At 45.6% G+C, this 260,315-nt stretch overlaps 3 protein-coding genes and 1 long non-coding RNA gene across 6 annotated transcripts; 2 read left to right on the top strand and 2 right to left on the bottom strand.

Moving 5' to 3' along the window:
* The first annotated feature begins 13,218 nt into the window (after window positions 1-13,218).
* On the top strand, window positions 13,219-15,774 carry HEXIM1 (HEXIM P-TEFb complex subunit 1). Of its 2 annotated transcripts, none has more exons than XM_028703269.2 (2): window positions 13,219-13,543; window positions 14,225-15,774. In XM_028703269.2, exon 2 carries the CDS (start codon window positions 14,298-14,300, stop codon window positions 15,222-15,224), a length of 927 nt encoding a protein of 308 aa, XP_028559102.1. In that variant the 5' UTR covers window positions 13,219-13,543; window positions 14,225-14,297; the 3' UTR covers window positions 15,225-15,774. The 2 variants fall into 2 exon arrangements, with proteins under 2 accessions (XP_028559102.1, XP_028559101.2); XM_028703268.2 differs by having other exon boundaries at window positions 13,754-15,774.
* Window positions 15,775-60,380: 44,606 nt separating this feature from the next.
* Window positions 60,381-66,402, top strand: CDK5R1 (cyclin dependent kinase 5 regulatory subunit 1). Its single transcript, XM_028702745.2, has 2 exons — window positions 60,381-60,649; window positions 61,690-66,402. The coding sequence occupies exon 2, from the start codon at window positions 61,836-61,838 to the stop codon at window positions 62,751-62,753; it is 918 nt and encodes a 305-aa protein (XP_028558578.2). The 5' UTR covers window positions 60,381-60,649; window positions 61,690-61,835; the 3' UTR covers window positions 62,754-66,402.
* Window positions 66,403-70,744: 4,342 nt separating this feature from the next.
* Window positions 70,745-252,490, bottom strand: MYO1D (myosin ID). 2 transcript variants are annotated; one of them, XM_077917458.1, is made up of 23 exons: window positions 252,251-252,490; window positions 219,963-220,171; window positions 218,802-218,895; window positions 216,600-216,765; window positions 213,844-213,897; window positions 210,556-210,651; window positions 208,911-209,027; window positions 201,019-201,222; window positions 199,816-199,961; window positions 199,613-199,727; window positions 198,328-198,498; window positions 191,682-191,752; window positions 189,861-189,935; window positions 189,031-189,163; window positions 183,251-183,417; window positions 179,172-179,379; window positions 160,498-160,721; window positions 159,846-159,990; window positions 158,587-158,691; window positions 144,523-144,636; window positions 131,700-131,854; window positions 113,546-113,683; window positions 70,745-73,417 (listed from the first exon to the last, which is right to left on the bottom strand). In XM_077917458.1, the coding sequence occupies exons 1-23, from the start codon at window positions 252,343-252,345 to the stop codon at window positions 73,261-73,263; spliced, it is 3,159 nt and encodes a 1,052-aa protein (XP_077773584.1). In that variant the 5' UTR covers window positions 252,346-252,490; the 3' UTR covers window positions 70,745-73,260. The 2 variants fall into 2 exon arrangements, with proteins under 2 accessions (XP_077773584.1, XP_028559878.2); XM_028704045.2 differs by lacking the exon at window positions 113,546-113,683 and having other exon boundaries at window positions 252,251-252,488.
* Window positions 252,491-255,002: 2,512 nt separating this feature from the next.
* On the bottom strand, window positions 255,003-259,300 carry LOC114582611 (uncharacterized). Its single transcript, XR_013390310.1, has 3 exons — window positions 259,175-259,300; window positions 255,473-255,640; window positions 255,003-255,297 (listed from the first exon to the last, which is right to left on the bottom strand). It is a non-coding gene; the product is annotated as an uncharacterized LOC114582611 (long non-coding RNA).
* Between the last annotated feature and the right edge of the window lie 1,015 nt (window positions 259,301-260,315).

Genomic DNA, 260,315 nt, shown 5'->3' with positions numbered 1-260,315 from the left:
CTTTGAATTGTGCTCGGAAACGTACTGGTACCTCGGGTTAAGTACTTAATTCGTTCCGGAGGTCCGTTCTTAACCTGAAACTGTTCTTAACCTGAAGCACCACGTTAGCTAATGGGGCCTCCTGCTGCCACCGCGCCGCTGGAGCACGATTTCTGTTCTCATCCGGAAGCAAAGTTCTTAACCTGAAGCACTATTTCTGGGTTAGCGGAGTCTGTAACCTGAAGCATCTGTAACCTGAAGCATATGTAACCCAAGTTACCACTGTATACACACACACACACACACACACCTGCCACTTTGAGGACGGTTGTTCATAAACTGGGATATAAATGGGAAAGTAACTTTAAAAGTAAATAAGTGAGATATCGAAAGAAATTGGAGAAAACCAGTGCTATTTTTCTAGGGGGGGAAAGGTGCTGGAACTTATCATGACAAGGAAGACCTTAATCCTCAGCAGTCATGATTATAATTGGCCCCAACAAACCTACTAAATAGGTGGCATGATCTGAGTTCAATAGCATATTCAAGGCAGGCAAAAAGAGTCAGGGTGCATAGCTGGGCCTGTGAGAGCTACAGCCTGGGAACAATTCTGAGGGGCAGACCTCCATCATTTCCCCAATGAAAATAGGGGTGTCCCTATTTATTTCATAATAGTAGTAATAATAATAACAATAATAATAATAATAATAAATGTAATATATTTGTACCCCATCTATCTGGCTAGGTTCCCCCAGCCACTCTGGGCGGCTTCCAACATATATAAAAATAAAACATTAAAACATTTTTTTAAAAAAAACTGCCTTCAGATGTCTTCTAAAGGTTGTAGATTTACTTATCTTACTGGGCTCAGGAACTGCATAACTCCATACCCTCCAACATTTCTCCAATGAAAATAGGGACGTCCTAAGGAAAAGCGGGATATTCCGGGATCAAATCAGAAACCGGGATGGCATCTATAAGTCTGGGACTGTCCCTGGACAATAGGGACACTTGGAGGGGCTAAGAGAGGAGACCCACATTTCAGAGATTTCAGGAAAAGATGAAACACACAACAAACATTAGGGAGAATAATATCTATTATTCCCGTTTTACCATACCATGTGAGACCTCGCTTCAAGGAACCATGAGCACAGCAGAAGGCTCCAGGTATCCAAATCCTGCGTGCCATAAAGGGATCTGGAATTTTTCACCCTCTCCCCTGATTCAACAGGTCCATAGGCTGAATCCCATTTCTGCACATGGGTTGCTGTCACTGGACATGGATGCATAAACCTAACAGATCAAGGTTGCCAGCTTTCAAAACAACCTCCGTAGTTGCGCTTTTAACAGCAGCTCGCTTAGCACCCAGTACAGTTCATTATCTCCAAGCTATGAAAAAGTTTCCCAGGTGATTTCTGCACATCTGTCGCATATTCAAGGCACACCTAGACGGTCTGTTGGTTCTCACTGGGCAGTTTGTAACCCTAGGTGAAGTTGTGTTTGCAGAGGTCCCAGATGCGAAACACTAAATTCGCCACCGTCGGCTCTGCCTGAATCTGTACCTAGACCATAGCTGTCAACCGTCCCTTATTTGGTGGGAAAGTTCCCTTATTCCAGTGCCGTGTCCCTTTGCTGTCCCTTATTGATGATGTCCCTTAAATTTCCCAGGTTTCAAAGGAAGCAGCTCCTCTCCCTCCCTGCCTGCCAGCCAGGGAGGAGGGAGGCTCCAACTGTGTTGCTTGGCTGCGTTGCTCACCCAATAGGGAGTCTAAGAACGACTGGGGGATGGAGCTTGCATGCCTTGTGCCCGGCCACATTGCCTGGGGACTTGCCTTTGCTCAGCGCTTCCCAGCGGAGAGGTGACAGTGGTTTCCCTTGCTGCATCCCCTTTGCCGGGTTGCTGCGCTGTGGGAACCACCGCTTGAGGCTTCGTAGGGCTGCTGGGTGACTAAAATCCCTTATTTTGGCTGCTGATCCCTTATTTTCAAGGCTGCTGGTCCCTTATTTTCAAATCTGTAAGTTGACAGCTATGACCTAGACTGAGCTCCTACACACCAAGTTGGCTTTACTCTTGCTACGAACCAAGAAATCCTTGGCAAAGGATGGGCACATGGGATGCCAAACTAGTAGTGCCCTGGAAAAACCCAAAGACAGGCTCTTTGGAAGGCCCAGCAAGGCGGAGACCCCATGTTCCCTTTCAGGAACAAAAGACCTGGAAGCAAGCGACAGGAGGGAGGGGAATGGTTCTCTAGAAGAGTTCAGCCGTCTGCTTGGCGTTCCTTCGCCCTGCAAAGAGGGAACAGCCTGTCCAAGCAGGAGCCAGGCCAAATTTCAGGGAGCCAAAAAGTAGCAGCCTATCAGGAAAAGACTTTCTGTTCTGCTGTCAAGATATACCGATAGAACAGCCCCACTAGAAAGCCAGAGACCAGGAGCAAGTTTTGAAAAGTAGGAACTGTCTCTGAACAAAAAAACCTGGGCTGATTTTGCTTTGTAATTTATTTGGAACAATCGGAGGGGGGCAGTGCGGTGGATTTTAATAGCCTTCAACTGAAAATGTTTACAGGGCATTCACGTTTTTATTTCATCTCATGGCCCATAGGAGGCTGGTCTCTGTTATTCCCATTTTACAGAAAGATAACCAAGGCTGCACAGTACAGTGGTACCTCGGGTTACATACGCTTCAGGTTACATACGCTTCAGGTTACAGACTCCGCTAACCCAGAAATAGTACCTCAGGTTAAGAACTTTGCTTCAGGATGAGAACAGAAATCGCACGACGGCGGCGTGACAGCAGCGGGAGGCCCCATTAGCTAAAGTGGTACCTCAGGTTAAGAACAGTTTCAGGTTAAGAACGGACCTCCAGAACGAATTAAGTACTTAACCCGAGGTACCACTGTATTGAGCCCCAGAAGGACCACTCTGTCTCTGTGCAGGATATGTCCTGGGCCAGCAAGGGTTGCCACAGCCACACACAATAACTGTCAAAGGCCATTGGCAGGTTTGACAATGTTTTAGGCTGCATTTCTGAAGATGCTGACAAGCCACTAAGTCCCACTGAACTAGCAGAGACTTATTTCTGAGTAAGCACGGTTAGGACTGCACTATCAGTACATCTTACTTCCTTTAAAGTTACTCAAAGGCTGGTGGCTGACAGGACCTGGTGTGGGAAAACGCATGTGGTTCAGTAACAAGAGCTGAAATCTGACCTGGACTGAAGCATTGCTTCTGCCGAGGCGCCATTGCCTTGGGCAAGCTGCAATTATCCAACCTCAGTTTCTCCGTCTGTAACATGGGCGTTTAGGAAGCGTGACTTTCACAGGCTGATCAGCTGGTTTGGATTTTTATTTCCTGCCTACACCTTTGTCCTGGCGGATCTTAGGTAAGGTTGCACAAGGGATGTTTTGGGCAATCAGCAGCAGCTTGTGCAAGAGCAGAATTAGCTGCTTTCAGACCAGAGTACTTTGCATGCTCTCGGCTTTCCTGCACATTAATTAAAACATGCCTTCTAAAAAAGCCTGGGTTTTTAAGCTGAAGAGGAGAAGCAAGCCTTCGGTTTTTAAAAGATCAAATATGCCGAATCTGGGGACTTCCGGCGAGGCAGCATGGCGGCAGCAGCAGAAGAAAAGAGCTCCTGAAGCCAGCCAGAGTAAAAGGCTCTGGTGACCGATTCCCGGACCCCCCAGAACTGCTGCTGCCAGCACTGCCAACGGAGAGGAATTGGGGGTGCCCGGGCATCTATCAAAGGAGCCAAAACACCCCCCCACGACCTTGATTGAGCCGGAAAGGCACCCGACCCCCCCCCCCAACAGCCGAGAGGAGCTCCAAAACCCGGAGGACAGTGGAACTAACGCAAAGAGGGAGAAAGAAAGGGAGAGAGAGGAAGAAGAAGAAAGAAAGAAAAAGGAGCCCCAAATTTACCGTTGCTGCCCCCATCTCTGCCGACGGGAAAGCAGAGGAGAGGTAGGTGAGCACGGTGAAGGCAAAATAGGCTTCGGGGAGGAAGGAAAAAAAAAAACAACAAAAACGCACGTGGCTGAGCCCTACCGGGAGCTCCAGCGGCAAGGAGAACACAGAGAAGCTGCATAACAAAGGAGACCACAGAAAAGAAAAAACAACCTCCCCCCCCCTTTTTTTTAACACCCCCTTTTTTTAACCCTTTCCTCCCCCTCCCTCCCTCCCTTTAAAGAAAATATATATATACATCTTTCTTATCCCTCCCCCCCCATATACCTACTTTTACCACTTTTCTTTTTAAAAGAGGGGCCACTGCTGCTGCAGCCACCCTTTATTTGAATCTTTACTTTTATTTCTATCTTTTCTACTCACTATTTAAAGACACACTTTTCCACACACACATCCTCAATTTAAACCTCATTTTATTTCCACCTCAAACCCCCCTCTTAAGATTTAAAATGGCAGTACCCAGAAAACAGCCCTGAACCATCACAGGCCATTTCCTGGGACTGCCACTCCGCCCCAGACTTTCCACTCTCTTTTACCTACCCTCTTTTACCTATACTTTACTCATTTAAAAAAAAAAAAAAATAAAAAGCTTTATTTAAAGACACCCCCCCCCTTTTTTTTTTTTTTTACCTTTAATTCTCATTTTTATCTTTTACCCGTACATTTTTGGTTGCTTTTCTGCAGACGGAGAGTGGTGGCGGTGGTTGGGGGGACATATTACTATTATTTTTTAAAAGACAGAGCAGAGCCATACAATTATTCTTCTTTTCTTTCTCTTTTTAAAGCTCTTGTTCGCCTGCTCCTGAGGGGGGAATCTTTCGCCCCCAGCTACGACCACCACTCTCTTTTAAAACAAAAATTTCCTCCATATACCCATTTGGAGAACAAAAAATAACTGCATGGTTTTGTTTGATTTGTTTTTCTTAAGAATAATATTTCCCCCTGGTTATTGTTGTTATTTTTTGCTTGTGGGAAAGTAATTAAAAATGGAGGAAAATTAAACATATACCCTCTAATCTCTTGCATCTCTACCTGCTAACCCCCTTCCCTTTATATGAACTGTCTGTCCGTTAGTATACCCATCTCTACTTACCTGCCCCCCCCCCCGCCTCGGCGGCACCGCTGAGGCATCTACAGAAGCCCTAGAGAAGTTCTTAAAACACAGGCTAGAAGCGACACAAATGACCACCTAATCGAAACGCTCTGTAAAAGCCACCAGCCAACAAAGCCTGATCAGCCCAGCAACCCAACAATACCCAGGAATCACCACTGCCACAACTCCTAACCACCACACGCCCAACCCCAAGAGGACGCCAAGCCAACCTCAAACCAAAACCATCAGGGAGACCGAGATGACACCAACCAGGGAGATGGCAAACAATGCTAAGATGGTAGCTCCCCTTCAAGATGATGACCACCCAATAACGAAACGAGATCTGAGGGAAATGGAAGCACGATTAGAAGAAGCACTGAAGGCCACAATGGCTCCCATGCAGGTACTAATCAACAATCTAACCTCCAAAGTGGAAGCTCTAGAGAACAAGAACCAAATGCAAGAAAGAATAATAGAACAATACCGGGAGGAGAACGCACGTGTGAACAAGAAACTGGACGAACTGGTAAACCAAATGGAAGCAGAACACAACGAGATGAAAATTAAGCAAGCCGACCTTGAAGACCGCAATAGACGTTGTAACATCCGCTTCCGCAACTTTCCTGAAAAAACAGAGGAGAAAAGCCCAGCAGACCTAATTATACGCTGGCTGAAAAACACAATCCCAAGCCTGAAACTTGAGGCAGAGGACTTGGAGAGGGCTCACAGAGCCCTAAAACCTATGCCAAAACCCAGCGCCCCCCCGAGAGACATCATTGTATGTTTCACACGCTACCGAAAGAAGGAAGAAATATGGCACCAACTCAGAAACTCAAGCAACCTTCGATATGGAGAAACCCCCATTCTGGCCTTACAGGACCTATCTCAGGATACCCTAAACCGGAGGAAAAGCCTGCGCCCATGCACCCAGCGTCTCCAACAAGCAGGGATCAAATACCGATGGGGCTTCCCCTTCCGCCTCATTGTAACAACGAACACAACACAACACATGGCTACCAACATACCTGAGGCCCTGCAACTACTAAAGAACCTTGAACTCGACCTCCCGCCGGAATGGAAACCGACAAACCCACCAAGCGACAGCCCCAACCACGAGGAAACAACAGCAAACAACTGGACAATGGTACAGAAGAAAAAGATACAACAGAAGCGGCGCAACAACGCAAACCAATACAGGCAAGCATCATGCTCAGAACCGTCCCGCCGGCCATACGACACAAGAAACCAGACCAAGATCAACCAAACCAACTCATCGCAGATGGACAACCCTACAACAACAACAACCCCGGCTGAAAGAAGCAACCAGGAAAAAACCACAAACTGAAGGACTGGTGATTCCCCCCCCCCTTTTTTTCCCCTCCCCCCCCAAAACATAGATTTAGTTAACACCATCAACACCCCCCCCAGCCCCGCACCCCCACAGAAATCCCCACCCCAACACCAGTCCAGACGACCTCAACCACATTCCCCATCACCCACACCTTCAACATCCTCATACTCCATACTAAGGAAAAACAACTCCAACCTTAATAACACAACCCACAATCAGGCTAAAATCTGATACCCAACCAGCACTATGGTGGCACCAGAGCGTACCAGCACCCACATCCCCACCCCAACACACCAACAATGTTGCTCATAATACTGGCAACACTGCTTACAAACCTTATACCTGACAGCGACGTTACAAAGTCACTTCACACTGTCTCGCTGATCACCCCCTATCGCAGACAACAGGGGGGACGGCCTGTCCTTGAACACGGCCTTCCACACCAGCTGAGACCTAGGACCAACTGGCTAAATGCCAGATGGCCCAAAATACCCCAAACAAACACCTATATGACTACATATAGGAAACTCCCTACAACTTACCCCCTACTCTTTAACCCAAATCTCACTCTAATCCTACTAGCCCCCCACCCACCACACCCTAGGTCAGCGCAACCCCACTGGTTCTTTAAACAACACGAAGAGAGAGACACAAGACAACCCGAACGGGTTGGCAGGGAATCGCCCCACATAATAGATAAACAAAATGGCTAACCTAAAAGCAATTACATTAAACGTGAGGGGGCTGGGAAACCCCATCAAAAGAAAACGCATCACCTCATACATAAACACCATGAAACCACACATCACCTTCCTACAAGAAATACACAATCCACCCAAAGGCAGCAAACTCCTGAGCGACCCCCGCTTTAGTCAACAGTGGGTCGCACGAGGCTCAGGGAAAGCCCGTGGTGTAGCCATAATACTCAGTAGGGACCTGAACTTCACTGCCACAACAGTCCTCAAGGACAAAAAAGGCAGATTCATTTTCGCTAAAGGGACACTAGATGGCAAAATCAAACTGACAATCGGCTCCATATATGCCCCAAACACGAAACAACTAGAATTCTTCCAGAAAACACTAAACAAATTCCTCTCCTTCTCTGAAGGGGAAGCAATCCTAGGAGGGGACCTCAATCTAAATATGAAAGGTATATCCCTGAAAGATATCCACCCCACAACCCCATGGGCAACCTTCCTCCGAAGGAAACCCCCAACAACCAGGAACTCTTACAAGTTACTAAAAATGCTAAAAAACAGGGGTCTCTATGACATTTGGGGTGAGCAAAACCCGGGAGACATCAGCCATACATTCCAATCGGGACGCCATGATACAGTGTCCAGACTGGACAGCATTCTACTCACACAGGGTCTGATTCCCTCAGTAGAATCAACAAACATAGGTAACATTAAAATCACAGATCACGCCCCAGTAGAAGTCACTGTTAAAATAGGAGAAGGAACACAAACCACCCCATCCTGGTCCTTCAGTCCCATCCTAACTACAAACAAACAAATTAGAGAGAGTCTCACAAAAACCCTCCAAAACTACTTCAAAGAAAACGATGTAAACAATACAACAACCCCCCTCCTATGGGACGCAATGAAAGCGGTCACCAGAGGAGCTTGCATAAAAGAGAAAACATTCCTTAAAAAACAAACCTCCTCAAAAATTAGCAAAATAGAACAAGACATCACAGCCCTCTCATCACGCTACAAACAAACAGGATCTAAAAAACTCCTCAAACTTATAGAACAGAAAAGGAGAGAACTAGACTCCTTAGAAATCAACAAAACAATGATCAACATTCTATACTCTAAACAACGTTTCTATGAATATGGAGGGAAAAACTCCAGATTACTAGCAAATAGATGTAGGAAAAAAGCACTCAAAACAAGAATACACTGCATCACCAAAAAAGACGGCAACATAACATTCTCCCCCAAAGAAATAATTTCAGAATTTGCAGAATTTTACTCCAACCTATACACCTCCCATAACCCACCAGAGAGGGAAATCAAAAAATTTCTAGCAGGACTGACCATGCCTACCCTAACTGATGAGGAACAGGAATTCATGGATAGCCCTATCACCCCAGAGGAAATAGATGCGGTCCTCAAAAACTTGAAACCACACAAAGCCCCAGGCCCAGACGGCTTCACAGCAGAATTCTATAAGAAATTCAAAGAACCCTTGATGCCCTACATGACCCGCCTATTCAACGACATCATAAAAGGAGGCCCCATCCCCAAAACCTGGACCCACTCCAAAATAGTCTCCATCCCAAAACCACTAAAAGACAGCCTCAAAGTAGAATCATACCGCCCAATCTCATTAATAAACCAAGACTACAAGATATTCACATCAATCTTGGCCAACCGCCTAAAAATCTTCCTACACAAGTTAATAGCCCCAGACCAGACTGGCTTTGTCCCTGGCCGCAATATAACAGACCCCATCAGGAAACTACTGAACCTGATCGAACACAGCAAGGCAACCAAACTCCCATTGACAATTATGTCCCTAGACATACTCAAAGCCTTTGATTGCTTGGAGTGGAAATACATATTAGCAGTACTAACTAACATGAAATTTGGCCCCAACTTCCTACAAATCCTCAAACAAATATACTCCCAAGCCTCAGCAAAATGCAGAACTAACAATATGGATTCTAACACTATAGCTATCCAAAGAGGCACGAAACAAGGATGCCCACTGTCTCCCTTCTTATTTATCCTGGCTCTGGAACCCCTAGCAATCCGCATCCGAGCAGCCGCAGACATCAAGGGAGTGGAAATAAAAGGCAGGACCTATAAATTAGGGCTCTTTGCAGATGACCTAATGGTCACAACACCAGACCCCATAAGCACAGCAACCTCCCTAATCAGAGAACTCAACGCATTCGCAATGGTGTCGGGCCTACAGGTAAATTTCACAAAGTCAGAAGCTATGTGCTTCAACACCCCTCCTCACACCCAAAAAGAACTCACGAAGGTCACCAAAATAAAACTTTGCCACACCAAGTTCAGATACCTAGGGGTACAAATAACCAGAAACCTCAATAAATTATACCTCCACAACTACAAGCCCCTGTGGCGACAAATTAACAAAGACCTAAAGAGATGGAATAACATGAATTTCACTCTCTCAGACAAAATAGCCATGATCAAAATGATCACACTCCCAAAACTAACCTACCTATTCCAAACCCTCCCAATCTGGATCCCCTCAACCCAACTTCACAGTTGGCAGAGAAAACTACACTCTTTCATCTTCTCACATAAAAAACCAAGAATAAGCCCCAAATACCTGCACCTCCCCACCTCAGAAGGAGGATGGGGAATCCCCAACATAGAAGCATATTACAACGCCAACCAAATACGCCATATAATCCCATATATACTAGAAGATGAGACAAAACAATGGGTACACCTAGAGAGGGACACAATTGAAAACACCTGCACCACAACATACCCACTCCTCCCAAACAAACTAAAGAAAATTCCCACAACACTTAACAGGTACACACAGACCATGCTCAAAGCATGGAAAACACAAATAGGCAAACTATCCCCAACCCCATCCCCACTAATCCCCCTGGCATACCACCCATTATTCCACCATGCAGCACAAAACCTCAAGATAAAAACCTGGCGAACCAAAGGCTTGTATCGCCTAATAGACTTTTATAAAAATAACAAACCCTTGTCAACACAAGAAATACAAGACAAACTAGAAGACACCCAAATGCCCTGGTTAACACAACACCAACTACATGCCCTCTTAAACAACCCAACAGTAAAATCAGCAGCAACTAGGCCCCTGACAACCTTCGAAAACCTCCTCCTAACAACAAAGGGAAACGGTAAAGGGATGGTATCCGCAATATACAAAATACTACTCCAAAATCTCGCAAATCCCCTAGACGCAATCAAAAATCAATGGGAGAATGACATAGGCTATGAGATAAACCCCACTCAATGGACCAGAATGTGGTCTAAACCCCCCTTTAAATCCATATCAACGAAAAGAAAAGAACTCACACTGAAACTCACCTACAGGTGGTACCTAACACCAAGGAAACTAGCGCTAATACACCCAGGAACCTCACCAAAATGCTGGAGAGGGTGCACCTCCACAGGCACATACTTCCACATGTGGTGGGAGTGTCCCAAAATCCAACTATTCTGGACAACAGCCATACAAGAAATTTGTAAAATAACTAAGCAAGTAATAGACACCACCCCAGAATTGGCCCTACTAAACATCTTCCAAGACAACAATGCCCATTTACACCACAAAGAACTCATAACCCACCTGCTCTCAGCAGCCAGAAACACCATAACCAGACACTGGAGAGACCTGTCAGGAGTAAGCATGGACCAATGGTATCAAATAGTATGGGAAACAGCCCTACTAGAAAAATTAACTAATAAACTGAAACTGACACGGGGACAAACAGAAGAAGATGCCTTCACCCCGGTATGGCTCCCCTTTATCACACACACAGCCCAACAGGACAATGACAATAATCCACCAACAGCATACAAATCAATATGGCTAACCTGATCCAAAACACCCACCCACCTCACTCACACACGAAAACAAAGATCACCACAGCCAATCACAAGCAAACAATCACACCCTAGGCCAACCCCAACCTCTCTCACCACCAAAGGAACACAAGTGAACAACACAAGCACGCTGACACCAAACTCTACATACATTAAACATAATAGAAACACCGCCACCTGACCCCACCCCCATCCATCTTCCCTCTCTCCACCCCCTTTCTCTTTTCTCTCCTTTTTTTATTTTTATTTTTATTTTCTTCTCCCCCTAATGCCTCAACAAATGAAACGGATTTGTAAAAATGTTACATGGGGAAAAATATATATGAGGCACTACACTTCTGTAAAACAAGAAAATCCTTAATAAAATATTAAAAAAAAAAAAAAAAAAAAAAAATGCCGAATCTAACCTCCTACTCAGTTTATCCCTATTGTCTGATGCAAGTTCCTGTGGTGGAAAACCCAGCAGCAGATATTCTGTTGCACGGCCTCTCAAATTGGGTTTGATTATAACATCCCAGGCTCGCAGGACTGTTCTGCGATGATGGGGGTAAGTAAAGAACACTCAGCGTGTTAAAACTGCATTTAAAATAACATTAAATCAAAAGGGGACTTTGGTTTTATCAAGGTTTTGTTTCCTGTGCATTCGCATACCATTTTTGCCTGAGCAGCCGAGGTGCATAAAGGAAGGCCTCTACCCATAACACCCTTTCTTGAAGAACCCACAGTCCAGATCTCACAGGAAGCTGTTTTATTCTGAGTCAGGCCATATGGGTCCATCTACCTTAGTGCTGCCTACTCGAGCTGGCAGCAGCACTCCAGGGTTCCAGCCTTTCCTAGCCCTACCTGAAAAATGCCAGCGATTGAAAAAAACAAAACAACCCCAGGCCTTTTTGCATGCAAAGCAGGTACTCTGCTACCACAATCGTGCCTTGTGTGGAAGCAAGGGCTGGGCGGAGCCAGGGCTGCTGGCTTTCCAAGGTTTAGCTCAGTTGCAAATGCTGCCCCTGTTGCTTAAATCCGAAGGCCCGCAGGATTTGGAAATGCACAAAGCAACGCGGAAGGTGAAGGGGCCTCTGACCATGTGCAGAGTGCAGCTGCCTCTTCCACCACCATCCCGACTTTTGCATGCTCCTAAACAAATGGGACATTAGGGGGTGCTTCCAGGTCATGCAATAAGGCTTGAAGGTCTGAACCTTCCTGGATTAACCCCTCCCCACCTCCCCTTGCATCTCAGCTGTCAGAAACAGGAGGATCTGGCTAATAAATACCTTCTACTTTAATCTGCTGCAACTCACATAGATCTTCCACAGAGGAAGCAGCAGCAGCAACAACAACATCATGAAGAAGAGCCCAGGCTGCCAAGTCTTTAACCACTAGTCCACACAGCCTTCCCAGGCCTCCTATTACATCATTTGATCTAACGGGAGAGCCGACGCTGTCCCTTTAAGACGGAACTCGTTTCCGACTTCGGTTTGTTTACAACTCCCTCCACACGGCTCAGTCACCGTCATAGGTTAACGCAACGTGTGTTTCTTTAAACAATGAAGTGTCCTTCCGCCAGCAGGAGCTTCCTACCAACCTCTCTCATCCAGATCCTTTTCGCCACCCAATGACATCTCTTCTCTTTCCAAATACTCGACCTGTTACTGAAATTCCGCGGTCTTAAATCGCTGAGCTGTTACGGAATCTTCTTAATCTTCAAAAATAGCCTCGAACTACTTTTTGGGCAGTACCATTTTTTTTCCTACGGGGAGAATCATTAATCTTTTTTCCACCACCCCCATTACGAAAGATAAATATTATAAGGTGACATTCCTCTTAATATGTGCTCCGTGAGGACCATATGAAGCTGTTAGGCCCCCGGGGGAGATTTCAACCCCCGCGTAAACTGATGGTATATTCCATTTCCCACCGCCTCCACCGCCTTCTACTATCCACCTCTAATTGGCTAAGCCACGAATGAAAGGCGTCCAGTATAGCCATTCATGCCTTACTTGTTTAGCAGTCCTATCAGAGAGCGTCTCGTTCTTCGTCCAACCCTACCCAATGGTTGATTGGCTGACGAACGCCGTCACGCCGCGGTTCTGGGAATCGTAGTCGTTGTGGCTAGAGCGAACTGTGCAATCGATCGGAAAGGGAAACCACAAATCCCGAGATGCCTTGGGACAAGGGATCTGAGAGGCGGCTGCGCACTCCGACGTGGGGGCTGGCTCGTTTATATAAGGCGAGGCGGCGAGCGGGGAGTAGCAGTTGAGAGCAGAAGGCGCTCGAGTAAGGGAGGAAAGAGGCCTGGGGAGGGGCGGGGCCAGCTGCGAGGGGGTGGGTGTTCGAACGTTGGGTGTGCGTGGAGAAGTTAACCCCTTCCCGGCTGACTTCGCAATTTGCTGTCTAAGGTGGAGCTCTCTTTTAACCCTTTCGATGCCGTGCTGGGATAGTTTTTTTAATTGTTGAAGGCTTGGGCCGGATTTTCTTCTCCTCCTCGAGCTGATTATTTGGATCTGAACTGGTGAGAGGAAGGAATAACACTTGGCATCGGGACAGCTCTTAACTCCTGCGGTGCTGGAACTGGATCCCCTTTAACCCGTAAGTGCCTGGATTGAGACAGTTTAACTCTTCGTTGCCTGCAGCTTAACCCCTCAAATTGCCTTTTTAATCTCTAGGATTTTGTTTACCCCCCCCCCCAACTTATTATTATCGTTTGCAAGTTGCTCTCAAGGGGGCATAGTTATTCTTGTTGCCTTGGGTCCTGTCCTAGCTCATATATCTCTCCATCCCCAACTTTTTTGTTTCCAGATGTGCAGAGTTGCCATGCAGCTGTTGATGTGAAGAGACAGGGTGGTAGCTGGTGGGGAGAACTGGTTCTTCAGCCCCTGCCCGACACTGCGAGGGTAATGCAGGCCTAAAGGCCTTCGGACGACAAGACTGCTGCTGATCATCTCCTGCAAGGGTTAACAGTGGCAACTTGCGAGAACCCGATCTGAAGTGGCCCAGAGGACTGCAAAGGGTTATAAATGAAGGCCAGCTCGTGAAGGGTTAAGGGCTTTGTTTCCTGCGAACTTTAAAAGCTGGCATCCACAACAGCAGGACCTAAAGAGTTAAAGACAGTTGCAGGTTTGAAGGAGGAAGAGGAGGGAGCCAGCCCCTTTGGACTGAGAACAACAGCACCCAAAATCCAAATCTTGGCTTGCCAACAATGGCTGACGCTGCCCTCTCTGCCAGCCAGCAGCAACCCAATGGCAAAACTTCTTCCTTCTCCCCCTGCAGGGATGCCAGTAGTGGAGAGGGGCCCTTTTTGGTGTCTCCACCCGCCAGCAGAGAAGTGCTCCAAGGAGAAGCGATGGACGGTAGGTGGCAGCCGAGAGAGACCAAGCAGCAGGATGGCAGCCCGATGAGCAGAGACGAAGAAGCCTGCCGTGATGCAGAACATGCGGTTCCTCCGGTTGGGAGAAGTTTGGGTGCCCCAGAGGGAGCCGTCGGCGGTGAGGTTGAGGACCAGAACTGTGGCGCACCTGCAGACGTCCAAAAGCCATGTGATGGAGAGCAGCTCGGCTTGCAGTGCCAAGCCTACTCCGGGCCTGTTGGCCAGAGGTTCAGGCCCCAAGCTGAAGGCGACGAGGAGGAGAAGCTGGTCAAGAAGAAGCACAGGAGACGTCCTTCCAAGAAGAAGAGGCATTGGAAACCTTACTACAAGCTCAGCTGGGAGGAGAAGAAGAAGTTTGATGAGAAGCAGAGCCAACGGGCCTCCAGGCTGCGGGCAGAGATGTTCGCAAAGGGGCAGCCCGTCGCCCCGTACAACACCACGCAGTTCTTGATGGAGGACCACGACCAGGAAGAACCAGACTTGAAGACCGGCCTTTTCCCCAAGAAGACTGCCGCCAAGTCAGACGACACCAGCGAGGAAGACTTCTTCGTGGAGGAGGAAGGCGGCGGCAGCGACGGGATGGGAGGCGACGGCAGCGAGTTTCTCCAGAAGGACTTCTCGGAGACCTACGAGAAGTACCACGTCGAGAGCCTCCAGAACATGAGCAAGCAGGAGTTGATCACAGAGTACCTGGAGCTGGAGAAGTGTCTCTCCAGGATGGAGGAAGAGAACAACCGCCTGCGGATGGAGAACAAGAAATTCTTGGGGGACTCGACGGAAGACCCCCGGGTAAGTCAGCTAGAGGAGGAACTGGGCAGGTTGAGAGCTGAGAACCAAAAACTCTTGAAAGAGAACGAACTCAGCAGACAACAAGAGAAAGCTTTTCCCAAATTGGGAGAGTGATGGAACGGGGGAGATTTTTATTTTCTAAGGACTTGTGGAATGGGACAGAAACCCCCCAACCCCCCCGAAATCAGAATGCAAGAAGTTATTTCCATTTTGTGGGTGCGTGTGTGTGTGTATGTATATACATATATATATAGATTATGAATATATATATATATATATATATATATATGACAATGGACCTTTTCTTTTTTTGGTGATTTAATCAGAATAAATTCAAAACCTCATACTGTTTTTGAAGATAGCTCTAATGTAGTGTGTGCTCTTTCTTTAAATTATGTGTAATCAAAGGGGTCTCTGAGTGGGGTTCTTTTAAAACAAAACAGAACAGAACAATATCCAGCATTCATGGGAGAACTTTTTTTTTTTTTTTGCAAAACTGCATCTGACTTGTTAAAACTATTATTTTGAGTGTCTTCTAAAGGGAAGACTAGTTGTGGGTGGAGGGAGAAGTGACGAGGAGTTGTAAAAGGAAAACACAGTCACATTGTGACAAAAAGATATACAGATTCATGCTAAGAGTTCTAATAAACTGAAGGACATGTCAGCGTAATGATTCTGGTGTGGTTTCTAGAAAAATAATTCAAGATATTCTCCCTAGGTGGAGACTATTGTGAATCATTTTTCCAGGTGACATTTGGATGCCATTATTTAAAGTTTTAATGGGAAATTAATTGGGACAGGCCGCTTTAAGCCATTGTTTTGACTTACTAATATAGAAAACACATTAGTTGTTAGATCACCCTTAACTTGTCCATAGTATCTTACAATTGTTTCCTTTACCAGATGTGCTGTCAAAGCAAACTGTTTCTCGCCTGTTTGGTTGGGTTACTGTTGTTCCAATTTTTACAGTTGGAGAACAGAGGTTTGGGGTAAGGGAAGGTGTGATTTGCCCAAGGCAATACAGTACAGTGGTACCTCGGGTTATATACGCTTCAGGTTACAGACTCTGCTAACCCAGAAATAGTGCTTCAGGTTAAGAACTTTGCTTCAGGATGAGAACAGAAATCGTGCTCCGGCGACAGCAGGAGGCCCCATTAGCTAAAGTGGTGCTTCAGGTTAAGAACAGTTTCAGGTTAAGAACGGACCTCCGAAACGAATCAAGTACTTAACCCGAAGTACCACTGTAGAAGTCCAAGATAGGAGGTGGAGCTCAGATATGGCTGCCTGAACCAAATATTGAATCAAATGTTGAAGTGTTTATTATGAATATTGTTTATGGAGATACAGCCAACATCCTGCCATTTTAATAGTAGTCATGGCATTATGAGCTGGAAAGAATGACATGTCGCCTTTTTAAAAAGGTTAAGTAGCCCATTCTGGGCTAAATCAAAAGCAGAAGATCACGCCTGTTTCTGGGGCCCGAGAGATCATAAGAGAATTTGGGTGTGGTCAGAGACGTTTCATTACAGAAGTGTTTTGGTTTGCTTTTCATGCTCAGCCGCAAAAGGATTTTCCCCTCGGGCCAGGATTTTTGTGCATGCTCAGTTGTTTGCTCGCACTTGCTCATGTAAGTTGGCTCACTTGCTTGAGCCAGCTGCACAGTGCAGTTAAGCCTATGGACAGTAACTTGATTGCTGGGTGTCCTGTTTGTTCCTCTCTCGCCCATAGCTAGAGGGCTGCATGCGGCCGATGTGATTGTACGCACGGCTGTGATTGTACGCACACTTGCTTGGGGAGTGCGAGTTGGGTGGAATTCGATAAACACAGAGAGGATGCAAAACCCCTTCTGTGGTTGTGACTATGTCAAGAAGTGGTGCTCGGGATTACAGTGGTACCTCGGGTTACATACGCTTCAGGTTACAGACTCCGCTAACCCAGAAATAGTACCTCGGGTTAAGAACTTTGCTGCAGGATAAGAACAGAAATCGTGCTCTGGCGGCGCAGCGGCAGCAGGAGGCCCCATTAGCTAAAGTGGTGCTTCAGGTTATGAACAGTTTCAGGTTAAGAACAGACCTCCAGAATGAATTAAGTACTTAACCCGAGGTACCACTGTATTTATTTCTCCCATTTTATGCCAACACTGCTTTTCCAAAATGGGAATATTTTGTAGTAATTATTTCAATATAAAACGCATCTTGTTTTTGCAAGACTGTTCCGTTCTACTCCAATGCCAGTGGACTCCAGCTCCCATTTGCTTCATCCAGACAGCTTGGCAAATGGTTGAGGATGATGAGGATTTAACCATCAAAAACCGGGAGGGTTACAGGTTTTCCATCTACTTCGTTCTGGTCCTTGGCATGGCAGACATAAACCTGGCACGGACAAAGCCCTGTTGAGTTTCCAAACCACAGTTGGGCTGCTCTTCAGAATTGTGGCCCTTCCTTCCTGTATGCGAATTCTCACTCCTCTTGATTCTGGAAAGATAACCATACTTCTGGATTGCATCTGCGCCTGTTTGTTGACTCCAGATATCTCAGTTTGCAAACCCATAAACACTGGGAAAGGCACTGGTGAGATCAGACTCGGGGCTTTTAGGAACCTGGGAAAGCCTGGGCAGTGTGTATGGGAATCCTGGGCTGCCCAGATGACAAAACCCCCTTCTTGCCCTCGCTGATGGGGGTCCAAAGGAAATCAGAGCAATAGGTTTGACACCAGCTTGGCTGCAGAAGATGCCAGAAGGAGACATACAAGACACCATCCAACTGCTTTAGGGACTCCACTCTAGATCTGTGTAGGGTTTGCTCCTGAGCCTTTTTCTTCTCCCAAGGATGTCCCTCAAGGCAGCTGTTTAGAATCAGTTCTCCTAGATGGGCTACCTTCCTAGGCGTCAAGCCCCATCTGCCCCTCGCTGCCCTCTGTGGTGCGTAAAGGTACCCCTGACCATTGGGTCCAGTTGCAGACGACTCTGGGGTTGCTTCGCTAATCTTGCTCTATAGGCCGAGGGAGCCGGCATTTGTCCACAGACAGCTTCCGGGTCATGTGGCCAGCATGACTAAGCCACTTCTGGCGAACGAGAGCAGCGCACAGAAATGCCATTTACCTTCCCGCCAGAGTGGTACCTATTTATCTACTTGTACTTGACATGCTTTTGAGCTGCTAGGTGGGCATGAGCTGGGACCAAACAACAGGAGCTTACCCCGTCACAAGGATTCGAACCGCCGACCTTCTGATCGGCAAGCCCTAGGCTCTGTGGTTTAGACCACAGCGCCACCCTTTTCTGTGGTGTGTAGCTATTGCCTAATTAAAGAGTTGAGCAGAAGACTTGAGAGGTTAACACTTTAGCCTCTTTTGACAAGGGGCTGGGTAGATCTAGGGCAGGAGTGAGAAGCAATTGGCCCTCTAGATAGAGTTCAACTCTGTTTCCATTGGCCCAAGCTAGCATGGTCAACGGACAAGGGAGGATCAAGTCCAACGTTGGAGTTGCCAAACTTTGGTCCACGGACCATCAGTGCTCTGCAAGTGTCTTTCAGGTGTTCTGTGGCAGGTCCACATGGAATATTCATATTGATTTTAAAAGTGCATTTTCAGCCTGCCTTTTATTTATTCCTTTGCACGCGATCACGAGTTCCGTAGAACTTAATTTTCAGTCCGAGAAAATGCAGTGTAAGAAATACAAGAAGCAATAAGAATACGATTAAAATCATACGGAGCCTTGCACAGTGCATTGCAGTTGCCACGACAGACAGAAAAATCATTTAAGTGGTCCAGCAAGACCTTCGGCAATTTTCAGCTAGTCAATAGTGCGGGATAGTTTGGGGTCATTGATAGAAAAGTACACACACAAACACACACACACACACACACACATGCTAATATCAAAATGGCACTTTAAACCTGGGTTACAAATTACCACAACAGTATGTCTAGGTGACACCCCCCCCCCCCCCGGTGGAGTCTCATCTTCTTGTTTAATTAATTATATTTCTATGTTGCTTCATTTTAAAGGGGGGGAAATCACAAAGCAGTTTACAACATATTAAAAGAGCAGATAAAACAATCCAGACTAAAAAAAATTCAAGGAAAATATTTAAACAATCCAGACTAAAAAAAATTCAAGGAAAATATTTAAGATCTTTCTCTAAGTGAACTTTTGCCTTCCCCATATTTATTTACCAACTTAATTTATATAGCTGTCTCATAGCAGAAGGGCTCTAAGAAGACATTATGGTGTAGTGGTTAGAGCAGGGGTCAGCAACCTTTTTCAGCCGTGGGCCAGACCACCATCCCTCAGACCATGTGGTGGGTAGGATTATATTTTGAAGGAAAAAAACAACGAATTCCTATGCCCCACAAATATCCCAGAGATGCATTTTAAATAAAAGCACACATTCTACTCATGTAAAAACACACTGATTCCCGGACTGTCCGTGGGCCAGATTGAGAAGGCGATTGGGCCGCATCCGGCCCACGGGCCTTAGTTTGCCTACTCCTGGGTTAGAGTGTCGGACCAGGACCTGGGAGATCAGGGTTCAAATCGCCATGAAGCGGACTAGGGGACCTTGCAGTCAATCACAGCCTCTTCGCCTTCCTCGCAGGATCGTCGTAGAGAGGGACTAAGGAGGGGGACTGAACCCAAACACTCCTTGGAGAAAAAGGTGGGGATATAAAGGCACCACTGTATAAATTATTCAGGCAATTGAGCCCATTGCAACTGAATGCTTTCTGCATTCTCTTTTCCATCCTTTTCTTGAATTGTGATAGTTTAAAACCAATTTGCAGTGCCAGGGTGTACAGCTAGGACTGCCAGAGCACAACTGAGGCACCTTGTGGGAAGTGTGATCCTGTTGTTGACATGATTGGTGATGCGTACACCATTAAAAAAAAAAAATTACAGAAGGGAGAGGGAGCATAGCCCCAGAGACCCCTGGACCTGCATTTTGGAGGAACTGAAAGAAGACTCAATTTGACCACCTACCATCATAAGGAGAAACAAAACCAGTCTCTCCTCAGCTGCTACTAGCTGAGATTCTAATATATATATATATATATATATATATATATATATATATATATATATATCTGTGTCTATATTGATATAGATATATATGGTTTTACATACAGTGGTACCTTGGGTTACAGATGCTTCAGGTTACATACGCTTCAGGTTACAGACTCCGCTAACCCAGAAATAGTACCTCAGGTTAAGAACTTTGCTTCAGGATGAGAACAGAAATCGGGCTCCAGCGGCGCGGCGGCAGCAGGAGGCCCCATTAGCTAAAGTGGTGCTTCAGGTTAAGAACAGTTTCAGTTTAAGAATGACACTCCGGAACGAATTAAGTACTTAACCCGAGGTACCACTGTACTTCAGTGTGTATAGTAGCGGCTGCAGTAATTATTGTTATTATTATTAGGCCACCCATCTGACTGGGTTGCCCCAACAAGTTTTTAAAAAACCCCATCAGGCCCGTCCATCTTAATTTCTTGCTGGTTGAAGCAAATGGGAAACTGGCGCTCATCTCGCTTTATTGGCCGAGGGAGCCAGCGTACAGCTTCTGGGTCATGTGGCCAGCATGACCAAGCTGCTTCTGGCAAACCAGAGCAGCGTATGGAAATGCTGTTTACCTTCCCACGGGAGTGGTACCTAGTTATCTACTTGCACTTTGACATGCTTTCGAAATGCTAGGTTGGCAGGATTAGGGACCGAGCAACGGGAGCTTACCCCGTCGCAGGGATTCGAACCGCCGACCTTCTGATCGGCAAGCCCTAGGCTCTGTGTTTTAACCCACAGCGCCACCTGTGTCCCTCACCCCTGCTCTACTGCCTGCCAAAGGATGGGAAGATTCCAGGTTGCACAAAAGGCTGTCGTGACAGGAAGAGGAAGGTGTTTCTCTAAGCAGAAGCTGGTCACAATTCCTGGGCTGCAAAACTCCCCGCTTAACTAGGAGGGAGCCTCATGAAGCTCCGTGGAACTGTGGGAATGCTGTGGATAGTGGGAGAGAATGAAATGACTCAATATTATCCTTCCTCACTCACGCTAGTGAGTCAGTAGCAGAGTACATTCCCTAGTATATAAGGTAAAGGTAAAGGTACCCCTGCCCGTACGGGCCAGTCTTGCCAGACTCTAGGGTTGTGCGCTCAACTCACTCTAGAGGCCGGGAGCCAGCGCTGTCCGCAGACACTTCCGGGTCACGTGGCCAGCGTGACAAGCTGCATCTGGCGAGCCAGCGCAGCACACGGAACGCCGTTTACCTTCCCGCTAGTAAGCGGTCCCTATTTATCTACTTGCACCCGGGGGTGCTTTCGAACTGCTAGGTTGGCAGGCGCTGGGACCGAGCAACGGGAGCGCACCCCGCCGCGGGGATTCGAACCGCCGGCCTTTCGATCGGCAAGTCCTAGGCACTGAGGCTTTTACCCACAGCGCCACCCGCGTCCCTAGTATATAACAGGAAGCTAATTGGTAGATTCGTTTGAATCCCTTTACTTAAGCAATCCAATCTGGTTGGGTTTTGTTCCTGGTAAACTCCCCTTTTATCCCTCCTAAAAAGAATAAAGACACAACAGTCTTCCTTAAAAGCAGTTAGACGTTTACTCACATTCAGTTCACTGTAGGTTCCCTGAAGGCAGGTTATAGCTTGGAGTTACAGAATAGAGTTTGAGTTCATCCCGTATGGGGATTGAGCTCATGTGTTGCTGGCTGAGAGCCAGCAGACAGCAAAATACATCAAGATGGAATAAAAGAAAGAAGAAAGGGAGATGGCTGCGTGACCAGCCCTTTTAGGGGGTCTCACAGGTCATGCGTGCCCATCTACCTAGTCACACGCAGGGGGAGAAGTGTTGTACTTTACTGCTTATGTTACATTCCACAGGAACAACCTCTGAATAGATAGGTATTAGGAGTGCAGTGTCGGTATGTTAAGAAGCAGACAAAATTATTATTTGGAGGGGAAGGGGAATAGAAGTTGGCAGAGGCCTTCGTGTGTGTGTGTGTGTGTGTGTGTGTGTGTGTGTGAGAGAGAGAGAGAGAGAGAGAGAGAGAGAGAGAGAGAGAGAGAGAAATCACCAAAGGCTAAAGTGGGTGGTGCTGCAGCTGCGACTGCCATAGAAAGAGGTTCATTAAACTACCACTTGTGTGCATCGTAAAAATACATCTGGAAAGAGTACCTCTGTGCTTCTAGAGAAATGGAATATGGGGCTCATCAGTAAGGAAAGCCTTGTGTGGTCGGTGTTTTATCTCACCGGGTAAGTGCCTAGCAAAGCTGTCAACTTTTCCCTTTTTTTTTAAGGGAAATCCCCTTATTCCGAATAGGATTCCTTGCAAGAAAGGGGAAAAGTTGGCAGCTATGGTGCCTAGGCAAAACTGATAAACAGAGCCAGGCAGAGGCCTGGGCCAGGTAGATAATGTGCCCCCCCCCCTTTTTTTTACCCTGAAGTCTTATAAACAAGTATATAAATAATTTTCACATAAGTTATGCTGACAAATAATTTTATTTCAAGGCTTGAACCGTATCTGCATATAAAGACAAAATGGAAAATATAGAGGCCCCCTTTGGAATTGGAGGCCCGGGCCAAGTGGCCCATATGCTACCCCCCCCCCCCCGGCTGATAAAATAACCCCCCAGCAGAAACTATTGGGTTGTCCAAATCCCAAATTAATTCCTTCTTGTATACACCTGTGGGTATCAGGAGTCGCATAAACTAAAGCAATGATATTCCATTCTCACGCTCCCCATCTTTTTCTGATGGAGGCTGTGTGAGCCTGTTTTTGAGCTGCAGCTATGGAAGAGTTCTGTGTCACCCAAAATACTGTTTCCAAGCCAGCAGAAAATTAGGTTCACTTTCTAAGACTTCGACTGCAGCTCTCTCTGTGTCTGGTTCTTGAGTCTGCCTTGATCTGTTTTCTCTGCCTTTTAGCCGGGGAAGGTTTTTTAAAATAAACAAAAACAGACAAAGCATTGTCCTCTTCTGCAGTGGGGCGGGAGCGAATGTTTCAGAGCCGGCAGCGAGGGAAAACAACAAGCGGTGAAGGGAGTCGCAAGGTTTTGAGCTACACAGAATGCTTTTAAAGTTTCTAACTTGTCGGTTAATTCGTGCTGCTTTTCTCTCAGGCGGGGAGGAGACAGGAATAAGAGGAGAGTTGGGCATGTTAAACACTGGTGAGATAACCTCCTCATCCCTTTCTGGGTTGGGGAAATGGAACAAGTTGAACCTATTTTCCCCTACAACCACATGTTCTTGCTATTTATTCTTCACCCCCAAGGAAATAGGTTCCAGGCTTCCTTTGTGAATGCAGGTGTTCTCCCTTCAAAGTGCTGCTGTTTATGGGATAGAACCCATTCTGGTTAAAGGTAAAGGGACCCCTGACCATTAGGTCCAGTCGTGGCCGACTCTGGGGTTGCGGCGCTCATCTCGCTTTATTGGCCGAGGGAGCCGGCGTACAGCTTCCGGGTCATGTGGCCAGCATGACTAAGCCGCTTCTGACGAACCAGAGCAGGACACGGAAACGCCGTTTACCTTCCTGCCAGAGTTTACCTATTTATCTACTTGCACTTTGATGTGCTTTCGAACTGCTAGGTTGGCAGGAGCTGGGACAGAGCAACGGGAGCTCACCCCGTCGCAGGGATTCGAACAGCTGACCTTCTGATCGGCAAGTCCTAGTCTCTGTGGTTTAACCCACAGCGCCACCCATGTCCCTAGAACCCATTCTACCTATGCCCCAAAATTTCCTCCAGCCTCCCTCACGTGATAGCATCTGCCATCCCCTTCACCATATATATATACCTTTGAAGCACAGATTGAAACATACACCCACTTCTAAAAGTGTAGCGAATGGTACAGTTGTTATATTTACCCCAGTATTTGCTTCCTCATCTGCCCCTGAATTAGCTGAAGAAGGGAGATGGAATAGATCTTGAGCTGCTCTAGCTAAAGACTCGGCCTTGTTGCACTCTCACCTTCCTCATGCTACTGTTGTGGCATAATTGGTATAACTGACCTATAAAGCCTTAAAACAACTTGGGACTGCAATACCTCAAGGAACGCCTCTCCCCATATGAACCAACCCAGACCCTGCGATCATCATCTGAGGCCCTTCCTTATGTGCCTCCTCCATGAGAGGTCCGGAGGGTGGCAACACGAGAGCGGGGCCTTTTCGGTGGTGGCGCCACATTCCTGGAGTGCTCTCTGCAGCGAGGCTCACCTGGTGTCTTTGTTACGTACCTTTGGGCGCCAAGCAAAAGCATTCCTCCTCTCCCAGGTCTTTGACTGTGTCAACAAACAATGGCCCTTTAAACTTGGGGCAAATTTATTGTTTTTGGTGGTTACTATGTTACGCATTTTTGCACTTTTATATTGCAAGCAGCCCTGTGATCCTCGGATGAAGGGTGGTATAGAAAGTAAGTAAATAAAGCGTGAGACTCTTAAGGGTCGTGCGTTTGAGTCCCATGTTGGGCAAAAGGTTCACTGCCTGCAACAAAGCCTTTAGATGAAAACAAAGTTAATTATAAGCAGGATGGATTTGATTTAAATCAAATCGATTTAAATCACGATTTAAATCACTAGTCAGTAAGACTTTAAATCAGCAACTTGATTTAAATCTCTTTTTTTTTACAGAAAGACTCATTCTTGCTAGTATAATCTTAATCTTTACAACCAGATGAAGGTTGCATTTTTGGAATGATAACTTTTCATAGTATTTTTTTACAGTTATATCAAAAATTACTGATTTGGTTATACTATTAGAAATACATAGACCGATAATTATGAAATTACTATTTCCTGATGAATAGACTTTGGACTATAATGTAACTTAAATAGAAAGCTATCTTTAGAAATTTAAATCCAATTTAAATTTTAAAAAATCCAATTTAGACAAAAAAAATCCGATTAAATAATTGATTTTTTTAAAAAAAATCATTGATTTTTATCCACCCTGATTATAAATTATAAAAACTTAACTGTGGGAAATGGCCGCAGCAGCCCGCAGCCAGCTCTAACGTCCAAAGAGCAGTAAAAAGAAACTTAATATTTGCCTGTGTCACCTGAAAGCGTGGAGCTTGATGGGGTCTCCCTGGGGGAGAGAGGAATTTTGTAAGGAAGTGCCATGGAAGAAGCAGAGCTCATTGGAGCCGGGCCCATCTCAGGAAGGATCCCAGATTACAGAGAACCTTCTCGGGAATCAGTTTACCACCTCTCTCTTAAAATTGCAATAAACTTTGAGAAGGGGAAAGTGGCAGCTCTGCAAAAGTCTTTGAAAATGTGAACTCAAGACAGTTTGTGGGTTTTATGCATTTTTTAAAAAAATCTTATTCCTGGAAAAATTTAATGTAACCAGCTAATCCTTTGCTGAAACGGGAAGAGGAAAGACATCCTTGGAACAAGGTTTTTCAACGTGCACAATGTTTTATCTCTTAATAAGCGGATGCATTTAGCGTGGGGGTACTTTATCTCCTAATCCCTTTTTCGGCGAAGCTTGGGAAGGAACAGGGTCAATGCCTCTAGAGATGTACGGTGGAGCTGTGCTGCGCACAATGCAAAAGGAGGGGGGTAGAATTCTGTATCGTGGTTGGAGGAGTCTTCTGCTGTGGCCTTGACTATGAATGGCAACGTGCAATCTGTCACAAACAGGTGTCCTTTTACAAACTCTGGGGTGCCAGCTGTGTCCTTCGGGGGAAAAGAAAACACTTGCCGCATTTGTCCACACACTGGCAATGGCTAGGTTATTAAAAGTAGATATATCTTGGCCTTCTTCATAGGATCCAAGCTTTTGATCATGGGTAGGCAAACTAAGGGCCGCGGGTGGCGCTGTGGGTTAAACCACAGAGCCTAGGACTTGCTGATCAGAAAGTCGGCGGTTCGAATCCCTGCAACGGGGTGAGCTCCCGTTGCTCGGTCCCTGCTCCTGCCAACCTAGCAGTTCGAAAGCACGTCAAAGTGCAAGTAGATAAATAGGTACCGCTCCGGTGGGAAGGTAAAGGGCGTTTCCATGCGCTGCTCTGGTTTGCCAGAAGCGCCTTAGTCATGCTGGCCACATGACCCGGAAGCTGTACGCTGGCTCCCTCGGCCAATAAAGAGAGATGAGCGCCGCAACCCCAGAGTCGGCCACGACAGGACCTAATGGTCAGGGGTCCCTTTACCTTTACCTTTAGGCAAACTAAGGCCCGGGGTCCGGATCTGGCCCAATCGCCTTCTAAATCTGGCCTGCAGACGGTCCAGGAATCAGCGTGTTTTTACATGAGTAGAATGTATCCTTTTATTTAAAATGCATCTCTGGGTTATTTGTGGGGCATAGGAATTTGTTTTTGGTTTTTTTTCCAAAATACAGTCTGGCCCCCCACAAGGTCTGAGGGACAGCGGACTGGCCCCCTGCTGAAAAAGTTTGCTGACCCCTGCTTTTGATGAATGACTTTTTTCATCTTAAGTTATCAGAGGTGCTGAGAGTTTGGTTTTTTGTTTTGTTTTTAATTATCAGTTGGTGAGAAGCTCTTCCTTATAAGTTGTCTAGAATGTATTCTGCAGAAAGGCGAATTAAAAAGTATTTCCGAAAGCTCCAGTATCTTTTAGAAAAATCCACATGCACAACTCCCAGCATGTAGTAAACTAGCTCTTAAGGGAGGAAACATCTTCTTGATCTGGTTTAGTAAATACAGGCAATATATATATATTTTCCATGCAGGGGGTGCAATTCTGGTTCTAAACGCAGCATAAGGGGTCTCTATAGTATAGTGTATTTTAAAATGGGGTTTCAGAGTTTTTAGGGGTTTTTGAATGTTTTATGTAGTTTTTATGTAGTTTTATGTAGTTTTTAAATTTCATTGTTCTGCATGGGACAATGACAATAAAGATATCGTATATATCGTATAAGGAACGCGGGTGGCGCTGTGGGTAAAACCTCAGTGCCTAGGACTTGCTGATTGTATGGTCGGCGGTTCGAATCCCCGCGGCGGGGTGAGCTCCCGTCTTTCGGTCCCAGCTCCTGCCCACCTAGCAGTTCGAAAGCACCCCTAAGTGCAAGTAGATAAATAGGTACCGCTTTATAGCGGGAAGGTAAACGGCGTTTCCGTGTGTTGCGCTGGTGCTGGCTCACCAGAGCAGCTTCGTCACACTGGCCACGTGACCCGGAAGTGTCTTCGGACAGCGCTGGCTCCCAGCCTCTTAAGTGAGATGAGCGCACAACCCTAGAGTCGGACACGACTGGCCCGTACGGGCAGGGGTACCCTTACCTTTACCTTTATATATCGTATATAAAAAATAAGGCTACCGCTCCCTACCAGCAGTTTGAAGTGGTGCAGTACAAGAGTAGCTCTTACAACAATTCTGAAGTTGGCAACAGGTCAATAATGGCAGAAGCTAACACAAACAAATATTGCGCAAACTGATCCGTGGTTTTGCAGTACCTGGGCGGGCTAGATTCTTCAGGCAACAGCGCTTCTATAAACCTGGCAGAAATCCTTTCAAGTAACATACATTTTTGAATGTTGGGCAAGCTAAGACAGTAAAAGATGACATCATGACACAAGCAACAGAAAGCATACATTCTGGTTTTGTTGTATTACAAGCGCCAATAAATGGACAACTCACCATTAAGAGCTAGAATTCACAGGGTAGGGGTTTTTTTTGGGGGGGGGGATCCAGGCACTCCAGGGATTTAAAACTCTTCTCTCCCTTCTATGAGAATCACATCAAAACGTTTCATGATGGTGTAAATCTGGCAGCTGCTTGGATGAAGCAGTCAAAGGTCCATGTTGTTGTTTAGTCATTTAGTCATGTCTGACTCTTCATGACCCCATGGACCAGAGCACGCCAGGCACTCCTGTCTTCCACTGCCTCCTGCAGCTTGGTCCAACTCATGCTGGTAGCTTCGAGAACACTGTCCCACCATCTCGTCCTCTGTCGTCCCCTTCTCCTTGTGCCCTCAATCTTTTCCAACGTCAGGGTCTTTTCCAGGGAGTCTTCTCTTCTCATGAGGTGGCCAAAGTATTGGAGCCTCAGCTTCAGGATCTGTCCTTCCCGTGAACACTCAGGGCTGATTTCCTTCAGAATGGATAGGTTTGATCTTCTTGCAGTCCATGGGACTCTCAAGGGTCCATACAGTCCAGTATTTCCCTCCTGATAATCTTACAAGGAAGACATGAAAATGATAGTCATTCCTGCTTATCATAGAATTGTTGAGTTGGAAGGGACCCCAAGAGGCATCTAGTCTAACCCCTTGCAATGCAGGAATCTTAACAAAACTATCAATGACAGAGGGCCATCCAACCAATGCAGAAAAGAATCACCTAAGAAGGAGAATCCACCGCCTTCAGAGGGAGTGTTTTCCATTGTCAAAGAGCTCTGATTGTCAAAAAAGGTCTTCCTGATATTTTGTCAGAACCTCCTGTCTTGTAACTTGTGCTGTTGGGTTGGGTCCTACACTCCGGAGCAGGAGAAAACGAGCTTGCTTCATGTGACAGCCCTTTAGATACAGTCATACCTTGGAAGTCAAACGGGATTCGTTCCGGAAGTCCATTCGACTTCCAAAACGTTCGGAAACCATATTGCGGCTTCTGATTGGGTGCAGGAAGCTCCTGCAAGCCAATCAGAGGCCACAGAAGCCCCGTTGGACGTTCGGGTTCCTAAAGAACGTTCACAAACTGGGTTTGCGGCGTTCGGGAGACCAAACGTCCGAGTTGCAGGGCGTTTGGGATCTAAGGTACGACTGTATTTGATTATGGCTATCATACAGTGGTACCTCGGGTTAAGAACTTAATTCGTTCTGGAGGTCCATTCTTAACCTGAAACTGTTCTTAACCTGAAGCACCACTTTAGCTAATGGAGCCTCCTGCCGCCGCCGCCATGTGATTTCTGTTCTCATCCTGAAGCAAAGTTCTTAACCTGAGGTACTATTTCTGGGTTAGCGGACTCTGTAACCTGAAGCGTATGTAACCTGAAGCGTCTGTAACCCGAGGTACCACTGTATCTCCTCCCAGCCTCCTCTTTTCCAGGCCAAACATACCCAACTCCCTTAACTGTTCCTCATCAGGCTTGGTTTCTGGACCCTTGACCCTCTTGGTCACCCATATTCCAACTAGTCCATTTCCTTCTTAAATTGTGGTGCCCAGAACTGGACATGGTACTCCAGGTGTAGTCTGACCAAGGCAGGATAGAGCAGAAGTCCTGTGATTTCCCTTCTTCTTCTGTTGATGCTGCCCTGAGCAGCATTAGCATTGGTTTACACCTGCCAACAAGTGTGGGCAGCACTGGGCGGCAGCCAACTCCACATCCCTTGCAAGGAAGCCACTGCCGCTTGCTGGAAACGCCTGCTTCTAGACCTGTTGGCTGTTCCTCCCCTGCTCTCCTGTCATCTCTGAATATGCAGCTCTGAGCATGCAGACATTGGCAAAGAGGTAGAGATAACAGCAGCATCTTCTAACTGTTTTGTGCTCTCCTGGGTGTTTGCATGGTTTGGGCCCAGCAGGAGGGAATGGACAAGCAGGTGGGTAGCAGTGCCTTGGGGAGAAAGAGGGGAGAGACTGAGAGAGGGCACTTTGTCTCAAGGCTCCGTAAAGCATGGGCAGGCAAACTAAGGCCCGGGGGCCAGATCTGGCCCAATTGCCTTCTAAATCCAACTCGCAGACAGTCCAGGAATCAGTGTGTTTTTACATGAGTAGAATGTGTCATTTTATTTAAAATGCATCTCTGGGTTATTTGTGGGGCCTGCCTGGTATTTTTACATGAGTAGAATGTGTCCTTTTACAGTGGTACCACTGGATACAAATGGGATCTGTTCCGGAGCCCCTTTCGCATCCTGAAGTAAACGTAAGACGTGATTGCGTGTCTGCGCATGCGCAGGTCATGTTTCGCCACTTTCGCGCATGCGTGTGACGTCATTTTGAGCACCTGCGCATGCGCCAGTGGCGAAACCCGGAAGTAACGCGCTCCGTTACTTCCGCATCACCGTGCAGTGCAACCCGAAAATATTCATCCCGAAGCTACTTCAACCTGAGGTATGGCTGTACAGTGGTACCTTGGGTTAAGTACTTAATTCGTTCTGGAGGTCCGTACTTAACCTGAAACTGTTCTTAACCTGAAGCACCACTTTAGCTAATGGGGCCTCCTGCTGCCGCCGCACTGCCGGAGCCCAATTTCTGTTCTTATCCTGGAGCAAAGTTCTTAACCTGAAGCACTATTTCTGGCTTCGTGGAGCATGTAACCTGAAGCATCTGTAACCTGAAGCGTATGTAACCCGGGGTACCACTGTATTTAAAATGCATCTCTGGGTTATTTGTGGGGCATAGGAATTCATTCATTTTCCCCCTTCAAAATATAGTCCGGCCCCACACATGGTCTGAGGGACAGTGGACCAGCCCCCTGCTGAAAAAGTTTGCTGACCCCTGCCCCAAAGGTTCCCCTGCCCTAAAGCTAATGTCAGAACTGTCTTCCCATCAGGGTGGGTCTCCTAGCATACTTTGGAGCGGATCATCCATAGTACAGTTTTATTGCTGTGCAAGAACTACCAAAACATCCCTATGGCCGTCCCCCAGGAGCAATTAACTTTCTGAGATAATCAGCAAAGATAATCTCCGCTCCTCGGCCGCCTTTCTTCCTGGGCTGGTTCACACAAGCACCTTTGTCACTCGGGGGGATACAGTGTCAATGACTTGGAGGAACCTGTAAATTAGCAACCACAGACAGAACAGTTACACGTCACCTCAAAGGCGATATTTATCAATGAAGTCCCTCGGCTCATGCCTTTGGTTGTGAGTCATCAAGCGGTAAGAGATCAAGACACACACATGAATTGCTGGAAATGTAAAGATAAAGAAGGTTTTTTTTATCACACGTGGTGGTCCTGTAGTAAGGTTAAAGCTTACTGGGAAATGATATATAATGAATTGAAAAAGATGTTCAAAATAACTTTTATTAAAACAAAACAAAACCCAGAAGCTTTTCTTTTGGGAATTATAGGGACAGAACTACCTAAATGGTATAGAACTTTATTTATGTATGCGACTACAGCGGCAAGAATGTCACTTGCCCCAAAATGGAAAGAAGCAGAAGTCTTAGAAAAAGAAGGATGTGTACAAAAACGTATGGATTATGCAAGAATGGCGAAACTTGCCGGAAGAATAAGAAATCAAGATATCAAACTTTTTATAAAAGAGTGGAAGTGGTTTATTGGATATTTACAGATAAATTGTAAACAGATAAAACCACTGGCAGGATTATTGTAATAACCTGCAGTTACATAAGAGTATATATTTAAAGAAGATAAACAAATGAGTAAGTTAAATGAATTTGGATATGCAGAAGATATTAAAAATAAATTTAAGGAACCGCAAAAAGAGGGGGAAGTCAAGTTTTAAAATGTCAAAATGATTGTAAAATCAGTAAAATGTATATATCTGAAAAGCATAGATAATTTTTTTTAAAGAGAGATATGAAGATGCACTTATGCATGTGTGAACCAGCCTTTCCCCTTTTCTGTACAAGTTTGTTTTTATAGGGGGAGTTGTGGAAAATTATCCCCAAGCTAGGCCCCCACTGAAATAAAGTTGTGTGTCCCTTTTTTACATACACAGTTAATTTAGCCATAGTCTAAGGGTTGGTAATTCTTTTACTCAATTAGGCTGTTAAAACCTCACTGATCTGTAACAATGGTTTGTTGTATTTTCACGCCACCCCAGCCTATAGCTCATAGGGTGTGGTAGGACTCCAGCCCCTTTTGTAACTGGCACGCGTGGCGCTGTGGGTTAAACCATAGAGCCTAGGACTTGCCGATCAGAAGGTTGGCGGTTCGAATCCCTGCGACGGCGTGAGCGCCCGTTGCTCGGTGCCTGCTCCTGCCAGCCTAGCAGTTTGAAAGCATGTCAAAGTGCAAGTAGATAAATAGGTATGGGTCTGGCGGGAAGGTCAACGGTGTTTCTGTGCGCTGCTCTGGTTCAGCAGAAGCTGCTTAGTCATGCTGGCCACATGACCCGGAAGCTGTACGCCGGCTCCCTCGGCCAATAAAGCAAGATGAGCGCTGCAACTCCAGAGTCAGCCACGACTGGATCTTATGGTCAGGGGTCCCTTTACCTTTACCTACCCCAAAAGCCACTTTTTTCATCTGGTACCAACTAGTGGAGTTCTAGAAAGAAAGAAAAAGTAGATCCCACAATCATGAGATCTACTTGAGCCCAATTCCAAACAGGTGGGTTCCCTACCCCACCCCGGTTTCTCCCTACTTAATTCTTTCCTCTAAACATTTATTTCCAAACTGCCTCGTCCTCTGCTTTGGGAAGATTCACCCACTCCCAATTCCTGCCAAATTTTACACAATACTTTAGCTTTCACGGTAAAAAGGAAGAAAGGGAAAAGCTTTTGCGGCCAGCTTTCTCAAGTGACTCTGTTTTCGTGCTTTTAAATAGCACACTGACATGTAATAGAGGAAGATTTTCCTGGCATGGAGACGAGGAAAACATCGCCCACTTAATTTCTCCAAGCCAGGCGGCTGTTAACTGTGCAGGAATAGGGTCTGGGTTTTTTGTTGGCAACCCTGAAACCAGCAAGAATACAACATTCTGCAAGTTTGTGTAATCATTACTGCGTGCTGTTAAATAATCTGACAAGCTGTGTACACACCATATATTTAAGACCCATTTAAAGCACATGACTTCCCCCCAAAGAATCATGGGGATTGTAGTTTTTTTAAGGATCCTGGAAAAACTATAGTTCCCATGATTCTTTGCGGTAAGTCATGTGCTTTAAATGCCTTGTATATATGCAGCCTGGGTTTCTTCAGCTGTGTACACACTATACACATACACTATACACACTATACACATTTAAAGCACATTCCTTCTTTCAAAGAAATTATGGGTATTGTAGTTTATCCCTCACAGAGCTACAATTTCCAGCAACCCCTTAACAAACTACAGTTACCGGAATGACAGCCCTGGTTACAATGCAATAAAGTTTATTACTGTAGAGTTCGCTTATTCCTTCAAGTGACTATTTTGGGTTCCTCTCTCTCCACTTCCAATTTATCACAGTGATTGAACCTATCTGTTTGGTTTGTTTACTTATTGGATTTCTTGCCTGTCCTTTTCCATAAGGTCCCTGGGCATTGAACAATAAAAAATACGGTATAAAAACCAATTTATAACTAGGGGAATGGGGTGGATCCTTGGATTCTTTCCTCCCTTTTCAGCACAGCAGGCCTGCGGATTTGCGTACTGGCTGGCTGGATTTTCCTGAGGGCTAATGGAGCCAAAGTTATTGAGTCAGAAGCATTTTGGCTTATGGGATTCCCCCAGCCTTTTGGCTTTGCTTCTGCATTCCAATGCATTTTTGGAATTTCTTGAAATAGGAACTACTTTCTCGTGTTTTCCGTTTGCTCAGGAGAACTCAGTAAGCAGGTAGGACCAACAGGAGATCTTGGATGGGATCTTCCAACATACAGTGGTACCTCAGGTTACATACGCTTCAGGTTACATACGCTTCAGGTTACAGACTCCGCTAACCCAGGAATAGTACCTCAGGTTAAGAACTTTGCTTCAGGATGAGAACAGAAATCGTGCTCCATCGGCGTGGCGGTAGCGGGAGGCCCCATTAGCTAAAGTGGTACTTCAGGTTAAGAACAGTTTCAGGTTAAGAACAGACCTCCAGAACGAATTAAGTACTTAACCTGAGGTACCACTGTATTATCTAGCCCAACCCCCGGACGTCATGGTTCTCCATACAGTGCTATTCAATACAGTGGTACCTCAGGTTACATACGCTCCAGGTTACATACTCTGCTAACCCAAAAATAGTACCTCAGATTAAGAACTTTGCTTCAGGATGAGAACAGAAATCGTGCTCCGGCAGCATGGCGGCAGCAGGAGACCCCATTAGCTAAAGTGGCGCTTCAGGCTAAGAACAGTTTCAGGTTAAGAACGGACCTCCGGAACGAATTCAGTACTTAACCTGAGGTACCACTGTATTTTCCTTCCGTCCCCCCCCCCCCCTTCTTTCTTACGAAGCAGCTGGAGTGGGGACACAAAAATACTAATTAAACCGGGGAAATCTGCCACTCAAGAATCTGCCCAGGGGTGTCTTGCCCATAGAGGCAAGTGGCGAGGGCGCCAGGGCGCCGAGTTCTGAAGGGCGCCAGGGAAGAGGCAGAGGCTGGGTGCAGCACCTTCCGGTATCAGCTCACCGCCCTCACCCGCCTCACTGAAGCAGCACCGCACCCAGAGCCTCTGCTTCTTCCCCACCGGAGGAGCTGCCCTCCAGCCGCTGCCCGCCTCCTCCAGCCCCGCCAAGCTGCCAGCAGCGCCGTAAAAAGGTCGGCAACTCTGAGAAATGGGGTGGGCACCGGCTCCGGAGGGATCTTTGCGCCACGGCGCCGGATATCTGAATCTGCCACAAGCTCTACTGGGGTGTGGGGAATGAGAATCATCCCTAATAGAACCCCATACCCTCCAACATTTCTCCAATGAAAATAGGGACGTCCTAAGGAAAAGCAGGACATTCCAGAATCAAATCAGAAACCAGGACGGCTTCTGTAAAATCCAGGACTGTCCCTGGAAAATAGGGACACTTGGAGGGTCTGCAATTTCCATGTGGTGAGAGACTCCAGGGGTTCCTGTGTTAAGCTGGGCTTGGTTGCCTTGGAATGAAGGTCAGTGGAGAACAGGGCCGGCCCACCCATAAGGCATGGTGAGGCAACTGCCACAGTGGCAGGGTAGCAGATCCAGCTTCCAAGAAATGCATTTATTGCGGTGGCAGCGACAGCTATGGCACTCTTCTTGGAGGCCAGACCTCCACAGCGGCCTCTTGGCAAACAGGAAGCGATGCTGGTCCCCTCCCACTCTGGTTCCCAATATAGATCTTTATCCTCCCCTAGTTCCTGATGTTGATCTTCACTCACTTCTTCTTCTCTGGCAGGCCTCAGGTGCCAAAATGTCTTGGGCCAGCCCTGGCAGAGACTGCAGGGTCTTTAGGATAAATGGCTTTGTTGTTGTTGTTTAGTCATTTAGTCGTGTCCGACTCTTCGTGACCCCATGGGCCAGAGCACGCCAGGCACTCCTGTCTTCCACTGCCTCCCGCAGTTTGGTCAAACTCATGCTGGTAGCTTCAAGAACACTGTCCAACCATCTCGTCTTCTGTCGTCCCCTTCTCCTTGTGCCCTCCATCTTTCCCAACATCAGGGTCTTTTCCAGGGAGTCTTCTCTTCTCATGAGGTGGCCAAAGTATTGGAGCCTCAGCTTCAGGATCTGTCCTTCCCGTGAGCACTCAGGGCTGATTTCCTTAAGAATGGATAGGTTTGATCTTCTTGCAGTCCATGGGACTCTCAAGAGTCTCCTCCAGCACCAGAATTCAAAAGCATCTTACACATATATACGACCTGAGCATAGGCTGGCGGGACTCACAACATTGACCCTCCCAACAGATCTCACTTCCCCTTTAGGCTTCCAGGGAAGCTACAAAGTCCACCGCAGAGCAAGACATGTCTTCCTCTCTCTAACCCCGAGTGGATATAGGATCACAGGCCTAGAAGGGATCCAAGTATATCATCTAGACTAGCCCTGCCACACCCGAACCCCATAACAATACTATATGCAGAACAGCGGACAGCAGACAGTCACCTCTTCCGAGTCCCGCCAACCAATCTTCCCCCATTTTCTTCTGCGGTAAAATCCGGGGGAAGCAGAGAGCAAAGGGTTTTGACACCCTGCATGGTTCTGCAAGAGATGGGGTCCAGGAATAACCACCCAGTGACAACGGCAGACAACCTTACTTAGGACTGAATGTTCAAGAGAGGGCCGGCCCACAATATTTTGGCACCTGAGGTGAACCACAAAATGGCGCTTCCCCTCCCTACCAGGGGAGAAGGGGTGAGGGAAGAGCTACGTCGGAAACAAGGTGGAAGCAGGAATCAAAGGCCATTTGCGGGGCAAAACAGGCCCACTCTGAATCACAGCAGGCAGCTGCAGAGCACAGGAGGGCAGCCCCATTTCCTCCCTAGGAAGGAGACCTCACACAGCCTTCTCTTTGCAGCAAGGCTGCTGAAGAGACGGCGTTGCAGGAAGTCTGCCAAGGAGGCAGGAGATCTGGCCTCTGAGGAGTGAGCCGTTGCAGCAGCAGGCGAGGCATTCCTTGGAGAAAGGACCTGCCGCCCCTCTAGCTCGACCACCTGAGGCAGTTGCCCAACCTTGTCTCATGGGTGGGCCGACCCTAGTTCAAGAGCACCTCGGCTGGTTCTGTCTTCAACGGCTGGTGCCGCTCTGGGGAATAAAATGTAGGCAAAGGACACCTGGACAGTTAATTCCAGTCAAAGGTGACTATGAGGTTGCGGCACTCATCTCGCTTCAGGCAAAGGGAGCCGGCGTTTGTCAACAGACAGCTTTCCGGGTCATGTGGCCAGTGTGACTAAACTGCTTCTGGCACAACGGGACACAGTGACAGAAACCAGAGCGCACAGAAACGCCATTTACCTTCCCTCCACAGCGGTACCTATTTATCTACTTGCACTGGTGTGCTTTCGAACTGCTAGGTTGGCGGGAGCTGGGACAGAGCAACAGGAGCTCACTCCGTCGCAGGGATTCGAACCGCCGACCTTCTGATCAGCAAGCGCAAGAGGCTCAGTGGTTTAGACCACAGCACCAGGTTAACCTCCCTCTGGGGATGAAACAAAATAAAAAAATTCTTTCCAGTAGCACCTTAGAGACCAACTAAGTTTGTTATTGGTATGAGCTTTTGTGTGCATGCACATTTCTTCAGATACCAATTCTTCAGATTTCTCCCTTTGGGGAAATATTGACTGCAAGTGAACAGGGCCAGCGGGCTCTTTGCCCCGGTGTTCTGGAAGAGGGACCAGACGAAACAGCTCTCCTTTCTGTTGTTTCTTAAAGCAGCTGGTGGCTGAGACTCCTGCCTCTGCTGTGGTGCTTGACCTTGAGGAAACAGGGCTCTCTGCGGCAGCAGCCCTGCCTGGGTATATGCGCCTGTCTGAGGAGCTCTAATGTGTGCATAAGGTTTGCACCCTTGGTGTGCACAAGGGTACGTTCGAATGAAGAAAATGAAAGGGGCCTTTAACAGAGCAGATCTGGAGCACGTAGAATGAAAGTTTCAGAAAATGATAAGTCACTTTGCAGCCGCTTAATCAATTAACATGCACACATCCCTCAAGGCAGCATATATGGTGCTCACTATGGTTTGGTTTTCCATCAGGCATCGATCAAATTCACATCCAACCATGCTACAGAATCGGATGCTCCCAGAAATCGCTGGGCCGTATTTCCTAACCTCATTGCAGTTTCACAGTTGTTATTACCAGGGGTTTTTCCCCCCAGTTGGAAAGGCTCAGGACCGCAATAGCTCAAGGACCGCCTCTTTCCATATGAACCTACCCTGAGATCATCTTCTGAGGCCCTTCTTCATGTGCTCTAGGGGTCCGGAGGGTGGCAACACAAGAACGGGGCCTTCTCTGCAGTGGCTCCCTGTCTGTGGAATGCTCTCCCCAGGGAAGTTTGCCTGGCGCCTTCATTATACACCTTTAGGCACCAGGTAAAAACGTTCCTTTTTAACCAGGCCTTTGGTTGATCTGATTGACATCCTATACCTTTTTAAAATGTGGCTCTTTTGGGGGGGTATTATTGGGTTTTTTGATTTTGATTATATATATTGTGGTTTTTATGTTGATCTTTTCTGTGAACTGCCCTGAGTCCTCCAGGTATAGGGTGTTATATAAATTCAATTAATAATAATAATAATAAATAACTCAGTTCCGGCTCCTCTTAGGTGGGAACCATGCAGTGGCGTAGCGTGGGGGGTGCAGGGGGGGCCAGCCGCACCGGGTGCAACATCTGGGGGTTAGGGTTAGGGGGCCCAAATCCACGGGTTAGGGGGCACAAATCCATGGGTTAGGGGGTGCAAATTACTTGCCTTGCCCCGGGTGCTGACAACCCACGCTACACCACTGGAACCATGGCCACTGTAAGAGAACGAGGGAGGTGTTCATGGTGAGTTCCGGCTCCTCTTTTTCTAGAAAAATAGCACTGGTTATTACTACTGCTACTGTACATAATAATAACGAATAGCAATGACAACAGATGAATACACAAGCACTAGATTTGCAGTGAGCCATCGAGCCCCTCCGAGAACAGCGAAGTTCATTATACACCATCTTGCAGGTGGTAGTGGTCCGTGGCTGTATCATCACTAACCCTATTGCTGGGAAAGTCCAACAAGTAGCGATAATCCACAAGCACACTCCGCCTAGAAATGGTCACAACAAGGCTAACTTGTGCCAAAGGCATTTTTCTTAGGAGATAAATCTGTGATTTATCTGCAGTCACTGGGGTTGGGTGGCTCACATAAGAGAGCTCCTCCATGCCAGAAAAATCCCCGCACCCACTCAACCAGCATGTCAGGGGTAGTAAGCCTAGATTTGAATTTCTCTCCCTCACAGCTAGTTTGTGTGTGTGTGAGTGATATATATACAGTGGTACCTCGGGTTACATAGGCTTCAGGTTACACACTCCACTAAGCCAGAAATAGTGCTTCAGGTTAAGAACTTTGCTTCAGGATATGAACAGAAATCGTGCTCCGGCTGTGCAGCGGCAGCAGGAGGCCCCGTTAGCTAAAGTGGTGCTTCAGGTTAAGAACAGTTTCAGCTTAAGAACGGACCTCCAGAATGAATTAAGTACTTAACCGGAGGTATCACTGTATATAGAGAGAGGATTTAATTATTTGTTGTTGATACAGAGAAGCAGTCCGTCGGGGTGAGCCCTACTCTTCAGTGGTGCAGCCCAGACACGGGTTTGCTCCCTCAATCACAGCCTTGCCCCAGTATTGCATTTCCCCAGCATAAAAAGCATTATTGCTATGGGTGCTTCAGTCAATGTAATGGCCCATCTGCAAAACAGCGACCGATTGTGCAGATGGATGGATGCATCAAATCTTCAAGAGGCCAAATGGGTACAAATGATGACAACACGCTATCCTTTATTCCACCTCAAACCAACCTCCAATCCTGGTTCTCTGCAAAGCCCCCAAGTTAGCATGCATAATTGTTATATGCATATATATATATATATATATATATATAGACAGCAACAATCATCAACCAACCAATTACTGCTCTGGCAATGTGTTGGCGTTTCTTCCCCCTTTTAAAAAAAATTACTGTTGCAACACATCTGCAAAACGTTTTGGGGCTTTTTTAATAATGCTTTTTATTCGTTTTAAATTACAACAATCGAATAACAGCCTCATTATAACAAGGCCAAATTAGAATACAATTAATAATACCAATCACTGAGATGCCATTGAGGTGCTAGAGTTGATGATTTGATGACGCATCTGCAAAACATTTTGTCGCCTTTCAGCAAAACACCTTTCCTTGTTTCATGAGGTTGGTGATTTTTGATTTCCCAGGGAAGCCGTTCAAAACCTGCGCCGTGCATCTTGCCAGGTAAGCGGTGTTCAGAGCATTCGCCTCTCTCCTCCTTGCAGCCCGCATCCCATTCAGAGACTACAAGTCCCAGCATGCAGTGCGGCGCTCCTGAGCTCATCGAGAGCTGCATGTTGGGAACGGGGTGCGGGTAGGAGACGAGATCAATAATTGTCTGCCATATTGGACGCCCGAGTGCGCTGGGCTGGGGGGAAGGGAAGGGATCGGAAGTCTGGAGGTTGTGCAGATTTTGCATTATTATTTTTTTTGCATTTTAATATTATTATTTTTTTTGCAAATAAGCCTTATGCTATAGCTTGCTGAGATACCTGCGCCGTCTCTCCACGCACCCGATCAGATGGCAGCTTTTGCAAATCCCCCCTTGTCCCTTTCAGCAGCTGTTACGACGGAGAACTTGCAACAGTTGAGAATTTTAAAAAAGAATATATTTTTTAACCCATTGCAGCATTGCAAAAAAAAAAAAAAAAGTGGGTGGGGAAGGAAAGAACTGCACCTGTTGGAGTTCTGCCTGTCGTGCAGCTGTGTTGAAAGGTACAAGGGGAGCCCTGCCAAAGCTGGGCGGGAGGTGGCGGCTCGACCTGAACAGGAGATGGGGTGAGGAGGAGGGAAATCCCAGCCATATACAAAATATCTTCTTTCTTTTTAATAATAATAATAAAGGTTTGTGAAATAATGCAGTAGATGTTGCTAAGCTTCTGCCACCCGTCGGAGTGAAACCTCAGGGAGGAGGGATCGGGCCTGCAAACGACACAAAATAAACCATGCATATAATAAAAACAGAATTAAATAATAATAATAGAGGACGTGGGAGAGCATGTTTGTGATCCTAAGTGGTGTAACCAGGACTGATGGTGATGGAAGGAGGGGGGATTTAACTCAGGGGGTGTCCTGCCCCCCATGTAGAAAGAAGACTCTGGGATCAATCCTGTCTCCCCCTCCAAAAAATAAAACATTGCAGGCAGGAGGAAGCCCTGCTGCTGAAAAGCTACCTTCAGCCAGAAGGGAAGGGACCTGTGGCAGATGAGACTCAGCCTTGATGCTCCGATTTGTCTGTCATAAGGCCTTTTCGTACTTGTGTCCTCCATTTTAAGGGAAGGAAAACCAGGCCTGCCTCTCGTTTTTGCACCGTGGAAGCACAGATGGGACTTCTGACATGAAGAATTCCCCCTGCCGTGGAAATGGAAGTTGATAGGCAAAGCTTTGCCTCCGCCTCCTAAATTTCTCAGCATCAGAAGGCGCAGAGGAGCAGGGCTGGTGGGAGGAGGGTGGCAACCCAGGTCAATAACAATGTCAAAAGATGGCTTTTACCCAACAACATGTTTTCTTCCCCCCCCCAAAAAAAATTATTCATTTTTTAACACAAATAAACAACGCAAACAGAAAAACAAACAATACAAACAAATTCTTGTCTCATCCTTATTTTTTCTCAACATTGTTAGGTGGGCTTCCCCCTATCTGATTTTCATTTTACCTCATCTTTAGCAGTTTACATATATCATAATTTCTAACCATTTATTTTATCACGCTTACTTTAACCATAAAAATCTTCACATTTCATTACTTACAAATAAAACTATTTTAAAATACACTATCTCCTACTTCTAACCCTACAGCCTATATCCACTTCCAAAGCTGTTCTAAGATTTAAATATTAACATATTTTTTTCAAATATTTCTTAAACTTCCTCCAATCTTCTTCCACCGTCTCTTCTCTCTGGTCTCGGAGTCTCCCGGTCAGTTCGGCAAGTTCCATATAGTCCATCATCTTCATCTGCCATTTTTCGATCGCTGGTAAATCTTGTTCCTTCCAATTCTTCGCTAGTAACATTCGCAACAAAAGCAGCCGCCTTGTGAAAGGTGCCTTGCCCTCTGCAATAAATGGGTTTATCGGCCAAATGTTCTCTACGCTGAAAACCCTGAGCTGGGAAGCTCTGCTTTTGGGGTCTCTTTCTAAAGCCGCAGTGCCAAAGCCCAGCCTGCAACTGGTAGGTCCAACTGTTGCGGGGAGATATGGGGCAGCCCACATGATGGAAACACGGAAAATGGGGAACGGCTGGGTTGGGCTGCCAGCCTGCCTTCGTTTGAGGATTGAGCCGCATCCCTTAGAGCAGTGTTCCCCAACCTTGGGCCTCCAGCTGTTTTTGGACTACAACTCCCATCATCCCTCGCTAGCAAGACCAGTGGTCAAGGATGATGGGAATTGTAGTCCAAAAACAGCTGGAGGCCCAGGGTTGGGGAACACTGGATTGTTAGGAGGCCACAAATCCCCCCACAGAACTACAATTCCCAGGGTTCCTTGGGGGAGAGGGATTGAGAATTAAACCAGTGCAGCTCTGTGAAGGCAATAGTGATCCCTGACCAACTCTCAGCGCTTGAAGAAACTACAGCTCCCAGAATTCTATGGGGGAAGCCGCGACTGTTTAAAGTGGTATTCAATGTATGCAGTGATTTATTTATTTTTTGTAAAATACTTTTTTATTGAGTTTTACATTGCAAATTTAAATTCAAACATTAAACATAAACATCGTTTAGGATTCCCTGAATCCTCCTTTGACTCCCCTCGCCCTTCTATGGTTACCATTTTCAATCTCTTTCAACTGCTTCACTTATTTTCTCTATTTTTCTTAAATAATCCATTTTTACCTTAATTTTTAGTACATTACAAGCGTTACTCAAATCCTGCCAAAGTTTTTAGTTGTTTACATTGTGAATTTTCCCCATTCCTTCTTAAAGTTCTTCTCTTCCTGGTTTCTGATTTTCCCTGTCATTTTCACCGTTTCAGCATTGTCGATCATCTTCATCAACCATTAACTTGTTTACAGTACTTTTGTAAGTACAGTGGTACCTCGGTTTAAGAACAGTCTGGTTTAAGAACAATTTGGTTTACAAACTCCGCAAAACCGGAAGTAGTGTCTTGGTTTGAGAAATTTACCTCGGTCTGGGTGGCGCTGTGGGTTAAACCACAGAGCCTAGGGCTTGCTGATCAGAAGATCGACGGTTCGAATCCCCGTGACAGGGTGAGCTCCCGTTGCTCGGTCCCTGCTCCTGCCAACCTAGCAGTTCGAAAGCATGTAGTGCAAGTAGATAAATAGGTACCGCTCCGGCAGGAAGGTAAACAGCGTTTCCGTGCGCTGCTCTGGTTCTCCAGAAGCGACTTAGTCATGCTGGCCACATGACCCGGAAGCTGTACGCCGGCTCCCTCGGCCAATAAAGCGAGATGAGTGCCGCAACCCCAGAGTCGGCCACGACTGGACCTAATGCTCAGGGGTTCCTTTACCTTTTTAAGAACTGAATCCGAACGGTGGAAGAGCACCGGCGGCGGGAGGCCTCATTAGGGAAAGTGCGCTTCGGTTTAAGAACGGTTTTGGTTTAAGAACGGACTTCCAGAATGGATTAAGTTCGTAAACCGAGGTACCACTGTACAGTTACATACGCTTAAGGTTACATACACTTCAGACTCTGCTAACCCAGAAATAGTGCTTCAGGTTAAGAACTTTGCTTCAGGATGAGAACAGAAATCTGCTCCGGCGGAGCACGATGTTTCTGTACATCAGAAACATTTCCAATTCTTTTTAAAATTTCTTGTCATCTTCATTTCTGAGCTTTCCCGTTAACTTTGCCATTTCAGCGAAGTCCATTAACTTGGTTTGCCAATCTTCTCTGGTCGGGCCTGCTTCCTCTTTCATTACGTTTTTCAAACTAGCCTTCCAGGAAAAAAGGGGCCGTTTTGTGAAAAGGGGATGTTCTCCCCAGCCTTGAAAGGTTTCTTGATATGCTTGTGCGAAACTCCTGTGAGAAGGTTGACAACCGCAACCCAGAGCAGTTTCCAACTTACGTTCAAATGTTTCCCATTTAAAAAAGCACGAGCCAAAGGACATTTAATGTCCTCCCCCTTTGCTGAAAAACGATTAATGCTTGAAGCACGGGAAGAGAAGCCTAATGGAAGAGCTGAGCAGGCGTTTGACTAACTAGCATTGCAAAACCAACATGTCAAAAGCCAAGCAAAAGGTGATAATGATAATGATAATTTTATTATTTATACTCTACCCCCCACTACTGTGACTCCTCGCTGAAAGATACTGCAATGTCATCTGGGCAAATGTCTTACAACCATACCCAGAAGGTTTTTCCAAAAACACTATTTTCTGAGCTCCGTAATTGAAACAAAAAACCCCCTACCTTTCTGCCTGAGTCTAGTAAAATTTCACCTCCAGAATTTCCTGTGCTATTTCACTTTGCAAAAACAAAGCAAAGCACCCTGGTTGTTGTGGCTGGGGGGGGGGGGGCGGGGAGGGGGAACCACCCTGTCGTATTTTGGAAAAACTTAGTAACAGTTTCTCTTGGCATCTTGCAGCTGGCCGTATCCTTTGAGGAAGAAAGATGTTTACGTTGATTCCTAAAAGAGGCTGGCATCTCTCCCCAACCACCACCAGATCAAACAAAGAAGTGGCTTAAAATACACAGACAGTCCCCCCCCCCCACACACACACCTGAATGCTTTTTTTAAAAGCAGGGATTTTTTTAAGCAAGAAAAATCAAAGGGCTTTCACCCCCAAAAAAACCCCATTCCTCCTGCCCATTCCCTCAGTTGTGTTTTGCTGGTCCCATGATGCTCAGATCAGCACTGTAGCTGCGATCTAAGTTTTCTAACTTAGGTTGGGGTGAGGTGGGGTGCCAAGATAGGAAGAAAGACTGGAATGCAATGGTTTGGCAGGAATCTTGTCTGGATTTCTCTATTAAAAAAAACACTAATGCCAATTCTGGATGAAGCAGCCAGCATGGACTGGAAAGCGAGCAAGAGGACATAAAGTTGCTAAGGCGTTGCAGGATTTGATTTTCTTTCCCCTGAGCAGAGAGACCAACTCCTGGAATGTGGGGGAGTTATGGGAAAAGGAAAAAGGGCTCTGTGGGATTTGGAAAAGCGAGCATCAAATCCAAACAAGCAGAGCGCACTGGCGTGAAAGGGGCAGCAGTTCAAAAACAACACGTTATCCAGAGAAGGCTAAGGATTTTCGTTGCTCGACTGCTTCCCCCACCCACCCTTTCGCAGTTAAAAATAAGGTCCGTGAAGGCAGGAAAGTTCTGCTTCGATTGCAGCTCAGTCACTCCACATCTGAAGTTCAAAACTGCTGGTAATTTTGGCCTCCGATTGCAACAGGGGTTTTCGCGACAAGGTCCCTTCCCACTGCCACCTGTAATAATTTGGGAAGTTATACCAGCCTTTTAGGGACATGGGTGGTGCTGTGGGTTAAACCAGTGTTTCCCAACCGGTGTTCCGCGGCACACCAGTGTGCCGCGATACCTTGCCTGGTGTGCCGCGGGGAAAATTCAAAAGATTATTATTTTTTTGTAAAAGTCAAATTAGGTCCTAATCCAGGTGTCGGCAACCCGCGGCTCCGGAGCCGCATGCGGCTCTTTTACACCTTTGCCGCGGCTCCGGAGATCCTCGGGGACCCTGAGCAGAAAAGCAGAAGCGCCAGAAAGAGGAGGGGGATGGAGCTGGGCAAAGCAAGGCGGCGGCGGCAGCGGAGCTCGAGAGGCGGCGGCTGCTGGGATGGAGGAGGAGGCAGCGGCGGCCGGAGAAGGGCTGCTGCTGCTGCTGCCTCTGGAGGGAAGTTCTGCCAGGCGGCTTCATGGCTCATCCCAGGGTGGGATGGGCGGCGGCGGCGACGAGGGGGATGCCTCGTCTGGAGGACAGTGAGGAAGCGGCCGAGCAGCTCACGGCGGCGCCTCTTCCCTCATGGTGCAGGGAGCGAGGAGGAAGAGGAGGAGGGCGGTGGCAGGAAGGTGCGCTAGGGCGCAGCGACGGTTCTCCCCCCAGGTGGACACGGCTGCCACTCCCACCGCTGGCGGCTGCCACACATAGGCGCGTCCACACGCAGGCGCGCTCCCTCTCGTCGTCGCGGCAGCCCGCCCGCCCTCAGGCCCCGCGCGCCGCGCGACTTCGAGAGCTGCCCACCCAGGCCACGCTCTCCTCAGCTCCGCGTGCGAGGCACCTGAGGCGAGGGAGAGAGAGCGCGCGAGCTCGAGGGGAATGGCAGGGCGGGGTTTTTGTGTGTGTTTGTGGGGGGGGGGGTGGCGGTGGTGCTTCGGGACCCTTTTCCGTGCCTTGCTTCTGAGTGGCCGCCCAGTTGAGGGGAGAGCACCTGAGGAGAACCACAAAATGGGCCCGCCCTCCCTGTCAGGGAGGAAGGGGTGAATTACGTTAGGGACGAGGAGGGGGTCCAGAGGTAGCCAGCAGGAGAGGCGGGGGAGCACGAGAGCAATTGCAGAGGGAGGGGGGCTGTTAGGCACCAAAATCCTGCATGCGGGATTTCCCCCGTTCTCTCGTGCCTATGCAATTCCTGCCCTTCTCCCTTCCCCCTCGAGATTTGCTGCAGAGACAAGCAAATGAAGAAGAAAGGGAAGAGTATTAGCTGACATGTCCCCGGATCCCATGGAAAGCGCCACAGATTCCTTTGCTTACCAGCTCTTTTTATTTTAAGTTGGCTTCAAACCTGTAATTGTGTAGGTGTATGTATGTATACATATACGTACACACATAAATATTCATATCTCTTCCCTCTCACCTTCCTTTCACCCAGTTTCTCTGGCACTGGTTTATAAATGCTGCTATGTAGAAATGGTGAGAAAGTTGCACCAGCAGAAGGAATGGATATGTGCTGTTAGTAAAAAGAGAGGGAGTTGAACTGCAGGGAGGGACAGACACTTTTCTATGTATTAATTTGTATAATGCCCTCTATGCACATGGTGCTTTGCAAAAAATGGATATGAGAGGTACCATACCCCTCTTTGCTATCTGAAATAGACTCAGGGAAAAGAGAGAGAGTGGGGGAAGGGGAAGAATGTGTGGTTATTTACATTTGGCTTGTTTTGCGGCTCCCAGTTTTGCTGCCTCCTCCCCCCCACCCCCAAAGCTTGGAGGTTCCCCGGCGCCGACCCGCAGGTTTGACCCCCTTCTCACACCTGTTCGCGCTCCTTGCACGGAATGGGGCGGATGGGGAGGAACGGGGCTCGCCGCTGCCTCCGCTCGCCCTCCCCCCCTCCGCCGGCGGTCCCGCGATTCTTGGCTTTTTGGCGGTTGGCACAGAAGGAAGGCAAGGGGGAGGGGGAAAAATTGAATCTTACACTTTTGTGCGTCCCTCCCGGCATGACGCTGCGCGCTGACGTCACGGGGCTGTAATGGTGGTGTGCCTCAAGATTTTTTTCATGAAACAAGTGTGCCTTTGCCCAAAAAAGGTTGGGAAACACTGGGTTAAACCACAGAGCCTAGGACTTGCCGATCAGAAGGTCGGTGGTTCGAATCCCCATGACGGGGTGAGCTCCCGTTGCTCAGTCCCTGCTCCTGCCACCCTAGCAGTTTGAAAGCACGTCAAAGTGCAAGTAGATCAATAGGTACCACTCTGGCGGGAAGGTAAACGGCGTTTCCATGTGCTGCTCTGGTTCGCCAGAAGCGGCTTAGTCATGCTGGCCACATGACCCGGAAGCTGTACGCCGGCTCCCTCGGCCAATAAAGAGAGATGAGTGCCGCAACCCCAGAGTCAGTCACGACTGGACCTAATGGTCAGGGGTCCCTCTACCTTTACCTTACCAGCCTTTTAGGGGTCAGGACTTTTATGTATTTGAAAGATGAGTCATGCAAAATCTGCTTGGCGAGGCCCTGCAACCCAGAACAGCCAGGCAGGATCTTGCTGAATTCAGGGAGGCAGCGGCTGCAAGGCGGAGACTGAAACCGGAGGACCAGGACCACAAAGCCAAGACCAAACTCAAAGAGGAGCAAGGAGCCAACACAGGAAATCTGGCTGAATTTGAAGGCATGTTGAGAAATGTATTTTGGTTAAGAAATAGGAGGATTTTGGAATTAGAAGGTCATAATTTAATATTTGGATAGCATGGCTATCTGTGGTTAAAAAAAGAGAAAAAGTTAAAGGACCCCTGGACAGTTAAGTCCAGTCAAAGGCGACTACGGTTGCGGCGCTCATCTCACTTTCAGGCAAAGGGAGCCGGCGTTTCTCCACAGATAGCTTTCCGGGTCGTGTGGCCAGCAGGACTAAGCCGCTTCTGGTGCAACAGAACACCGTGATGGAAATCAGAGCGCACGGAAACACCATTTACCTTCCCGCCAGAGGGGTATTTATTTATCTACTTGCACTGGTGTGCTTTTGGACTGCTAGGTTGGCAGGAGCTGGGACCGAGCAACGGGAGCTCACCCCGTCGCAGGAAATCGAACTGCCAACCTTCCGATTGGCAAGCGAGCCCAAGAAGCTCAGTGGTTTAGACCAGTGTTTCCCAACCGGTGTTCCGCGGCACACGAGTGTGCCGTGAGACGTTGCCTCGTGTGCCGCGAGATGCCTGGAGGGAGGCGGGCGAGTCGGGCGGCGAGAGGCGGGGCGGCGGCGGCGAGGAGAGGCCGCGCCTCCTGCTGCTGCCTGGCGCTCCTCCTCGCAGCCGGAAGCGCTGCCTGGGCGCCTCCGCGCGACTCTGCCTCGCTGGGTTTGGTCTCCCAGCAGAGACGGGTCACACGCGCCCCTCCCTCCCTCCCTCAGCCTGCGCGGAGGGAAAGCCAGAGAGAGGCATCGCTCCTGCGCGGCGGGAGAGGGAGCAGCCGGAGCGATGCCCCAAACGAACGCATGGGACCGGAGGGGAAATCCTCTCCGAGGCGGATTGAGCGCAGCTGAGAGAAGCCTTTCGAGGAGCTGCCGTGTCCCCTGGAAACCCCCTTCCCAGCTCTGCCTCAGCCGCCGCCGCCTCAGTTGCCGCCGTCCCTCAGTCCCTCGCTCTGCTGCCTCCTCCCACCCCCAAAGCTTGGAGGTTCCCCAGCAAGGGGGAGGGAAAAAACTTTCACTTTTGTGCGTCCCTCCCGGCGTGACGCTGCGCGCTGACGTCACGGGGCGGGGCTTTAATGGTGGTGTGCCGCGAGATTTTTTTTTAGTAAACAGGTGTGCCGTTGCCCAAAAACATTTGGGAAACACTGGTTTAGACGACAGCACCACCCGCGCCCCTTTTGATATACCGTATTTTTCGCCCTATTGGACGCACCCGGCCCATAGGACGCACCTAGTTTTCGGGGGGGGGGGAATCAAGGAAAAAATATGATTCCCCCCCCCCCCGCAGCTCTGGGAGCAGCAGACAGGCTGCACGCAGCCTATGCGCTACTCCAAGACCTTCTCCCTGCTTTTGCGGGAGGGCGTGGAATTCCCCCACCTCCCGCAAAAACCCACAGGAGCCGCACGCGACTCCTACGGGCTTTTCGACCAGGAGGGAAAAGGGACTGAAACGGCCAGTCCGTCCCTTCTCCCTCCTCGGGGAAAAGCCCCCAAGAGCGGCGCGCTCTTCAAAGGATGCGCGGCTCCTGCGGGCTTTTCTACGAGGTGGGGGAATTCCCCCACCTCCTAGAAAAGCCTGCAGAAGCCACGGAGCCCCTTTAAAGAGCGTGCAGCTTTTGCCTGCATTTGTGGGAGGTGGGGGAATTCCCCCATCTCCCGCAAAAGCCCACAGGAGGGTTGGAGAGTAGCGGGAAGGCGTCGCCCAGAGGCGTCTCTGGGGCTGGCGATGGGGGAAGCGCTGCTTTCCCCCCCGCCAGCCTCCAACCCGGGTCGGAGAGTGCTGCTTTTCCCACCGCCAGCCTCAAAGAGCAGACTCTCCTGGCTTCAGCGGAAGCAACGCAAAGCCTCCGGAGCGCAGGGTGAAGCCAAGGAGCCTGCATTCGCCCCATAAGACGCACACACATTTCCCCTTCATTTTTGGAGGGGGGAAAGTGCGTCTTATAGGGCGAAAAATACGGTATGTGGTACGACAAGGTCAAAGTAAATGTGGACTTTAAAAATCATTTTGTCAGACGTACTATATTGAGAGCCTGGAATAGATCCAAACCTACAGTAGTTTATATATGAAAGTACCTTTATGCAGTGCAAGAAGTGCTTCGCAGAAAGGAGATGATAAGTAATGAGAAATGGTTAAGCTATCAAGAATGATTAGAGTGGAGCCAATGGGACTGTAAAATTAAAACAAGGGAACAACTTATCAAAGAAAGTTTCAGCGTCAGTGGTTTGGTCATTGACAAGTAGCTGGGAGTCTTAAGGACAAAAAGACTTTTTGGTATAGAAAAGAAAAAGGCAAATTTTGAAATGCAGTTGTGTGCAGATGATGAACACCTTATTGTGAAAATGTGTAAATTGTGTTTGAAAAGCGAAATGCAAGAAGAAGTTAAAAAGAATGCATCTCAGTCGTGGGTTCAAGCCCCACATTGGGCAAAAGATTCCTGCATTGCAGGGGGTTGGACTAGATGACCCTTGTGGTCCCTTCCAAATCTACAATTCTATGTTTCTATGATCATCCGAAGAGCAACGGATTGGCTACCTTGGTCTTAGGAGCCTGTTTTGCCAAAGAAGAGGGGGAAGAGTAGGTTGTTGTTGGACCTTTTGGCCACTAGGTGGCAGCAGAGACTATGGCGTTGCAGAAGATTCCCCAAACAGCATATACCCTAACAGATAACATACAGTTATTAAATCTGCATATACAGCTGGCCCTATACTGTATCTGTGGATATATTTTTGGCACTTTCGATGCTGGCCTTAAGGTATGCCCTGAAAGCCCCTTTATTCTGAGCTGCTTTTAAATCATTCCTGTTAGATGTTTCAATTGATTTTAAGAAAGCGTGGTGCTGACTTTTGAAGTGTTTTAAACGCTTAAAAATAAAATAAACTAGAATGTAATTTATATTTTTTTATGTAAACTAACCTTGAGAGGGCTTTCAGCCTAGAAGGTGGCCTTTAAATGTGTGCGTGTGCTGTAACACGTACCGTAAAAAGCGATTTCCCCAACTGTACGTTGTTAAATTGTGCATTCCACGACAAAATAAACTGAGGCTGTTTTTGGCAGATGGGATTGGGGTGTATGTGTGTAATTCCTTCAACAAGCTTCATTTATCAATTTTTGCATCTCAGGGGTATTTGGAATGTTACCATCCCAAAATCGCAAGGTGCTTTCCTGTTATTGAGCTACGATTTGGACAGCAACAATAATGTAAAGGTAAAGGTACCCCTGCCCGTACGGGCCAGTCTTAACAGACTCTAGGGTTGTGCGCTCATCTCACTCTATAGGCCGGGAGCCAGCGCTGTCCGCAGACACTTCCGGGTCACGTGGCCAGCGTGACAAAGCTGCATCTGGCGAGCCAGAGCCGCACACGGAACGCCGTTTACCTTCCCGCCAGTAAGCGGTCCCTATTTACCTACTTGCACCCGGGGGTGCTTTCGAACTGCTAGGTTGGCAGGCGCTGGGACCAAACAACAGGAGCGCACCCCGCCACGGGGATTCGAACCGCCGACCTTTCAATCGGCAAGCCCTAGGCACTGAGGCTTTTACCCACAGCGCCACCCACGTCCCTTGCCAATAATGTAGTGGCCCTTTAAAGCTGACTCCGAAATCCATTATGATTTTAGCAACAGCGCATATTTGGAAAGCAACCACTTAAGGATTCGTGTTCCCGGGATTAGCTGTGGAAGACACAGACAGGCCATAGTGTTTGCCCACATATGCCGTGTCTTAAAAGATAGAGAATCTGTTAAATTTAGCAAAACATTCATATTTTTTTAAAAAAGAAACAAAGAATGCTGCTGATCATCCAAGTTGACTTGTTGAGGCTGGAGGAAGCAATCTTCAGTAAACATAATAGTTTGTTAATTTTGGGCAGAGCGATGCGATACTGGGGAAGTACGTTCCTGTATGATCCTGTATTATCTTCGTGAAAGTATATTCCATGAAGATCATGGCCACTGGGCCCATCACCTCCTGGCAAATAGAAGGGGAAGAAATGGAGGCAGTGAGAGATTTTACTTTCTTGGGCTCCATGATCACTGCAGATGGTGACAGCAGCCACGAAATTAAAAGACGCCTGCTTCTTGGGAGAAAAGCAATGACAAACCTAGACAGCATCTTAAAAAGCAGAGACATCACCTTACCAACAAAGGTCCGTATAGTTAAAGCTATGGTTTTCCCAGTAGTGATGTATGGAAGTGAGATCTGGACCATAAAGAAGGCTGATCGCCGAAGAATGGATGCTTTTGAATTATGGTGCTGGAGGAGACTCTTGAGAGTCCCATGGACTGCAAGAATATCAAACCTCTCCACTCTGAAGGAAATCAGCCCTGAGTGCTCACTGGAAGGACAGATCCTGAAGCTGAGGCTCCAATACTTTGGCCACCTCATGAGAAGAGAAGACTCCCTGGAAAAGACCCTGATGTTGGGAAAGATGGAGGGCCCAAGGAGAAGGGGACGGCAGAGGACAAGATGGTTGGACAGTGCTTCCAGGTGGAAAAATCAAAATTGGAAACAGAACTGTTAGATCCCAAATCTAAGACTTTGTCAAGAATGTATAACTTGCTGCTGAAATGGAACACTCAGGATGAAACGGTGAAATCTGCTATGATTAAATGGGCACAAGATGTTGGACATAACATTATGATGGCCGACTGGGAACAGTTATGGACCACAGGTATGAAGTTTACGGCATGTAATGCCTTAAGAGAGAATTTAATGAAAATGATTTACAGGTGGTACATAACACCAGTCAAGCTTGCAAAAATCTACCATTTGCCTGATAACAAATGTTGGAAATGTAAGGAGACTGAAGGTACATTCTTTCACCTTTGGTGGACATGCCCAAGGATTAAGAACTTCTGGGAGATGATTTATAATGAAATGAAAAAGGTATTCAAATATACCTTCCTGAAGAAACCAGAGGCCTTCCTCCTGGGCATGGTCGGCCAATTGGTGCCAAAGAAGGATAGAACTTTTTTTATGTACGCTACAACAGCAGCAAGAATACTCATCGCAAAGCATTGGAAGACACAAGATCTACCCACCCTGGAAGAATGGCAGATGAAGGTGATGGACTATATGGAACTGGCGGAAATGACTGGCAGGATCCGAGACCAGGGAGAAGAGTCGGTGGAAGAAGATTGGGAAAAAATTAAAGTATATTTACAGAAACATTGCAAAATTAATGAATGTTAGAAGGATGCTGGAATGAAGTTACATGGTTTTAGTAGAAAGGTTATAAAGAACTAAGTAAAAATGGATTGTTAATGGGTCAAAGTGTAGAATTTAAGGCCAAATTGTGTTAAGATAAATTATAGAACAAAAATTGAGAAAGATGGAAAGGATTTGCTGAAATAGCTATTTGAATTAGAATACAAAAAAGGGAGGTGTGAGGAGGTCAATGAAACAAGTAAATGAAAGATAAAGATATGGAAATACTGGATATGTTTTTAAATGTTTTTGTTTTTAAATGTTTTTGTTTTTCTTATTGTTTTGTTGTACTGTTTTGTTTTTTATTGTGCTTTTTATTTTTGAAGTATTGTAATTTTTTATTGTCTTTTTTCTTTTTTCTGTAACTGTTAAATCTTTAATAAATATCATTTAAAAAAAAACAAAACAAGATGGTTGGACAGTGTTCTCGAAGCTACCAGCATGAGTTGGACCAAATTGCGGGAGGCAGTGGAAGACAGGAGTGCCTGGCGTGCTCTGGTCCATGGGGTCACGAAGAGTCGGACACGACTAAACGACTAAACAACAACAACATGTTCCTGTTGAATTTCTGTCTGTTACATGTTAAAGGCACAGTAAAATGTGTGTTCGATTTTCCCTTGCCTATGTCCCTCATGGATCTTTGATCATCTTCCCGGTATATATTTTGGACATTCCCCTCCTTCCTGCACATTTTTCTTTCTTAAGCTATTTCCATGTGGCTGATTCTGTTCTTGCCTTTCGGGGGTTTCAACCTGGCTAGAACGTCCCTGTCCTGAGCAGAATCTCATCCTTTCGTAACTCTTCCATATAACCTGTTCATTGAACATTCATCCTGATTTCCTTGCCCAAAGCTCAGGTGGTGGTTAGACTGCGTCCGGTTTTTATCGAGCATTTGTTCTGATTTGCTGGTTCACACACCTTCCTGTTCTTCATTCATCCTACACTTTTGGGTACATTTTCCCTGTCAATTTCCTAACTGCAAAAAGTCTGCTTTCAAAACAAATGGATATGTAGTGCTGGAGCAACAGGGAGATTTAATCCGCTTCCATTGTGCTAACCTAAAATGCTGCCATGCAGCTGAATCTCTCCGTCAAAACAGCGACAGACTGGAGATCTCCAGTTAGCTGCCAGAACAAAATAGGATCAAACCAGTAAAAAACAACAACAAAAACTTGTGCTTTCAATTATTTAATTTCCCTGCATCCATTTTCTTTAAAAGGAAAAGAGAAAAGAGAGGAACACTCTGAACATGCTCGAAGACACTATGTTTATGCTGTTTTTTAAAAGCACGTCAGAAAAGAAAGGCATTCTACACATACCGTATTTTTTGCTCTATAAGACTCACTTTTTCCCTCCTAAAAAGTAAGGGGAAATGTGTGTGCGTCTTATGGAGCGAATGCAGGCTGCGCAGCTATCCCAGAAGCCAGAACAGCAAGAGGGATTGCTGCTTTCACTGCGCAGCGATCCCTCTTGCTGTTCTGGCTTCTGGGATTCAGAATATTTTTTTTCTTGTTTTCCTCCTTCAAAAACTAGGTGCGTCTTATGGTCTGGTGTGTCTTATAGAGCGAAAAATACGGTATTTTGAATTGCTTTGCTTTGAAGGTCGCAAAAAAAAAAACCTGCGCAAGATAATGAGCGCAGCCTGAGATGCCAGACTCTTTGGGTGATAGTCTAATTTTGGTCAAGAGGCGACCTGTTGAAATTAATGGACTGAAGTCCATTTTTTCAGTGGGCCAGCGCTGAGTATAAGTCAGTTAGACAGTGCCCTTTGAAAACAAAAGCTCCCTGCCCTCTGTGTTTCACATTCAGCACATATTGGGAAAATTTATTCTGTCATCAGAAAATATTTAGAAGGAGCTCTCTGCTCTGTTTTAATCTTTGGAGGCGCAATGCTGCCTTTTGCCAGTAGGTGACGCCATCTGCAGCTTTAACATCCAAACAGATTTACTGTGGCGGGAGCTGCCCTCTTTGGCAATATGTGTGTATTTTCCCCCCAAAAGGCTAATAATAAGCTCTCCAAAACAAACACACTCATATGCACAAGTGCTTTTTCTTCCGATCTAGAGAGGAAGCACATTTCATAGAACTGCAGAGTGGGAAGGGACCACGTGGATCATTTTAGAGCAATCCACCGCAACGCAGGGATCCTTTGCCCAACGTGGGGTTCGAACCCACAACCTTGAGATTAAAAACCTGGTGCTCTCCTGACTGCCGGAATCTCCTCACAAGCCCAGGGGTGAAGAACCTGTCAGCTCTCTCCAGAGGCAGCTGGACTCCAACTCGCATCATCCATTACTGTTGGGCCAGGCTGGCTAAGGATGATGGGATTTGGAGTTCAAAAGCACCTGGAGCGGCACTGCATTTAACTTGCAGAGAACAGCATGCATGTGTGCGGTGCACCAGTAAAAAACCTAATAATAATAATAATAATAATAATAATAATAATAATAATAATGAATTTTTATTTATACCCTGCCCTCCCCAGCCAGAGCTGGGCTCAGGGCGGCTAACACCAATAAAATTACAATAAAAACATAATGGGGGAGGGGACAAACAAACAGTTTATTAAAATATGGGTTAAAATACAATTTAAAATGCAGCCACATTTTAATAGTAGCCCATAAATCAAAACCATGAGGGAAACGTAAGGGTCAGACTGAGTCCAAACCAAAGGCCAGGCGGAACAGCTCTGTCTTGCAGGCCCTGCGGAAAGATGTCAAGTCCTGCAGAGCCCTGGTATCTTGAGACAGAGCATTCCACCAAGTCGGGGCCAGTACTGAAAAGGCCCTGGCCCTAGTTGAGACCAATCTAACCACCTTGCGACTTGGGACCTCCAAAGTGTTGTTATTTGTGGACCTTAAGGTCCTCCGTGGGGTACACCAGGAGAGGCGGTCCCGTAGGTACGTGGGTCCTAGGCTGCTTTAAAGGTCAAAACCAGCACCTTAAACCTGACCCTGTACTCCACCGGGAGCCAGTGCAGCTGGTAAAGCACTGGATGAATGTGATCCCGGGGCAAGGACCCCATCTGCACAGCGACAAAGGGCAGCTGGACATATAAAGGGCCCAATTACCTTCAGTAGTTTAGGGCCTCCTAAAACCCAAATCTGGCCCTGCTCTTCTTTCTCCCAGTGGCAGGTCGTTCTCCACATCCTGCTCATTGAAACGGATAGGGCAGAAAGAAGGGAGGCTGACAGCAGGTGGCGCCATAGCCCAGGACAGGCCAAGCCAATTATGCAGTTGTTTTGTCCCCATCCTCCTTGCTGAATTCTACAAGGGCAACCCTGAGGCGAAGGAGGGGAAGCTCCTCTGGACTGGTTGGTGGTCAGATAGGCCAGCCTTCACTGCTCTCTCCTGTTTCTAATAAACTCCACCCAATAACTTTGGTTTCTGTCTCTCTGCCCCCCCCCCCCCGCTTTCTTTCTTTTTTTAAAAAAAAATATTTATACTTTTCAGGTTTATACATTTCATTAATTTTGCAATCATTTTAACATTTCAAAACTTGACTTCCTTCCGCCTCTTTCTGCAGTTCCTTAAATTTATTTTTTAAATATTTTCTGCGTATCCAAATTAATTTAATTTGCTCATCTGCTTTAAATATATGCTCTTATGGTTATTACAATAATCCTGCCAATGTTTTTATCTGTAAATATTCAATAAACCATTTCCACTCTTTTATAAAAAGTTTGTTGTCTTGGTTTCTTATTATTCCAGTAAATTTCGCCATTTCTGCATGTTTTCCTATCCATTCTTCCTTTGCTGGGACTTCGGCTTCTTTCCATTTTGGGGCAAGTAGCATTCTTGCTACATAAATAAATTTCTATACAATTTAGGTTGTTCAGTCTGTATAATTCCTAAAAGAAAAGCTTCTGTGCTTTTTTAAAAGAAGGTTATTTTAAACATCCTTTTCACCATTATATATCATTTCCCAGTAAGCTTAAACCCTACTACAAAACCACCACATATGATAAAAGGAACCTTCTTTCTCTTTACATTTCCAACACTTATTTGATTTAGATTTATATATTTTTGCCAGTTTACTTGGTGTTAGATACCAACGACATATCATTTTCATATCTCCTGGCCTCTGTTTCTTGCTCTCCTCCACCCATCTCTCTCTCTCTCTCTCTCTCTCTCTCTCTCTCTCTCTCTCTCTCTCTCTAAAATAAAATAAAATAAAATTTAAAAGCTCTCATAGAATCATAGAGTTGGAAGAGACCACAAGGGCCATCGAGTCCAACCCCCTGCCAAGCAGGAAACACCATCAGAGCACTCCTGACATATGGTTGTCAAGCCTCTGCTTAAAGACCTCCAAAGACGGAGACTCCACCACACTCCTTGGCAGCAAATTCCACTGTCGAACAGCTCTTACTGTCAGGAAGTTCCTCCTAATGTTTAGGTGGAATCTTCTTTCTTGTAGTTTGGATCCATTGCTCCGTGTCCGCTTCTCTGGAGCAGCAGAAAACAATTTTCTCCCTCCTCTATATGACATCCTTTTATATATTTGAACATGGCTATCATATCACCCCTTAACCTCCTCTTCTCCAGGCTAAACATGCCCAGCTCCCTTAGCCGTTCCTCATAAGGCATCGTTTCCAGGCCTTTGACCATTTTGGTTGCCCTCCTCTGGACACGTTCCAGTTTGTCAGTGTCCTTCTTGAACTGTAGTGCCCAGAACTGGACACAGTACTCCAGGTGAGGTCTGACCAGAGCAGAATACAGTGGCACTATTACTTCCCTTGATCTAGATGCTATACTCCTATTGATGCAGCCCAGAATTGCATTGGCTTTTTTAGCTGCCGCGTCACACTGTTGGCTCATGTCAAGTTTGTGGTCAACCAAGACTCCTAGATCCTTTTCACATGTACTGCTCTCAAGCCAGGTGTCACCCATCTTGTATTTGTGCCTCTCATTTTTTTTGCCCAAGTGCAATACTTTACATTTCTCCCTGTTAAAGTTCATCTTGTTTGTTTTGGCCCAGTTCTCTAATCTGTCAAGGTCGTTTTGAAGTGTGATCCTGTCCTCTGGGGTGTTAGCCACCCCTCCCAGTTTGGTGTCATCTGCAAATTGGATCAGGATGCCCTTGAGTCCATCATCCAAGTCGTTGATAAAGATGTTGAATAAGACCGGGCCCAAGACAGAACCCTGTGGCACCCCACTAGTCACTCTTCTCCAGGATGAAGAGGAACCATTGATGAGCACCCTTTGGGTTCGGTCAGTCAGCCAGTTACAAATCCACTGAGTGGTAACTGTCAGCTGCTGGTGTGACCTCTGGGCTTGGACTGGGTCGTGACTCACAACTGGGATTCATCAGTTTACTCTTCTGTAATGCCTCACACTTTGCAAAGTAAAGCATTTTATGGCCATTTCTGCATCCAACACAGGACAAGATTATTATTATTATGTGTTTGGTTTGATTAATTTAAACCCCGTCTTTTCTCCCTGATCCAGTTTACAAAAATAGCAAAATTATTTATTACTGAAAGAGCCGACAACAGAAGCCAGCGGCGGAAGCACTTTTGAAGCAACTCCATCAAAAATATGATGAAAGCCGGTGCTGTTTTCTGTATTGTTTTCGGAGTTCAAAACCAGAGAGGGATTGTGTAGAATTATGGGAACAGTCTCTAAAGGCCGGAGGCCTTCTTAGGCAGGAATGTCTTAATCCTGCAGATTAAGGGAGGGAGTCTCTGCTCAAGTCCAGATTTGCAGCTATGGCTTCCACCAAAGAATCATGGGAACTGTAGTTTGCCCAGGGCACGGATGTCACTGAGCTACAATTCCAAGCGCCCTGGGCAATCAACATTTCCCAGGGTTCCCCACGAGGCACGAGAGTGCTTTGTGTTTATGTATGCAACAACGGCCGCTCGAATATTGCTAGCCCAACACTGGAAAGAAGAAAGTGTCCCCACTATGGAAGATTGGCAAATTAAGTTAATGGAATATGCGGAAATGGCTAAACTAACAGGGAAACTTAGAAATCAAGACGATAACAAATATAAAAAAGAATGAGATATGTTCACTGCACATTTACAAAAGCATTGTAAGGAAGTGAATTTTAAAAAAGCAGGATTTAAAAAAAAACACTTGCAATGTTATGGATAATGTTTAAATTTGGAGGTAATTAGAGATAAAGACTTTATTGACATGCATAAATGAAGATAATACAAAGGAACCAGGGGAGGGGAGGGAAGTAATCCCATAAAGCGGATTTAATATTAAATATGTATACAGTTGTTCTAAATCAGCCATCCCCAGACTCAGCCCTCCAGCTGTTTTGGGACTACAACTCCCACCATCCCTAGCTAACAGGACCAGTGGTCAGGGATGATGGGAATTGTAGTCCCAAAACATCTGGAGGGCAGAGTTTGGGGGTGCCTGTTTTAAATGTTTCATTTTATGTTCTTTTATTTTTCTTTAAAGTAACGATTTTGCTTATTGTGAAAATTAATAAAAAAGAAAAGAAAAAAAGAGAGTGCTTTGAATGGATGGTGTGTATGTGACTGACCTGTGTGTGGCGACAGGTCAGGCATTTTTCTGTCTGAGGCCAAGGACAAAATAGGACCATCAACACCAGCTCCACATTCAGAATTGGAGAGTGGTCTGGCGGCCGGCTCGTACACCAGCCCTGCTGAGGGGGCTGCATCTTCCAGGAGCTCCAAGCCTCACCTTCTTTCCACCTCTTGGCCTTGCTCTGAAACTCCTGCCAAGCACTGCTGTGACTTAAAAGTTAAAGGGACCCCTGACCATTAGGCCCAGTCGTGACCGACTCTGGGGTTGCGGCGCTCATCTTGCTTTATTGGCCAAGGGAGCCGGCGTTTGTCCACAGACAGCTTCCAGGTCATGTGGCCATCATGACTAAGCTGCTTCTGGCGAACCAGAGCAGCGCACAGAAATGCCATTTACCTTCCCGTCGGAGTGGTACCTATTTATCTACAGTGAGGGCGGAAAGTATTTGATCCCCTGCTAAATTTGCCCATTTACCCTCTGACGAAGAAATGACCACTCCATAATTTCAAAGGTAGGTTTAGTGCAGCTGTGAGAGACAGAATAACAAGAGGAAAAACCCCAGAAACACAGAAGACAAAAGTCATTATAATGCACATCAATCTCTGACTTTTGTCTTCTGCAATAAAATCATAATAGGGGGGAAAAGAGAAAAAAAACCAATTTAAAATACAGGTTAAAATGCAATTTAAAATGCAGAATAATAATAACAGACAACGATAGAAACTAAACACCTGTAGTTTAATGGTAAATTTTGGATATAACGGAGACGTAAAAGATTTGCGTTATTATAAAAGATGCAGGAGGAAATGACTAACAATAGGACCCACAAAGGGGAGGAGATTCTTTGGGATCTCGTTTCTGTTATGTGTGTTGGATATGTGATTGTGAAACTTTAATTCCAAAAACCATATGTATTGTTTCCTTTCAGATATATATGAAAGGAAACAATGGCCACCTCTGAAACCCCTCGTCCGCGGCGCCAGCCCCTGCGCCTTCTTCCCTCTGCACGCGCTCAGAGGCGCTCTCGCCCGGGGTTCCGCCGCCTTCCCGCTAGCGCCCGGCGGAGGGCGCCCCGCTTGGCAGGCGGCGCTGCGGCTGCGGCGGGAGAGGCGGGGAGGCGCGGCCGGGGCGGGGGCGGAGGCGGAGCCGGGCGGCGAGCGGCGTCTCGGCCGGAGTCGAGCAGGACGCGCCGAGCCAGCCGGGCGCGCAACAGCCGAGAGCCGGGGCCGGGAGTGGCGGAGCAGCGCCAGGCGGTCCGGACGCCCCGCGCCGCCGCCCTTGCGGGCAGGGAGGGAGGGAGGGAAGGGTGGTGGGTGGGTGGTGGGAAGGGGGTGCCCCCCCACCCAGGGGTGCTGCCTGCCGTCGCGCCATCCGCGCGCCCCCCCTCTCTCCGCGCCAGCCGAAGCTCTCCATGCCCGCGCACGACTGATCCGAAGCGCCTCGGAGCCGGGGGAGGGGGAGGCTGGACGGAGACCCCCCCGCAGCGCCACCTTTCTCCGCCGCTGCCGCCGCCGCCCCCCCGAGCCAAGCCGGCCCTGCAGGACCTTGGACAGAAGACGCGCCGTCGACCGAGGGAGCGCGCACTGCGGTGGGTACCACCGGGAAGGGGGAGGTTGGGATGCAGGGCGCCATGGCGAGCATCCCTTCTCCCCCCTCCCTTTGAAGGGGATGCAGCAAAAAACATGGGGGGGGGGGCGGAGGCAGCGAGTCCCGTGTGTGTGTGTGTGTGTGTGTGTGTGTGTGTGTGTGTGTGTGTACACGCCAGGGTGGGTCGGAGGAAAACATTGGCAGGAGGAAATGTGTTTTCGGGAAAGATGGGGAGGCAGGGTGTATGGTTTGTTGTCGTTTTAAATTGCATTTGTATAGCACCGTTTCTCTGAAGATGCCAGGGTGGGTCAGGATAAAATGAGAATAAACCACACACACACACACACGCATCAGCTCAACGGCACATGCAAGGCACATCCGTTTCCCACTCGGCAGCTGCTTTGCAGAGGGTCAGCATTCGCGACGCAGCAACTTGCGCGTCTGTAATTATATGAAATGCATGACTGATGCCCGTATAATGTGCTCAGGCAGAGCTTCCCCAGGAGTGGGCAAGGTCTGTTGCTTTGGAGTGGCATGTGCACCTCTGACATCATGCTGCTGACCAAACGGGCTCTGCTCTGGCCCACCGGAGGTGCTGCCGTGATCTCCATCCAACACACCGGCCAGAGGCTTTTGTTTTGCTTTTTTGCTGCAATGGGATAATACGGCTACCTCTAGGGAACGCACAGGGTTTAGCACATTGCTGTGTGTGCAGAGCTTGCGCAGGGGGTCGTACACAGGCTTCGGGTCTGCTGGAGTAGGGCAGGGTGTCAGGCCATGTCGGTAAAAATAAAAAAAGGGGGAGGGAGAGACCCAGCAGCCAATGTGTATCTGAGGTGGCCTTAAAGATTTGGGAGGGGAGGGAAGAAAAAGAGAGGGAAGCAGTGGAAGCCAGAAAATAATGCCAGAAAAGGATGGATGGGGACAGGAAAGGGAGGGGGTGAGAAGGGGCTTCTGCACCCTCAGGGAAAGGGTGTGGGGGGGTGAGATTCTGTGTGCTTGCTCCGCTGTTGCTTATCTGAACCATTTTTCCTTTGGCAGGTCTGAACTGAATCTGTAAGGCTGCGGCATAGGGGTGCTTGAAGCAGAGACCGCTGCCCGTGCCCAGCCAGCAACACCAAAGGTGGCAGGCTGACGCCCAGGCCCCCTGTTCCGTTCGCCTCCCTCCCTCCTCTGCTACTTGCGCCATGGGTACCGTCTTGTCCCTTTCCCCCAGTTACCGGAAGGCGACCCTCTTTGAGGATGGCTCGTCCACGGTGGGCCATTACACGGCCGTGCAGAACAGCAAGAACGCCAAAGACAAGAGTCTCAAGCGTCACTCCATCATCTCGGTGCTGCCTTGGAAGCGGATCGTGGCCGTGTCGGCCAAGAAGAAGAACTCCAAGAAGGTCCAGCCCAACAGCAGCTACCAGAACAATGTCACGCACCTCAACAACGAGAACCTGAAGAAGTCCCTCTCCTGTGCCAACCTCTCCACTTTCGCCCAGAACCAGGGCGCCCAGCCGCCGGCGCCCAACAACCAGATTTCCACCTCCAAGAGCAACCTGTCCTCCGTCAAGAAGACCCCCCATCCCAACACCAACTCGACCGGCACCCCCAAGAGGGTCATTGTCCAAGCTTCGACCAGCGAGCTGCTTCGGTGCCTGGGCGAGTTCCTCTGCCGGCGATGCTACCGCCTGAAGCACCTATCGCCCACCGACCCGGTCCTGTGGCTTCGGAGCGTTGACCGGTCCCTGCTCCTCCAAGGCTGGCAAGACCAAGGCTTCATCACCCCGGCCAACGTGGTGTTCCTGTACATGCTTTGCCGGGACGTCATCTCTTCCGAAGTGGCCACGGACCATGAACTCCAAGCCGTCTTGCTCACCTGCCTCTATCTCTCCTATTCCTACATGGGCAACGAGATCTCCTACCCTCTCAAGCCCTTCCTGGTGGAGAGCTGCAAGGAGGCCTTTTGGGATCGCTGCCTGTCCATTATTAACCTCATGAGTCCCAAAATGTTGCAGATCAACGCCGACCCGCACTATTTCACTCAGGTCTTTGCCGACCTGAAGAACGAGAGCAGCCAGGAAGAGAAGAACAGGCTGCTCATCGGCCTGGACCGGTGAGCTTTCGGGCTCCCTTGCCACTGGGATGAGGGGGGAACATTTTTTCCTTCTTTTTATGTTGTTTTTGTTTTCGAAACAAACCGGGACACAAAAGGTGGGCATGGGCAAGGCTGAGAGAGGACACTTGAGCCTCCGTTCTTCGGCTTGGCTTTTTGGGATCCAAAAAACAGACACATTAAGGGAAGGAGAAATGGTGACGTCGGGCCTTGCCTGCCTGGTTTTCTGTGGCTTCCTCTCGCCCTCAATGTCAACAAGGAGGGGGCGAGCAGGTGGGGCTTGGAGCCAAGCGCAATGCTGGCAAGACCACGGCATCCCTTCGCCTCTTGGCTTTTGCCTCAGAGATCCTCAGCCGGGGAGGGGAGATCCGTCTTGTACTTCTTAATTCCTCGCCGCGGATTGTGGAGGTGGCGAAACAGCATTTACTGTCCTCCAGACGAAAGCAGGAGCCAACCCAGCGCATGTTGCAGAGCCTGGCGTTCTGGAAAAGGGATCAAAGGACGGGGTCCGCCTCCTCTTTTTCTTTCCACCATCTTGCGCACTCGCCTGAGCGAAATGACACCAAAACAGTATTGGCCTCCGGAAAGGGACCCTTATTGCATGGAAACACGTGGCTACACCCTAGCAGAAGTGGGGAAGGAAAAGGCAGGCATATTGCAGGCCCTTTGGCATGTCTCCCCTCTCGCCGCCTTTCCCTGGGGGAGGCAGCCCCTTTGGTTTACATCCGTGCCAAAGGGCAAAGGTGAGATTTGGGGGGTCATTTCCTGTGACAGTACCCAAGGGGGGAAAAAAGTCAAGGTAGCCAATATGGAATGGGTGGTTGAGATGGAATGGGCACTCACCTAGTATTAATTTTGCTGGCAAGTTATTTAGGTGGACGTTTGATACATTTTGAGTTTTATTTTTTATTGCACAGTATATAAACTGGCTGCTTCAGATCAGAGTGATTATGATTCTGTTGAGGCCTTCTGAGCAGCTGGGATAATGGTCCCTTTTCAAGATAAACCTTTCAGGAAAATGTAAGGCTGGTGCCAGTCGCTTTGTTGTCCAGATGATTCGGTGCTGAAACCCCGATATACAGCTGATATTCTTTGTTACAGATTCCTCCCTCCCCATCCTGAAATGGAAAATTCCTTGGCATTTATTTAGCCAGCCAACCATCTTAATATTTTATGAGGGGTGGGGGGGGAGGGAACGTACCAAGCGGGGGAAGAATGATGACTATGTAATAATAAAGAGATCCATAGCAAACACTACAATTTCAGGAACAGATTGTGACTAAAGAAGCTTGGGAATATAAAACTGAAGCATATACAGAATAGACACACATTTAGTATATTCTGAGATTTATATTGCTTTTTTAGTCTCTAAAAAAAAGCATGCTAGCTCCTAATATTTTTTCAGTATCCCTTCCCCCCACATTTCTGGCACTGAAACATTTGATGTAGACCTCTAAAAAAAAAATTATTCCGGTGCTTAGGAATTTAATTTATTTTGCTTAGCCCTCTGGTTCTCAAAAAGGAAGAGGTTAAAAAATCTTTCTGATCAGCAAGCTTCAGGGATGGTAGATGTATATAGAGAAGAGCAGGGGGTGGGGGTGGGGGTGGTTGGGGAGGGAGGGAGGGAGTGAAGCAACACCGAAATATACACTGAATTTTGCTCAGTTAATGACATGCCGAATTAAATGCCAATAGTCCCGGGTCTAGGATTCTGCTGAAGATGTGAACTTCCTTTACAATGGAGGTCATCTTCTCTGTATTTAAGTTCCCGTGGGACAACAGAGAGGACAAAGACGCTCAAACACTGTCGGGTGTTGAGGTAGCTATTGGACAAAAGGCCAAGTTCAAAGCGTTCTGGGCTCCATCTCTGATCCTGGTGTTATGGATGCTGGCATTCTGGCAGAAGGAAGGCTTGTCTTGTACTTAACGGTTGTTGAATAGGGTAGCTTGCAATTAACTTCAAAGCAGCAGAGCACTATTTAAATTAAAAAATAATAATAATGTAAGAGGAACAGGAAAAAAAAAGCTGTGAAATTTCAAAAGGAAAAAAAAAAGGTCTGAGCTGAGAGGCTTTGAGGTAGACAGGAGCTGAGATTTTGTGAATATGAAACGGCTGCTGGGTTTGCTAAGCAGGTCCTGCCATCGCCTCCAAAAGCTAGGCCGAAATCTGAGCCATTCAGAAGCGAGACACTGACTGTTAAGCGTATGTTTTGGGTTCATAGCGGGAAGGAGAGCCTTAGAGTCGCGAGGGAGGGCTTTGGGTCCTTCGCAGTGAATGGGGAATCGGGGGGTGTACAGATCTCCATTGCATGACCATTTTTGCTGCTCTAAAATGGATGGCACATATTTCATTTCAGTCCCCCCTCATCATCAACTTGGGCGTTCCTTGCTCAGCTTCTTCGCTGGCACCTGGAACACCTTGAAGACTAAATTCAAGCCTGTCTCTGGATAAGTAATTCTCCTAAACACACACCCCCCCCCTTCTCCCTATGCTTTCCTTCTTTTCTTTTCAATATAAAAGGGAAATTATAGTTCTTTAATCAACGTGGTTCTGGAAGGTTGCGGCTGCAGTCCTATGCATGCTTACCTGGGAGAAAGCCCCAGTGAACAAAGCGAGGCTTACTCCAAAGTAAGCAAACCATGGGTTGCATTGCAGAGGGAGCTAACAGCCGTATGTGCATCCCTTGGTGCGAAAACCTGTCTTGTTCTTTTTGGGAGTCCTGGATCCACTGTATTTATTGGGATTTTTGTAACAGCAAACAAAAGATCAACTGATATACTTGAGTACATAAGAGCAATGAATGGGGTTTTAACGTGCTGCTATACAAAGCGAATACTTTTTAGAACAAAATCTATGCTAATAAATACAAAGGGGTATGGGTGGGAGGGAAAAAGGTCTTTCTTTTGTTCTTTCACCATTGCTTTCCGGTGACGTTTTTGCATGCCAAAAGCATCTTTTGACAAAAGGCAAAACCTTAGAACAGCTGATTGTAAAAACAAAGAAGCAAAATAAATCGCTGTGCACAAATTTCAAGCACACCACCCCCCCTTCCTCCCCACCGCTGTCTAAACAGGCCCTCCTACCCTTAGGTCATTCAAATCGATATATTTTCATCTCGAGACTTCTAGACCTTTTCTAATCTTAACTGTACACAGTTCTTAAGAGTTCAGCTGTGTTCTAAACCGTTGTTACTTCTTCTTTCTTTTTCAAAAGGAAAAAAAAAACCTGAAAGAAAAAAATGTGCCATTTTTTTCACTTGAAATTCTGCATACCTGTACATTTTATGTGTGGGGTGGGTTGGGGAGGGGAGAAGAGGAGAAAAAAAAAAACAGAAAACCTGCTAAATTCTACATGTATGTGTATGTTAAGGTTTTTGGGGTTTTGTTTTTTTTAGTGTGCAATCTCTTCTGTAGATATTTGTTGACCAAAATTGGTATTATTATTATGATTATTGCTTATTATTACTTAAATTAATTTATAAATTGTCCTTTTTGTATGTATGTGTATTATAGTGAGTTTGTAAGTATGTGAGGTTTATAAATATGACAAGACTGTCACAGAGCTGTGTGTGCCTGTAACTTAACGCCCCCCCTTATTTTTATTTATTTTTGTACTGTGCTGATTAAAAATAAAATGCACTGACCATCCATTACATGATGGTTTTCAGAGCTTTATTTTATATATATATATATATTAAAAAACATATGCTGTTGTATGATGGCAGGAGGTGATGATAGACAATGAAGACAATTGTAAATAACAGAGCCATCGGAATTTAATTGGATTTGCCTTGTTGAGAGGCGGTTTAACGCAAGAGGCTCTTAAATCAAGGTTAAGTCAGTATGGTTCACGGGTTCTCGCCTGGTTGCCACGGAAGCAATAGCCTGCAGAAAATGAGTAGGCAGAACGAAGTTCGCTGGACAACAACATCATGACAGATGGTGGCTAGGATTTTTACAAAAGATGCTGGCCTAGGTAGACCTTGATCTGATTCACCAATAGTAAACACTTAGAATCACTTAAGACTACAAACCTGTGTCCCCTTACCTGAAAGGTAAAGGGACCCCTGACCATTAGGTCCAGTCATGGACGACTCTGGGGTTGCGGTGCTCATCTTGCTTTATTGGCCGAGGGAGCCGGCGTACAGCTTCCGGGTCATGTGGCCAGCATGACTAAGCCGCTTCTGGTGAACCAGAGCAGTGCACGGAAACGCCATTTACCTTCCCGCTGGAGCGGTCCCTATTTATCTACTTGCACTTTGACGTGCTTTCGAACTGCTAGGTTGGCAGGAGCAGGGACCGAGCAATGGGAGCTCACCCCGTTGCGGGGATTCGAACCGCCAACCTTCTGATCGGCAAGTCCTAGGCTCTGTGGTTTAACAGACAGCGCCACCTGTGTCAGCCCCATTAAATCTAGCAGGACTTGTTTCTGTAAGCAGACTTGCATAGGATCTGCAAACACAGACTTGTTCTCCCAACTCCCATTATCCCCAGCCAAGCTTTTTCAGGGTTGATGGGAGTTGTAGTCCACCTGGAAGGCTTCACTATGAAGAAACCTCAAATATGCCCTTGTGTGCTTTTCACATTCAGAACACCCATCAGCGGACCCTCGGGATTCCAGTTTTAAAAAAGCAAAAAAATACAAGTAGATCATGTACGGCTGAAGTCACCCCTCCATATTGTAGTTTTGAGGGGCAACGTTGTCTTGGAGGGATGGAGAGACAGAAGAGGAAAACAGGTTGGTCCAGGGAGGGAAATTCCTTCTTTGGGGCTAGTCTCTCACTGGGAAGAGAAAGAAAACCAAGCTTTGTGAATGGCATTCCTGGTATCACGTGGTGCATGAGTCACAAGGAGATTCAGAAGAGGAAGTCAGTCTTGTTCATTTGCTAGAGTCCAGCTAATGAGATTTTTTTATTTTATTTTTAAGGTTCAGAACTAAACAATAATGCAAAGTCCTTAAGCACATTTGGCCTCTGAGGGTGCTTTCCTTCTTCATGAGCTCACAATCACTAGCTAATCCATTTTCGACATCCTTCACGGGCTCCCTTTCTGGACTGGAGTTATTCTTCCTTAAGGTGACAAAGAAAGCTAGTTTTTAAAAAAAAGTGATCAAGAAACGGGAAGTAAGTTAACATTGAGGCTGCTGCTGGCATTCCCTCTGTGTTTGAGGGAAGCCTTTTATCCGAAATAGAGACGTTTGCATCATGTTCGCCCTTTTACAATAAAGGTATCGGGAAACACGGTGTGTATTCCAAACGAAACAACTTGCCGTGATTTCAGCAGGAGTTGTAAACTTTAAAAGCCCCATTGAGTCTGCAGCCTAAATATCTTCCATTGAGATCAACTGGATTTAAAATTGCTCACATTTCGCTGGATCCTAGCCATTATTTCTTAACCCTTGGGTTTTTTAAAACAACAACAACCATTTATTGGTTTATAAAAAAAAATTACAAGAACCATTAAACACTTAGCAGCAACAAATGGTGTTTGTTCTATTCATTGTCAGGCTTTGGGAAAGCGGCTTCCTTTGGCTGTGGATAAGCAGAACAAAGCAAAAATGGTCTCTTACCATTTAAAGAGATTTTAATGATCACAACGAAAGAACAAAGAGTCCATTACCGGAGTAAAGGTGCTCCCAGTTAACGTTTACACCCACTTCCCTTCCAGGTCACCCTCGTCACTTCCTTGTCTTGCAACCTGATCTCGCAACCGCTTTGCTTTCTGTCCCGCCACATCTCGTCATGACCTTGGACTTGGCAGATGTTGGCTTTCCAGTGGGAGAGTGTCCATAGACTCTCTCTCGTCCAGTTCTTCATCTCCTAGATGTTCACCACCCAGTTCTTCCCAACTTTTGTCTTCTTGAACTATGCCCCTTTGCAAACCACTGTTCCAAATCTATACTGTCCTCCTGCTCCTGGGAAGATTCAGGATCCTGAATTGGGAGCAGGGGGAGGGGGAGGCTCCCGCCATTCCTCATACGTACAGTCCACTTCAGCATGGTCGCTGACATCCATTGACTTACACATCCATTGACTTACACATCCATTGACTTACACATCCATTGACTTACACTTACACATTACACTACACATAAGCCTTACACATTGAATGCCTTCCTTACCATAACCTCTCCACCAAGAAGATTGAGCAGTTGGTCTAACAAGGTCTTGCTTTGGTGGTCATTAACATAGTTAAAAGGGTCCACGTTTCTTGGAAGATGTCTCTTTATGTTATGCCTTTAATGACTCTCCTGTGTCTGTCAAGATGCTCAGACATTGCTGTATCCCAGATATTATTTTCCAACACCTTCAGGGGCATTTCAGTCTGGGTTTCCCTTGTTTACTGTACTGAGTGTTAATTATTGCGCCCATCTACAATCCCTGTGGGATGTGGGTGGCGCTGTGGTCTAAACCACTGAGCTTCTTGGGCTTGCTGATCGGAAAGTCGGCAGTTCAAATCCCCACGACGGGGTGAGCTCCCGTTGCTCAGTCCCAGCTCCTGCCAACCTAGCAGTTCAAAAGCACATCAAAGTGCAAGTAGATAAATAGGTACTGCTCTGGCAGGAAGGTAAAAGACGTTTCCGTGTGCTGCTCTGGTTTCGCCAGAAGCGATTTAGTCCTGCTGGCCACATGACCCGGAAAAACTGTCTGCGGACAAACGTCGGCTCCCTCGGCCAGTAAAGTGAGATGAGCGCTGCAAACCCAGAGTCGTTTGCGACTGGACTTAACTGTCAGGGGTCCTTTACCTTTACAATCCCTGTCTCAAACCAACTGGTGAAGAAGAAAATGCCAATTCATCTATATCAGGGACGTCCAACTCCCAAGAGACTGCGATCTACTCAAAGAATAAAAAACTGGCAGTGATTTGGGGGGCTCAGGTCAAAGTTGTTTCTTCAAAAATTTTATTGGTTTTCACAAGATTATAAACAAATAAACACACAAGACAAACAAACATAAATCATAGCCTTCTTGAAAATTACACTTATTAACTTTGTTAAGTGACTTCCTCGCTTCCCCTTGGTTGAATTTTATTGCATGTCCTTTTAACGGTTTTCCAAATCCCAATTCTTATGAAATTTAACTTAAACATTAACATCCTTAAATCTTCACCTTATGGAATTAAACATATTAATTCATCACTTAACATAAATAAAACCCTAAGCCAATTAAGTATCTGCAAGCTATTTTCAATTAATTTAACTTAACAAATTTAACTAGATAATCATTAAATTTATTCCACTCTTCCTGATACTCCTCCTCCTTCTGGTCGTGGACTCTTCAGGTTAGGTCGGCCGGCTAGCTCCGAAAAATCCATCATCTTCATCTGCCATTCTTCTATTGTTGGTAATTCTTGGGAAGGGAGGGAAATTTTGGAGAGGGAAGTCAAGAAGTGCGTGAATGGAGGGTGGGGCGAAGGGGGCGGGGCCGGATGCTCTTATGCCACTGCTAATGAAAAGGAGCCTGTGATTGACAGCAATCAAACAGAACCTCCCAGGGATCACTACTCAATCCTGATCGACCAGTTGGACAACCCTGATCTATATGGGATAACACCTAGCATAGTTAGCAAGAAAGAGAAGCAGATCTCCAAAGGTCCATGGGACCTTGCTATGTACCATATGTTTTCGTGTATAACATGCCCCCGTGTATAAGACGCCCCCAATTTTTGGGGACTCAAAAGTAAGAAAATGGGGGGGGGGTGCCTAGAGTAGTTCAGCTTTTGGAGGGGGAGCTTGCCTACAGTTGTGGAGCTTTTTTTTGAGGGGGAATTGCCCAAAATCGCTCACCAATTGCACAATCGTCACCCTGCTCGTCGCCTTCTTTGTTTCGAAACTCCTTGTTCTTGATCCCTTGAGTCACATGCACACTTTAACAATTTTCCAAATACTGCCCTATATCCCTCTCCCCCCATACCCGTTACTTCCCTTCACCCATGTGCAATCTTCTCTACATAATATTATTTCTTTGTGCTTCCCAAATACAAAAAGAGAGAGCATTATTGGGTATAAATGATACTTCTTTTATTTATTGCAATGAATGATGTAAACAAAAATACATTTCAATTATAACAAGGGTGCTTGCCCACATTTCTATATAAACTACATTTAAAAATGTTCATTCCATTATTCCCTCAGGCTTAAAAATCAAACATACAATTAAGGAATAGTTAATTTATAGATAAAACCGAGAAAATCTCTCTTTTCTCTCACTCACGCACATACACACAACAGAAAAGGCACAAATACTGTATATTCATTTAAATCAAGACAAATACTTCATAGCACGCGACACAGCCAGTCTTACAGATTTGGAGAGACTTCCTTATCACACGATTTGTTTATTTATTTTGCATTTCTTCAATTTCTAAACCACCCTTCATCTGAGGATCGGAGGGCCGGTTTCTGTCATTATTCAAATGCAGCAATTATGCCGGGACACCGTATGAAAGTGCTAATTAAAAAGTTTCCATGGCTAATTTGGCTGCTATGAAAGTGAGAGCTGGAAGGCTTTTGAGTAATTAACAGAGAAGCAGAAGAAGACACCGGGGTGGGGATAGGTCCGTTTCGCTACTGGCAACAGGGAAGAGTGCAAACTTTTGGTTGGGTTTACAAGATGGGCCAGGACCAACCTGAACGCCGTTCAGCATAGATGTGCCTGACATTCATTGGAACGAACGCAGGGATGGCTAATGGACTTCATACATGCCATAAGCGCATAAAGACTTCATACGGTATTTACCACCCCAGCCTGTGGGCATCTCTACCAAAAAGTACTTTAAAATGTGGATCTTGCCACGTCCAGGCTAGCCATAAAACAAGCAAGGAAAGGGACCCAGATGGTGGTCCCCTTCTCTGGAAAGCTGGACCACACAGATGGGGAAACAGCACAGCCAGAATGGCTGGGAACTGTGTAATAAGGACTTTGTCCATCGATCTGATGGTGGTGGGGACTTGCTCCCCAGGAACAAGCCAGTTTGCTCCACCACCCGTTAATCTGGGAAGGGCTACATTCCCAATGCTTTAAGAAAACCTGATTCAACCGAACTCATTCAATGTTCCTACCTGGGTTGTGAGCAATCGCAAAGTCAATGAATCCTGACCTGACCCGCAGTGTCAGGCTTGGTCCCTCCACACCCCATTTACTTCATTTTACTTATTTGGTATTTTGCTTATTTGGTGTGGGCCTTTGTCAGGTGCTCCAGAACGGTGCATCTCGGCCCATGTCTCGAGATGCTGGAAGCGCTCAGGGTCAAGCAAAACACAGCTACTTTGGCACGAGAAGAAAATAAAGCTCGCCGACGAGGCTGTGCCCGCTACCCAGTGGAAAGCCGGAGAGACGGACAAAAGGCAACTAACTATGAGGCTACACTGGCCAGAATGATGCCAGCCGCTTGGATAAAGCACGCTGCGAGCTGGCCTGAGCGATCGGCTCCAGCGCTTGCACTAACAGCAGCGTTGCGAAGGCAAATCTGTGCCAAGTTGTGCACAAAGGGGAGCCCCCCTCTCTGAAGATAACAGACATACTATAAAGATGGTGCTCATTCCACCTGTCTGTTGGTGTCTGGGTGCAACCACCTAGAGCACATCTGGGACTCCAGTGCAACGCCAGCAATGCAGCAAGAACTGCAGCGAAGAAGCTAATGCCAAAAGAGGACACCCTTTCCAGGGTGCAATGGCTAATGCCACCTAGATCAGGCTTCCTCAACCTCGGCCCTCCAGATGTTTCTGGCCTACAACTCCCATGATCCCTAGCGAGCAGGACCAGGGGTCAGGGATGATGGGAATTGTAGTCTCAAAGCATCTGGAGGGCCGAGGTTGAGGAAGCCAGGGCAAGGGCAGCCCACGTGCTGCCGTCCAATGTTGTCGAGACTCCAACCAGTAGGGCCAATGGTCCTATGGAGCTAGGAGTCCACAACATCTGGAGGGCTTTAAGTGGGTGACCCCTGGCCTGGGGAGGGGGCGGTTTCTCTCAGGCACAACCTCTTTGGAACAAAAGGGGCTGGGGAAACTCCGTGGAAGCTGCTGCCAGCCCCTTGCCCCTGTGCTACGGAAAGCCCACCTCTTTTTAAGTACAGATCACTTTTAAAATTAAGGCCTGCATGAAATCCAAAGGGGTTTTCCCCCCTCTCCTATTCCCTCCCATACAAGGCTTTGGAGTCCCAAGGATTAATTACACAACCATCTTAGGTATGGGGGGGGGAATAGGAGGAGGAGAGCAGAGGGAGATATATATATATATATCCATTCATAAAAGGCACTTTGCTAAAACATGGCATGGGAGCCAGTTCTAAATTTATAGCCAGCACAATGGAGGGGCTATTTTAAGCTCCTGCTCAGTGTAGCAGCTTTAGAGATGTCTAGATGTGTGTCACAGACAAACATCTTTACAACCCTTCTCCTCCTCCCCCACCGTGCAAGATTCAAGGCACAAGAGGAAAGGAAGGCTGCTTAGAGGGGGAGTCTCTCTCTCTCTCTCTCTCCCCCCCACAGCCCTCCCCTAGCAGAAGCAATGCTAATTTCCAGGCACACACAGAACGAAGCCTGACCGATCCTTGGTGAAGTTTGGCTCTGATTGGTTTATTCTGGTTTCCACGGAGACGGTGCATTTCCGACCATGCATGCTGCACTGGACCGGATTGGCGACGCTGACTTGCAGGCGGCGTTTCTCACTGCAGGGTAAGAGAGAGAGGGGGGGGGGGGGACACATAAAGAAAGAGACTTTAAAGCGTGTGAAGGGGAGAAGAAAGGCCACCTTGAACTTGTAAGATCAGCTCCACCACCTCCTAACAGCTCGGGAGGCCGTGATTAACGGCCAAGATTAGAACGGATCATGCAAATGAAGAAAAAGAACCACCGACTCCTTCAGCCACGGTTCTGGAAAGGCCATAAGGGAGGGCAACTTGTGCATTCTTTGGGATGGGGCCAGGGAAGGTGCGTAGATAGAGCTACTCATCCAGGCTTAGGTATAGAGAGTCCCCTCTGTGCAACTGATGGAGTTCCCTCCAAGACAAACCCATTTCTGATATTAGCACTATTACCATATTTTGAAGCTTTTGGGAAAAAAGGGGTTTTAATTTCAAGGAATGAAAGCTTTATACCCAAGAGGCATAGGTAGGCAAACTAAGGCCCGTGGGCCGGATCCGGCCCAATCGCCTTCTCAATCTGGCCCACGGACAGTCCGGGAATCAGTGTGTTTTTACATGAGTAGAATGTGTCTTTTTATTTAAAATGAATCTTTGGGTTATTTGTGGGGCCTGCCTGGTGTTTTTACATGAGTAGAATATGTGCTTTTATTTAAAATGCATCTCTGGGTTATTTGTGGGGCATAGGAATTCGTTCACCCCCCCCATAATATATATATATATATATATTCCAGCCCCAGCCCCCCCCAGGTCTGAGGGACAGTGGACCGGTCCCCTGCTGAAAAAGTTTGCTGACTCCTGCAGAGTGACACGAAGACTGCAATTGTTTTAGCAAACAGCTTTCTAATACAGCTGTTCCAACGGAATCAGTTCCAGAGACTACTTTGCTGTATTTAAAAAAAATCATTCCTGATGGAGGTAAGAAGAGGGCCAACTCCTTTGCTCCTGTCATGTGGGTGAGACTTGGGTCCTTCCTTCACTGGCTTGCTCTCTCCTAACACTCCAACTTAGAAGCCCCACATAAGAAATTCAACCCCAGAGTGAAAAATCAGATCCCATAAAACAGCCCTGTTAAAAAACAAAACAAAACAAAACAAAAACACGACCCTTGGCTTGAGTGTCAGGCTTAAATAAAGAGAGTTCACAGTGTTTTTGACAATGCTGTCTAGAGGAAAGAATTTCCAGAAACTTAATGCAAAGAGAAACAGAATATTCAATTTTAAGCTGTTATTCAGCTTTTTAAAAAAATGTAATTTCCATTGCGGGGGTGCAGGACATTCAGCAACTTGGGTAATTTGCATGTTGGGTTTTAAGAATCTTCCCCGCTTCATGAGTGTAATAATGCAGTTTTATTTCCCTTACAGGAAAGACAGCTAACGATAATTTTAAATGCAAGAGCTGAAAGTGCAGCTAGCAAGATGAACATACCCAAATGCTGAAATCTGTTTGTTTGTTCTTAAAAAGGTCCTGCATCACTTACTGAAAAATGGGAACAGAATCCCCAAAACACTGCCAAATTTCTTTTTCTTTGGGAAACCTAAACTATCGCACCAATTCATTGTTTTCTGCCAACGCTTTCCATCAGAAAAATAATTTGCTCCCCCCCCCACACTTTTTAGGGAAAGAACCAAGGAGTGCTTAGATTGCACTTCTATGCACACCCTCCATGGGAGTAAGCCCCGTATGTGACTGTCTGCTGAATAAACATGCTCAGGGTTGTGCCGCTAATATAAAATATTAGTCTGCCTTTTTTTAAAGAAAAGAAATGAAAAGGGACAAGACTAACAAACAAGAAAGACAGTGCCCAACACTGATCGCTGTCACGTCAGGGTGCCATCGGGACAGGAGGCCAAGTCTTCCAGGTATTTAATACTTCTTGACTTAACGCCACAGTGAGTTGCATTGAAAATCCCTGATTAATTTGCTATTTTTGCAATGCCTTAGCAGACCCAGATGAACACATGGTAAAGCCACAGCAGATCACAGGTGGATGCATTTACAACATGAATCACCGGTGTGTGGGTGTGTAAGAGAGAACAATACTCCATACCAGGCTTCCTCAAACTCAGCCCTCCAGATGTTTTTGGCCTACAACTCCCATGATTCCTAGCTAGCAGGACCAGTGGTAAGGGATGATGGGAATTGTAGTCTCAAAAACATCTGGAGGGCAGAGTTTGAGAAAGCCTGCTCTATACTCTCAAGTTCATTTGGTTGAGCAAGAATGTAGCTGTTGGATATTGCTTTTACAAAGGGCACTGGCAACAAATTCTGCTTCTTGTTGTATCACCAGAGGTTCCATAATCAACATCATTCCCTCTCACTCATAGTTAACTCTCCTCTCCCATCGGCTGATCACATTCGACTAATTGACTCTTGAGATTTGTGGTATGGTGGAGTATAGGTAAAGCTAAAGGAGCCCTGGACGGTTAGGTCCAGTCAAAGGCGACTATGGGGCTACGGCGCTCATCTCGCTTTCAGGCCAAAGGAGCCAGCGCTTGTCCACAGACAGCTTTCTGGGTCATGTGGCCAGCAGGACTAAACCGCTTCCGGCGCAACAGGACACCGTGACGGAAACCAGAGCACACAGAAACGCTGTTTACCTTCCCGCCGCAGATAGATACCTATTTATCTACTTGCACTGGTGTGCTTTCAAACTGCTAGGTTGGCAGGAGCTGCGACAGAGCAACGGGAGCTCACCTCGTCACGCAGATTCGAACTGCCGACCTTCTGATCGGCAAGCCCAAGAGGCTAGGTGGGGATGAGTCTATCAAAAGGTGGTTTCCATCACTTTTGGATACTGTTATAGCAAGCTAGGGCACTGGTCTTCCAACACAGCTAAGTTGCGCAAAGGTGTGTGTTGGTGTAGCATCTGTTTCATGCAGTTTGACTATCATAGGAAAGCACTTTCCATTTCATCTTAAAACTCAACACTTTCCCAAGGGCAGTTCACAATGTTCTTTGTTTTTACTCTGACACGTAGAGGACATGTCTGAATTCCACAATTCTGTCAAGGCTGGGGGGAGAGGGGAGATGACATGAAGTTGGGTTGGCTGCAGAATTCAGCATCCTGAGCCCCTCTGTTCTCGTTAACATCCCACCACTCAATTTCTATTCCTCATGCCTGCAAAGTTAGATGTGAAAGCAGGTCGGCAATACTTTTTCAAAGCTTCAGAGCCAGAGGTGGTAAGAAGCTGTCTAAATAAGGGGACTACGGTGGCGCTGTGGTCTAAACCACTGAGCCTAGGACTTGCCGATCAGAAGGTTGGCGGTTCGAATCCCTGCAATGGGGTGAGCTTCCATTGCTCGGTCCCAGCTCCTGCCCACCTAGCAGTTCAAAAGCACGTCAAAGTGCAAGTAGATAAATAGGTACCGCTCTGGCGGGAAGGTAAACAGCGTTCTGGTTTGCCAGAAGCGGCTTAGTCATGCTGGCCACATGACCCAGAAGCTGTCTGTGGACAAACGCCGGCTCCCTCGGCCTATAGAGCAAGATGAGCGCCGCAACACCGTCACTGGACCTAATGGTCAGGGGTTTTAGCAGTTTTCACTGCTGTGCGTGAACCTCCCCATCTCAAGGATAGGCACTTAAAATAAAACAGCAAAAGCAGAAATATGCAAAATAAGCAAACATAAACACATTCAGGATCTTGGCTGCCAGTACAAAACTGTGCATGCACATGCAGAATACACTTGCCTATCGGAACAAGAAGCAGAAATAGCACAGAGCCAGTTTCATCAAAAGTTCACAGGAAGTCATTTGCAGACAGCCTCCTGCCCACAGACCAGTTCAGTAACCTCTGCTCTTGAAAGGCTGCCGAAATGATTCATCCAATGTGTGCTACAGAAGCTGTTTTTCTTTCCCCCTTTTAATAAAAACAAACAGCGAGGGTCTAACCATGAAAAACAAGCAGTATTTACTTTTCTGGTTTGTGCCATAGGCCTCTCTCACTACAACATTTTAATGCCAACTGGGGCCATGTATGTGTCTGGGGTCACAGTCCACACGTAGAAAGCATGCATGGGAAGGCGGTGACTGTAGCAGCAATGTCCCTAACAACAGAGGGCTTTTGAAAGCTGGCTTGTAAGACGCTGCTTCAGTCTCCAAACCGTAACTAAGAGCTCAGTGCTTCAGGGACAGTCCCAAACAGAAAAGGCAGGTCCAGATTCAAAAGGCCAGCTCACAAATAATGGGAGACAAATCCAGGAAATCCGAAATCCCAAGGGGGCAGAAAAGGCTATTTATGTACGTGGCCCTGGCTGCGCGGATGCTACTAGCCCAGAGATGGAAAGAAGATAAAGTCCTTACCAGAAAAGAATGGCAGATCAAGTTGATGGACTATGCCAAAATGGCAAAAATGACCGGAAGAATCAGAAATCAGGAAGACCAGAATTTTAATAAGGAATAAGGAAAATTTATAAATTATCTTAAAAACCACTGTAAACAATTAAAACTGTTAGCAGGACTAGAGTAGCACTTGTAGTTTAATGGTGAATTTTGGACATAATGGAGATGTGAAAGATTTGGATTATCCTAAAAGATGCAGGAGGAAATGATTAACAATAGGATCCACAAAGGGGAGGAGGGGGAAGTCCAGAAGATTCCTTGGAATCTTGTTTTTTTGTTATATGTTGGATATGTGATCGTAAAACTCAGATTTGAAAACCAAATAAACAAATAATAATAAAAAGGATTCTCTATGGGCTGTTTAAGATAAGAATCATACTATTATGCTACCGACACTTTTCTTAGATGATTATGTGCTCTGCATTTTTCGGCATACATCTTTAGGTGTACATGTTGCACAATGCACCTGACCTTTGTTGCTGCTCACCATTAGCAAGGAGCAGGGCGGACAACTCAAAGTGTCTTGAAACAGTTGTGCATGCCTGCGTGCAGCAGAGAACAAAGGGAATGTACCTGTCTGTTCTGGTGTTGCTTCCCAAGCCAGCACTTGCCTGCCACCGGTCAACCTAATTCTCTCATGTCCAAGCCGAAGACTTAGACAACCTTACCAGACTGCTGCGCATATTTCAGGTGTCATAGCACCTACCCAAACAAGCGCAACTTGTTGAAACCATCTCCTGTGAGCACCTGCCCTGGCGTTCATGAGAGCTGAACACAGAGGAACTTATTTCCAGGGGAGTATGCCCCATATTTGTTTAATCTACACCCCCCCACCCTTCAATGTAAAAACATTTCACAAAAACTATTGCGCAACTCTGCTCAACATTTCTTTCAAAGGGCGAAACTCCCTCCCTAGCAAATTGCCTTCTGATTTATACAATGGCAGGTAATTGAAAGCTATGTTATTTTGTGAATTGGTGTCACCCTTGCTGTTATTTTTAAATTAAAAAACACAACACTATCCTCTAGTTCCCAGAAAGACAGAAAATCTAATAATAATAATAATGATAGGGTGGCCAGAAGACAAAATGAGTCAGAAAGCTGCAATACATGGCATTCTTGCCTAAATTGTTTTTGGAGAGACGAATGTGGCAGACAGCTGGACTGAAAATGGTACCCAAACACATGAGAGGCAGGTTCTAGCAGAGATGATCTGACCTTAGATTATCTCAGAGTCTTCTTTACCTCAAACGTAAACAGACCCCAGGAGCTATACTGCTAGGCTTACTCATTAAATCCACCAGCGGGTCTAGCTCAGGGGTAGGCAAACTGAGGCCCGGGGACCGGATGCAAACCCATCACAAACCCATTTCTGATATTTGCACTATTTCCATATTTTGAAGCTTTTGAAAAAAAGGGTTTTAAATTTCAAGGAACGAAGCACACCAAAGCTTTATACCCAAGCGGCATAGGTAGGCAAACTAAGGCCTGGGGGCTGGATCCGGCCCAGTCGCCTTCTCAATCCGGCCTGTGGACGGTCCAGGAATCAGCGTGTTTTTACATGAGTAGAATGTGTCCTTTTATTTAAAATGAATCTCTGGGTTATTTGTGGGGCCTGCCTGGTGTTTTTACATGAGTAGAATGTGTGTTCATTTAAAATGCATCTCTGGGTTATTTGCATGGCATAGGAATTCGTTCATATTTTTTTTCCAAAATATAGTCCGGTCCACCACATGGTCTGAGGGACGGTGGACCGGCCCACGGCTGAAAAAGGTTGCTGACCCCTGCTCTAGCTTCAGGATTTCAGAGTTACTTGCATGTGGGCAAATGGTGCTGCTCGCATTCCATTTTGCACCCAGCGTGCTTCAACGTCATGGAGAGAAGGTTTAAAATGGAAGAAACGTGACAAGCCAGAGTTCACTTCAGCTAGAATATTACTCACACTGTTCCATGGAAGAAACAAGAGAAGAGAAACAGTCTGTGCGGGAGAAAAGCAGAGGGGTGGAGGGTTTCTGAAGGGAGAAACCACTGCTTTCCAACACTACAGCTCTCTTGGTCCTGGTCACCATAGTAACCTGGATATTAGCCGTTCAATCTGATAGTGCATCACTGCCAGCCAACCAGAAGATGTGACTGTCATGCATGCTCTTATTTGGCTGGGGGGCGGGCGGGGGTGGGGCTAGAGGCTGCTGCCTCCTCTAGGGATGCCTGCTTACGACCCAATTTTAAAACCGATCGCTAATTAGTATTAGGGAAGGCCAACGTGAGCAGCGTTTTGCAATCCTCGTTCATCTGCACAGCTCTGCAGCACAACAACATTTATTCGGGAAATGCTCACGCACTTGCAGGTGACTTCTTCCTGCAACATCTAACGGTCGCTAAACAGGACGTGGGACAGGAAATCCACCCCCCCCCACCCAGAACAGGGTGAGCTTGGGGGTACAAGTTGCTGGTTTTGTGCTCTGTTTTGCTCTGCTGCTCACAAAAACCTTGCAGTTGTTGGGAGATGGAGCTATTGGCACAAGGTGACTTTTGGGTGGATTGAGGGCATAGGGCAGACTGAACGCCGTGACCCAGCACGCTCGCAGAAAGCTTCCCTCTGGAAGCACTGCAAGATCTGGAACCTGAACACAGAACCGCCAAACCGAGCAGTTTTGTTCACTTAAGCGCATAGATGGTACTGGTTTGTTCCATCAGCCCAAAGCCTACGACAAGCATGCCCATTTTGTGTACAACGCATCCGAATAGTAAGTCCATTCAAGGAGGACAGGTCACAAAGTGTCTTCAGGGTTCATGTCTCCAACATCCACTTCATATCTTTGGGACTTCTCTCCATGAGCAACTTGCCAACATCCAGGCATTTCTTAAGAGCCATTCAAAAGACACACACTCATCAGGGCTTTCAGTGGCAATGGGAAGATCTGGAACCTTTAACTTTAATTTTACTGAATGGTTAGAGCAAAGTTCAGTTGCCCACTCCAAATAATCTTGGATAAAGAGAGCAAAAACAAACAAACAAACAAACAAACCAAAAAGGAATACAGTGGTACCTCTGGTTATGAATTTAATTCGTTCCAGAGGTCCGTTCTTAACCTGAAACCGTTCTTAACCCGAGGTACCACTTTAGCTAATGGGGCCTCCCACTGCCGCCTTGCCACCAGCGCACAATTTCTGTTCTCTCCTGAGGTAAAGTTCTTAACCCAAGGTACTACTTCTGGGTTAGCAGAGTCTAACACCCGAGGTGTTTGTAACCCGAGGTACCACTGTACATCAAATAATGACTATTGGTCACCATCCTGAATTAGTTTCCGTGTCCGTTTTTGTTTGTTTGTTTGTTCTTGGCTACAACCTGAATTTAGCTGACCAATAAAAGATGATGATGATGATTACTAGCTGTTAGTTAAGAGCGGCATCAGCAAAGTGGCTCTAGGCCCATCCCTAAAAAGAGGGCACTATGGCAGTCCCAAAGCTGAAGTTTTAGCAGGTAAGCATTGGAAGGTGCAGAATGCTTGTGCATCTCTCTTTGTTGATCAGGACGGCAGACACATTCCACCTCTCCAAAAGTTCAACTGCGACGCCTGAGCTAGCAACCCTTAAGCTAGCTGTTCCCCTGCACACCTCCAGGTACGTCCAGGACGTAGTAGAAACATGTGGTGCAATGCCTAACTCATTATGGGTGGCAGTGCTTTGCTATTAGCCTATAAAGATCTGAATTATTTGGGATCCAAATATCTTTCCAAACGCCAACAGGCCCAGGAATTATGATCATCGGGAGAGGCCCTGATTGTTGTCCCCATCTACCGCAGAAGCTGGGAGGGTGGTGACATGAGAAAGGCCTTTTCTTGGTGGAGACACCCTGGTTACAGAACCACCTCCTGGGGAAAATCAAATCTGCCCCCACTTCTGATATTTTTACATGTAAGCTGAAGACTTTTCTGTTTGCCCAGGCATTTGGAACATGAAAGCTGTCCTGGATTGTGGCTATTTGGGCTATCACTCATGTTACACTGATTTCATCATTGATCGTGTGGTTTTTATTTGATACTTGTCTGTTATGTTATCGTGGTTTATTTATTTATTTTATTTATTGAATATATATACCGCTCTATACCCGAAGGTCTCAGGGCGGTTCACAGAAAAGATCACAATATATAAAACCAAAATAAGAACAATAACCCCCCCCCAAAAAAAAGAGCCACATTTTAAAAGGATATAGGATGTCCATCAGGTCAACCAAAGGCCTGGTTAAAAAGGAACATTTTTGCCTGGCGCTATATAAAGGCGCCAGACAAACTTCCCTGGGGAGAGCATTCTGCAGACAGGGAACCACTGCAGAGAAGGCCCCGTTCTCGTGTTGCCACCCTCTGGACCTCTCAAGGAGGAGGCACACGAAGGAGGGCCTCAGAAGATGATCTCGGGGTTTGGGTAGGTTTGAATCTTCGCTTTCGCTATTCCCGCAAAATCAGCATCACACCAACAAACAGCTTCTTGCTCTAATCTCAGTGAACAAGATGAACAATAGCCAATAGTCAGCTCCAATCTGGTACCCCTCCAAGTGTTTTGAACTACATCTTCCATCTGCCCCAGCGAGCAAGGCCCACTATCAGGGTTTAGGAAAGCTGAAATCCCAAACATTTGGATGGCACCAGGTTGGCTAAGGCTGCCTTAAGTAAATAATATAAACAAGGGCTCCTCTTTTTTTTCTTTTTGCAAGACCCTTTTAAATATTCAAAATGATCTCTTTTTCCTCTTTCCTAGACCAGACTATTTGCGAGCTGCCTCCCCACCCCCAATCTACATTGCTGGGCTCCAAGTACAGGGAAATCAGTGCAAGAATGGAAAGGACTTGTCTTTCCCCTCTCAACAGAACTGCCTCCTCATTGCTCTGAGCATGGCTGTTCTTATGCAGTCTTGTAGCGAGGATACAATGGTGAAAGAGGAAGAAAAGGGATTTCTGCCCTCAGATCCTCTCCCAAACCTTTAGTCTGCCAGTAACTCATTGTGGAGCTCAGCTTCTTCCTGTGACCTACCAGTTAATGATGGCTGATCTAGGTCACGGCTAGAAAAGGTATTCAAATTCCCAGGCAAATGTTGCTCAACCCAGTCTGTGGGTGACAGTCGCTATGAGACTGAACAATCAAGTTGCAAAGTTCCCAGCTGAAATCTTGCCTATGCTATGAACTCAGGACATGATCTTGAAATGGTTTTTCTTTTTTTTGCGGGGGCGGGGGCGGGAATAATTGCATAGACTAGCATGCAGGATTGCTATAAGAGTTCAGCAATTTCAGTGTGCTCTTATAAGCCGTATGGTACCTTGGTTCCCAAACTCAATCCATTCTGGAAGTCTATTTGAAGTCCAAAACGTTTGCAAACCAAGGCACGGCTTCTGATTGGCCCCAGAAACAGTGCCGACAGCCGAAACGGACGTTCAGCTTCCAAAAAACGTTCGCAAACTGGAACACTTACTTCTAGGTTTGTGACGTTCAGGAGCCGATTTGTCCAAGAACCAAGGTACCACTGTAAATGTGAAGCGATTTGTTTTGGCCTTTCCAACTATTTTATTAGAAATATTTACCATGCTGTTCCAGGATGGGGCTCATACAAAATCAGCGTAATGAATTAAAACAACATATGACATTAAACTTCAATTAAAATCATTATCTTTGTAGCTTGCTAACACCCTGGATTTTACGTATCTTAGAGGCGCGACAGGAGTCAGCCTTGGGGGGCAGAGTTACTAGGACATAAAGGAAGCCACCTGCTTTCACAAATATGTGCGAGGAAGGGACTGCAGTCACCAAAGGCGACTCATTGAGGATAGGAAATCTGAAGTCAAGGAGGCAGCACTTATGAAGAGATATTCTTCCAGAATGACACAGGGTGCTGAAGGGGTAAATAACATGGGGAGGGAAATCTATATTTGACCTCTTCATGGTGCCTGGAGGGAGAACACAAGGCAAGGTAGGCAACGTTAAAAGAAAGCGACAGCTCACACTCTAGGTGACTGGCATCAACCAAGAGATCTCAAGAGCCCGTAAAGGAAAACCACAAATTTATCTTCCAAGAAGGAAGTTTCACAACTAACTGAGATGGCCTGCTCTTAACCTCTTAAAACTGCGAGGAGAACTGAAAACATTGTTTACCATGAGTTTGTTGCAGGCTGCTCAGGGCTGGCTTACGCTGTAATTTGACAGAAAGTGGAAGCAGGCACAGAAGTAATCTTCCCAAGAATCTCAGCTTGCACTTTAAAAAAAGGAAGTTTCTAGTCCTCATGGAACATGCACAAAATAAGGCGAATCATGCAAATTTGACCAACTTGTGTAGTTTCTACGGGTCAGAATTTAAGTTTTCTTGGTGTGGGATTTTTTAAAAAAAGTGTGGAGTAGGCAGAGTCCTAACCTTGCTCCTGTCTGACGCTCTCTAGTGCCTGTTAAGAACATAGGAAGATAGGAAGCTACCTTATACGAATTCAGACTACTGGTCCATCCAGCATAGTACTGTCTGCATTGACCCTCCAAGGTACCAGGCAGGGTCTACCTGGAGATGTTTGTTATTGACCTTGTGCTCCTCCAATGAGCTACAGCCCTTCTGTTATTTGAGATGGTCCTCCAGAGACTGTTCTACAACTTGTCTTCCACTCCTCTCCACTTCTGCCAGATTAGTCACGGTGCTTGCCAGGCCAGTACCAAACTGAGCAGAGGAGACATTTCCAGGCACACTGTCCTCAAATCCTCTCCCACTGTCATGCAAAATTAGCAAAAAAGGCAGAAACATGTCATTGCAGGAAGGGGTGTGTGGAGAGAGCACCCACTACATTGTGAGGAGTGCCCCCATTATTATTTTTTAAGTGACCTACATACTGCAGGGGAAAACAAAACAAAAAAAGTTTATAAATCCTGACGTATGTTGGCTATTGTGACCTGGAAGGAAGTGGTGTGTTATCCGTGACACTGTGTCGATGGGCTCACTTGCTTGTGCTACCTAGAAATGTGTGAATGGACTGGTTATCTCCTGGTAGCAAACTGTGTCTTGGACTCTACTGATATATCTAGAGGGAGTGGATGAATGTTGGTGTGCAGGGTAGCACAGTTACATAGATTTTTTTACCTGTTGCTGGTATGTATTACAGTGGTGCCCCGCAAGACGAATGCCTCGCAAGACGAAAAACTCGCAAGACGAAAGAGTTTTCCGTTTTTTGAGTCGTTCCGCAAGACGAATTTCCCTATGGGCTTGCTTCGCAAGACGAAACGTCTTGCGAGTTATTGCGAGTTTGTTTCCTTTTTCTTAAAGCCGCTAAGCCACTAAGCCGTTAATAGCCGCTAAGCCGCTAATAGCCGTGCTTCGCAAGATGAAAAAACCGCAAGACGAAGAGACTCGCGGAACGGATTAATTTCGTCTTGCGAGGCACCACTGTACATGGGCCAGATTCCTCAAACTGGCCGTGACCTTATAAGTCAAGAAAAATAGGCAGACATGCTTTGGAGTCTAATCAGAACTCTCAGCTTGTTGCACATTCGTCTTGATTCATCTTTTACCTGTATCAAATGACCCGCATAATTGGGTTCTCCTACAGGTGCACTCCTCATCTCCACAGAGATAGGCGTCATCAGTATTTAAAATATGCATTTTGGGGGCATACAAGGGAGTAGGGAGCTATTTGCCCCCACCAGAGCTCTCTGATTGCTCTCGATATGGCTTATAGTCAGGCAGCGTGCGGCGAGGCACAGGAATGCTGTTCTCCAATCATACTAGATTCTGCCAAAAAACTCTTTACCCGCCCTTATCAAAGACCTTGGATCAGAAGAATTCATCAGGCTACACATTTTGGAATCCAGAGCAAAGCGCGGCGACAACTGCAATTTAATGAATGTCAGCTTTTTAATCGGTGCTCATAGAGAATTCAAAGCTACAATCTGTGAAGAACCACCACCTGCCCTTTCTGCTTTAGCTGCTATCGTGGGACTCCCCGGCCAATCTGCGTAGGCCTGGAAAGGGCAACTCTGCCAGCAGACACTATCTCCTTTAAAGCAGTGACCTAGTTCTGTTCCTGCTCTTCCCAATTTACCAAGAGAAGGATGCATTCACAGAAATGAATAGGCGCGTGTGTGAAAATCTTGTAGCCTTGAACTGCAATCTCACCTAAAGCAGAACTTTAAGGGTGGGGGATCACTTTTATGCCTAAAACAAGAAGAGATGGTAAGATGAGGGAAAACCTTATACAGTGGTACCTCGGGTTACATACGCTTCAGGTTACAGATGCTTCAGGTTACAGACTCCGCTAAGCCAGAAATATTACCTTGGGTTAAGAACTTTGCTTCAGGATGAGAACAGAAATTGCACGTTTCAGTTTCAGGTTAAGAACGGACCACCGGAACGAATTAAGTACTTAACCTGAGGTACCACTGTACAGTCAAATCTCGGCTCCTGAACTGCTCCATTTTCGAACGTTTCAGCTCCTGAATGCCAAAAACCCGGAAGTCAATGCTCTGGTTTTCAAATGTTTTTTGGAAGCCAAACATCCAACACAGGTTCCGATTGAGTCCAGGAAGCTCTTGCAACCAATCGGAAGCGGCGCCTTGGTTGTGGAATGTTTCAGAAGCAGAACAGGCTTCCGGAACGGATTACGTTCGACAAGTGAGGTTTGACTGTTTGTGTGTGTACATGTGTATATTTCAGCCTGAATTGTCAAGGGGTTTCTCACGGATACACAAATTATTACTGAACACTCACAAGAGGTAACAGAGAAGAAGGCTTGATTTCTTAAATAGAAGTGCTGGAAGAATAAGCTGGTTTTAAGAACTGCGCAACATTCTTAGCAAGGCTTGCATGCCAAACATGCCGGTGCGTGCCAGGGTTTTCCTCAAAGGCCAAGTAAAAGCACTCTGCACATGGCTCAGAGGCACTCTTGTGTTTATATCACATGTTTGAGAGGCAACTCATAACAGGCACGAATAAGCCAGGGGGACACCTGGCTTGAGAGCAGTACATGTGAAAAGGATCTAGGAGTCTTGGTTGACCACAAACTTGACATGAGCCAACAGTGTGACGCGGCAGCTAAAAAAGCCAATGCAATTCTGGGCTGCCTCAATAGGAGTATAGCATCTAGATCAAGGGAAGTAATAGTGCCACTGTATTCTGCTCTGGTCAGACCTCACCTGGAGTACTGTGTCCAGTTCTGGGCACCACAGTTCAAGAAGGACACTGACAAACTGGAACGTGTCCAGAGGAGGGCAACCAAAATGGTCAAAGGCCTGGAAACGATGCCTTATGAGGAACGGCTAAGGGAGCTGGGCATGTTTAGCCTGGAGAAGAGGAGGTTAAGGGGTGATATGATAGCCATGTTCAAATATATAAAAGGATGTCATATACAGGAGGGAGAAAGGTTGTTTTCTGCTGCTCCAGAGAAGCGGACACGGAGCAATGGATCCAAACTACAAGAAAGAAGATTCCGCCTAAACATTAGGAAGAACTTCCTGACAGTAAGAGCTGTTCGACAGTGGAATTTGCTGCCAAGGAGTGTGGTGGAGTCTCCATCTTTGGAGGTCTTTAAGCAGAGGCTTGACAACCATATGTCAGGAGTGCTCTGATGGTGTTTCCTGCTTGGCAGGGGGTTGGACTCGATGGCCCTTGTGGTCTCTTCCAACTCTATGATTCTATGTTATGAGGTCAAGTCTTGGCACCCCTTATACTGAGGCAAGTTCTTAACCATGAGACTGACTTCCAGAACAATAAACGCTAAGCGAGGAAGGAACAAGCTCCTTTATGACCTTTTCAGTCTAGTGGCAGGTTTTCATTAGGCACCGGTAGGTAGGGAGCTGATGGCTATCACAGCAATCTGATGGCTTTGAGTTTACTGAAAATTCTTCCTTGCGATCAGCACTGAGGAATAACTCAGCACAAATATAATAGATACCAGCAGAGGGGACAGCAAGGGAGCAGAACGACGCCATGAAGCAATAATCAAGGGAAAAAGACAACTGGGACATGGATCAAAACATTCTGCCACTCAATGTCTTTACGGTGCTGTACATTAGGAGCTGGCAGTCTGCCCACTGTCTGGAGGTCAGCCCTCATCCTCTAATGTACCACCTTGTGCCACCACTGTTCCTCTGTAGTAGTAGTAGTAGTAGTAGTAGTAGTAATAGTAGTAGTAGTAGGAATAATAATAATAATAATAATAATAATAATAATAATTATTATTATTATTATTATTATTTATTTATACCCCGCCGATCTGGCTGGGTTTCCCCAGCCACTCTGGGTGACTTCCAGCAAAATATTAAAATACAATAATTCATCTAATATTGAAAGCTTCCCTAAACAGGGCTGCCTTCAGATGTCTTCTAAAAGCCAGACAGTTGTTTATTTCTTTGACATCTGGTGGGAGGGCGTTCCACAGGGCGGGTGGTATAAGACAGCTCCCTGTCTATGTTCCAGCAGGGCCGGCCCTAGACATTTTGGTGCCCAGACAAACCACAAAATTGCACCCATTCCCCCAGTCAGGGAAGAAGGGCTGAGGAAAGATCTACAGGAATGAGGGGGAGAGAATAAAGATCTACATCAGGATCTGCCACTCCTGTAGACCCTGCCTCCTGAGGCGGCCTCCTCACCTTGCCTCACGGGTGGTCCAGCCCTGCTGTTCTGGGACTCGGATCAGGGTCCAGAGGTAACTTTGCCCTGAGAGTCTCCTCAGTTCGAATTCCGCCCTCCACCTGCCAGCGTGGCTCCGCCCACACAGGCTGCCAGTCCCCGCCCCCTCCCTCCCTCCTGTCTGGCTTCGTAGCTGCAACCATGCCACTCCCAGTGCTGTTCCTTTATCAAATGGTGCGTGTTGGAAATGGGAGGTGGAAATGAAAACGAAGGCCTGATCTGGTCTGCTGGATCTCTTGCAAAGGAAAAAGGTAGCAAGCCCAGAAGAAACTCATCCTTCAGTCTACAGATTTCAAAAAGTAGGAGAAACTCCAGCATTGTGTTAATTAAAGAAGCAAAGGGCATTTAACATATGGCATGCCATATTTCGTTGCTCCCGTTTCAGCACCAGAAGAGCGAGCCCCACCTCTCTTTCCTATCTTATCCCTGCAGGAGTGAGGAGGAGTTCATGCTAAATGCTATTTCTGATGAACTAAGAGCTTACTGCCTGCCTCGCCCCTTCTCTTAACAAGGTGATTCGGTAGTTGTTAAAAAGCTGCCAATTATCAGCAGAAACACAGTGACCCATATCCTACGATGCTGTTCCCAAATCTTCTATGTGTCACAAAGCAATTTTGGTATGTTAACACCCTCGTACCCTTGCACCTTGATCGCTCTTCTAATACAGTGGTGCCTCGCAAGACGAAATTAATTCGTTCCGCAAGTTTTTTCTTCTTGCGAGTTTTTCATCTTGCGAAGCACGGTTTCCCATAGGAATGCATTGAAAATCAATCAATGCGTTCCTATGGAGACCGTCCGGGGACAGAGGGGAAGCGCCGCGCGCCTTCCCCTCTGTCCCCGGACCTGTTTAAAGCAAGGGGCGGCGGGGAGAAGATTGCTTCTCCCTGTTGCCTGCCCCGCAATCTCCGGGGACAGAGGGGAAGGCGCGCGCGCCTTCCCCTCTGTCCCCGGACCTGTTTTAAAGCAAGGGAAGGGGCAGCGGGGAGAATCGCTTCTCCCTGTTGCCGCCCCTTGGTTCAAAAGGGGTCCGGGGACAGCGGGGAAGACGCGCTGCGCTTCCCCGCTATCCCCGGAGCTTGCGGGGCAAGCTTCGTTTTGCGAAGCAAGCCCATAGGGAAATGCGTCTTGCGAAGCGGCTAAGAAAACGAAAAACTCCTTCGTCTAGTGAGTTTTTCGTCTTCCGAGGCGTTCGTCTTGCGGGGTACCACTGTATAACATTCTAGGCTGCTTTCGTATGAACAAAATGCTTGCCAATTTCCCCCCCACCCCACAAACTGACTCACTGCATTAAAAATCCAGGCAAACCTCGAAGCACCTGGCCAAGAGAAAGCCAAGCAGGAGAGGTGGAATTTCCCATCCGCTCACCCTCTCTGTCTCCCGTGCAAACAAAGGCTTTTGCAGAGGGCAACTGGATCCATGAAGTGGAGCATCAATTGCATTTTGTCAACCGCATACTGGAAAACTTCTGAATTATCTGCTAAAAGGGCAGCACTGAATTTCCAAGAATTTGCAGTGCATTAAGCTTTTAGCGTTAATTGATTTTACTTTAGCCATTGAACTGAAGAACGTTCTCCCCCTGCTCGCCTCCGTCGTTTCAATGGATTTCTAATGAATGTACCAGAATCCAATCTCTCATATTTCTGTCTATGAAAAATTGAAAGGGAACCAAACCGCCCAAAAAAAAGGGTAATCAAGCCAAAAGGTTGAGGAAGCCAATTGCAGAGTAAATGCTGTCAGGAGGGTAACAGATGAATTCTTTGTTCTGAGGCTATCGCAGCATTTCAAGAGACTCCCTGTAAATTGCTATTTATTTTGTGAAGGGCTGCTGCAGTGACAAGATAACATGCTGTGGGCTTGGGAGTAATCCCCAAGGATGGAAAAGACCCACACTCCACCTTTTGAGGTAGATGCTTGCATGCAGACAAAGGACGAATTAACCTCTAATCTCATTACATGGATGACATGTGATGTGTCCGGAAGACTGTGGACATATGGAAAGGCTACACTGGCCTTTCTCATCAAAACAAAAAATTCCTCCCCACAAAAAAAGAATTTTAAAAAGGCATATGATTGCCATTATCAATTCCGTGTCCAGAGTTTGGGTGCCAAATTTCTTTCAGCTGTCAAAAAGCACTGCACATGTGTCTAAGCTTCAGTACAATTATGTCCCAACTACATAAATATTTAAGATTCCCACTCATACCTCAAAGGTTCTTCCCTTGCAAATTGATTTAATACAGCAGCATAGAACTGCCAATAGTTAATGGCAAGCCTGGTCCCTGGCATAACTTATCCAAACCTAACATATGAAGTATTAAAGCCAATCTCTGTCTGAGTTCGCTAATCTGTAAAATGTTATATTATATTCCTATATAAAATGTGTCCGTCAGCTAAAGAAAACTTAAGTTACATTTGTGTTAAACACAATAGTTCTAAAGCAAGAAACATACTTCGTTAGTAGATAATGTGTAAGTATGATCTCAGAAGAGACATCATCTCCTCAGAGAATGAGGCTGTGTCTCTTCCTACCGGAGCTTTTTTGCAGCCAAAACTCAGTTCCGGCACCTGTCAGGTGGGTGCCACTAGCATTCCAAGAGAACAAGGGAGGTGTTCATGTTGAGTTCTGTCACCTTTTTCCCCTGGAAAAATAGTACTGGTGGCTACCACATGCAGTTCTAAGAAGTACTTGCATTCATATTAATCGATATTTAATGATAAACAGGGGCATTTTTTAGATATTGGAAGTTTTTTTTAAAAAAAATATTAATTTGGTGGATCAATTAAACATTGCATCCTGCAGTATTAATGCCATATTGACTGATACCTTTGCGATTATTTACTTATTTTCTATTTAAAATAGTTTTCCAAGCCAGTGCTGATTTCTGACACTTATTTATACTCGTTATACATATTTCCCCGGAGAATATGGGGGGAAATTTTGGAACATAAAATAGTATTTAAGAAGAAAAATTACCATGCAAATACCAGGTAAAGGCATATTTCCTTTCGTTATTACATTGCGGTGCGACATATGCCTACTCTGAAGTCCTCCCAAGTGAGTGCATGTAAGATTGCAGCCTGAGACCCAGAAATGAGTAAACAGGTCTATGGGAGTGAGAAGGCTGGGGTGTGTGTGTTTGGGTGTGTGTGTGGCTAGCAATATTTGTAGACTTATTTGCAAGGCTGTTTTAGCCGAATCAACGAACAGAAGCTATTGCAGAGTGACAGAGAAGCGGACAGAGATGGATCCCTGCTGTAACCCAGTCAGAAAATCTTGGCATCCCTATATAAGGAAGAAAACCAGAGAGCTATGGATGAATGGAGGAGCAGACAACTCCTGCCTACACAACTCATCTCCTCAAGAGATGTAACCAAGCCCATTTGGAGAGTTCCCTTCCACAGATTCCAGTGAGATAAGAGCTACTTCCCAATTTAGCTAGACCACTCTGTCCACTCCAATGGACAGTTTCCCAGCTGGGAGAGATTTTCAGGTCGGGGGGGGGGGGGGAAGACAGTTGCTGTATTGTGTTAATGTGTTTTAAATGTCTTGGCCTTTCATGGGATAAGACACCTGCTGTTGTTCCATTCTCACACAACAGCTGAGTACTCCAAAAGGCAATATTGCCTTCTTCCCCTTTCCAAGGCTTGCTTTGAGGTGAACGTTATTCATTTGTATCTTCTGGGGCTGGCAAGATGGCATGCCTCCTCCTTAGTCAAAGAGAGGTAAAGGTAAAATGTAAAGGACCCCTGGATGGTTAAATCCAGTCAAAGGCGACTCTGGGGTTGCAGCGCTCATTTCACTTTCAGGCAAAGGGAGCCAGCGTTTGTCTGCAGATAGCTTTCCGGGTCGTGTGGCCAGCATGACGAAACTGCTTCTGGCGCAACGGGACACCGTGAAGGAAACCAGAGTGCATGGAAACACCGTTTACCTTCCCGCCGAAGCAGTACCTATTTATCTACTTGCACTGGCATGCTTTCAAACTGCTAGGTTGGCAGGAGCTGCGACCGAGCAACGGGAGCTCACTCCGTTGCGGGGATTTGAACCGCCGACCTTCTGATCGGCAAGCCCAAGAGGCTCAGTGGTTTAGACCACAGCGCCACCCGCGTAAAAGAGAACACAATGAAGAAATAAAGACTTCATATACCTTCATAAAAACAAACTGCTAGGATATGAGGAGCCACTTTCTCAACCACCTAGCTCTCAGTTCAGTCTTCTCTGACCGACAGTGGCTTGGTAAGGTCTCCCATGTTTTTCTCAGCATTGCCAGGGACCCCACCAAGGACCTTCGATAAGCAATGCATACACTCAACCACTGAGATAAAGGGCAGTTTATTGGGCTTTCTACACACACTTGATTGGGAAAGCAATCAATCCCAGTGAGTTGACCATGAAGCACTTGGTTTTATGAATGGGCGGGGAGGGGAGATCTACTGACTCTTTCCAATGGTATGTCATTTTAGCTACAATACAGACGTACCTTGGAAGTTGAATGGAATCCGTTCCGGGAGTCTGTTTGACTTCCAAAATGTTCAGGAACCAGGGCGCGGCTTCCAATTGGCTGCAGGAAGCTCCTGCAGCCAATCGGAAGCTGCGGCAGCCCTGCCGGATGTTCAGTTTCCAAAAGAACATTCGAAAACCGGAACAATCACTTCCAGTTTTTGATCACTCAGAAGCCAAAACGTTTGGCTCCCAAGGCATTTGAAAACCAAGGTACGGCTGTATTGCAAACTGTGACTGCTTCAGAAAGTCACCACTCCTTTTGATATCACGTGAACATGGGACATTTCCTAGGATATAGGGACGTCTTCTGCGCAAAGCCCTCTGCTCACAAGTGGAAGCAGTGTTGTAGGGCCACCCTGACAACATGGTCATAGGGTGGCATACAGATATTATAAACAAGGAAGCAGACCAAACACACCCTGAGCGGAAGCCAAAGGGCAGGTCCCTTGAGGTGGTGGTGGGAAGCTACTTGTAGTAATATACAGTGTAATTCTGGGAGAAACGATAGCTTTCTTGGACTGGGTATTTATCCCACAGAAAACGAATGTGGGCCCAAAGGTTCACTGAAGGGGACTGGGGCAAAGGCAACGTGCAAGAATAGGAATCACAAACACAGTGTGCAAAGCAGCTGACGTTTATGATCATGTGATTTCCAACACTTCAAAAGGAGGCTATTTAATTAGCTGTTCTGTGGAGCAAGGACATTAGCACAGGCAAGTAAGGAAGATTGCATCACCACTTATCTAGGTTCTGTTTGGTGTAGTGCAACCTACAATGTGAGTCTTATCTGAACAGCAAGGCCACAAGCTGTAACTTGCAAAGTGAAAGCAAGCATGAGAAGAGGAAATGCATAACTTCCTGTGACAGGTTTGTTGCCATCTCTTCATTGCAACATCAAATGAACTTTTGTTTCAGAGTTTCCTCATTTTTATAACCTGCCCAACTGCCAGGGGCTCAGATTGATCATCAGTTGCTCTCAGACACGTATCTAAATTGACAAATGAAAGCGGGAGCTCTCACGGCAAAGATGTTCAACCCCCCATCCCTCAGAGAACTTATCTGAACAGCAGACCATCACCTGTGAACTTTAATCTCTTAGCAAAGTGCAACCCCCAAGTCAAACAGCTAAAATTCCATGCTCCTCTTGCCCTAGCCCTGCCATACACAAGAAATTCTGACCGGCATTAGCTAAGAACTTGTATGTCCCTTAGCAACAGTTCAAGCTTCTTTAACGAAGACCTATACAGTGGTACCTCGGGTTAAGTACTTAATTCGTTCCGGAGGTCTGTACTTAACCTGAAACTGTTCTTAACCTGAAGCATCACTTTAGCTAATGGGGCCTCCTGCTGCCGTGGCGCTACCAGAGCACGATTTCTGTTCTCATCCTGAAGCAAAGTTCTTAACCTGAAGCACTATTTTTGGGTTAGTGGAGTCTGTAACCTGAAGCATATGTAACCTGAAGCGTATGGAACCTGAGGTACCACTGTACAGTGGTACCTCGGGTTAAGTACTTAATTCGTTCCGGAGGTCTGTACTTAACCTGAAACTGTTCTTAACCTGAAGCACCACTTTAGCTAATGGGGCCTCCCACTGCCGCCACACCGCCGGAGCATGATTTCTGTTCTCATCCTGAAGCAAAGTTCTTAACCTGAAGCACTATTTCTGGGTTAGAGGAGTCTGTAACCTGAAGCGTATGTAACCTGAAGCGTATGTAATCCGAGGTACCACTGTAACCCTCTTTGTGAGCCTTGGTATCAAATAGGTGGTAGGGAACACTCTAATATTTTTGGAGCAATGAGCATTTGCATGAAGGAAAACGGAAAGGCTGCATGAAAAGCTGGAAGTGCTTACAACAGAGGAGGCAAAATTGTGTGTGCATGCATGCACGCACCCACCCACACACACAGGGAATGAATGTATCTTTGCTATGGGTACTAACCATAGTTCCCTTGCTGCAAGATGACCATCTTCTGTCTACAAGATTGAACAAGACGTAGGATGAAAGAACTATTTCCGCCCACAGAGCCTTTGCAATAGTGCAAGCAAATGAAAACATCTTTACTGCAGGGGCTATCTCTGCAACATATTATATGCTGTATCTGGCACTGTTATCTCTCCCTTAGAACAGTTAACTCTCTGATCTCAACAAACCTAAACATAGTTAGGCTAGACTAGTGAATATTCCTACTGGTATGTTCCAGCTTGCATTTTTATATGCAGTACAGTGGTGACTCGCAAGACGAAATCAATTCGTTCCGCGAGTTTTGTCGTCTTGCGATTTTTTTCGTCTTGCGAAGCACGGTGTCGGGAAAGTTTTGGAAAAGCTTCAAAAATCACCAAAGTCTTTAAAAACCTCAAAAAAGGCTACCACACCGCATTCTATGAGTTGCTTCTCGAAGTCAAGTCGCAACTGTATTAACGGTGTTAAGAAAAAGGAAACAAACTTGCAAGACGTTTCCGTCTTGCGAAGCAAGCCCACAGGGAAAATCGTCTTGCGAAGCAGCTCAAAAAACAAAAAACCCTTTCGCCTAGCGAGTTTTTTGTCTTGCGATGCATTCGTCTTGCGAGGTACCACTGTATATGCCGAAGAGCTGTTTTAGTCAATAACATGGAGGTAATATCAGTTTTCCTGCAGAATAGAACTCGACTCAAAATATCATAATTCAGAAACTGAATCTTCGGGATATTGGAAGCCTGCGTAGCCTGTGCTTTAAGTAAAGATAAAGGTAAAGGGACCCCTGACCATTAGGTCCAGTCGTGACCGACTCAGGGGCTGCGGCGCTCATCTGGCTTTATTGGCCAAGGGAGCCAGCGTACAACTTCCGGGTCATGTGGCTAGCATGACTAAGGCGCTTCTGGTGAACCAGAGCAGCGCACGGAAACGCCGTTTACCTACCCACTGGAGCGGTACCTATTTATCTACTTGCACTTTGATGTGCTTTTGAACTGCTAGGTTGGCAGGAGCAGGGACCGAGCAACGGGAGCTCACCCCGTCGCAGGGATCTGAATCGCAGACCTTCTGATCGGCAAGTCCTAGGCTCTGTGGTTTAACCCACAGCGCCACCCACATCCCGTGCTTTAAGTAGAGGACCTCAAAAATGGTTTATTATTATTTCTAATTATTTGATTTCACAGTCACCCAATACCTCATACCCCCAACCCAAGTTGTGGGCTGACCTTAACTTTGGAGAATTTTTTTAGTTGTAGGAATTGGTTTGCATCCATGGTCACTCCAGAGTTGGAACATTGCCTGCAATTCACCCCCCCCCCCAGTAACTTAGAGTTTTGTGGTTTGCATAAAGTAGCATTGTAAATAGCTAGTCAAGTGTGAAGAGCTAAGTAATCGCTCCAGGTGAGCATTACAGAAATCAATTCTCTTTCTTATAGGCTACAAAAAAACCGACATAAAGATGTTTAGACGTAGAGACTAGTAAACACTTATGTGGGAAACTTGACTTGTATTTCCTTGCAAGGACGTAATAAAGTTATTCCAGTTGTACCTTTCTGAAAAAAACACAAACTCCCGGACACTTTTAATATCCAGATCTTTCCCACACTAGAGCCCTTCAGTTGCAATCAGCAGAACGTGGAATTGTAACTGTGGTTCCACACAGCACTTCATATAGTGCTATGTACCCCCATAGCAATCCCATAGGCCTACTCCACGGAGAAGGCAAAACCTTAGAGATCCTAAGTGTATTTCCTCAAAAGTATGACCTAGTCTATTAAGTTGGACTTACTCCCTAGAAAGTGTGCTTAGCAGCCTTTGAGCAGGCAAGGTCTCCTCTTGGTCCGGATTTAAAGCAGCCCCTGAGTCTCTTAACAGGATTACGGACTAGTCATTTAATTATTTTTTCCTGAAATGATTTTCTCCTTCCCCTCGCCTTTAATGTTTTGTTTCCTTAATCCACCACTTCCTTTTTAAAGCGAAACAATTAATGCTCAGAACGACTGAATTGTGTAATAATTTGTGAAACAAGCATGGGCTCCTCCTCTTCCCCTCCCCTACAGACTGGAGGTCTGGGAAAGGAGAGAGAGAGAACTGCAATTTCATCCTGAATTTTACACAAACACACACACAAATTTCCAGCGTTTCAGCCACAACTTTCCATACCGCCATCTTAGAATCCCAGCTAGTGCAGGGATGTTGCTAGCCCAGAGATGGAAGGAAGATAAAGTCCCTACCAGAGAAGGATGGCAAATCAAGTTGAGGGACTACGCCGAAATGGCAAAACTGACTGGAAAGCTCAGGAAACACCAGGAAGACCAAAACTTTAATATGGAATGGGAAAATTTTTATAATTTACATTAAGGACCATTGTAAGCAGCTGAAAACATTAGCAGGACTATAACAACACTTGTAACGAGAAATATGGTATAAGGGAGTTAATTTTTTTTTTTAATTATTGGAAAAAAATGCAGTAGAAAAGGTTTAACAACATGTTGAACTCGTGGAGGGGAAGGTGGGAAGTCCAGAGATTTGAAGGAATCTTTAAACTGCGGATATGCTGTGGTGTGATTATACTTTTAAATATGTAAAACGATATATATATCTATATCGATATAGACACAGATATATAGATATAGATATATAGGTAAAGGTAAAGGGACCCGACTCTGGGGTTGCAGTGCTCATCTTGCTTTATTGGCCGAGGGAGCCAGCGTACAGCTTCCAGGTCATGTGGCCAGAGCAGTGCACGGAAACGCCGTTTACCTTCCCGCCGGAGCGGTACCTATTTATCTACTTGCACTTTGACGTGCTTTCAAACTGCTAGGTTGGCAGGAGCAGGGACCAAGCAATGGTAGCTCACCCCGTTGTGGGGATTCGAACCGCCAACCTTCTGATCGGTAAACCCTAGGCTCTGTGGTTTAACCCACAGTGCCACCCTTATATAGATATAGAGATATATATAAAATAGGATCTTAGCTGAGGAGAGACTGGTTTTGTTTCTCCTGCTGATGGTAGGTGGTTAAATTGAGTCTTCTTCAGGACTTCCCTCCCTCCCTCCCTCCCCCTCCCTCCCTTTTTCAGTTCCTCCAAAATGCAGGCTCAGGGGTCTCTGGGGCTATGCTCCCTCTCCCTTCTGTAATTTTTTTTTTAAATGGTGTACGCATCACCAATCATGTCAACAACAGGATCACTCTTCCCACAAGGTGCCTCAGGTGTGCTTTGGCAGTCCGAGCTGTACACCCTGGCACTGCAAAATGGTTTTAAACTTACAAAAGCTATCACAATTCAAGAAGAGGATGGAAAAGAGAATGCAGAAAGCATTCATTTGCAATGGGCTCCATTGTCTGAATAATTTATACAGTGGTACCTCGGTTGTTGAACGGCTTGGCTCCCGAACGCCACAAACCCAGAAGTGTGTTTGCAAACCTGGTTTGTGAACGTTTTTCGGAAGCCAAATGTGCAACATGGCTTCTGATTGAGGGCAAGAAGCTCCTGCAGCCAATCGGAAGCCGCACCTTGGTTTTTGAATGGTTCTGGAGTCAAATGGACTCCCAGAACGGATTAAGTTCAAGAACCAAGATTCCACTGTAGAAACAAAATGAAGGATGGTAGTTTCAGCTAAGTATCTAGGGGAGAAGCACCCAAAGACACAGGTGAACAAGAGTAGGCAGGGCTGAGAATATCATAGGCAAAACATACTACTTGTGATCATGCAGATTTGCCGAAGAATACAGATTATAGGGAGGTGTGAGGAGGTCGTGGAAATATGTGAAAGAAAGATAAGATATTGAAATTTCTTTTTCTCCCCCCCCCCTCTTTTCTCTCTCTTTTTCTTTTTGATGTGTTTTTAAATTGTTTTTGTTTTGTCTTGTTAGCTTTTAGTGTTATGTAGTGTCTTTGTATTGTAATGTATTGTTTTTTCTTTGTTTTTTTTTGTAAGTGTATAAATTGTTGCAAAAGTAATAAATATTATTAAAAAAAAAAAGAATACAGATTATACACTGCTTACCAGGCCACCTTTTTAATGTTATTTTTAAACAAATCATTGTATGTATTAAAAATATTGAAAAACTCATTATTACGGTGTTAAAGGAATTCTAAGGTCTCATATATATAATATAAATCATATGTTCATAAATTTACACGGCAAACACATACGTAAGTACAGTACAGTGGTACCTCGCAAGACGAATGCCTCGCAAGACAAAAAACTCGCTAGACGAAAGGGTTTTTTGTTTTTTGAGCTGCTTCGCAAGACGATTTTCCCTATGGGCTTGCTTCGCAAGACGGAAACGTCTTGCAAGTTTGTTTCCTTTTTCTTAACACCGTTAATACAGTTGCGACTTGACTTCGAGGAGCAACTCATAGAACGCGGTGTGGTAGCCTTTTTTGAGGTTTTTAAGGACTTTGGTATTTTTGAAGCTTTTCCAAAACTTTCCCGACACTGTGTTTCGCAAGACAAAAAAAATCGCAAGACGACAAAACTCGCGGAACGAATTAATTTCATCTTGCGAGGCACCACTGTATATAAACCACGTATCTGAGAGCAATCCTGAAAATATTTTGACTCTCCCAAATTGACCTCAAATATTTTTGTACAAGGAGGAAGGAAATGGGAAAGCCTCTCCATTGTCTTTTGCTTACCTGCCTTAGGGGCATATGAATAGGGCGAGCCTGTGACCTGGATTCAGGAATTAAAGCATTTGCTATCACAAAAGAATGGCCAGGCTGCCCAGGTAGAGCAATCAGTGACCATTATCAGGTATCCTGGCAGACAGGATTTCTGCTGTAGGCTGCCTCCTTCTGTGATGTATGTATGATGTTTTGGGGGGTGGTCTTGAGCTACAGGGTAGGCAATTTCAAAAGTATATAAGGCCATTGTTCTGGCTTTCTCTCCTCCCTCCCTGTGTGAGGGGAGTGGGGGGGGCCCTGTTGCAACAATTTAATAAAGATCAGGCTTACGAGCTGCTTTGCTTCTCAATATTCTCTGGTTGGCCTCTGTTATTTTCTCCTTCCGATAGGGGACCTACTTAAGGACTCTATACGGGTTCTTGGATACCCCATAAGAGAAAAGGAGCAGTTTTTTTTCTTATAACAACGGTAATCATAAACCAGTAAAATAACAAAAGAAAAAAGAGGCACTCCCTTCTCACTCATCGGCTGCCTACATGTCTCAACTTGCCTAGAATGGTTAATGGATTCATCACTGAGAGTCGACTATGAATAGGACTGCTCTGACAAAGAGGGGAGATTTTGTGAGGAAAACCACCCATTATTACTATTGTTGCAAAGCCTTCCCACGTATATTTTTTGGTACTGACACTCACTGCTGGGCCTTGCCACAAATATCCCCTATGTCTCATGGGAGGGGGAGTAGCTCCAACCTTCACTGGTATTATTTCCTCTTTTCTTTCTTTTTTTAACCCGAAGAGACCCATCACCACACATTATGACTCAATGCAGCTGCACAAAACAAGGGGTTTCTCCCTTCCCTTGCTGAGCACTGGAAAATTCAGTTTCAAAATTGGGTACCCAAAACAAAAGCAAGACCCCATATTGTTTGGAGAAACTTGCCTTCCTCTCAGCTTATTTCATTGAATAAGCTAGAGCACATTTATAGTATTAACATTCCAAGCAGGAAGGACTAGGGGAGATGGCTGGCCCATCCTTCTGCTTCCACCATAATCCTTCTTTCAGACATAATGTGATTCATATGCAATTCCTCTGTGCACATGCACACGCACACGCACGCACACACACACACACACACACTGCAGTGTCTCTGGGGCTGAAGCAGCAATGGTTCACATAGACTTTCATGTTTTCCTCTGGAATTCAGTAATGAACTCATTAAATCACCAACTTGGTGTGACAGAAAGTCATTCAGCTGCTGATGTTGTTGCCATGGAAACCTGGGCTCTTGCTTAGAGATCTTCCTTCTGCACTGGATCTGTAATTACCGTCAAGCTGAAAACATCCTCCCCTACCCCCACCTGCAAAGAGTAGTAGCATCCTGCACCATCACAGGGGCTGGCTTGCCAAAGAAACACCCATTTGGGTTTTCCCCTCACTAAATTAATACTATCTTTTTATTGTCAGTATTTTTTTTAGCTGATTCTGCATCCCGCCCCCCCCCCCCCCGGCCCTTTCCTAGATGGATTTTGCAAATGTTGGCAGCACAGCAAATATTTTTCTAAATGTCTTTGCCCTCTAGTTTTAATGATACCCTTAAAAATACTAAGAGTTCCTCTTGAAGGATTTGTTTAATGTACTTCCTTTGAGCGCTCTGAATTTCCTTATATACAGCAGGTTTGCTGAACTGCAATGTCACAAATCTAAAATGAAAACTTACTGGGCCAAAGTCTAAGAGAAAAATTAGCATCCTTTCTCTCTCTCTCTCTCTCCCCCCCCCCCCCAATAAATGAATCTTTTGAAATTGCATACTGATAAGCATTGAGGCCAAGTTCAAGAAGAAACAGGTATGTGTCCACAACCACCTCACGGACAACCCAAATAAGTCAGTTTAAACTGGACTGTATAAAGAAGTTTTAAATGGAAATATAAAAAACAAACACATGTACAGATTAAACTAAAGGAACTTTAGGGTCCTTTCCACCTCTCTCTATAATGGTAGCCTTTTCTACTGGTACTTATGAGGTAAACACCTCATGAAAGCTTCACTTTTAGCCAGCAGCAAAGGGTATATTTTGCTGTTTGCTCCTATGCTTGTTTCAGAAGATTGAACACATTTTTACAACTGCTTTAAAAGAAGCGTGAGCCCTTAAAGTCTGTATCTTCTCCCATCATTTTCCCACATGAATTCTTTCCCTCCAAATAACAGTGCTGCTAGCAGACTAATTAAATGAGGGTGGTGTTATTGGCTGTACTTGATGAGAGCCTGATATTCTGACACATAGACTCTCAAAGGACACCCACCTGATTAGCATTTTGCAGGATTTTTTCGGCGCGCATGCACACACGTGAACTTAATTTCCATCTGCCACACAGAATTTATCCGAAGACTCCAAACCAAAGCTGACAGCCTGGAAGCTTTGTTCACTGCTATGCTATCACATCCCGAATCAAGGTTATGCCAAACTGTACTGGCAAGATCAGCATCAAGTGAACATGAAGCAGTAGGCAGTGAGACAGTGGTGCCCTGAGATATGTCTGTAGCTTGGGATGATCTTTGGTTGTCTCAACTGAAGTTACTTGTGACTCATGGGACGAGAAGCTTATTTAAACAGAAAGCAAAGTTCTAGCCCTCGTGAGGTATACAGAGAGAAGCACAAGATATGGTAGAGAGAGAAAATTGTCAGCAGCGCCTAGCATGACTAGGGTTCGATTCCAAAGGCCTCAACTACCATATTTTTCGCTCTATAGGATGCACCCTTTTTTAGAGGGGGAGAACAAGAAATAAAATTTCTCCCCCTCTCTGCTCAGCGCCCCTTCAGCGAAGCGGCAGGAGAAACGTAGCCCCTTCCATTTCTCCTCCCGCTTCACTGAAGGGGTGCTGCGCAGCTCTCCCTCTTTGCTGAAGCCAGGAGAGTCTTGCTTTCCTGGCTTCAGCGAAAGCAACCCAAAGACTTCGGAGCACCGCGGGACCTCCCGCTGCGCTCCGGAGGCTTCAGGTTCCTTTTGCTGAAGCCAAGAGAGTCTTGCTCTCCTGGCTTCAGCAAAAGGAACCCGAAGCCTTTGGAGCGAAGCGTGAGTTCCCGCTGCGTTCCACAGGCTTCAGGTTCCTTTCACTGAAGCCAGAAGAGTCTATCCCTGAAGCCTGGAGAGCGAGAGGGGTTGGTGCACACCGACCCCTCTCGTTCTCCAGGCTTCAGCGAAAGCAACGCGAAGCCTCCGAAGCGTGGAGGGAGCGCTCCCTCTGCACTTTGGAGGCTTCGCATTGCTATCGCCCAACTAGGAGAAGGAAGCCTCTGATCCTAAACCTCTGCTGCCTTGTGGGATATCTTCAGGAAAAGAAAAAGCTAAGGAATAAAACCCCTACACAAATCTGGAGTGGAGTCCCTAAGACAGTTGGGTGGTGCCTTGGACACCATCGGCAACTCCTGCAGCCAAGCTGGTGCTAAACGTACTGCTCTGCTTTCCTTTGGACCACCTTAGCAAGACTGAGAGAAGGGTTGTCTAGGCAGCCCTGGACCTCCATACGCTCACTGCCCAGGCTTGTGCTCTGGGGAGGTAACTTTGGTGCTACTAATGCAGTGGTTTGACTTCACCCCCGGAGGCGCACTCCATTGTCTTTTGAGACAGATGGATGCTAACGATCAATGAACAATAACTTCCATCATCATCATCCTGACCAAGCCCAACCCCCTGCAATTAGTTCTATTCCTTGGATATCACTTTCTACTGCAACTTGCATAACCAACAGAACTTGCCTTAGCTCTAAACCAGGGGTCAGCAAGGTTTACCTCGCCTGGGCCGGTTCACTCCAGCAGAGACCCTTCGTGGGCCGGAACGTGCACGTGTGTGAGTGCACGCGCGATTTCCGGTGTCTGCATCTGCGCAGACGTGATTTCCGGCGCCACGGAAGTGAGTCCCCGTGCCACACTGCGCCGGTTTAGCACTGCACACGGGGACTCGCTGAGCGGGCAGCTCAGTTCAGGGGTGGTTCGTGGGCCAGTTAAATGACCCCCGTGGGCTGCTTGTAGCCCATGGGCCTTAGGTTGCCTACCCCTGCTCTAAACGGACAAGGGAGCCTAGCTATGTCGAGGTCAGGATTTGGGGTTCCTGTCAGTCTGTAGGCAACTTTTCATAAACCAGCCTGGCAACATTCAGGGAGGATCGGACTCAAAAGCTTTCTAGTAGCGCAAGAGAGAGTGGGAAGGAGTGGAAGTGAGAGTCATGGGGAAAGAGAATGATGATGACATTGGGTAATTTAGCCCCATCCTATTTCACAGCAGAAGAAGGTGCAACTCAAACACATGCCAAGCTAGCTACTTCCCACTCATTGTAATCACATAGTCCCCCTAATAGAGTGGTATCTTTGAAAAAAAGTTTTAATTAATCTTTATTTTTATCTTCCATAAAAGACAGAGCGTGTCTCAGCAATAACACATCATTCCAATATACAGAAGGAATCAACAGGATACAAGATCAGGACTAATTAAGTGGTCATTAGACAGGAGGGACGTGGGTGGCGCTGTGGGTTAAAGCCTCAGCGCCTAGGACTTGCTGATCATAAGGACGGCGGTTCGAATCCCCACGGCGGGGTGTGCTCCCGTCGTTCGGTCCCAGCGCCTGCCAACCTAGCAGTTCGAAAGCACCTTCGGGTGCAAGTAGATAAATAGGGACCGCTTACCAGCGGGAAGGCAAACAGCGTTCCGTGTGCTGTGCTGGCTTGCCAGATGCAGCTTGTCACGCTGGCCACGTGACCCGGAAGTGTCTTCGGACAGCGCTGGCCCCCGGCCTCTTAAGTGAGATGGGCGCACAACCCTAGAGTCTGGCAAGACTGGCCCGTACGGGCAGGGGTACCTTTACTTTTACCTTTAGACAGGCATAAGAACATTAGAGAAAAGGAAGGCAACAAGCCCTGGAGAAGCAAACCAGCATCTTAATCCTCAAACAAATGCGCTGAAGACATTTTTGTTTCCTATGGGACTTCCTTCAGAGTCTGTGCAGAGCTCAGACTATGTCAGTGATACAGCAGCCTAGGCAAGTGTTATGATTCATAAATTAAAATAACCATTAAGAAAAACAAAATCATTTGTCATCTGCCATTTACCAGGAAACAAAATGTTTTTCAGTATTCGTTATAGCATGACTACTCTCTCAGGGTGTACGGGGTGTTAGGGGAAGGGAAGAATGTCTGGTGGGGGGCATGCCATGCTCCTTCCTGAGTAGTTTGTCCACCTTTGGTCCCCATCCTGCACTCAGCTCTCACCTGTGGCTCCTAGAAGCTGTCAGGCTGTGACAGCAGCCACACCCCAGGAAGGGCTTCGACTGGCTGGCTGAAACAGACGAGGGCGGCCGATGGGTCTCAAACCCCTTGGTGAGTTAGGGACTTCCCTGCACGCAAAGACTGGCTATGCCACTGAGCCCCATTGGCTCTCAACAAGGAGGTATCAAGCTAAGTAAGTGTACGGGCATCCCCATAGCCTTTTCAGTGAAACAAGGTATAAGAAGATTGTTTGGGGAAATTGCCTCCCCTTACCTAAAAGCTGGCACAGAAAGGAAAGCCTCCAAAAGAACAGGAGGATCATTATTGCCAGGCCGACTTCAATATTTGCTCTGCATTTCTCCCTTTGCCAAGTAAACGGCAACAACAAATATCTAGGTCAGCGTTTGGCTCCTCTGTTGCCCTCGTTCTACATTCTGTACTTCATACCAAAGTGTCTTTGGTGCATGTGTATGCTTAAAAAAAACCCCAGCTATAGCGGACATGTGAGCATTTAATTAACGCGTGAGGGCTGTGTTTGAAGGCAGCCGACTGATCCTGCATGATAAACTGGTTGTGTTTAAAAGGTTCTGCTGGTGTCCCTGGCAGTTGCCTGTCTCTTCCCAGACTGCTGCCTCTGCTTTCTCAGTACAGCACCCCTTCCTCCTCCTCTCAGGCATTCAGGTTTGTGTCTTAGAATGCAAAGCTCCTTTCCCCACTTTGTGGCCCAGTTAAGAAGGTTCATGTTTAAAGGAATGTTAGGCACTTTTTTCCTTTCACCAACAAAAATACATTTCTGTGCTCTGGGATATTACAAAAGGGGGATGGGGAGGAGAGAGAGAAAGAGCATGCAGAACACCAGAAGCAACAACCTAGATTTGGGAAACAAGTGCTGGGACTGCAGACCTGGCTGCATATTCAGCTCCTTGTTAGGAAGCCTAAACACACAGAAGATGCTTTTTCTCTGAGTCGTGCCGCTGGGGTGACTCAGCACACAGCAGGGGCATATTGTGCAAGTCCTGACTAGCAGCAGGTACGCCAAATCTGTGGGGAAGTCTCACATGGTCAGCCCCTGTCCATGCGCGGTTGTGCTGTTTAAAGGACCGTCAGCAGCTCCTTCCATGTAGCCAGGGCACATGCTTAAAAGGACTCCTCAGACCTCTAGATCAGACCTGCTGGGAGGAGGGAGGGAGGGAGGGAGGGAGGGAGGAAGCACTCAGCAGCTGCCTAGCAACCACTGATCCATTAACCCTGCAACTTCAGGTAGACATTTCAATGCTCCACTACTCAAGCCAGCCATCATGGCATCAAATGGAGGGGGAGAGCAAGCTTAAAATACTGTATTTTTCACTAGACCATAAGACACACCTAGTTTTTGGAAGAGGAAAATGGGGGGGGGGGATGATTCTGAATCCCATAAGCCAGAACATAAAGCGGGATTGCTGCGCAGCGATCCCGCTTGCTGTCCTGGCTTATGGGATAGCCTCGCGCAGCCTCTCCTGGGCAAGGGGAGCCTTCATCCCTGCCTGGGAGAGGCTGCGCGTGGCTAAGGCTCCCCCAAGAGCCACGCTCCCTTTAAAAGAGTGTGTGGAGCCCTTCTCCCTCCTCAGGGAAAAGCCCCCAAGAGCCGCACACATGCTCCACGTAGCTCTTTAAAGGGAGCGCTGAGCAGAGCTTACCGCCTGCATTCACTCCATAAGATGCACACACATTTCCCCTTACTTTTTAGGAGGGGAAAAGTACGTCTTATAGAGCAAAAAATACGGTATGTACTCTGCAGAGGAGGGTCTCACTGTAACATTTGCAACTTTGCTGAGAGGAGCTAAACATCAAACTTGCCAGGGGACGAAGGGGCAGAGGAATACCTGTGGGTTTATACCACTTGAGATGTCTACCCTCTGCCATGTATTTCCTTCTGTTCCCCCACAGCCAAAACTTATGTAATAAGAAGTGTGGTCCAAGACTGACTGATAATTCGAGCAGCAGCGTAACAAATTCTAGGTTTGGTCCAATAACCTCTTCATGACAGCCAGCACCCAACATTAACACAATGGAGGAAACGAAAGGCTGGGATAGAATCACAGAACCGTAGGGCTGGAAGGGACCCTGAGGGTCATCTAGTTCAACCCCCAGCAATGCAGGAATCTTTTGCCCAGTATGAGACTCAGACCCACAATCCTGATATTAAGAATCTCATGCTCTACCGACTGAGCTATCCCAGCCTCCTGAGTCTCGGTTCAAAGACGGGGCTCAGATCTACGGTTGAGTTGCTGCAGCGTCACAGAATCTTCAATTATTGTAAACACTGATGGGAAAATATCAGCCACAGAGACCTGACAGTTGGACAGCACTAAGGAAGTGGAATATTGCTGCGAACAGAGAAGAAACAGAGGGACAGGCAGAACTAGACTTTAGTAAGAGAGACAGAGTTGTTGCTGCTCCAAGTCTCTTTCCTCTCCCTTCCACAGAATGTGTACTACAATACAACATGGAGTCACCAGACTGTATTCAGTGTGGTGCTAAGAAGATAGCTCCATCAGCAAGCAGAAATGCTTGCGTTGACGAAACAATTTCCCCCTCTTGTCCCCCTGCTTGCTGTCTGAGGGTTCTCCTAACTCTCTGGAGGGGAGGAACCTCCGTTGCACTATTGGGAACCTTAGCGCTGGCTTCTGCTAACTCGTTGAGTTAACTGAACACGGCTCAGGATGCTGTGTGTCTCCCCATTCCAGTCTCACATCAATGGCTGAGACAGTGCAAGGATTCAGCATTGCACATTGTGTTGGAGGACCTAAGGAAGACACATAACAAACCACATTCTAAGGCCCAGTTTAGTCCTGGCTTGTTTAAATTAACTACAGTTCCCCCCTCCAAATGTTTAGCCGTAATGAGGAAAATTCTGATCTCGTCCTTGTAGCAGTGCCATAGGAAGAGAGAAAAGCAGGCAGAATGTGAGGCCCAAGCTCAAGCACATAACTCTAAGTCATAATTTGGTATTAAATCTGAAAAGGCCCATGGAGTGGCAGCAACACAGTCTCTCTCTTAGTTCTCAGCATTGCTTTTATTTTGGGAATTTGAGTTTGAAAGGAGATAGATAAGTTGTGGACCCAAAGCAGCCAGAAGGCTAAAGATGCTGTCTGAGATAGAGGACAATAAGCTCTGTGGTTAAAAAGGGCAGGTTGATAGTAATAATGCTTCCTTAGCAACATGTTCTAATCTTTAAAGTGAAATATAAGAGGACTATTAACTGATTGGTTAGAATACCATCAGCTTAAAGATATATTCAAGATGGACAAAAAGGCTTTTCTGATGAAACCTCTAAATTTGAAAAAGAGCTGTTACGAAAGACGAACAGGTTCAATCAGTTATGATACACTGGACGAGAGACTTTGGACCTAATATACAACTTGCAGCATGGGAGAGGTTATTATATGAAAATGATGTATCGCTGGTATTTAACCCCTAGCAAATTAGCTAAAATGTATAAAACAAGGTCAAATACATGCTGGAAATGTAAGGAAAAAGAAGGCACCTTTTATCACATGTGGTGGACTTGTAAAGCAGTAAAAGAATTCTGGGAGATGATATACAATGAACTGAAAAAAATGTTTAAAATAACCTTCTATGAATTTATCGAACTGGCTAAAATGACAGCAGCAATTAAATTACAACCTAATCAAAAACTAAGGAAAGAATGGGAATGTGTAGAAGAATATATGGCAAAGTATTGTTAGACTGAAGTTTGTAAAGTCAAGTTAAAAGACGGAAAAGATGCTATCTATGGGTTATTATGTAAAGTACTTTGTTTTAACACAACACTAAAGGATATAAAATAACTAAATGATGTCAAGCACGGGTGGAGGGAAGTCACAGGGACATAAAAGGAGAAAATGTATAGTGACATATGGATATATATTTACAGAATGTAAAGTAGGTGAAGGTAAAGGGACCCCTGACCATTAGGTCCAGTCGTGGCCGACTCTGGGGTGGCGCTCATCTCGCTTTATTGGCCGAGGGAGCTGGCGTACAGCTTCTAGGTCATGTGGCCAGCATGACTAAGCCGCTTCTGGCGAACCAGAGCAGCGCATGGAAACACCATTTACCTTAAAATAAATAAATAGGAGCAGTACCTATTTATCTACTTGCACTTTGATGTGCTTTCGAACTGCTAGGTTGGCAGGAGCAAGGACCGAGGAACGGGAGCTCACCCCGTCACAGGGATTTGAACCGCTGACCTTCTGATTGGCAAGCCCTAGGCTCTGTGGTTTAACCCACAGCGCCACCTGCGTCCCAGGTGTAAAGTAAAGAATGCTAAAAGATGTTATCTTTCTGAATGTAATGTTGCAAGAAATAAAATAAAAATAAAATAACCTTCTCTAAAAAATCCAAAACTTTTCTTCCAGGAATTCTAGGTGCCGAAATACCAAGGGACCAGAAGAGACTATTTATGTATGCGACCACTGCTGCCCAGATGTTACTAGCCCAGAGATGGAAAGAAGACATAGTCCCTACCAGAGAAAAATGGCAGATTAAACTGATGGACTATGCTGAAATGGCAAAAATGACTAGAAGAATTAAGAATCAGGAAGACCAAAATTTTTAATAAGGAATGGGAAAAATATATAACTTATCTTAAAAATCACTGTAAACAATTAAAACTATTAGTAGGATTGGAATGATACTCGTAATTGAACATTGGGCTATGGTTGTAATGGAGATTTAATAGAATTGGATTAACAGAGAAGATGCAAAAGGAAAAAAGTTAACATAAGGACCCACAAAGGGGAGGAGGGAAGTCCATGAGAACTTATGGAATTCTCTTTAGGGTTTGGTTGTTTAACAATTGTTTGTAAATTTCAAAATCTGAAAATTAAATAAATTTATAAAAATAAAAGAAAATAATCTGTAAAGTGAGTTGCCACCGTGCAGCGGAAGTGCAAACCGTATTTTGGTGGTTCCTCACAGTTTAGCATTAGATCACAATGCAGTTGCATCAAAACTTATCACTTTTAGGTGCAACATGGCATGTTCCATCCCTGCCCAATCTGCATTGTGGTCTGGGGCGGGGGCAGGAGCTATTCACTTCCCCACACTATGTTAATCATGCACCACATGCAACTAAGCAGTAAGTCTCATGGCTAAAGCTTGGGAATCCTACACAACAATTAGCAGCTCCAGCACAAAGTCACTTCATGATGAGAAGGCAGCCTGGAGGAGTTCCCCCAGGGCCGTAACATAAAACTGGGTCAGACAGCTGAAAACAAAGAAGTCAAAAGTCACGTCTCATCCTAAGATTTCAAAACAAGTTGTTTCAGCCAAAGCCCACCTTGCAATTGCAACTGGAACTTTTTATTTAGGTGTGCAAGCAGAGCGGTTTTGAGAGTGCACAGACTGCTGCTTTAATGCAGTACTGATTCTCTCCTCACCGACAATACTTGAGCATACATAGGACCATGATGTGAATTCATGGATATGAGTCTTTGCGCATTGTGTTGTTGCTGATCTTGGGATAGCCTCCAAGTAGCCAGCAAAATCTGGATGAAAAGCTGGGGGAATGTGGAAGAATGAGCTCTGCAAGCAGCTCTGTCGGCAGAGAAGATAGAGCAGTGGTTAGGTCTGTATTAAAGTTTCAGCAATGATTAAAGGTAAAGGTAAAGGGACCCCTGACCATTAGGTCCAGTCGTGACCGACTCTGGGGTTGCGGCGCTCATCTCGCTTTATTGGCCGAGGGAGCTGGCGTACAGCTTCTGGGTCATGTGGCCAGCATGACTAAGCCGCTTCTGGCAAACCAGAGCAGCACATGGAAACGCCATTTACCTTCCCGCCGGAGCAGTACCTATTTATCTACTTGCACTTTGACGTGCTTTCGAACTGCTAGGTGGGCAGGAGCAGGGACCGAGCAACAGGAGCTCACCCCGTTGCGGGGATTCGAACCGCTGACCTTCTGATCAGCAAGCCCTAGGCTCTGTGGTTTAACCCACAGCGCCACCTGTGTCCCGAGCTTTTCATCCAGATTTTGCTGGCTACTTGGAGGCTATCCCAAGATCAGAAACGACACAATGCGCAAAGACTCATATCCATGAATTTGCATCATGGTCCTGTGCTAAAATAAAGAGAAGGGACTAGAGCAATGATGCTTTATGCTGAACCAGACAAACTAGCTCAGATCTGACTACACTAGGGGTGCAGAACCCCTCCAGATAATGTGGAACTCCCAACTGCTGTCAGCCCCAGCGAGCATACTGAACCATCAGGAATTATGAGTGTTGGAGTTCAATTACACCTGGAGCAATATGGGCTCCCCATCCCTTGATTCACACAAGCCTGTCCGGGTTTCAGGCAGAAGCCTTTACCATCCCCTACCTGGAAATGCCTGGAACGCAACTTGGGACCTTTCATATGAAAAGCAAAGCTGTGCTCTTCCCTTTAATATGAATGCACTCAGTGTATCTTGGCCTGGTTCAAATCACACAGGCCATTTGGCAACCCTCTCTTATGAGTGAAAACATGGCAAATATATAAACATTTATGCACGTCCTGATGAACCTGCCTTTGAAAAGTTCCAAGGAAGGAGATTCAGCAGCAGCAGCTATTCAGCAGTTTTCATTGCTCAACCTTTTAGAGTTCAAAACTCCTCCCTTCCTCTCTCTCTCTCTCTCTCTCTCTCTCTCTGAATCCACTCACATTTTCTTATAGAAATCAAGTGGATTAAGAAAAACTTTAGCTTCTAACTAATTACAAATATAATTGCTTGGCATGATTAATCAATCACCTACAATACATCCATTAAACCGTAAGCATCAATTTAAACTGCAGCTTGCAGGAAGTCAAAGTAGCAACGAATAAATAACGCCGCATAAGCTTCTGGTCCCTGGAAATAAGTGCATCAAAGCCTCGATAGCAGCTATGCAGGTTTTCGTCTGAAAAAGTCACATCAAAAGTTTTGTTTTTTAAATGAAGGACACACAATTTTTTCAGTCTTCCTTTACAGGCAAAGTTGAGAATCCTGGGAATGTTATCCAATGCAGCAGAAAGCGGTTCCTGGGTTGCAGGCGTGTTTTGGTAATGATTTGACCCCACGCATCCTTTCAGTGGGTGGCAGGGCATATAAAATCCAAAGCATATATGTAGCATTAGACTGCGAATTATCTCCTTTGAAAACAGCACCCCCCTCCTTTAAGGTAAAGGGACCCCTGACCATTAGGTCCAGTTGTGACCGACTCTGGGGTTGTGACGCTCATCTCGATTTATTGGCCGAGGGAGCCGGCGTACAGCTTCCGGATCATGCGGCCAGCATGACTAAGCCACTTCTGGCGAACCAGAGCGGCGCACGGAAACGCCGTTTACCTTCCCGCCTATTTATCTATTTGACTTTGACATGCTTTCGAACTGCTAGGTTGGCAGGAGCAGGGACCGAGCAACGGGAGCTCAGCCCATTGCAGGGATTCGGACCGCCGACCTTCTGATCGGCAAGTCCTAGGCTCTGTGGTTTTACCCACAGCAACCCCCCCCCCATGACATGAATAGAATCTTAGCCAGGTCACAAATTACTTGAGGGACTACATTTAGCTTTTGCGCTGCAGGCTGGCTGTCCCCATCACAGAATGCCAGGTCCCCCATGGTAACGCTGGCACCCTTTGGCCGTGGAATAGTAGGCCCAGGCCAAAGAAGCAAGGGCCACTTTTACCGCTGTCATTTTCAAACTGCATCCAACTAAAGGCTTAACACCATGCTTCCCTTGTTGCTGTTATGGGAAAGCAGCAGTGTCCAGGCTATCTGTCAGCGAGTTCCTGTTCCTGTTTTCATGACTCTAGCCCAAGTCACAACCATGGGACATGCAAATGGAAAGCACTGTCCCCAGTACCCTAGTCAGGGTACAGAGTTCACTGGTGCCTCTCACAACACAAGGCTCCCTTTCCCATCTTTTCCTGAGCAGATGGGACTACTCCACTGGTCTATCCCGAATTTAGTCCACAGTACTGAGACAGCACCACTGCAGTACGTAGGCACGTCCGCGATGCCCTGATGTGATACCTAAGCTCCGAAACATGTGCTTGCCGGGTTAAGATGATAAAACAGGGGTGCTACAGAATGCGGAAATGGCTTTGCGTGCATGACAGAAGTTTAGTAATCCTTATCAATAATGGCACCTGAGATTTTGTGGACACTCCACAAATAAAAAATTGAGAGGATACAGACACACAGCGCTGATAAAGATTTCCAGGCATTGCTTTGGGAAATCTCTCTACCCCCTGAACACCCATTCCAGTGGCAAGCAAATAAGTATACGGGGACAAGTTGTTTCTCAGCTCCGGCAGAGCCCCCAGGTGATACCCATGCTATAGAGATGCAACAATTCTGTGGGATCCTTCTGTGGGAATCCTGAGTTGTGAAATCTTTGGAAGTGTGTGTAAGGAATGAGATAAAGTCAAGGGCAGCTCACTGGCAAATGTTCAGCTCTCTCCCATATACAGGATGCCTTCTCAATCCCTATGTCCTAATGTGTGCGCCTGCTGACTGCGTCCTTTGGCAGCATTCCTAGCATTTCCAGCTTTGAAGTCCCGGTGTTGCACCAACAGTAGTGCCTATATAGTGAAAATCATCAAGCTCTAGACAGACATCAGTTCCCACAGGGCTTGTGCCATTAACCTGGTTGTGCCACCGCCCAATCTGGTTCTCACAGTACAAAGAGGTCTGCAAGACAGGGAAGTCAGTCCGCAGTGCTGCCTCCGCCTCCTATGAATCAGCAGAGTGCAATGCCAAAGCAGCATGAGGCATAGCTTGGGCTGCTCAGCTTTCTAGGGCTTCTCAGTTGACAAACTCACCTGTCGGCTTTCAAATTGCATTCCCACCTGGCACATGTTGCCCTATACTGAGTCAGATCACTGCTTCTCACGGCCCAATAGCGTCTTACTCCAAGTGGCAGTGACTCTCCAAGGTCCCAAGGAGAGGTTTCCTCGGCCCTGCAAACCCCAAATCATTTCTTTAAAAAAATAAAAACAAAAACCCAGGTGTAATATATTTAAGTGCTCAAATGTCCCGGTCCTCAAAAATGTCCTGGGCCTCAGATTATGATCACAGGGTCTAGGTTGGTTCATGTGGGGAGCAGCGGTGACTTAGAACAAAGTACATTGTTCTCATTTTCAGGTCTCCCAATTTCTCAAACACCTCCTATTTCTATAGCTGTGCAAAGAGTTTTAGTAACATTTCACCAGGTAAAAATATCTGGAATGGTGACATTACTTTTTAGTTATAAAAGGGCAACAGTGGCATGATTTGCATGAAATGTGCAAGAAAACTGAGAACCGGCCATTAAGAGGAGTTTGGATTTGATATCCCGCTTTGAGGAGTCTCAAAGCGGCTAACATTCTCCTTCCCCTTCCTCCCCCACAACAAACACTCTGTGAGGTGAGTGAGGCTGAGAGACTTCAGAGAAGTGTGACTGGCCCAAGGTCACCCAGCAGCTGCATGTGGAGGAGCGGGGAAGCGAACCCGGTTCACCAGATTACGAGTCTACCGCTCCTAACCACTACACCACACTGGCTCTCAGTGATGCACCCCCAAACAAATACTCTTATAGGGTCATTCTCCTCTGCTCCTTCCTGTTCGGTTTGTAATGCCTCAGAGAGCATGCGGCACTTGATTTCAGAATGACATGGTCAAGACAGACAGACAGAACTTGGAATGAAGTTGCTGGTAAAAACAAGGGCCATGACTCTTGCTTAAAATGCCGGGTTTGAAAGACTCACAAAGAGCAGCAAAGTCAACACAGGAACAAATTAGGAACAAATGCAGGTGGTTCAAGATACACAAAGCCTGAGCTTCTCTACAGGGCTATAATAATAGATCTTTCAGAACTAACGACCGGATGTATCAGTCTCTCATCAATTTCATCATTGGCCAACCACTGAGAAAAACCTGAAAGTGCCACCCCAGTTGTTAAGCTCTGTTAATTTAAAAGTGATATGGACACTATTATTAAGCCTACGGCTGCATCAGGCATTATTTGGTTTGGACTTTTGGGGTCAAAAATAGTTTGGTGGGAGGAGTATAGAAATATTTATTTTAAAAACTTTTTTTCAGTCTTGTTTTGTTTCATTCTTTCTCTCTGCCACTATTTTGTTGCCTCCCCCCCCCCTTCAAGTTGCTGTTTGCTTCTTTCTCCTGCACTGTCACATGGGAAACCCAATACTATCAGGGATCACCTTGCAAATGGAATGATATAACAGAATATAGCCAGATTTGGCTGACTATATTACTGAAGGTAATTTAAGCCCATTGAAGGTAACAGAGAGCAATGAAAACAAATAGGGTGATTATTATTGCCAAAAAATCGGGGGGGGGGGGGAATTTTTAACACTGCAAAGAATGTTCCCAAAATACTACAAGCGCATTCAGCTTAGACCTTCAAAATATCTAGTTTTCATGGTTGTGAGGAAAGATTTGAACACATTTAAGCAGCATCTGCACAGAACAACTTTCTGCACAGTTTAAACATCGCGTATGCTTCTGCAATTTCAAGTACAAAACAAGACTTTCCTTGGCACAGAAATTAGACTATGATTTGCTTGACTTTTCTGTTGGAGGGACAGCCATGGCCTATTGCCATTTTGAGATCTCCACAGCTTTCACCTGGTCACGTTTCTGGCAGACAGTTGCCTATCAGGAAAGCCAGAATTTCCAGTTCTTGACTGAAGAGAAGGTTGGAGGAGACAGGCCCGCCTAGGCAGGCAGGCTCCAGTCATTTGCTCTGTTAATACATCAAAACCTCAGCTTATAAAAACCTGCTGAGCACAGGAGGGTTTCAGGAACGTCAGTCTTTGGCACCTGGGTTATGCACTGAATTGTTTAGTCAAAGCAGCTATTGAGCGATATGAGGAAATGGGGATTTCTATATCAGTGTCACAAGGGTGCTGCTGTGAACTTGCTCCCACTTGAATCCTCCCAAACACACAGAAAGTAGATTTCCTGTACAGTAATCCATTAGTCATAAGCTCTCTGTCTTTTGAAACAAGTAAACAGTTGAAATGATACTCCCTGCAGTAGAAAGGAAAGGGGACTTCCTATCTAAAATAGAAGGCATACTGGACAAGAAGAAGAAGAAGAAGAAGAAGAAGAAGAAGAAGAAGAAGAAGAAGAAGAAGAAGAAGAAGAAGAAAGAGTCCAGCTGATAAAACTAAATGGAACAGAAATTCAACACTCTACTTGGGGCTTTTTAGCATGGTTGGTCAAAGTGCGCCCAGAAGCACTTTACTTTTAGGGTGCTTCTGAATCTTCCAAGTCTTCCTCAAGGACAAAAGTGTGGTATATCCACAAACCACTGGTGGATAGAGTAATCCAAAGCAGTCCCAGGCCCAGGCACCCATTACAGCTGCTATCCCACTTCAGCTTTCCTTGAAAGCATCTACAGAGATAAAATTGCCTGCAGAATCCAAACTAGGCCAAAGAGAACATGGCTTCCCCATTTGAACAGCGTAGCTTTCATCCCAATGGCTGATGCTTCACAAAGCATTGGCCAACCCAGCCTTGAAGCTCATTAAGTGAATCTTTACCCAGCAGAGGGAATCCACCATATTTCATGCAAAGAGAGAAAAACAGTACCCACACTGATGTTATATTTCACGCCTAATAACAAACAAAGTTAATATACCGAGGCACATCACACAGAATGCTGACAAAGAGCTGACAGGTCAAGCACTAAGAAAAACAGCTAGACGGCTAGGAATCTGGTTTAAATGTCACCATTAACACTTTGACAAATATCTGCTGTCACTTTTCATACAACGGAGGTTTGGCTACAAGGCCTGAGCAGGGCTTGAAGAGGATGAGTTATGCCTGACCCAGTTTTCTGAAACATCCTCCTGACTCCTCATGAATAGAGACGGAAAAGAATAGGGAATCCAAAAACACCCACACACAAGCATCTTTTCCCCCTGCCTGCTTTAGATCCTTTCAACTTACTAGGTTACAAAATGAACAGCTTGTGGAGCACAAATACGATAAGGTTTGGGGGGTTCATCAAGGGAAGATGTGAAGCAGTAGAGATGACAGGGGAAGAGATAAGGGCCTGGGCAGCAGCTGGAGAGACTACTGAAAGACATGGTCAACCATACTACGTGTAACAAGATGGTGGGACTGTTTGGGGCTTACTAAAGGTAAAGGTAAAGGTACCCCTGCCCGTACGGGCCAGTCTTGCCAGACTCTGGGGTTGTGCGCCCATCTCACTCAAGAGGCCGGGGGCCAGCGCTGTCCGGAGACACTTCCGGGTCACGTGGCCAGCGTGACATCGCTGCTCTGGCGAGCCAGAGCCGCACACGGAAACGCCGTTTACCTTCCCGCTAGAAAGCGGTTCCTATTTATCTACTTGCACCCGGGGGTGCTTTCGAACTGCTAGGTTGGCAGGCGCTGGGACCGAGCAACGGGAGCGCACCCCGCCACGGGGATTCGAACCGCCGACCTTTCGATTGGCAAGCCCTAGGCGCTGAGGCTTTTACCCACAGCGCCACCCGTGTCCCTTTGGGGCTTACTACATTGTTCCAAAATCAAGGGAATTTCAAAAAGTGTGCACTGCTGCAGTGCAATTGCTGTATTGCCATATGTCGAATTGCGAAAGCTCCAAATAAATTTATTTACTGGTCAGAATTTATATTGCCCTTCCACAAACAATCATTCTTAGGACAGTTTACAAAAGTTTAAAATAAAATAAAGATACAATAAAAAAACCCAACAGAACCATAAAACAAATATATTTTTGGAAACTCGCTTGGGCCACAGTTGCACTGCATCATAGGTTTTGTTACAGATATGGCACGACTATAACTGCAATGATACAACACAATTCTGAGCAAAGAATGTATGTGCAACTGTATCCATAGCTAACTTATAACAACAGAAAGCATGGCAATACGAATGTTTGTTTGACAGCCTAAGTACTAGGGATAGAATGGTCTGTAACAAGATAATGGCTCTCATTATTTCAGATCCACTCTATTAAAATGGCCAGTGGATCATCTTTAAGGATTAAAAAATTAAAATTAAAACAATCACAGGCATGCCAAACTGGGGCGCTTTGATTGTAGCTGTAAAGCCAGGATATTAATAGATAGCCACTCCACCAATTTGGCAGAATGGGAGATGCAATTAAGTTTTTCTGGTGTTGTGTGTGTGGTTTCTTTTGGCTGGAGGTCATATAGGAGAGGTGATCTGGAGTCTCTACCCAAGGTGTGAATCACTGTTTGAGGAGCTGAAGCCTCATTAACTTGTTCTCATAAATGCTTGGCACTTCAAAAGCACCTCAGATGCCTTCCAATTATGCCAAGTCAGAGTTATTACCTCAGTCTTGAAGCTGACATAGCAAGGGCCTTTGGCCAGAGAGACAGTCAAGTTTTTCAATCCCAGTTGTCTCATCTCTCTCTCTCTCTCTCTCTCTCTCTCTCTCTCTCTCTCTCTCTCACACACACACACACACACACACACACACACACACACGGTAAAGGGACCCCTGACAATTAAGTCCAGTTGTGAACGACTCTGGGTTTGTGGTGCTCATCTCGCTTTACAGGCCGAGGGAGCCGGCGTTTGTCCGCTTCCGCAGACAGTTTTTCCAGGTCATGTGGCCAGCATGACTAAGCTGCTTCTGGCGAAACCAGAGCAGCGCACGGAAACGCCATTTACCTTCCCGCCGGAGCGGTACCTATTTATCTTCTTGCACTGCGTGCAATGGGAGCTCACCCCTTCATGGGGATTCGAACCACCGACCTTTTGATTGGCAAACCACTATGGTTTAACCCATAGTGCCACCCGCATCCCTATGTATTGATATACTTAGCCCTGATTATAAAATATATACACTAGCTGTTTTCAAGCTTTTAGTCTGCCATGGATCTTTTTCAGCTGGCAAGAAATCTCTGTACGCCTGCCAATGAAACATGCAGTTCACATGGGAATGTTGACCCCCAAAATCTGGGCCCCCAAAATCACCATGCATCATTGAGAGTTGAAATTCTAACCGTAATTTGCAGGTGCAGGTGCCCTATCAGAATGAGATACTGGAAATGCGGAGAAATATCTGATCAGAATGTGGAGTTCCACAGAATGTGGAAACTTGAACTCTTTTCTTGCTGATCTGCCACAAACGGAAAGCTCCATCGCAGGATACCTACCAAGAATATTCCTTGTTATTAAAGAGTCTCAGTCTGCTGGTCTATGCTGCAGCCACTACAGCTGGAAAGAAGGGGGCAAGTTTGCTGTGACCATCCAAGCGCTTTACACCTTTACCAGAAGAATGGGTGACCATGTGCAGGTGAGAACATGCGACACAATAATATCCTGACTAAACATTAGGAAGAACTTTCTGATGGTAAGAGCTGCTTGACAGTGGAATGGACTCCTTCAGAAGGTGGTGTACTCTTTCATTTAAGATTTTAAAGCAGATGTTTCATGGCCATCTTCCAAGGATGTTTTAGTTGAGATTCCTGCATTGCAGGGAGTTGGACTCTTGGGGTCCTTTCCAACTCTACAATTCTATGATTCTATGCTAATGAATGACACGGGTGGCACTGTGGGTAAAAGCCCCAGTGCCTAGGGCTTGCCGATCGAAAGGTCGGCGGTTCGAATCCCCGCGGTGCGGGTGCGGTGCGCTCCCATTGTTCAGTCCCAGCGCCTGCCAACCTAGCAGTTCGAAAGCACCCCCGGGTGCAAGTAGATAAATAGGGACCGCTTACTGGCGGGAAGGTAAACGGCGTTCCGTGTGCTGCGCTGGCTCGCCAGATGCAGCTTGTCACGCTGGCCACGTGACCCGGAAGTGTCTTCGGACAGCGCTGGCCCCCGGCCTATAGAATGAGATGGGCGCACAACCCTAGAGTCTGTCAAGACTGGCCAGTACGGGCAGGGGTACCTTTACCTTTACCTTTATGCTAATGCAAGAGGCTCACAATGGCTTGTTATGCAGGTTTGAAAATACCACAACGGCATCTTAAAAAGGAAGCCCATTGAAATATTGTAATTTATCAAAGAATATACGTTATAATTTCCGATGCCCACTGTTGCAGGCGTGATTTCATTTACGAGACGCTTCCCATGGGGCCTTCCAATACGATCAAAACAGAATAACACAATATATAAAAACAGTTGAAACATCTGCACATATAAAAACATTAGATATAAAACAATTTTTAAAAGCAGCAATATAAAAAGCAATTCAGATCCGACACAGACACCAACTAGCATAAAAACACATATAATGTGGTAAAAGTTGTTTTATTCCCCTGGACTCGAATATATAATTCTGCCACTAAAGTGAGCTTTCTTCATGTGTTTGTTGATAAGTAATCAAGCATCCACACTTGCCTATTCATTGCATTGGAAGCTTGGTAGCTGTAGAATTAATGTCACAGAATGAACATGTATATGCAAGGCAAATCAGCAGCTACTTGATCAAGAAATATACACAAACTGCAAGGTTTTTTGTACAACTTGTTACAAAAATGCAGATAGGGATGCATTGTGGATTGTGGGCTATTCTGCTTGCTTAAATACATGTTTGTTGTTGTTGTTGTTATATGTACTGTATTTTTTGCTCTATAAGGCTCACTTTTTCCCTCCTAAAAAGTAAGGGGAAATGTGTGTGCGTCTTATGGAGCGAATGCAGGTTGCGGAGCTATCCCAGAAGCCAGAACAGCAAGAGGGATTGCTGCTTTCACTGCGCAGCAGGATGGCTGCGCTGCGATCCCGCTGGCTGTCCTGGCTTCTTGTTTAGCCGTGCGCAGCCTCCCCAGCCCGGGAGAGGCTGCGCACGGCTATCCCATAAGCCAGGACAGCCAGCGGGATCGCTGCACAGCTTCTGAGATTCAGAATATTTTTTTTCTTGTTTTCCTCCTCCAAAAACTAGGTGCGTCTTGTGGTCTGGTGCGTCTTATAGAGCGAAAAATAAGGTATACTCCGCCCACGCTGGCAGACTTACAGGATATCTAAAATCGATAGTTTATTGTTTGGGTGGTTTTATTATTATTTTTTAAGAAAAGAGAATGATTGATTGTGAAACACCTAGTAATTCTTCAATGGTTTTAATTTGAAAATGCATCAGATAAAAAATAAATGCATTGAAACAAATGAATGGTATTTTATTTTTAAACCTACTTTTTAAAAACGCCAAACAGCACTTTTTGGTTACAAGTACAGGATGGGTCATCTGTCAACTAGTTGAATAGCTTCAAGCTTTCATAAAGATTCTCCTGTTCAGAGAACAATTAAACGGACCAAAATAAATCCCGGTATGTGAAAGAGTCATGATTACAAAAAAGGCACTCTGCCTTAGATCTGCGGTTAAACAGAAATGTAGTAAAAATTAATTAAGTAAAGTCTTTCAGCCTTACTCACTGGAGGGTTTGGGAACACACACAAAGGCAAGAGTCACTGACTCACTCTCTCTCTCTCGCACACAAACACAATGAATGCACATGACCTGTGTCCAAGAAACCCGAAGTAGCTATCTACAGCCCAGAACTGCCTCTGGACACAGCCAGAAAACTATCAGCTAAAAAGATAAGAAAAGGTTTGTGGGGAGGCTGGGGGAGAGAAGTAACCTTTTTCTGATTAAAGCTATCAGGCAGATGGTCCTGCTTCCATTCCTGTCCCAATAAAACAGCAGTAGCAGCAAAGTTATATGTCTGCCTGAGAACAAGGAGGCACAGAATTTCCCAAAGAGGCAGACAGGCAAATGCCAGGACAGCTGCTTGGGGCAGATGGATCTTTTGACAGCTCCATAATGCTGCTGTCGGTGAATTTAAACTCTGGCTAGAGCAGCCAAATCAGCCACCATCTGTTTGTGAGTGTGCACAAAGGATTTGGGAGCAGCAGGTAGCCTAAGAAAACTAGCAGCAAGACCAGCCACCTTTAGATCCTTGGGACTCGGGCGGCTTACATGCTTACTGCATTCAACACACATTTTTGTAGAGCACGGCCACAACTTGCTGCTACTGTTGGAATTCCATGGTTATCTACTCAGGATGAGAGGAACATTGTCTCCAGCCTACAACAACTTCAGAAGCATTCTACTGCTAGATAAAGAGGAGGGTCTCTAGATGGTAGGCACCTTGAGAGAAAATGGGGATCCCAGAGAAGACAATTGCACAGCCACTATCAGGCAGCAACATGCCATGAATGGAGCTTTATTTTGAGGTCCTAAGTGTGTTACGTTCAGAATTTAGATTTAAGTTGCCGTAGGACACGCACCGTTTGGTTTTGGGTTTTTTAAAGTCACCGTGTACTCTCAGGAACTAAAGAAACTTAGATCCCTGGGATGCCAGAATATGGTATACAGCGGTACCTTGGTTCCCAAATGCCTTCGCTGTCGTATGTTTCGGTTGTCGAATGCCAAAAACCCAGAAGTACAGTGGTACCTGTGGATGAGAACGGGATCCATTCCGGAGGCCTGTTCGCATCCTGAAGCGAACGCAACCCACGTCTGTGGATCGTGATTCACCGCTTCTGCACATGTGCGTGACGTCATTTTGAGTGTCTGCGCATGCGCGAGTGGCAAAACCCGGAAGTAATGCATTCCGTTACTACCAGGTCGCCGCAGAGAGCAACCTGAAAACGCTCAACCTGAAGCAACTTTAACCCAAGGTATGACTGTAAATTCTTCCATTTTCAACACTTTTCGGAACCCAAACGTGTGACACGGCTTCTGCTGAGTGCACGAAGCTCTTGCAAACAATGGGAAGTCGCACCTAGGTTTTTGAACGTTTCGAAAGCCGAATAGGCTTCCGGAATGGATTCCTTTCAAGAACTGAGGTACCACTGTATACAGCAACTGCAAGATTGTGGAACAGGTTTCCAAACCAAACTTATCTATAGCCAACCACGCAGGCGTTTAGAAAGGTTTGTCCCATAAAATATTTTCACATCCTCTAATCTGCTTGCATTTCATTTAAGTGGACTAGTTCAGACATTAACAATCTCCACGAAATAAAACCATGGTTTATTAAGCTGAGAACAAGCACTGTGCCTGGGTACTCCCCTCTTTGTTCCTGCCCTCCCACAGTGGAGTGACTGTTTCTATAGTGGTTTGTTAAACCATGGTTTCCTAATACCACCAGATCTCAGTTAATCCTGGTTTGCTAACAAGGTTGTGAAGCCAGGGCTATAAAATGGTTAGTAAACGAAAATTAATCCATCTCAGTTTGCTATTTCGGATGTAACAGGAAATTGTGGGTTGCCATGATTGAAGCATCAAAGCCAGCATCTGAGAGAAGGAGAGGTGGATGCCGCTTGCATTAATAAACAATGGTTTGCTGAACAGAGATTACGACACCTGAACTGCCCCTCAGCGTTACTTTCATGGCTGAATTATTTGTGATGGTTTATGTAATGATTTCAGGGTGCTTTTTATAAGTAATGTATAGATAAATTGAAAATGAAATGTATATTTTAAAGGGGTAGTTAGGGTCTTTTCTGGTTTGTTTGGAGGTTCTAGCAGAGGAGCGCAGCTATCGTATACCCTTGACCGAAGAACGGTACACTCCTTCTATCTGGGATGGTCGTCCTCTTCCACCAAGCGCGCAGCTTCGGGAGGGATTGCGAAAAATCGGAAAAGTGGTATTATACCGACAAAAATAGAGTGGCTTGCCAAATTATTGGAGTACTACAATATATCCAAAACAACGGGAGAAATTGGAAGGATCTCAAAAGAGAAGATAGACAGGGACTGGAAGGTGTTTAAAGGATACTTGCAAAACCATATTGAAAAATCAGAACTCCTATTAGAATAAACAAGTTCCGTTTTAAATAAAAGGTAAAGGTACCCCTGCCCGTACGGGCCAGTCTTGACAAGACTCGAGGGTTGTGCGCTCATCTCACTCTATAGGCCGGGGGCCAGCGCTGTCCGGAGACACTTCCGGGTCACGTGGCCAGCGTGACAAGCTGCATCTGGCGAGCCAGCGCAGCACACGGAACGCCATTTACCTTCCCGCTGGTAAGCGATCCCTATTTATCTACTTGCACCCGAAGGTGCTTTCGAACTGCTAGGTTGGCAGGCGCTGGGACCGAACGACGGGAGCGCACCCCGCCGCGGGGATTCGAACTGCCGACCCTTCGATCGGCAAGTCCTAGGCGCTGAGGCTTTAACCCACAGCGCCACCCGCGTCCCGTTTTAAATACTGAAATACTAAATAAGATGGATAACAATGTGTAATAGGAAAAGAAGCATGAAATTTGGTTAAAGGTGTGTGAAAGAAAGTAATAGAAGTGGAAAGAAATTGCAATTGAGTAGATTGGAAGTCTAACACAGAGGTGGGGTGAGGGGTGGTGGATGGTGAGGGGAAAAGGAATTATCTGTGGGATTGAGTGTAGGTATGTTTGAACATTTTTAAGGATTGTATGAAATGTATGTTTGTATGCTTGTATATTCGCAATATGTGTGTATCAATGCTGAATTATTTGAACAATAAAAACTTTTCCAAAAAAGGGAAAAAAGGGTCTTTTCTGGCAAGCTGCTTTGCCTCACACACTCTTGCAGACAAGGCCCTGTCATTAGCTAGGATTTGGCTGCCTTCTTTACTGGCATCCTTTGTCAGCAGAAATCAACTTTCCAATAGCATACAAATGCTTAAGTGACAGATAAATCTGACATTAGCAAGTTTTCAATGGCTGTTTCGAGTGGAGGTGTTCTGCACTTCTGCAGAGAGCCATTTCCTCAGGAAGATGCTCGCTCATTAACATTAAGGGGAAACTATAAACCTTGCCATGTCTCTATATCTGTCTCGAAAGAGACACTGGCGTTATGCATATTCCGCTTCAGCAACATCTCCAGTGTTTCTTCTCAAATAGAGGGGAAACCTTGCTGAAATGGGGGGTGGGAATAATCCTGAAGCTTGCACTTGTTTAACAGACTGCAAAATAAATTATTTGAGTCGGAGCTCATTTGGTATCCATACAGTTCTCGAGGGCAGCATTTAATGGAGGAGAAGGAAGCAATCCAAGCTTAAAATTAAGAAAGAAAGAAAGAAAGAAAGAAAGAAAGAAAGAAAGAAAGAGGGAGGCAGATTTTGAGGGAAACCTTCTTAATACAAATGCTTCTATGACTGTATAGAAGGGGTTTTAAAACAGTTGTCTGGGTTTTGAAGCTGAAGGGTTGGACAATATTAAAACTAGATTTTAAAAAGCAGTTCCAAAAATTGAGCAGCGGATGTTGTGAATGAATCTCATTGAGTCCAAGCGGCAAGGACATCTAACACACTAAAGTAAGAGATGTAAAACCTGTGGCCTTCCAGCTGCTGCTGGACTACAGCTACCATAATTCTTGACTACTGGCCACACTGGCTGAGGGTGATGGGAGTTGGTGTCCAATCACATCTGCAGAGCCTTGAGATCTCCACTCCCGCATTAAAGGCACCCTCAAGGTTGCTCTGGGCCAATATGAAAAGAAGCAGAGTAAATAAGTAGTACTAATACTCAGCATTCAGATACAGTGGAACCTTGGTTCTTGAACTTAATCCGTTCTGGAAGTCCATTCAACTCCCGAAACCGTTCGAAAACCAAGATGCGGCTTCCGATTGGCTGCAGGAGCTTCCTGCACTCAAGCGGAAGCCACGTCGGACGTTTGGCTTCCAAAAAACGTTAAAAAACCAGAACACTTACTTCCGTGTTTTTGGCATTTGGGAGCCAATTTGTTCATCGACTAAGCCGTTCGAGAACCAAGGTATGACTGTATTATGTGCAGTGCAACCCAAAGCATGTTTGCAGATGGAAAAGACCTACTGTGTTGAATCTGGCTTGCTTTTAGGAATTGCTTCATTATTATTATTTTGGTAAAATGAGCTGCTGGTACCCATATCTTGATAAGAGCGCTGTGAGTTCCAGCACAGAATGGTTGACATAGACAGAGGGGGAGAGGTGACAGTACTCTGCAATGGTGAGTACCATCACAAAGAAAGCACTGCTTCTAGGGAGTGTGAAAAGCCTTCGTTCCTGCAGTGGTACACATCTGGGGACCTGACAGCTCTGCCAATCAACTGACACCAGTTATTTTCCCCATTCTGCAGCTGCTGGGCCTGAGGTTAACACACAGTGACTTCCTTAAGATCGCAGCGAGCTCACGGCTAAGGTGAAATTTGAAGCAGGGATCCTGGCTGCCACTCTTAACCACAACGCAACACCAGCTCTGCTTACAAGAACATAGCATTTGTTTGCTGAGCACAAAAGCTCCACTATGTTTTTGGAGCACAGGAGTGAGGGTGGGATTTCTAAAAGTACTTTTCATGAGAATGATGAAAAACACCACCACAATGTTTGTGTAGATTTGATGTTAAATGAGAGTAGTCCTTAGGCCAGGCAATATCTCCATTTGCAGACCAGAAAACTACACCCACAAGCCGCAACATCCACAGCTCCTGAATGCTTCGTATTTCAAGTCATTCTGAAATGGCTGCTGTCTGCTTCTGTCTTCCCTCTGCCCTCAATTGCTTCACCCATTTCCTTTTCCTGTACCTTCGGCACCAACCCTTCCAGTTTCATCTCCTTGCATACTGGATGTTTAGTGACCCAAGACTAGGCTCACCTGAAACAGCTTCAGCTGACTCAGCTAGTCTGACGTGTGCAGGTGGCTCATGTTATTCCGTGTGTCACTTGTTTATGAAAAAGCCTGGTGAACTGGCCCCATTTTACAGAGGTTAAAGAAAAGGAAAAACAAACAGGCAAGGGGAGAGGCGTGTGTACACTGCATTGGAGAAATGAGGAAAATATTGCACGAAAGTGTCTGGCAAGTCTCATTTGTTTTGACTGGTATAGTTGGGAGATCTTTGTATGCACAGCATAGGGAGCCAACAGCAGAGGGACCGTCTGCTAGGCACAAATATTCTGTGCCAACATGTAACCTGCTCCCCAAGTCCTTTCTCCACCTTGACCTGTAACACAGGAGTTGTCAAAAGTTTGCCCGTCACTCACAAACTATTAGTATGCACCAGGGACTTCACCCCACAAAAGGTAGCAGGATAATTCTTGCGAGTACTGGTTAGTTACACAGCATCTGATTGTGTTTCCCAAAGCAACACAAGGTGCTTAGTTTCCCTTTTCTTTTAATGCACTCTTGATTTCTTACGTTTATACATCAGCTGTAATTTGGTCATGTCCTAAACAATAATGTCCAAGGATTCCACTTGATAAGCGGTTACTATTTGCAAATCAAGCTTTGGCACCTCAAATCTCTTCGTGACATGTTCCTCAGGGCCAAACAGCAGCTCACCCCTCAGAAGCAGAAACCGACTTCATATTTTTAAATACATCTTCCACGAATCTGAAAGCTGGGAGGTAGATCTCAAGCAAACAAAGCAAAACACATTGGTTGTGCTTGCACATCACACTAAACCATGGTTTTAGCGAGGTGCATGAATTGTAGCAATATTCAAGGCTTGTTCATTCCCTGCCACTCCAATACACACTTCTCCCCCTGTATAGCCAGGAGGAGGATTTCAACAGCTTTTATATTTGGTTTCCCATAAATGTGGCTTGTCATTTCATCTGTACTGGGGATCGTGGGTTACACTAACTAGGTTTTCTTGAAACAAGTCAGCTCCATAAACCATGGTCTGAAGTTGGCTTGTTTTAAAACTGATCATGGCGCGAAACCATGCTCATCAGTTCAAATGAAACAAACAGATGCATTTAAGGGCAATGGAAAATAAAAGCTCCCCAAGTCCTTCTCCTGACCATGTAGGAAGAGAAGGAATGGGGAGCGCGGGAGCTTGAGGCTCACTGTGTCCTCTGCACATTACACAAAACCATGGTTTGGCATGACGCACCAACACAGTCATTTTCTCACCACATCCACTAGGGTGCCACATGAAGTGAATAGGACTCGTTGTTTGCTTAATACCTTGGTTCAATCTAGCTGGCCTACCTCTCCACACACCCCGTCAGTGTAGAAATGCATGTATCCCGTTAGATTTTATGTTTTGTCTCTCCAACTATTCCCTACTTTCATTATTTCTTGCTCTTAAGCTTGCAGGCCTTCGGGACAGTAATCAGGGACACGGTTATGAGCCTGAGCCCTTGGATTGGGTGGGGCAACTTCGAAATCTTTAAAGCATTTTAATTGTGCATTACTTATGTACACTGGGATTCCATGCTCTCAAAGCAGGCAACAGGACATAGCAATTAAGTGCTGCAAGATATAAATTAAGCATCAGGATCCCAGTTCAGAAAAGCACAATAAACTTGACTGTAGAAGAAAGAGGGACAAAAAGCATTTCTGTCTGGAGTTGCTATGCAATATGAACCCCTCTTTTCTTTTAAGGGAGTGGAGGTTTGCATTCCACTGTTTCCATTAAGCAAATTGCTGAAAATATTTCTGGCTGCTGAAGGGCTTCTAGAGCAGCTGCAGTGGAAACAATCTCCTCACCCCCACCACAGGTGTGGCAAAGCTCAGTGAAATCCACATTATTAGGGTAGTTGGAAGACGGGTCCATCAAATCAGAGATTTGTTTTGTTTTCCAATTGTGGTCCCTATTTTTCCTCCCCTCCTGATACTGTCATATGCATAGGCTTCCTTAATCAATATCTTTCAACACTCCTCTCTTTTCAGGAAATTGATTGGCTAAAGGTAAGATATTCTATCTATGCTTTCAAGTAATATTTCATTTTGGAATTTTTTTATGGGAAAGGGCTGTAGCTCAGAGGTAGAGCATCTGTCTTGCAAGCTGGAGGTCCCACATTCAACCCTGGCATCTCCAGCTAAGCTTGGGAGAGACTCCTGTCTGAAATCCTGGAGAGCCACTGCCAGTCACTGCCAACCACACTGAGCTAGAGGGGTCTGACTTAGTATAAGGCTACTTCCTTTGTTCCTGTGCCATGCTCCAGCCATGCCTTCATAACCGCGAAGCTATTATTGATGGCACCAACTTAACTATGGAGCTTGGCCATGGACACATGTAAGGGGGTCAGTTTGCAAACTCCTGGTTCCAGGAGGACCACTGTCTGGTCTGGAGGGTAAATGTTGGCCAACACTGACTTAGGTCAACTAAGGCTTATTGACTGAAGCAAATATTGTTCTGTGTGAGACGACCAGAGAGATGGTTTTACTGAACTATACCTTGAATTATAAATGGAGGCAGTGAGAGATTTTACTTTCTTGGGCTCCATGATTACTGCAGATGGTGACAGCAGTCACGAAATTAAAAGACGCCTGCTTCTTGGGAGGAAAGCAATGACAAACCTAGACAGCATCTTAAAAAGCAGAGACATCACCTTGCCAACAAAGGTCCGTATAGTTAAAGCTATGGTTTCCCCAGTAGTGATGTATGGAAGTGAGAGCTGGACCATAAAGAAGGCTGATTGCCGAAGAATGGATGCTTTTGAATTATGGTGCTGGAGGAGACTCTTGAGAGTCCCATGGACTGCAAGAAGATCAAACCTCTCCATTCTGAAGGAAATCAGCCCTGACTGCTCACGGGAAGGACAGATCCTGAAGCTGAGGCTCCAATACTTTGGCCACCTCATGAGAAGAGAAGACTCCCTGGAAAAGACCCTGATGTTGGGAAAGATGGAGGGCACAAGGAGAAGGGGACGACAGAGGATGAGGTGGTTGGATAGTGTTCTCGAAGCTACCAGCATGAGTTTGACCAAACTGCGGAGGCAGTGGAAGACAGGAGTGCCTGGTGTGCTCTGGTCCATGGGGTCACGAAGAGTTGAACACGGCTAAACAACAACAACACCTTGAATTATGCCATAGTAAATTAATAGGTAAAGGCTAAAGGCACTGGGGTAGCTGGAATCAAGAAAGTCAGGAACTAGCAGATCTCAAGCTCCCATCATTGCAGTTTCTCCCACCTCACTAGCGCCCTCTACTGGGTATCTGTATAATTTCCTGCAGCACAAACTTGTTGGCATCTATTGTCTCAAGAGACAAAGGAGTGCGCCTCCAGGGGTGAAGTCAAACCACTGTGTTAGCATCTCTCTGGGGCACAAGCCTAGGTGGTGTGTATGGAGTCCTGGGTGGCCCAGATGACAAGTCTCCCCTCTGGCCTTGGTGATATGGTCCAAAGGAAAGCAGAACAATACATTTGGCAGCAGCCTGGCTGCAGGATTTGCCAAAAAGAGGCATACAAGACGCCATCCAACCGTCTTAGGGACTCCACTCCGGATTTGTGTAGGGTTTACTCCTTAGTCTTTTATTTTCCCGAAAATATCCTACAAGGCAGAAGTTTAGGACCAGAGTTTTCCTCCTCCTAGATGCGCCACCTTCCCCAGTTGAAAAGCCCCTCACTTCCCTCTATAGCATGTGCGGAAACCACCTTCTTGACTGTTGGACCCATTAATGGTCCCATCTGCTTAATCTGCCGGAGCCTGTCTTTGCATGCAGGGGAAGTCACTAACTCACTGAGGGTTTGAGACTCATCAGCTACCCTCACCTGGTTTAGTTGACCAGCCAAAGCCACTCCCAGGTGGGGGATGCTGTCACATGCTGACAGCTTCTAGGAACCTCAGGTGAGAGCTGAGTGCAGGGTGGGGACCAAAGGTGGACAAACTACCCCAGAAGGAACATGACATGTCCCCCACCAGAAGTACTACCTGCTCCCCTAACATCCTATACAACTATGGAGGCACAAATCACACAGACAAAGCATCTACCACAGGTCTCAAGCACTGGACTGAGACAGGTGTCAAAGCTTGCTTCACGTGATATTCTCTCCCACACCCAATGGTATATTCCGGAGTGGGGAAACCTCAGTGAATTGGAAGGAGGCACTCATAGTAAAGGTAAAGGTAAAGGGACCCCTGACCATTAGGTCCAGTCGTGATCGACTCTGGGGTTGCGGCACTCATCTCGCTTTATTGGCTGAGGGAGCCGGCGTACAGCTTCCGGGTCATGTGGCCAGCATGACTAAGCTGCTTCTGGTGAACCAGAGCAGTGCACGGAAACACCGTTTACCTTCCCGCCGGAGTGGTACCTATTTATCTACTTGCACTTTGACGTGCTTTCGAACTGCTAGGTTGGCAGGAGCAAGGACCGAGCAACGGGAGCTCACCCCGTCGTGGGGATTCGAACCACCGACCTTCTGATCGGCAACTCCTAGGCTCTATGGTTTAACCCACAGCGCCACCCGCGTCCTTCCAAATATCATAGTATTTGCTACTAATTTAAATTTGAGGCGAGGTTCAGCAAAAGGTTCCACATAAGTTATATTGGGCTCCTGTGGTATGTTTTAATAAAAGTAGATTACTATGAAACCATGTCAAAGATGTAGGAGACCAAACTCCACTTTGCAACAAGAAGGACCATTTTGGATTTCCATCCATAACAACATATTATATTGAACTCTATTAACAATGTAGTAGATGCCAACTTGTACTGACCAAAACTGGTCATATTTCAAACTTGAACCTTTTAAGGGAATTCACTTAAAGCAGGCATGGTCAAACTTGGTTCTCCAGCTGTTTTGGGACTACAATTCACATCATCCCTGACCACTGGTCCTGTTAGCTAAGGATGATGGGAGTTGTGATCCCAAAACAGCTGGAGGGCCAAGTTTGGCCATGCCTGATTAAGGGAAAGCTAGGATGAGTAATAAATGGGAGAGCTGCTGTAGCAGCAGCTATTATTAATCAAGTCAAAATGATTCTGGGTGTGAAAGAACTTTGCGACAAAAGCTGAGTGCTTTTCAAATTATACACATAATTAGTGGGTGCAAGTGGAAAATAGAAGGCGCAGTGGAATAGGCTGTTGGGAATTAAAAGGCACAGACGAGCTGAGACCAAATACTGCTTCTTTCCATACACGGGACAACTATTAGTAGTCATTCTGGTCCTACACTGTCAAACCTAAAGCACATACAAATGCATGGTGTCACAACACCTAGAGTTTGGCTTACAGTTGACACATCTGTTGGGTAGCCAAAAAGAGCTACTTACATGGTCAAAATACAGGTTTGTGCAAGCCCTGAGGAGTCAAACTCTAGAGAGATCTCCAGATGTACTTAAACTAACCTTTTGAAGTGATTTGCCAGGACTCCAATCAACTCTCCGATCTTGCTCTCATTGACTGGATGCATGCTGAGGAGGCACACAATTAGGTCCTTGTTGTCCTTTGTGTGGAAAACTGCAAGCTGGTCTTTTCCATTGGAGACACTCAATCCCGTCAGCTGAGCAAAGAAAGAAGGGAAACGTTAAGGTTCACCAAGTTCCATGCCTTCGTGAATGCTTTGCAGTAGTCATAGAAAATTAGATTGCAAATACAGACACCTTCCCCCTACCACCCGTTTCTGGAATGACAGCCATGTCTGATTAACCAGAATTTAACAGGGCAAGTGCCTGGCTTTTGCCTCTCAAGTGACCTCAAAGCAGAAATAACACAGGGACTCAGGTACATTTACTACGAGCAGCACACTATATGTTTTGACATTAGTATTTCAAATATGACTTTGTATAATATAGAAGTGCCTACAGACAGTTGAGCAATTAAACAGAACCTTAAAAGCAAGGCATACATTAAATTTCACAGTAGCACCTCAAGTACTTAGGAAGCAGCTAAGCATATTAGAAATATATTAGGAAGCTTTGTTTCGGTTGCACTACATGATATATTTATAATTATTAGAATCAGGATTTTTTTCTAAAAAAAAATTTAAGGGTACTCTCAGTTTCCTATTCATATTGAAATACGGACCCTCAATGAGGCCAAACTTATAGATTCACAAAATGTTTAGGGGGATGCATATCCCTGCATCCCCCCCAGAAAAAGTACCATATTTTTCGCCCTATAGGACGCACCGTCCCATAAGGCGCACCTAGTTTTTTTGGGGGGAAATAAAGGGGGGAAATTTATTTTTTTCCCCAGGCGCAGGGCTGGGGTGGGGGAAGCTTCCCCTGACCCCTGACCCCAGCCCCCAGAACAGGCAACTCTCCGCAAGCCGCGGGAGCCCAGCGCCTTGCGGAGAGCTGCACAAAGCCTGGGCGCGCTGAGCTCAACGCACCCAGGCTTCAGCATGCAGGCAACTCTCCGCAAGCAGCGGGAGCCCAGCGCCGGGCTCCCGCGCCATGCGGAGAGCTGTGAGAAGCCTGGAGCTGTGAGAAGCGGAGAGCTGCGCACCGACCCCTCTCACTCTCCAGGCTTCAGCGAAAGCCTGCATTCGCCCCAAAGGACACACACACATTTCCCCTTCATTTTTGGAGGGGAAAAATTGCGTCCTATAGGGCGAAAAATACGGTACTTATTAGAATTATTACTACTAATTGAATTTATACGCCGCCCTATACCCGGAGTCTCAGGGTGGCTCACAGAACAAAACCAGAACACAAAACCATAAAATATAGAATCAAAATAAAAACAACAACCCAACAGCCTCCCCGCCAAAAAAAACCCTGCACATTTTAAAAGGGCATCGGATGTCAATCAAATAAACCAAAGGCCTGGTTAAAAAGGAATGGTTTTGCCTGGCGCCTAAAGGTGTATAATGAAGGCGCCAGGCGAACTTCCCTGGAGAGAGCATTCCACAGATGGGGAACCACTGCAGAGAAGGCCCCGTTCTCGTGTTGTCTTCCTCCAGACCTCTCGAGGAGCAGGCACACAAAGGAGGGCATCAGAAGATGATCTCAGAGTTCGGTTAGGTTCATATAGAAAGAGGCGGTCCTTGAGGTATTGCGGCCCTGAGCCATTTATAAAAAGTATTTGGAGTCCCACTCTCTGCCTGCGGTGCAGAAAAGGGCAACCAAATTCACCAAGGGGCAAGAGCAACTCCCCTTTGAGGAACGCTTATAACATTTGGAGCTTTTTAGATGAATATGGGGAGAGGGGATAATGATGTATTTGCATGATGTGGGGAAAGTGGATAGGTAGTATCTCTCACACAAATACACACAAAACAGGAGACTCTTGAGTCATTCAATGAAGCTGAATAGCAAGAGATTCAGAGGAGATGATAGGAAGTGTTTCTTCACACTTAGTTAAACTCTGGAATTTGCTACCAGTTTAGATAGCCTTATCCCTCCATGAAATTATCTAGCTCCCCGTAAAAGCTATCAATGGCTACTTGTCATGACGACCATATTTCATCTCCTGCATCAGAGCAGCATGTCTCTGAACACTAGGCACTGGGGATTATGATCAGAATGCCACTGTACCCATACTGTATCTTCCCTTGGGCATCTGCCTGACCAGACTGCTGGACCAGATTGGGCTACCAAAACTCCTATGTTGTTATGAATTTTTAGTTCATCTCCAAACTTACTCACACATTTCCCACAAAATGTGTTCATCACACAGAACACAGAAATTGACAACTGATTACAATATATGAAAATGTATTTGCATGGCACAAACATACCGTATTTTTCACTCTATAGGACGCACTTTTCCCCCTCCAAAATTAAGGTGAAATGTGTGTGCGTCCTATGGAGCGAATGCAGACTCCCTGGCTTCAGCGATAGCAACGCGAAGCCTCCGAAGCGCAGCGTGAGTTCCTGCTGTGCTCCACAGGCTTCAGGTTCCTTTCGCTGAAGCCAGGAGAGCAAGACTCTCCTGGATTCAGCAGAGAGGGAGAGCTGTGCAGCGCCCCTTCAGCCAAGCAGGAGGAGAAATGGAAGGGGCTCCATTTCTCCTGCTGCTTCACTGAAGGGGCGCTGTGCAGAGAGGGGGAGAATTTTTTCCCCTTGTTCTCCCCCTCTAAAACAAGGTGCGTCCTATGGTCGGGTGCGTCCTATAGAGCGAAAAATACGTATTCTGAACACAGTATGGCAACCTTTTTTTGTGGCAGAACAGTACACACACCCCAGACTATATACTGCAGCTGTACAGCCTTGGGGTAGGGATGGGTGAAATCTGCCCATTTTGGTTTCTCTCCATTTCTCATTTTCCATTCTTCAGTTCATTCCATCCTGTTTCTGCATTGGCACATGAAAATTCATATACAATTGCGTGCATATATTCTTCTGATGTATCCATTTTTGAAGCATTTCCCCCTGAAATCTTACATTTCTGTAAACATTTTTTACTAATGCAGACATTTTCTATGCTCTTTTGATTGGAGAACTGCACTGCAAAATCTAGGCGAGTGTCAACTCCAAAGGATAACTACATTTCAGTGCGTGTCTTGGTTCAGTAAGTGCAAATTAATCCTCCCTTCACTATTCATTTTTTAAAAGAGGCATATGTGTTTTATTAAAAAAATACTAATGAGTTAAAAGGTTTGTGTAAATGTAGCAATAAATCAGGTGAGACAGAACAAAGATTGAAATATCTGCGCATGCTACCATACAATGGCTCTCTTGATAATAACAAAGAGGTTACTGATTGACCAAGTATTGGTGATGAGGCTTTGATTTTGCTTACAGTGCATTTCTGCTAATCAGACCCGTAGAAAAAGCCAATACATTTCTATATTCCGGATTGTGTTTGGCACACACAAGCTTTTGTCTAACAATCAGGGATTAAATTAAGCAAAGGTTTGAAAGAGCTTTGCCCCAGAATTTTTATTTATACATACACACATACATACATACATAATACACACACATACATATAATACAGTGTATTAGAGGGTATAAGCTTTAAATTTTAAAAGCTGATACAGCTTTGATCGCTCAAACATCCCAGAGGAGAGCACAATTCTTCAGGCACAAACCCAATAATTGCTATTTATTTTTGTAGTGAAACGTCAAGCATTGACAAAAGTGTACTCAGATGAGAATTCCTAGCTATTTAGAATGGCTATAATTGGATCAGACTGACTGCTAGTTTCTTCAAGGAACTTAAGAAAAAACTCAACCTTCAAGGACTGTTCTTTGTTTTAGCATGAAAAAAAGAGACTGTCTCCTTTCTGACACCTTTCAACACCTCTCTGCCATTTCCCCCTTGCGGGAGAGAGAGGTTAAGACTTCAAGAAATTTTCAGTGCACCAGAAAGCTCATGTAAAAAGGAATTCCCCAAACAGCAGTGCATACTTCTAGAAATTGTTGTTATGAAAGCCTCCAAAAGCAGAGTCTAGGTGTGTTCAGTTGTATTTCTAGGATTTTAATCAAGGGGATGAGACAGAAGGCTGAACGCTCTGTGACCAGGCATTCTCTTGCAAGGGATCAAGAGACCCCACATTTAATAATAATAATAATTTATTATTTATACCCCGCCCATCTGGCTGAGTTCCCCCAGCCACTCTGGGCAGCTCCCAATCAAATGTTAAAAACATTACAGCATTAAATATTAAAAACTTCCCTGAACAGGGCTGCCTTCAGATGTCTTTTAAAGATAGGATAGCTGCTTATTTCCTTCACATCTGAAGGGAGGGTGTTCCACAGGGTGGGCGCCACTACCGAGAAAGCCCTCTGTCTCGTTCCCTGTAACCTCACTTCTTGCAATGAGGGAACTGCCAGAAGGCCCTTGGCGCTGGATCTCAGTGTCCGGGCTGAACGATGGGGGTGGAGACACTCCTTCAGGTATACAGGAGCGAGGCCGTTTAGGGCTTTAAAGGTCAGCACCAACACTTTGAATTGTGCTCAGAAACGTACTGGGAGCCAATGGGGAGATCTCAGGACCGGTGTTATGTGGTCCCGGCGGCCAGTCCCAGTCACCAGTCTAGCTGCCGCATTCTGGATTAATTGCAGTTTCTGGGTCACCTTCAAAGGTAGCCCCACGTAGAGTGCATTGCAGTAGTCCAAGCAGGAGATAACTCTGGCAAGACAGTCCGCGGGCAGGTAAGGTCTTAGCCTGCATACCAGGTGGAGCTGGTAGACAGCTGCCCTGGACACAGAATTAACCTGCGCCTCCATGGACAGCTGTGAGTCCAAAATGACTCCCAGGCTGCGCACCTGGTTCTTCAGGGGCACAGTTACCCCATTCCGGACCAGGGAGTCCCCCACACCTGCCTGCCCCCTGTCCCCCCAAAACAGTACTTCTGTCTTGCCAGGATTCAACCTCAATCTGTTAGCCGCCATCCATCCTCCAACCGCCTCCAGGCACTCACACAGGACCTTCACTGCATTCACTGGTTCTGATTTAAAAGAGAGGTAGAGCTGGGTATCATCTGCATACTGATGAACACCCAGCCCAAACCCCCTGGTGATCTCTCCCAGCAGCTTCATATAGATATTAAAAAGCATGGGGGAGAGGACGGAACCCTGAGGCACCCCACAAGTGAGAGCCCAGGGGTCTGAACACTCATCCCTCAACACCACTTTCTGGACATGGCCCAGGAGAAAGGAGCGGAACCACCATATAACAGTGCCCCCAGCTCTCAGGTGTGTTTGGCGTGTACCTTCTTCCAACAAATATGGGGAGTTATGAGCTGGGGTCAGGCAGGAGAGAATGCTAACCCAATACCCACTCCTGATCTTCCTTCCCCTCTCCCATCCAGGCCAATTCCAGGGGCAATGGCCAGTGCCAACTGTTGTGTCCCCTAGCAAACAGTTGGGACAAAGTTATTGTTCTCTAGGTTTCAATTCTGAAAAAACTATACGCCTTTAGAATGGGGAAAGTCAATTTGGTGCCCTTCAATAACTCAACGGTCAGTTGTACTACTGTGACTTCTGGATAGTACTACATTTACTACTTAGTTTTAGAACATAAAAAAGTGAATGGTTGCTATGCAGCGGACTATCAACCCACATTTAGCTCCAATAATCTGCTACAGGGGCCTCTTCAGCAGGGTAGATTAGTTTAAATAATTGATTTAAATCTGTTTTTGGCATCTTGGCGTGGGTAATTGTGATTCGCTCTGTAAGGCAGGTGTATGGTGAAGCAATTGTACCACTGCTTTGTGAGGAACCAAACTGCACGAATCCACTGAATCTACACTCTCAAAATGCCACAATTGGACGCAGGAACGCATCCTGATTCAATTTAACAAAACAAGCTTGCAAAGTGACAGTAACAGGCATGTGTGAAATAAGAGAAAATCATCTTCATTTCCTCCGTTTTCCAGAATGTCTTATTATTTCCTAGTTATCTGTACGCCAGCTACAGACTTCCTCAACCCTAGGATCATATCTTCCCGTCTTAATGCATTTATTTATTGCTATCCTTCAGTTCCTGGCATATGCCATCTTGGCTGGCAACACCAGGCACAAGAACTCCACCAGAGGTTTCAAATCACGGGGATTTTTACTGCCACAAGTCAAAGGCTCACCGTGGGATATTACTCCCCATTTGGAATTGCTTTTTTTTTTAAAGTTAGGAGTGACAGAATGGCTTCTTGAGCTGGGAAAACAAGCTTTGGCAGGACCAGGCATCAGCTGACCGCCTGAGATCTCCATGGCAACGCCTTCCCAAGGGATGTTGCTATGTTGACAGGGCAGCTTTGCAAACAGTGATTGTGAGTGCTGCTGGCACGCAGATGCACTTTGAGGAGGCTAGCTCCCGTACACCTTCACAGGGCCAATCCATCTTACAGATGTAAAGGAAACATATATTTTCAGGTGAGGCAGAGAAATAAACACCTGGGTTCAAATATAAATGGTCCGTGTTCTTGGTGAAAGCATCAGTCCAAATAATGGAGCTGTTCTACAAAGAGCAAGGGGGAAACCCATCCCCCACACAATTATGCAGATTTCGGGGCTCCCCCACTTTCACTACATACAAAGATATTAGGTAAGAGGGCATATGTGTAAAAAAAATAAAACATATATCAGCGGCAATGGGCAGCTCCTAAAACAAACCGAGTTTGATAATGTGGGCAACAAAACGTCAAAAATACTGATGAGGAAAATAAGGTTAATTTCGGCAGGCTGGAAAGATTTCACACACCAGTCCCCTCAAGGTATTATCACCATTGTATATATTTTATGAGGGATGCGGGTGGCGCTGTGGGTTAAACCATAGAGCCTAGGACTTGCCGATCAGAAGGTCGGCAGTTCGAATCCCTGCGACAGGGTGAGCTCCCGTTGCTCGGTCCCTACTCCTGCCAACCTAGCAGTTCGAAAGCACGAAGTGGAAGTAGATAAATAGGTACTGCTCCGGCAGGAAGGTAAACGGTGTTTCCATGCGCTGCTCTTGTTCGCCAGAAGCGGCTTAGTCATGCTGGCCTCATGACCCAGAAGCTGTACGCCGGCTCCCTCGGCCAATAAAGCGAGATGAGCGCCGCAACCCCAGAGTCGGCCACAACTGGACCTAATGGTCAGGGGTCCCTTTAACTTTACCTATATATTTTATGATGTAACCCACCCTAGGATTGTGGATTGATGAAGGATGGGATAGTAAACAAACAAATATTGATGGAAGTGTTAATGAATGAAAATTTGGCTGTGCTTGCATTTGAGAAACCTCCATCATGCAGAAAACTGGCTCACACAGATCCATATGCACATTGGTGACCTACAGAGCTTTGGATCAGGGTGGCTCTTTACCAGAGCATGCCAGGCACTCCTGTCTTCCACTGCCACCTGCAGTTTGGTCAAACTCATGCTGGTAGCTTCGAGAACACTGTCCAACCATCTCATCCTCTGTCGTCCCCTTCTCCTTGTGCCCTCCATCTTTCCCAACATCAGGGTCTTTTCCAGGGAGTCTTCTCTTCTCATGAGGTGGCCAAAGTATTGGAGCCTCAGCTTCAGGATCTGTCCTTCCCGTGAGCACTCAGGGCTGATTTCCTTCAGAATGGATAGGTTTCATCTTCTTGCAGTCCATGGGACTCTCAAGAGTCTCCTCCAGCACCATAATTCAAAAGCATCAATTCTTCGGCGATCAACCTTCTTTATGGTCCAGCTCTCACTTCCATACATCACTACTGGGAAAACAATAGCTTTAACTATATGAACCTTTGTTGGCAGGGTGATGTCTCTGCTTTTTAAGATGCTGTCTAGGTTTGTCATTGCTTTTCTCCCAAGAAGCAGGTGTCTTTTAATTTTGTGGCTGCTGTCACCATCTGCAGTGATCATGGAGCCCAAGAAAGTAAAATCTCTCACTGCCTCAATTTCTTCCCCTTCTATTTGCAGGAGGTGATGGGACCAGTGGCCATGATCTTTGAAGGCAATATGCATCTACTTATTACTAGGCAATTCCTTTTGCTTCTTTGCAAGCAGGGATGGTAAAATAAAACTCCAACATTCCAGCACCATGCAGAGTGTTTAATTTTTGCCCTTTGTCCACCGTGTACCACATTATTTCCCACTTCCTTGGTCCTCACATACACAAATTTGGTTGTGTTTTTTTTATGAGCTAACTGAAATTCCTTCCTACGTTAATTTTTTTTTCTACCATATTAAAACAGATCCCTGAAAACAAGGCAAGCTGAGCTGGCTTGCAATTCATTGGGAGTTCCCACGGGTGCCTCAGTGGCCAAATCGGATTATACTACCAAATGCATGTGTGAAGCTAATGTACTAGCCATCATAGGCAAAGTAATGTGTTTCAAACATTATATGACAGCCACTGTTCGTGTGAAGAAGAGGAGGAGGAGGAGTTTGGATTTGATATCCCGCTTTATCACTACCCGAAGGAATCTCAAAGCGGCTAACATTCTCCTTTCCCTTCCTCCCCCACAACAAACACTCTGTGAGGTGAGTGGGGCTGAGAGACTTCAGAGAAGTGTGATTAGCCCAAGGTCACCTAGCTGTGACTTCCTTTGCACCAGCCAGTCTGCCAGCCTTTCAGCATGTTAAACTTCTTCAGGCCTTGTGGGCACAAACTCCCAGCTGAGTATCACACGTTTGAAAGAAATTCTTTAAGGGACAAGCTGACCCACAAGAGACAAACACAGTTGCGAGTCAGTGACCAACGGGAAGGGAGAGCTGTGACCAAGATCTTACCCCCTTTCAAAAATACTGAAATAGCAGGCTCATGCAGTTGCTTTGAGGGCTGCGAAAGTAGCAATGTGCGTGTTTCATTTAAGGTAAAGGTAAAGGGACCCCTGACCATTAGGTCTAGTTGTGACCGACTCTGGGGTTGCGGTGCTCATCTCGCTTTATTGGCTGAGGGAGCCGGCATACAGCTTCCGCGTCATGTGGCCAGCATGACTAAGCCGCTTCTGGTGAACCAGAGCAGTGTACGGAAATGCCATTTACCTTCCCACCACGGTGGTACCTATTTATCTACTTGCACTATGACGTGCTTTCGAACTGCTAGGTTGGCAGGAGCAGGGACCGAGCAACGGGTGCTCACCCCGTTGCGGGGATTCGAACCGCCAACCTTCTGATCGGCAAGTCCTAGGCTCTGTGGTTTAACCCACAGCGCCACCCGCGTCCCTGTGTTTCATTTACCCCTGATATAAATTGCACCACTCCTCTGGAAAGAATTAGTTCATGGGTTGGGGCTGAGGGTAGGGGAAGAACACACAGATAGCTCAGTGTGTGGAAACATAGCTAACAGCTGCTTGTTCAGGAGGAAAGGAGTTCAGAACAACCTAGTCCTACTTCCTTGATTTTCAAAGAAGCCACATGGGGCTTTCCAAGTAATATATATATATATATATATATATATATATATATATATATATATGCAGGTTTTGGTGTCCTCGGGTGTCTTCCCGTGTAAAAGTTGGGGTGTCTAGGCGACGTTTCGACGAGGTCTCACTCGTCATCTTCAGGCTGGTGCTTTCGGCTTCTTGTTACTGGAACAGAGCAGGATCTCAGTGTTTGAGTTCCTATAAATACTGTTGAGGAGGTGTGGTGTATAGCCTCCAATGTTCTGGGCAGAGAGGAAGTTCCTAGGCTAGTGTGCCTTTTCTTCTTTTGTTCCTTAATTGCTTGAGGGATATCTTGAGTGATTTCTTGAGTGATATCCTGGTTACCACTTAGGTGGGTCATTAGGTGTGGATTAGTTGCTAAAGCCTTTGTGTCTTGACCTCTTGAACTTTGTGAAGAGTTTTTCTGAGAAGATGGCTGTAGTTGTGCTCTGGCTTGGCTTCGTGTATAGGGGCGAGCTGTGGTTTTGTGGCCTGTGCCAGCCAGATCTGTGTAGGGATTGCAGGGGGGTGCAGCATCCGGAGGTGCCACCATGGTTTGGCTACTGGATGGTGTCTGTAATTTATCTGTGGAGAGGGTCTGGGTTTGGGTCTGGTGTGGTTGATTGGTGATGGCGTTCTGTGTGCCTCTGGATCTGGTATCAGTTTTTGTGGGGAGGGCTAATTTCCAGATGTCTGGCAAGCGGGATGTGTCGTCACGCTTGTTCATGTTGTGAGGGTGTTTCTCTATCTCGATGGCTTCCATGATTATTCTCTTGTGGTGATGTTCCATGTTAGAGAGCAATTTGGAATCTGCAAAATTAATTTCGTGTCCTGTTTCTTTCATGTGTTGGAAAAGAGAGGAAGTTTTTTCTTCTTTTTTGACGGCATTCTTGTGTTCTGCGATACGTGCATTTATTCGTCTGTTTGTTTGTCCAATGTACGTGGCTGGGCAGACTTTGCAGGGTATTTCATAGACCCCTTGGTTTTCCAACTGGATTTTATCCTTGGGGTTTCTGAGGATATTGGCTATTTTTTGGTTGGCGCAAAAGGCTGTTTTGATATTGTGTTTATGGAGGATTTTGCTAATTTTATCTGTAGTGCCCTTGATATAAGGAAGGAGGGCCATGCCATTGTTTTCTTCTGTGTCTTGGTTTTTGGGGGAAAAGAAGAAAACAATGGCATGGCCCTCCTTCCTTATATCAAGGGCACTACAGATAAAATTAGCAAAATCCTCCATAAACACAATATCAATATCAAAACAGCCTTTTGCGCCAGAGCACAACTACAGCCATCTTCTCAGAAAAACTCTTCACAAAGTTCAAGAGGTCAAGACACAAAGGCTTTAGCAACTAATCCACACCTAATGACCCACCTAAGTGGTAACCAGGATATCACTCAAGAAATCACTCAAGATATCCCTCAAGCAATTAAGGAACAAAAGAAGAAAAGGCACACTAGCCTAGGAACTTCCTCTCTGCCCAGAACATTGGAGGCTATACACCACACCTCCTCAACAGTATTTATAGGAACTCAAACACTGAGATCCTGCTCTGTTCCAGTAACAAGAAGCCGAAAGCACCAGCCTGAAGATGACGAGTGAGACCTCGTCAAAACGTCGCCTAGACACCCCAACTTTTACACGGGAAGACACCCGAGGACACCAAAACCTGCATTCCTGTACCCGTGAAAATCTACGAAAGCAAATATATATATATATATATATATATATATATATTTAAAGACAGCAGGAAACGCTTTCTGCAAATGCTGGAAGTAGAAACTGCAACAGAACAAGATTCCAAACCTCCTCTGTGCCTCTAAGCCATGGGTAGGCAAACCAAGGCCCTGGGGCCAGATCTGGCCCAATCGCCTTCTCAATCCGGCCTGTGGACGGTCCGGGAATCAGCGTGTTTTTACACGAGTAGAATGTGTGCTTTTATTTAAAATGCATCTCTGGGTTATTTGTGGGGCCTAGGAATTCGTTCATTTCCCCCCCTTCAAAATACAATCTGGCCCCCCACAAGGACTGAGGGACAGTGGACCGGCCCCCTGCTGAAAAAGTTTGCTGACCCCTGCTCTAAGTCTTTAGGGAAGGAAGAAGAACAACAGTCCCCCCCCCCATTCTCCTGCCATCATGCAGGCTTATTGACAATAGAATCATGCAGGTTCTTGACCAGTAGTGGAGGCAACGAGAGCCAGTAAACCGAAGCTCAATCCTGACATGCGAGAAGTACTGCAGATTGGTGGTTTCTGGGTCTGGGAATTAGGGAGGCAGCCTGCTCTGGATGGGGCTGCATTCCCTCTGAAGAACCAGGTTTCTAGTTGGTAGGTCTCCTGGATACTTTGTCATTGGGAGCCCAAATGACTTTGGTGACAAGGAATGGGATAGCCTGGCCAGAGTGATCCTGGTTCCAGAAACATTTTGTTTAGACTACTGCAAAACATTCTACATGGAGCTGCCCTTGAATATGGTTTAGACCTGGCAGGTGTCAGCAAACTTTTTCAGCAGGGGGCCGGTCCACTGTCCCTCAGACCTTGTGGGGGGCTGGACTGTATTTTGGGGAAAAAATATATGAACGAATTCCTGTGCCCCACAAATAACCCAGAGATGCATTTTAAATAAAAGTACACATGCTGATTCCCGGAATGTCCGCGGGCCGGATTTAGAAGGCAATTGGGCCAGATCCAGCCCCTAGTTTGCAGATTGCAGATAGCGCAAAATACAGTTGTCAGTAATCTGATAGTCCTGAAAGCTAAAGACCATAAACAATGGTGCTTAAAGATCTGCACTGACTGCCTATTTGCTACTGAGCCTGAGTCCAGGTTTTGGTACTGAGCTATAAAGCCTGAATGGCTTAGAGTCCTGTTACCTTAAGAGCTGGCACTTATACCATTCTGTCTGCAACTTGCGATCTGTTGGACATCTCCTCTTGGTAGTTTCACCACCAACTGAAGCTTCTCAGCGACAATATGCTAATTATGAACTGCACTCCCACTATTGATGTAACCCACCCTGATTTTTTTTTGACAAAGAGTGGGTTGCAAGTTTTAAAAATATATATACAGTGGAACCTCGGGTTACAGATGCTTCAGGTTACAGATGCTTCAGGTTACAGACTCCGCTAACCCAGAAATAGTACCTCGGGTTAAGAACTTTGCTTCAGGATGAGAACAGAAATCATGCGGCAGTGGCGGCACAGCAGCGAGAGGCCCCATTAGCTAAAGTGGTGCTTCAGGTTAAGAACAGTTTCAGATTAAGAACGGACCTCCAGAACGAATTAAGTTCTTAACCCGAGGTACCACTGTACTTGTGGAAGATATACAGATAAAATACCTCTATACACTTCACAGAATTCTGACCAGAGTTCTTATCAATTTTACAGCAGAGAAATTGGATCATTAGCAATTTCGTACTGTGGAGTCCTGGCTCCAGCTCCAATACTTACATTGTACAGTGGGATGGTTTTCATCACTTTGTAGTGCTTTGTTGGATCCATCTTATAAAGGTGTCTGTCAGTGATAAAAATTGCCCGATCTTCCACTTTGCTAAAGCGGTTTATCTGCAAATAATCAAATCCCCATGGGAATTAAAAGTCATTTCCTTTTTTAAACAAAACAAAACACACTTCACACACTCTGAACAGGGTGACAGTAGAATTATTGGCTCCTTAAGATGTTTGAATTTTGCTTCCACAGTTCTAAAAGGCATGTGCAAATCAGTTTTTAACTGACAGAAGGATTAAAAATGGTCCGGATTTAAGATGAGTTCAACTTGGTGGTATTGTGTAGAAAGCAGTAATTGAAAAGAATGAGATTAAAAAAGAAAGGAAAAGTACTTCCGTTAGCTTAACTTTGATTGGTAAGATAGCAGCCCAAACACGATGATCCTGTTGCTGCCTGTATTTGTTCACTAAAGAGGGACAGGGACCAGCCCTCTAACCACATAAACTGCCAAAAACAGAGCATCGCTGATTGCAAGATGGTAGGACTTTGCTTTAAAGGCAGGTCTTACCTGAGCTTCGGCTTTCTCTGGTAAATCAGAAGTTATCTAGGAAGTTTCACAGAGTATGAAAGCTAAAGTCTACACTAGTCTACTGTAATGCACTCTACAGGGGGCTGCACTTGAAAACATCCAAACGCTTTAAATCAGTCCAAAATGCAGCTGCCAGATTGTTACAGATTTTATTCTGGTGCTCTTATCTTCATTGGCTACCCATGTATTTCTGGACTCAATTCAAGTCCTAGTTCTTTCCTTTACAGCCTTAAGAAAGGGATGGGAAGCCTCAGGCCTGGGTACCAAATGAGGCCCCAATGCCTCTCTATTTGCCCCTCAGATTTCCCCAGGTGATGCTCCCAGGCAACACCTCTCACTGGTCCTGCTTTTCACCCTGAGTGCTTTGGCCTGGATGGAACTCCAAAAATGCCTCTTGCTCTAATAATGCCTCTTGCCTCTTGCTCCTCTTGGATGGAGCGAAGAGCAAGGTGTACGAATGTGTGTAGAAATTAGTCTATATACTCTATAAAAAGAAACTGCAGGAAAAAAAACTTTTTGTTATATAGTCCAAAACCGAGTTGGAGGGAAGTCATTCATTGTTACGTTAATTATGGTTTGTCTTGTTTCTTGTTATGTTTTCGTTTGTTCTTGTTTGGTTAATAGAAACTAATAAAAAGAATTTTTTTAAAAAGAAATTAGTTTATATACAAAGGTGACGTTTACGTTTGTTGCTCTGCCCATTTTTGCCTTTGGCCTTGTCCACCGCTTGCACGTGGCCCTTGAAAGGTTGCCCCAGACAGTACAGTGTGTATGTATTCATTTTAACTCAAAAAAGATCCTTCAAGTTTAAAGAGAGAGAAAGAGAGAGAGAGAGAGAGAGAGAGAGAGAGAGAGAGAGAGAGAGAGAAAGGTTGCCCCAGAAGAGAATGCAGACCCTGGACTGAAAAAAGATTCCTCACTCGTTCCCCACGCCTGCCCTTCAATCAGTATTGGGGATACTGCTCCAGATTCCCAAGCTGATTAAATTGCAGTTGGTGGACGAGAGGAACAGTGCATAACATCATGGCATCAACATCATAGCATGGCCTCCCCCTAAGTTTTGTTTTGTCACCTAGTCATGAGGCTTTCAGGGTGGCTGTCTGAGCCCTTGCTATTATGCAGTGCAATAACCCCACTTTTCTGTTAACTGGTTTATGGCAGGCTACTTGGTTTTTCAGATTGATTTCATTGAAGTTTTTACTGTTTTTATTATGGCCACTGCGAAGTAACATGGGTTCACATATGTACAGCATCTATGTAAACTAGCATTATCCGGGAACGCCCTAAAGATGTCAACTCTGGATGCCTTTTGTAACAGGAAGACTCATGCCTTGCTGTGACAACTCTAAAGATAGCAAATGGCAGGATATTCTGCTGTGTGTGTGTGTGTGTGTGTTTGGGAGTGTGTGGGAGGGCAGAACAGCACCATTTCTAAATTACCATTACATTTGTAATGCTAGCAACGTGAAACATACTGTTTGCTAACAGTTTCCAAAATGGGACTGAAACCATTTCCATCAGTGAAAGGAAGCCCACTTGTTACTACTTTTACAGCTGAAGACTCCAAATCTGAAATTAATTGAGGATGCCACTGGGATTCAGTAAACCACAATTGAGTCCCCTGCTGAGAAATGCACCATTAGATCAGTTTTTCCTTCCAACTTGCTATTGACAGGCATCCAGCTGGGCAAACGGAATTAAAATGATAGTTCAAAGCATAGCCTTGAAGACGGGTTGCCTATATCTATCATCTATCTATCTATCTATCTATCTATTCCACATGGCTGGATGTAGCAGGAGGAGAAAGAACAAAAGACTACTCCAATGGATTTCAGTAAGAGATGGTTTGGAATGCAGAACAAGTTTCCCCATGCCCAAAAATCAGAGGGGTATATTTGTGTGTGTGTGTGTGTGTGTGCACATGCATATGTACAGAAATCATTTTCACTAAAAAGAAGGAGGATAAATCTTAGAAGAACTGTTCACCCTAACTAATGAGAATAGGACAAGCAGCAATGCATAAATTATATTATTGTTAATAATAATAATAATAATAATAATAATAATAATAATAATGTATCTACAGTTTTCTAGGTTCTGTACAATTTAAAAATAAAAACAAAACCCAGCTGCCTGTGGAGATAATGATGAACAAGGAAGCCCTCTCCAAGGCATAAAGCCTTTCTGACTTCATCCTACTGTTTGGCAGGAGCCCAAATTACACAATTAGCATCCCCTTTATTGGTAACCAGCGTGAGTCCTTCAGACAAGCAGCATGCTCTCTTTAACAGAGTCAAATAATCCCTTAAATCTGTGCAAAGGTAGGACACCTCACCCTTTCCAGGTAGCTTGTCACTTGTATCAGTAACTCAAAATCAGCTAAGAGGTTTAGGTGTCAAACACAGAGAGTAGGCAATGCTCTGAAGAACCATCTAGCCAAGAGATGACAGATGGGAAACTAGGTCTTGTCTTCTGCAGCAGTACTAATTGCCAGTACACACTGCACGTGCCATATATTTATGCATTTAACAGCACCATCTTCAACATGGAAAGCTCCACTCCATCAATCAGAAGCACAGAAAGACAAAGAAGAGCAAAGGGAAGCCTTGATTCTCTTTGATTACCGCTTCTTCCATTGCTGTGAATAATCAACACCTGATTTGCTCTGTCCCTGCTGCTTCAAGGCATTCGCGAAGATGGGCCACTATGGCCAAGTGGAAAATGTACTACTAACAAACAAGTGAAACACTTGTGTGCTTATTGATTGCCATAAACATACAGCTGCTCTGACCATGTCAGGGGATTGATTGCCTTCTTCGCTTCCAACAGCAATCTTCAAAGTTTGTTACACTGTTTAGTGCACAAGACTGAATATCTCGCCATGATTACTACCACACACACACACACACACACACACACACACTAAAAGTGCCTTGACGTTAGGTGATTTCACAAGAGCCACTATGAAATGACTAATTATTTTAAGGATGTGTCCCATGTTTGTGGAGTGGGTGGGAGTAAAGGAGAAGAAGTCAATGCTATATCAAGTGTACAGGCTAGCTATTATGGGATGTATGGCTCTGAAGGCCCTACCTATCAAGTTCCAGTGGGAGGAGTTATCCTTGCTACAGAATGTGCTCCAACGTAATCTGGCAAATAATGAACCTGTTCAGTAATTTCACTGTGTCTACTCAGAGTATGACTAGCATTGGATACAGCCATATAGGTTATGGCAGGGGTCTGCAACCCGCGGCTCCGGAGCCGCATGTGGCTCTTTTACACCTTTGCCGTGGCTCAGGGGCAGATACTAGCGAGGGGAGGAGGCGCATTGTGCGCCCCGACACTCCCCACTGTGGCGGGCGCTGTACTGGCTGTGACATCGCATGGGGGCGGTGCGTGCATTAGTCACGCACTGTCCCGACGTCACCTTCCCGCCCGCTGTCAGATCGCGGCTCCGGAGATATATTTGTTTTAAATGTCGCAATGGTTTTGTGGCTCCCAGTTTTTTCCCCCTTCGGAAACGGGTCCAAGTGGCTCTTTTTGTCTTAAAGGTTGCAGACCCCTGGGTTATGGTATAAAAGTTGCAGTTACAGTAAATCTACATGGAACCACTGATTAGTTTCTCAGTGGAACAGCGAACTGAGGTGCACTGTCTGTGACACATAATTCTGTTTCACCCTTGTTTGCCAATTCAGGTGATGCAGTTGATGCAATGAACCAGTACCTGAGATCAGTACTGGACTGGGAGAGGGTCAGTAAACAGAAACTAACTCTAGACTAGCAAACAGATCCTTTGGGTGAATGGCTTGTTTACCCAGGGAGACAAGATTCAGGCTGTTCTGGGCAGAACTGCACAACCGCTTAGGTGTCAGGTTTGTAGTTTGGGGGTGCTGTTAGATCCAGTCTCATCTCTGAAGGTACAAGCGGCTTATGTAGCCTGAAATGCTTTTTACCAGCAGCAATTTCACCCTCCGGACTACCCTGGCCATTGTTATCTATGATATGGTAACAGCAGCAGTAGTAAGCTCAGACGGATGGCCATTAAACTGGTGCTGAAATGGTGACAAAGTAGATTGCAAGAGCATCTCAGAAACAGCAGACCAATTTATTAGATCAAGCATTTCAACAGATATTGTAGCTCTAGCCCAGTGTTTCCCAACCGGTGTTCCGCGGCACACTAGTGTGCCGCGAGACGTTGCCTGGTGTGCCGCGGGAAAAATTAAAAAATTCGAAAGATATCCGGAGAGGCGGCCTTCAGGCGAGTTTTAATTTTAATTTTCCTTCTCCCACTTAATGCCCCACGCTCGCCCGAGCAGCTTGCAGTCCTCGGTAACCTCGGCGACCCGAGGGAGGGGAGGGAACAGGGAAGTCAAGGGCGGCGGCGAGCCGCGATGACGTCAGTGGGCCGCGCCGCCTCGCCCTGGCACGGTGTGAGAGCCCCGGCTAGTGGCGCGAGCTTCGGAATAAGTGGGATCCGCTTGCGCGAGACCGAGATCGTGGGTAAGGAGCTCAGCCCTGGGCAGGAGGAAGCGGGGCCGCGCGTGCGGGCCACATCCCCACAGAGAGCGAGCCTCCCCCGGCCCACCACTCCGGGCAGGTCCACTCGCATGAGGGGGCGGCGATGGCGACGGCCGGCAGCTTGCCTGCAATGCCATCCCTCGAGCAGGCGAGGAGCCCGGAGCACTTGGTCGCATTCAGGATCTAGAATGGGGAAGCGGGGCTTGTGTCTGGGCTGGACACATTGGGCTGCCTGTGCCGCTCGACCTGCGGGGAGAAATCAGGGTGGGAGTCACGACCGTGAGGCAGGGCTGCCAAGTGTGGCAGAAGAGGACACGGCCGTCGCACCTGTCCTTAGGTAGGAGCTTCTTCCGTGTCGACCTGCTGCCCTAAAGTCTTGGCTTTTTTCTTGGCTTTTTGGCGGTTGGCACAGAAAGAAGGCAAGGGGGAGGGGGGAAAATTGAAACTTACACTTTCGTGCGTCCCTCCCGGCGTGACGCTGCGCGCTGACGTCACGGGGCTGTAATGGTGGTGTGCCTCGAGATTTTTTTCATGAAACAAGTGTGCCTTTGCCCAAAAAAGGTTGGGAAACACTGCTCTAGCCCAGTAACTAGCGTACACAAAGAGTGCCATGAAAGCAAGAATGTAGTAACTTTCTCTTAAAGTCAGCATCCTGCCTTGCACACACGGAGCTGTCCTTTGTACTGAAGAGAAGAGGGAAACTCATGCTGAGTTTTATGTGCACATCAGAGGCCCCATGTAGATTCTGAGCACAGCAGAAATGAGTACCTCGCCCAGTATCTTGACTTATGCTACACCTGCAGAATTTGAGACCAGAAGACCAAGAAAGGATCTCAAAGCCATTAAGTTCCACGTTTCTACTTTAATGCAACGTTTGTAGCACCGCAAAAAACAAAATCCAAACTATCCAAACTCAACTACTCGACAAGAAGAGTTGCCAAACTGCAGAGCAGATGGACTCTAGTAAGTGAGCCAATTGCTGATCTTTTCTTTCCGCTTTGCAACAAATTAAATCTGTCCTCATCATCAGAAATAAATAAAAGGGTGGTTCTTTATGTTCTTGACAATAACCTTTCAAGATTCTGGAAGCTTGCTCACCCATATTCTTCTCACATTTAGAAGCACATGTCATTCACTCTTTCAACCTGTCAGTCTTGCCGACTTTGTACAGAACATGACAGTTCTAGCTTGGTTCTCTAATGTCACACCCTCCAGCAATTCTGCTATAGCTTAACTCTACTCGGCACAACTAATCAATTTGAAGAGAGAGAAGCATCATATTCAATAGGAGACTTGCCCAGAAAGAGATCTGGAAGGTATTGGGTAAAGAGATTGGTTAAACATATACCGCATGAAAAAGCAGCTCGTGCAAGAAGGTAGGGCATTCCTTTCAAAGAAGGTCTTTCTTGTTACCAGCTGACAGTCATAGGGGCAAGATGGCATGATGTTTGTTGGGTAAAATAAGCCCCCCAGCAAATGTGTAAAATAAAGTTTCTAAATCATGGGTTACTAATTATGGGCAGCTGGTTCTTGCAGGAACCTGGAGGAAACTTTGGAAAACAAGGTGCCAGAAAAGTGCATCATCTCAGGAATATTTGATTAAATCTTAGTTGTTCAAGGGGCTACAGAATCACTTATTCAAACACGACAAGATACACAAAGCAGATCATCTATGAGTTAACTCAGATACTTATATATGTTCCACTGGATGCCAATTTTTAAATTTGAGAAGAGGCTCATGTGGGGCAGAGAATTCATATTCATCCAGGCCAGTATTATATTTATTTTCACTTTATTTTTTATTTAGAACTAATGAACCATTTTTATGGCTATCAACAATATTTATTTTCTGGGTGGCTCAAAAGAATTAGGAATAATAACATACTCTATGTCAGGGGCTCTCAAACCTCACTTCTCACTTGAGAAAGCTTAAAATTACATTTGCCAAAAAGTGGCACTACAGGGGTGGAACCAGTCACAAAATGGTGGCGGACGGAGGCAGAGTTTGGCATAATCAGCTGGCAATTACCAACATCTTTTCCTAATTATAGCTAATCCCTCCTTGGATATGGTTAAATTCTTTGCCTAGTGATTTCCTTGTGGCAAGGAGCTGTATAACTCAGCTTTTCTCAAACAAAATAGACTTTGATTCTGGAGGTATTGCGACAGCCACTCCATTTTAGGCAGAATATGCTGATCCAGAGTCTTTAAATGGAAAAGGATTTATTTATTTATTATATTGCTTTCTCCCCTGTCCCCATCTCAGAGTATTTTTACTCATCTCCTGAATTTCTTCTCCCCTTCTCCTTTCACACTTAATTTGTACCTTTCCTTCCACCAATGTTGGTTTGTTTCATCACTTCTTGCTGCTCCTTTTATTTACTTCGTCTTCCTACAACAGCTTTCCTTTTTTATTCCCTTTTCTATTCTTAATTTATTTTTATTTCATTTGCTTCAAATTAACCATGTATTTCTCTTTCTAATTTCTTCCAGTGCACTCTCTGGTCCTATCCTCTCAGAGGGAGATTTCCCATCCATTCTCCCCTCTGTCTCCCAGACACCTTCATTCAGCTGCTGGCAGTGGTCCAAACAAAAGGCTATACGGCATGGCCAAGGGATGGGGCAGGCAAGGGAGAAGGCATTGGGTGAACTGAGGCCCACTGGTGAAAAACACTGCTCTAAGTCTTTCTGCTAAATTTTGGTAGGCATCTTTATATTACCTATTTATTCTTTTTATTACATTTCTGCCCCACCCCCTTCTTCCTTCATGGAACTCAAAGCAATATGCATGGGAGTTTCCAGGTTCTCCCACCTGGGCATAGACTCAAACCTGCTTAGCCTTAGCAAAATAGCTTCATCATGTGCCCTAAAGACCATGCCATAATATTCACCAGTCTCACTATTTTTTTCAAAAAACCTTTGAACTGGAGATACTGAGGCCTCACACATGCCAAACACATGCTCTCACCTCCACAAGGGCACGGGTAGGCAAACTAAGGCCCGGGGGCTAGATCCGGCCCAATAGCCTTCTAAATCCGGTCCGTGGATGGTCCAGGAATCAGCATGTTTTTACATGAGTAGAATGTGTCCTTTTATTTAAAATGCATCTCTGGGTTATTTGTGAGGCCTGCCTGGTGTTTTTACATGAGTGGAATGTGCCCTTTTATTTAAAACACACCTCTGGGTTATCTGTGAGGTCTGCCTGCTGTTTTTACATGAGTAGAATGTGTCCTTTTATTTAAAATGCATCTCTGGGTTATTTGTGGGGCACAGAAATTCGTTCATTTCCCCCAAAATATATATAGTCCAGCCCCCCACAAGGTCTGAGGGACAGTGGAGCGGTCCCCTGCTGAAAAAGTTTGCTGACCTCTGGACAAAAGCATCAAGCAAAAGAGCTACTGCAAATTCTGCCTGAAGGCAACAGATACTAAGCACCCAATATTCCACTTTCTACAGCCATCACTTCTTCTCTCTCATTTGTTGCCTGTAAGCAGAAAAGCAGCCTGTTTTCTGCTTTGCAATTCCCCTAACCTGGCCGCTTCTTGACTAAGCATCTACTTAGCCTTGACAGTGTGCCCTGCATGCTGATCAGTACAAAGCCGTTAACACCATCACTGCTGTTTCAGGGGTGCTTCACACTTTTAGTGCAATAAGCAGTGACACCAGTGTTTCCCCAACATACCAATGCAGGAAATGGGAAAAGCAGAGATCCGACCTTTAAAAACATGCAGGGACATACACCAGGAACTCCCAATCAGCAGAAGAGCAGATGCTCGCTGTGAGTGCGAGGAATCTGTGCCTGCCTTTTCCTCTTTACATGTTTGCAGAGTGTGAAGTTATTGTTTGTTAAATGGAGAGGACAAATGGGCAAGGACAAAACCTGACAGTGATGAAGAAAGGGGGGGGGGGGGAGAAGGGGAACTGAGCCGACAATGCAAAAAACACTTGGCTTTGGCTGTTAGGGAAAGGCTGTGGGACTGATGTGAAAAAGCAGGCTGTTATCAACATAGGAAGCAGCATAGCAAAATGCATTAAAAGAAAGAGTGAAGAGAACAATAGCAGTTGAAAGAAGACATGCTTATGCAGAGCAAAGGAGACTGAAATGGAAATAAAGAGAGTGAAAAAGAGCCTTGTGATTTCGGATTTGAAGGCCAGATTTGCTTGTGGCCGCTTTTTATTATTATTTTTTATTTAAGTGATTTTGACGCTGCTTTTAAAAACTGAAGCCCTTTTAAAGTGGCTCACAAATAATGATGACAAAACGCAATAAAACATCATTACCAATCCAACCACTAGAGCCAAACACCAATGATACATTTTTAGCATCTAAAAGCAAACAGAGCAGCATAAAAAGGAAACAAGCATATAACACCCAGCCAACCTGTGCCAGCAGCTACCACAGTATAGCCGTACCCTGGTTATCTAACAGAATCCGTTCAACTTCCAAAACATTCGGAAACCAAGGTGTGGCTTCTGATTGGCTGCAGGAAGCTCCTGCAGCCAATCAGAAGCTGCATCAGACGTTGGGTTCCAAAGAATGTTCGCAAACTGGAACACTCACTTCCGGGTTTGCGGCATTTGGGAGCCAAGGCGTTTGAGTCGCAAGGCGTTTGGGATCCAAGGTAAGACTGTACTAACAATGTTAAAAGCAAGTTTAAAACCCACACAAGCTACCTAATCAAAGGCTAATGGAAAAGAAACATTTTTATGGCCTGCCTAAGAGAAAGCAGGGATGAGGCCAAATGCACCTTTTGTTGGAGGGAATTCCACAGGTAAGAGGCCATCACCATAAAGGTCCTGTCTTGTATTTCCACCAGCCTGACTGTATACTACTGGTGGGTCTGTGAGCAAGACCTCTGTGGCCGATCTTGGGGCTTGAAGCAGGCTCATATGGGTGCCAGTGGTCCACCAAGTAATTTAGTGTCAAACTGTTTAGGATTCAGAAGCAAACAGCCAGCCAATGCAATTTATTTTTAATTAATAAAAATAATTAATTATTTTTTTAAATTAATTAATAAATTTATCTTTTCAAAGCAAAGTTAATGTTTTATGGCCACATAACAGTTCACATGTTACACGTGCGCAGAGCAATGATTTCTCAGAGTGCTGCTGGTGGTAGAAAAGTTGGGGAAAGATGTCATATTTATCTTAGTCTTTAGGCAGGATGTGGGGAGGAAACTTTCTGTGCCCTATACAGACTTTCTGTTTCTCCCTGATGTAGCCCAGTTGCTTCCTTTATTTATCCTTTCCTGCAAAAACACAGCTTGAAAAAAGAAAGAATGCAAACAGAGCAAGAAAAAATTGCATAGCCATTAGAGATCTGCACAATGTATTCAAAGCACAGCACTGTTGCTTCCTTGAGGAAAGATCTGGAGATGTGCATCTCGTGAACACACATTTTTGTACTCACATCTGTGGAGGGATCCCATTATCAATCAAGATCTACATCGCCAATCACAAAAAGCTTTCTGTTTGGCTGTCTATTTCGAGTACGTTTTCATTAGAGTTTAAACCAATCAAAACCAAACAAATCTTTTGCAACTCAAAGGGTAAAGGGCTTTGTTACATTATGCTTGGAAATCTGAATCAGGAAGGATGTGAGAAAAGATTTAAAGAGATTAAAATTATGTAACACAGAGAGAGAAAATACATTCCAGAAAAACTCCCTGATAAAGATGCGGCTTGTCAGTCCTAACACAAATTCAGATTGAAGCATCCTTTAAAGCAGGTACATGCAAGGGATTTAGAGGCACTCAAGGACAGAGAGCAGATGAATTCTCCTTTGCTCATCATTCTTCTACCTTGCAGGGAGGGGGAGTAATTACTATATAGCACTATTTGCACTGATCCACACACACCCTTCCTAAATATCAACTGAATAAACCAAGGAAGTATTTTACGGCCCTCTGCTATATTCTACATACACCCAAGCTGAAGAAAATACTACCAAACCTACCAAACCTAAGAAATGCCCTTATACAGACATTGAACTTAACCATAATTAAATGCTACACACAGTTAAGGATTAGCCCCAAATTGGGATGTGCAGCTATGGTTGTGTGTTATATCAGCACTGAGCAAGCCACAGTTAAGGCAATTTTGTGTTCTCTCCAGACTCCTTGCTTAAAAGGGGAGAAGCAGATCATCCCCTTACGCCATTTGGGGGGTAGGGTGGGGTTCAGCAAATTAAACCATGGGTTCACAACACATTTGCAATCTTCTTAACCATGGTTAGACAACAAGCCAGGCTAGTGCAAGGCAAACACAACCCTGGCTGATCATGATTACAAAATCAGAAGTATTCTATACATTTGCCCTCCGCTGTTGAATGTGAGTCTTTCTCCCTTCCATTTCTGGAGCAAGCTATGGTTAGTGTTACATGCAAACAGATTTTAACCCTAACCATTTTTAGCTCAGACCTGAATTTGCTAATCTGGTTCTAACAATGTCTCTAAACTGAAGAGTGGCAGCTAACCGTGGTTAATTCATGTATGCTAACCATGTTGATTCCCAAAAGATAAGTAGGGGAATTTGCAACCTTGATGGTAAGAGATAAGAGGGGAAAGGAATGTTCAAATCTCAGGTGGGTTACTGATCTCCTAACCTCAGTCAGGAGAATATGCAGTATTGTGTCTGCGCTGGCCAGCTATTATGGGTGCCATCCCCGGTGAAGGGATATATATTTAAATTATTTATATTCCACATCTCAAAACAAAACTGATTCACAATGGAGCTAGCACAATAAAAACACATACCTTAAAACGAAATACGATGCAGTGAAAACATCAGCAATACTGATTCTCAATAAAAACTGAGGGGAGCAGTACTGATTTCAATCTCTTTCTAACATAGAGCGGGAATTGTGAAGGAATGAATTGCGTCCCGGAAGAGCAGCTTCACAACTGGAAAGGCCTTGCTCCTTATTGCCGCGCATCTTGCTTCAAAATGTGGGGACACAGAGCAGGGCCTCAGGCAAGAATCTTATGAGGTGAGCAGATTCAGGTGGGAGCTGGTGATTTTTCAGGTAAAGGTAAAGGTACCCCTGCCCGTACGGGCCAGTCTTGACAGACTCTGGGGTTGTGCGCCCATCTCACTTAAGAGGCCAGGGGCCAGCGCTGTCTGCAGACACTTCCGGGTCACGTGGCCAGCGTGACAAAGCTGCATCTGGCGAGCCAGCGCAGCACACGGAAACGCCGTTTACCTTCCCGCCAGTAAGCGGTCCCTATTTATCTACTTGCACCTGGTGGTGCTTTCGAACTGCTAGGTTGGCAGGCGCTGGGACTGAGCAACGGGAGCGCACCCCGCCACGGGGATTCGAACCGCCAACCTTTCGATCGGCAAGCCCTAGGCGCTGAGGCTTTTACCCACAGCGCCACCCATGTCCCTGATCTTTCAGGTACTATTGTTCTAAGACATTTAAGGCTTTAAATGGCAAAATGGAAATTCTGAAATCTGCTTGTAAACTAACTGGCAGTCAGCTTAGTTTGTAAAGAAATGTTTCCTAGGGCATGAGGCAGTTGGCAAACAAGGTTTTGCATTTCACACCAGTTGTAGTTTCTAGATACGTGTTCAAAAGCAACATCACGTGGAGCACAATGCAGTAATGCAATCTAGATTCTTTAAGGGCATGAATAACTGAGTACAGGTCATGTTTTTTCCAGGATTGGCCACAGCTGCTGAATCAGCCAAAGCTGCTGAACGAAGTGCCAGAGGCCACAAAAGATAACTTGATCATCCAGATTTAAAAGCACTTCCAAGATGAGAACATGATCCTTTGGGAGGGAGGGCAAACCCCTCCCCATGTAGAAGAGGTTGAATCTGATTTCCTTGCTCAAGTGTATCATTAATCAGCCATACTTTGGTCTTATCTGGACTGAACCTCAATTTACTGGTCATTAGCCATCCCATTTAGAATCTATTTAGGACCTTGGCAATGTCACCTGAAGCAGATGGGGAGGTACAGCTATACATCATCACCTTACTGATGACGTTTCACCCCAAAACTCCAGATTTCTCAGGTTTAGTGTGTTTTAAAAGCATAGGGTTGGAGGAATGGGATCCTGCAAAATTCTGCAGAATAAAGGCCAAGGAGTCAAGCAGATCTCCCAAGCAAGTTACCCAGGAACCAAAGGACATGATGCCAGCACCAGACCAAAGGTGCCTGCGAAGAAGCTTTTTAGTATGGATCTGACCTTTGGATTTCAAAGGAGATCTCCCTGTAACTCCCTGAGCTCATCTGCTTAACGCAGCAGAGCTGAAGGACTATTGCAAAAGTAAGGTAAACGTAAAGAGACCCTGACCATTAGGTCCAGTCGTGGCCGACTCTGGGGTTGCGACGCTCATCTCGCTTTACTGGCCAAGGGAGCCAGCATACAGCTTCTGGGTCATGTGGCCATCATGACTAAGCTGCTTCTGGAGAACCAGAGCAGCGCACGGAAACGCCGTTTACCTTCATGCTGGAGCAGTACCTATTTATCTACTTGCACTTTGACGTGCTTTCGAACTGCTAGGTTGGCAGGAGCAGGGACCGAACAACGGGAGCTCACCCCGTTGCAGGGATTTGAACTGCCGACCTTCTGATCGGCAAGTCCTAGGCTCTGTGGTTTAACCCACAGCGCCACCTGCGTCCCTATTGCAAAAGTAGATCTGCTCAAAATGCACACAAATTCAGTGCCCCAATGTAGGTCTTCTTTATTCTTATTCACGTTCAACCCGTTTTGAATTTCTTTACAATAAATTTTAAGTTTGATTCCCAAATCCCCACCTGGTTTGCTGACCGTTTTCTCACTTTCCTAGCTCTAAATACTATCCTCTTTTTGAAATAATTTCATTTTTTTTAAAGTATTTCAAAATTCCTTTACCTGAGCTTCAGCAATGTAAAAGCCACTTGATTAAGCCCTCCCCTCCCCTTACTTTCCAGAGGCTTTCATCGTCCTTCTGCAGCAGTTGCTGTGCTTACCTTGCGGACGTGAGACGAGAAGAGAACATTCATGAACTTGTCTTTTCGTTTCAACTCATTGGCAATGGGGACGAATGAGCCTGCAGCCTGAGGGTTATCTGGATTCTAAAGGAGCAAACAGGAAGACAGGCAGGTAATTTGTCTTCATCATTAAAGCAAGGGCAGCAGCATCTTTACCATTCCAGGTCAGCCAGCTATAGAAGTCTCAAATATACATTTGTAACAACACCGCAATTGCAATCCTTCAACACAAAGATAGCATTCCAAGCCCAGCACCTCCTTGATTCCAAAGGTTGCAGTTCTTAAACAGAGACTATGTTAGAGCAAGATATGTTAGAACTGCTCAGGTAAGAGATGGCCATCAGTCTTTTAATTATGGAGTTGAATTTCCTAGGTTTTCTGAACAAGGCAGCAAATAAAGCAGGCTTCCTCAACCTCGGCCCTCTAGATATTTTGAGACTGCAACTCCCAGCATCCCTGACCACCGGTCCTGCTAGCTAGGGATCATGGGAGTTGTAGGCCAAAAACATCTGGAGGGCTGAGGTTCAGGAAGCCTGAAATAAAGTGTCCTCCTGAATAACAGCTTTTGGGAATCACAAGTGGGGAGAGTGTTCGTTGTTGCAATCTGTCCCTGCTTGTTTCCTATAGGCTTGCCACTGTGAGAACCAGACAACAGGCTTCAGTCTGATCTGGTGCTTTTCTTATGAAAGGGCTTGGCCGTGGTTTCTACATCCCTGAAAAATGGGAGTGAGTGGGCATTCTAAGGAGGCATACAAGTTTGTTCTGTCCTGCATTCTGTTTGTTTTTCATACAATAGATTGCAGAACCCAATGCATACATGGGGCCTTCTTTTCAAGCATGGTCACAGAACACAGAAGAGCAGCACTACTGGACTAAGCACAAATGTCTTTCTAGACTAGAAGGACATTTGTGCTAATCCAACACCCTTGTTTCCAAACAGAAGCTCCTGGAAAGCCCCAAGGAAGGGAACTGCGCTCTCCCACTATTTTTCTCCAGCCAATAGTATGAAGTGGTACCTCGGGTTACAGACGCTTCAGGTTACAGCCACTTCAGGTTACAGACTCCGCTAACCCAGAAATAGTACCTCGGGTTAAGAACTTTGCTTCAGGATGAGAACAGAAATGGTGCTCTGGCGGTGTGGCAGCAGCGGGAGGCCCCATTAGCTAAAGTGGTGCTTTTTATCTTTGTGGTATCATAGAACGCAATGACTGACATTTTGTGTGTTCTACTATACTTACCAATGCAATGTAGTTGCCCTGCCAGGCTCTTTGGATCCCCATATCACTTCGGTGGCCCTTCAGCACTTCCACTGCTGCCACCTTTGCCCTGATCTGAGCTACATCCTTGGGGGGAATGCTCTTGATGAGTTCGTGCGCCCTCCACCTGGGAAAAAACAAACAAACCAGAAGCAATTGCACATCAGACTAGCATAGGGATTGGAATATATACTTGTCCAATTAAATAGTTATCAGCATTTTCATACAAACAATTCTGCAATCCCACTCACCAATTGATTGGCATAACTAAAAATAATCACAGGCTGGCTTTATTCTGCGGCCGCCACATCCTTAAATGGTGCTTACAACTTTCTCAAATACAAAACAGTTGTAACTTGGTTTTCGAACAGAATGCATTCGGCTCCCAGAACCGTTCGAAAATCAAGGCACAGCTTCCAATTGGAGCTTCCTGCAGCCAATTGGAAGCCGCGCCGGACATCCGGCTTCCAAAAAACATTCGAAAAAGGGAACAATCACTTCTGGGTTTTGATCGTTCAGAAGCCAAAACATTCAGGTTGCAAGGCGTTTGGCTTTCGAGGTTAAACCGTACCTGGCAGTATCAGGTAATGTTCCTGCTCCGTAGCCCAAGAAACAAACTGCCTTCGATTCCTACCTGTGATAGATTGCCTGCAGAGCCTCTTCAAACCGCCGCAGCACTTTGGGTGGGGTGGGCCATCTCACATGCTTGCCGTAGCCTTTCATAGACTTCACGTTGTGAAATCGCCGGGCAACCTCGCAGATATACGACTTCACTTTGTATCGGCGGTAGCACTTTATGATCTTGAGGGCAGCTCGGGTTCTCTTGTAGCGCAGGCGAGCCAGTGTGCCCCTCCAAACCTATAGAAGCCCCCGCCAAAAAGTTAGGACAATAGAAATAGGGGGGGGAGATGAATAGTTTCCTTCTTCCTACTCAATATTTCATGTATCGCTACAAAGTAATAGTGCAAATGGAGCATGCCTTTCACAATACAGTGGTACCTTGGTTGTTGAACGTAATCCGTTCTGGAAGACCGTTTGACTTCCAAAATGTTCAACAAAGGGCTGAGCTGCAAAGTTAATGGAGAAAATTGAAAAACCCCGCAGTGGAAGGCATTCGACTTCTGAGGCACGTTCAAAAACGGAAGCAATTACCGTGGTACCTTGGTTCTCGAACGGCTTAGTTATCGAACAAATCAGCTCCCGAACACCGCAAACCCGGAAATAAGTGTTCCAGTTTGCAAATGTTTTTTGGAAGCCAAATGTCCGACGCGACTTCTGCTTGAGTGCAGAAAGCTCCTGCAGCCAATCAGAAGCCGCACCTTGGATTTTGAATGGTTTCGGGGAGTCGAACAGACTCCCAGAACGGATTAAGTTCAAGAACCAAGGTACCACTGTACTACGGGCTTTTGGCATTTGAAAATCGAAATGTTTGGCTTCTGAGACACTCGAAAACCGAGGTACCACTGTATACTTGAGTATACATGCCAGACAGCACCTGCCACTCACCCCACCAGCCACAAAATGAAGCACTGTGCAAGAAGCCTTGTATACTTCATATTAAATAAATAGTCCAGATCCTGTACCAAGAAGCCTGATTTACACAAGCTGTGTGAATTATGCAAAAACAATCACATCTGCATAGTTTATTCTGCTTCGGCTAGGCATGGAGAGGGGCAAAATGCTCTTCAGGACATTGAAGAGCTGCCGCTTGGAAGTCCCTTAGGACCCACCCTACTCCTCTGATGATAAATCATTTTAACTGAATTTAATATTGCATTTTCAACATTGCCGCCACCTGCCCCGGGACACAATGCTGAAGGGTGGGGAAGAAAGCTAATAAATAGTAACAATACAGAGTTCTACTGCCAGTGCTCCCTTGTCATGCCACGCAGCAGAGTTAATTGATTGCGTGGAGACAGAGTTAGAGAAGTGCCAACCCAATTCTCCCTCTATCATTATTTATATTGTGCCACTGCCAGACATGGCCCTTGATGAAGTAGCATACCAATAGACAGGCTACTGCTCCAAGCATCTTTCTATCTAAATCCCAAGAGGGAAGGAGGGGTAAAGGTGACGGAGTAAACAGACAAGCGAAGTTAAGTGGACTCAGGCTTAATTTTGTTTGGGGATCACGGAATCATAGAACTGTAGGGCTGGAAGGGATCCCCAAGGGTGATCCAGTCCATCCCCCTGCTATGCAGGAATCTCAACTGGATCTAGGGATGAGGACTAAGGGATCTATAGACACTGCCGCTTAAAAACACAACTATATAAACCGGAGAATTATGTAATACAGTGAGGACAACAGAGACCATTCTCCTAAGTATAGCTATTCCGCTGTTACATTTATTTACAGCAGGGGTGGGTAACCTGTAGTACTTGAACGAATTTCAAAAGTCATCTCCACATGCTCAGGTCAGCAGCAATAAGCCCCTTCCCCAGTAGTCCTCTGGGCAGGGAAGAAAAGGCAAAGGAGGAGGGGGGAAATGGGTGGCCCTCCCCACACTGAGCCTTTGCTCCACCCACTGCAAGAAGCCAGGGCAAATTGCCCCTGAGCAAAATGTTCCCTAGACCAGGGTTTACCAAACTTGGGTCTCCAGCTGTTTTTGGACTACAGTTTTCATCATTCCTGACCACTGGTCCTGCTAGCTAAGGATGATGGGAGTTGTAGTCCAACAGAGACCCAAGTTTGGGGAACCCTGCCCTAGACAGGATAAAGGTTGCCCAGCCGTTATTCAGATCTCTGATTCAAGTTACTGCAAAGAAGGATGAAGGGTAGCTCAATTCTCCCCTTGTGGAGAGGACAACATTCTTAATTGGAATATGTAAAACAAGTACATCCCAGGGAACAAGAGTCTCTCATGTCAAATACCCAAGCAAAAAATGAAGACCTAGGGCTTTGAGAGAAGGAGGAATAGGCATTATTGCTCCATGCATCTTCCACATCCTCAGTGTTTGGGAGAGCTGCTTTCATGTGGACCTCATTGCTACACTCAAAGGAAGGAATATCACCAGGGGTTGTGTTGACCATGAGCAATGCTTCCGTTTCCTAAGGAACAAGTGAAGCAAAAGTGGATGCCTTGCTGCCCACTGAAGAGCTCCTCTATGTCATAATAGACTAGAGAAACAGCTAACGAACTACAGTCAAACCTCGGATCCTGAATGCCTCCATTTTGGAATGTCTCGGCTCCCGAATGCCGAAAACCCGGAAGGAAATGCTCTGGTTTTTGAACATTTTTTGGAAGCCGAACGTCTGACGCAGCTTCCACTTGAGTGCAGGAAGCTCCTGCAACCAATTGGAAGCCGCACCTTTGGTTGTTGAACTTTTCAGAAGCCAAATGTGCTTCCAGAACAGATTGCGTTCAACAACCAAGGTTTGACTGTATTGTTTTATAGAGGAAAGAACAGCAGGACAGGGACAAACCAAAAGCAAGCATTTAGGATTGGGGCTCCCTGTCTTCTATTCATGATCTCTTTTAAATTTATATTTCTTCTGCCCCCTTTGGGGGGGGTGAAACTCTGAAGGGTGCCAATAAAGTTTGCCTGCCTGTCTCAGCCAGGGAGATGGTGTGTGAATTTGTGGGTGGCTGATGTCCTTCAGCAAGCAGCTTTTTCATCCCTATCTTTAAAGGTCAGAGGGTGGGACCTAATCCCATTAGCAATGCCCTCTTATCTACTAAGGGAGAAAAGTGGGTTTGGCAGAGGGATCTGAAGGAGAGAGGCTGCAGCACCCACTGGTGTTTTGAAAGGGATTGTTTCAGTTGCAGAGGGCGGAGAGGCAGAAGGGGATGAAGGCAGTTCCTCATGCTTGAGTGGAGAACCCTCTGGAGTCCAATAAATATAAATAATACAACACTAAACACACATTGGCAAATTCAGTGGTCAATTCTCATGATCTGGCGAAAAGATCATTTCCTTTGCTTGGGAGAACATTCCACTGTGAAGAATTTCCTAACTGCAGTTCCTCTACCCTATGGATGTCAAATGGCTGAGATGGCAAATGTAGATGTCAAATTCTCACCATTTTACATTTCAACCATATTAGATGAAGCGTTCTCAAGCAACTCTACAATGGTTGCACTCTGTTTCAAATTGCCTGGTGCTGCATTAGAGCAATACTCGTCTCTCTTTGAGTTCAACGGAAAAGGTTTTTTTGTTTTGTTTCTCCTGTTGGTGAACCGACAGCCCTGCAATTCACTGAGGGGCTGGCTGGGGAAATTGATTCAGCTCCTGAGCTGGCATCTTATGGATCCATACAGATGTGCATCAGTACTTTCATTTACAGTAGGATTAATTAATTACCCAAGGCAATTTAGCACCACAGCTATTTGCTTTACGAAGCTTGTGTCAAGTGGAGGTCCTTCCTGCATGCCTCACTAAACCATAGATTACGTCAAGCTAGGAATGATGAAACAAGGGACAAACAGATGGGGAGAGAAAATATTTGCTGCAGAGTCCTAACAAAGAATTAATAAGCAAGCCTCACTGATTCTGAACTGGGAGAAGATCATGCAATCCGTTTTGGAACATATCCAGCCCTTTAATTCTACCCACCTCCAGAAAACTCAAGACGAGAGCCAACGCTAATCAGTATGTGTGAATTATTGTAACACTGTTTTAAGACCATTATGTTTCTGTGGATAGTATCCTATCCCAGGGACGCGGGTTGCGCTGTGGGTAAAACCTCAGTGCCTAGGACTTGCCAATCGCATGGTTGGCGGTTCGAATCCCCACGGCAGGGTGTGCTCCCGTCATTCAGTCCCAGCGCCTGCCAACCTAGCAGTTCGAAAGCACCCCCGGGTGCAAGTAGATAAATAGGGACCGCTTACTAGCGGGAAGGTAAACGGCGTTCCGTGTGCTGCACTGGCTCGCCAGATGCAGCTTGTCACGCTGGCCACGTGACCCGGAAGTGTCTGCGGACAGCGCTGGCTCTCGGCCTATAGAGTGAGATGAGCGCACAACCCTAGAGTCTGTCAAGACTGGCCCGTACGGGCAGGGGTACCTTTACCTTTACCTATCCTATCCCAGAGTTTTTCAACCTTTTGGAGTCCACATTCTTTCTGCAGCACCCCTGTGGAGCTCAGGAGCCCTGTTATGTCACCTCTTGCCTGCAGAGCTGGCAGCCTCTTACCCTTTTTTGAACACCCTCGTGGAGTCTTCCCTATGCCTCCTCTCCTCTCCCCTCTCCTTGGGAGTCCTCCAGGCAGCCACTACTGCCGCCCCACACACTGCCCCACAGGGGTCTAGGAAGAGGATGCCTGCGGCCTTAGTGGCCCAATGGAGACTGACCAAAGGTGAACGTGAGGCCAGAACCTTTCACTGGGAGGCAGCAGTGGGCGCTGCTGGGCCTGCATGGTGGAAAGGCTCCCCTTCAGTGCTGGGCACTCAGCTTCTAGGCAGGCATTGCACACAGCAAGCACAAGAAAGGCCAGCACAGTGCCTGCCTGCCTGCCCGGCCTTCCTCAACCACCTGCTTGCCTACTCCGAGGCTGCCTCAGCTCCTGGCAAACAGCAACCCCTGGCCAGCCCCAGAGGCACCATTCACCTGTGGAGCTTGTGGTCAGGGCGGCTGCAACAAACAGCTGTGCAAGCCTTTGGGAGGAGGAGGAGGGGGGAAGGAAAGAGGGACAGAGGCAAGTGGTTGCCCATGGCATCCCTGACCATCATTCAAGGCACCCCAGGGTGCTACAGCACACTGGTTGAAAACCACTGTCCTACCCTATTCCAGAGACTTGGGGTCTCAAAATAAGTTAATGAAAAACAGCAAAGCATCAAGTTTAAATGAAGAAACACTTGTGAACAATTGACCATAGCTATCATATCCTTATCAAAGAGATCGGTTTTTAATCTCTGCTCCTGAAATACGCTCAGGTTAAGGCACTGGTGAACCTTCATGGGAAAAGAGTTCTGTCAACCTAGAGCAGCTAGGATAGACCGTATTTTTTGCTCTATAAGACGCACTTTCCCCCTCCTAAAAAGTAAGGGGGAAAGTGTGTGCGTCTTATGGAGCAAATACAGGCTGCGCAGCTATCCCAGAAGCCAGAATAGCAAGAGGGATCGCTGCGCAGTGCTCCCTCTTGCTGTTCTGGCTTCTGGGATTCAGAATATTTTTTTTCTTGTTTTCCTCCTCAAAAAAATAGGCGTGTCTTGTGGTCTGGTGCGTCTTATAGAGCGAAAAATACGGTACCTTCCTACATGCAATAACAACAAATCATCAATCTTGCTTCAACCCCGAAAACTGAGCCAAGGGGAAACCCTGCTCCGTTGAGTTTAAATCCATCCTTCCACCTGCGGTCAGACTAAATGCTAGATTTTCTAACCAACCTATTGAGCGACCCTGCATTAATGCTACACCCGCAGACATCTTTCCACTCCCTATTTGGAACAACAACTGGTCAAAGAGAATGTAAGTAGGATATTGCATTGGTGTATGCCTCACCACATAAGCTTGTTGCTGTTATCCCACAGAGGTATCTCCTTTCAGCATGCTACTTTTGCTGCTCATCTCTTCTGCTACGTTATGAGATAAACTGAGTTCTTTTTGGCAGCTGCCCACAAGCTGTGAGCTGCCTGAGCTAGAGCTCCAAAGTGTTTAGGAACCAGAGCAAAACTTACGTGGCCTTTTCCCCAAGCTACCAGTTGCATTATCATCCTTTCATCTACCCTGCTTTGATTTGTGTGTGTGTGCGCGTCTATTGCTACTAAAATACAGAAAGTAATCAAGAATGCATTGCAGACAGGCAGGCATTGTTAAAGTAAATTACTTTGAAGTCGCACAAAATTGGTAAGATACTGTAAACCATGATTAGCTGTGCATGAACAAATCACGCCTGCTTTGCTGCTCCCTACATTGTACTCTATTCTAATTGTTCTTTTATGGGACACCATTTGTGAAGGGTGGTCTACAAATATGTATTCACTAAATTTATGAGCCCAGCATGGCAAACACATCAAATACAAACAATAAATAATATAATAGTGTACAGTGGTGCCTCGCAAGACGAAATTAATTCGTTCCGCAAGTTTTTTCTTCTTGCGAGTTTTTCGTCTTGCAAAGCACGGTTTCCCATAGGAATGCATTGAAAATTAATTAATGCGTTCCTATGGAGACCGCTTGCCAGGCTGGCGGTGCGGAGAAGGGCTTTTCTCCCCACCACAAGCCTTCAGGACAGGTACGGGAACAGAGGGGAAGGCGCGCAGCGCTTCTCCTGTTCCCGGGGCTTGCGGTGGGAGGAGGGTTTTTCCTCCCCACCGCCAACATTCAGAACAGCATTCTGAATGTTGGCGGTGGGAAGGAAAACCCTTCTCCCACCCCAAGTCTTCAGGACAGCCATCCAAAGGCTGACGCGGGGAGAAGGTCTCTCCGCCCCGCCGCCAGGCTTCGGAGCATCCTTCAGAGGCTGCTGCCATAGTCACGCGTCACTTCTCCAGCTGGGAGAGGGTCGCGGGGCTATGGCTTCTTTAGCCCCGCGCGCGCTCTCCCGGCTGGAGAGGTGACGCGCGCCTATGGATGCTCCTGCCATAGGCGCGCGTCACCTGGGAGAGGGTCGCGGGGGGCTGCTTTAGCCCCGCGCGCGCTCTCCCGGCTGGAGAGGTGACGCGCGCCTATAGAGGCTCCTGCCATAGGCGCGCGTCACCTGGGAGAGGGTCGCGGGGGGCTGCTTTAGCTTCGGAGCAGCCTTCCGAAGCCTGGCGGCGGGAGGAGGTCTCTCCGCCCCGCCACCAGGCTTCGGAGGAGGTCCGAGGACAGTGGGGAAGACGTGCTGCGCTTCCCCGCTGTCCCGGAGATTTCCCTATGGGCTTTCGTCTTGCGAAGGAAGCCCATAGGGAAATTCGTTTTGCGAAGCGCCTCCAAAACGGAAAACCCTTTCGTCTAGCGGGTTTTCCGTCTTGCGAGGCGTTCGTCTTGCGGGGCACCACTGTACAATAGAATATAATAGTCCCTGGCCTAGTGTGACATCTGAACCAAGGAAGATGGTTTGCTTTGCTTTGCTCTAACAAACCACAACTGGTAAGCTAAGAACAAACCTTGACTTTGTGGTTTGTTTGGCACAAAACAGCGATCCTTCTTCAGACATAATTCTAAATCAGGAATTGAGGATTGCTTGTTCTGCACACTTGCCGGGAGGAGTAATGCGACACTTGTGTAAACCCCTGTTTGCCCAGTGGGTGGTCTTGCAAAGCTATTTGGTGGGTTACAACTTGCAGAGCGGTAGCCGCATTTGTTGGAACAAACACAACAAAGAGTATTGTGGCACATTAAAGACCAATACATTTATAAACTTCCATGGAGTGGATTCTAGTGCACGGAAGCACATGAAACAATAAATCGGCTAGTCTTTAAGTTTGCACATGACAGTTATTTGGAATGCGTCCAAGGTCTCTTCGGTTCATAGTAGCTCTTTGTCTGCATAGGGCAGTGAGCTTTGCCAAAGGATGAATGTATGCATACATGTGACAACATACACAAATGTCAAGCTTCCCATTTTAAAAAAAGATTTACACCCTCACGCATGTTCCCCACAGGCATTATTTTTTTCTGTTGCCCTTAACGCTATATTTTCTAAATTGCACTTAAGTATTATTGCAGGGGTATTTGTTTTGTTTTTTTAGCTTGCCTTACAGCTACCTTTCCTTCTTCCATATGCCGCTGCACGTAGCACAGCAAGAAATAATAGTCAGTGCTGGGGGGGGGGGATGTTCTTGCTTTCCAAAATAAGCCAGGGTTGCTATTCCCCTGCCCCAACCCACTCAAGAGATGAGTCAGTACAGGGACCCAAAGCAGAGTCCACTTTTCCCTTTGGCGTTTGGGGAACACTGAAGCAAATTATTCACTTGACTGGCTGGATTTTGCATTCTGGACCGAATCTGGAGTACAGAGGGACTCTCAAAAATCTGAGACACTCTCAGCCCGTATTATGAAACTACTCAAACCTCTCCAAGAGTCAAAAGATCAACAAAAGCAGTCCCCTCACTCCCAGCCAGGCCAATTACCCAGTTCAGGCATGCCTCTGGGCTACACTCACAAAGGGAGTCCTTAACAAAGGACAAGTCCCCAGGACCAAGTTGTCGAAGCTTCAAGAGCTTCCCCTGACAAAAGGTCTTTTAAGTGGTCAAAAGGCCATATTCTGGGAGTGAAATAAAACAGGTAAGTATTATTCATCAAAACAGAGTAAAGGTAAAGGTAAAGGTACCCCTGCCCGTACGGGCCAGTCGTGTCCGACTCTGGGGTTGTGCGCCCATCTCACTTAAGAGGCCGGGGGCCAGCGCTGTCCGGAGACACTTCCGGGTCACGTGGCCAGCGTGACGAAGCTGCTCTGGCAGGCCTGCACCAGCGCAGCACACGGAAACGCCGTTTACCTTCCCGCTAGAAAGCGGTACCTATTTATCTACTTGCACTTAAGGGTGCTTTCGAACTGCTAGGTGGGCAGGAGCTGGGACCGAACGACGGGAGCTCACCCCGCCGCGGGGATTCAAACCACCGACCATGCGATTGGCAAGTCCTAGGCGCTGAGGTTTTACCCACAGCGCCACCTGCGTCCCGCGTGGTCAAAAAGCCATATTCTGGGAGCGAAAGAAGACAGGTAAGTATTACTCATCAAAACAGAGTAGAGATTCAATATAGATGGGAGCAGAAACTCAATGTAGAATAGAGAAGGCAGAATACATCAGAGGTGGTTTATCTTATATACTTTCTTGCCCGTTAAGACTGGAAGGTGAGTCCCTGCTCTTTCCCCCATTGGATGCTGCTCTGCAATTGCTTTCTGACGTCTCCTCCCTTCACCTCTTCTATGATAGTTGGCTTCCACTGACCTTTTCTGGCCTGCCAGAGTCTCCTGACTGCCAATTTCCCACCTAGATCACAAACCCAACCCAGCACCTCCTGTCTGTTTGGGGATCATCGAAACACAAAATGGCGGAGAAACAAAAAATGTTAAGCAAGCAAAGCTAAGAGCTGCGCTTCACTCTGCCCCAAACAGAGATGCTGATCCTTGAGAGAAGAAGAGGAGGAGGAGGAGGGAGGAGGAGGAGGAGGAGTTTGGATTTGATATCCCCCCTTTCACTCCCTTTCAGGAGTCTCAAAGCGGCTAACATTCTCCTTTCCCTTCCTCCCCCACAACAAACACTCTGTGGGGTGAGTGGGGCTGAGAGACTTCAAAGAAGTGTGACTGGCCCAAGGTCACCCAGCAGCTGCATGTGGAGGAGTGGGGAAGCGAACCCGGTTCACCAGATTACAAGTCTACCACTCTTAACCACTACACCACACTGGCGGGAACGATCACAGTGTAGTCACAAGACAGACCCTCTCTCCCACAGAAATACAACTACTGCATCTCTTCCCCCTCCCCAACTTAAAGTGTAGTGGAAATTATTCCCTCCCATTCCAGTACAGGAACATGGTTACCATACATTTAGCTCTTGTCCAGTACTAGTGCTTCTTTAATATTTACCCGGATATTATCCCCAACATATACATGGGGGTTTTTTTTGGAAAGGCCTTCAGAGGTCATATTTCCTACTTTGCTGTTGAATCCATTCCCTTTGACCCTTCACTGCTCTGCCATTAGGACACAGCTTCTTATTTAGCATGGGTAGCACATTTTCATAAATCTGCTACGACGGTAGATGCTGAACAGGCTGTCACTGTTCATTTAACAGAGTTTGCATTCTGGCTTTATAATTTAGTCTGCTCATAGAATTTGGCTATCTGCTGAATCAAACTTGGGGCTTGATCGGGCTGTAAGGTGAGGCCTCCAGATGCGAGTCTCAGCAGCCCCCAGCCCTAAGGTGAGAATTCTGAACCAAATCTCCCCACATTAGGAATCACATTTGTTTTTAACTTCTCTTTTACTGACAGTCAAAGGACAATTCCTTTCCTTCCCCAACATGGTCTGTGTGTTGGGGGAGGATGAACTGTACTCATGACAAACACATTTCACTTTAAAATATGCAAATAAAGAGCACAGCCCCATCTGTTTCAATGTGTGACATGCATCATTATTTCTCAAAATATGGTTCCGGAGGTGGTAAAATTATGGGGCGTGTGGGAGGGAGGGAGGAGGCGTGTAGGAGAGAAGTAGAAGAGTTCCACTCTGCCCAGTATGGTTAGCAAAAAAAGAGACGAGTTCAAGGAAACGACAGCCGTGAGATGCTTTCCAGGATCTGAAGTGGCTTCCATTCTAACACCTACCATAATGCATCATTAAAAAGGCAGCTTATTTAAAAGATTGATAAAAGCCGAAGAGCAAACACTCCCCGCTGCAGCCTAAATTACAAGTGCTGTGCAAGGAGAGACAGTGAAGAGTCAAGCAAAGGGACCAGGCCCTCCCACAGTACTGTCAACTTGACAAGCCTGTGGAAAAGGCAGGGAGGCGACAAAAAAAATAAAAAATAGAAACCACAGGATCCAAAGCACACAAGACTGGTACATGGTCAAAGCTTCCAAATAAGGATCAGGCTCTAGATGTTGATCGTAATTTGTAGTTAAGAACCATGTCAGGGGATTTTTAAAGTTTTAATACTTTGTCGTGGGGAGTGTTTCATTGGGACTGCAGCATGTGAAGATGGGAGATGAAACCTCCTTTCCCAAGCTGTAATCCTGATGAAAAACACTCATCAAACCCACAAGAAGCCTGAGATAAAAGGCTCCTGTGGGTGCCAATGAAAATTTAATGCCTCCTATTACATTTTTAAAATTCCCCGACATGGTTTTTGACTATGCATTTAGTGTGACATGGTTTTGACCCCGAGGAGCCAAGCGGAATGTGCTTGAGTTTCGTGAAAATAGCTTCCGAGGCGTGTCATGACCCGACAGTATGGCTGCAACTTGACCTGGAACTGTTTCACTGAGCTCAGTGTCACTGAATCCCAATGAATATGCATGGGCTTTTGCCAATGAAATGCTGACCTTGAACCCACTTCAAAATCTGTAGCTACTGTGAAGTCAGCAGAAGTCTTGGACTTGCACTACACAGAAGTGTTCGAAGAACTGCTCTGAAGATTAGTCAGTAAGCAATGCCTGTAACAAAGCTGTTGGACTTAGGAGAACTTCCAAACTCTGAAACCAAGCAAACACAAAAAGAAAGATCCTGCCTAAGGAAGCTGGCATCTTCACTGGAGCCTTTCAAGAATGGACGTTCATCTGTTAGGAGTGCTTCAATTAGGATGCCCTGTCTTTGGTGTTGTGTAGGATGTCAGAACTTCACATCTGAAAGACCATCACCTATGAACCACACTTTTGAAAGGGGAGAGGGAAGAAGACCACTCCCTTTTTAATAACTACTATATTAGTCATGACAGATTGGATGGTTTGGCTCAGGAGAAAGATATGCTGCAGCACAACACTACCACCAGCAGTGCTCAATATCCGCACCGGGAAATAAATCTAATAAGGTAACTTCTTGCTATACCTTGTTGTAAAATTGCCCTTTCCCCTTATGGGGTATCCAAGAGCCCATATAGAGTCCTTACATAGGTTCCCTATTAGTAGGAGAGAATAACAGAGGCCAACCAGAGAATATTGAGAAGCAAAGCAGCTAGTAAGCTTGATCTTTATTGATCTGTCCGCAGGAGAGAAGAGGGACCCAGAAAAATGGCGCGCAAGGCCTTATAAAGACTTTTGAAATTGCCACCCTATAGATCAAGACCACCCCCAGAAACATCATACATACATCACAGAAGGGTTGTAACCTAAGACCACCCCTCAGATACATCATACCTACATCACAGAAAAGATACAGTGGTGCCCCGCAAGACGAATGCCTCGCAAGACGGAAAACCCGCTAGACGAAAGGGTTTTCCATTTTTGAGTAGCTTCGCAAGACGAATTTCCCTATGGGCTTGCTTTGCAAGACTTGCGAGTCTTGCCATTTCCCCCCCGCTTCCCCCCCTTTTTTCAAAGCCGCTAAGCCGCTAATAGCCTTTTAGCAGCTTAGCCGCTAATCCTTTAATAGCCGCTAAGACACTAAACCGCTAATAGCGTTAATCCGCTTAGCCGCTAATGGGGTTGCTTCACAAGACGAAAAAACCGCTAGACGAAGAGAATCGCGGAACGGATTCTTTTTGTCTTGCGAGGCACCACTGTAAAATAGAAATTTGAATGTTGTTTATCTCCTGTCTGGCAGGTTACTTGATTGGATTGCCTGGGGAGCCTGGCTAGTCTTTTGTAATGATAAATACTTCGTTCCTGGGCCAGGTCACAGGCTCACACCCTATTCATATCTTAAATGTGCCCTTAAGACAGGATTTGTGAGGAAAGAGACAATGGGGAGGTTTCCCACTTTGGCCTTGCGGAGAAAACATTGGCTCAGTTTAGGAGTCAAAATTGTTCCAGGTCAGTCTTCCTGTGCTGATCTATGTACATGCTTGGTTGGTACGCTTATGAACATTACCATATATCTAAGACCTGAAAATTCCTATCACAACCTCAACTTTCCCCATCACAGTTGTTGGGGAATCAAATGAATGAACCTTTCATAAAAGGGGGTTGGACAAGGGTACCCTTATAACATTATTATGCTATTTTGCTTAGACCCTCATCACTGCAAGGCGTTAGTAGAGACTACCTCATAGAATGATAGGACTATTTGCACCTTAAAGAGATCAACACTAAGCCACATTAAAAAGTAACAAGGCTCTGGCTATGAACAGAATGCCGGATAGGATGGGGCCATGGAGGAAACAAATCAAAAACATTCTTTTAGCATCTACTGTCCTTGTCAACAGAGGGGCATTGGCAGAAAAGAGAGGCAGGATGTCTGTATTTAGATTCCGCTCAGCAAGTTCCTCGCAACTCCAGTTTCACTGGAAAAAGCATTTGTGTTAGCCCTTGAAGATTTCCTCCACCAGATCCAAGCGCCTAAAACCCCAACCCAACAGATACACAGAAACTCCACGCCAAAACCGAGTAATTCGTTCTGAAATTTAAATGCCAATAGTGCAACACAGAGACATGTTATGGTTGTACGAACCTTGCAAAAATATTTTCGTGCTTGCTACAGCCGAAGCACATGTGCCCTCTCCTACCCACCCTGCTTCACAGTCGCCTGAGCTGCTAGGCAAACAACATTTCACACTGTCAAAGCACAGCTGATCCTCCAGGCACCAAAACTGAAACTAGCAAGATAAATTCCACACGGGCACGAGCGTTGCTTGTATGGCTTCCAGAGCGTTGCAAATGGGATCTGTTCTTCAGAGGTTGCTGTTGATATTGCAGCAGGAAAAAAATTCTGCCTCTAAGCTGCTAGGCTCCAAAATTAGGTAAAAGAGCCCTTAGAGAGGGGCAAAATACTGCAAAACGAGCACAAAAGATGTTCAGTTTTATATTCAAAGTGGAAACTGATAAAATTATGACGGTTCTCCTACTGTGCCTCACTAATTATGGGGTCAGAGACAATGCCTGTTCCCCTGCTCCATTTTTAATTAGCGTTAGGGACACCACAGTTTGAGTCAGAAAAGTGGATATTGTATTGCTGCAGACAGAATAAATGTGGTTCTGTGAAACTGATAATATACTCGGGGGGCAGGGCACATGCAACCTGGCTTACTCATTAAACTAGAGTTCTTCATATATCCAGACTTCAGTGTGCAATGAAGGTGCCTGTTAAACATACTGGTTTCCAAGTTTATGTGTGGCCCAACCACTGGGCTAAAGGCAGGAATAAATGGCCTTTGCAATGCAGCAATGAGTGTTCATAAACATTGGAGGATTTTGGATGAAGATCCCTATGTAATGGCACGTCAGGTATGTTACCTCAGATACAGAACAATTCCCATTTCTACTTCTTTCCACAACCCCAACACACAAGACAGGGAAATGCCTTCTGAATCGATGGCAAGCCCCTTATATCATCCCTGATGTGGGTCACTGTGCAGAAGCCCTTCTCTGATTACAGCTGTTGGACTGTAATCTAATACGAAAACGCAGTCTTTTGTTAATAGTGGAAGCCTCTTCTTCTTCTTTTTTTGGCAGCTCACCCATTCCTAGTATGTACAGCTTTAAGGGCATGTTGGGACAGAGAAAAGCAAAATATTAAATTATGACAAGTCAGCCGCAGCTTTTGTTCTCATCTCCTCTCCCCATCTACTTATTTCCACCACCACCGCCATGTTGCTATGGCAACAGCAGCGGCAGGGTCTTGATTGACAAGCCTCCTGAGAGGAGTGTCTGGGGAAATAAAATGCCTCAAGGCAAAAGGGGGGGGGAGATAGACGAGAGAGGAGGGGGGGGGGGAAACACTGTCAGCTCACAATACTGGAAAGGATGGCAGACACACAGCCCTTTCAAACAAAAGGGACATTCCTGTGTGCCGAGCTGAAACATTAATAAGCCTGACTTCTTGCACAACTGCATGGAGTCTTGCAGTTCAACCTCACAGATGCAACCAAACCTAATGCCTTTATAAAAGGACGAGCTGGCAAGGGGAACTAAGTGTAATGGTTTCTGATAGAAGCAAAGCTTGGCAGCGTCCTAAATGGCTTGAGTCTGCATTACAGGAATAGTCAACCCAAGGATGATCAGGGCGAAGAGGAAGGTGTTAGAAGTCTGATTTGAAGAGACACCATTACATTTGCTATTTAAGTCCTGCTGGCTCTTTTTAGAGGGAACGCTGAGATAACACTGCTTGTGTTTTTTTTCATAGAGGTATCATACAGCTACTTGAAGCAAACCACTTATTAAATAGATAACTGGTTGAACATGAAGCAGTTGGAGAATTCCACCTGTGAGCTTCCCCACCCCAACTATTCATGACACTTCTGAATGGCAAGGGCAAAGAAAGCATACACTGTTGCTCAGCTGAGGCCAGGGCACCATCTGTACCCCCTTCCTTGAAACGTCCGGTTTGGCCATGGTGACAAATGCCCCGGCTACATCTCATTTGGATTAGAACAACATGCACACTCTTCCTGGGACTGCCTCCAAATAGTAAGAAGAGCCTGCTAGACCAGGTCATTGGCCCATCTAGACCAGAGTCCTGTTCTTGCAGTAGCTAACCCACAAGCAGGAGATAAGCGCAAAAACACTCTCCCCTCCTGTGGTTTCATAGAATCAAAGAAGTGCAGAGTTTGAAGGAACCCTGAGGATCACCTGGTCCAACGCCCTGCAATGCAGAAATATGCAGATGTCCCCTATGGGGACTGAACTCTAACCAACTCAAATAGCCATAAAAGGACAAGCAACTACCGTACTTTTCACTCCATAAGACACACCTGACCATAAGACGCAACTAGTTTTTAGAGGAGGAAAACAAGGGGGGGGGGGAAATATTCGGAACGAAACAGTGGCTGTATGATTTTTGTGTTCATGCTGTGGCCACAGACATGTGATCTGACGGTGAGTTTGGGGTAGCCCAATGCAAGAATCCTGAGAATCCATGTGGATCCGTGCTTTGTAACCACGTTTTTGCGCCATTGCATGATCTGCTTTTCGCCCCTGGGCAATTCGGCTCCAGGGACCATGCCTTCACTCCATAAGACGCATAGACATGCCTTCGCTCCATAAGACGCATAGACATACTGTCATTGGACAGTAGAAGCCTTCAAAATCGCTGAGAGGGATTCATTTTGCTGCTTTGTTTAAACCTGCCCTTGCGTTTATTTATTGTGCTTTTAATTGTCATTTTACTTCATTTGCTTTTCTATTGTATTTGCATATTGTTACTCTTAGCTGCCTTGGACACTTGGCACGGAAAGATTATACAGTGGAACCTCAGTTTTCAAACGTAATCCGTTCCGGAAGACCGTTTGACTTTTGGAAACCAAAAACTGAAAGCAGAAGCCTCAGTTCAAAAGGGAAACTCAAAACGGAAGCCGCGTCGGACGTTCGGGTTCTGAAAAACGTTCAAGAACTGGAGCATTTACTTCTGGGTTTGACTGTAGACGCAAATAAATAAATAAACCCTCCAAGTTCCGTTAAGCAGGGGAGGCTGAACTATGACGTGCTTAGCCCCAACAGCTGAGTCTTGTGAAGTACACAAAATATGAAAGACAGAGAATGATGGACAGAAAGCAAGGTTGCCATGATCACCATCTATCTCTCTTGCATATTACAACAACCACAGCAACATCATCACAAGACTACAAATCCAGAACCCTCCACAGACTCTCCAGTGAGCCAAGAGCAGTGCTTCATCCCATCAACAAAATTCTGTATCCCTCTCTCATTTTCCACAATCTCCCAAAAATTATTGTGCCTCAGGACTGCAAGCAGTTTCCTCCAGTATTTTCCACAGTCACGTTTTGCACATAATGTGCAAGACGGAGACAGATTGGGGGAGGAACAAAATCTTGTTCAGCGGCAAATAAAAAGGGGAGTTGCTAACTATTAAACATTCTGAAGAAGCACACAAAAGTGACACAGAAACTGAACTGCCTCATTTTTTGGGGTCTTATTTTTTATATGAAGCTTAATCTTCATCTCTTCACTGGAAGCCTGCAAGGGCTCCATCTGCTGGTAAACAAGTAGCAGTTCTAAGTAGAAGCATGATGGAGCAAAAACTAGGCTAAGCTATATAGGTCTTTAAGGAATTATGTAATAACAATTCCAATGCATTTCAAGCCAGGTAAGGCCTCTAATTACCTTTTCTTTCTTTCTTTTTTGTTTTAGAAAATCAAGTCCCTCCAAAGAAATCTATGGCATTACAAGGCCCATCACACTTCCATAAATCCCCTTTTCTGTTTACTTAATGTGCGCTGTAATGAATCAATATTCTAGCATTACATTAAAAATTAATTTCCTACTTCCTGCTGGCAGCAACAGTAAAAGGGGCAAGCTACTGCAAAGCAGCAACCATTTCCCTCCCTTACCCATTGGGACATTCTAGCAGTGGGGAAAGCTGTCATACAAGCAATAGCAAAAGGGATCATTTACAGGAATCAGTCTTGCCTTTGTCCTACAGAGATGCAAGTTGGAGTAACAACCGTTTATACTTTGTGAGTACTGCTATGCACAAAACAGAACATACCAGTGCTGATGTTTCTAGGCCTTCCACTGCAAGAAACATCGTTAATTTTATCCCTTATTCTGAGCAGATTTACGACGTTGTGTTTTAGTATAATCACAGCGTAAAAGGGTTATTAAAAGCAATCATCACAAGTGTGCTTTTTTACTATTCCTATCTTTGGTTGTGGCTTGCACAAAAAGGCTACAGTGGTGCCCCGCAAGACGAATGCCTCGCAAGAGGAAAAACTCGCTAGATGAAAGAGTTTTCCGTTTTTTGAGTCGTTCCGCAAGACGAATTTCCCTATGGGCTTGCTTCGAAACGTCTTGCGAGTTCTTGCGAGTTTGTTTCCTTTTTCTTAAAGCCGATAAGCCGTTAATAGCCGCTAAGCCGCTAATAGCCGTGCTTCGCAAGACGAAAAAACCGCAAGATGAAGAGACTCGCGGAACGGATTAATTTCGTCTTGCGAGGCACCACTGTACAAAGTTGGATTTACAAGGGATGCGGTTTATGTTTGAGACAACACAATTTTCAAGCCCTCATTTCTGGTGTCCTCTGTTAGAAAATACGGCCCCAGATGGGTGCCCTGGAACTTTTATGCCCAATCACGTCCCTCTCTGTCTTGCTCCAAAATGCCACCCCTGCCTTGTCCATTCCTCTTGTACCATAACCAGCTTTCTAATTGGATTAAAGGTAAGCAAAGGTCAATAATCGTTTTAAAGTTACAACATACTAACTGCTTATTGATGCAAATCAGGTTTGCAGAAGTCTTCTTAGTTAGCCCAACTTATTTAAAAGTGTTCAGTTTCCCTGTGCTGAATTCGGATTTTGATGGCTAATTTGACAAACCTACTAATTACCGTATTTTTCGCTCTATAAGATGCACCAGACCACAAGACGCACCTAATTTTTGGAGGAGGAAAACAAGAAAAAAAATATTCTGAATCTCAGAAGCCAGAACAGCAAGAGGGATCGCTGCGCAGTGAAAGCAGCAATCCCTCTTGCTGTTCTGCCTTCTGGGATAGCTGCGCAGCCTGCATTCGCTCCATAAGACGCGCACACATTTCCCCTTACTTTTTAGGAGGGAAAAAGTGAGTATTATAGAGCAAAAAATACGGTACCTGACACAAGACTTGCAGACCTTGGAAAACTTTGGAGGCTAGTGTTTGAACTGCTTCTCTAATGCATATTGTGGGAAACAGCCGACTCCAAAATGAAACTGGAACCCTTTCCCTACAAATCAGGTTCAGCATAAAGATTAAGCTAACAGTGCACTGGGAATCTGCCACAGGCCATACTGCCACCTTTAATAAGCCCGCAGTGGCTAGAGCTGGGCTATTTTAAAGCAGCTTTTGCTACTGCCTCTCACCTTCTGTAGGAAGAGAACAACCCACACAAGCATCTTGGCGTGTAGTTCTTCCAATGTAAATAGTGTCCGAGGCGTGCGGATGAAAATCTTGGTCTTGCCGTAGGCCACGTCGTGTTGGAACCCGCAGTGCTCAATCAGTTTTTTCACAGCCTCCTTGTCTGATGGGAGCTTGTGATTTGGCCAAGTAAATTCAGGGATTATCTTGTACCTGCATGCCAGAATTTTAAAAGAAAGCACTGTTGGAGTTGTGTTTGCCATCTCTGCTCACTCGCAGACTCATCAGTATCATGGTAAAGGGCTACTTTACTTTAAAGGTCAGCACCAACACTTTGAATTGTGCCCGGAAACATACTGGGAGCCAGTATGTACCCTCGTACCTACGGGACCGCCTCTCCCGGTATGCCCCACGGATGACCTTAAGGTCCATATATAGCAACACCCTAGAGGTCCCGGGCCCTAAGGAAGTTAGATTAGCTTCAACCAGAACCAGGGCCTTTTCAACACTGGCTCCGGCCTGGTGGAATGCTCTGCCTCATGAGACCAGGGCGCTGCAGGATCTGATTTCTTTCCGCAGGGCCTGTAAGACAGAGTTGTTCCGCCTGGCCTTTGGCTTGGAGCCAATTTGATTCCCTCCCCCTCTTTCTTTTTTCTTTTCCTTCTCCTCCTGCGATGAGGTTTCAATATTTTAATGTTGTATTTTAATTTTGTTTTTAAGTTGTATTCATTCAATTTGTTTTTATTATTGCTTGTTAGCCGCCCTGAGCCCGGCCTTGGCTGGGGAGGGCGGGGTATAAATAAAAATTATTATTATTATTATTATTATTATTACTAGGGTATCCCCAGCATGACCTCAACAAATGCGATGGGACTTTATCTTTTCCCACTTCACATGGAAAGGAATTGCAAATGCAGATAATGGAATCAGTGACCTGTGCAGGCTTCAGTTGAACCGGGTTCAAACTGGTTTACGTACCACGGAGTGTCATCTTACTGTTTGACAGAACATTTGAATGAGCTACTTGACTACCAAGCTTTAAGGATGTTCCAGTTTTGCAGAATGAAACTCCAGATAAATACACTCAATGGGTTAGAGTAACTCAGTTGATAAGAGGGTGGGGCCTGGATCAAGCAGAATTATTCCTATCTGCCAAGGACTCTTGGGACTGCACAAGGACCTTCACCAGCCTAGCAAGTCAACAGGCATTGTGGGTGCTTAAGTCAGAGGCCTTTTCAGGCACAGAAAGCAATAAGAGGTGCAACAATTGGCAAGTCTTCTGCCCTTGCCTGCTCGACAACAATATCTTCCACCTGCTGAATTCCAGCAGTTGTCTCCTGGAGCCAAGAGACAGAGAATGCACAGCTGGCTTTGAGTATAGTTGTCTATATGGCCCAAGAATGCCTAAAAAAATCCTAGCCAAAGACAGGAAAGGGCAGCCTATTTATACCCCGCCCATCTGGCTGGGCCTCCCCGGCCACTCTGAGCGGCTCCCAACAGAAGAAAAACAGAAGAAAACATCAAACATTAAAAACTTCCCTAAACAGGGCTGCCTTCAGATGTCTTCTAAAAGGCAGATAGTTGTTTATTTTATTGACATCTGACGGGGGGGCGTTCCACAGGGTGGGCGCCACTACCGAGAAGGCCCTCTGCCTGGTTCCCTGTAATCTCACTTCTTGCAGTGAGGGAACTGCCAGAAGGCCCTCAGAGCTAGACGTCAGTATCTGGGCTGAATGATGGGGGTGGAGATGTTCCTTCAGGTATACTGGGCCGAGGCAATTTAGGGCTTTAAAGGTCAGCACCAACACTTTGAATTGTGCCCAGAAACATACTGGGAGCCAATGTAGCTCTTTCAGGACCAGTGTTATATGGTCTCGGCAGCCCCTCCCCAAGTTAAAGCAGAGGCACACTACCAGGCAGCCCTGCTCTCCCATCTGAATTTCTTTGCTCAAGCTTTAACAGCTTATCACCAGCATAAATAGCAGCATTCAGCGTCCAAGGTGACCTCGGTATCTCTTTGGAATTAAAGAAGCTGCAACTCACATATTCAGTCATATAGAAAGGTGCTTTGCCGAAAATGGCGTATAGCTTTGCAGCGGAGTGTGCGCTTGGGAGCATGCATGCGCATCCATTTTCATTTAGATCTGCTGAGGAGCTCCTGCTCTGCCACAGGGAGCCCATGGCGTAAATATCTGATCTATTCAGACAGCCAAACTCTTGCTCTTGGTTCCAGCTCTCTGCTTGCTAACCACGGATGGGGAAAATATTTCCTGTGCTAATCGGCTGGGAGAAAAGAGGTAGTGGGAGAACCACACGACTTTTGGACATTGAATTTATCCTACAGGGATGATAACCAAGCTGCTCTCTAAGAAACCAAAGCTATGACGACAAAACTACATGCAAAAGATTTTAAAGCAGAGGTGTTAAAAGTGGGGAACCAATGGCCCTCTAGATACTGGTGAATTATAACTCCCACATGTGGTGGACATGTGAAAAGATTAAGATTTTTTGGGGGGAAATATACGATGAATTAAAAAAGATGGTGGGGATAACTTTTACTAAAAAAAGGAGGCATTTCTATTAAGTATTTTAGATAAAGAGATCCCAAAAAATCTAAGAGAGGTATTCTTGTAGGCAACCGCAGCAGCTCGTATACTTGTGTCCAAGGGATGGAAAGATCACGAGGCTCCAAAAATAACAGATTGGCAAATCAAATTATAGGAATTGGTGTTGACGGCTCAACTGACTAGTAAACTCAGAGGAAACTCAAAGCAAAAATTTGCGGAAAAATGGGACGGTTATAGAAGATATGTTCAAAAATACAATAATAGTTTTGAATCTGTGCTAGCATTCGAGTGATAAAGGAACTAAAAGGAGGTGGACAACAATTAAGGATTTATTATGTTTTCAGAATGTATTAGAAAAATTATATAGAAAGGTTTATTTTTTTGTGTACATTCAAATGTAAGATAAAATATATGCAAAGGGACTTGACAGGAAGTCAAAGTGGAAGAAAAAATTTTGGAAGATAAAAAGGGAAAAAATATTTACTTTCATTATTATCATTTTGTGTGCGGGTGTGGGTGTGCAGGTGTCTGCACATATGTGTGTTGTTGTGTGCAATGTCTGGGAGGAAATAAGACGGTAAATAACAAATAACAAACTAAATATCAATGTATGTAATTTTTATTTCTTAATTATATTTAGTGGTAGTATGGATGTATTGTTTTTTGTAACATAACATCATTCAATAAAAATTATTTTTTTAAAAAAAAGAATTATAACTCCCACCAGCCCCAGCAAGCATGGCAGATGGCATGGGATGATGAGTTGCTGTAGTTCAGCAACATCTGGAAGGCCAAAGGTTCCCCACGCCTTTATTAAAGGTCTGTAAAACTGGCCTGGTGAAACTATTTTCATTAATGCCAACAGAAATCCCTATACGTGTAAATGTGTACTATTTTTTTGGCAAAGGGTGTTTAAGGAGATAACAGAAATCACTGGGTTAAAGCTGGCTGAAAGTCCAGAGGTAGCATTATTATCCATTTGCAATGGGGGTGGAAGGTTCGCAGGCTGTGAAGGACTCGCTCACAAATTTATTGACAGCTGCACAAGTTATTATAGCGAGGAAGTGGAAGGGGCAAACAGAATATAAAATGGAAGAATGGTATAAAGAGGTGTGGGATATAGCTATTAATGATAAATGAACATGTGCTATTAAGGTAAGATGGGGAATATGCAGGAGAAATGATTTTGAGGAGATATGGAAGGCGTTTGTAGAATTTGTATTGTTAAAAGGGGTCAAACCATCGCAAGAGGTTTTGAAATTTTGGGAGGTTGGATAGTTACAATGGAATGGTCTCGGGGGTGGGGTGCACATTTTTATTCTTATTTATTTATGATTATTACTTTGTAAAAAAAAATTGAAAGAAATAAATCCCTATACACGTTATTTTATTCTCCAAAATAAAGCAGGGGGTATATAAAGCCAGTACCACTCAACACGATACATTTCAGTCATTTCTGCCAAGCCTCTAGATGGTCCCCAAACAGCTGAAGGCTAGTCAGTTTTATCTTTCCTTACCTGTGAAGGAATTTCTCGTATGTCTGACGATAGGCAAAACCTGCTCTTCGGACCCTGACGTTTTCCAGGAGTCCAAGGTATTCCACCTGATGCCTGCAACGCTCCTCATCAAATAGCTGTGGCGACTTTTTGTCATTAGGCTTAATGCAGCGGACGTAGTATGGTTCCTAGTGGGAGACAGTGAGGAACACAACAATTTTAATGCTAAGAGCCAAGGCGCAAGGGCAGGGCAGTGCAAATGTAATACTCCAAATCGGATCATCGTTGCAAAGAAAACAAGCCAGAGAATTGCATGCTCCTCTTCCTCCATGCTGGTCCTAAACATGGTTAGGGCTAACCACAGTTCAAAGTGTTGGTGTTGACCTTTAAAGCCCTAAACGACCTTGGCCCAGTATACCTGAAGGAGCATCTCCACCCCCATCGTTCAGCCCGGACACTGAGGTCCAGCACCGAGGGCCTTCTGGCAGTTCCCTCCCTGCGAGAATGAGGTTACAGGGAATCAGGCAGAGGGCCTTCTCAGTAGTGGCGCCCGCCCTGTGGAACGCCCTCCCATCAGATGTCAAGGAAATAAACAATTATCTGACTTTTAGAAGACACCTGAAGGCAGCCCTGTTTAAGGAAATGTTTAATGTTTGACATTTTATTGTGCTTTTAATTTGCTGTTGGGGGCCGCCCAGAGTGGCTGGGGAAACCCAGCCAGATGGGTGGAGTATACCGTATTTTTCGCACGATTGGACACACCGGACCATAGGACGCACCTAGTTTTTTTGGGGGGAAATAAAGGGGAAAAATTTTCCCTTTATTTCCCCCCCAAAAGCAGGTCAGGGAAACCGAACCAGGTCGAGGAACAGCGGGATAGTGGCGCTGCGCCTCCCTGCTGTCTCCCAAGCTTGTGGGGCTGGCTGATGTCTGCCTGGCGGGCGGGGCGCTCTGCTTCAGGGCGCCCCACCCGCCGGGCGGCAAGCTGCTATCCGCAGCGTGGGGAGCCCTGCAGGGAACTCCTGCAAGGCTCCCCACGCTGTGGATGTCTGCCCGGCGAGAGGGGCGCTCTGCTTCAGGGCGCCCCTCGCGCCGGGTGGCAGGCTACTATCCGCAGCGTGGGGAGCCCTGCGGGGAACTCCTGCAAGGCTCCCCACGCTGCGGATGTGTTCCCGAAGCACCGAGAGCTCTGCTTTCAGGGCGCCCGACGCTCTGGGAAGCAGGCTGCTATCCGCAGCCTAGACACGGCTAGCGGAGCACTAATCCCGAAGCTTGGGGCGTGCGGAGCTCAGCGCGCCCCAAGCTTCTGGGTGCCGGCAAGGTCTCCGCTAGCCTTGCCGGCACCCAGAAGCTTGGGGCGCGCTGAGCTCCGCACGCCCCAAGCTTCGGGATTAGCGCAGTGGTCCGCTAGCCCTGGGAGAGCCGCGCGATGTCGCGGGGCTCTCCCACGGCTAGCGGAGACCTTGCCGGCACCCAGAAGCTTGGGGCGCGCTGAGCTCCGCACGCCCCAAGCTTCGGGATTAATGCAGCGCTCCGCTAGCCGTGGGAGAGCTGGGTGCGCACCGACCCCTCTCACTCTCCAGGCTTCAGCGAAAGCCTGCATTCGCTCCATAGGACGCACACACATTTTCCCTTGCTTTTTAGGAGGGAAAAAGTGCGTCCTATGGTGCGAAAAATACGGTAAATAATAAATTATTGTTATATTATTATTATTATTAACGCAACCTGATGTCCTCCAGGTGTTTTAGACTGCAACTCCCATCAGCCCTGAGCACTGGCCATGCCGGTTGGACTGACGGGTGCTGGAATCCAAAAGCATCTGTAGGTTGCTAACTTGGGGAAGGCCAAGCTATCCAAAAGAAAAAGCAAGCATTGCGTGGAAATGATTGTATTAAGGGTTGCTTCAACAATTTTTATTTATTTAAAAAAAGCATTCAGAGGCTTGCTATGGCAAGTGTTTGGCAAACGACATGCTGCACGTTTCATGCTGGCGAGGTTAAGAGAAGATGCACTTCAACTAGATGCCTGGTTTATTAAGTGATGGAATTAAGTACACTGACAAAGCTCATTTGCAGTGGAAACAAATGGAAGCACAAGGAGGAAGGAGAAGGGAGCAGGTTCAGCCAGCAAACGAGAGATTAAGAAACAAACGAGAGGGGTCCCCAGAGATTTTAAAAAAACCCAGTCTCACAATGGTCCATCACTCACTACAGCTGTCAGCGAAAGGAACATTAAGGAAAGACCCCTGGTGATCTTTTGAAAGAAGCCCAAAGCCTCAAGAGGCAACTCTAAGGATTTAGTATTTATCAGCCACACTCCATTACACGTGGCAGGAGCATAAATCAGTCCAAAGATATTATTTTTTAAAAGGTGCATGAGAAACACCTCTTGTCTTTTATTTCCTGACTTACAAGATCTGCTTGACGAGAAATGAGAGCACACAAACCCCTTAATAAGACAGGGAAGGGAGAAAAAAGTACATTTAGCTTTTATGGTGCCCAGATATTGTTTTGATCCTGATATAACAATAAATAAAGGTTGAATGAAGGCTTTGGGTGTATCCTTTCTAATAAATGCTCCTAAATGGATGCTTTTACATACCTACTGATATCTTGGCTATTAACATTCTAACACAGTCTGGTGCTGGAGGAGACTCTTGAGAGTCCCATGGACTGCAAGAAGATCAAACGTATCCATTCTGAAGGAAATCAGCCCTGAGTGCTCACTGGGAGGACAGATTGTGAAGCTGAGGCTCTAATACTTTGGCCACCTCATGAGAAGAGAAGACTCCCTGGAAAAGACCCTGATGTTAGGAAAGATGGAGGGCACAAGGAGAAGGGGATGACAGAGGATGAGATGGTTGGATAGTGTTCTCGAAACATGAGTTTGACCAAACTGCGGGAGGCAGTGGAAGACAGGAGTGCCTGGCGTGCTCTGGTCCATGGGGTCACGAAGCGTCGGGCACGACTAAACAACAACAACAATGCAGTCTTATTCCTCCATCTACTGAGTGGGATGGCTGGTCATTCTTACTGTTAGTGAGTCACAAAATGACATTTTAGAAAGGAGGAGAATATTTGCCCACCTTACACACAAGGAATATAGGGCAAGAAGCAAATCCCTACAGATAAATGGACTGAGGTTAAGTGCTAGAAAAATCTAAGATCTATACAGGCAGTTAATTGGCATGCCATAACTGACACATTAAATCCTGAACCTGGACAGTCAGAGCAAAATTTAGTGCATTTATTCCAAAAATTGAACAGGCTAATTTACAGGCCAAATATTCGCAGAGTAGTTGACTACAATTTAGGTGGGGATTTAGTTTGTGCACCATTCCCAATCTCTAGTTTAAGGAAGGAACTGCAGGGTAATCAGTCAAATTGTTAAATAAGTCTCTGAGCACTAATTGGCCTGGGTGGTAATCCCCCCCACCCAACATAAGAGCTTGTGAATCAGGACTCTTCTATGGTCTGAACAATAAGACAACTCTACCAATGGCTCCATGACCGAAGACTCTTGACTGTATTACATGCTCCACTGATTTGAATGGAAAAGGGGAAAGTCTGAAGGTCAGATGGAGAATCGAAGCAAAAACATTCGGCCAGAATCAGAGGTACCGAAAGGAGACCATTAACAGGATCAGCAGGTTTCTAAATTATTATTAAACTGTTTTCTCTTTATTTAAATTACTTTTTATTCACCTTTCATAAAATCTCAAAGCAGTTCATAATAAGACATTAGAACTACAGCAAAGCAACAAATACAGCAGCAATCAAGTCCCGATAAACTCAATACACTGGCCTTAATACATTCGCGTTGTACTTTTAATGTTTTATTGTGAACTGCTTTAAGATTTTTATGCAAAATGATATAAAAGTAGAATAATTGGTAAGTTCTTAGCAAGCAGGCAGGCACTTGCATTATCTTGGAGGGTTGTTCCATCGGCTGGGTGTCACAACAGAAAAGATCCTCCTCTGGGTTGTTGCAAGATGGATCACTGTGGGTTGTGAAACAACCAGGAGTACCTTGGCTGAAGATCTTAGCGACCAGTTAAGTCTATACCAATGAAGGATTAAGTTGGTCCCAAGTTGTTTAAGTCTTTACAGGTAAGTACCAACATTCTTAATTTGGTATATTGACAGCATATTAGCAACCACAGCAGGTTTTTTAAAGAAGCGAGATATAGATATAGATGATATAGATATAGAGTGCATTACAAATGTAATCTTACAAAAATAAAATAAAGACAACAATGAAGTTAATGCTATTCAAGCCTGGACAGTTTTTGAACAGCACATTTCGTCAGCTGCTTAGCACACAATATTACGCTTCCCTCATAAAAGAAAATTTAATGCAACCATTATAACCCATTTATTTAACATATTGGCTTGACAGCTGTAAAGCTCTTAATGGCTGCCAAAGAGTCAGACTTTAATGTCCACGTTGCTGCTCTGAAGAACTCAGCAGTCCTTCTTCATTAAGGAAAAGATTGCACATAAAACTTTTGAATGATCAAGACAGAACCTTTCCTACACACTCTGCAGGAAGAAATCCCCATGGGACCTCCTAATGCATTTTGTTTGTACCTTCTCCCTGGGTCTCTTTACTGCTTCGCCTTTTAAATTAAGATTTTAGAGCTTCACTAATTTTGCCTCACACAGAGCACTGTCTACCCATCATGTGATTAATGCCCATAATGCAAAAGAAGGTTCAAGTCAGTAAGGGGGGAAAAAGGATGGAGAAATAAACTGAAATAAACCTCAGAGGCGCTGCACTGACCCGTTCCCATGTGAGCTTAGATACAGGAGCCAACCCTGTATGAATAGCAGCAGAGCTTTTTCCTTACACGCTTTGTTTTTGAAGCTTGTCTGTTTCTGAGGAACCCTCTGGTGCTATTCTTGCTGGGGGTGCAAGGCACAAGTGGCTTACAGAGCCCTTTGCCAAGATCTTTGCTTGCATGGGATAAAGTTGGCTGTATTCTATCCTCAAGTTATGCTGACCAGACAAGGGTTGGATTGCTATTAAGTCCTCTATGCCAACATAAGCCCAGGTTATGATCGTGTAGGAAATTTGCAGCATCGTAACATTGTCGATGTGGGAAGCGGGTGGCGCTGTGGTCTAAACCACAGAGCCTAGGGCTTGCTGACCAGAAGGTTGGTGGTTCGAATCCCCGCGACAGGGTGAGCTCCTGTTGCTCGGTCCCTGCTCCTGCCAACCTAGCAGTTTGAAAGCACACAGTGCAAGTAGAAAAATAGGTACCGCTCCTGCGGGAAGGTAAACTGCATTTCTGTGCACTGCTCTGGTTTGCCAGAAGCGGCTTAGTCATGCTGGCCACATGACCCGGAAGCTGTACGCCCGCTCCCTCGGCCAATAAAGCGAGATGAGCGCCGCAACCCCAGAGTCAGCCACGACTGGACCTAATGGTCTGGGGTCCCTTTACCTTTACATAGATGGAAAAAACTGACATTAGACCAGGTGCTGGGACCCTTTTCCATCATGAGGGCCACTTTGCCAAGGCTACTCGTGACTTGCGAGCTGGGGCAAAGGCAAGAGCGGCCACAGGAAAAGTATGCGACTCTTTTTTGAACAGTAAGCTACATTCCAGCCGCACGAAAAGTCATGAGGTTTCAATATCCAGGCATGGTGACAGTTCAAGAATGCATTTCAGCTAATTCCCTCAAGGAAGTTGCAGAACAGGGCTGGTGAGGGGGTATGTCCTATGGAGAGTGCCTGGAGGTCCCATTTAGCCCTGAGTCTAAGGTTCCCCACCCCTGCTTTAAACCGAAACCCATTATTACCTTTGACGCCAGGTTGTCCACTAAAGCAATCATTGAGTTCTTGAAAAGGGTAGCAGCGGTCAGTGGTCGCTTAGTCACTTCTGTGATGCTCAACTTGCCTTCTGGCCACATCTTTCTCAGCACGGGATTGGAGCTACAAAGCAAAGGAAGAAAAGAGTGAAAAGGTCAGTAATATTTGGTCAGCCGTAGTGAAGAGACATACAAATAACTGAAGCTTGACTCCTTTTTTGTATTAACTTTTATTAAATTTTCTGTTTTACCATTTGGAATATTCTTTTAAGCAACCTTAAAATGTCAATGACTTCCCTTCTTCCCTTTCCATGGTCCATTTTGCATATCATAAATCCCTGCATATTTTACATAAACTAAACCATTTAGTATTTCATTATGACTGCATCCATCAAAACTTGTTTACACTGTTGTATTTGTCTTAATGCCCCAATGCTTTCAAGTGTACGCAATTTCCCCCCATATATTCAATAAACATTTTCCAATCCTTTCTAAACGTATTTTCTTCTTGCTCTCTTATTCTATATGTTAGGCCTGCAAGCTGTGCATATTTCATCTGTTTAAGTTGCCATTCTTCTTTAGTTGGGACCTCGCTCATTTTCCACTTTTGGGCTAACAAAACACGGGCCACAGTGGTGGCATACATAAAAAACCTTTTTTTTTTTTACACACGGGAATTTCCATCTAATTAACCTCAACAAAAAGGACTCTGGTTTTTTTTTTGGGGGGGGGGGGGAGTATTTTTAAACATTTTTTAAAAATTCATTATGAATTTATTTTCCAGTATTACCCTTTTACATGTCTGAAGCTTGACTCCTTACCTGTTGTACATCAGGCGCTTGAAATCTTGAAATAAAGTGTCCTTGTTTTTATCTATGAATCCTGTGACTGAGTAGCTGGGTAAATGAGAGAAAGAGAGATAATTAATTTCAGTGAACCTCAAGTGACAAAAGTAACAATTGGCCACTGAAAGGGAGAGGCATTTAGTACATAAGAAGAGCTTGCTGGATTGAGCCATGTAGTTCTAGTGTCCTGTTTTCATGGTGGCCAGCCAGATCGCTATGGGAAGCCCACAAACAGGACCCTAGTGCAAAAGAGAACTCTCTCCTCCTGCAGTTTCCAGTAACTTGGTGTTCAGAAACTGCGGAGACAGAGTTACCATGTCTGGAACGTATCACAACAGTCTCAACAACACATGGTTATCAGTACGGTGACACCACACATTTTACCAAGCAGAAAATTAACAGCACCAGGGGTTCTCTCTTCCCTGGTAGACTTCCAGTGGGCTAAATCAGAAGCTAACAAAACATACTTCATACACAGTGACATGATGACTAACTGCTGGAGAGAAGGTGTACTAGTTGTGAAAGCTCACCTTCGTTCTCCTCTCACACAGGACACTATACGATGTGGCCAAATTTAGCTAGCAATTAAAGCCATGTGTATTGTTTATCAAATTTTATCTATATAATCCAAATAACAAAACAGAACTTCTTGAAACAGACAGATAAGAACCAAAGCAAAGCAAAGCTGTGCATATTTTCTAGTTTTAAAGTACACGCCAATTTTTTAACAGTAGTTGCTGCCCTATCTGAAATCAGAAAAAAAAAATTGCTTCACTAGCATAATAGTATTATTTAAGAAGACCCATTTTGAAGTGGAGAGTTATTGGAATGAAACACTAAGGGCAGGAACAGTGAGGTGGGAAGACTCTGGCTCAAATCTCATCTCAGCTGTGGACTTAACTAGACAACCTTAAACACACACACACACACACACACACACACACACACACACACACATTATCTTGACCTCAGTCCATGTCTAAGCCTATGATTTTTAAAATGTAGAACTTATAAAATAGCTCAACAGGGCTCTCAAGACAGCAATACAGAGATAGCACTGACCTACTTTCCAGGGCTGTTGTAAATATTACTGGGATTATACGGTGAGACACTTTAACCCAGTGGTCCGTCAAGTATTGTTGGGCTATTAACTCCCATCATACCCAACCACTGGTCACTCCTCTCGTCTCACATTTCTATTCATGTTTCCTTTACATTAACATTTCCTCCAGAAATTGCACACTTTCATGTGTGTGTTGCTACATTAAAATTGTATAGCTGCAGCAACACATTAAAATATGCCAAGAAGCAAATTCATGAGGGAGAACAGTGAAACAATGGCTTCTGGGGTTATGGAAGGATTTAGCTTTTGTGTTTGAAAGAAATTAACAAGGTGCCCAGGTAAACATGTGTTCAAGTACAATAAGATAAATTAAACAGCCTAACTAACTAATTAGCTAACTATTTATTTATTTATAACTATTTATTTATTTATTTGACACCCTTGATAAGGGAGGTTGAAAAGTGGTTTTGTGGCTACGCAGAGGAATAATGCAAGACCGCCTCACAGACCAGTCACGGGAAGCTATGAGTGGCATAGCACAGCAGCAGCGCCAAAAAAAAAACTATCTAAAAGCAAAACATATACAAACATTTCCTTAGACTTTGCAAAAAGCAAAAGAAGAGAAAGGCTACCTTGGGCTATATGAGTTGTGAAAAAGCAGTGTGCGACTGCAAAAGTGTTTTTGAGCAGGTGTTAACAGATATTAAGAAAGCAAGTGTAGGAACCACACTTACATAACGTCTCCAGCGTAGTGCTTAATCCGAAAGTCTCTGTCAAATTCCAGGTTTTTGTCCATAGCACAGAGCTTAAAAACAAATGGTTAAGAAGTCAATATTGCTGAAGCATTGCACAGCTGCTTCTCAGTGTGCTCAACTACTGCTTCACATACAGGTTTAGCAATGGAATGTCATTCCGAATTCTATTGTTATATAAGGTATTTATTTATAGACAGACAATCTGTAAGTCAAGGCAACCTTTTCTTTTAGACTCAGTGATACTGTTCCTTTATAGCGACAGAAACTTGCAGAGAATGGAGAACCGTGGGTCTCCACTGCCATCTGTTCTCTCCTCTTTCGTGCGATGATCTAACCAAATACACAGGCGAACTGTAAGGCATCACCAAGTGAACAGATTGATAGGGAACTTACAAAAAGTCTGTTTTCACAGGATATAGCAACCAAGTGAAGCTAGCGTGAAGAGAATACTGAAATCTTCACAGTTAAGCAAAACCAAGTAGTTTCGCTCAAGTGAAAACAGGCCCAGAATTTAGTCTTTCTTGTTGTAAAACACAAAGCGATATGCAAGAAAGATGAACATAAAACACATTAAATCAAACACTGTTCCATTTCACATGTCAATGCAAGTGGCGTCAGTGACTGCAATGGTTCTGCAGTTGTGAGGAAAGCCAAAGAGCCAATCCAAAGGTTGAGGTTGCATAAAGGTAAAGGGTAAAGGGACCCCTGACCATTAGGTCCAGTCGTGGCCGACTCTGGGGTTGCGGCGCTCATCTCGCTTTATTGGCCGAGGGAGCTGGCGTACAGCTTCCAGGTCATGTGGAAACCAGAGCAGCGCACGGAAACGCCGTTTTCCTTCCCGCCGGAGCAGTACCTATTTATCTACTTGCACTCTGATGTGCTTTCAAACTGCTAGATTGGCAGGAAGGTTGCTTAGATAAGAATAAAGCATGTGGATATTTGCCCCTGTTTTATATACAAAGTTAAGAGTCATTGGTTCATTTAGCTCACTACTGTTTATTTGTGCTCCTGGATATCTCCCAAACATGGCACTTGCAGTCCTTTAACATGGTATATAGGGGAGTGAACCTGAGATCTAATGAGGTGTGCCCCTTCCCATATATTAAGGGATCGTATATTATGCCTTCCCAACACAGAAATAAAACCCACGTCGTGGTGGCAGGAATTACAAGATCAAAAGTCTTACTGAAATGGCCTTTGCTTTATCTAGTAAATCATTCACATTGGGGAGAAGCTCTGATGATTGGGTTTTGACAGAACCATGCTAACTATTGGTTCTCTCTCTTTCGTTCCTCTAGGTCAGTGTTTCCCAACCTTGGGCCTCCAGCTGTTTTTGGACTACAATTCCCATCATCCCTTGCCACTGGTCTTGCTAGTCAGGGATGATGGGAGTTGTAGTTCAAAAACAGCTGGAGGCCCAAGGTTGGGAAACACTGCTCTAGGTGCTTTCACAACAGTGACTTGTGTGTCCCAGTATCTACAGAAGACACCTGTTACCACCTCCGTTTTCTATCCATTCTCATCACGGTAGCTGGCAGCTGAGATTTATCCAAACTGATCTTGAAGATTCATTCCGCCAACATTATGTAGGCAGCTGACAGCATTCAGATGATGACCTGGGTCGCCAGCGGACAGCAATAAAGGGACATCGTGTGGGACCAAGTTCAAGTGCAGTGGGGTGCTTGACCTTTACCCTGTCTGTCACTTTCCTCCTGCGGCCCCCTCCCTCCCAGCAGCATTTTTTTCTAGCCAAGCTCCAAGAGCAGAAGTTAGTCTGGCAGAAAGTGGGGGAGAACTCACCCAGGGCGGGGGAACTCAAGAGAAAGGTAGTAGGTGAAAGGAAGGGCTCAGAGCTTATATTCCAGCCTGCTGTTTTCCCACTTAAAAATACTCGTGATTAACTCCACGCAGAAAAGGGCACATTTAGCATAACCTGTGGCATGGCTTTATCATGCATCAATTACCAGTTTGGTGGGTGACGTGTGTTCATGACCTTACTCACACATCACAAGAACCCTCTGTTTCGGGGATGGGGAACTTGTGGCCCTCCAGATGCGGTTGGACATCTATTAGCTCCAGCAAACACAACCAATGGTCAGGAAAGGTGGGAGATGTAGTCTACAAAACCTGGAGAGCAACAGGTTCTCCTCTCCTGCTCTAGTCCCTCTGTGCGGAAATGCTTCATTTATGGAACTTATAATGGGTGAAGCAGGCTTGATCTTCTCCAGAGTGGATGAGGAGAGGAAGGGGAAAACTCAAGCCAGAAAGGCAGATTATTATACACTGCCCAGCACAAAGTTGTGCAGCTAGCAGGAACCTTTCATCAGGCAAGAGAGAGAAGAGGCCTGTAATGTAACTCAGATTTCTATTTCGTGCAGAGCAAAAATGCTTTCTTCTGCTGCGTGGGTTTTACCATACCTAAACAAAAACAAATCAAAAACCCCAAGCTGACTGCGTATCTGGTGTGCTGCTGTCTGTAAACTAGGACACTAGAATGTAGGGCACAGCAGCCCCTCGGAGCTTATCTGTCCCAATGCAAAACCCAATACGCTTCACAGGGGAGTACTGAAGCATTACATGTGAGGTTCTGAGATCACTGCTTCCAAAGCACACGGTCCTTTCCTCTTCGGAAACACTTGCCTCAATATTTGTGGTCACCGTTGCTGCTTTCAGCAAGGTACCTGGGTGGTGCAATACCAGATTGGTATACAGAGAAACCTGGGTTTCCACTATAATAAACTGCCGGAAATATCAAGGAAGCGATAAGAGTGTTTTGGAGAACACATTTATGAATGCAAGTTTGTGATTGCACCAGGAAGCATGTGGATAGGAGTTGAGGAACACACAAAGTCATGAGGACCTGAGCTTTCGTGTAAAAATAAAAGGAAGCCCCCAAAGTAAAATATCTTATTACTCAATGTAGCAGAAAGAATTCTAAAAGCATGCAGGCAATTTTTGGCAGTAGTTAGGGGGAGGGGTTTCACTCATCATAGATTCTAGCTGATCCTGATGTCTCCTGATCTAGCCGTCTCTCTTCACAGATGATTTGTCTTGGAATTTGGAGAGCTCTGGATACACTCCCCTTCTTCCTCCAAGTATCAAATGAAATTCAGTTTCAGCAGTGCCAGAATTAAGAGGTTCAGCGTAATGAAGACTTCAGACTAATGGTACTGAATATAACATTAAGCGGCAACACGATTTCTGCTGAAATTCCCAGATACCTAGCCTTTTATCTGTGAAAACCGCCTCTTCTCTAAATAGCTTGCTTATACTTTATGGGATTGATTCTGTTGCAGCCATACTGTCTGACATCTTGCAAATTCTACCCTTTGTAAAGAACACATAAAGCCACCGCTACAGATATTCCCTCCTACTTTACTTCCAGTTTGTGTTTTACAATACAAACTAATTCAGTGTTTTATTGGGCACCCTATGGAGAGGAAGGGCAGGATACAAATTTCAGTAACAAATACATATATATGGTTCTATTGTGTTAACTATCTTGAGCATAGTTTTCATTCATGCATATTAAGAATAATATTTGCTCTACATGGTGAGAGGCTCTCTTTCCACACTGCGGGCTCATTTCAAGTGAGCTGTCTTTCTTTAAGCACACTGCCAAAATATGGGATCACCATTGTTCTGGGCTTAAAATTATTCAGACTGCTGTCTGTGATTTTGAAGCCAGCAAGCATTGGGTAGAGCCATTAACACTGTTTTGTCATCTTTCTATCATCCAACCACATGTTTCACTTAGGGCAGGAGACAGATCCAGGTAGCAGCTGCATTTTATATTTTCAAAAATTTGGGAATTTGCCATTATTTGTTGCTTTGTCCCATCAGCCCTAGGTGCAACCTGAAATCTCCACAGCAAGTAGCACAGCCTAATCCAATTAAGGGTGCATTCCTAACCCCATTTACCTGGGAGTAAGCCCCGCTTAATCCAATGACTTGCTTCTGATTAGACATGATTAGGACTGTGCTGTAAGTCTGCAATCTCCTACACTCCACCTTAAGACTGTGACTAAATGCAGATTTTGTGGCTCAACATCAAGCCAGCTTTTTCTCTCCACTCCCTCCTGCTTCCCATTTTACTTAATACCCAGCCTGATGCGTTCTGAGAATTAAAAAGCTTGCTCACTATTCTGTGTCATTGCCTGACTATGGATTTTGAAGTCATTTAACTATAAATCAAACGCTGATGTTGTCCGTGTCATGCGAAATTAGTTGCTTAGGAAATAGCACATGAATTGAAACCGGGTCTCTATTGGCTGCGAGTGACATCATCATGGCCTTGCCAAACTCATGCTCCACTTCTTCCCTGCAATATTGAGCAGGCTCCTGCTCCCTCTGCTGGATATCAGTGCAAAACTGACATTTCCAATGTCAAAACTTACTTCACAATGCACAGCAGTACTTCAGGTCATGGGATCTTACATTTTTTAGGCTACTCTCACCCTCAAGTCCAAGCTCTGCAGATACCAGGTGGTCCCTTGCTCCAATTGCCACCACCATTACAGGGCACCACCACCAAGTGCTCTCCTCATCTAGTACCCATACAAGCCACCAAGTCAACTCTACCTATTTCAGTCCACCTCAGGCAACTACAAACAGCATCCAAGCCGGCTAAAACAGCCACCATCCTTGCACATGCATGCCCATAATCCTGGGCCCCACATGGCCTCAAATTCCCTTATAATTTCCACCATCAGAACTACTCCAGCTTGTTTTGCTACCTGCTTCTACCTCGCCACTCCTCCTCCCAGTACAGTTGAAGGGAAGGGAAAGGCATGCACAGATGCCGTGCAGAACTTCTGAGCCAAGATGCCCTACTGCATCAACTTATACCTTCCCCCACAGGCAACTCTGATGAATGAGCAGATGTCTGGTCAGTGCCTGTCACATTCATCTTCACATTTCATCCTCAAGAAGCATCATACACCTAACCTGTTACCTGTCCTGCAATGGGTCTTCAAGGCAGGATTTGGTACTGGAGATACAGACATGGGTTTGCTTGTTCTGTTAACAAACACAAGCATGGCTGTATTAATAGAACAAGCAAACCTAGCTTAAGTTCCCATTTAAGGTAAAAACAAACAAACTGTAAAGGACCCCTGGGCAGTTAAGTCCAGTCAAAGGCAACTATGGGGTTGTGGCGCTCATCTCGCTTTCAGGCTGAGGGAGCCAGCGTTTGTCCACAAACAGCTTTCTGGGTCAAGGGGCCAGCATGGCTAAGCTGCTTCTGGTGCATGGAGGACCGTGAGGAGTGCCAGCATACATGGAAATGCCGCTCACTCTGTCACGGGGATTCGAACTGCCAACCTTCCGATTGGCAAGCCCAAGAGGCTCAGTGGTTTAGACCACAGCACCACCTGCATCCCTTGGCTGGGAGTAAAGTTCCCATTTACTGCTACTTTGGCACAGTAAGCACCGAGGTGGGAAATCTGTGTCTGGAATGTACCACTTCAGATCACAGGGAGGGGCTTACATAATGGCATACTCTTCCATTTAAAATAAAAATGAAAACTACACCAAAAAGTGTTCTAGCCTTGTGCCCCAAAACCCTATTTTTCATTTATTTTGGGGAAATATATAATTATAATTATTATTATTTTTTACATAAAAGAATATTCCATTATGGGAACTCCCATCTGAAGTCTGAAGGTTTAGCACCTCGATGAGAACTCTCTGGAGGTCTTATGCCACATGAATGTCCTTAATTATACTCTCTCATGCTTATGCATCAGCTACAGAGCTTGTGGGGAGAGACAGGTCAATTACCTAAGCAGTGTGTGCCGTGTATTTCTTCTGAGCACACCCTGCAAAGGTGGGATTTGCATTCTGAGAATCTCAGTGTTTGGCCCTTAGAGCTAAGACGGGACTTACAAAGTGCATGGGCAATGCCATATGAGGTGACAAAGTGGACATCTGTCAGGGCTGGAAGCAGGCATAGGTCAGCAACAAATCAATAAATCAACCGAGGCCAATGAAGTTAATCCTCTATTCAAGGAAACCAACCACAGCTCTGGCCTAGTGGTCTCAGGCAACCCTTTCTAGGAGGGTCTTGCCCCAATGAAACAGCTGAAATGATCACCAGGACTCTGCGTACAACCCAACTCTGCTTTGCTTCTTTCATTTCTCGTTGTGTTCTAGGAGAGCAAGGGAGCTGGTTGCAGCAGGAGGGGAAGACTCCCTGGATTCTGTTTCTTCCTCCGAGTCTGAACTGTGCTCTGCCACAGCCTCTTCTCGTTCACTAAACCCTGTCACCTCTCCTGCTTCGGACTCCCCTCCCAATCTGCTCCTTCTCCCTCTGACCACTTGCCATCATTCCATCACCTATCCCCAGGTTCTGAGCTCTCTTCCCTGGGGGTTCCCTGGCTGGCGCCTCCCACATCTCCTTTGCATCTAGCCAGTCCATGACAACACCCAGCAGTGTAATCACTGGAGTAGGCATTGTTCTTTGCTTTTCTTCATGACAAACAGGAGCAATGCAAGATGCACCTGGTTTGCTATTTTATGCAAAACTGAACATTGTTCTCACTGTGAAAGGGTGGGATATAGGTTGGTTAGTTGTTTTTAACTCCATTTAGTTAAGTGAAGTTATTATAGACACACAAAGGAGTACCTTTCTGCTGGAGAAGTGAGCATGTTTGCCCAGTTTGGTATTAAGAGCCTCCAAGAACATCCCATCAGTGACTCTGCCGACATTCATGCATGCATCATCCAGAATGGCAATGATTCCTTTGTGCTGTTGCTCCACTAGGTCAATAATGATCTGGTTGTTGAAGTAGTCAATCTGCAGAATGTTCAAGCAGGGTTATTTGCAACAGCGATCCAACTGAGGAAGGAATGTTTTCTCTCTCTATTGCAGGCACGCAATGGTAGGGAAACAGAGGAGCAAGTGCCAGTTTACGTTAACCCAGAGATGCAGGCAGAGCGTCTTCACTCTAAAGGTTGCGCTCACTGACAAAATTTCTTCCAATTTCAGTTCAGTGGTACCTCAGGTTACAGACACTTCAGGTTACAGACTCCGCTAACCCAGAAATAGTACCTCAGGTTAAGAACTTTGCTTCAGGATGAGAACAGAAATCATGCTCCGGCAGCACAGCTAAAGTGGTGCTTCAGGTTAAGAACAGTTTCAGGTTAAGAATGGACCTCCGGAACAAATTAAGTACTTAACCCGAGGTACCACTGTACAGTCATACCTCATGTCACGTTTGCGTCATGTTACATTCTTTCAGGTTACATCCCGCAGCGTCGCAGAAGTACCAGAAAGGGTTACTTACAGGTTTTGCTGCTCGCACATGCGTAGACGCACAAAATGACATCACGCGCATGCGCAGAAGCAGCGAATCACAACCCGCGCATGCACAGACGGGCCACTGCGGGTTGCGCTCTTTTCATGTTGTGAACGGGCCTCCAGAACGGATCCCGTTCGCAACCAGAGGTACCCCTGTACTGGTATTTCAGGTCATTTATCCAACTCCCCTGTGGCTTTACTGCAGTTTCAAAGCACCACTAAAAACCTGCAAAATGGAATGGGTCTGCACTTGACTCTCCGTGGCTGGGGACGGAGGGCTTTCACATTCTAAATCCCTCTCTTTTGACCTTTGAATAGCTACCTGCTGGTGTAGAATCGCTAACACCTGGCATCTTCGAATCCACGTTGGCTTTGTCCGACTGCTCATCTCAGAGCTTTCCAAGCTTTTCATGTTGGTGACACACCTTTTAGACAGGCATCGTTTCATGACACAGTAATTCAGTTTTACTAGCAAACCGGAGGTTAAACTAACCCGTTTCCAGGCCCGGGAGAAGCATGGGGAGTGTCTGCGCGACACACCTACACAGTGCAGCTGACACCCTAAAGTGTCGTGACACACAGTTTGGAACGCTCTGGCTTATCTACTCACATGCTTCCATGGAATTCCCTCACGCTGATATTCCTCTTGCTCTTGCTTCAAAACAAGCTGAATGAAGAGCTGCTGCAGTTTCTCGTTGCAGTAATTGATACAGAACTGTTCAAAACTAAAGCAAACACAAATTGAATTAATTAATGAATTCCGCAACTGGAAACAATTTAAGGGATATGCCTGACCTTCTCAAGACATCTCACCTGTTATTGTCAAAGATCTCAAAGCCATAGATATCAAGGACCCCGATTACAGTGTTTTTCCCATGAACTGTGCTGTTGTAGTCCTTGACTTCAATCACGTCATTGATGTGTGTCACAATCCAGCAGAAAAGGCGCTCGTATATTGCCTTCAAACCAAAAGAATATCTAGGGTCACTTTTTGTTTCTGCTGCTCAGGTTTCGTTAGCGTTCAGCTTTGTGATGCATTTCTGTGGCACTCTAACAGGAAACTGGGGAATATGTAACCAGCTGTCAAAATCCTAACAAGGTTTAAGGAAACTACAGCTTGCTCTCTAGCTGCTTTAGGTTTTACTGTGATGTCAATTTGCAAGACACTGGGAATGGTGTTCTTTCCCAAAGTATATTGGTTATATTGTCCGGAGAGTTCTGCATTCTCAAGGCTCCATAAGTCTCCAAGGATACTAATCTGTCTCCCCAAGGCATAAAACTACTCAAAACAGATGTCTCCAAAAAAAGTAACAACCCACCACATTTGTCTGATCCCCTATGGCAAGTAAGAATCACCTTGAGGTGAAATGGGCAAATGGCTAATAAAGAAACGTGTGGGCAAACAACTTAAGATGCTGGCTAGCAATTTATGTGGGCATATCTGCCATCGCTGTCAACTTTTTGAAAATAAGGGACAGCAGCCAAAATAAGGGATATTCCAGGTGCATGTATGTTCAACTTCTGAGCCCCTCCAAGCCAAAGGCAGAAAGCCTAGCCAGCAGCCAAACGAAGCCCCAAGCGGTGGTTCCCACAGCGCAGCAACCCGGCAAAGGGGATGCAGCAAGGAAAACCACCATCACTTCTCCGCTGGGAAGCGCTGAGTAAAGATGAGTCCCCAGGCAACGCAGCTGATTTGATCAGCACAAGGCATGCAAGCTCCACCCCCAGTCATTCTTAGACTCCTATTGGGTGAGCAACGCAGCCAAGCAACACAGTTGGCCGGCAGGGAGGGAGGGAGAGGAGCTGCTTCCTTTGAAACCTGGGAAATTTAAGGGACATCATCAATAAGGGACAGCAGCGGGACACAGCGCTGGGATAAGGGACTTTCCGGCCAAATAAGGGACGGTTGACAGCTATGATATCTGCATGGGTGAAAAGTATTAAGATACAGAACAAAACAACCGCTGTAAGAATAAAACGAAACTTCCAAGTTGGCAGGAGTGTATCAACATCCACCTTTGCAAAGGCATTTCTGCCATAAGTGGCCTCTTGCTCTGTATGCTGTTTATCAATGATGTCCCGGCCAGTAGCAACAGTTCGAAAAAGCAGGGCCTTCTCCACCAGGTCAGCCTTGGTTGATAGCAGGTCAGCAATGACAGACACTAACTTGCTGTTTTCAATGACAGGTATGTCACCATCCACAGAAAACTTCAAATTGCCCTGTGGAAAGATTGAAAAAAATAAAGACATTCCTTCTCCCCGAGTCTAGGCAGCAAATGCCACTTCTGATACAGGCAACGCTTTCAGACAGATGCAATTTCCTTAATGCATCCCAACTGGGACAAAGGACAATCTATGTTGATATATATAATAATAATAATTTATTACCGGTATTTATACCCCGCCCATCTGGCTGGGTTTCCCCAGCCACTCTGGGCGGCTTCCAACAGAATATTAAAATACAATAACCTATTAAACATTAAAAGCTTCCCTAAACAGGGCTGCCTTCAGATGTCTTCTAAAAGTCTGGTAGTTGTTTTTATGCGACTACAGTGGCAAGAATGTTATTTGCCCAAAAATGGAAAGAAGCAGCTAAGTCCTGACGAAAGAAGAATGGATACAAAAACTTATAGAATATGCAGAAATGACGAATCTTACCGGAAAAATAAGAAATCAAGGTAACAAACTTTTTATAAGTTTATTGAATATGGTTTATTGAATACTTAAAAATAAACTGTAAACAGGTAAGAACATTGGCAGGATTACTGTAACAACCTGCAGTTTTATAAACATATATATTTGCAGAGTATATATTTAAAGTAGATGAATAAATGAGATAATTAAGTTAATTTGGAATATGCAGAAAATATAAAAAATAAATTTAAGAAACCGCAGAAAGAGGGGGAAGTCAAGTTTTGAAATGTTAAAATGATTGTAAAATTATTGAAATGTATAAAACTGAAAATCGTAAGTAAAATAAAAATAAAAATAGAACAGTGTTTCCCAAACTTAGCTCTCTTTCCCAAATTTAGCTGTTTTCGGACTACAATTCCCATAATCCCAGACTTCTGGCCTTGCTAGCTTGGGATGGTGGGAGTTGTAGTCCAGAAACGGCTGGAGACCCAAGTTTGGGAAACACTGGTCTAGAAAGTCACACAGCCCGTCTTAAGATTTTCCAAGGGCCCATACCCCATGTGTGCCATTTAAATTTCCCCCCTTGTCCTCACAGATGTCTCTCACACAATAATCAGATCCTTGAAACTTCCACTACTTCAGTTTAAGAAGCTGTTCACAACGGAGAGCCAGTGTGATGTAGTGGTTAAGAGAGGTAGACTCGTAATCTGGGGAACCAGGTTCGTGTCTCCGCTCCTCCACATGCAGCTGGTGGGTGACCTTGGGCTAGTCACACTTCTCTGAAGTCTCTCAGCCCCACTCACCTCACAGAGTGTTGTGGGGGAGGTAGGGAAAGGAGAATGTTAGCCGCTTTGAGACTCCTTCAGGTAGTGATAAAGCGGGATATCAAATCCAAACTCCATGGAGGGAGTGGAAGAGGTCTGGGGCAGACTCCTCCACTTTTGTGCTATTTTCACTTTCTTGAGCCGGAAGACTTGAGATTGGGTAGGCTGCTTGGGGTGGCTTAGATCAGGTAGAAGCACCAGCCACTCACCATGAATGTTCTTTCTGCTTAGGGTGAACAAGGCACCCATATGCTGGGTTAAGACCTCCCATTGCTCAGGAAGGCAGCAAACATACCAGGCATGCAGCCCTCAGTTCTTCTATTCCATGGGTAGGCAAACTAAGGCCCGGGGGCCGGATCCGGCCCAATCGCCTTCTCAATCCGGCCCATGGATGGTCTGGGAATCAGTGTGTTTTTCATGAGTAGAATGTGTCCTTTTATTTAAAATGCATCTCTGGGTTATTTGTGGGGCATAGGAATTCGTTCATTCCCCCCCCCCCTCAATATAGTCCAGCCCCCCACAAGGTCTGAGGGACAGTGGACCGGCCCCCTGCTGAAAAAGTTTGCTGACCCCTGTTCTACTCAAAGGTCATCACTCACATTAACTCAGTACTGGAAAGATCCCAGAGATCATCTTGAGTTACATCACAGTGCTATGGGACTTGATTAAGGTGCAGTGAGATTGGATTATATGTGCGTGTCAGGAGGACGGAGGAGCTGATGCTGCCTTCTATGTTATTCCAGCTCATTCGAAAGATGGCACAGGTGAGCCAGAGGAGGCACAGCAGCAGGTGTGGAGCATTACCCAGGTGCTGCTCACAGAGGCTCCATAAAAGGCAGTAGGACAGTGGAGTGCCAGGAGAAGGTTCCAGGAAATTTACAAGTGAAAGGGAACAGTGGCTGAAAGAGACAAAAGGACAACAAAGGAAAATCTTACAGGAGGAGAGAAGGCAAGAGGAAAACTGGATCAGCTGCAAGTGGAGCCGGAGAGAAAAAAGAAATAAAGAGAGCAACTTTAGGTTGTTAAGCCCAGTGGCACGCCAGAGAAATAACATTGCAGAATAGCATGGGCAGGCGAAGGGAGCTGCTGCGCTACGTAAAAATAGACATGGGTAGGTAGGAAAACCCTGCACTATAGAAACAGAAATAGATGAAAAGGAATTCCAAGCCATAAGGCAGGCATGTCCAAAGTCACATGCATGTTCACATCATCAAATCTGGCCCTCTTTGAAAAAAGTTTGGACACCTCTGCCATGAGGGTTCTCCCAGGTAACTTCTGAATCCTGGGGTTCTGAGGACACTTGAGAACTAAAAAAGCAAATTTCTGATGGTGTACTAATGGTGGCAAAGAGATTGGTGCTCCAATAGTGAAAGGAACACTCTCCCCCTCCGAAAGTACAAAAAGCTTATCTGCATTAGCAGCATATGAGAAAGCAACTTTTCAAAGACAACAGCATACAAAGGAAGTTCTCCATCATTTGGACTCCATGTATGGATATATTTGCACAGCAGATATAAAAACGACAAACACTGACCGTAGTTCCCAATGTACTAAACGAATTATTGAACATTTATAATTTTCCACCCCAACATGGAATGTTATTTGCATTTTGTTTTATTTTGTATTTAAATAGGGTTGCTGTAAAGAAAGTAAAGACCAGGACACCACGGATGTTGTTGAGCAAGTTGTTAGGAAGACACCAAATTCCTTGAGCTTCTTTCTTTTTTTAAGAAAATCCCCAAAGTTGTTGTGCCAAAAAATGACGGTTTTTCGATTGACTTGCCTAAGATTCAGAACAAAGTGCTGCTTTTGAGAAATTTCCCCTGGATGGCAATTCCACCTTTGAAATGCTAGTAATGTCTGGGAAATCCCAGTAATGTCCGGACGGACGTATGCTGGCCCTAATTTAAGTGACGTTGTTAAATGGAAAATTGTTTTACCAGATTAAATTAAATCATTAAGCTCTTGCTCCAGTTCCATCCTATGGTAAAGCTTGAGACAGAGATGCAGAAAGAAGTCCCGGACTAAAATAATTTGAAACAAAAGAATGTGGCTCCAGGAGTTCAGTAATTCCTTCTTTTGGGGAAAGGAACTGCCTGATATGAGCTGGAGGCTTTGACTAATTCCCAATGTTGAAGGTATGCAGGCATGTCCAACAGGTAGATCGCAAGCTACTGGTAGATCGCAGGGTGTTCCTGGTAGATCCTGGTTGATCTCTGGCCCCTCAGCAAAAAAAAAAACACCCCAACTTTGTCTTACTAAAAAAAGCTCAAATTCCACAACTTTGCCTTCCTTAAAAAAAAGCTCCACAACTCTGGGTAGATCACTGCCAGTCTTTTTACGACAATGGGTAGATCACTGCCAGTTTTTTAATACTGTGAGTAGATCGCAGTCTATTGGGAGTTGGACATATATGAGATCCTCTAATCAGTGGTTTTGCTAGGGTGAGGATTGGATGCCTCATTCACTCCAGCCACACAAGTCAGTGGAAAATATTATGATGGAGGGAGAATACGTTGAAGCACTCTCCTTCAAAAGGCTACCTCAGCAGAGGTGCCTATTCTGTAATGTTTGTTAAAGGCTAAAGAAGACTTCCATGTGGCTACCTTACAAATCTCTAAGAAAGGAGCATTAATGGGAAAAGCCATTGAAGCCACGGCTGCCCTTGTTGACTGGGCTCTGATGCTCTGATCCTTTGGGAGTTGTTGGGTCTCTATATGCCAGAAAAATACGAGTTTTCAGCCACATGGCTAGGATACTGCTTGAGGCTTTGCCCCCTACGGATCTAGGTTGAAAGGAATTGAAAAAGGGAATCAGAAATGTACTATGTATTTTTAATGGACTTCTTCAGTGTTCTTTGAACATCCAGCTTACACCATATACTCTCTCTTGGTTGAGAGGAGCACAGGCAAAGGGAAGGGAAAATCAGTTCTTGTTCACTATGGACGTCCAAAGCAATACTTGGAATAAAGGCTGAATCTCGTGCTGGTGAAAAAAAGCAGGTGGTTTTTGATGCTGAAGGCTCCTAGCACAGATTCTGTGAGTGGTGGCGATAGCCATTAAGAAGATGACCTTAAAGGAGGAGAACTGAGAAGGTGAGAAAATAAGCCCACTTTAAGTGCATGTGGCACAGGGGAACCTTGGATGAAGCCATCTGAAGAATACTGTGTGAGGATGTGGCTCAGTTGGATGGTTGCTTTGGGCAAGTCCAATCTGCTGATATCGGATGAATCAGTACCAGCTGGAGAAGATTTTAAAAGAGTTTTTAGACTCCCTAGTGCAGTGTTTTTCAATCTTTTTTGGGCAAAGGCACACTTGTTTCATGAAAAAAATCACGGGGCACACCATCATTAGAAAATGTTAAAAAATTTAACTCTGTGCCTATATTGACTATATATAAAGTAATTCTCTTGAATAGGAATCAAATGAACAGAAAGAAAGTAGTTTATAATTACTTTATTATGAAATAGTAAGTAAACAGAAATATGAAAAATTATAAAATACTTTATTTTTAAATCTTTCAAATTTTTCAATTTTTCCCACGGCACACCAGGCAACATCTCGTGGCACACTAGTGTGCTGCGGAACAGTGGTTGAAAAACACTGCCCTAGTGAACTAACTGGCCATTTATGCAAACAATAACAGCCTGCTTAATTATTCGAACAACACCTTCTTTTAATATAAAAATAGAATAACGCTGAGAGGGACCCCTGGAAAAGTTGAGGAAAGTCGAGGGAGATCTATAGGATACAAAGATGCAATGCTAGCTGATGCTGGGGGGGGGGGGGGGGAGACTACATTTTCCTGAGAGCTGAATATAGCAGGAAGGCTACTGCTGCTCATAATGGGGAATGGTCTGGGCTACACCCTTCCAAGATGACACTTGGCAGGAAGATGATGAGGAACCCTAAATGGCATCAAAGGGGCCTACCCACTTTGTGAACTCTTTTCACACCATCTGATATGGTGGGATCAACATCTCTGTGACTCCTTTGTTGCTCCTTGGTGTTGGATTCCATCTAGTGGCAGCAGTTGGCATTTTAGGACTCCCTGGGATGAGAGATGGTGCTTGGGAAGCAGACACCCATATTAATTCCAGCTGCAACTGAGACACCAAGTCAGAGCATCCTTAAGCTGTAGCATCTTAAAAAGCAGAGACATCACCTTGCCAACAAAGGCCCGTATAGTTAAAGCTATGGTTTTCCCAGTAGTGATGTATGGAAGTGAGAGCTGGACCATAAAGAAGGCTGATCACCGAAGAATTGATGCTTTTGAATTATGGTGCTGGAGGAGACTCTTGAGAGTCCCATGGACTGCAAGAAGCAAACCTATCCATTCTTAAGGAAATCAGCCCTGAGTGCTCACTGGAAGGACAGATCGTGAAGCTGAGGCTCCAATACTTTGGCCACCTCATGAGAAGAGAAGACTCCCTGGAAAAGACCCTGATGTTGGGAAAGATGGAGGGCACAAGGAGAAGGGGACGACAGAGGACGAGATGGTTGGCCAGTGTTCTTGAAGCTACCAGCATGAGTTTGACCAAACTGCGGGAGGCAGTGGAAGACAGGAGGGCCTGGCGTGCTCTGGTCCATGGGGTCATGAAGAGTCGGACACGACTAAACAACAACAGGAGCAGGCTGACTACAGGGGTTTACGGCTAGGCCATGGGTAGGCAAACTAAGGCCCAGGGGCCGAATCCGGCCCAATCGCCTTCTAAATCCGGCCCGTGGATGGTCCAGGAATCAGCGTGTTTTTACATGAGTAGAATGTGTCCTTTTCTTTAAAATGCATCTCTGGGTTATTTGTGGGGCACAGGAATTCGTTCATCCCCTCCCCCCAAAAAATATAGTCCGGCCCCCCACAAGGTCTGAGGGACAGTGGACCGGCCCCCTGCTGAAAATGTTTGCTGACCCCTGGGCTAGAGACTCAGTCTCAGGCACTTGTAATTTTTTTACATTTAATTATTCTCTCACACTGAACTGTTTCCTTTGTGGTTTTGCCTGCCTTCTCTAAACGGAGCCATGGGAAAGGAGGAGAGGCAAAAGACAAAAGACACAGCACATTTAAGGAGGGGTTTTTTTTTAAGCAAAAACAAAAACCAAGACGCGGGTGGCACTGTGGGTCAAACCACAGAGCCTAGGACTTGCCGATCAGAAGGTCGGCGGTTCGAATCCCCGCGATGGGGTGAGCTCCCATTGCTTGGTCCCTGCTCCTGCCAACCTAGCAGTTTGAAAGCACGTCAAAGTGCAAGTAGATAAATAGGTACCATTCCGGCGGGAAGGTAAACGGCGTTTCCGTGCTCTGCTCTGATTCGCCAGAAGCGGCTTAGTGATGCTGGCCACATGACCCGGAAGCTGTACACTGGCTCCCTCAGCCAATAAAGCGAGATGAGCGCCGCAACCCCAGAGTCGGCCACAACTGGACCTAATGGTCAGGGGTCCCTTTACCTTTACCTTAAAAACCAAGAAGATGGAAGAAAACACTAGAGATCTAGGAACAACTGTAAAACAAAGATAGATAAGAGGGGAAATCCTGAAGTCATCCAACCAAAGGTGGGAAGGTTAGAGAGAAGCCTGTCCTTGCAAAGGCAAGGAATAAACTGAAGGAGGAAATTTATGACATGTCCCCTGTCTTTCTGAGCAATGGGATGTCCAAACCCAGCATACTGGACGCTTCAACCATCCCAAATGAGAAGTCCTTTTAACTCCCTTTTTGGTGCGTTTCTCTTTTCTGTTACAGATAAATGCAGCTTCATGAAGATCTTTGTTGGGAAGCAGCTCCCAAGTTGCTGAAAAGGCTCAAGCTCCAATTCTTTCACTCCACTCCAATCTCCTTAAAAAAACCAACAACCCCGGAACCTACTATTCCAGTCAATTTACAAGACGCAAATGCAAAGGAGGCAGAACAAACAATTTGTGCCCTCGCCTCCAGTGTTCTAGGAACTCCACTTCTACCTCCGTATGAAGTAACAGAGCTGGAGTCAGGTCTTCTGCCATTCTGTCAAAACAGTGACACATTTGTCATAAACCCATTTAAAAATGAAACCTTGATTGCTGGCTTATCTGCTAGATAAGTCCCACGTAATAAGTATATGCTGGTACAGAGTATTCTATTCCTTCCCCAGTGAAGGGATTCTAAGCCTAAAATGTGCTAATCATCCCAGGCAATTAAATTTGAGAAGCATTCAACAGCTTTCCTCAGTCAGATCCAATATGAGATTTGGACAAGAGAGAGTAGCGATCTCTACATTTGCTTGGTACTGACAGGAAATACTGAATTTGTGGAGAAACAAGTGGTCTGCTCTTCCAGAGCTGCAGCTCCGTCATAATGCCACTCAAAGTGTGCTCTTTCGCTCTCGCTCTCCTGATTATTCCTCAAATCAACACACACACACCTTAGCATGTTAGCAGCCCAGAGATCCATCTCTGTGTACATGGCGCCCCCTTACTCACCAAATGGAGAATGGTAGCTAGAATTTTGTATACTGTCTGAACCTCCTCTGGTTCAAATCCAATCACTTTCATAGCATCAGCGACAGCTTTGAAGTCAGCACCATCATTAATAGAACACTGAAAAAGAAGCAGCAGCAACAACAAATTAATCAGATGCAAGACCACTGCATGCACACTGATGGTGCAGTATTAGACAAGAAAAATCATGGCGGACATTTCTGCACTGGTGAGTTGAAAAGAAGAAGAAAACCCTGGAGATATTGCACAATATTTACTCTGAAAAGAGAAAACGTCCTGTGTGGTTTGAGCTGCTCCTCCTCTGAGTCAATTTATCATCAGGTAGAAGTCTATATGTCTTCAGTATACAGTGGTACCTCTGGTTACGTACTTAATTCATTCCGGAGGTCCGTTCTTAACCTGAAACTGTTCTTAACCTGAAGCACCACTTTAGGGGGCCTCCCGCTGCTGCTGCTGCCGCGTGATTTCTGTTCTCATCCTGAAGCAAAGTTCTTAACCCGAGGTACTATTTCTGGGTTAGAGTCTGTAACCTGAAGCATATGTAACCTGAAGCGTATGTAACCCGAGGTACCACTGTATAGTAGATAGCCTATAGCGGATAATCTATTTCACATGCCACGATGACTGCGGAGTCTGCTGAAAGGTTACTTAGTTAAGAACATTAAAAAATCTTCTGGCCCATCTAGTGCAGCATTCTGTTCTCACAGCGGTCAGCCAGAAGCCTGTAGGAAGCCCAGGACCTGAGTGCAACAAACATTTTCCACACCTGTGATTCCTATTAACTGGTATTCAGAGACATATTGCCTCCAACAGTGGAGGCAGACCATAGCCATCATAGCTAGTAGCCATGGGTAACCAATTGAAATTGTTTCAGCCTATTTTACCAAAGGATGTACACAAGGCATGTGGAGAATTTCAAGCCACAATATGCTGGTATAATCCAAGAAAAGCAAAATCAAACTATAGATGGTCAGCATTCTTTTCCCCCCTTCTCTCTTTTAAATGAGTGCTTCCCGTGGTTTTAAGGAGGCAGTTGTGACACTCTGTTTTAAGAAACCATTGCTTGACCCTGTTAAACTCTAGGTCAATCTCATATATTTGCATTTTGGGGACAAGGTACTCAAGTGGCTGGTGGTCAGACAACTCTAAAGACACTTTGGAATAAAGCTGATTATCCGGATTAATTTCAGATTGGTTTGGGAACTGAAACTGCCTTGGTCAACCCTGGTGCATGATCTACGTCGGAAGAAAGAGAGGGAAATGTGACCACTTTGATTCATCTAAATCTACTGGACTGTTTCCATTCAACATTGGTAAAAACAACTGCAGCTTGTGCGGGTTTGTGGTCAATCCAAAATTGAGCAAAAGCAGAATTTTTCTAATTCCTCCGTGTGAGCTTTCTTGAGTAGGAAGGGAGGAACACATGTATCCAAGGCTTATTCTCATAATGCTAAACTATTAGCGTTATAATGCTAAACTATTAGCATTATGCCCAAACCAGCTAACTAAATTGGCATAAATGCATAAATTCAGCTGGAGCTGCACAGAGTCCATAGTATGGCTGATCATGCCGCAGTTCAAAAGGACCAATAAAAAGAGATTCTTCATGATTAGGCAACACCCTTACCTTTAACTGCACTCCAGTACCAATATAACTGTACGCAGATAAATCCTTATGTAGATGTAAGGAACGTAGAAGTTGCTCAGAACCTCCTTGGAGTAGCTGAAGAGAAAGTCAGAGAGTCATTTATCCAAATTAATTTCTTTTTCAGCTTTTATACTACTGTCATTATCAACAATTTAAGTACTTAAAAAGTTCTAAATGCTGTACAGCAGGTATGGTCAGACTTCAGGTTCTACCTTCTCTGTTGTTCTACCTTCTCAGAGAATCTACCTTCTCTGTTTCTAAAACCCCAAGATATACATACCAAAGCCAGATAAAGGGACCCCTGATCACTAGGTCCAGTCGAGGCCGACTCTGGGGTTGCAGTGCTCATTTTGCTTTATTGGTCATGTGGCCAGCATGATGAAGCTGCTTCTGGCAAACCAGAGCAGCGCATGGAAACACTGTTTACCTTCCCGCAGGAGCGGTACCTACTTATCTACTTGCTTTTGAACTGCTAGATTGGCAGGAGCAGGGACCGAGCAATGGGAGCTCACCCTGTCACGGGGATTCGAACTGCTGACCTTCTGATCGGCAAGCGCTAGGCTCTGTGGTTTAACCCACAGCGCCATCCACAGCCAGGTACGAAAGACATATTGTTAGAAATGATAGACAGGAGTTCCTTGGAGCATATTCTTAGCTTAGGCATTTGATTTCAATACCAATTTATGTGGGAAAAGTCACCTTTGTTGGTTCTATTATTAAAGCTATTAGTAGTCAGAAACCCTTGTTAATTCACTGCAAATGACCCAGAGAACTACCTGCAGATCCCAATCTTTCTTCTGCCCATGCCTGTGTACAGCTCCTGCACAGGCCCACAATCTGAAGAGACATGGTTCAAAAGAAACATGGGCTGAAGAGGAAAGAAGAAAGCAAGAAATGGAGCAGCTGCACCTTCACTACTCAATGGATGGCAAGAGGTTGGTCTCCCCCTTTCCACAAAATTATTTCTGGGAGGCAGGGGGTATAGCCTTCCAGTGGTTTATAACCCTGGCCGTGTATACTGCAGTAAATATTGTTCAAGAACGTATTTGCTCCACCCTTTAAGATCTTCCGCCTGGCAACTCTGGGACTTTGGATGGGACAGTCTTAATACTAGAGGAGCAATTGCATTTCCTCTCGGATGCATGGCTGGGATTTTGCCTCACACGCAAGAGCTCACTGTCATATTTGAGAATAGAAAAATTTCCCTATCGGTCAGAAGGGCTGGCCATTCTGTGTCCAGGGCAGATGTTTATCAGCTCCATCTAGTACGCAGGCTGAGACCCTATCTTCCTGTGAACTGTCTCGCCAGAATGGTGCATGCTCTGGTTATCTCTTGCTTGGACTACTGCAATGTGCTCTATGTGGGGCTACCCTTGAAGGCGACCCGGAAACTACAACAAATCCAGAATGCGGCAGCTAGACTGGTGACTGGGAGCGGCCGCCGAGACCATAACACCGGTCTTGAAAGACCTACATTGGCTCCCAGTACGTTTCCGAGCACAATTCAAAGTATTGGTGCTGACCTTTAAAGCCCTAAACGGCCTCGGTCCAGTATGCCTGAAGGAGCGTCTCCACCCCCATCGTTCTACCAGGACACTGAGGTCCAGCGCTGAGGGCCTTCTGGTGGCTCCCTCACTGCGAGAAGCCAAGTTACAGGGAACCAGGTAGAGGGCCTTCTCAGTAGTGGCACCCGCCTTGTGGAACACCCTTCCACCAGATGTCAAAGAGAACAATATCTACCAGGCTTTTAGAAGACATCTGAAGGCAGCCTTGTTTAGGGAAGCTTTTAATGTTTGATGGACTACTGTATTTTAATATTTTGTTGGAAGCCGCCCAGAGTGGCTGGGGAAACCCAGCCAGATGGGCAGGGTATAAATAATAAATTATTATTATATTATTATTTGTCAGGGGTTCAGGGAGAGAGGCACAGATGAGGGAGGAGACTGAGAGCGAGGGGGAAGGATCCCAGGGCGACGAGGAAGAGGATGACAATGACTCAAGGGTTTCCATGAGTCTTTCCAGTGAATCGGAGGATTCCCAAAAGGGGGCGCCCCTGGTCAGGCCAAGGGGAGCCACAGGGGGGAATAGTCAGGAGCAGGACAGCAGCAGGGGAACCCCAAGTGGGAGTTGGAGATCGGGACCGGCTTCTCCGCCGGAACGGAGTGAAGAGGGTGGAGTTCCCAGTGTGTCAGACGAAGCAGAGCAGGAAGCAGAGAGGGGAAGGAGATCGGGGCAAGACGTCCTGCCGGAAGGGACGGAGAGTAGTACGGAGAGTAGTGTAACTGTCAAAAGGAAGGTCAGAAGCAGCGTACGCGCGCCAAGTTCAAATGTGGAGGCGCGCGGAAATGAGGAGAGCCCGGAGGAGGAGCCTGGTCCCAAAGCACGGAGGAGGGGGGAGCAGGCGTCTGGGGATTCAGCCTCGGGGGAATCCAGGAGGGAAGGGACCCAGGGGGGCAGAAAGACCCTGCGGAAAAGGAAGGACAGGAAGAGGTGGTCCAGCACAAGCCTCTTAAACTGGTGTAGAGGCGGGACTGATTCAGAGGGGACTTCAGCGGTCTAAGCCTAACAGACGTGGGGCCGCGCGCCTTGGCTGTGGAACTGACAATGTTCTTCAATAAAAGCTTTTGTATATAAGCTGGACTTGGCGTTGGTCTCTTGTGAGCTGGGACCTAGGGCGGCCCTGACATTATTATTCAATAAAAAAGTTGTACAGAGAAGATTTAGCAACACAATGTACTGTCATTAAGGCAGGAAGCTATAGTATGCAACCTTACAAGAGCACTTCCCAACCCTAGCTAATTACATAGGTTGTCTTTTTGGAAAGGACTACCCCAAAGGAATAGTATGCTGCAGAGGAGTTCAAGACAGGAAACCAGTTACTCTAATTGCTTGCAGGAAGTATAGGGAAATTATTTCCATCTGTATCTAGAACCAGCATCACCAACCCCTCCAAGAGAAACAAAAACAAAAAACCCTATGAGGATTCTGATTTGGATGAGTAAGGCTTGAAGAACCTGCCTTTGAGCAGAGCAAGGGGTTGGAGCTGATGATCTGCAAGTTACTGTATTTAGCAAATGGCAAGTCAAAGCCAAGCATATACCCTGCATGGATTAGTGAACAAAGTGGGATGTGGCATCTGTTGAAAATTTTACACACAATGAGGGACACTGCAAAAGGCAATCAAGCGGTCTTTCCTGTGAATTCAGAGGCACTCACTCACTCACAAGGCTGCTGATTTCACCTTAGCATACCAAGCTAACAGCTCACCTGGTAGAAGGAGTGAAAGTTGCGCTCTCCTGACTGCTGCACAATCACCCGTGACTAGAGAGAAACAAGAGAAACAAGGGAAAGATTACGAGTTGGCTTTGCTACCCAACATAGTTTAAGTCTCTTGACTAAGGCATCAGTGGTGTCATGGCAAAGTTTTGGAGGGCTCAGGCCAGAACACCAGAGTGGGAAACCTCCTATATAACATTAGTTAGTTAGTTAATAATAAAAAATAATAATAAATTTTATTTATATCCCGCCTTCCCCAGCCGAAGCCAGGCTCAGGGCGGCTAACAACAATCAAATAATCAAACAGTCAAATAATCACACATTCTAAAAATATTTCAGTATAAAAATTAATTAAAATCAAATTGATGGCAACCGATTAGGCAAAATTCTGTGCAGGTTGCCAGAGGAGGGAGTAAGGCTGCGCCCTGACCAAAGGTCTGGTGGAACAACTCTGTCTTGCAGGCCCTGCGGAAAGATGTCAGGTCCCGCAGGGCCCTAGTCTCTTGTGACAGAGCATTCCACCAGATTGGAGCCGCAGCCGAGAAGGCACTGGCTCTAGTTGAGGCCAGCCTAACCTCTCTGAGGCCTGGGACCTTGAGGATGTTATTATTTGCAGACCGTAGGTTTCTCTGTGGGGCATACCAGGAGAGGCGGTCCCGTAGGTACATGTTAGTTAGTAACATGTCTATACTGTTTTGATGTACTGAGTCTGTTTGTAAATTTTTGATGACTTATTGCCACCAACGTCTCTCCCCACCCCCGCAAATTGAAAAGTCCAATACAAATAGGTGGTGTGGTGTTTTCTTTAGTACTGCAATTGAACAAGCAACTAGGTAAACAGCACTGGCAGCAGTTACACTCTGGATTTACAATAGAGGCGCAGGGCTGCTATGGTCTATTTGCTGAGCCACTTAAAGGTGGGATGGAATGCCCAAAAGTTACTATTAAGCACTTTAGAGCAACAAAAAAGCTGGCTGAAAGAGGACATGGCAATGCCAAATGGGGTATTATTTCCATTAGTATTTAGGTAATCCAAGATTTCTTCCCCCCCCCCCCCATTTTTTAAATTGATTTTCAGAAAATTATAAACAAACTAAGACAAACAAACGTAAATCATAACCTTATTAAAAATTACACTTATTAACATTCTTAAGTGACTTCCTCGCTTCCCCTTGGTTGAATTTCAATGCATATCCTTTTAACGGTTTTCCAAATCATAGTTCTTACAAAATTTAACTTGAACATTTAACATCCTTAAACCTTTTCATTTTGAAATTGAACATATTAATTCATCACTTAACTTATATAAAATCCTAAGCCGATTAAGTATCTGCAAGCTGTTTCCAATTAATTTAACTTAACATATTTAACTAAATAATCATTAAATTTAGTCCATTCTTCCTAGGTAATCCAAGATTTCAGAACTCTTCTCAAGTACTGTATCTAGGGCCAGCGGCGTAGCTAGCCGCTTGGGTGCCTGGTGTGGGGTTGTGTCCTGCAGCTGGGGGCGGGGCGATCCACACTTATGGGGGTGGGGCAAGCCTCTCTGATGCTTGGAGCCTCTCCACCGCCTTCCTCTCAGATATGGGGCGGCTGAGGGAGAGGCAGTAGGCAGACGCAGGTCCCACGCTGCCGATTCAGGCAGCGCGAAACCTGCAGGCACCTAAGTCACCACATCACTCCTAAAAAGTTTCGTGAGCCCATTTAAAAAAAAAAATTTAAACTCATTTTGTCACACACACACCCCTCAGTGATGACACCCGGGGCAGACCGCACCCCCTTCCTCCGCCACTGTCTAGGGCCTGTTCCAAATGAACCAAACTGGGCCAACTCCTAAAAAAATGGGATGCTTACCAAACCAGCAGAAATCGCTTCATGTTTTAATTTGAGAGAGAAACCAACATCACTTTTTAAAAAAACCCCGAAATAAATCACTAAAATGCCTTGCAAGCCATCACAGCTATAATGGTTGAGATTGAGTGCAATGTAGTCGTTAAGAGTATTGGACTAGGAGCTGAGAAACCAGGGTTCAAATGCCCACTCAGCCATAAAACTCGCTGGGTGATATTGGGCCAGTCATTGCCTCTCAGCCGAACCTATACTGTTGTTGTGAGGATTGAATGAGGAGGAGGAGAACTGTGCATACCGCTTTAAGTTCCTTGGAGGGGAAAGATGGGATATAATTGTAATAAATAAATTATCCCAAGTGTGTCACTATGAGCAAATGGGGATATGAGTACCAAATATGGAATAACCCCTGAGACTGAGATGGAGATGGAGAGAGAGGCTGAGACTACATTCATTCTGCAAAGAGGCTCGAGGGCAACAAATGCAGATGCTTTTAAAAAAACCACACACACCCAAAACACCAGATGCTGTCACAGAAATCCACATGAAAGCCAGCCAGCTCTCATAGTCACGCAAAGCAAAACAGTCCCACCATCTAGTCCATTTTTAAGTGAGGTTTTCATCAACCCATGACTGAACATGTAATAGAAAGCTCTGTTACTGCGGCATGATCTTCTATTTTAAAACCATGGCATTTGACATCTGCTGTGATTTTATTTTCTGGAAAGCTCACTATGCTAAAGCCAACTCTCTTGATTTTTGTCCTGCTGGGAGTAAGGCATGTTCTTATCCCATGAGCTTTCCTCAGCGGATGCATACAATATGGTAATCCTTCTCATCCTTTCTAAAGTAAGTCCACGAAAAATCATGACGGCTTTTTACTGGCAAGGCAAACTTACCTTTTCCAGCAAGTAATTATTGATGTGCCCGCCTATTGGGTCCCCTTTGAAATCAAAGTTGATATCCATATACTTTCCAAACCGGCTGGAATTGTCGTTTCGGTTGGTTTTGGCATTGCCAAAGGCTTCCAGGACACAGTTGGATTTCAACAGCATGTTCTTCACCCTTTGGAGAGCAGACAGGCACAAAAAGGAACAGGAAACCAGGTCTAGACGTTATGTATTTCTAAGTTTGCATATCAACATGTTTTATATGCAAGGAGCGGAATGGCCACATTCGTGATTTTGTGGGATTAAAAGAGCTGTGCTCATGAAAGGCTAAAGTAAAGTAGCCCAAAACATGTCTCAACATAAAGCTCCCCTCCGGCATGTGGCTTAATCCAGCACTGCGGGACACTGTATTCTTTGTTTGTATCTAAAGCTCACCCCCATAAAAAAAAACTTCTGCAGTGTTGGATGGCAGCTTGAGAGGAGTTCCCTACCAGGACAGACTTTGCTCGTGTGCTCAAGACATTGATTCCATAAAACATATTTTGTTGCACTGTGCAAAATATGAGCAAGCCAGGGCTGAACTGATACTACCCTTGCTGGTACCTTTCCCCAGGAAAATCAGAGGCTCACTATGTCAGGTTCCTATTGGAAGACCGGACAAATGCTAGAACATTAGCAGTGGCAAAGTTTTTATCGGTGGTTGCAAGAACAAATAATCCCTATATTCTGAACAAAATGCTTGTTTAACTTGGAGGTAGGCTGTATGAATTGTGTATTGCTTTGTAATGATTTGTTGGGTCTCTGGACCGTAATAAAGATTGATGATGATGATGATGATGATGATGATGATAAAAAAACCCAGTCTGTTCAGCTCCAACATTGCACATTGAAAGCTCAATCCCTTCCCCAATAAAATCCAGGCCAAAGTCTGCACTTCCAAAGCGACTCTTGAACCTAGGCAAACCTTCAATGGAAGGAAAATGTGCAGCCTAGGGCATGCACCACGTATCCTTGGTGCCCAAATGTGATCCATTCTACTTCCTATTTTTAAATTTATTACCTGCCCTTCATCAGCAAGTCCCAGGGCAGGTTAGAACAATTTTAAATTTAAAACTTAAAACAGTTAAAACACGTTACACTCACAAGAATAGGGTGAGCCCTGAAGCACGTAAAGGTAAAGGACCCCCAGACAGTTAAGTTCAGTAGAATTTGACTCTGGGGTGTGGCACTTATCTCTGCTTTCAGACCGAGGGAGCCAGCATTTGTCCTCAGACAGCTTTTCTGGGTCATGTGGCCAGCATGACTAAACTGCCTCTGGCACACAGAACACTTTGACAAGTGCCAGAGCACACAGGAATGGCATTTACCTTCCCACCGGAGTGATACCTATTTATCTACTCACACTGATACGCTTTCGAACTGCTAGGTTGGAAGGAGTTGGGACAGCAACGGGAGCTCACTCTGTCACACGGATTCAAACTGCCAACCTTACGATCAGCAAGGCTCATTGGTTTAGACCACTGAGACAGTGTCCCTCCCCTGAAGCACATATAAAAAGGTAAAGGGACCCCTGACCATTAGGTTCAGTCGTGGCTGACTCTGGGGTTGCAGTGCTCATCTCGCTTTACTGGCCGAGGGAGCCGGCGTACAGCTTCCGGGTCATGTGGCCAGCATGGCTAAACCACTTCTGGTGAACCAGAAGCAGCGCACGGAAACGCTGTTTACCTTCCCGCCGGAGCGGTACCTATTTATCTACTTGCACTTTGACGTGCTTTCGAACTGCTAGGTTGGCAGGAGCTGGGACTGAACAACGGGAGCTCACCCCGCCGAAAGGATTCGAACTGCCAACCTTCTGATCGGCAAGCCCTAGGCTCAGTGGTTTAACCCACAGCGCCACCTGCATCCCTTGAAGCACATATATTGGGTGTCAAAGGCCAGGACAAAGAACCAAACAGTAGAGATTGTAATGGAACATACAGAAAGAAACAGCACTGAAGACATGTAGAACTCAAGCCATTTTAACACTAGCACCTGGAGCTGTGCTTAGAAACCATGGGGCCAGGTAGGGGCAATTGTGTCCTTTGCTATCAGCATCACCCCAGCCTTCACACAATTCAGCGGCAAGATGCTGTTGAAGCTTCCAGGTAATTATTCAAGGACAGCCCCATGTTCCAAACATGTTTCCTCTTCCCAGGACCATAGTTGCCTTACCTTTCTACCTCAGCCCTCTGGCTTGGATTAGTAATGGCAGCTATGTATTGCATGATGTATTTGCTTGCTTCTGTTTTGCCGGCTCCACTCTCACCTGGGGGCACAGACAGGGGAAAAAATGTTTTCTAAGCTTTCACAAGAGTTCAAAAACATCACGTTGTAGTAGATATAAAGAGGACACATTTTATTCTCAGCATTCACTCTACACGGTACTACAGTATTTTGCTGTTTAAGTCATTTCTGGTTTGTCAGTTTTTAAAGCAAGCTGAATTTAAGGACATATGTTGACCATGTACTGTCCCAAATTCAACTCGTAGCATTTCTGGTTGAAGACCATCAACTGCAGAAGTGAGCAAGATCTCTGTATGGCATTCTAGAAAGTTGCATACAGTGTTGAGGCAGTAGAAGATGGACAGAAAGAGGAACTGCTAACTTGTGGTATGTAAATTCATTCCACTTTTGCTTCTGGTGAACAGGTTTTAGGGTGGGATTTGCCTCAAAGCACTGCAAAACCCTTTTGACCAGTGTGGAAAAAATGAAACATGAAAACCATAGGAAGCAAAACAGCTCTCAGGCAATGTTCAGCTCTTTAAAAAGCACTGTCTGGCCCTAAGCTGAGGTTGATTCAACAGATTACAGCTCTTTATATTCTAAGTTTTATACTGGAGATGGGGTGGGTGTTAGAGAGGGAGAAAATTGGGAAATGCGCACTGCTAAAAGCATAGTTTGTAGAATTGCTTCATCTATGTTTTTTGAAGCTTTGTTGACACTTCAAGTCTCAGCAAAGCTGCAAGCCAGCAGCCTGGCGGTATTCCTAATTTGCCATGGATTGACCCAATGGAACCATATTAGCCCCATTAACACCAATCCCAAAAGCAGTGTTGGGTGGGTGACATTATTTCAATTGGGTCCTTTTGGGCAAAATTAGGAGTGCTGATTGTACTTTTGCTGCCACTTGAGTGCCGTGTGTGTGTGTGTATGCGCGTAAACAGGAAACAACAGGAAACAGGAAAAAACAACAACAACTACAGGGTGACTGCTGCAACCCTGCACTAGAAGAAACAACACAATTGCAGCCAGACTCACTTCCTTTGCTTCAACTTTCAAATGGGCTGTCAGAATGCTACTCAGGTTGGAGGTAGCAGGTACCCTGCAACACACCTGATATTACGATGCAGGTATCCTTTGATCGTCTCTTCATGGCTTTGTACGCAGCATCCGCAATAGCAAAGAGATGAGGGGGCCGCTCATACAGCTCCCGACCTTTGTACTGCTCAATCATGTCCCGTCCATAGATATTCAAGTTCTTGTAAGGGTTTACAGAAACGACCACTTCCCCAATAAAAGTGTAGATCCGTCCCTTTTCAAACCTAGGCAGGGCAAGACAAAGACAAAGGACACAGAGAGAGTTAACTTCAAAGAGCATACATGAGCTTCTGCACATCTCCTCAGCTGCTTTTGATCATACCCGTTAGTCAATTGACCCAAGTATTTCACAGACTAACAGAAAGGTAATAACGTTTGAAAGCCTGTATGGAAAACATATGTGGTACATTTGGAAGGATTATAGGCACTGTACATGCCGCCAAGTTTTCCATGTAAACATAGAATCTGGTTATCTAGAAGCAGAATTAGACATCCTGAGAACCAGTTTTTATTACACTGAAAAAGAATCTAGCTCTCACGACAATTTTTATAGGTTCAAGTGAACATGTGTAAGAAGTTGTGATGACAGTCATACTACCAGGACTGCTTATCAAGGCTCCAAATACCAATCTCACTATTCTGGAACATCTTTTAGAATAATATTAAGCTAGTACAAGCAAACTACCCCACCCCCAATTTATGCACATTCAATATGTGTGTATGACTGTGCACACTCACATCACGCCAAGCCCGGAAGTGACCCAAAAAGTCACAAAAGTGGGTGGAACGGGGCATGGTGGGGGCAGAATGGGGTACTTGCAGGCTTTTTCAATGGTGTCTCAAATATTTCACTTTTCACTTAAATGTGTGTTGCATTGGAATGCAACCTCCGTGTAAATTGGGAGTTGCCTGTACTTTAATATACGATACAGAAAGTGACAACTGAAGCACCAAACAAGACCACTTTAAAAACATTAAAAAATCTAGTTGGGAAAAATCAGTTTGCATCAATACAAATGTAAAAGGTTGTGTGAAAAAACTCTTAAGTCTAAATTCCCAGTGTAGCCCTAACAAAAAAAATAGTATTTCACACACATCCTTCCTAAACACAAATTCCAAGGTACTTTGTATTCAAGTTAGGAAAGGGATATCAGCTTATAGAATAATGTTGCCATTGTGTATGGATAATATAAGGCAGAACTTTCCAAACTCTGTGTTGCGACACGTTAGTGTGTCAACTGCAGGGTGTAGGTGTGTCACGCAAATGCTCCTGGGGCTGGAAAGGGGTTAGTTTCGCCTCCTCTTTGCTAATAAAACTGAATTACTGGGTCGCGAAATGATGCATGCCTAAAAAAATGTGTCACCAACATGAGAAGTTTGGAAAGCTCTGATGTAAGGCAAGTCAGAGCGTAGGGTGCATAACTCACTTGCACACCTAGCTGACATTAAAGCCACAAGAAAGGCAGCTTTAAAGGCGAGCATAAAATCCACAGTAACCATAGGCTCAAACAAGAACTACCCACGTTGGAAGAATGGCAGACGAAGGTGATTGACTACATGGGACTGGCCGAGATGACTGGCAGAATCCGCGACCAGGGAAAAGAGACGGTGGAGGAAGATTGGAAGAAATTTAAAGTCTATCTTAAGAACTGTTATAAAATTAATGAGTGCTAAAATGTTAAGGGTACAGAAAAAAGAGGATTACAGCTGTAAACGATATGTAAGAGAGAAGGAGGAAAAAAATGAGTAATTAGTCAAATTAAGTGAGGACTTGCTGTAGAAATTTTGAAACAGGGATGCAGAAAGGGGAGGTATGGGGAAGTCGGAGAAGTAAGACTTACGAAAAGAAGGTTTTGAAATTATACGTGTTTATGTGTTTGTTTGTGTATTGTGTATTGTATTGTGTTTATTATGTGTTGGAAAATCAATAAAAATATTATATTAAAAAAAAAAGTAACCATAGGCTCAAACAACTTTCTCATAAACTGACTCAGTAGCAAGGATACACTCCATGCTGATACAATCCCTGGGGTGAGGAAGTGCTATCAGTCCTAGCGATGAATGCAGAGATAGCATATTAGTGAACTCTCCTTATCCAGGTTTGTCTCTTGTTATTTTCAGGTAAGGGGAGGGAATGAAGGGAGGGAGGAACTACTGCAAAGTGCACGTTCCAATTAGCCACACTACTTAAACTGTGTGTATTTGCTGTGTGGAAGGCTTTCTCAAACAGAAAAAAATGGTTCACACAACTCTACAATCCATTCAAGGGATTGACTCACCAGACTCTCAGTTTCAGGGACCCTGATGCAGCTATCTCATCCAACGGTATTAAGGGAATTTCTCAGAGATAAGCTCCAAGTCAAAGGGTTGTATCGTGGCATGCCTGCTTGGTAAAGTGCAAGCAGTGCAGACAGGATGTGATTATAAGACACTCCTGAACAAAAGGCTGTGGGCTTCCAAGCTAGGAAACTTTGCTCAACAACATTTGTGAGCCACACACAAGGAGATGATGGCACAATATTTCTTGTTAACAATGAGGGGAAATGTAAGAGCATTCGAAATATGGCACGGTGATCAAAGTTCTTTTTTAAATAAGAAAGGTATAATAAATGTCAGGAATGTGTTTGGAAACCAATGAAAGAGTACTGTACAAATCATAAGGAAAGATAAGGAGCGTGTGAGAGAGACACAACAGCAGAACGAGCAAAGTTCACGAGAGAAGCTCCTAAGGCAGTGGCCAGTCCCCGCTGTGAGACTCAAAATTCTGCCTTATCAGAAAGGTCAAGTGGGTCACGGACTAATGTGATAATAATGAGCAGAATAATGTGTTGCTTTGCAGCTGGCAAGTCCCTATTAAGTTCTACTCTGCTGCTCTATCCTTTCCTGGTATGCTATGGTGGCCCTGATCTATAGCAGAAGAGGAATTCTGGTTTTCTTCCTCAAGAGCAGGGCTCAGAGCCCAGAGAGCTTATAAGGCCAGATGGGCACTGTTACTTTGGCTCTGGGCTTCCACTCAGGCATGCTGCCACCTCTGCTCTGGGGTTCTGGGGGTGATCTTGGCGGGTCTGGAGCTGGAGGAGCAGGATCACTTTGGGCACACCGTTTCCCTTTAACCTGTGGCTTTCTCAAGCAGGATATCTTGCTAGGTGGTGGGGGCCTGGGGAGGCATTTGTCAGCATCTGCCAGCTCCCCCTGAGCCTTCTAAGTAATAGGTCCAACAATAGGGCACTCTTCTGCTGCTGCTGTCTCTTCCAGTTCACAACACTGTCAAACCAGAGCTGAGGAAAAGAGATGTTTTTCTCACTCTCAAGTCAGTCACATGGCACTGAGTTTCCCTACTCAAGGGTAAAGACTAAAATGCTCTCTGAAGCTCTAGAAATGTCTTAAATGCTCCAGACTGCATGTGTGTGACTGCACAGAAACCATAAAGGACAGGCTCTTAAATTCAAATTTCTGCATCTTTAATCTCCTTTTGAGGTCCAAAAGGATTCTAGCACACCAATGTGAGAGCCTTCCCTATGGATGACCTAAGACAGGGGTCAGTAACCTTTTTCAGCCATGGGCTGGTCCACCGTCCATCAGACCATGTGGTGGACTGGACTATATTTTAAAGGGAGGGAAAAGAACGAATTTCTATGCCCACAAATAACCCAGAGATGCATTTTAAATAAAAGGACACATTCTACTCATGTAAAAACACGCTGATTCCTGGACCGTCCATGGGCCGGACTGAGAAGGCGATTGGGCCACATCCGGCCCCTCGGGCCTTAGATTGCCTACCCCTGACCTAAGAGATGGTTACTGTGCAGCCTTCTCTTCCCTGCCCGCCACATTTTCTTTCAAAAAAACACACACAACACCTCCCCATCTTCTGCAGCCTGTTACTGATCCTTCACCACTAGGTGGGATCAGTATACTTCCTAACTCACTCTAAAAGACGATAGCTGACTGAACCACAATCCTGGCCCAAACACAGTGCCATGCCCTTAAAACACACAGCAGGATATGACAAATCCTTTTCCATTGCTCAATTTGAGAAAGGAAGACCAAACCAAGTGTGCAGTGAAGATCACAGGTTGCTCCCTGCTCAGCTCAGCTGCTGATGTATACCAGTGCTATATGGAGTTGCCTATGTTTTCTAAAGTACCGCACAACAGCCACTCAGCAGAGGCTTCTACATGAGTTCAGGTTTTCCAAATACAGTATTTTAAGTTTCATGTGCTACTGCACATGGGTGTAGCCGGGAGGGGGGCAGGGAGGGGCAGTCAATAAAATCAATAAAAATATATAGCTGAGGTACTGCCCCCCCCCCATAAAATACATGCGCCTCCAACAAAAATCCTGGCTACGCCCATGCTACTGCATAACATCCAGATTGCTATAAAGATGCTGCAAAAAAAATCCCAGCAGTCAAGCACCTTCTGCTAATCTCACACGAGATATTCCTTCACCGTTTCACAAATTCTCAACCTATTTGAATTCTTTTCCCACTGAACACACAGGTAAAGGGAGGCGGAATCCCAAATTTCATCTAGTGTGGAATGTTTTCTTACTGAAAGCATTTCCTTTGTAAGTAGTGGGAAAGTTCAGCATTACTGACTGGCGTCCAAAGACAAAGGAGTGTAGCCAACTAAGTCTTACTCAGAGCAGGCCCAATTAATTGATGGATCTGACTAACTTAAGCCCACTTATTTTAATGGATCTGCTCTGAGTAGCATTTAGTTAGATACAGCCCAGAGAGTTCAGGTTTCATTGGAATTTTACAATCCCAGAATTTTGATACACCCTCCCTAGACATTGATCTCATTTTCGCTCTTGCTTATTATGAAGTATGCACACCTGCAATAAATGTTAATAGATTTACAAGTGAAAACCAAAGAGCCCTACGCCCTTTTCAACTCAGCATTAAGGGCTGCCAATTCCAGAGTAGGAAATGCCATTCAGCGTGCATTTTGAGCCCCTCCTTTCCTGAATGGGACTGAGAAGCAAGGGCAGGGCAAGGATAAGCAATTTACTCACACAAAACTCTTAAACGGGGCAAGTTCTCCTTTGAAGGAAGTCTGGAAGGGGAGCAGGATGGGCTTGTAATTCTAGGGTTGCCAAAAGGTCAGACTTTTACTGGCCCGACCAGAAATTCATCCTCCTGCCCTCGTGCCAGAACACACGAACACACACACACACACACACACACACACACACACACACACACACAGCTCAATAACTTGTTTCTCTAAATCAGGCATGTTGAAAGGTTATTGCAGTAGTTTAAGAAGAAAGTGGAAGGATTTGGGAAATACAGAAGAAAAAATGGGGCATGCCACTATTTAGGGAAAGGCAAACTGCAAGAATATGGAGTTTGTAAGGGGAATCTGTTTTCTGCACAGTGAAATTTCGGCATATTACAGAGCAAAAGACCTTGGACAGAAGCAAATAAAAGCCAAACCACTAAACGCAGGAGTGTAAGAACACTTTTCTTTCTGCTTGCGTCAGTGGGTACTGTGAGGCATTCCTCCTCCACATTTGAGGGCTGCGGAGTGCAAGCCAGGCTTGGGATGCCTGTTTTATCTGCAGATATTATGGCAGAAAGGGAAATTAAAAGGCAGCAGAGGGATAACTGACTGGTTTCCTGGAACAGACAGAGGCTGCAGCAGTGGTGCCTTCTGCCAATAAATCAAGAAAAAATTGTTACCATTGCCACCTGCCTAATTTGTTTTAACCAACCTACTAGCTAACTCCAAGTAATTATACTATACACACAGAAAGAAAGAACACACACAGAGAGAGAAAAGAATAGAATAGGAGGCACCTGGAAGGACCTCCCTGACAAAAAGAAAAGAAAAGAAAAAAAGAAGAGTTACGAGTTTTTTTGCTTTTAGGATAATGCAAAACAAAGGGTAATGCACATCTAAGCACACATGCTTCAAATTCCATTTCACTAAAATTAACAGAGAATGTGATCAAAGCAGAAGTGTTACATACACACAAAATATACACATGAAAACATAAGTAACAGCTTTACAGAGGGAGGAGCCAAAGGATTGTCAAGTAAAAGAAGATTTGGTGATGCACCTGCCCCTTCTGAAACACTGCACCTGAATACCACACTATTTACCAAACTTCTGAGCCTGTTAATAATTGGGGGAAAGAGTAAGTTAGGCTCCATATAATGCAGGCTCTTGCTTAAGCTGCAAAAGTTCTTTAAGGTGCCTAAAAGATTATGCTTCTGGGAATGTTGGGGGGTGTTTTCACTAATTTTCAGCAAGGTCAACATTAATGACGTAGTATTGGCATTGAGGAAATTTGACATACTGTGCCAAACCCTGCAGCTGTGCATTAGGCTACCATCAAAACTGAACATCTTAGGACTCAGAATAATGGTACTTTAACCAATTAGCAATGCATTCTTAAAAAAACACACACCTGGGGCACAAGTTTTGCTCTTATTATAGGGTGCAATTCTACACACAGATGTGGGGGTAGGTCTCATTGATTTCAATGTGATTTTCTTCCAAGTAGACATTCATTGGGTTGCTGTTCATTCTCATTTCTTAGCATTTGCTTTTCCGGAGCCTGGTTTCCCCTACTTACCTCCAATATGGCAGAAACATAACTCTTTCACCACTACCTCATTCACCTCTTTTCTCCCCAACCTTTTCTTTTAGTTGCCTCCAACCCCAAATAACCACCCTTTTTACTCCAAACAACAGATGTAGGGGTGAAAAGCTTCACATCAAGCACATTACATTATAAGGTCATAAACAAATCCTCATTCATGACAGGAATCTAGACATAATACAAAGGGGGGGGGAGTGTTTTGATTTCCCTACTATTTTACCTGTGGGATTTGGAATGTGCTCCTTTGGCCAATTTCCATGTCCTGAAGAAATGTTTCCTGGTAAAGCAACTAAAATCTCTCACCTAGGGCACGTTCATGAATTTATTTAGCTTAAGTTCTAATGAACCAAACAAGTGTTGTACAAGGGTAGCAGTTTAGTGATCCCTTTTATCTGGAGACATCACCATGGAGGGCATGTGAAGCCAAGAATCTTTCACACTGCACTATGAATGAACCAAGAGCAAAACTTGTAGCAACCACAGCAGTGTATGAACTACCGTATTTTTCGCTCTGTAAGACGGACCTAGTTTTTGGAGGAGGAAAACAAGAAAAAAAAATATTCTGAATCCCAGAAGCCAGAACTGCAAGAGGTATGGCAGCGAAAGCAACGCAAAGCCTCTTCAGGGCAGCAGGGGGAAGGCTCCCCCTGCCCTGAAGAGGCTTCACATGGCTATCCCAGAAGCCAGAACAGCAAGAGGGATCGCTGCGCAGAGATCCCTCTTGCTGTTCTGGCTTCTAGGATAGCTGCGCGAAGCCTGCATTCGCTCCATGAGACACACACACATTTCCCCTTACTTTTTAGGAGGGAAAATGTGTGTCTTATAGAGCGAAAAATACGGTACATACCACTAGTGGGTACCCCCAGAGTCACAGAGGACAGGCCTGGATTGCTACCATATAGGAGATGGAAGATTACACACAAGGGACATGCTTTCTTTGACAATTAATCCCAGCTGCAACCCCTCCCCCTTTAATTTACACTGAGTCTTGCTGCCAATTTAGCCCCTCTGCTTCCTACTATTGAAGTATAGGAGCGGAAAGACAAGATTTCTTATAGGTACCCCGAGCTGTTTCTTGTCATCAGCTACCCACAAGCTGCTAAAGCAGCATCAGATGCTTCATTGTTCTCTTAAAAATATTCTACATTTGTCAAACTCGCACTCGGTACTGCTCTGTGAACACTGGGAACTTCTGAATAGAACATTGTGTTTGAGCCTGGGCTTTTGAATGTACCGATTTAGTTCTCCAGTCCTAGAAATAGTCAGGAAAGGCAGCAGGCCTTCTCCGAAGAACATAACTCACAGAAATAATTGAATTAGATGTGCCCCATAAGCTGATTCAGGACAAGAAGATGCCAGTGTAACCAAAACAGTGTACTATATTGCCTTTTGTTTCCTCTCCCCATTTTTTGGTTTAAACAGACCATTTATTATCACCAGTAGCAAACTCATGGGGAAATGTTAAATTAAACTTTCTAAGGCACGATAATATGTAAACCAACAGGGACTGAGCACAGTATTATTGCTCTTTTGTTGACGAGTTGTTTCATGCCTTGCATGTTAATGCAACGCTACAGTGTATTTTCCATGTTAACACATTATTGTAAGCAGCTTGTCATGGAAGCATCCTGAACTCCCTAGAACTGATGCTTTATTTCTGGACCACAGAAAATGCAACAACAAATACGGTACATAACAGAGAAAGTGCTCTGGTGCCAACCCAATAAGTCTCAGCAGGCACAAGAATGGTTAGGTACCAGTCTTGGAATTGCCCTCCAACATTATAATGAATGTTCTGACCGCCAGTTCAGGTGGACATGGGTGATCCAATACACTGATGGGGTGCATAAAGTCCCCTAAAGAATCCATGTGGAAACACATTTCATAGCAATTTCCTAATTTCCTACTCTCATATGCAAATCTATTCATCTTGCTGACAACTCCTGCACAGTACATCGAAGCATGAAAGATATGCATAATGTTGTACATAGAGGGTTCTGGGGCATATTCCTGGACACGTACTCAGCCTTCCCAAATAACACTTGAGATGGCAATCCTGCGCACAGACCTCTTCAGACTGCAGGAGAGGCTCACTTGACTGACAGCTGCGCCATTTAAAAGAACAACTATATACGCGTCAAGGAGAAAACTTGGCTAGAACCCTTCTCCTTGACACCTAGTTCTCTGCAGGAATTTATTATAATTTGGTATGGAAAGGCATTCAGTCATGCAACACCTCACCTTCGGTCTGAAGTGATCAAGTCTAGACACAGGATTATCACCTCACCTGCTGCTTGTGAGAACTAGGGGCTTGTACAGGGTGCCAGCCAGGCCTTTTGGTCCTAGCAATCACCTGCACAAAATGAGAAGGCATCCAGAACACACCCAATACTATACAGTGGTACCTCGGGTTACATACGCTTCAGGTTACAGACTCCGCTAACCCAGAAATAGTGCTTCAGGTTAAGAACTTTGCTTCAGGGTAAGAAAAGAAATCATGCTCCAACGGCACGGCGGCAGCAGGAGGCCCCATTAGCTAAAGTGGTGCTTCAGGTTAAGAACAGTTTCAGGTTAAGAACGGACCTCTGGAACGAATTAAGTACTTAACCGGAGGTACCACTCTACACACAATGTAGAAGATAGGTAGCGACAAATCAGCTCCCTCTGAAGCTCTGAGAGCCACTGATCAAGAGAAAGCCAGAAGTACTTGCTAAGAGACACAATATAAAACCTCAATGAAGATGAGGCAAACCTCCATGGAAGAAGAGAATCTTACAGCAAGCAAAGCCACAGGCAAATTTCTAGCAGCAGTTTAGCATAGCAGCCACCCAAATGTGCTATGCTAAGTATGAAAGCTCAGGAAAGATGTGGGCGCAGCTCTCCCTCCTCCTGCCTTCCTTCACTAACTGGCTAGTTTAAGAGGGAGGCTGAAATGCCTTATCCTACTCCTCTTCGAATGCCAGTGTTGGATTAGCACTCCAGTCAACAAAGCCTTACAAGCAGCGAACTAGAGATGTACAGCTGTGTGTGAGGACTCTGCACATTTGCAAGCAGGTCGGGGGACTTGAGAGGACATAAGGTTAGAGAAATACTGGCATAAATGGCTGTTGATATATTGGACCCGGCCAAGGAAAAATATTAAGGCAGTAGGACCATCATCTTTAAACTGGGGAACCCCAAAATTAATTGGAGGCATATCAATGGATATTTCATCATCATCGCTGCCATCACACAGCTACAGAGAGGGTGTTTGCTCACACACACAGTGCACATGGGTGTGTGCAGTCTAATGTCTAGTGACCTGCATGTATGATGATGTACCATAGAGCAGCCTTCCCCAACTTAAAAGCCCTCCAGATGATCTGAAGAACCAGCACCATTGGCCCTGAGCATGTCCTAGGAACGCCAGACAGTATGGTTAGTGTAGTCTAACATCTGGAAGGCAACATGTTGAGGAAGGCTGCTCAGGAACAGGTCACAGAATGCTCTGCACGGAGCAGGAGGTTTGTGTCAGACAAGTAAGTGTCCTTAAGCACAAAAGTGGAAAGGCTTCCTTTTAGATGAAAAAGTTTGAAACCCTCTGTGGCCTAGAAAAACCATTCTCCAGACCCATTTCTGATAGTCAAGGAGTATACAGTAGTGCCTCGCAAGACGAAAAGAATCCGTTCCGCGATTCTCTTCGTCTAGCGGTTTTATCGTCTTGCGAAGCAACCCTATTAGCGGCTTAGCGCTATTAGCGGTTTAGCGGCTTAGCGGCTATTAAAGGCTTAGCGGCTTAGCTGCTAAAAGGCTATTAGCGGCTTAGAAAAAGGGGGGGGGAGCGGGGGGGAAATCGCAAGACTAGCAAGACGTTTCGTCTTGCGAAGCAAGCCCATAGGGAAATTCGTCTTGCGAAGCAACTCAAAAACGGAAAACCCTTTCGTCTAGCAGGTTTTCCGTCTTGCGAGGCATTTGTCTTGCGGGGCACATGCTTTCAAATAACCATCTTAAACACATTAGGAAGTCAAGGCAACTTAGCCTTTTACCAAGATACATTTTAATAAGAGCTGTGACAACCACAGTAACTTTCTCTGCATATGGACAAAGCACATTTTTGACCCTGAAAGATGCAATGCAAATTTATATTTGATCTTTGGTTATTATTTCCATTCCAGGAAAAGTGTAAGATGACATGTCTAAGGTAATTTGCATGCCTATGTCAACAAGATATTGGAACAACTGTCCAACCTCTCGTCTTCCTACCGCTAAAAACCATTGTACTAAACACTACACACTACATAACAGTACTCTATTACTAACAGGAGGAACTCGAGCTTTCTTAGAACTTAACCCTCTGACCCAGGATTGGGAAGGGGTTAGTTGCGGCTACTCAATCTGAAGGGAGTATATTCTGCTCGTGCTGAGAAGCCCTCACTCTACACGCAAGGGCTAAATTCTGATTAAGCCCTGACTGAAAACAAGCCCTCCATGGTAATATCCAGGAAAAAACAGTATGTTCCATGACAAAACAAAACTGATGCAACTCCAGCTGGAAAAACACAGAGGTATGAGACATTAGCTTGCAAGTTCCGACAAGTCACCATTTCTTGTCAACAACTAATAGGTGAAGTGGCCCATCATAATCGTACACTTTTTTTTAAGATACAAAAGGAGATGGAAACAATGGCCGGAACAGGCAAGGCATTCATCTTCCTTAAAAATTTTTATTAGTAGAGTTCAAGCTTCTGAAATACCCAGAGTCCTTCAAACAGACTCAAAAGTGGCTAATTTGCACTCAAGAGACTTAAGGATGATGATAAAGATAATTGGTACATAAATAAATACACTTGTAATCAACTCTGAACTATATACAGTGGGAAAGCAGCTAAATTTGCCTCATGAAGATGGCGGCACATGGCTATTTGGGGCAATGCACTTGCCTATAGGTGGCCCCTGTGACATAAGGAAAACAATCTCATATATTTAGCTACAAATTGGCTTCATGATGTCAGTATCCAGAAGAAAAAATGCCACAGTGCTCACAGAGTTGTTGCCTGGCAATATTGCTTCCCATATGCCGTTTTCAGCAGCTATATGTTCTTAAAACAGAACTCCCCTATGTAGCAAGAGAGTGGTAGTACTTCCATTTCACCACAGGTGGGACTTAAAAGTCAATAGCCAGAAATAGCAGACATTTCTTGCCTCACAGCAAGCAGCCTCTCTTGCAGGGATGGGAAACCGGTGGCCCCAGGGTTCGAAATTAGCAGGGCGCCAGGCGCATTTTGCGCCTAAAAATTATTCATTTGTGGTCTGGGTGCCCTTTTTTGCCCCTGGCTGACACTCAAGGATTACTGAAATGTATTGTGCTTTGAAGCCTCAAAGTAAATGTTAAGGACAGACAATACGTTAAGGAGTTTAACAATAAAGAGTGGAGTGTTTTGAAAACTCAAGTATGGTACCATTATTCTTATTGCAAACACCAAATTACACATGTATTAACAATTTCTGCTAAAAATGTGATATTAACCATGTGTCACTTATGTGAATTGCATATTAATTCATGCTTATCAAAAGAATAAATAAAAAAGTGTTGCCAACCCCCCCGGGCAACTATACATTCTGTTTTGGCACCCACAACCCAGGTCCCAGAAGCCATTTGGCTTCTAGCTTTTCTATCCTCACTGTGTGGCTCTCTAGATACAGTCGTACCTTGATTCTCGAACAGAATGTGTTCCGTCCCGGAACCATTCAAAAACCAAGACGTGGCTTACGAATGGCTGCAGGAGTGTCCTGGAGCCAATCAGAAGCTGCAGAAGCCACGCCGGATATTCAGCTTCCCAAAACTGTTCGAAAACCTTCCAGCTCACTTCCAGTTTTCGATTGTTCAGGAATCGAAACATACAAGTTCCAAGGTGTTCAGCAAACAAGGAGAGCCAGTGTGGTGTAGTGGTTAAGAATGGTAGAATCGTAATCTGGTGAACCGGGTTCGCGTCTCCGCTCTTCCACATGCAGCTGCTGGGCGACCTTGGGCCAGTCACACTTCTTTGAAGTCTCTCAGCCTCATTCACCTCACAGAGTGTTTGTTGTGGGGGAGGAAGGGAAAGGAGATTGTGAGCCGCTTTGAGACTCCTTAGGGTGGTGATAAAGCGGGATATCAAATCCAAACTCCTCTTCTTGTTGTTGTTGTGGACCCCCAACTCCTATCAGCCCCAGCCAGCACGGCCAACAGTTAGGGAGGATGAAAACTTTAGTCCAACAACATCTTGAAAGCCTAAGGTTCCCAACCCCCAGACTCTTTAGCAGTTGTGTTCTGAAACCAATACAGCAACAACAGCCCGTCCCAAACCTTACAAGCAAAAGCTAATCTTCTCCTCAATCACCCCAAACTAAGAAAGCTGGCACCATTATGTAGAGGAATCTACTCCGGTTTACAGACTCCAGTAAGCAATTGGTATTAAGATGGCCACAAAACAGAGGAGGTAGAGATGGAAGGCAAAGCTCCTCCTCATTTTTCAAGGTGGACTGCTGACAAGCTCTGATGACACCATGGGAGTTACCCTCCTGGAATGCAAAAGCAGGAGTGAAGTGAAACTTCCCAAAGAGCAGGATCTGGTCCAGGGTTTGCCAGTTTCTGTATTATGTTTAGATGCAGTACCTTTGCTGGGAGAATAAAGATTTTTTAAATGGGAGATGTTGACATTGTATTGCCCAGATCTGAAATGATAAAATCAAATTCCAAGCACACTATGTAAAAAAACCTTTTAGCACGAATAAGCACAGAATCCCACAATAATTTGCATTCCCTGCCAACCATGCAGGCCACAGCAACCGAAGCAGATCATAAACCAATAATGTTCATGAAATCAAGGATAGTATCAGGAGTGTCAGCTGTGCTAAGGAAAAGGAGAGGTATTAGTTTATTAAGTAGACAACAGTGTTAAACATCTACACTATACATATGATTATGAAGTTCAAGCAAAGCTTGTAAAGGCCTTAAAAGGGTGTCCTTTCTGCCTTGTAATCCCATTCACTCACAGACTTATTCATAAACATTCCAAAGACTTGAGTAGTAGTAAAACCAGACATTTTTAGAGTGGGCATGTCAACCCCTCCCTCGCCCCTTGCACTTCCTTTCAGCCAAGTTACTTTCTCCTGCCTCAGGCCCCAGGTATATAAACACACAGACCAGAAATTGGATTTCTGTACACTGTTGGTCACTGGTGTTTGTTTACTTGTGCTACAGTGTTCAGGCAGTGGCTTCAAGATTTTAAGAAGAGTATTAAACTGGTGAACATTTGATGTAATTTTCAGGATCTGATGAAATGGTGAACACTCCCAACTTTCATAAGCAGGGGCACATATTTTATTTAAGCTGAAAGCCAGTGACTTTAATTTGCACCAGGGATTACTGGGATCCAGCAGCTGACCCTGTCTAAAAAGAACATGCAAACAATTTTAATACTGGTTGCAGATCACTACAGTCTTATGCATGCAGTGAAGTAGGCTATTGCCTTAAAAAATCAGGTTGCAATAAATTCAGACTGATGATAAAGGATTCTGTCTTATTTTGTCTAAACAGGTACAGTTTAGAAATCCAGATCCATATAGCAATGCTTGCCCGGCTCTTTTCTTCATACTCCACACACAGGTCAAGCATGCCCCTTGCAGCCAACATGACAGAATGGCAAGAAGAACAGAAATAATGATGTAATAATCAGATTCTTACATAGTATATGGAAACGGCACAATGTCTGTCTGCAATAAGCTACCCATGCCAATAATGTTCTGTAGGTGGTCCCATGGTTCATCAGTTCCACTGCCTACATAACTCCTTGAATCACAGTTCCCTGGAATCTAGCTTGCAGGCCCTATAACCTGGATTTTAGGTAGCTACAGTTCAGGAGATTATTCCACTGTGAGAATACTGAGAGAATACAAAAGGAGTGGCATGAAACAAATTTAAATATCAGGATTTGTTTGGACAATGTATTATAATTGGGCAATTTATAGTCTTACTCTTTATATTATTCTTTTAATTAAATGAGGATCTCAGGACGGTTTACAGTATGAAGACACAAAAATACAGAACAGCAAACAAAACAATAAACACCCCCACACATAGTTTAAAAGGCCATAGATTGTTTATTTAGCCAAAGGCCTAGAGAAGAGGAATGTTTTTGCTTGGTGCCTGAAGATATGCAACGCAGATGCCAGGTAAGCCTCCCTGGGGAAAGCATTCCACAAATGGGGAGTCATCACAGAAAAGGCCCCTTCTCATGTTGCCACCCTCTGGACCTCTCATGGGGAGGCACATGAAGAAAGACCTCAGATTATGATGGCCGGGTGTGGGTTGGATCATTTAATATGGGGAGAGATGGTCCACGAGGTATGTCAGCAATAAATATTAGATAAGCTTTAGAGTTTTTCCATTCTATTGCTAGAGAAGTGATTTAACGAACAAACAAAAATCACATTTCTTTATCTAGAAAACACCAACATTAAGGTCACATCATAAGGCAGCAAAGCCTGAAACAGCAATAAATATTTGCTGGATAGTCTTTGTTCCAGACAGCACATTTGCAGTGCTACAGTGGGTTATTCGGTATTTCCTCCTTCACAGTTGGCACTGGACAATTCATAATCATAATAAAGAAGGACTTGAAAAGAACAAATCGTCTTTGTAGTTCTCTGGAGGAAACAAGCAGCCAACAGCAAGCAGTAAAAATAGCTGCAAACTTGGAGCTCTCTAGCCAACCAATTTCAGTGATTTTTGGGCACCAACCCAGATTATTAAAAAAAAAAAAAAAAAGTAAGGAAAAACTCCCAGCTGAACTTCAGTGAGCACTGCGGGGATATTTGCATGTTTCTGAAAGTCACAATTGTGACCAATTCAAAAATTTTATCATTGACAAACACCTCCCTCATGATCCTACTTTCCCATTGCTGCCCATTTGCTCCTGTAATAGGAGAAAGTGCGCCAAGCTAAAACTAAATTTTGCACATTGCTGAATTCAGTGTTTGCGTACCAAAAGTTATTCTCTCGCACATAAGTTGCAGAGAACACACCTGAATCAGAAAGCAGTTCCCTACAGATACAAATTCGCTTAATACATATTTATCTTGCCTATCATTTATCAGGAGCTACCTGTTTTCCTATTTAACAGATGTGGCAGAACAAGGTTTCATGCTGCCCAGTGAAACAAGCCATATTTAGCCTGTGGTTCTCTTTGCCAGCATAAACAAGAGTTGTGCTTGTTTGGTTTAATGGTAAGGACAGTGTCGATCATCCATTTAGGCTCATGACCGAAATGTAAGACAAATGTTGAAGCTAAAGCCAACCAGATGTGATGTACTTTTAAAAATCTATTTATACCACCTGTCCTGCCTACATATGAATAGACAACAGAAGAATGCTTAGAGACATCGAAAGATGTGACTGCAAATGTGTCACAGTAGTGTGGTACTGGACATCATGACTACTCTGGTTTCTTAAATAAATGGATAGTGTAGTTTATGAGTTTGGACCCATTATGTCAAAAATCAGATGAAATCATGCCAAAGTCACATTTTGGTCCAGCATTTTGAGTCAAATGGCACCTGGTGTCTAAACATTAACAAAGCCCGCCCCCCCCCCCTTAGGAACCCTCATGCAGAGTTTGGCAATGATAATTTTGAGAGGCGTCCAAACCACAGAGGACAAACAAGCAAATAGACAGACAAACCACTTTCCAAAACACACAGAAAATTGGGTGAAATATGTCCTCCTACCTAGAAGCATGCCCTCTAATGTTAGTAAAAGTTGCAGAGCAAGTACATTTGTTTTCCAGCTGAACCTCCCTGGGGAGATAATTCCACAAATGGGGAGCTACTGCAGGAAAGGCCCCTTCCTGGGTTGCTACCCTCCTGACCTCTCATGGAGGTGGTCCACAAAGAAGGGCATCAGAGGATGATCACAGGGTCTGGGTAGGTTCATATGGTCCTTGAGGTATTGCGATCTTGAGTCATTTAAGGTTTTATAGGTCAGAACCAGCAGTCTGAATTAGGTCCAAAAACTAATCGACAGCCACTGTAGAACATTGTAATATGCTCAAACCGTCTTGCCCTGGTGAGCAATTTAGCCACCAAATTCTGCACCAGTTGAGGTTTCCAAACCTTCTTTAGAGGCAGCCCTATGTATAATGTATTGCAATAATCTAACCTAGAGGTTATCAGAGCATAGGCAACACCAGTTAGGCTGCCCTAGAGAAAATGTACTGTACAAAGAGAGAATGGACACATCCAGGAGTAAAAAGGAGGAAGCAATAAGCTACAAAAATCCAAACAAGGGGTTGCTGCAGCAACTGCCAGCACTGACAATTGGCACACAGCATGCAAAAACAGTTTATTCTACTATCTTCGTGCTATACGTGGGTGGGGTGGATAATGGACTCTGCCTCTAAGCCTTCTTCCAGTAGCAACTGTTTGTCCCACCTCATGGGAACCAGACACATTTAAAAAGCCATTTCCTGGATGGAATTTGATTTTCAGACAGATACTTAGGACTCTCAAGCCATAGCAGGACCTTTTAAAGAACAACAAAGGGCCACAGCTTGCTGCTCACATTGAATGAGCTCCAAGGAGCAGCTTCCCCAAGATGCACGCACTTGTAACCAGGATTTATTGCCATTCAAAGTTGTTTAACTGCTCCAAAGGTTAATTATTACTCTTTATTACAAGGATCTGTCTAAAGTGACATGGCAAGCAACTGCATGCTATGGTTATGTAGCAACCACCTCAAGATGCTTCACTACTCATGCTCTTACAAAGGCCACTCGTAAAAGGTTCAACAGCAGCATTAGAAGTCAAGGAAGCAGATTAATTAGTTAGATAATAAGGATGACAAGCATCACCTCTTTTGGAACCAGGAACAGGTCCTACTATTAAGGAACAAATGTTTTTCTTTACCTTGGACTCAGCTATACAGCTGTAAATAAAACTTTTTTAAATGTGTTGTAAAGTGCAATATACAAATGTGACGCTAGATGGTGATGGTGAACTATGGCAAATTCAATATATTTTTCAAAACGTTTTCTAACAAAGTATTTTCACAGCGTTTTTTATATGTGTGTAGATTCCACCCTTGTTTTGTTTTCCTCTCTAGGTTATTGTAGCAGTGAAACAGGGACTGGATAGCATTTTAGACTAAAAGTCATTATTTAACTCATCAGTTCAATACACAGAATGACTTAAATGAGGGACGGGAAACTTGCGCCCCTCCCAATGGCTTGCATCTTCCATCAGTGAGAATGGCCTGTGGTCAGGGATTATGGGAGCTGTAGACCTGTAGTCCACAGGTCACAGGTTTCTCACCTCTGGTTTAAATGTAAGCAAAGAGCTATCTCAGATTTGGCCATGTCACCATTCAGGTGAATAAGCTGCTCATGTGGCCACTTCTGCACCCTCCACACAACAATCCAACTGAAGGGAAATCATTTTTCTGCATGCTGGGTTTCATAAAAAAAGTTCCCTCCTACAGCTATATATGCAGAATTCCTTGATGGCACGGGTATTTTAACTCAGGAGTAGCAAAAGCCAGGAGGTAAGCCAGATATGTATGAAGAACTTGGAAGACAGCAACACCTAGCTGCTTTGCCTTGTATAGTTGCAGACTTGATTCCATACGCTAAGCGAGTAAGTGGGTCTCTTTGGGATTTGAGGAAGAAAGAGCAGCAAATCCCTTTGGATATGGGGCTCTATTAGCAGGCACCCCAGGGGCACACGTAAAGAAATTGGTAGTACGTTTTTCAAGGCTGAAAGCAACTTTAAATAGCCATGAATTAGCAGGGGTGGGTTTAGGCCAGTCCTCCTATGTCCCCTTCAGGGCCCAATCTGTAAAAAAGGAAACAATGTTCTAAGTTTCAGGGCTATACGAAAGGACAAATAAGAACTGTAAAAGTATGATGGGAGGTGGTTACTGTCTTAATGCCCTCTTACACGATTCTCATTATCACCTGGCAGGCAACTGCTGGAAACAGAATGAATCCTTGATCTGACCCAGCCAGGGCTCTTTTTATATTGTGTTACTATTTTTAAAATTCTTCAGCTGAAGTGTCATAGGGGCCAACAAGTTATACAGTAATAATAAAGCAATGCATTTATTCTATGTGCCCAATTATGGTGCCCATTATAGAGATCCTACATGTTTAAACAACACAAATTTAAGGCAAGGCTTAGTTTCAGGAATATCAGTGCTCTTGTTGAGAGGTTTGCAAGGCAGTGATCCAAGGTAACCTGAATGTGTGAAACTTCTAATTGGTTATCAAGGGAGACTAGACAAACAAAGCAAGGGCGTGAACCCAGCATACCAGCAGAATGGAAGTCTCTGTGCCATTAACTCTTTCTTTTGCATCTCAGCTTCATTAACTTTGCTCAGAGCTCCACAAGCTTGGACTCTGATTCATGCATAACAAGAATTTCATAGATTCAGGTAGGTAGCTGTGTTGGTCTGATGCAGTCAGAATAAATAAAAAAAGGAAAAAATTGTCCAGTAGCACCTTAGAGACCAACTAAATTTGTTCTGGGTGTAAGCATTAGTGTGCATGCTTATAGTGGAACCAATGTGAGCAAAGGGGTTGCATGCAGAAGAACATTAACAGAGAATGTATACAGTGCTACAGTTTCACACATACAGCAATCCAATGCCAAGGATGTCACAATCACAAAAAGCCTCTCCAACTCAGTGAAGGATGATGCTACCTTTCTGATAGGAAGAAAATCCCCTAGAAGAGAATCATCCATGACTCAACATTATGGTATCCAATGAGGAACAGTTACTATGGATGCCTTCTGATATCCCTAACATGAATGAGAGTCAAATAGTTTCACATGCAAGGCATTCATGTTAGATAGATTCTAAAATACCTGTTAGGCATTTCTTAAGTTATCTGGAAACAAGGCTGCTATTTATGGTAGGCATCTTAGTCTGTCATCAGGTGGGGGGGGGGGGGAATCCTACATCAATTTATTACTCTTCTTTAAAACCCTGGAATTAATTGAGGGAGAGGTGGGGGAGAAGACACATGACAGGTGTCAATTTTCCTCTGCAGCACCACAAACCCCCACCCCAAGTTGAGAAATAAATAGGGGGCAGGGGATAGAAGAGAATGACAGAAGAGTTGCGACTGCAAACACCCCATTCCGTCCTCACCCCTTTTTGCAATGTTTTCGGATCACTTCCGGGTTTGGCATGGTGCATGTGTGAGAAGCTTGCACACATATCAGAAGCACCTAAACGGTCACTACCTGTAATAATAAGCAGGGAAACATTGGAGGGGTAGGAAGTAAATTTTCTGCCCCCAAGCACAATGGTCATGTCAACGTAATTCCCAATATGAGCTGTCTCCTCATAGATTCCAGAGTAACTATAGGCTTCTGATACTGTAGGGACGTCTGATACGTCTATGGACGTGGGTGGCGCTGTGGGTTAAAGCCTCAGCGCCTAGGACTTGCCGATCGAAAGGTCGGCGGTTCGAATCCCCGCGGCGGGGTGCGCTCCCGTTGTTCGGTCCCAGCGCCTGCCAACCTAGCAGTTTGAAAGCACCCCCGGGTGCAAGTAGATAAATAGGGACCGCTTACTAGCGGGAAGGTAAACGGCGTTCTGTGTGCTGTGCTGCTCGCCAGATGCAGCTTGTCACGCTGGCCACGTGACCCGGAAGTGTCTGCGGACAGCGCTGGCTCCCGGCCTATAGAGTGAGATGAGCGCACAACCCTAGAGTCTGGCAAGACTGGCCCGTACGGGCAGGGGTACCTTTACCTTTACCTTTATTGTAGGAATAATTTGATTGTCTAACCTCTGCTACTTGACTGGAGTCAAGATTTGGCCAGTGAATTTGAGGGAAAGGGAAGGAGTGGAGAAGAGAGCTGCTTTTCTGAAGCTCAACACTGCCTATAAGAGTTATGAAAGCAGATTAAAACGCAATATGAAAATGTGGAAGAGATTCAGATTAGCCAACCATGCGAGAGGCCAAACAAAACATACCACTTGAAACGCTTTCTAAAAGCCAATAAGGAGAGTGCGCTGAAGATATGAGGGGTTGGAGAGCTGATGTGAAGGCCCTCTTTCTATCTGAAACAGTTCTTACCTCATGGCACCAGACAAGGAGAGTAAGGGCGGGATCGCCCCACCTAAGCTTTCATTTCTTTAAAAAAAGAGTAGGTTCTAGAATTTGTAGAATCCGAGATATGAGGGGAAACATACAAACACACCATTTTCCTCTTTTTGTGCAAGACAGAACTTAGCCTGCTCCCCTTTTTCAGTGTTTTACTTTGCCAATTCTCACAGGGAGCTGCTATACAACTAGATGACCAAAGTTGTCATAGGGTTGATAGAGGAAGAGTTGGTTGCAGAGGTATACCCTGCCCATCTGACTGGGCTGCCCTAGCCACTCTGGGCGGCTTCCAGCACATATAAAAACATAGTAAAACATAAAAACTTTAAAAGATTCCCTACACAGGGCTGCCTTCAGATGTTTCCTAAATGTTATATAATTACTGTACTCATCTCCTTAACATCTGATGGAAGGGCATTCCACAGAATGGGCGCCACTACCCAAAAGGCCCTCTGAAAGCCTCTAAAGATTAGCACCAGCATAAGGAAACTCACCATGGCATTTTCTGAAGTTTCTATGTTGCCTTCAAGACTAGGCCCACACAGAGTGATATAGTAGTCAATGCCAAAGATTTAAAATGCAGAAGTCAGTGTGGCAAGACCCCTCATCTCTAAAGGAATAGAGGCTGATAAATCACACTGCCGAACACAACAGGAACCTCTTTATAAAAAAGTAGGGTTGGACAGGACTCCCAAACTCTGCATCTATTCTGACAGAGAATCGTGGCCCCAAACAGCAAATTTTTGTCTAGATACAACTTTAGATGGTTTGTGCTCATTCATCTGATTACTGATTTCAATGCTCATCATGTAGCATTAATTCTATAACTGCCATTTTCTAAGCTGATCAACATGCAAATATGGATATACATGACAAGTGCATGCAGAAAGTTCATTTTGATAAGAAAATGCAGGGTTTATTTCAGTCAAGATGTGTAGAGGAACCATTACTAGCTATTGTTACAATCATATGGTTTAATGTCCTGATCCCTGGACCCCAGAGTACCATTAACATAACAAAAACTACCACAGAGATCAACTTTTTCAAAAGTGGGGGGTCCATGGCTTGGCTTTTGAAAAACAGGAGTCTGAACTACTTAGCTAATTGGGAACCATTGGTTTAGTGGATATACACTAGGAAACGGGCATTATTTTTTCACAGGGGTTTATAGAAGATTTGTGGCTAAAGTAAGCTAGGGCTCTCTGATCTCCACACCACCTCCTTTCGGTCAGATTCCTATCCAGCGTTGTTACAGGAAGTTATGAGACAAAGGTAAGCACAGCACACTCGCAAACGAGTGTTTGGTTTACCCTGTAAAATGAGACCTGCCTTCACACTCTTCTTTTTCTAGCATATAGTCCACAAATTGTTTGTCTAACCAGAAAGCCATTTTTAGGAAGCCTCCCTGCCTTATTTGCTCATGCTTTTGCAAAAGGAGTAATATGTTTGGAATTACAAGGGGATATAGGGACATTCTTGTGGTGAGTTTGGTTTTTCATTGGCAATAATAATAATAATGTGAATTCCCTTCCTGCTACAGAAACCTCTCCCGTCACCAGCACAAAGCAGCATTCAGAAAGCTTAACATCTACCACTCCAAGGGCAAGTTAAGAATATCAGCACCACATATATTTTCTCACTAGTAATATAGCTGGTCATCAAAAGCAGCATTTATTTCCTAAATGTTTTTAGATGCAAACAGAAGGAAAATATTTTCATCTACAATAAGATATGGAGGAAAATAAAAGCACTAGAGTGTGCAGTTTCAGACTCCCATGCTCTGTGCCCTTCATAAAGAAGTGATTGCAGCACAATTTATAGCCAAATCTTAAATTTTAAACATTCAGTTCCAAATATTTGTTTCTAGCTTTAGTATTGCACATATGCTTTCCTAGGGTATATTTAGAGTTCTTAAATACATTGTCCCAGAAGCCAGTGGGGAATCAGTATTCTGGTAGAAATTAATGCTGAGTGACAAGTTCTTAAAAAATAACTTTTCAGCTATTGTTTTAAAAACATTTTGCTTCCATTGAACGAGTGGCAGCAGCAGAGCCACTCATGGCAGCTGCTGGTTACCATTTTCTATTTCCCCAAATGCTGCAGTCATAGTATTGAACGTTTAAATTGACATCCATGGACAAATTGTGACTGATGAGAAAAAGTTATGTGAGAATTCTACTTGTGACTCCAAATCATCACTTGACATTGCAGCTATTGTGATGAACGTATAAGTGTGAACCAGCCCTAAGGTAGGAATTTAAACCCAAAGAAACGAGCACTTCTTTAAAGAATTTAAGATTTCCAGAATGGTTGGTTGTGCTTAATGAAGATGAGTAAAAATCTTGCAAGGGCCTATAGATTGGGATACTAAGCTCAACCCTTAGGGAAAAGTACAAGATCCCTAAAACCACACTCAGCAAAATGTAAGCCTAAAGCAGCAGCTCTCTAAGCCAGAAGCTTTCCTTTTAGGAATCATCGGGGATGAGATCCCCAAAGATTTGAAGAAATTATTTATGTACGCCACCACGGCAGCAAGAGTATTGATAGCACAAAACTGGAAACGAGACCAAATTCCAACGAAGAGGGACAGGCAAGTGAAGCTGGTGGAATTCGCAGAGATGGACAAGCTGACAGGGCAATTAAGAGGCCAAGAGTACCAAAACTCTAACAACAATTGTAGTAATTTTTTTTAAAAATCTGAAAGATTACTGCGTTGATTTAAAAATCTTGATTGGGCTAGAATAACTCTTATAAAGATAACCAGTAGAAACTGTGGGAAAGATGGTAAACAGAAGATTAGATACAACTGGGAAGGCATACAACATAGAATTCTATGGACCCAAGTAAGACGTGGAAGGAAGTCCGGTGCAAACAAAGTAAAAACACAATGAGTAGATAAGTAACATAGTTTTTATTTTCCGTTTTTTGTTTACGTGTACATGTTCGATGGTGTAACGCTGAGAGATCTCAAATGTTTATTGTATGTGTTGACGTGTATGAAAAGGATGGCTTTAAATCAATTGAAAAAACAATAAATATGTTCAATCAATCAATCAATCAATAAAGCAGCTCTCTTCACTGAGAAGGCACTGAAGGCAAGGTTTGAATCATCACTCACCCATGAAGCTCACTGGGTGACCTTGGACCAGTCAGCATCTCTTAGCCTAACCTACCTCACAGGATTGTTGTGAGGATGAAATGGGGAGAAGCATGTGCACCACCTTGAGATCCTTGGCAGAGAATGGTGGTATATAAATGTAATAAATAAATAACAAATAAACCAGCAGTTACCCCTAAGAAATGAGGGGCTTCTGCCAAGGGACATACAATTCACCCAGATCTTGGGATAGAGGAAAGGAAGACACTGCCTGTTTCAAGTGCTTCTTCCACCCTGGAATTTTGTGCTCCTCTCGTCATTGCTCCAGGAACTTCAGATTTGAAAACCACTTAATTATAGAACAGGATCAAGAGATGATGAACAGAGTAAACTGGGATGTCCTACATTGTGGAGGGGGATGTGGAGGGGAAATGTAGTTGTATAGAGCTAGAGACAAAAAAATTGTTGCTAAGTAGAATGTTGAAATCCAGGCGCTCCAAAATGACACCCTAAACACATGTTTTGGTGGAAATGGATATGATTCCCCACACTTCTCTTAAACCACCAGAACTCAGGTCATCCAATGAAGCTCACCAGCAGGAAATTCAGGTGAGAGGATGGGGGGAAGTATTCCTTCACAGAGTGTATGGAACTCACCATCACAGAAGGTCACTAGCTGAGATGGATGTTAAAAGATTAGAGAAATTCATGGAGAATAAGTCTATCAATAGCTGCTAGTCATGACAACTACGGTATATACTACAGTGGTGCCCCGCAAGACGAATGCCTCGCAAGACGAAAAACCCGCTAGGCGAAAGGGTTTTCCGTTTTTGAGTTGCTTCGCAAGACAAATTTCCCTATGGGCTTGCTTCGCAAGACGAAAACGTCTTGCGAGTCTTGTGATTTTTTTCGCTCCCCCCCCCCTTTTTCTAAGCCGCTAATCCGCTAATCCGCTAAGCCTTTAATAGCCGCTAAGCCGCTAATAGCGCTAATCCGCTAATAGGGTTGCTTTGCAAGACGAAAAAACCACTAGACGAAGAGATTCGCGGAACGGATTATTTTCGTCTTGTGAGGCACCACTGTACTACCTCCAGTTTGAGAGGCCACTAAATACCTAGTTGCCAGCAAGTGACAGGAAAGGGCTATTGACCATGTCTTACTTATGGGCATCTCAGATGAATTTGACAGGCCACTACAGGAAGCAGAATGTTGGACTGGATGCACCATGGTCCAATCTGACTTTGACACAGTAAGATCCTAGAACAGATTTTAAAGGAGCCCATTTGTAAGATTCTTGATAACAATGTAGTCGTTAGTAGAAGCTGGGACAATCATATGCTGGCTTCTACTGAAGAACACTCTATCAGACAACTCCCGTTTCTTCTTTCTTCTAATTGTAGAGCTTGGTGATTTGGGGGAATTCTGTGGATGTGATTTATCTAGATTTCATCAAATCATTTGACAAAGTCCTTAATCATATTTTGGTTAGCAAATTGGTTAAATGAAGGCTGGACAATAATGCTGTCAGCTGGATTAACAGCTAATTGAAAAACTGTACTCAAGAGTGGAGCAGGGCTTTGCTCTGAGCCCCATATACTTCAACAACATTTTCATTAATGACTTAGATGAAGGAGCAGAAGGGATCCTTATCTAGTTTGGCAAGGACAAAGAACTGAGTGGGATACAAAGTTCTGCATCTGGGAAGGGGCGTGTGTGCACAGATATAGGATGGGAGATGCTCAACTTGGCAGCAGTACATGTGAAAATGATCTCAGGATTGTAGCTAATCACAAGATACCAATGAGTCAACAGTGTGAGGCAGCTGCAAACAAGGCTAGGGGAATTTTAGGCTGCAGGAGAGTCACACTCTTCAACTCAAAAAGCAATAGTTTAATTTTATGCAGAAGTCTTACTTCATCAGGAGTACTGTGCCCTGTTCTGGGCTGTTGCACTTAAAGGAGGAAATAGACAATCGGTATTGGTTCAGAGGAAGGCAAGGAAAAAAACAAGTCCTATGAGGAAAAGTTAAAGCAGGACAGTTAGTTATAGTGTGGTGCTATAGTTAGTTATAGTGTGGTGCTGATAATGCCAAGGTTGAAGATTTGACCGAAACAGCTGCATATTTCTGCATTGCAGGGGGTTGGACTAGATGATCCTCAGGGTCCCTTCCAACTCTACAGTTCTATGATTCAATGAATGAGGAACCTGTGGCCCTCTAGATATCGTTGAATTCCAACTCCCATCAGCCTCAGTCAGCATGGCCAATGGCCAGGGGTGATGGGATATGGGATCAGCAACACCTGCAATACTACAAGTTCCCCAATCTTGGGCTAAAAGAAGTGGGTACAGTGGTGCCTCGCAAGACGAAATTAATTCGTTCCGCAAGTTTTTTCTTCTTGCAAGTTTTTCGTCTTGCGAAGCACGGTTTCCCATAGGAATGCATTGAAAATCAATCAATGTGTTCCTATGGAGACCGTCCGGGGACAGAGGGGAAGCACCGCGCGCCTTCCCCTCTGTCCCCTCTTTTGAAGCAAGGGGCGGAGGGGAGAAGATCGCTTCTCCCCGTTGCCGCCCCTTGGTTCAAAAGGGGTCCGGGGAGAGAGGGGAAGGCGCGCGCGCCTTCCCCTCTGTCCCCGGAGATTGCGGGGCTGGCAACGGGGAGAAGTGATCTTCTCCCCGCCGCCCCTTGCTTCAAAAGAGGTCCGGGGACAGCGGGGAAGACGCGCTGCGCTTCCCCGCTATCCCCGGAGCTTGCGGGGCAAGCTTCGTTTTGCGAAGCAAGCCCATAGGGAAATGCGCCTTGCAAAGCGGCTAAGAAAACGAAAAACTCCTTAGTCTAGCGAGTTTTTCGTCTTCCGAGGCGTTCGTCTTGCGGGGTACCACTGTATGCTTATCCTGGCCATGAAAAGGGGGCAGGATGTGGGAGATGACAGCACACTTCAAATTACCTAAACAGCTGTCACTAAAGAAAAGAACAAAGACTTGTTCCGTGCTGCTTCAGAGGGCAGGATTAGATCTAATGGGGTTTAAGTTACAGGAGGGTAGATTTTCCTTCAACATTCGGAAAATCTCCTTAATGATAATATCAGTTTTGACAATGGAATTAAAGACTTGGGGTGGGGTTCTTTGCTGAAGGTCTTCAAGCAGAGTCTGGAAAGCCATTAATTGAGGCTTCCCTGCAACGAGAGGTTCCTATATGGCTCCTTCTAGCTCTGTGATGACTTCCAAACATTATCCCATCCAGGAACTGACATAGTCCAGATTTTCAAGGAACTTCCATTAGGCAACTCTAGATAGTTCTCTTGCTTCTGGAAGAACAGGCACCACTACTCTTGTGATCCTGAAAACACTTCTGGAAGTAGTGGATTTTCAAGAGAGATTTGGAAGACAAGGAGGACAACTAATCCAGAGTATAGGAGAAAGTATGCTAGATCGCACAAGGGGAGAGAGGCTTCAGTAGGAGACCATAAATCCTGTTCATCAGCTATGTCTTTGAAACCAAATTGCACAATTTATCCCTAGATGAATTAGGGCTTATGCTAACGTCCTAAGCATATTTACTTAAAAATAAACTGATCTGAAACCAATTGAACAAAGTTCCATAAAGATATGTCCAGGATCAGCATGTCTGTTTTCATGAAATATAAACTTCGCCAACCCAGAAATGCTCATATGTGCCAAATGTGTTTAAATATAGTGACATGTCTACAGCCACAGACCACACACCCGCCCAGAGAAATGGAACACCATTTTGCCACGAAACCAACAAAAATAGGCACTGACCAGCTGCTGCAACTGAGCTAAACATCTAGAAGAGGAGATGCCTGTTTCGCTGCAAGAAAGCTAGATGCAACGTATTTGCAATGATGGAAGAGAATATATATTTGCAAAAAGTTTTGATACTCCACTTAGCAAGCCTAAGCATACTTATTTGAAAATAAGTTCCATTCAAATAAAAGGGTTCAAACAAGCACTCTCAAGATCATAAACATAAATGCTACTTTCTGAATGATGGTGAGGGGAGAGAAGACTGAAAATTTTACCTTATTCTCTCCCCCGCCCCCTTTCAAATTGTTTTCCCTGTTCTGCCTTCAAGAATTTCAGCCATTATTCTGTTCCTTGAAAGAGCTGTTTGCCCGGGCATAGTGATTATGAAATAGCCGCAGGGCAGGTGTTTCATGATCACATTGCCAACACATGGCAGCCCTGGAGGGAATTGGCAATTAATCATCGTATTCAATTCTGCTTTTTCAGTTTTCAGTTCAGTTTTTAAACATATATTTTACATTACTGAAAAGCAAGATGTGCCAGGTAACCCAACTCAGCTACCATTTTCGCTGGATGAAGATTCTGGACAGGATGGCAAAATACAGTGGTACCCCGCAAGACGAATGCCTCGCAAGACGGAAAACCCGCAAGACGAAAGGGTTTTCTGTTTTGGAGGCGCTTCGCAAGACGAATTTCCCTATGGGCTTGCATCGCAAGACGAAAGCCCATAGGGAAATGCTGGCGGTCGGGAGCAAAGACTTTCGCCCACAGCCGGCCTTCAGAAGAGGACCTCTTCTGAAGGCCGGCGGGGGGCAAAAGTCTTTGCTCCCCCCGCCTGCCTTCCCCCCGCCTGCCGGGGGCGATCTTAAAATGCTGGCGGGCGGGAGCGAAGCGTTCGCTGCCGACCCCCAGCATTTTAAAATCTCCAAGGGACAGCAGAGAAGTCTCTGTCCCGGGGAGGTTTTAAAATGCTGGGGGTCGGGAGCGAAGCGCTGCCGACCCCCTGCATTTTAAAATCTCCCCGTGTCCCGGGAAGGTTTTAAAATGCTGGGGGTCGGGAGCGAAGCGCTGCCGACCCCCAGCATTTTAAAATCTCCCCGTGTCCCGGGGAGGTTTTAAAATGCTGGGGGTCTGGAGCGAAGCGCTGCCGACCCCCAGCATTTTAAAATCTCCCCGTGTCCCGGGGAGGTTTTAAAATGCTGGGGGTCGGGAGCGAAGCGCTGCCGACCCCCTGCATTTTAAAATCTCCCCGTGTCCCGGGAAGGTTTTAAAATGCTGGGGGTCGGCAGCGCTTCGCTCCCGACCCCCAGCATTTTAAAACGCTGTTCCGAAGGGGGGGGGACACCTGCCCCAGCCGCCCCACTTCGGAAAGCTGTTCCGAAGCGGGGAGGGAGGGCGGGGACATCTGCCCCAGCCGCCCCACTTCGGAAAGCTGTTCCGAAGTGGGGAGGGGGGGCGGGGACATCTGCCCCAGCCGCCCCACTTCGGAAAGCTGTTCAGAAGCGGGGAGGGGGGGCGGGGACACCTGCCCCAGCCGCCCCACTTCGGAAAGCTGTTCCGAAGCGGGGAGGGGGGGCGGGGACACCTGCCCCAGCCGCCCCACTTCGGAAAGCTGTTCCGAAGCGGGGAGGGAGGGCGGGGACATCTGCCCCAGCCGCCCCACTTCGGAAAGCTGTTCCGAAGTGGGGAGGGGGGGCGGGGACACCTGCCCCAGCCGCCCCACTTCGGAAAGCTGTTCCGAAGAGGGGGGGGGGCGGGGACACCTGCCCCAGCCGCCCCACTTCGGAAAGCTGTTCCGAAGCGGGGAGGGGGGGCGGGGACATCTGCCCCAGCCGCCCCACTTCGGAAAGCTGTTCCGAAGCGGGGAGGGGGGCGGGGACACCTGCCCCAGCCGCCCCACTTCGGAAAGCTGTTCCGAAGCGGGGAGGGGGGGCGGGGACACCTGCCCCAGCCGCCCCACTTCGGAAAGCTGTTCCGAAGCGGGGAGGGGGGGCGGGGACATCTGCCCCAGCCGCCCCACTTCGGAAAGCTGTTCCGAAGCGGGGGGGGGGGCGGGGACATCTGCCCCAGCCGCCCCACTTCGGAAAGCTGTTCCGAAGTGGGGAGGGGGGGCGGGGACATCTGCCCCAGCCGCCCCACTTTGGAAAGCTGTTCCGAAGTGGGGAGGGGGGACGGGGACATCTGCCCCAGCCGCCCCACTTCGGAAAGCTGTTCCGAAGTGGGGAGGGGGGGCGGGGACATCTGCCCCAGCCGCCCCACTTTGGAAAGCTGTTCCGAAGTGGGGAGGGGGGGCGGGGACATCTGCCCCAGCCGCCCCACTTTGGAAAGCTGTTCCGAAGTGGGGAGGGGGGGCGGGGACACCTGCCCCAGCCGCCCCACTTCGGAAAGCTGTTCCGAAGCGGGGCGGGGGCGGGAACACCTTCTGAAGGCGGGCGGGGGCGAAAGTCTTTGTCCCCCCTGCCTGCCTTCCCAGGGGCTTTTAAATCGCCTCGGAGAGCGGAGAAGTCCTCCGCTGTCCCGGGTTTTTTTAAAATGCTGGGGGTGGGAAGAAAAGCCCTTGTTCCCCCCCCCCAGCCTTCAGAAGAGGTCCGGGGACAGACTGTCCCCGGACCTGGTCTGAAGGCGGTTTCCCTAGGAACGCATTAATTGATTTTCAATGCATTCCTATGGGAAACCGTGCATCGCAAGACGAAAAAACCGCAAGACGAAGAGACTTGCGGAACGAATTAATTTCGTCTTGCGAGGCACCACTGTACTCTCAGATTTTGGCCACAACTGCTGTGAACAACACAGATCAGTCTCTCCCTCTCTGTTCACTTGCGGGAGCTGCCAAAACAATGGCTGGTATTTTGTTTTATTTTCACAGGCTGCTATGCAATCCTGGTTGGGTAATATGGGGGACAGAGGGATACCTAAGACAGGCATTCCCAACCTGCGGCCCACCAGCTGTTTTGGCCTACAACTCCCATGATCCCTAGCTAACAGGACTAGTGGTCAGGGCTGATGGGAATTGTAGTCATAAATATCTGGAGGGCCAAAGGTTGGGGATGCCTGACCTAAGAGCAGCTTTTCTGCAGTTTACCTGTTCTCTGATTATGAAACATTTTGTGGTCTGGATTTCATAGGAGGGTTAGGAATGTGGGCACGGTGATGATGGCAGGATCCCTGACTAACAACACCTTACCAATGCTATGATTAAGATGCACTACAAACATGCCATTCAAATCACAGTGCTTACTGATGAACGTTGAAATGGTGGTGATAAAAATCTCTCTATGCTCTCCTTTGGGAGGGGATCTACCCTGAAAGACAGGGAAAGGTCAAAATACTTAGATAAATAAAATGAAATGCCTTTGGGATATTTCAAGCAGTTACTTCGGTTTTGCTGTTGAGGGTGGATATTGGGCATGAGGCAGGATGTCAGCCTAGGTAGACCTTTGATTTGACCTAGCAGGACCACACATGAACAATACAAAGCACAAGGGTCACCTACAGTCCTCCACCACCTTCAGTGTGGTCTACCAAGCCCTAAATACAGTGGTACCTCGGGTTAAGTACTTAATTTGTTCTAGATCCGTTCTTAACCTGAAACTGTTCTTAACCTGAAGCACCACTTTAGCTAATGGGGCCTCCTGGTGCCGCCACGTCGCCAGAGCACGATTTCTGTTCTCATCCTGAAGCAAAGTTCTTAACCCGAGGTAATATTTCTGGGTTAGCGGAGTCTGTAACCTGAAGCGTATGTAACCTGAAGCGTATGTACCCCAAGGCACCACTGTAATGAACGGATAGAAGAATAAAAGTGAGAGAAGGGTACTGTGAACAGGTGTGAGAGAATGAATGAATGAATGAGTGTGGAAAGGGAGAGACTGAATGCATGGGTGAACAAATTAAGGGAAGAGAGGCAGACAGACAAGCTCTTCCACCCACTTTTTGCTCCAGACCTCCCCACACACCCCATCACAGGTAGGTGGTCCACAGCTACCTTCCCCCAAAAGAATATGGTCTCCGACTCATCCACCTAACAAAACCATTGATGTATGATTCTATGAAAACTAACACCCTCCTTATGGCCACTACTGGCAATAAGATGCTGCAGAATTAGACTGAGCTCCTATTTAAGTGACTGGATTTTAATAACAACAAAAAAAACCCCACAAAATCATTATCAGGATAAGATTAAACGAGCCTATCCACAGAAGGAAACTTTTGCAACCAGGTGCACTTCAGGCAGCGACCAGGAAAACGGAGTTGCCAACCAACCAGGAAATAATCCGCTCGGAATCTTGCCTCTTCCCACGAACTCAGCCCATATGGCCCAGAGGCAACCCGCCCTCTCTTTCGCTCTCGGTCTTTAGCCACCCCACGCGCACCGGGGAACCGCAGCAACGCCCGGGCGGTTTTCCGGGGCAGCGAGGGCTCGCAAGGATGTATAAAAAAGAGCTCCAGGTACGCGCCCGAGAGAGAAACGCTCGCTGCTGCTGGACCGCTCGAGAGCGCTGAGTTCGAATCCCGCGCAAAACCCGCGACCCTTAGCACCTGCCTGCTTCCCCCCTGCCCAGTCTCAACCCACCAATCAGAGAGATCTCTGCTCCTGCCCCCTCCCTCGGAAATTCGATGGGGAGGGGCGCCGGGAGAGAGAGAGAGAGAGAGAGGGACCCGCGACGCCCCGCCCACTCCCCCCACTCCTTTCTTTTTACCTCAGCCGAAGGTTGGCCATGAACTCGGGCATGGAGACGGCGTCGAGCAGCACGAAGTCCGCCTTGCCGAACTCGAGGCTCTCCTGCTCTGCCATGGCGCTGCGAAGGGTGTGAAGGGACCCGGCGGACGGAGCGGCAAAGCCCACACTGCGGGCGAAGGCGAAGGGAAGGAGGACGGGCGGGCGCGCGCGCCGGAGCCGGGCAGAAAAAGCGCAGCCGACCGGCCGAGGGAGTCGACTCGAGGAGGCCACGCCCCCTTCACCTGAGAGGCCGCCCGAGACTGGAGGCGCGCGCGTCACGCCCGAGCTGGGCGGGGCTGCGGGCAGGGAGAAGCCACGCCCACTCGTGGATGCCTGCCGCCCTTCCCCTCTCTCGCTCTATGAAAGCTTTACTTGCAGGGCCGCCTGGCGGCTTGCTCCGAAGGGCGCGCTAGCATACGACGTGACGTTCAAACGTCGTCTCTCGATGTAATAATAATAATTTATTATTTATACCCCGCCCATCTGGCTAGGTCCCCCCAGCCACTCTGGGCGGCTTCCAGCAGAACACTAAAATACAATAACCTATCAAACATTAAAAGCTTCCCTAAACAGGGCTGCCTTTAGATGTCTTCTAAAAGTTTGGTAGTTATTTTTCTCTTTGACACCTGGTGGGAGGGCGTTCCACAGGGCGGGTGCCACTACCAAAAAGGCCCTCTGCCTGGTTCCCTGTAACTTGGCTTCTCGCAGTGAGGGAACCACCAGAAGGCCCTTGGCGCTGGACCTCAGTGTCCGCGCAGAACGATGGAGGTGGAGACGCTCCTTCAGGTATACTGGACCGAGGCCATTTAGGGCTTTAAAGGTCAGCACCAACACTTTGAATTGTGCTCGGAAATGTACTGGGAGCCAGTGTAGGTCTTTCAAGACCGGTGTTATATGGTATCGGCGCAGGGGCGCCGACTTATAAAAAATATTGGGGGGGCCCATACCGGGGTCCTGGGGGAGGGAGAACGCGAGAAGCAGCGCGAGCCTCTGAGAGAACGCGAGACCCCGCGCAGCTGCTGCTCCTGCCTCAAGGCAGCGGGTTGGCCGGGTAGGCGTCGGTTCCTTGCTTGAGCAGGACCCCCGTGCCTGCCCGCCTCCCTCCAGGTAGACCGGGTAGGAACCTGTACCTTCGTATAGAAGCGCCAGGCGGCCGCAGGCAGGCAGGAAGGCAGCAGGCCAGGGTGCGTGGACGTCCCATGCCTGCCTGCCTGCCTGCCTTCTTCCAGGTAGACCGGGTAAGAACCTGGACCTTGGTATAGAAGGCAGGCTTGCAGGCAGGCAGGCAGGCGGCTGCTGCTGCTGCTGTTCGGTCGGCGGATCCTTTGCTTTGCTTGCTGCCGCCCAGGCCCCCTCAGGCCCCATGGAGTCGGCGCCTATGTATCGGCGGCTGCTCCCAGTCACCAGTCTAGCTGCCGCATTCTGGATTAATTGTAGTTTCCGGGTCACCTTCAAAGGTAGCCCCACATAGAGCGCATTGCAGTAGTCCAAGTGAGAGATAACCAGAGCATGCACCACTCTGGCAAGACAGTCCGCGGGCAGGTAAGGTCTCAGCCTGCGTACCAGATGGAGCTGATAAACAGCTGCCCTGGACACAGAATTGACCTGTGCCTCTATGGACAGCTGTGAGTCCAGAATGACTCCCAGGCTGCGCACCTGGTTCTTCGGGGGCACAGTTACCCCATTCAGGACCAGGGAGTCTTCCACACCTGCCCGCCTCCTGTCCCCCCAAAACAGTACATCTGTCCTGTCAGGATTCAACCTCAATCTGTTAGCCGCCATCTATCCTCCAACTGCCTCCAGACACTCACACAGGACCTTCACCGCCTTCACTGGTTCCGATTTGAAAGAGAGGAAGAGCTGAGTATCATCCACATACTGATGAACACCCAGCCCAAACCCCCTGATGATCTCTCCCAGCGGCTGCATGTAGATGTTGAAAAGCATGGGGGAGAGGACAGAACCCTGAGGCACCCCACAAGTGAGAGCCCAGGGGTCTGAACACTCATCCCCCCCCCACTTTCTGAACACGACCCAGGAAGAAGGAGCGGAACCACTGTATAACAGTGCCCCCAGCTCCTGGCCCCTCTAGATGGTCCAGAAGGATGTTATGGTCGATGGTGTCAAAAGCCGCTGAGAGATCCAGCAGAACTAGGAAACAGCTCTCACCTTTGTCCCTAGCTCGCCGAAGATCATCGACCAGTGCGACCAAGGCAGTTTCAGTCCCATGATGAGGCCTGAATCCCGACTGGAAGGGATCCAAATTGTCCGCTTCTTCCAGATGTGGGTAGCTTAGAACACTTGTAGCCCACCTTTCCTCTCAAGGAGCTCCAGGCGAGGTGCGTGGCTTTTCTTTCCTTTTCCTCTTTTATCTTGTGAGGTAGGCTAAGCCCACAGAGAGTGGCTTCAATGGGTTTCTTTTTTAAAAAATGATTTTCAGTTTGATACATTTCCATAATTTTACAGTCATTTGAACATTTCAAAGCTTGACTTCCTTCCCCCTCTTTCTGCAGTTCCTTAAATTTATTTTTCATGTTTTCTGCATATCCAAATTAACTTGATTTGTTCATTTATTCATCTGCTTTAAATATTTACTCTTATGAAACTGCAGGTGATTACAATAATCCTGCCAATGTTCTTATCTGTTTACAGTTTGTAAATATTCAGTAAACCATTTCCATTCTTTTGTAAAAAGTTTGTTACCTTGATTTCTAATTTTTCTGGTAAGTTTTGCAGTTTCCGCATATCTCTTTTAAAAAAAAACAATCTTTATTGATTTAAAATATCATCTTACAAATGTATTACAAATGGTTACAACAAAATTAAACACGAAGATAAAAAGAGAAAGAGAATAAAAATAAAAAGAACAAAAGAGAATTAACAATAAGAAAAGAATTTCAGTTATAGCATCCTGTCTTGTAGGTGTTATTTCGCATTTCCAGCTTCTTGCTACCAGTATTCTTACAGCTGTAATTGAGTACATAAGCAGTGGTCTTGTATTTTGCTTTATTTCTGTTGGCAGTATTCCTAGAAGGAAAATATCCGGTCTTTTTTTAAAAGTAAATTTAAATAATTTCTTAAATTCATCATATGTTATTCTAAAACCTGCTTATAACCATACAAGTCCACCACATATGGTAGTAAGATCCTATCTCCTTTTTACAACTCCAACTTTATAAAAAGTTTATAAAAAGTTTGTTACCTTGATTTCTAATTTTTCTGGTAAGTTTTGCAGTTTCTGCATATTCCATAAGTTTTTGAATCCATTCTTCTTTCGCTGGGACTTCTTTCCATTCTTGGGCAAGTAACATTCTAGCCACTGTAGTCGCATCCATGAATAAATTTCTTCACAGTTTGGATAGTTCTGTCCCTATAATTCCCAAAAGCAAAGTTTCTGGTTGTTGTTTTTTACAAACGTTATTTTAAACATCTTTTCAATTCATTATATATCAATTCCCAGTAAGCTTTAACCTTACTACAAGACCACCACATATGATAAAAAGAACCTTCTTTCTCTTTACATTTCCAACACTTATTTGATTTAGATTTATACATTTTTGCCAGTTTACTTGGTGGTAGGTACTGTTATAAGAAAAACTGCTCCTTTCCCTTATGGGGTATCCAAGAGCCCGTATAGAGTCCTCAAGTGGGTTCCCTGTCGGTAGGAGAAAATAACAGGCCAACCAGAGAATATTGAGAAGCAAAGCAGCTGGTAATTCTGATCTTTATTAAACTGTTGCAACAGGGTCCTCGCTCACCACATGCAGGAGAGAGGAGGAACCCAGAACAATGGTGCACAAGCCCTTATATAGACTTTTTAAATTGTCAACCCTGTAGCTCAAGGCTACTCCCAAAAACATCATACATACATCACAGAAGGAGGCAGGTCTACAGCAGAAATACATCACAGGAGGCTGTCTACAGCAGAAATCCTGTCTGCCAGGATACTTGACAGTGGTCACTGATTGCTTTACCTGGGCAGCCTTGCCATTCTTCTGTGATGGCAAATACTTTAATTCCTGAATCCAGGCCACAGGCTCATACACAGGCATACACAAATACGTCCTTAAGACAGGTAAGCAAAAGACAATGAAGAGGCTTTTCCATTTCCTTCCTCCTTGCCGAGAAATATTTGAGTTCAATTTGGGAGGGTCAGAATGGTTTGGGTGAGTCAAAATGACTTCAGGATTGCTCTCCTGTACTATTTCAGACACGTGGTTTATATACTTATGTATGTGTTTCCCTTCTACATTTATGAACATTTATATTTGGGGCCATAGAATTCTTATAACAGTACCATTGATATATCATTTTCATATAATTTTAATGCTGTAAATTTTCTATCCATATTCCTCAATGGGTTTCATGAGTGAGTCCAGGTTGGAGAGGCTAATGCTCCAACCTTTTTTCTTTCTTTTTAAAAAATGCCTTTGGGATATTTCAAGCAGCTACTTTGGGTTTGCTATTGAGGATGGATATGGAGGATGAGGCAGGATGTCAGCCTAGGTGGACCCTTGATTTGCAATTTAATTGCATTTTTGAAAAAGGAAAAAGAATTTTTATTGCAGAGTTTTCCAAACTTTTCATGCTGGTGGCGCTCTTTTTAGACATGCAACATTTCGTGACACGGTAATTCCATTTTACTACCAAAGCAGAGGTGAAACTATCCCCTTTCCAGCCTACACAGTGTGTTGAAGATGCTAACGTGTCGCAACACAAAGTTTGGAAAGTTCTGCTTTATTCTGTTATGAGAGGAGTAGCACAAGTTAGGTAGAGACCTTCCCCAATAAAGGGGACAACAATAATCGAGAATGCACTAGTAAAGTGGACTTAACAAAAACATGCAATGCAGCTTCCCATAGCTGTCATAAAAAGAACATGCTGTGAGATGCATCAGTCTCGTCGTTGCATGCTAATCCTAGCTACTGCAGTGCACATGTCTCCTAACAGAGTTTCTGCTCTCTGGCACAAAGGCAGCAGACCAATGTACTATTATTATTATTATTATTATTATTATTATTATTATTATTCCCTACCCCCCCCCCCCGACAGGGACTCAGGGTGGTTTTCAGATAATGTAAGAATAGCTAAAAATATGAGATGGGCACCTATAATTTAAAAAAATCAAACATTAATAGAATTAAAACTCTCTCTGTGTAGGAAAGATCTATTAAAAACATACACACAATCACACCCAAAACAGCAGGGCACCAGCCCTTTTGTTAAAAACGGTCAGTTCTGAAAAGCCTGTGGAAAGATAACAAGGGGGGGGAACTAGTTCAGCTTCTCTAGGGAAGGAGTTCCCAAGTTGTATCAGAGCAAAAAAGGTAAAAAGTTGACTCTGGGGTGTGGTGCTCATCTTGCTTTCAGGCCAACGGAGTCGGCATTTGTCCGCAGACAGCTTTCCAAGTCATGTGGCCTGCATGACTAAACCACTTCTGGCACAACTGGACACCGTGACAGAAACCAGAGCGCACGGAAACGCCATCTACTTTCCCGCTGCAGCGCTATCTATTTATCTACTTGCACTGGCATGCTTTCGAACTGCCAGGAGCTGGGACAGAGCAACGGGAGCCAGTGGCGTAGCGTGGGAGGTGCAGGGGGGGGGCCGGCCGCACCGGGCGCAACATCTGGGGTTAGGGCAAATCCACAGATTAGGGGGCGCAAATCCACGGGTTAGGGGGCGCAAATCCACGGGTTAGGGGGCACAAATCCACGGGTTAGGGGGCGCAAATTACTTGCCTTGCCCCGGGTGCTGACAACCCACGCTACGCCACTGACGGGAGCTCACCCCACGCAGGGATTCAAACCGCTGACCTGATCGGCAAGCCCAAGAGGCTCATTGTTTTAGACCACAGCACCACCCTTGTCTTGGAGCAGCCACCGCCAAGAAGGCCCTCCCGCGTCCCCACCAAGTGTCCCTGCAAGGGTGGCAGGACCAGGAGAAGGGCCGTCCCCTGAAGATCACAAAACCCAAGCATGTTTCGGAAATGCGGTCTTTTGAATAGCTTGCACCTAAGCTGCGTAGGGCTTTATAGCTAATGACCAGCACTTTGATTTGTGACCCTGAATGTCAGCTGCTGGGGAGTATGGTTGGGAAGAGTTCTATTGTGCTCAGTTCCTGCTTCAGAGGCTTCTCATAGGGTTTTTGTTGGCCACTGTGGACTAACTGGGTCTTTGGCATGGGCGTAGCCAGGGGGCAGGGAGGGGCATCTGCCCCCCCATAATCAATAAAAATACGTAGTGAACTGAGGTTCTCCCCACCCCCAGCTAAAGTCCTGGCTATGCCCATGGCCCTCTGGCCGAATCCAGTCGTGCTGTTCTTCTAATATATTATCTAAAACATTTCTCTGAATCCTTTTCAACACGTTCAATTCCATGGCAAACTCCCAGGGTTTGTTCAGTGGAAAGCTCAGTGTGGAAACTGCCCCCCAGAAGCAGAAAATGAGAACTGCAGTTCTGGATTTAGCATCCTCATATCAGCTCAGGTAGATTGGGACCACAAATGGCGCATTACAAATTTAAATTTAAACCAACGAGGTGAGAATTATATTTGTTGCACCTGGAACTGATAGGATGCTAGAAACTTGGCTAATGACACTTTGCCACTTGCTTTCCTAAAAGAAGAAGCTTTAACTTCTTAAACCGCTGCATATTGGACGGCTAAAAAGGGAAAAAGCCACTACGAAGAAAAGGTTGGGGAGAGAGCTTGTTCTATTAAATGCTGTGCTCTGCCTTAGCTATAGGTTTACTCATCCACATTTTTAGGCTATAAAGCCCAACTTCCTTGTACATGTTTTCTTTAGTGCAACAGTGTTCTTCCTCATTTCCCCTTCTTTAGGTATGAATTGTAGCCTAGTTTCCTTGACAGACCCAAAGTTTACAAGAGTGATTTAAATGCTACCTTAATCTGGGTTTCCAGTTCTTCAGCCACCTCTGAGTCCTTGGGTCATTTCAGTTGTTACTTGGGCTGTAGGCTGTAGTAGATAAGCTTTTTGCAGCACAGAAATAAGAATGATCACCTGAGAATTGATGAAGATAAAATATAAATTAATGGAACACCTGTAAGGGCTTAGTTTAATGGTGTGTAACCTCAGTGCTATAATCCTATAGACGGAGGGTATAATCCAACCTAGAATGTTTATCTGGGTGCAAACTCCATTTAACCCAATGGGATTTCCTTCGGAGCAGACATAGGTTTGTGGTATGAACTATTTGTAGCTTGCTAGGGGTGGAAAACCCGAGCAAAATCTAGCTTTGTGGCTTTTTTCGTACATGCAGATGGAGATTACAGATGTTGCTGCTGCTTCCACCCACTCCCCAGAATCAGACGGACGCTCACATAAATAGCATTAGATAAGACAGGAGGGCAGTTTCATGAGTTTTGTATGGAAATAGGCCACTAGATGGCGCCTAGCACGGAATGTGTATAGACTTGTGAGATGGTGGTTCCCAGTTTAGTGCTTAGGAACTTTGTTTTCGGAGTTTTGTCTTGTTTCACATCTTAATCTGTGGTTCTTCTAAATAATAATACAAATATAAAACATAATAATGACGCTGCAGAGGCAACAGGAAGGACTGTATTCAAATGTTCCTAATGTTTGAATGCTTTTAAAGAAATTTTGTTTCTAAGTAGGGCACGTAGGATTAAACTTTCAGTGAACCCCTCTTGAAACCTTATCTTGGTTTGTCAGCACTGTTGTGATTGTGCCCTTACTCCTTTATAGCTGTAATGAAGGAAACATTGGTTCCTTATCGGCAAGGTGGACTCTGTTCCTCAACACTCGCTCACATCCTTCCAGACAGAACGAAGAAGAAACTAAGCTATTCATACTACAGCTACAAGATTCTAAAACGGGTAAATATGAAACCAAGAAGCACACCCCAGCATGCATGATGGAGGGTTTACTCGACATTTTTATTCAAGTGTCAAATTCAGTTACGTTTCTCTTTTTTATATATACAGTGGTACCTTGGTTTACAAACTTAATCCGTTCCAGAAGTCCATTCTTAAACCAAAGCGTTCTTAGACCAAGGCATGCTTT

Source organism: Podarcis muralis, chromosome 13, assembly GCF_964188315.1.
Source record: "Podarcis muralis chromosome 13, rPodMur119.hap1.1, whole genome shotgun sequence".
Lineage (NCBI taxonomy): Eukaryota > Metazoa > Chordata > Lepidosauria > Squamata > Lacertidae > Podarcis > Podarcis muralis.
Note: the sequence above shows the minus strand (reverse complement) of the source record. Positions and strands in the feature narration are given on the sequence as shown.

Coding starts and splice junctions, on each gene's coding strand:
- HEXIM1 (XM_028703268.2), top strand. CDS start 14,154: ATGGCTGACGCTGCCCTCTCTGCCAGCCAGCAGCAACCCAATGGCAAA.
- CDK5R1 (XM_028702745.2), top strand. CDS start 61,836: ATGGGTACCGTCTTGTCCCTTTCCCCCAGTTACCGGAAGGCGACCCTC.
- MYO1D (XM_077917458.1), bottom strand. CDS start 252,345: ATGGCAGAGCAGGAGAGCCTCGAGTTCGGCAAGGCGGACTTCGTGCTG. Junction 158,692..159,845: donor AGGGCAACTACATTGCATTG/GTAAGTATAGTA, acceptor TTGCTCCTTTAG/AATCCAGATAACCCTCAGGC. Junction 131,855..144,522: donor AAACCATCCCACTGTACAAT/GTAAGTATTGGA, acceptor TTCTTTGCTCAG/CTGACGGGATTGAGTGTCTC.